This window comes from Mesocricetus auratus, unplaced genomic scaffold (genome assembly GCF_017639785.1).
Source record: "Mesocricetus auratus isolate SY011 unplaced genomic scaffold, BCM_Maur_2.0 Super-Scaffold_15014, whole genome shotgun sequence".
Classification (NCBI taxonomy): Eukaryota; Metazoa; Chordata; class Mammalia; order Rodentia; family Cricetidae; genus Mesocricetus; species Mesocricetus auratus.
Genome location: NW_024429186.1, coordinates 9,546,058 through 9,797,095, shown reverse-complemented (window position 1 = coordinate 9,797,095; position 251,038 = coordinate 9,546,058). Strand labels below are relative to the sequence as shown.

The window sequence follows — 251,038 nt, the reverse complement described above, 5'->3', positions numbered from 1 at the left end:
GCCCTGAATCACAGTCTCCAGCATATAATGAAGTTTCAACACCCAGTTTACTGAAGTTCCCCAGCCAGGACCCCAACTCCAGCCTCTGACAGATTTTGGACATCCAATGAGTTCTTTTTGTATCTCAGACATCAGAGCCCAGATTTCACCTCCAATGAACTTCATAGACCCAGAAGAAGGGACTTCCTTGGTGTTTTAGAGATGGGACTCTCAATCTTGTCTTCAGTAGAACTCAGAAGTCCACAAAGAGGAACTTCTTGGACATTACAGTGCCAGGCTCCAGCTATAGCTGCTAATGAAACTCAGATACCTAAAGAACTTCCTTCATATCCTAGAGCTGAAGCCCTACTCTAGTTTCCAGTGCAGCATAAACATCTGGAAAGTGGGACTGATTTGATGTTGTAGAACAGGGAATCCATCTCCAGTCTCTCATAAAACCCAAATGTCCCAGAGAATGGAACAAAATTGACAATATAGAGCCAGAACTCATTCTATACTTTTTGAAGAAGCTTACATATTGATATTCTAGATCTAGGACTCTGGTTCAAGGCCCAGTGAAGCTTACATGTATAGAAAGAGGGGTCTCTTCAATCTTATAGAATCAAGATGTCATCTCTCCCCCAATGGAGTCCAGGTGCCCAGAAAGACTGACTGTCTTGACACTCCAAAGCTCAGACCCTGGCTCTAGTCTTCAGTGATGCACAGACCTCCAGAAAATGGGTCCTTTTAAAGAACTGCACCTTTAATCTTCGATGAAACTCAGATGTCCAGAAAGAGGGCTCCATCTCCAGCCTTTGATGAAGCTCAGATGTCCAGAAAGGGGGCACTTCCATAATGTTCTAGAACTAGGACTACACTCCCATCCGTTGATGATGTCTAGATGTTCAGAAAGAGAGTCTTCCATGATGTTCTACAATCAAGTCCAGAACTATGGGTCTTTTTTATGTTTTAAAGCCAAGAATCCAGTCTGTTTTCAGTGAAGCTCGGATATCTAGAAAGAGACTTGATTTCCTAGATCTAGAATTTTATTTTCAATATCTAATGGAGCTCAGGTGTCTAGAAAGAGAGATCTCCAGACTTTTAAGGCTCCAGGCTCCAGTAAAGCTTCATTGTCCAGAGAGTCTTCCATGATGTTCTAGAACCAAGACCTCACCTCAAGCTTTTTATGGCATCAGTCTCCAGTGAACCTTTGATGTCCAGAAAGAGTGAACCTCCATGATTTTCTAAAACCAGGACTCTATTTCCAGCCTTTGAGATCCAAATATCCAAAAAGAGTGACCTCGATGATATGCTAGAACCAGTACTCCCCCTTTAGTCTTTGATGTCCAGAAGAAGCTACTCTAGCAGACAACAGAGCAGAACTTCATCTTCATCTTCAGCCTTTGATGATGCGCATATGTCCAGAAAAGAGACTTGCACTATGTTCCAGAATCCTGGCTCCAACTCTAGCCTTTAAGATGTCCAATTATCCAGAAAGGTGGGCCTTCATTGATGTTCTATAACAAAGACTCTACTTCCATTCTTTGAAGCACAGAAATCCAGAAAGAGGATCCTCCTTACCATTGGAATCCCAGATCAAGGTCTTAAAACATAGACACCCAGAAGGAGACTTCCTCAGCTTTAGACAATAAGGTCTACATTTATAGACTCCAGTGATTATCTGAGGTCCAGAAGTATGCATCTTTTTCGTGTTCTATAGCCAAGAATCCAGTCAATTTTCAGTGAATCTCATATATCTACAAATAGAGACCTGATTTCCTAGATCTAGAATTTCATTTTCAAAATCTAATAGAGCTCAGGTGTCTAGAAAGAGAGACCTCCATATTGTTTTAAAGATAGAACTCTGATGAAGAGCCTCAGATATGTCCAGCAAGAGACCTCTTTGTTCTTTTAGAGTGGAGTTTCCATGTTTAGCCTCTAGTGAAGTTCAAATTCCCAGAAAGAGACTTTGTGAGATCTTTGTGTTCTAGAATGGAGGATCTATCTCCAGCCTCCATTGAAACCTCGATGTCCAGAAGGAGGGACCTCTTTGTTGTTTTAGAGCTGAAAGTCAAGCTCCAATTTTGGAGAAAAGCCTGAAATACCCAGAATTGGAGAGAAAACTTGAAGACTATGGGCTTTCCTGGGACAGGGCTGAGTGTGTCCAAAGTTTGACTTGAGACTGGAGAGGGCAGATGACAATGATTTCCCTGTGGCCCACAATATTCACAGTCAGTGACACTTGCACAAAAGATGGTTCCAAGTTTGCAGAAGAAGAGATGTAGAAATGGGACTCCTGGTAGCAGAAGCAAGTGTCTTAAGAACACAAGAGCTGATGTCATAAGGAACTTTCAAGGATGCCTACTCAATAGTATGCAATGACACAGCGTTTTGTACTGGACTCATGGCTGGACATACACCGCCTTGACCCCACAGGAACGCCAAGTTGGCTGGACCCTGAAATGTAACTCAAGCTAATTTCTGTGGCTTAACTCCTTTCCCAGTGCAAGGTGCTAAACGTCCACTCACCAGCCTGGTATCCAGCTGTGACCTCAGGGCTGGTTAGCATAGGGCTGACTCCTTCCAACAATGGGAGTTCACTGAGTTTGAGGCTGGGGACAGGTCAAAACAACTGTTATGACTGTAAAGACTGCATCATCCACAAGGGAGACCCCCGAAAAGCTGGACACTGGACCCCCAAATACTTGGAGGAATGGACACTGGCTTTCAGATGAGGCAATGTTTGGAGCTGAAGCCTTGCTTGGGTGCATCTCCTGTCATGTAGGAACATGGTTGACGCTGTACTCTCTGCTGAGTTTGAGACATGACAACTAAATAAATGGACAAATTGTGACACTCATAAACTGCAAGAACATCATGGAAGGTTCCAGTCTGTGATGAAGAATATAGCAACTTGGGGGAGAGCGCCTTAAATATCGTTCTGGATAGGCCAACTGTACAGCCTATACGTTGGGGACTTCTGGCGACACTGTCTCATCAGTTAGGCTATTTCCACGTGGTTCCATTAGGGTATCTCCCAACATGGAGTGTGGAGGAAAGGAGGCAGCTAGCAAGAATTCCTGAGAAACACCTTTATGATGCCACCGTCATTTTGGTGGTAGTTCCTGGACATTCAATTGAATTTGGACTATGCACAAAAGAACTTCTTTGAGCAACTAGAACTCTAGACCTGGGATGGGATGAAGGAGCAATACCATCTTCGAGGACTGTCTTGTCCCATCCCTGCTCTCATCTGCCAAGTTATTTTAGAAGATTTCCAAGAACTGGTGGTTTTTAGGACCGTGGCTGAGCTCCTAGACATCTCTACGACAGATTTTCAGGCCAGAGGAAAGACTGGTTAGCCCAACTCAGGAGATGAAGAACGTGTACATCCACAGAGACGCCGTTCCTCAGCTACGCGGGCAAGACTGAGGTGCAGCTGTGGTGGTGCCAAGAACAGCATGGACTTCAAGATCATCAGGCACAGCTTCTGACTTGAGGTAGAAGCCGGGGCTGGGGTATAGTCTCAGCGATGGTGCATCTGCATGTGAGGTTCATCTCCATCACCAGCTCTGGTCCCTAAAATGAGAGAGAGAGAAAGAGAGAGAGGGTGAGTGACAAAGAGAAAGATTATCAGAGAATAGTGCCCTTTCTCCCTGTCTAGGTACTACTGGCTATTTACTGAGGTCCCGTTCATCCGTCACTCCCTCTAGCCTCAGTTTACCCATTGCTCATTTTTTTTTCCAGGCTGCAGCAGGGTCGCTTGTCTGTCATCTTCATCCACCTGGTTCTATAACCCAGAGTATTCTCATTCTTCTAGTGTGGTCCAGATGACTAGCCCCAAGGCATGATGGGCTCCATGAACGAGAGCACCGGACAAAAGAGACAGGCAGGGAGTGGATGATGACTCCCGGAGAGGAGAATCAAAATCTTTGTCCTTCTTAGGAGGAGCTGAGCTGGGCCCCAGCTTCTCTGATATTCCCAGCTCAGCCGTGGAGGGCTTGTGGTTCAGAGATGCTTGGGCCTCAATTTTCTCCAGATGACTATAATTTTCCTCTTGTCCTTACTGGCAGCTTCCATTACGGAGGCTGACCTGGAGTGCGGCAGGGTGGGCAGGCGGTGAGGAGCTACCCCCGGTACACTTAAGTTTTTACATGCCTGCTTTCCCAGTAGGCACTTAGTTGTCCCTCCTCTCATCCTTTCAAGGTCCTTTGGACCCAGACCCTGACTCCACACCCACCTCTCCCACACAGTGCCCTAGTTGGTGATGTGGAAGTCCGATGTATTCTTCTAGAAATCCCTTTGAAGAGGTTGGCCAGGTGGATGCAGAGGACAGTCAGTAAAAGGCGGGCTGGGTTCACCAAAGGTGGGAGGCCCCTGACTGCCCTGTGGTGACATTGGTTAGGATCATGTCCTGGTGGTGGTGTCCTCCTAGATGCCCCAAGGTCTCACAGCTCAATCTCAACTCCCCTCAGACCATGAATCATTCTGGACATGGGGCTAGGAATTTGATGTTAGCTTAGGGCAGGTGTTAATTCCCAGTGTGTACAGAGTCTGCGTACAGGTGACATTATGGAGGGTGCCTAGGTAGTTACATGGGTTCACTGGATGAGAAGCAGTTATTAAGCCTGGTCAGGGGTCCTGGGCATGGTGGGGTGGGGGAGCTGGTGGGAGGGGGGAGGGAGTTGGTGGTATTCGAGATCACTGTTTATATACCTGCACTTTACAAAGCACTTTATTGTTTGCATGGAGTTGGCTGGTGTTAGAAAGTGTGTGTGTGTGTGTGTGTGTGTGTGTGTGTGTGTATGCATATTGTTGACAGAGACCCTAGGCTCTGAGAGGGTGTCAGGACCAAACTGTACATTCCTGGATAGCTCTAGCATAAGCACGATCCCTTCCCCAAGAGCTAGGGACAGACTTCCTGCTGATCTGAGACTTCAGAATAATGCCCCCAAGTACTCTCCCTCTACTTAGAATCCATTGCGATCCCTCCAAAAGGCTGGGCCTTATAGCTCACAAAGTCCCATGCTCACACAGCCTACGAAACTTCCTCTACTGGAGGGTGTTGCCACTTAGCAGCCTTGGCTTGGGGGCTGTTCCCACCACCCCTTTACCCAGTTCTTGGGCAGCCACAGCAATGAATAGTGCCTGACTGGCAAGGCATAAATAAGCTCCCATACCTACTGGTCTGTGTGTTAGGTTTGGGTGGGCACTAGACTCCCATCAGGGACCTTAGTGTGTAGGAGCCCTAATCTTCTGTTTGGGTGTGAGCGTGTGTGTGAGTGTGTGTGTGTGTGTGTGTGAGTGTGTGTGTGTGAGTGTGTGTGTGTGTGTGAGTGTGTGTGTGTACCTGCGTATGTGAGTGGCTGCAAGTGAGGAGAGACTGAGTGACCTCTCCCAAACCCCAGATTCCCCAGGTGCAGCTCCACCTACTCCCACCCCACCTCCTAGCTTTGTCCACCTGGCAATCTGAGTGGTGGGTGCCACTACAAGGTTAGGACTGGTGGCCTGTCCCTACTACCTCCCTGCCCTCACTCCCCCTTCTTCCTGGCCATGTGACTGCGACAGCCCTTTACTGCACGCATGAGTGGGATATTTCTCCCAAGAACCGCCTACAGCCCCTTCCATCGGCTTCTTTTCCCTATGTGCAGTGGGCTATGCTGTCCACCCTCCATCTCCTGCCCCCTTGCCTGGGGTTCAGCTCCCCAACCCCTGGCCCCCACTCCCCAGTTTCTGGGGTAGCTGGCTGGACAAGAATGGGTCCACCTCCTTACACTCCCGGGGTACTCCTCCCTAGCCACTTCCCGGGGTACTCGTCACCCTGTGGTGCTGGCCTGGGAACCTCGGGACCAGATGGGATTTCCTGATTGGAGCATGGCATCACATCTTCAACAGAGTCTCAGACACCTGCAGCCTTAGCCCAAAGGTCCGCCAAGACGCGACATCATCCATCGGCTCCAGGTAAGTTCCCTGCACCCTTCTCTAGTGCAGGTAATGAGATTCAGAAACCACAGAACAGCATATTGTTTTTCTGATGAATGTGAATGCAATAATTTGAACTGAAGGTCACTGATGACATCGGAGTTTTTCTGAGAAAGCTTTTTGCTGGGTGATATGCCAGGAAGGTTTGGCATGGACAAACAAATTGGGTGTAGCTGGAAAGTTCTGGCAAGCCAGTCAGAAATCTATTGAATGATATGCTGGAGTCCACATTACTGCTAACCTTTCAACTTGCTGTGCAAGTCTGATGACCCGAGTTCAATCCCCAGAACCTGGTGGGAAAGGAGCAAGAAGGCTCTCAAAAAACTGTCCTCTGACCTCCACACTGAAACCAAATTCTCTCATACACAGTCATAGTAACTTTTAAAATGGACTTGGGGAGGAGAAGAGATGTGGCTCTTTAGAATTCCACAATGGGTATCTGTAAACAGAACCTGTTTACCAGGCCCTGCTCAGGGCATTTGCTGTTCCTGCCTGGTGTGACTCCCAGACTCAGAAATTCTCCAAACGTGATGCAGGATTAATGATCTGCCATCCTGAATGGGCAGGATCGGGGACCGAGCTGGGCAGGTGGCCCACACTGACCTTCAGAGAAGGGTTTCCATTCTCAGCCTTGGGCTCTGGCTTTTTCTTCCTACCTGTTTTGTTTGGGGAGGGGGTCCATTTCATGCCTGTCTGTCACCATGGACTTCATCATCATGGCTTCCATCACCTCTGCCTGACCTCTGTCATCATCTTGGGTACAGCATCTCCTCTCTGGCCAGCCCGGCCTCCATCACCTACCTCACCTCCATCATCCTCGCTTCTGGGCTCATTCTGGCCGCCAGGGCCTTGTACATGGTAGGCTTTCATTCATTCGTTTGCACATTCGGTGAAGGTCTACTGTGTGCCAGGCCCTGTACCAGGCATCGTGTAGATGGACGTTGCCCTTGGGAGTCCACACCTCGGGGAGACACATGCAAGCCGCTGGATGGCAAGAGAGTCTGTGTCAAGGCTGCTTGGGGACGTGGGTGCTTGGGAGAGGGGTTGTGGGTGCAGGCTTTATCCGGGTGTTGCCAAAAGGATTTGCAAGGAGAGGCCATATGCCCCTTCTTTGTTTGCCGCGGGTGACCTGTCCCTTAAGTGGTACCGGGTGCTCAGGCTGTCGGTGCTGAGACCTTCCCAGATGGCTCACTCCCAGGTTCCTGTCCCCTAGCAGCCTTGTTTCCTTGTAGTTGCATTCTGGTCTTTGGGTTGCACCCCTGGGTGTCTGCTTGGTTTGGGGTTGAGCCCTGGGCTATTATCTATGTGCCCTGGGACTTCAAAATGGTGGTTGTGGGGAGGATAAGAATTGCTCTGTTGTTACTAATTTTTCTTTTGACTTGGTTATGTGCTGTTTAACATCTATTTTGGAAGTTCCTAGGTTTTAAGAGGGCGTCTTGCATGTCTTAAAAGTTCCTTTAAGGTTGGCATGTGCTTAACATTGGGTGACTGTGGTGGTCTTCAGGGACTGTTCCAGTGTCTCAGGAATGTACTGTTGGGGGTGAATCTATGTATACCTCACAGGCTGTCTCCTTGAATGTTTTCTTAGAATCAGAACTGGAATTGGTTTGGATATATGTTGATATCTTGGTCTAGGGGACTGAGGTGGCTTCTGGGCCTCCCTTCAGCCCAGGATACTACAGTTGCACTTGGGAGGGCGCGATCTCTAGATGCTCATGAAAGGGAACCCACTCTTCGGCTCATACGTCATTCTGAACCCCACCAGTGTATGTCACCCTGAGCTCCCACCTCTGTTCATATGTCACAGGTGCCCATTTCCCACCCATGCGTCCCACTGACTTTCTCACCTGCTTACGTGTCCCACAGGGAAGATGTGTTCAGTCTGACAAGTTTGCCCATGCTTGGGTCACATCCAACCCCTCCTTCTACCCAAGTTCGATACTCCATCCCTCCGCATCAAACTTAACCTGTGTCACCTCCGTGGTACACCAGGGCCAGTGTCTCCTCCTGCAAAGAACCCTTCCACACACCCTCATCACTCTAGATCCTTCTGTGTCTGCTGCCAAGCCCACCCCGTGTGCTGACTGTGTCTCACGAGCATCTCATCCCTGCCACGCTGCCTCTCCTGACTCCTGTGTCCTCCTCCTCCTCCTCCTCCTCGTGAGATGCACGGCCAGGCACCACACCAAAGCCCCCTCTCAGTTGTGTGTGCTGCTCTGAGCCCCTCCTCCACTGGTGTGTCTCATCCCTGTCCAGTTACCATATGGCCACTCCGAGCCTATACATACACATCAAACTAAGTCCTTCCACCGTGTCCCGAGTGCCTCTTCTAGTCACGTCATACTAAATCCCCCCTAAATCCTGTTAGGCCCCTCCTCCATTGAATAATCATTTGGGTTCTCTCGCCTCATCCTAGTGTCACTCTGACCTATGTTCTTATCTGAGAATTACACAGAGCCATCCTCCATCACCCAGGAGTCTCTCCTTAGTCACATGGTGCAAAGGCTTTGCCCCTGGGTGTGTGGCACAGACTGGCCTCCCTCCTGATAGCACATCGAAGCCCTCCGCGGCTCCTGTCAGGTGTTACACTGAGTCCCTCTTCCACCCTCATGTCTCCCTAAGCTGCTCCCCCTCGAGTATCGCATAGACAGCCTCCTGCATCCAGAGGTCACACAAAGCCCTCCCCGCTCCTATCACACAGAAGGCCCAGTAAAGGCTGTTTCTTCTCCAGCTTCTGTTTTTATTGGTGATTTACATTGAGCCGGCTGATGTCGCATGGAGCCCGGGCTCATGAGGCCCTCCTCCATCTGAGCTCCTCCCCTTCTCATGTCAATCAGACCTTCCCCCCTCCTTCCTTGTGGTCACAGGCTTTCCAGTAGTGACATGTCACGCACACTCCTCCCCCTTGACCCTTGTCACACCCTCCTCCAAGTAACAGGTAGCCCGCCCTTCCCCCTGTGCTTCCAATGCAAACTCCTGACAGGACATGTGCACGCTTCCCCCTACCTCCTTGTCAGCAAGCAGGGAGCGTGCGTCACATCCAATTCCCCCATCCGTGTGTGTCGCACAAGCCCCTTGTGTGTCAAATCAGACTCCTACTCCCGTGACATATCATTCCGCAGCCCCCACTCCTAAGTGACAACGAATCCTGCCTCCGTTTGTGTCACCTGGAGTCCCTCAACTCAGCCCTGCACCCACTGAATCCCGGGCTCGGAGCCGTGTGGAAACTCCTTCTCAACCTGGGTACCACACCAGGTTCTTCACCCTCTCCCCCGCTACGCTGAGCCCCCAGCATTCAGGCTGCTGAGCCCCTCCCCTGACGGGCCCCCTCCCCTGCTCGTGGGTCACGCGTGCTGGCCTCATGTTTGCGAGCTGCGTGCGTCCCCCCAGTAGTGTTTCACGCCAGTCCCTCCTCTGCATTTACACCCAGACATCACACCCACCAAGTGTCAGATGTCACACGGAGCCCTTTCCCCACTGGTGCGTCACAGGAAGCCCCCTCCTCCCCACGGGTCACAGGGCACACAGCATCGCACCCCTTATACACGCATTTGTCATACGGAGCCCGACCCCAGGCGTCCCAGGAGAGTGTCTTACCCACGCCTCCCTGCCCAGGTCTCCCCCTTTCTCCTGACAGACACACGGGGTCTTTTCTCCGCACCCCACTCCCGCATCGCACGGCACCACCTCCCTCCCCCGTGACACGCTGGGCCCCTCTCCTCTCCCTGTGTCACACGGACCTCCTCCCCTTAGTCACCTGTCATGGAGGTCCTCCCCACTCCTCCATGTAGCGTGGGGCTCCCTTTCGCTAATGTGCCACACAGAGTGTTCTGTCCACACGTGTCGCACAGCTCCGTACTTACCCGCATGCCACGTGTGTGTCATACTTGAATGCTGGGCTCTTCTGCCTGTGGCAGCAGGCCCCTCCCCCTTCTGTGTGTCCCCTTGAGTCTTTCCTCAGTCATGGGTCCTCATTCCTCTGTTGTATCATTCCAAGTCCCTGTCTCACCCAGGACACTCAGGGCTCTGAGCTGTTTCCCCTCTCACAGGCATCCGTGTCTCTTTTCCTGCAGTGTTTCTCATCTAAACCCCATTCTGTGTCAAACAGAGTTTTCTACACACATGTCACACACAGTCCCTCCTCCCACCCACGAATCACAACAAGAGTCGTGAGTCACACAGGCCGAGTTTCTCCCCGGTGTCACATTCATTCCACCTCCTATTCTGGGCCACAGTAAGTTCCTTTTTCATATTTTTACAAGAAGCATCTCTTAGTCCCCCCACGACTTTCCACTGCTTGGGTCGACTTCTCCCACCATGCTTCACTCCCAAGATCCTCTGCGATCACGCGTTCATGTGATACATCACACTGAGTTCTCCCTTCTCCCCATCGTGTGTTTAGGTTGAACCATCCTCATCAATGTGTCTTGCGGGGAAATTTCCTCCCTGATGGGTCAGGGTTAGCCCATATGTGCTGTAGGGCACCTCTCCCTGCCTGGTCCCACCCATGCGCCCTATAGTCTGCCTTTCTCCCTCAAGCGTGTAACACTCAGCCTGGTCACATCCATGTATCCTATAGTGTGCCTCTCCTCCCCATATGGGTAATGCTTTGCCCTGCCCCATCCATGTGTCCTGTAGAGCCTCAACATGTGTCATGCTTAGGCTGACCCCTCCCATGTATCCCATAGTTCCCCTCATCTCATATGTGCATGGTTAGCCTAGCCTCACCCATGTGACCTATAGAGAGAGCACCTCTCCTCAACATCTCACGCTTAGCCTAGCCCCACTCATGCACGCCTCCTCAACATATGCTATGTTTAACATGTGCCCACCTGTGTGCCAGGGTTAGTCTAGCCCTCCCATGTGTCCTGTAGAATACCCCTCTCCATCACATGTCATGGCGAGCAACGCCCCCCTCATACGCCCTGTACAGCACTCGTCCCTACCCTGTCATTCTTAGCCTCATCCATGTGCCCTGCAGAGTACTTCTCCTGTTCACGTGTCATGCCTAGCCTAGCCCCACCCCTGTGTCACGTAGAACACCTCTTCCCATCGTGTTTATGCTTAGTCTTGCTTCACCTGTACATCATATGGAAGTCCCGCACTTGCGTTCTCGCCGTACCCAGGCTTTCCATGACCTGTCATTCAGGCGCCACAGTGTCCTTCACTATTGTGTGGCGTAGAGGTCTCCTCGTCCATGTATCGTGCTCACCTCCTCCCCCATGCTGCAGTCTTGCAGGGAGCATGGCCGTCACCATGCAATACTGATGTCTGTCTCAGTATGTCACCCTGTGTTCCTCCCCAACGCATGCCGCATTAGTACGCCTCTCAGTCACGGGTTAAATAGAGCTTGCCACCTACCTGTCACACGGAATTCTTCTAGTACTGTGTCAGAAGAGGTCCCTTTCCTGTGTCACGCGGGACCCCTTGCACCCTTGCCTCACCTACTTACTCCCATTCCCATTAGGCCCCTCCCTTGACGCATGTGACACGGAGCTCCTCATTCACCTGAGTGCCACAGCGTCCCGTTGTCACTCTGTCAAACCACCTCACCCCTTCCTGTCTCCAGACTCTTCTTGTGCTCCAGATGTGTTACACAGAACTTCTCTGCATGTCAGGAGTCTTACCTCTGCATGTGACACACAGAGACATCCATCTCCTATTCACAGGGCCCGCCTCTGCATGTGACACACGGAGACATTCTCTCCCCATTCACAGGGCCCCGCATTCATCTCATTCACAGGGCCCCGCCTCTGCATGTGACACACAGAAACATTCATCTCATTCACAGGGCCCCGCCTCTGCATGTGACACACGGAGACATTCATCTCATTCACAGGCCCCGCCTCTGCATGTGACACACAGAGACATCATCTCATTCACAGGCCCTGCCTCTGCATGTGACACACATGGAAACATTCTCTCCCCATTCACAGGGCCCCGCCTCTGCATGTGACACACAGAAACATTCATCTCATTCACAGGGCCCCGCCTCTGCATGTGACACACGGAGACATTCATCTCATTCACAGGGCCCCGCCTCTGCATGTGACACACATGGAGACATCCATCTCATTCACAGGCCCCGCCTCTGCATGTGACACACAGAGACATTCTCTCCCCATTCACAGGGCCCCGCCTCTGCATGTGACACACATGGAGACATCCATCTCATTCACAGGCCCCGCCTCTGCATGTGACACACAGAGACATTCTCTCCCCATTCACAGGGCCCCGCCTCTACATGTGACACACATGGAGACATCCATCTCATTCACAGGGCCCTGCCTCTGCATGTGACACACAGAGACATCCATTTCATTCACAGGCCCCGCCTCTGCATGTGACACACATGGAAACATTCTCTCCCCATTCACAGGGCCCCGCCTCTGCATGTGACACACATGGAGACATTCTCTCCCCATTCATAGGGCCCTGCCTCTGCATGTGACACACATGGAGACATCCATCTCATTCACAGGGCCCCGCCTCTACATGTGACACACATGGAGACATCCATCTCATTCACAGGGCCCTGCCTCTGCATGTGACACACATGGAGACATTCTCTTCCCATTCACAGGCCCCGCCTCTGCATGTGACACACATGGAGACATCCATCTCATTCACAGGGCTCCGCCTCTGCATGTGACACACATGGAGACATCCATCTCATTCACAGGGCCCCGCCTCTGCATGTGACACACGGAGACATTCTCTCCCCATTCATAGGGCCCCGCCTCTTCATGTGACACACATGGAGACATTCTCTCCCCATTCACAGGGCCCCGCCTCTGCATGTGACACACGGAGACATTCTCTCCCCATTCATAGGGCCCCGCCTCTTCATGTGACACACAGAGACATCCATCTCATTCACAGGGCCCCGCCTCTGCATGTGACACGCGGAGACATCCATCTCATTCACAGGGCCCCGCCTCTGCATGTGACACACATGGAGACATCCATCTCATTCACAGGGCCCCGCCTCTGCATGTGACACACAGAGACATCCATTTCATTCACAGGCCCCGCCTCTGCATGTGACACACATGGAAACATTCTCTCCCCATTCACAGGGCCCCGCCTCTGCATGTGACACACATGGAGACATTCTCTCCCCATTCATAGGGCCCTGCCTCTGCATGTGACACACATGGAGACATCCATCTCATTCACAGGGCCCCGCCTCTACATGTGACACACATGGAGACATCCATCTCATTCACAGGGCCCCGCCTCTGCATGTGACACACGGAGACATTCTCTCCCCATTCATAGGGCCCCGCCTCTTCATGTGACACACATGGAGACATTCTCTCCCCATTCACAGGGCCCCGCCTCTGCATGTGACACACGGAGACATTCTCTCCCCATTCATAGGGCCCCGCCTCTTCATGTGACACACAGAGACATCCATCTCATTCACAGGGCCCCGCCTCTGCATGTGACACGCGGAGACATCACCTCTGTCACAAGGTAACATAACTCACATGTTCTCCCATGTGTCAATGGACACCTCCCTCTGCAAGTATATTGAAGCTCCTGTTTTCCTGTATCAGAGAGTCCCTCTTTTATATGTGCCACACCGAGCTCTTCCTCTTCCGTAGGGGTCATCAAGCCCCTTCTCCACGTGTGTCAAGGAACCCCTCCTAGACAATAGTCATGCCGAGCCCCCTTCCTCAGGTGTCATCTAACCCCTCCCACACATCAAGTTGTACGTTTTCTCTCTCATGTGTCATGCATTTCCTCCCCCAGGTGTGTCATTGAGCTACATGCCTCTCCCACACACCATGCAACCTTGGGGAATGTTTAATCCCTCAGCCTCTCCAATATGGTGTGGGCCCCTCCTCTACATGCATCATGTGGCGTCTGTGTTCTCGCTCATGCGCCATGAAGCCCCGCCCCTTCACCATGAAGCCCCGCCCCTTCACGTGGCACATCAAATCCTCCCACACCTGTCACCTCGAGACCCTCCTGCCCTGGGAGCCGCGTAGCCTGTCCCCCTCATGTGTCGCTCTGAGACCCTCTTCCCTCCCACACGTCACAGAACTGTGCCCCCATGTACCACTGGACGCCTCTTCCGTCCCCTGATGCACGGGGCCGCTCCCTTGTCACACTGAGCTGCTCCCCTGCCACCCGCAGCCTCTCAGCACGGTGTCAGGCCGCACGCACCCCGTTTCCGTTTGGATGTGGCATGCAGCTCTCTCTGTCTGTCTGTCTCTGTCTCTGTCTCTGTCTGTCTGTCTCTGTCTCTCTGTCTCTGTCTCTCTCTCTGTCTCTCTCTGTCTCTGTCTCTCTGTCTCTGTCTCTCTCTCTCTCTGTCTCTCTCTGTCTCTGTCTCTCTCTCTCTCTTCATTTAACCTTAGTTACACTGAGTCCCTCCACACTGGTGCTGCTCCCTCTCACCCCTTCCTGACCTCCCATCCTAACCTTTTCCCCCTCCACATACTTGCTCAAGGAATTTGGTAGCATTGTGCCATTATTCAGAAATGTTTGTTGTTTGCCCCTGCTGTCCTAGATTGTGACGGAACAAGCGTTCCCCGGGGACCTGGGAGGCAAGGCTGTCAGTGGGGAAGCTGGATATGGTAGTTGAGAAACAACACAGAAACAGGAAAGTTATTAATTTTGTTTTGCACTTTATTCATATATGCATGCGCCGTTCAAGGTGGACATGGTGACACAGGCCTGTCATCTCAACACTTGGAAGCCCGAGTCAGGAACATGGTGGGATTCAAGGTCACTCTGGGCTACACAGCCAGACCCTGTTTCAAAAACAAACAGACACAAACAGGCAGGCAAAAAGAAGTTTGTCTTTTTAGTTATTCATAGAAGTGCGAGACCAGAGCCAATCGGAAGCACTTCCCTCACCCTCAAATCCAGGGGGGGACTTTTGCTGCGCCTGCCGCCTGTCCCCTCACCTCTCTGAGCAGCTGTTAACCCACACATTGTCTTTGGGGTTCCACCTGGGGCCGTATAAGCTCCTGCTGGTTCCCGTGATTTCCTTCCAGGTTTCCAGAGGAGCCCATTGGATATGCACCTGGGAAGAGCTGTGGCTGGACAGAATGGACCTTAGCAGTGTGGTTGGCACTCCTCTGGCAGCAGACATGTGTCCCCTCCCTCTCCCCTTCCTCTTCCCTCCCTCCATTACCTACATGGCCTTCAGTCTCCGGATGAATTTGTAAGCGGTTGGGTTGGAGAAGGAGGGTAGAGAGTTCCACAGTGCCACCAAGTGCCTTAGGGCTGGCTGCCCCTCGCTTTCCCCTCTCTAACTACTAGCAGCCTTACCTGCCGTCGCTCGGGCTGACAGCATTGCTTCTCTTCAGGAGGAGGGTCTCTCCAGCGTCGTAGTCAGAAGTTGGGGGGTGGGAACGGCGTCATGCAGGAGTTGATTGCACAGCCATTCAGCTCCTATATGATGCCTTTCTTCATCCCCTTCAACCGCGTGTAGCCTCCAGACCCTCCTCTGCACCTTGGGCTCCACGGGGATGTGTCTTCCAGCTTGCTATTCCCTGGCATGTCCCCCCCCCCCCAGCTTTCCATGTTCCTAGAGAGGAATGCCTGGGGCTGGGCCATCTCCGAGGTCCTTCCTCGGAGGGGAGCTATATCCTTGGTGGGATATTCCCTGGGGCTGGGCCAAGGGTCACCCCCTGACTCTGTGGCCAAGGGTAGACAGGTCAGAGGTCGATCCTGGGCCTACCCCGGGGCTTCTCCCACTGGGATTCCAGGATCTGTTCTCTCCTGGGCACCCTCTGAGGGGACCCGGTTCCCAGGACAAAGGGGTGGATCCCGGAGAGATGGTATCTTTGTTTGCAGGACAGGGGGCAGGGCTGGAACAGAGCAGGGCTGAGCCTTACCAGTGCTCACAGAACAGGGTCTCCTTGAGGGGCCTCTGCCTCTATCCAGGATTAATATACTATGACCAGGAGGCTGAGGTCCTTACAGGCGGCCTCTTACTCTCTCCTTGAGCCCTTCTGGAGACGTCTCATCTCATTCAGCCCGTGGATCCCCCGAGAGCTGTCAGGGTTACCTTGTCCTTCCCCTGTGACACCCCTAGTCAGGCTGGGCGCCCATAGGCACTTCAAGAGCACGACGAACAGCTGGCATAGAGTCCTGTCTTCTGTACCCCAATAGCTCAGGTCATCGCATGCATAGGGTGGGGGGGGGCATCTCCATCTCCACACCATTGTTAACTGCACTAACCAGGTATGGCAGCCAGCCCAGGCACACAGGAGTTCCCTGAACAGAGCAGGACAGGGAGGACCCACACCCTCGCTCTTCTCTCTCACTTCCCGGTCCCCTTCCTCACCCCTGCCCCTCCTTCCTCCTACCTGTGTACCTTGAATCTTTCATGGTGTCAGGATTGTCGTGCTGGCCCCTGAGCTCACACAGGCGGATGGAAGTCCAGATGAGGCTCTCTGTTCAGTTCTCAGGTCATGCCTGATGGGCATAGATCGCGACAAGTGGCCCCCTGTGTCCAGCTGCAGGGCTCAAGGTGGGTAGGGGCGGTTAGGGATAGGTGATAGTTTGTCTGTCACCTTTCCCTTGCTTACTGTGGGGCCACTCCAGGTTACCCAGGCACGCAGGGATCCTTCTCCTCCGCTCCAGCCTGGTCAGGAGCTGGGGAAACTCTTGGCTCAGGGTCCTGCCTGGGGACTCCTAATGCGACCCATGGTCATCTGTAACAGAGAGTGTGGCAAATCCAGTTCCGCTAGTGAGTAGCTGGAGTATGTGCTGTCACCAGCTCTGGAACTGATATGTCTGGCCTGGAGCCTGCAGGGGCATCTTATAAGGGGAGGACGGAGGCAAGGGAGGGGACAAGCAGGGGTGGCCAAGGGAGGGCCTTGTGCTCTTCTTTGTTTCCGGATGCTCTCAGAGCTCTCTGGATGGGGACTGAAGCTGGGAAGTGGGGGCACTTCCTCAGGGGGTGGAGTCTGCAGCCAGGGGCTGGCCTCTGGTTTTCACCTTTACTGTGGCAGGAGTGATGTCAGCATCACCTAGCAGGAACTTTCACACCAATTTCTGTCTTTGTTTTTCTCTTCCCCAGGAGAAAAAAAAAGGTTTGTGCTGTGCTTTTCAGTGTCTTCCTAAGTGGCTCCGCCGATAACCTGATAACTGCTTTAGCAGGTCACTAACTTTCTTTACAGCCTGGGCTGCCTTCCTCTCCCGTAATGGGGACAAAGCCCCTGCTGGGTAGGTTGGCAGAGCAGTGGGCCTTTATTGGTTCTTCATAGTCTGTGGACGCGTGGGCCCTGGGTAAATGCGCCCACCCCTGTGATCAGCATCATTGCCAGCCTCTTGGCAGGCTCCTGGCTCACTGTTAAGTTTCCTTTTTAACTTCTACTCCCACTTGGTCTGAAAGGCCTCGTGTCCCCTGGCAGCAGCGGGGACATAAGGGGCATCTGGATATTTATGCACTGCACCCAGAGAGGCCCTCACCAAGCAGGGACAGGATTTTTGTTTCTGAGGTCCACTTTTGTGTGTGAGGTACCCAGGGAAATTAAGCTAGGGTATAGGCATGGTGTGTTTGTCCTCCCCATTAGGACCCCAGCCCCACCTCAATGTCATGGACCCTTCTTAGGAATTCCAAGCAGAGTGTCATGCAGGCAGGGAGCACTTTAGGAACCAAAGGCCCTGACTTGAAACTGACTTCCCCTTGCAGGTTCCCCGCTTAGAGCATAGGAAGGCAGGTCAGTGGGAAGATAGTCACCCTGTCACTTGGATCCAGGGACTTCTGTGAGCAGTTTACTAAGGGAATGCTGGGATCATTGCAGCTGAGCCTCTGACCCTGACCTGTACTGTGACATTTGGGGCTGTCTTAGACAAACAGATAGGCAGCAACAGCCTCTGTCTCTGGGGGCTCTTGTGATTTCAGCTGCATGTGGAGTCACGTGATGAGTTCTGAGACCGTAGGTTATGTGGGTAGGAGGGCCCAGGGTGAGAGGCTAGGGGCCGTGAAGGAGGTTCCCCAATCCTGTCTGTGCCTACAGCTCTCTGCAGTCCTTCCTGCCCCATAATCTTCTGAACACATGTCACCAGAAAGTCCCTGTATAAGACAGAGGGTAGGAACTCAGTGTTGGCTGCCCTCAAGACTTTAGTTGTGATCCCATTTGAAATCTTACAGAAGCCCCCCATAGCCCTGTGTGATAGACAGGGAAATTGAAGGTGGGATCATTTGTCCTGTTTGCAAGATCCCGGGGTGTGGGCATTGGCTGCTTCCTGAAGAGCACGCGGAAGTGCTAAGGTGAGGCTGAGCCCCTGACCTTGAACCTGGGATCCTACCCATGATCTCCTGGTGATGCTGTCAGGGGTACATTCCTTTTTGTAAGGGGGCTAGTCAGTTGTTCCTTAGGACCCCCAAGGGCACAGTGATACCACTGTGGGATGGAGAGGGTGGTTATGAAGGAATGGGTCTTGGGCTTTTGGGGGTATTTCTCAGGGCCTCAAGCTCAGTCATCGTGCTACAGGTGGGAACACACTGGGTTGTCACACTGGGTTGTCACACTGGGTATTCAGGGCCTTGACCCATTCTCAGTACAAGGGAGCGTCTGTTGTTCAGGTCCGATTTCCAGGCAGGATGTAAAAGGCAGAGCTATCCCTGGGGTGTGGGGGCCCTGTTCATTGTATCCCCACACTATCCTTAATGTCACATTTGGAGGGCCCTTGGTTTTGTGCCCCTAGTCTTTCTGCAGACTTCCTGTGGAGGTGGTGCTTCTGAGAAGGGGTGCAGACTTTGTGAGCGAGGGAGGGCTACTTTCTCTACATCCCCACCCATCCCAGGAGCTCCTTTCTATCCCCTAACCAATGTACCCTCAGGATAGCCGTTTTTAGGGCAGGGGCCCAGGCCTTCTTTATTGGGGGCGACTTTGGGAGTGGTTCCAAGGCAGCTCAGCGCCTGTGGAGTCCCTTTAGCTGTGGTCATAGGACACAGCCCGGCCGCTCCTCACTTCTCACGTGGCCGGATGAAGTCTGGGATTTCTGGGCACCCTCCCTCTTCCCCCATGGTCTCCCCCGTCTCTTTCCCATTTGTAGCTCCCCTCGCAATGAGCCCGAGGAGGTGAGAGTGGCGTGGCTTCCCTTTCTCTAGGAGGAGAAGGGAGTCCTGATGCTAAATGTCCCCCTGAGCTGTTTCAGGAGAGAGTCAAGCAAAAGCAAGCCTGCCCACGCCCCTCCCAGCTCCGTGCTCGCCCACCGCCAACCCTGTCTGCACACTCTATCCTTTCTCCCATATCCTCACTGTCCCCCTAGCCTGCCTCCTGCTATCAGCCCTCCCCTTTCAGAACAAACCACACATCCAGATAAATCTTTTCGTCTCTTTATTTGTGAGGCAAAAGCAGAAGTGCGATGGGAAAGTATAGGAAGGTGTCCCTTCCCGTGGAAAGAACAGTGGTCTGGTCAGAGCACTCTTGGCCCCTTGGCACAGTAGGTCGGGTCTCCCGGGCTTCACCAGTGTCCTTGGGGGCTCCCTCCTTTGTGTGGGGTCTCTGGCCCCTGCACTGTCCATCTGTCAGTTTTGGGAAAGGAAGCCCCCACTTAGTGCTACCACCGTTTCTGGTGTCCCCTGAGTCTCAGGGACCTTCAAGGTGGGCAAGTCTATCAGGTAAGTCACACTGGTACGTCAGATGCCCCGTGGAGCAGCTCTGCCCAGGTAAGCAGAGTTCAGAGAGTTCAGAGTTCAGAGTTCAGGGTCAGATGAAGTGTCAAGGGAACCAGACCAGATGGGAAGTTTGGGTTGGGCTTGCTTGTGGGGGTGTGCCAGGGTTGGGGGAAGCATGGCACCACAGCACCTTGGGAGGCTGGGAGGGGGTGGAGTGGGGCCAGGGGAGTTGGAGCACCGGTGTGGAGGTAGAAGTCAGTGGAGCACCCGAGGTCAGTGTCCCAGGATGCACAGGTGGCCACACGCCACTCGGGTGGTGGGAGGGTCCCTGGCATCTGCTTGCTTGGCTGCGCCTGCTGTGTCTGCTCTGCATCTGGCCTGGGGTGACAGGGTCATTGTTGCTCATCACTGCTCTCTCCTCATTGATCTCACTCCCGGCTGTGGGCCTGGGGCCCGGTCATTTAGGACAGGGTTGCACAGTCTTGGACATTTAGGACAGGGTTGCACAGTCTTGGACATTTAGGACAGGGTTGCACAGTCTTGGCTGGCCCTGGGACGCTGATAGTTGGCTAGTCCTTTAGCACAGATGATGTTTGCTGGTTGATGAGGTGAAGTTGTGTGGCCCCTTCACAAGTGGATTCCCCTTGGGTCAGGAGTGGCAAGAGGGGGTGCTGGATTTGAGCGAAGCTGGCTGAGGCACGAGGAAGGATGGCAGCGACTTGGTCGTGTTTTCAGTCAAGCTCATCATCTGATGAGTCTGATAGTTGTTCTAGCCTTGCCCGTTCCCTGGCTGGGGACGGCGGGACCATTCTGGAGGCCATGGCCAGGAATCGTGCAAGGGTCCGGGCCACCTCATTCCTACTAAACAGAGTAAGCCGGCCATCGGCACCAAGAATGTAGAGAAGGCGGTTGTTGAGGAAATCTAGGACCTCTGGGTCCAACAGATTCCGTGGGCGGTAGGTGACCGCTTCCTGGTCGCCAAGCAGGTCTTCTTGCACGTCGTTGTCCTGCGCGTCCTGCGAGGTGTCTTGCAGGCCGTCATGCAGGCCACACTGACGGTAACGTTGCAGGTCGTCTTGCAGGGCTTCTCGCAAGACGACATCTTCATCACCAACGACGTGCAGCTCCAAGTATCGGTGCTGGTGTGGGGCAGGGAAGATGTCCTCCTCGGGGTTGACTCTGACCCCGAAGAACTCACACAGGGTCAACCAGAACCCGGGTGTGAATTGCAGGCCCCTTCGGGGCCGGGAATGCACTGCATTCCAATGCCAGCACCTGGGGCCCAGGAAGAGTTCGGCCAGCTCTCGAGCCGGGAGGGTGTTGGCACCCACAAGAGGGGGCATCTGACTGAACAACTGAGCGATGGCTGTGGCCATGCCACTCCCGGCAATGAGGCTAGAGTCCAGGATGAGTCGGAGTGTGTGTCGGTGCTGAGGCCTGTCCACCTCCCAAGAGGGGGCCGGCACCGGGGAGAGGCGCTGCCTCACCCTCATCATCGCCAGGAGGGCTGCCACACCCAGGACGTTCTTCCAGTAGATCAGGCTACGGAAGAAGTGCAGGACAAAGGTCCGGATCTGAGCCATGCTGAAGTGGGCCAGGAAGCTATTGAGGATCCGCTCTATCGGGATGGCAGCCAGTATCCCCTGCACCAAGGTCTGCTGACTGAAGTCTTCAGATTCCTGGTATGACAGGACGTCACTGTCCTCGGACTCAGACTCAGACTCAGACTCAGACTCAGACTCGGACTGCAACTCATACTCAGACTCAGACTCGGGGGAGGAGTCCCTTTGGCCCGCCCTCAAGGCAAGCAGCAGCAGTGGCCTCATGTACCTTCCTCGGGCAGCTCTCTGGTTCAGACATCTCCTTTGGGACAGGGCTCGGGTGTCATCATCATCGGGCAGCTCCATGACATCAAAATGGAAGTGAGAGAAGAAGAAGACCCAATGCCCGGGGAGAAGTACGGTGAGCCTGTCATTATTCAGGGAGGCTAGATCCTCTGTGTTGAGAAGGATCATGATGGGCTCCTCGGTGTTCTCCAGGTAGCGGCACCACACCATGAAGGAAGCCCGGATTGGAAGGATCCTCAACTCCACTTGAGGGTACTCCACCTCCATTGGGGAGAGGCGTCGTGAGTAGAAAGCGCAGGTAGCTTTTTTGCCAGTTTCCTCATCGGTCTGGACCAGGGAGGCATACAGGAATGGCCCAGTGACGCCCGTTTCCAGGTAGAATGGATTCTGAGGCTTGGGATGGTAGAGAATGGGCGCCTTACGGAAAGCCCTCTTCAGGCATTCGAAGGCCTCTTGCTCCTCCTCTCCCCAGTAGTAGGGCTCTGAGCTCAGCAGCTGTCTCACCAGGGGGTCTGCGATGACGGCAAATTGCTCCACGAAGTGGCGGTAGGGGTAGACGAGTTCGATGACGGTTTGCAGGCATCTTCTGCTGCCAGGCACAGGGCACCCCATAATGAGGTTCATGAGAGTCTTGTTGAGTTTCACCCCCTTGGGAGATAGGACGAAGCCCATGATCTCTGCGGTGTGGCGATGGAACTGACTTCTGTCCAGTGAGCAGTAGATGTTGTTACTGCGGAAGCGGAGCAGGACTTGGCGGACGTGCTCAAAGTGTTCCTCCTGGCTCATTGAGTAGATGAGGACTTCTTGGCCACGGGCAATCACATAGAAACCTAGGATGTCTTTTAGGATGAAGTGAATCTCATTGTCAGATTCATCAGCGAATGAGCACATTGTGAAGGGCCGGTAGCATCTCATCTGGTGAAGGGTCAAGCCAAACGTTGCTCTCCATGTGTCCTCTGTGCGTGTGACGCTGTAGTTGATATCGGCTTCCTTAATGTCCCTGCGCAGCTCCAGCTTTGTGAACCATGCAGCTCCATGTAACTGGTCAAACAGTTCTGGTATCATCTGTATGTAGTCCTGTCTGTCAGTCAGCATGTCATACAGTATCCAGTATTCCTCTTGCTGCCTGGCTTTTTCTTGCATCCTGGCAGTCACAGATACCCAAGGAGCCCTGGAACGGCACTCGTAATAGACGTCGTTGCGATCACTGTCTCCAGCCTGCTGAAGCTCAGAGGGCTCTGATTCAGAAAGATCATCGGATCCGTCTGAGCTTGGCTGGTCGGAAGTCTCATCATCTGCTTCCTTCGGGTTAAACACGTCGGCCAGGTCTGAGTATGGGTGTGGCAATCCGGGTAGCAGGCTCACGCTGTATTTCTCCAGTGCGATGCATGGTGGGGGTGGGTTGAAGCAGTTCTTCAGGCAGTAGGGAGAGTGGAAGGTGCAGCGGCCTCTGATCCAGTCAACGTCAGGTGCGTGGGTTCGGAGCCACTTGATGCCCAAGACCACAGAGAAGTGAGGCGAAGGTACGATGTCAAATTCGATGTATTCATAATGGTTCTGCTGGACACACATCAGAGGTTCCGTGTACAGCCACGTGGGTTCATTGCCGATTAGGGAGCCATCCGCCGTTTGGATCGCCTGTGGATAGGGTTTCTCATAGAGCTCCACGTAGTGTTCTTGGGCAAACTTCTCATCCATGTAGTTCCCTTCTGCTCCTGAGTCCAGCAGGGCCTGCACTGCGACACTGTGGTAGGGGCTAACCCTCACCATGAGCAACAGGAAGATGTGGGCACGGTCGATGTCCGGGTGGAAGGTGTAGGGCAGCCAGCTGCTCACCCTCCACTTCTCTGGGGCAGGTGAGTCGATCCAGGTCATGTTCCTTGGGCGGGACTCAGGGGGCAGCCTGAGTATTGCTCTTCTCTCTGCCAGCTTATCTTCAATTTGCAGGACAAGCACCATCAGGTTCTCCAGGCAATCCGGCTGAGGGATCCGGAACAGATAATGCCTGATGTCTTCATTGAGCCCCTGGCACAGGTGGGCCTGCAGGACTTCATCTGGCCAGCCCAAGGTGGGTACCAGACTCTGGAACTCATTGATATAATCAGCAACAGTGCGGTTCCCCTGCCTGATATTGAACATGGCGTCTTCTGCCACACGCAGCGTCTGCCGGTACTCGAACTTTTCTGACATGGCTTCGATGAAGGCTGAGAAGTCGTTCAACAGGGGGCTGTCCTGCTCCATCAGGGCGTTGGCCCACTCTAAGGCCAGGCCAGTCATATGGCGGATGAAAAACTTCACTCGCACGTGATCGTTCTGGAACATTGCTGGGTAGTTCTGCATGGTCATCTGGCAGAGCACAACGAACTCATGGTAGTCTCTGCGATCTCCAGTGAAGGGCCTGATGGAAGGAAGCCGGCCTTCGTCGATGGCATCCGTCAAGATCTCCTCTGCCACTATCTGTTGCTGTCTGACGTCTTGCATCCGGAGGAACAGCGAGATGATGGACCCCATCGTGGCCATGACTTCTTCTGGAGAGCTCCCGGGCTGACTCTCTCCGAACTCCCCACTCGCATCTTCCAGGTTAGTCTCGTCATCCTCGTCTGTCGGGGTCTCAGAGGAATTGGCCGACACTGAATACAGGCCGTCAGATGCCTCACTGAGTGGATCTTCATCGTCGTCGTCTTCTTCCTCGTGTGATATGTCGCAGGACTCCTCCAGGTCTTGGATCGGAACGTTGGGTGCATCCTCTCTTTCATCATCCCGGCCACTGGATGACTCCTCCAAGTCTTGGAGTAGGTCGTTCGGTGGATCCTCTGTTTTCACACATGGACCACTGGATGACTTCTCCATGTCTTGGAGTAGATCAGTGGGCAGCTCTTCTGTTTCCTCGACCGAGCCACTGGGTGGCTCCTGGGCTGGGCCAGTGGTGGAGCCCGCCTCTGCCTGAGCCTGTGCCCCGCTGCTGCCTGGTGTCTCCTCAACGGTGTTGGATGAGCCCTCGGAGGACTCCATTTGTTTTGATGATGGATTCTTAAGCTCCATCATCGTCTCAAATGAGTCTTCAGAGGGTTCTATCATGTCGTCGGTTGGAAAGGACTGCGCTCTGAAGACGGGTAAGGTTGTGAGTTGTGTGGTCAGAGACCGCGGCTGGGGAGATCAGAACCTATGGGCAGAAGGGATAAAAGCAGAAGGAAAAGCAGCAATTTAGGGTCTCAAGATGTCAGGGTCAGATTCTCAAGGACAAACCAGATGCCCAAGTAATTAGAAACAGAGTAAAACCAGAGAAATTCTCCCTGTATACAACACAACCTCCTCCTCCTTTGGTCACTTGGGGCACCCCGAGGAGAGAGGCTCAACCCCTGACCTGCCTCCCAGGCGGAGTCGGAGACTGACTGCCCCGCCCGCCTATTTCCTCCAGTGGAACGAGAAATTCACAGTCCATAAATTTTGTGGAGCAACTGGCCCAGAGCATCCTCTGTGGCAAGCATCTGGCAGGGCACACTTCTGGCCCATTTTGCCCTGGCACCCACGCCTGGTCAGTTTCCCTTCCGGCCTCTAGGCACCCGAAAGTCATAAGGTCACATCTCAATGCCACTCGAAGCCACTGCTGGCAGGCTTAGTGGTCTGGAGCCAGCCCAGCATGCTCGGTTGGAGGCGGGATGCTGCAGGGAGATGCTTGCCGTCTCACAAACTTTGGGGAAAGAAGAGAAATTGGGCTCTTGTCCACTACCCTGCCAGTTGGGTCAGCAGCCAAAAGTAGCTCTTATTTCCTCCTTCAGGCCGCAACCAGAAATAAGTGGGAGAGAGCATGACTTATGGTTTTAATTTTCTCCCCATAAATGTTTATAAAATGCCTACTGTGTGTTGAAAACTTGCACTTTTGTAGCTTCATCCTGGGTGGGGTGAGGAGGGGTGAGATGGGGATTTCTCCCTCTCAGTTTGATCTTCAGCCAAAGCCATGTTCTCTCCAATGCTGAGCTGGAGGTTTCCAAACACCCTTCCCAACTTCTCTAAAATCTACCCTCCCAGGATTGCCCTGGTCTGCAGGGCTCCTGGAGCTTGAAACATCTGGCCTCAATTCTGTTCATGCAAACATTTCTGCATGCTTTCTGGATCCTATCTTTCCAAGTTTCCCTTCTGCTCAAGCAGGGAGAGCTTCTCATTCCTGAAAGTAGCCCCTTTTCTCTGTCAATGTTCATTTCCTCCAGTTCAGTGGGGTATCTAGCAGAAGTACTAAGCTGGCTGAGAGGAGGGCACGGGACCTTTGAAATCTGATTGTCTTGGAATTTTTAAAAATCTGGCAATGGGAGGATTTAATGCACGGAAATTGAATTTAAAGGGATGTATTGGTTTGCAAAACAAATTAAGCTATTCAATAGCCCAGCCATCCAGCTATTGTCTTTATAAATTCAACACCTTCTGTTACATCTCAATTTTTTCTCTTAGGGCCACTAGGCTGATCTAGCAAAACAGGCAAACAAACAACAATAAAAACAAAAACAAAAAACACCCCCCCAAAAAAACCTCCGTTCTGTTCTTTATGTAATACTCCAATTGGCTCAAATCCATACCTTCCAGCAGGATAGAAAATTCGGATCTGCACTTTCTCAGCATTAGACATACCCTTGTTAGCATGACACTTAAATTTGATCATGCAATCCCTCTGATTAAAGCCTCTCACTGTTTATTTACTGTCTGCAACATTAAATCCAAATCTTTTGTATAAACACATCTGACATGTAAACTTAACCAAAAACCATTCTCTGGCTAAAATTAAAAGACCTTAGCACAATGCACAAGTTGGACTTGTCATTCCTGGAGGTAGAGATCACAGTTTCTAAACCTGGTGAACAAATTAGGTAAAAAAAAAGATCTCAGAAACATGCACAGCATATTGCATAAATCAACTCATTTCCTCCTCATGAACGTCCTTTATGGCATGCACTATTATTGAAATGTAAAATTTGACTAACTCATCTACAGGTTCATCTGTTGGACATAAAAATCCCAGCAGGTCTCCCACTTAAGATGGCGGTTTAAATTTAAATTTGTAGCAATCTAATTAAAAAACTTCCTAAGAAAAAGTCTACACAAATTTGATCATGTAAATAATTGTCTCTTTCTACTTTCCAGGCTCCAACCCAAGAATCTAGTGTTCTAAATATCTTAATAAGCTTGGCTATCAGAATTTAAACTTTTAGCATGATAAACAATGTTTATCTCATGATTTCCTATTTAACACACACAGATTTCCACTCTTTACTATGAAGTTCTAATTGCTTAGCATAAATTAATTTTTTAACCATGTGATTTAATTGGCAGCTAATCAATACAAAATTCTCAGTTTCATAGGCCACCCCAGAAACCCTTGACTGCTGTCACATCATGCTCTTACAAGATAACTCCTTGTAACATGCACGCACTGGCTCCTGTATCTTCTGCTTACAGCCAAACCAAGTCTCTGTCTTACCTATAAGACCAAGTCTGGGAGTTCTCATAGAGTCATACATTTCTCAGCAGACTGAGCTTCTCCAACACACAAACTTCATGATGTCATTCTCCTAAAATCTCATCATGGCAGGAGTCCAAATTCCTCAGCATGGCATGACAGTGTGCTCCTCGCATTCCTCAAAACCGTGTCTAAACCTGACATGCTATGTGAATGTCATCTAACTTCCCAGCCCATGCTGTAGGCTACCCAGCTTCTTAGCACAGAAAACCCCACTGCATGCCCTCATGCCGAGGGGCAGTGGACATTCACCCATGCATTGAACAGTTCATCAAACCCACACACCTTAGCATAAATCATGTTTTAAATCATCAAATTCCTGTGGAGACAAAACACTTGACCACTTCACTCCTTAAAATCCTTCCTTGGCCAAACTCCAAGCAGCCCCCTCCCCACACAAAAGGATTAAAAATGGTACCTCACCCCTCACTCAGGATACATCAGTGCCTTCAATGTGTACATGGCCCACATGCCTAACCATGTTCTAATATCCACTCTCCTCTCCGCCGTAATCATAAACCATCAGGAGTCACTCCCAGATTTATAACGTTGCAGTTTCTTTGTAGCATAAAGTCCCAAATTCTTAACAGACAGTGCAGTATCGTATCATGTCACTTACCTCTGGGCTGGTCTATTTAAAAACAAAAACAACAATGACAACAACAAAATAAAATAAAACAACCAACCAACAAATCTTTCCACATCACTCTTTAAGACCCTCATTGGCTGAAATCCAAACTTTTTGGAGTGATATTATAATCTGATATGTAATCCCTTAGAATGAAATTCACACGCCTTAACACAGTTCATTGAATTTGAGCTCGTAACTCCACCTTAAAAAAAAACCCACAATGTCTGTTAATAGTGCACGGCATAAAAAGTCCAGATTCTTGGCATACAGTGAGAATTTTATTTCATAACCATGCTATGCTGTATCTATCAGGCACAAAAAAACTCACCATGTCACTCCGTTAGAACTGGATAAATCAAATTTTTAAGCATGTGCAAAAACCTCATCACGTCAGAGCCTCTAAATAAATTCCAAATTTCTCTGCACAGTCCCCACCTCGGCCATCTAAGTCTCTAATTAAAACCTTTCCTCAGTGTCAACATTAATCATATCTCCTTGGCATGCCCTGAGACTCAAACTTTGGCACTCCCTCAACATATAAAGTCAGAATGTTTGGGCACGATCCTTAAATGTGTGCCTGTTAACTTTCCTATTTATGATTTCTCAGTGTTTCTTGTTGCTTGTAATAATAAAGTCCAAAGCTGTTAGCCATAAAATATGTTTTATCATGCTTTCTACAGGGTTATCTCCCACAAGCAAACAATCTCACCATTTAGTTTTTTAAAAGCCTTTTGGCAGAAGCCCAAAGCCCTTAGTGTGATAGAAATTTTGATCCTGCCACCCCTCAAAAATAAAGTCCAGATTTCTGCTGCAGAGACCCAAATCGATTCACAGAACTCCCGCTTAAGATCTTCCCACACATTTCCAACAATGTTTAAAAGTCCCACTATCTTTGAGTGACACTGTCATTTAATCATGGGACTCTCAGCTTCCAACCTTTTAAATTTCATGTTCACAACATAAAATCCAAGTGCCCCAGTGCTGAATGGAGCCTGGAGCAAGCATATCTCGTGTTGAAAATGTATAGATGGACCCATATGCTTGGGAATCTAGAGCTTAAATTGTTTTGCATTGAATAAAATATTTTAGCTGTCCATAGCTTCCTCCCTTGTTTGTCCTTAGGCGTTTCTCTTGAGAGAACCTAAACCCATCTTAACATTTGTGTTTCCCAGAGCTTTGTATTTTTTACAATATTCAGTCCATTATTCAGTTCACTCAGCCGTCTGTTCTCATTCTTTTCTGCCTTAGGCAGCCGGCTTGGACCCCGAAGAACTGGAGATGGGTGCCACTGAGCCGTCCCACAGCAGCCAGGAGGTGAGCCCTGCGCCCTGGACCCAAAGGTGCTTCTGGACGTGAGTGAGAGCTGCTTGTGGAGGGGACGGACCCTCCACACCAGGTGGCCCAGCTCAGGGATCTGCCTCTCCAGGTGCACTTGGCCATGCCGATTGCTGCCTCTGTTCTCTCTGAGGTCTTTTGACAATCACCTAGGCTTCCCTCTGCCTCTTGCTCTCCACCAGCCCACCCTGCATGCCTCTAGGCTGTGTGCAAGGAGCATCTTCTGTCCCTCAGATTCATTCCAATGTCTGTTCTCAAACCTCACCTATTTCCTTTTCATTTGAAATTTCTAACAAAATCTGGGTCGAGCTCTTAGGGGTAGGACTACCCTTTGGGTCTTGGTTGGGACCCTCTATCCCACAACACTCAAGACAGACACCCCAGTCTCACCACTCTTAGTGTCCCGAGACTCGGTCAGGTCAGCTCCTTGCTTGCCTCTGAGCAAGTGGCCCATGGGGTCAGGGCTGCCACGGAGCATCTATGAAGGGTTCAGTGGAGGGGGGGCCGGGGGGGGCAAATCCCTCAGTGAATACCTTTCCCTGTACAGTAAATGAAATCTGATTTTAAAAATAGAGCTTGGAAGAGGAGATGAGACGATATTTGGGAGCCAAGTTGAGTGTTGGGCATGGGCCGGGGGGCGGGGGTGGAGGAATTAGGGGAAAGGTGAGGACAGAGGAGGAGTGCAGGAGCCCCCACACCCCCCCCCCCGGAGCCTAGGAGGAGGGTGAAGTCGAGCAGGGGAATGAGAAGACCTGCCCTGTCATAGCCGGGGTCTGGGCTGCAGGAAGAGCATGAAGTGAAGACCCCTGTGACTGTGGGCTTGCATGAGGCACCCAGAGGCACTGAAGTGTGAGAGACACAACCAACCTGGTCTTCAAGGCTAAGTGGCCTCAGAACAAATATGTTTCCGTCATTCCTCTACTGCCCTGGCCTTCTGGTGCCGTGGATGGGAATGCAGCCCCAGGACGGGGTGGACATGCAAGGACAATGCGGGATACAAATGATGTTATTCATCTACTTTGTTAGACAAATGTCACGGTCAAGATGTGTCCTTGGCAGGCGGAGCCTTAGGAACCTTGTTATTTTCCCTGGTGGAAGAGAGTACACGGGCCCCTCTTCTTATTCAGCTTGCTGGCGAGGGACTAGGACTTCCTAAAGCCCCATAAGGAGCTTGGGTCAGATGCTACGGTCTCAGTGCCCCTAGAATCCACAGCGAGCAGGCTGGGCCCAGCTCCTATCTAGGCCTCTGCTACCGAACCCACCCAGACTTGAACATCTGAGCTGGGAGACCCTTCACCTCTCTGCTCAGGAAAACAAGCAGCCCCCCCCCCTCCGTGGTCAGCATAGTAATCCTTGTTCATCAGGCCTTTATCTCCATGGTGGGGCAACTAAGCCTTTTTTCGAAGAGGGAATCCCATGACTCGGGTAGAAAGTGAATTAGAGAAAATCTCGGGTTTCCTACCAGGGTGGCTAGCCTCTAGCAGACGACCCTCAGCCTGTTACTTGCCTAACCATCCACAGGCAGAACGGGCGCCCTTGACCCAGCAGCATTGTGTCCTGGCCCATGCCGGTTTAACTGGCAGCTTGGGGGGCAGCTGGATCACTCTCCCGGAATAACCGTGGTTGGTGAGAGTGTGCCACTCCGGGAGGGGCTGTGGAGTTGTGCAGGAGCAAACCCTTCCTCTTTGGGCTGCCCCAGCAGCAGCCAATCAGCTGCTCCTCTGCCTAAACTTTCCTTTCAAGGCGCTTGGGCAGAGATGAAGCCTGGATAGGGATGGAGCCTGCGCATCGGCTACCCTGCTGGGCCCTGACTTTCCATATGACCTTCTTTCAAACCTGGCCCTCAGTTTCCCCTTGGCGTTCTTACTGGGGTTTCCACGTGGTGCTTGTGGGGCTGCGCAGGCTGTGGAGGCAAAGGTTGTGCCTGAGTGAGAAGGTGGAGATCAGAGACCCCTGCCCTCCCCCAGCTGTAATAGCTACGCCTAGCAGTTAGGGTCCTGGTTTTGGTTAAATCGAGCTCTCCCAATCTACGCAAGGGTTTAAAGCACAGAGTGGCTTCTTCCGGCACATGCCTTGACTTTACAGGTCCTGCCCGGCTCTGGCAAGCTCCGTTGCCACAGACAACGGCTACATGGATGCGTGCTAACTGCTGCAGGTGCAGGAGTGGGGGTATGGTGACTTCAAGCAAGTAGACCTCATCCTAAGGATCATGAGAGGTAGGGCTAGGGCCAGGGAGAGAGGATAGCCAGCCCTGCCGCCCTCTTTGCCCGCTTAGAAACGGAAGGAAGTGTTCCCTTTGTAAACTGAAAAACTGCGCATGAGTCTAGGCCTGTTCTTGTTACTAGGGCTTATCTGATTATTGCTTTTAGAACACCCACTCTAATTGCAGGGGTCGAGATTTAGACAGCATTGCACACACAGTGTCAACTTTAATTTTCTCATTAGTCCCATGACAGGAACAAGCCTCGCATTGAAAAGAATACACTAGAGTCAAAAGGTAGATCCGCTGGCAAGAATGCAAACCCAGTCCAGTGACAACCACTCTTACCCACTGCAAAGAGAGGTTGATAACTATTCTGTTAGGGACAGGGTATGGCCATGCTGAAGACTTAGGGTGGTCTAGTCACACCTGTAGCCCCTATGCCTCGGACAGCGCTAACTACAGCTTTTCAGTCACAGAGAAATCTGCCCTTTGCTATGCTCGATCTTAGCTTTAACGCCATTGTTGGAGAGGTTTCGTACCCCTTTGCAGAGTTAAACAGACCTTTAGAAGGCTTGGTGCTGACATCCAGCACTCAGCAAGGCCAAGTCAGAGACAGGGTCAGGGCTCTAAGCCAGGTTGCTCCCCCTCCCCTGGTAGATGGCACAGACAGAAACAGGTGCCCAAAGAGGGATCAGGCAGTTGCCATTTGGGGACCTGGGCCTCGTGGCCAAAGGCTGCCTTCATTCCATGGTGTTGATGCGGGCAGTCTCGTGGCCTGACAGGCAGCCAGACACAGAAGTGGGGGCCTCAGTGTCTGCCTCCATCTCCCCAAAAGGCTTGTGCTGTCATTCTCAACTCATGTTGTCTTATTTGGTGTCAGCAGAGGGACAGGATGGGATAAGACAGCTGGCCGAGACTCCACTAATTATAGCAGCTCAAGTATTTGAATAGAGGTATTGAGTACCCCAGAATATGTTCAAATTAACCCTTTAACCTTTAGTCCTGAGCAGGGCCACACCCTATCCATTGACTAGATGCGCCCCCTCCCCACTGGGCAGGGGCCAGCATGGGACCTCTACCCCTGCTTACCTTGGCTGCAAGCGTCCAAGTGGCTCTCCTGTGGTCCTGCTGGACTCGAACTTTGCTTCTTTCAGGAAGCTGTTGAATGAATGCATTTTCTTAGCTATGGAGGCACCACCCAATGGTAACTCCCCAGTCCCCTCACCTCATCCCCAGAACAGGATTCCTGCTTTGAGACACCTCTTCTGCCCTTCTCTGTATTTCCCATGCGCAAGGCATGTCTGGTGGGTGTTCACACACTTGGATTCTTTCAGTCCTTAGGATAGTCTATTTAGGCATCACTTTTTAAATTTCTCACTTTGGAAAAGAAAAGTGTGACGAGGCCTGGCTAGTTTGTGCGGGCCTGCTGGTCCTGTTTAGAGCCAAGCCCAGTCCATGCCTCTGCTTTCCTGTGCCTGGGCTGGTGCTGTTGTGTTCAGCTTTTGTCCTGAGCTGTGCTCCTGAGCACTTGGCTAGCTAGCCAGCACCTCACGGGGGACTCCTAGTTAGTTAGTTCTCCAGCAAACAGAGATTCGATGTGAGTTTGGCACCCAGTTTCCTTTTCCAGTAACCTTTCCTGCTGAGGTCCACTGCCAGAATATTCCCAGGATGGTCCCCCCCATATGCTGAATCCTGTCCATGGTGACCTCTTTGGTCAGACTGGTAGTCAGAAATTGTGGCCTTAGTCTCATCTGCTTCAGGCACACAGTAGGTCTACTGGTGGCAATGAGGCTTGGGCCCAAGGCCCAGGGAAGCAGGGGATTCCTGACTTGACTCTCATCTTTAGTGATTTCTCTTCTCCTCCTTCTCCTAGGTAGCCTAAAGACAAGATGGCTCCTTTCTCCCAGAAAGGGGGGAGATGCCCAGCCAGGATCAGGAAAAAAGGTCTGTGAAATGATCTTTCTTCCTTCTAACATGTTAATTTAGAGAATTTGCAAATTTGTGGAATTTTCCAGAATGGAACTAACGGAAGCCCTTCATTTTGCAGGTGGGGCTCACTGCCCCTTAGGGGGCAGGGAGCCAGTGATTCCAGAGGGAGCCCTGGTCCGTGCCAGGGTGGTCTGTCCTATATGACCTTGGCGACCCAGCAGCCCAGACTCCTTGCCCAGCCAGGCATGTATGCACTTCTCTCTATTACTGTCTGTTCCTTTGGGGCGAAGGGGCTTCCTGGAGGAGTGGAGAGGATACAGCCCTAACCAGTTGGTATCCCTGCCTCTGTATGTGTGACCAAGGGAGATTTTAACACCTATCACTTGATGTGACGATGGCCCCTATGGCACCCCTGATAGGGGCTAGAGGCTTGCATAGGGCCAGGGAGGACATCTCCCCTTTGAGGAGGTGGGTGACCTTGGAACCCCGACTGTAGCTGCTTCCCACTTCTGTAAGATCGGGGCAGCAATGGCCAAGTCTTGATAGATGAAACAGACAAGTGGGGAGTCCTTGCCACATGCAAAGGTGATTCCTAGGAGGACCTCCTCCTCTGGACCAATCTCCAAGCCCCTCTCCTCATTTTGGAATTAGAATGTAAACCGAGGAAAGGGTTGGGCTCCCCTGGGGTGTTTTCTGGAGGCAACGTTGGCTCTTACTGGTGTTTTCCTGGTTTACACAGGTTTCTTCAGGCTATCTGTTTCCACGTGGAAGCAATCCCCGGCTGCAGGCCAAGTGTAGGGACTTTCATCTGAATAATGCTTTTTTGTTGCTGCTTCTTATTCGTCATAAAAATATTTTGCATTTGTCAGATGCAAAATGAAACAGACAGACCCTTGCCTATTACCCTAAGGTACTCATGGGTACCGCGCCCACCTCACAAATCCTATGCACAAAATAGCAAGACCTCAAATGTGACAGAGTTGATTAAGGCCTGGCCTCGGATTTTTTTTTCTTTGTGCCTAAAATCACAGTGGGAAACTGGTCTTCATTTCCTCAGACGAAAAAGTGGCTTTGCAAGGACAAAGGTAGATAAAGTTTCAGTCTGCTGAGTTTAGAGAGGGTTAATCTTTTTTGTTTTGGGGGTCAATGAGCCGCAAGCATTTCTCTGAAGATGTGGGTGTAATCATATTATCTTTGTCACACACTCAGCCCTGTGGTGTTCGGAGAATCTGACAGCCTGTGACAGCTGCAGGGGCCTCACTAGCTGGCTGGGTCTGAAGCTTAATTCTGCAAGCAAGATTCCAGGTGCCTTGGAAAGAAGGGGTCTCCAGAGGAGTTCAGGGTACCATGCGCTACCTGAACAGGTTAGCTAAGCTGGTGCAGGGCCACCCAGGTCAGACTCTGAAGGTACACGGTAACCGTGTATGCTGCTTAAGAGTTAAACTGTCAGAGCACGCAGCAAGTCCCGGCTCTTTGCCAGCAAGCAGGCTCCACTGTTGACACACTCGGGCTGCTGTGTCTGCATTTCTCCAGAGGCCCATGTCCCCTTTGCCAACATCTATCTCAAGTCACATTCCCTTGGCGTTCTCATTCCATACAGCTAATCCCCTACAACACGGGCCAGCGCATTAGCTTTCTTGGCCTCTTAAGACCAAAAGGGAAAATGCTCCCCCCGTGGGTACATTGCAGACATTGTGGGAGGGAGACCATGGTGGTGAAATCATAGCTTCAGGCTCACACCTGCTGGCCACTGACAGGCTGCATGCGGCTAGTGTTTCAGTGTTGGAACGTATAAAATAAAAATAAAAAAAATAAATAAAGGAAGAGAAAAAGATAAACCTCGAGTCCCTGTGTGTGCAGAACTTGCTCTGGGCACCTATAACTGACTTGTAATTTGTCAGCTAAAATGCCCGTTGCATTTGTTTGCTGTTTGTAAAAGCCAATTTAAAAAAACCTACAGAAAAGCTACTCCACGAAATATTTATTGTAATTATACAGGAAATGCACTGCTAATTGATCAGTAGCGGCAAAAATCAATGTGCGCCTAACACTTAGCCCCTCCCTCAGCCCCCTCCTTCAATTAGGGGCCGTAATTGTCCTAGGAGCCTGCATTTTTCTGTACATTTGCATATGTCTGTAAAGACACCTCTTAACGTGTCCCTTCTGTAAGGGGCTATTTTAGAGCTCGAGTTTTTCCTTTTGCATTTTGTATCAGCTTGTTTTCTTCCCTGCAGAATGTGCTTGGCAATAACAGAGATCCATAGCCTTCCTTATGACACCCGGCACCGTAGATTCCCGAACGGCACACACACCGGAGCTCATTTAACCATCTCACTGCCAGCCTGAAATCTGGGCTCCTTTATCTTGACAGGTGTAAGTAATCACTGAGTGCTATAGATTTGGGTAGTGAGCTCACGAGTATTTATGACATGAACACAAATGACTATATAAGTGCATACATTAGCAGAATAAAAGGCAATATGCCTTGGACCAATAATAGGAAAATGTCTATGAGGAAAGGGTCATGATTAATCTGGTTCTTTGTAAAATGCAGAGGTCCATTAAAGGACAATTGGTCTGGCTGTTTCCCTCTTTTTAAGAGCTGGTTAATATTCTGGCGTATGTATGCAATGCTGTGGCTTACCCCGTGTTCTGTTATTGAAATTCGCAGCTGCAGTGTTCTCCAGAGAGCGTGTGCCAATGGAAGCAGGTCAAAACCCTACTCATCAGGGGGAGGCCAAGGGTTCCCGGTGCTCATTATATTATTTCAAAAATAAAACCCTGAATACATAAATAAAGGTGGTATCTGAACGGATCAGCGAGAAGGGCATGCCACACACCCACATTTTAATTAATGTGATCCAGCTCAGCCGATTAAAAAGACCTAAGCTGTTTTCATTTTATGCCATTGCTGATAGCACCACAGAGAACATTCTGGTAGCTAAGCTTGTGAACACATCCTTGACTGTGTTTACCCCAATCCTTACCGGGGACAGGGGGATAGCTGAGTAATGGTTTACACAGATTTATTTTCGCTGAGCGATTTTTCTAAAATACCATTTTGACCTTGCTACAATCTTGCCTTCCAATCCAGTCCTCTAGCTGACTTCCCACAGCTTCAGGGATGCTGTCCAAGAGGAAAGGGAAAGGGAAAAGGGGAAGAGGAGAAAGCTCACCCAGAAGTCCTCATCTCTCCCAGCCTGTGTCCCCGCTGGACATATTGTGCCTAGGGTGATGAACAGCCTTGACATGCCCCACCCCCATAGGAGACCCCTAGTTAGGTGTGTACGCCACCCATGCCCAAGACTTCTCAAACCCCGGTCACTGCAACAGTGACGCCTTGCCCACAGGATTTTCTAGTCGACATTTTTTCCCTGTAATTAAGTGAAGGGACCATTGCTAATCACCGTCCTTTTGTTCCCTCCAGAAACCCCTTCTGTGTCTCCTGAGTGCCACCTCTGAGACCTCTCCAGGCAGAGGGCTGCGCTGCATGCTGTGTGGTGAGTCTGCTCATCGCCGCAATGCTGCACACGCACTGCTGCACACGTGTGCACACACATGCCACCCACACCAGTGGGCTGAGAATCCCATGATTCTGCAGCCTGGCAATGAATCTGTCTTTGAGCTGCGCCGTGCCCTCTTGTCCCAACATGGAGGAGAGGGGAGCGCAGGTGCCCGCTGGAGCAGTTCTAGGGGCAGGACACACAAGGCTGAGAGTGTCTTTGAGTTAACTTTGCCTCTAGGGACAAAGGACTTGGTCTCTGAGTGTAGGGTGAAGTGGGGTTGGCGCCCTTTCTGTCCTGGCGTCACAGGATTAGGCTCAGGAATTGCAAGTAGCCTCTTCCTTAGCTCTCTAATGCAGCTACAGAACAGATTCAAGCTGTGTGTCCTTAGCTAGTCCACAAGCATCTCTGTGCTTTGGTTCCTTCCTTTCTTTCTTAAATCCGGAATCTCTCTCACACAGGCCCATTGAGATGTCAGTGAGAAAATAATTCAAATAAATCACCAGTGGCAGCAACACATGCATGATACCCAGTAAAATCCCAAACTTTCCCAGCCCAGACCAGCCAGGCGCCCTCTCCGCGGTGCTCCCTCCCTCTTCCCACGCCTTCCCTCTTCCAGGCAGCCGAGGCTTTTCAGCCAACAAGATTGACAGAAACAAACAAAAAAGCCCCCAGAATGTCTGAAGCCCGAGCTCCTGGGCCCTTGCAGACCCTCCCCCAAGGGACCCGTGCTTTTCTCAAACACCCGGGGCCGGTCCCAGCTGCCTTGCTGCATTAATTGGGGTTTCCTGTAGCGTGGTGGACAGTGTATCTGTATCTTATTTTCATATAAATAAATATAAGAAGTCAGATTGCCCACAGGCAGCATTTGGAGACTTCCGTGTTGCTGCCTTTGGCAGGGACGACTTTGGAGGAATAGTGGCTGTGATCTCCCGATGACCCTCACAAAGCTCAGCTTCCCAGCTTCACAAAGAAGCCCAGCCGCTCGCTGTCTCTCTGAGCCCTCTGCGTGCTCAGGCACAGCTGCGCGGCGGCCGCGATGGCTGCAGCAGCGGCTTTTGGTCGCCGCGGGCCGCTCGGGGAAGTGCGACTTGCCTGCCGCCCCTTACACAGAAGGGACCCTCCTGGGTTGCCTGCATAAGGGTGCTTGCTCTCTCCAGTGTTTGGTCTCCTCACTGGTCAGGCAGACATGTCCGAGTGCGCCCTTGCTTTCCACAGAAACCCATTTCTCCACCCCCTCAAGCCTGCATTTCACCCCTGTGCCTTGAGCAACCAGGGCTATTTGCGGATGCCTGGGCGGGGTCTCCTCCCCACCCAGCAGGGGCTAACCAGCTTGCTGCCCTCTGACCCCAGCTTCTGGGTTGGACTTTGGTGGACTTAATTCACCATGAATCACTTCTGAGCCCGTCACGGTCTTCAGTGACCGCTAACCAGGAATGTTTATCCACAAGCCTGTGTGTGTGTGTGTGTGTGTGTGTGTGTGAGTGATATGACTTCCTGTATGCGTGTCTCTGTTGTGTATCTGTGTGTGTGATTGTATGTGTCTCTGTGTGTGATATGTGTGTGCATGTGTCTGTGTGTGATATGTGTGTTGTTTGTGTGTATATGTTTGTATGTCTGAGTGTGTGTATCTGTGTTGTGTGTCTGTGTGTGATTGATGTATGTGATATGCATGTGTGTGTATATGATATGTGTGTGATATGTATGTGGTATGTGTGTGTGATATGTATGTGGTGTGTGTGATATGTATGTGGTGTGTGTGATATGTATGTGGTGTGTGTGATATGTATGTGGTGTGTGTGATATGTATGTGGTGTGTGTGATATGTATGTGGTGTGTGTGTGATATGTATGTGGTGTGTGTGTGATATGTATGTCTTTGGGTATGTGTGTGATGTGGTTTGCGTGTGTGTGTGATGTGTATGTGTCTTTGGTATGTATGTGATATGTATGTGGTGTGTGTGTGATATGTATGTGGTGTGTGTATGTGATATGTATGTGGTGTGTGTATGTGATATGTATGTGGTGTGTGTGATATGTATGTTGTGTATGTGATATGTGTGTGGTGTGTATGTGGTATGTGGTGTGTGTGTGATATGTATGTGGTGTGTGTGTGTGATATGTGATGTGTGTGTGATATGTATGTGGTGTGTGTATGTGATATGTATATGGTGTGTGTGTGATATGCATGTGGTGTGTGTGTGATATGTATGTGGTGTGTGTGTGTGATATGTGATGTGTGTGTGATATGTATGTGGTGTGTGTGTGATATGTATGTGGTGTGTGTGTGTGATTTGCATGTTGTGTGTCTGTGTGATATGTGTGTGTGATATGTATGTGGTGTGTGTTGATATGTATGTGGTGTGTGTATGTGATATGTATGTGGTGTGTGTGTGATATGTATGTGGTGTGTGTGTGTGATATGTGATGTGTGTGTGATATGTATGTGGTGTGTGTGTGATATGTATGTGGTGTGTGTGTGTGATTTGCATGTTGTGTGTCTGTGTGATATGTGTGTGTGATATGTATGTGGTGTGTGTTGATATGTATGTGGTGTGTGTATGTGATATGTATGTGGTGTGTGTGATATGTATGTGGTGTGTGTGTGATATGTGATGTGTGTGTGATATGTATGTGGTGTGTGTGATATGTGATGTGTGCGTGTGATATGTATGTGGTGTGTGTGTGTGATATGTGATGTGTATGTGATATGCATGTGGTGTGTGTGTGATATGTATGTTGTGTATGTGATATGTGTGTGGTGTGTATGTAGTGTGTGTATGTGATATGTATGTGGTGTGTGTGTGATACGTATGTGGTGTGTGTGTGATATGTGATGTGTGTGTGATATGTATGTGGTGTGTGTGTGATATGTGATGTGTGTGTGTGATATGTATGTGGTGTGTGTATGTGATATGTATGTGGTATGTGTATGTGATATGCATGTGGTGTGTGTGTGATATGTATGTTGTGTATGTGATATGTGTGTGGTGTGTATGTGGTGTGTGTATGTGATATGTATGTGGTGTGTATGTGATATGTATGTGGCGTGTGTGTGATATGTATGTGGCGTGTGTGTGATATGTATGTGGTGTGTATGTGATATGTATGTGATGTGTGTGTGACATGTATGTGGCGTGTGTGTGATATGTATGTGGTGTGTATGTGATATGTGTGTGGTGTGTGTGATATGTATATGGTGTGTGTATGTGATATGTATGTGGCATGTGTGTGATATGTATGTGGTGTGTATGTGATATGTATGTGATGTGTGTGTGACATGTATGTGGCGTGTGTGTGATATGTATGTGGTGTGTGTATGTGATATGTATGTGGTGTGTGTATGTGATATGTATGTGGCGTGTGTATGTGATATGTATGTGGCGTGTGTATGTGATATGTATGTGGTGTGTGTGATATGTATGTGGTGTGTGTATGTGATATGTATGTGGCGTGTGTGTGATATGTATGTGGTGTGTATGTGATATGTATGTGATGTGTGTGTGACATGTATGTGGCGTGTGTGTGATATGTATGTGGTGTGTGTATGTGATATGTATGTGGTGTGTGTATGTGATATGTATGTGGTGTGTGTATGTGATATGTATATGGCGTGTGTGTGATATGTGTGTGGTGTGTATGTGGTGTGTGTGTGATATGTATGTGATGTGTGTGTGATATGTATGTGGTGTGTGTGTGATATGTATGTGGTGTGTATGTGATATGTATGTGATGTGTGTGTGACATGTATGTGGTGTGTGTGATATGTATATGGTGTGTGTGTATGGTTGTGTGCTCACCTTCCTCATCCACGCCCCACGGGAACTCTCCCCACACAATACTGCAAAGGCAAAGGAGACACATGTGAACGTCACATCACCAACTGTAAATGTCCACATTTGGAGCTCCAAAGAAGCCCTTTAATAGACAACAGCAGCAGTGATGAACCCCGCACCGAGGCTCTCTGAGTGCAGCCTTAGCCCAGGAGACACTAGACAGCCTGTCTGTCCTCTGCTTCACCTGCAACACGGTGCTGCCCCCGCTTGGGGGTCATAAGCAACCACGTGACCTTGAGGTTCTCAGATCTGATTTGTGGGAGCTGGACACCCAGGCGACAGAAACGAGGGGGGCTTTGCTCAAACAGTTCTGCTATTTTCAAATTCTTTTTCCCTGCTCCCTTTGAAGTATTTCTCTTTACGGAGATGTGGGCTGCTAAACTTTAGCCAGGAAACAGCAGCCAGCATGTCAGCTATCCCATGAATGGACACACGCACACATCACACACTTACACCGAGCGCACACACTGGGAACATTTTCAGGAGATTCCTGTAGAAGCTGCCGGGCACTGGTGTGTCTGGTTGAGAGACCCCCACCACCCGGTGCACTACATGAGTGGGCCAGAAAGAGGTACATCCAGACCATAGCGTCATGGACCACATCTATCAGTGCAGGCTCCTCTTCCCACCGCTGGAGGGATGCTTGGCCAAGCCCCGCCCCTCAAACTCTGCGAGGGCACAGACTCCAGAAAAGCGGCCTGCTGTTCCTATAAACAGCTGGTACCTCACACAAGGGCCCCCACAGCCCTGTTTTCATGCCCCCCTCCCCCGCCTTTACCAGACTGTCGTCTTGCAGGTGACTCAGGCTAGCACCCCTGAAACCAGGCACTGGAGACCCCTGACCACTCCCAAGGCCCTCCCTTCACGGGGCGTGGGCTGCGGGACATCCCCCAGCATCCTCGACTGTCCCTAGCACTCATCCCCGGTCTTTTTGCCTCTCCCTCAGTGCCTCAGTTGCACAGAGGCAACCCCCCAACCATCAGCGTGCCTTTGTGGCGTGACCCCTGGCAAGGTCGTGGCGAAGGTTGCAGCGGAGGCCATGAATCCTTACCCTGACCCCGGCCAGCCCCTCTCTAGCCACTCCCACTTGTTTGCTCGGGATGGCCATGTGGGAACTTTCCCCAAGCCCATCTCTTTGAACTCCTAGGCAGCGAGACAACACCGCTGCAGCCTCCCGTCATGCACTGGCCCGCCTCTCTGCTCGGGACCTCCAGTAGCAGGGAACCCCCTCTCCCCAGCAGGCTGAGATGCTCTGCCCGTCCCTCCCCTGTCATGTGCATCAGCCCCCGGCTGCACAGAAGTCTGCCGTGCCTCAACCCCCGGTCTTTACAGGAGGCAAGCTCCCTCTCTCCAGGGTCCTCCTGGGCAGTGCTGAATAGCAACACTCCCACCCACCGTGAGAACAAGGGACCTCTACACCCGGCTGGGACTGCTTCTTCCGTGGTCTTCTGTACCTGGGACAGAACCCTTTGCCCTGTTGTCCTTCCAGCAGCCCAGAGTGGGTGTTCTGCGTGTGTGTGTGTGTGTGTGTGTGTGTGTGTGTGTGTGTGTATGTGTGCACGTGCGTGTGTGCGTGAGCTTTGTCTCTAGCTGTTAAGCGGCTCTGAGCCCTCTTGGTTTTTTCCTCTCTCTACCTCTCACTCCCCCCTGCCCCACCCCCACCCCCCGCATTTTATGGCTCCTTCACCAGGTGCTAGGAAGAAGCCTCTTAATGCAAAGCCCCTACTTTTTAATCTTCCTGCTGGTATGGTGCTTGCCTGGCTGGTCTGGTTGCCCTGCAAAAGTGGCAGCTGCAGAAACAGCTGCAACAGGTCTGGGGTTTTGGTGGGGGCAGCTGCACAGCTAGGCTTGACTCTCACTCTGTACTTGGGAGACCACACAATTCCCTGTAGTTTTCAGAGTCGTGGGGCTTTCCCTGTGAAATTGAGATGAGAGTATTTCTCTCACCACCTTGAAGTGAGAACTTAAGGAAATGAGAGTAGCTTAACCTTCACCAGGTACTTTATAAATGCTTGTGGAGTTGTCAGTGTCAGTGGGACCCAGGAGAAAGCGACGTGTAACAAGAGTCACGAGAGAGAAAACAGTCTGGCTTTTCAAGACACCGTGCTGCATACATGCTGCAATATCTCCTGGCAGAGGCCCCTCTGCTGGCTTAATTGAACAAATCAAGCCAGTCAGAGGCAGCCCTTAGCCTGGGGAACTCACGGTAGATGCAGCAATCCTGAGGAATGCCATGGAGAGCCCACACCACATTTACATGGGATATTTAAACATTTGGGGAAAACCGAAAGGCAGAAAGGGATGTTTCCTTCCTGACACTCCCATGAAGGGTTAATTAAGACAGGGAGGTTTAGGGAGGCAATCCAGAAGGCTCAGGGCATCCCCTAGACTGGGAAATGGCTAACTCTCCACGCATTCACACTCCCAGACACTGCAGCACACTTACCTCCTAGGTCCCAAGAGTGAGGGTAGGGACAAAGTGATGATGTCAGTTGGCCGGACGGCCGATCGCTCGGTCTGTCAGTCAGTCGGTCGGTCGATCGGTCGGTCGGTCAGTCGGCTTCCTGTCTTCGTACTGCAACCATCCTGGAGGAGAAAAAAAAACAGAAATTTTTTTTTTAAAAATTTTTGAAATAAAAGAAAAAAATCGAAAAAAAAGTAGTGTACCATACATAAAAACACTAAAGGGAGGGTGCTAGCTATATTTGGGGCTTTATTTAAGCTCCTGGAAGAACCTCTGACTGAACTGGGCTATCTGTCCAGACTTCACCCGGGGAACCTCACAAATAGGACTCTCATGATCTATGTTGCATTCAGGAAGAAGCTAAGGCACAGAAAAGCCAAATCCCATACTCATGCCCCTCACTTGGTGTGAGGTTGGGCCAGGATGAACACTAGGGCTCTCCAAGGCTCCCCATCACACCCTGCTGCTGAAGACTGCCTAGAAAGGCTGTGCTGAGTGTTAGGGCATGATGTGGGTGGACAGAGAATAGTTTGATTAGTTGCAAGCACCTCCCACTGTATTTGAGATTCCTGCTCTTTTCTTGCACCAATACATTTGAGGGGCGGGTTCAAAGCCTGTGCAAACACCTATAGACAGGCTCATGAAACTGATATTAAAGTGGGCCCCTATTTATCTGTAATCAAATTGTAGGTAAATATAGTGGGGGCTGGGGTTCGCTCCTGTGAGTGGCGGGTTGCCAAGGGTACTATTGAGCTTCCTGGTGGAAAGTATCAGCGTTAAGTGACCTTAGAGCTGGTAGCAAAGACCTCCTAAGGCAGCCCTCTCATCTCAGGGAAGTGCCCTACACTGACCACTTCTGGTATGGGGACCCCATGCCTCTTTCTCAGACATAAACTGGGTCCCTGAGCCACCACTCATCTCAATTTGCCATCTGTGAGAGAGAAATAGAACCAACTCCTAAGTGATCGAAAAGGGAACCAAGCATTATTCTAGAGATGCTACCACATCCACAGTTCTTTCTGTGATACCTACAGTTGCCAGACACCTGATTGCTTTTCAGAGCTGTACTCAACAAGAAAACTCAGGCTGCTCCCCTTCCTTCACTGGGGACAGGGGAGTAGTAGTTAGATACCCTCTACGAAGTAGCATACAAAAGAGTTCTGCACCAGGTATGTTAGGGGATGGGCCACTTAAGATTTGTGCCAAATCACAGTGCTGTGGAAAGGGTCTGAAATCTGGCACTGGGTAAATGTCCAGGGATTCACAAGGATGTCCCCAACTAAGAATCTAAGTAATAGTTGAGAGACTACTTTAATGGTGTGCCCCGAAAATGAGACTGGTAACTACCTTATATGGCACCTTAAAGACTTCTTCATCCAGAAGCTGCTAGAAGCAGAAGCTAATGCTGCTCCCCTACAATGAGATTGATGAGTACCTTATATGCCATTCTATAGTATTCATCCAGTAGTTGAAGGGTTAAAAGCAAATGCCACTCCCCTACAATGAGATTGATGAGTACCTTATATGCCATTCTATAGTATTCATCCAGTAGTTGAAGGGTTGAAAGCAAATGCCACTCCCCTACAATGAGATTGATGAGTACCTTATATGCCATTCTATAGTATTCATCCAGTAGTTGAAGGGTTAAAAGCAAATGCCACTCCCCTACAATGAGATTGATGAGTACCTTATATGCCATTCTATAGTATTCATCCAGTAGTTGAAGGGTTAAAAGCAAATGCCGCTCCCCTACAATGAGATTGATGAGTACCTTATATGCCATTCTATAGTATTCATCCAGTAGTTGAAGGGTTAAAAGCAAATGCCCCTCCCCTACAATGAGATTGATGAGTACCTTATATGCCATTCTATAGTATTCATCCAGTAGTTGAAGGGTTAAAAGCAAATGCCACTCCCCTACAGTGAGATTGATGAGTACCTTATATGCCATTCTATAGTATTCATCCAGTAGTTGAAGGGTTAAAAGCAAATGCCCCTCCCCTATAGTGAGATTGATGAGTACCTTATATGCCATTCTATAGTATTCATCCAGTAGTTGAAGGGTTAAAAGCTAATGCCACTCCCTTACAATGAGATTGATGAGTACCTTATATGCCATTCTATAGTATTCATCCAGTAGTTGAAGGGTTAAAAGCTAATGCCGCTCCCCTACAATGAGATTGATGAGTACCTTATATGCCATTCTATAGTATTCATCCAGTAGTTGAAGGGTTAAAAGCAAATGCCGCTCCCCTACAATGAGATTGATGAGTACCTTATATGCCATTCTATAGTATTCATCCAGTAGTTGAAGGGTTAAAAGCAAATGCGGCTCCCCTACAATGAGATTGATGAGTACCTTATATGCCATTCTATAGTATTCATCCAGTAGTTGAAGGGTTAAAAGCAAATGCCCCTCCCCATAGTGAGATTGATGAGTACCTTATATGCCATTCTATAGTATTCATCCAGTAGTTGAAGGGTTAAAAGCTAATGCCGCTCCCCTACAATGAGATTGATGAGTACCTTATATGCCATTCTATAGTATTCATCCAGTAGTTGAAGGGTTAAAAGCTAATGCCACTCCCCTATAATGAGATTGATGACTGCCTTATATGCCATTCTATAGTATTCATCCAGTAGTTGAAGGGTTAAAAGCAAATGCGGCTCCCCTACAATGAGATTGATGAGTACCTTATATGCCATTCTATAGTATTCATCCAGTAGTTGAAGGGTTAAAAGCAAATGCCCCTCCCCTATAGTGAGATTGATGAGTACCTTATATGCCATTCTATAGTATTCATCCAGTAGTTGAAGGGTTAAAAGCTAATGCCGCTCCCCTACAATGAGATTGATGAGTACCTTATATGCCATTCTATAGTATTCATCCAGTAGTTGAAGGGTTAAAAGCTAATGCCACTCCCCTATAATGAGATTGATGACTGCCTTATATGCCACGCTAGAGTCTTCATTCAGTAGCTGATGGAAGCAGAAGCGAGTGCCCCTCCCCTATAGTGACGTTGTGGACTACCTTATCTGCCACCCTAGAGACTTCATCCAGTAGTATTGATGACTACCTTATGTGCCACCCTAGAGCCTTCATCCAGTAGGTGATGGAGCCTTCATCCAGTATCTGATGGAAGCAGAAGCGAATGCACCTGCCCTATAATGAGATTGATGGGTACCTTTCAAACCATCCTAGAGTCTTCATCCAGTAGCACTGATGACCTACCTTATATCCCATCATAGAGCCTTCATCCAGTAGGTTATGGAGCCTTCATCCAGTATCTGATGGAAGCAGAAGCAAACGCCCCTCCCCCTCCCCTATAATGAGATTGATGCCTACCTTATCTGCCACCCTAGACCCTTCATCCAGTAGTTGCTGTCAACAGACAAAAATGGCCCTCCCCTATGATGAGATTTATGACTGCTTTATACCAACCTCCAGCCTTCATCCAGTAGCTAATGGAAACATAAGCAAATGCCCCTCCCCTATAATGAGATCAATTAGTACCTTATCTGTCATCCTAGAGCCTTCATCTAGTAGTTGCTGTCAACAAAAGTAAATGCCCCTCCCATAATGACATTGATGACTACCCTATATGCCATCCTAGAGCCTTCATCCAGTAGTTGCTGTCAGCAGAAGTGAATGCCCCCCCCAATGAGATAGATGTGTACCTTTTATGTCAGCTTAGAGTCTTCATCCAGTAGCTGATGGAAGCAGAAGCGAGTGTCTCTCCCCTATAATGAGATTAATGACTGCCTCATTTGCCATCTTAGATCCTTAATCCCATAGTTGCTGTCAAGAGAAGCAAATCCCCTCCTCTATAAAGAGATTGATGACTACCTTATATGCCACCCTAGACCCTTCATCCAGTATTTAGTGTCAGCAGAAGCAAATGCCAATCCCCTATAATGAGATTGATGACTACCTTATCTGCCATCCTAGAGCCTTCATCCAGTAGTTGCTGTCAACAGAAGTAAATGCCCCTCCCTTATGATGAGATTGATGACTACCTTATATGCAACCCTAGAGCCTTCATACAACAGCTTATGGAAGCAGAAGGGTATACTTCTCCCTTATAATGATATTTATGTGTACTTTATCTGCCATCCTAGAGCCTTCATCCAGTAGTTGCTGTTACCAAAAGTGAATTCCCCTCCCCAATAATGTAATTGATGAGTATCTTTTATGCCATCTTAGAGTCTTCATCCAGTAGTTGATGGAAACAGAAGTGAATGTCCTTTCCCTTTAATAACGTTAAAGACTACCTCATATGCCATCCTATAGCATTCATGCAATAGTTGCTCTCAGCAGAAGCAAATGCCTCTCCCCTATAATGAGATTTATGGCTTACCTATATTCCATCCCTGAGCCTTCATCCAGTAGTTGCTGTCAACAGAAGTAAAAGCCCCTCCCATATAATTAGATAGATGAGTACTGTATATGGCATCCTAGACCATCATGAAACAGTAGCTGTCAGTAGACATGAATGTCCCCCATGTAATGAGATTGATGTATACATTTTATGTCAGTTTAGAGTCTTCATCCAGTAGCTGTTGGAAGCAGAAGTGAATGCCCCTCCCTTATAATGAGACTGATGACTACCTTATATACCATTGTAGAGCGTTCCTCTAGTAGCTGCTGGAAGGTGAAGCAAATGTCCCTCCCCTATAATGACATTGGTGACTACCTTATCTGTCATCCTGGAGCCTTCATCCAGTAGCTGCTGTCAGGAAAAGCAAATGCCCCTCGCCTATAATGAGATTGATGACTAACTTATATGCCATCCTAGAGCCTTTTTCTAGTAGTTGCTTTAGCAGAAACAAAATCCACTCCCCTATAATGAGATTGGTGAGTACTTTATGTGCCATCCTAGATCATCTAATAGTTGCTGTCAAAAGAAGCAAATGCCCCTCACCTGAAATGAGATTGATGAGTACTTCATATGCCATCCTAGAGCATTCATCCAGTTGCATTCATGACTACATTATATGCCATCCTAGAGTATTTATCAAGTAGCTGATGGAAGCAAAAGCAAAAGCCCCTCCCCTATAATGAGATTAATGACTTACCTTATATGCTACCCTAGAACCTTTGTCCAGTAGCTGATGGAAGCAGAGGCAAGTGCCCCTCCCCTATAATGAGACTGATGACTACCATACATGCCATCCTAGAGCCTTCCTCCAATAATTGCTGTCAACAGAACTAAATGTCCCTCCCATATAATGATATTGATGTGTACCTTATATGACATCCTAGACCTTCATAAATTAGTTGCTGTAAGCAGAAGCGAATGCCACCCCTCCATAATGAGATTGATGTGTACCTTATATGTCAGCTTAGAGTCTTCATCCACTAGCTGATGGAAGCAGAAGCGAATGTCCCTCCCCTATAATGAGATTGATGAGTACTGTTCATAACATCTTAGAGTCTTCATCCATTAGCTGATGGAAGCAGAGGCAAATGCCCCACCCCTATAATGAGATTGATGATTACCTTATATACCATCATAGAGCATTCCTCTAGTAGCTGCTGGAAAGAAAAGTGAATGTCCTTTCCCTATAATGACATTGATGACGACCTTATATGCCATCCTAGAGCCTTCATCCAGTAGTTGCTGTCAACAAATGCAAATTCCCCTCCCCTATAATGAGATTGATAACTACTTTTTATGCCACCCTCCAGTCTTCATCCAGTAGCTAATGGAAGCAGAAGCAAATGCCCCTCCCATATAACGAGATCAATACGTACCTTATATGCCATCCTAGAAACTTCATCCAGTAGTTGCTGTCAGGAAAAGAGAATGCCCCTCCCCTATAATGAGATTGATGACTAACTTATCTGTCATCCCGGAGCCTTCATCCAGTAGTTGCTGTTAGCAGAAACGAAATCCACTCCCCCATAATGAGATTTATGAGTACTTTATATGTTATCCTAGAGTATTCTTGCAGTAACCTATAGAAGAAGAAGCAAAAGCCCCTCCCCTACAATGAGACTGATGATTACCATATCTGCCATCCTAGAGCCTTCATCCATGGTTGCAGTCAACAGAAGCAAATGCCCCTCCTCTATAATGAGATTGATGACTACCCTATCTACCATCCTAGAGCCTTCATACAATAGCTTATAGAAGCAGAAGGGAAAACCCGCCTATATAATGACATTTATGAGTACCTTATCTGCAATCCGAGAGGCTTCATTCAGTAGTTGCTGTCCACAGAAGTAAATGCCCCTCCCCATTAATGAGATTGATGATTACCCTATATGCCATCCTAGAGCCTTCATCCAGTAGTTGCTGTCAACAGAAGCAAATGCCCTTCCTCTATTCTGATATTGATATTGATGACTACCGTGTATGCAACCATCAGGCCTTCATCCAGTGACTGATGGAAGCAGTATCGAATGCCCTTCCCTTATATTGAGATTGATGACTACCTTATCTGCCATCTAGGAGTCTTCATTCATAGTTGCTGTCAACATAAGCAAATGCTCCTCCCCTATAATGAGATTGATGACTACCTTATCTGCCATCCTAGAGCCTTCATCCGGTAGTTGCTGTCAGGAAAACTGAATGCCCCCCCATAATGAGATTGATGTGTATCTTTTATGTCAGCTTAGAGTCCTCATCCACTAGCTGATGGAAGCAGAAGCGAATGCCCCTCCCCAATAATGAGATTGATGACTACCCTATATACCATCCTAGAGCCTTCATCTAGTAGTTGCTGTCAAAGAAGTAAATGCCCCTCCCCTATAATGAGATTGATGACTACCCTATATACCATCCTAGAGCCTTCATCCAGTAGTTGCTGTCAACAGAAGCAAATGCCCCTCCCCTATAATGAGATTGATGACTACCCCACAAGCTATCCTTGAGCCTTCCTCCAGTAGTTGCTGTCAATAGGAATAAATGCCCCTCCCATATAATGAGATTCATGAGTGTCTTATCTGCAATCCTAGAGCTTCCAGTAGTTGCTGTTGGCAGAAGCAAATGCCCCCCATAATGAGATTGATGTGTACCTTTTATGTCAGCTTAGAATCTTCATCTAGTAGCTGATGGAAGCAGAAGCGAATGCCCCTCCCCTATAATGAGATTAATGACTGCCTCATTTGCAATCTTAGATCCTTAATCCAGTAGTTGCTGTCAAGAGAAGCAAATCCCCTCCTCTATAAAGAGATTGATGACTACCTTATATGCCACCCTAGAGCCTTCATCCGGTAGTTGCTGTCAGGAAAAGTGAATGCCCCCCCCCCATAATGAGATTGATGTGTACCTTTTATGTCAGCATAGAGTCTTCATCCACTAGCTGATGGAAGCAGAAGCGAATGCCCCTCCCCTATAATGAGATTGATGACTACCCTATATACCATCCTAGAGCCTTTATCCAGTAGTTGCTGTCAGGAAAACTGAATGCCCCCCCCCATAATGAGATTGATGTGTACTTTTTATGTCAGCATAGAGTCTTCATCCACTAGCTGATGGAAGCAGAAGCGAATGCCCCTCCCCTATAATGAGATTGATAACTACCTATATACCATCCTAGAGCCTTCATCTAGTAGTTGCTGTCAACAGAAGCAAATGCCCCTCCCCTATAATGACATTTATGACTATCCTATAAGCTATCTTTGAGCCTTCTTCCAGTAGTTGCTGTCAAAAAAGTAAATGCCCCTCCCATATAATGAAATTCATGACTGTCTTATCTGCAATCCTAGAGCCTTCATCCAGTAGTTGCTGTCAACAGAAGCAAATGCCCCTCCCCTATAATGAGATTGATGACTACCCCACAAGCTATCCTTGAGCCTTCCTCCAGTAGTTGCTGTCAATAGGAATAAATGCCCCTCCCATATAATGAGATTCATGAGTGTCTTATATGAAATCCTAGAGCTTCCAGTAGTTGCTGTTGGCAGAAGCAAATGCCCCCCCAATGAGATTGATGTGTACCTTTTATGTCAGCTTAGAATCTTCATCTAGTAGCTGATGGAAGCAGAAGCGAATGCCCCTCCCCTATAATGAGATTGATAACTACCCTATATACCATCCTAGAGCCTTCATCCAGTAGTTGCTGTCAACAGAAGCAAATGCCCCTCCCCTATAATGAGATTGATGACTACCCCACAAGCTATCCTTGAGCCTTCCTCCAGTAGTTGCTGTCAATAGGAATAAATGCCCCTCCCATATAATGAGATTCATGAGTGTCTTATATGAAATCCTAGAGCTTCCAGTAGTTGCTGTTGGCAGAAGCAAATGCCCCCCCAATGAGATAGATGTGTACCTTTTATGTCAGCTTAGAATCTTCATCCAGTAGCTGATGGAAGCAGAAGCGAGTGTCTCTCCCCTATAATGAGATTAATGACTGCCTCATTTGCCATTTTAGATCCTTAATCCCGTAGTTGCTGTCAAGAGAAGCAAATCCCCTCCTCTATAAAGAGATTGATGACTACCTTATATGCCACCCTAGACCCTTCATCCAGTATTTAGTGTCAGCAGAAGCAAATGCCAATCCCCTCTAATGAGACTGATGACTACCTTATCTGCCATCCTAGAGCCTTTATCCAGTAGTTGCTGGCAGGAAAACTGAATGCCCCCCCCATAATGAGATTGATGTGTACCTTTTATGTCACCTTAGAGTCCTCATCCACTAGCTGATGGAAGCAGAAGCAAATGTCCCTCCCCTATAAAGAGATTGATGACTACCCTACACGCTAACCTTGAGCCTTCCTCCAGAAGTTGCTGTCAACAGAACTAAATGCCCCTCCCATATAATGAGATTCATGAGTGTCTTATCTGCAATCCTAGAGCCTTTTTAGTTGCTGTCAGCAGAAGCAAATGCCCCCCCATAATGAGATTAATACGTACCTTTTTTCTTTTAGCTTAGAATCTTCATCCAATAGCTGATGGAAGCAGATTCACAAGTCCCTCCCCTATAATGAGATTAATGACTGCCTCATTTGCCATCTTAGATCCTTAATCCCGTAGTTGCTGTCAAGAGAAGCAAATCCCCTCCTCTATAAAGAGATTGATGACTACTCTATATGCCACCCTAGAGCCTTCATCCAGTATTTACTTTCAGCAGAAGCAAATGCCATTCCCCTCTAATGAGACTGATGACTACCTTGTATGGTGTCCTAGAGCCTTCATCCAGTAGTTGCTGTCAGGAAAAGTGAATGCCCCACCCCATAATGAGATAGATGTGTACCTTTTATATCTGCTTAGAGTCTTCATCCACTAGCTGGTGGAAGCAGAAGCAAATGCCCCTCCCCTATAATGAGATTGATGAGTACCTTATATGCCATCATGCAACATTTAACCAGTAGCTGATGGAAGCAGAAGCAAATGTCCTTTCCCTATAATGAACTTGACGACTACCTTATATGCCACCCTAGAGCCTGCATCCAGTAACCGATGACAGCAAAAGCAAATACCCCTCCTCTATAGTGAGACTGATGACTACCGTATATACCATCCTAGAGCCTTTATCCATAGTTGCTGTCAACAGAAGCAAATACCCCTCCCCTATAATGAGATTAATGACTGCCTTATATGCCACCCTAGGGCCTTCATACAGTAGCTTATGGAAGCAGAACAGAATACCCCTCCCCTATAATGATATTTATGACTACCTTATCTGCCATCCTAGAGCCTTCATCCTGTAGCTTTCATGTTTACCCTGTATGCTACCCTAGAGTCTTCAAATAGCAGCTGATGGAAGCAGAAGGGAATGTCCTTCCCCTATGCTGAGATTGATGAGTACCTTATATGGCCCCCAGAGCTTTCATCCAGTAGTTGATGGAACCAGAAGCGAATGCCCCTCCCATATATTGAGGTTGATGACTACCTCATATGGCATCCTAGAGCCTTCATCCAATAGTTGCTGCCAACAGGGGCAAATACCCTCCCCTATAATGAGATCAATTAGTACCTTATGTGCCATCCTAGAGCCTTCATCCAATAGTTGCTGTCAGCAGAAGTGACTACCCCTCCCCTTTAATGAGATTGATGGCTACCTTATATGCCATCCTAGTGACTTCATCCAGCAGTTGCTGTCAGGAGAAGCGAATGCCCCTCCCCTTTAATGAGATTGATGACTACCTTATATGCCGTCCTATAGCCTTCATCCCATAGCTGATGGAATCAGAAGCTAATGCCCCTCCCCTATAATGAGAGTGATGACTACCTTATATGCCACCCTATAGTCTTCCTCCAGTAGCTGAGGGAAGGAGAAGGGTATGCCCCTCCCTTAAAATGAGATTGATGGCTACCTTATATGTCTACCTAGAGCCTTCCTCCAGTAGTTGCTGTCAGCAGAAGTGACTACCCCTCCCCTATAATGAGATTGATGACTACCTTATATGTCATCCTAGAGCCTTCATACTCCAGCTGATGGAAGCAGAATCAGAGACCCACAGCTAAGCACTGAGCCACACTGTTTGAATCCAGTTGTAAAGGGGGAGTACTAAGCCAGGGGGTCAAGACCAGTCAAGAGTCTGTGGCGACCCCAAGTGTCACAAGGGAGTTGCCTGGGCTACAGTTTTTGCCTTCTTAAACGAGGAGAGGGGGGCAAGAAGAGGGAGTTGTGCTTTGGCTTTCCGTGGCTGCTCTTTATTTGCTGCAGCTGTAGAGGATGCAGGCAGTTGTGGGTGGGAGGGGTGGGGGCTTGCAGTGTCCTAGGGTGGCTTCAGGCTGCACAGACATCTCCCTTAAAGAGTCTGTGCTGCAATGCAGATGGAGCAGTGGCAGACAAGTGGCTGAGGGTCGGAGCTGTCCAATGTCTGCTTCTCAGAGTGAGGAATGAACGATGAGGGAGAAAGCCTGCAGGCAGGGCATCGTGGCCAGGCACCCAGGAAACCCAGGGGAACCAGAGCCTGTGTCTGTTACAGGAGGGCCAGAAAAGCGGGGCCTCTGGGAACAGTGGAAAGCCATAAGGGGGTAGTGGAACAGGCTGTCTGGGGGTCTCGAGGTGAATCAGCTTACTGTCCTGTGAGTGAGAGCAAAATCAGTGGGGCTGACAGCAGCTGTGGGAGCTTGGCAAACAGGTTTTTTTTTGGGGGGGGGGAAGCATCAATTCTTATCTTTCCAAAGAGGCTTAATTATACATAAAACAAAATAGAAAATTAAACGGTGTGGCTGAGCAGGTTACTCACTATGTGTGACAGGTGACAGCGCTGTTTTCTTAACTAGTCTGGTGCAGCACCCCAGCAGGAGGGTACACTGGCTGCTGCTTCTGTCTTAAGGAGAGACACTGTGGGATTTTTAGAGCCAGGGGAGGGTTAGGGGGTTCCAGAAGGCCAGTAGGGAGGTGGATGGCGTGCATCTGGGTCTCTGGTCCTGCAGTGCCCCTCAACACTGGCACTTTCCCTTCAGTCCACCCAATTTGCATAGCAAGTGTTCCTGCAGTCCCCACGTCACTCAAATATTTGTCAGCCAGCCCCCACAACACTCTGCTAGACATGACTTAGACCCAAAGCCCCCTCTGGGCTTTTAAATGTCTCCCTGGAACCCCTGCTCACCTCCTAGACTCCGTTTTTACTTGTTGATTAAAAAGAAAGCCAGCATTTATTATGGAGGTTTTTTTCCCCAAACAACACAAGCAGAGAAACCAATATGCTCTTAAACAGCACAGTTTTAACTTTCATTTCACCATCTAGACGCAGTGCCCACCGAATTCATCAATCCGTCTGCTTCCCCTGAGCTCTGAGCCCTCCCTCAATTCTCATTGCCCCCCGTCCCCACTTTGAACTGCTTTGCAGCTAATTCTAGAGATCATATCGTGTCTTCCGTGCATCGTAGGTTATTTATCTCTGAAAAAGGGCTGTCTCCCTTCATAAAAACATAAAGATGACTTCCATGGTCACAATTTGTTTTAATAAACATGCGTGTGTCACCATTATCACAGTTTAAAAATTAACAGCTTTTCCTTCCTGTCATCTAACCTCTGTGCAGTTTCCAAATCTTCCTGACGGACTCATACATTTCTTTTATGATTGGCTCATGCAGATCTCTGTCCAAAGGCCCCCTGCACTTTCAAGGGGCCTGTGGGGTCTCCAAAGGTAAGTACCTCTTAAAATCCACGCATTTAAACAAACACCACCGTAGTAGCCTCCGTTTTCTCCCTGAGAACGGGGCCAGTGCTGCGTGCCTCCCAGAGCCAGCAGGCAAGTTGCAAACAGGTACATACATATCCCCCAGCCCCTATCAAACGAAAAATAGACACGGCAGCCAACAGCTGTTACTTGAATTATCCGTTTTTCCCGGAAACCTCTAAAAGAGTTGGAGTGGATAGACAAGACAGAGCTGGCCTCCGTCCACAAAACAAAAGGCGCCTGGCAGGCCAGGGCCCCTGAGTGATTTAGACAGCATTTTTCCACATCTCAACAATGCAGCCTGCAGCCCAGGGGGCTCAGTTCAGGGACCCCCACAGGGTCCTGGTCCACTAGATGGCACTCTCAGCTGCGCGTCCCCGACAGACCCCCTTCCCCAAGGTGCTCAGGCCACAGCCACAGCCGCAACATCCCAGGCAATTCTAAAACATCATCTCCACATGTCGTACAAAACGCAGTGGCTTTTCTCCCTGCATCCATCCCAGCCCAGCAGCAGCAACGCAGAGAGCGAACATTTCATAACAATTTGCTGAGACCAAACACTAGACAGCCCACTCCCCCTTTTAAATCTCCGTCCCAGCCACATCTGATTGCTCATTATTTTACAGATGAGAGGATGCTGAGGGGTCAAGTATTTGCCCAAGATCGGCTAGTAAACAGGACCCGGGGCTCCAACCCAGGTTTGTCTGATTCTTTTGCAAAACAGAGAGGTGGAAGGATGGAGGGTCTGTCTGATGGATGTGTAGGTGCCTGCATGAAGATGCATGAGTGCCCAGCAAAGCGGCTGTTAGGTGAAAAATGCTGATGAAATGGGGGGCATGAATACCCCAAGCCAGCAAGGCTCCCCTAGAGATGCAAGACCCTTAGATGGAGGAGATAGAACAGGCAGTTTCTCACCAAGATCAAAGGCTTCCTGGCTCCTCCAGGAGAAGTTCCCTCTTTGCAGTCTGCTGGTGAAGCTCCTGCCTTCTCTGCTGCCTCCGAGTGGATCGATTGACTCAGGTGGTTCTGAGATAACAGGTGGCCGACTAGGTCACGAGGACCCAGTCCCAGCTCTGCTGCTAGGGTTGCTCACTGGCTATTCCCTGTCCCTGCTTCTCACGTGTGCTGGGGGAACAGCAGGCTGTTGCCTCTCCCCCGGCTCTCCTGGATGACTAAGCCCAGAGCCCTGGCCTCACGCTCAGCCCTCCTCTTGAACTTGGTGTTCTTTTATCTATGCTAGATCATCGCAGCCACCCTCCATGATGGCATTTTCCACTGTCAATCAAAGGCAGAGGGAGCTGAGGGCGAGAGGTGGCAAAACACTGTCCCAAACGTCTCAGAGTGGGCAGATGCAGCCCCAGCCTCCTGTTAGCTTGCAGACACACACTTCTGACAGACTGCCTCTCCTCTCCGGCCACGCCTGAAAAGAAATCTGTGTTCCTCAGCCCTCCCTCATGTCAGGAGCACCTTTGGGGCTAAACTTCTTATCCAATTGAATCTTAGTTTATTTTCTAAGCAGCATCTTCTCAAGTGGGCTCTATCTGTAATTATCACACAAGCAGGGGCCACACGTACTCTGGCATCCCGAGGGAGAATAGAGCAAGTGAGTTTTCCTGCGTTTTCTATTCTGACTGAATGCTAATGGAGCAGGTGTAAAAAAAAAAGGCTCTTCAGCCTGAGGGGGCATGAGGCAAGGAGCACAGAGACTGAGGATGACCCCCCTTCAGAACCTGCTTCCATCTAGCAACCAGGCTTTGAAAAGCTGCATGTGGGGCAGGCTCTGTGAGGCTGTCAGCAAGCATTCTGTGTGTGCATTTCCCCTAGAGCCTCAGTTTGTCCAGTTGTAAAATGGGATACCTAAAGCACCATTATTGTTACTATTATTATTTCTTTTGAGACAGGGTCTTACTATGTAGCCCTGGCTGTTCCCAAGCTTGCTATGCAGACTTGGCTGGCCTCTAATTCACAGAGATCCACCTGCCTCTCCTTTCCGAGGGCACCACAGCACCTGGGCACACCCACGGTCATTTAAAGTGACTCGAGGCTGGCAGGTGGTACAGTTACAAGTGCTTACTGCTTTCCCAGAGGGTTCAAGTTCAGTGTCCAGAACCCACATCAGGCCACGTACAATTTATTACTCCAGCCCCAAATACATATAACACCCCCTTCTGGGTTCTGCAGGCAACTGCAGATACACACATCTGCAGTAAAAAAAATAAATAAATGCAGTAAATTGAATACTTAAAATGCATAAAAGGGGCCTGGGATGTAGTGGGGTTGGACAGATATTTCCCTGGCATTCTGGAAGCCCCGAGTTTCATCCCCAGCAACAGGCAACACTGTGTGACTTAGGATAGGCCTGTTGTCTCAGTACTAAGGAGGTAGAAATTAACCCTTAGCCACATAGCAAGTTGTGAGCCAGCTTAAGGTGCCTGAAACCCTTCTGCTCCCCAAAAGGTGTTTTAAAAGTATTATTTTAGTTTCCTTTAATCATTACAACTCCTGAGATAGGGTTTAATGTTTTTGGTAAGAATCATCACCCACATGGGGTACTCACTGTCTCGTTTGCCTCCTCCGTGCTGTGTGACCACTTGATAGTCACTTAACTTCTCTGAGGTTCAGTTTGCCAGTGGAAAAATTAGGACTTCTGGTGTCTTGGTCCAAATTTCACCGTCTCAGTGGGGCTTTCTCCCATGATAGCTGCTTTCTTTCCCCCCATGGCTCTAGTTACCTGTGAGACTCACCCCTCGTGCTCCTTTAGTCTGAGTGTTTTCTTTTTCTGTCTTTCCCCACAGGGCTGCTCGTTCTCAGAAGATTTTGCCCTGTTCTCAGCATCCAGACCTATTGCCTGGGACAGAATGGGAGGGAGGATGTCTGGTACCTAGTCGTATCCACACCCGAGGAATGTCCCCCGTTTGCACAGCAGGCTGCACGGTGCTTGCCCGGTACAGTGTCTGCATTCAGTAACTATTGGCTAATTATCACTATTATGTCTAATTGACAGGACTGTTGTAGGAATGAAAGGAAGGAATGTATGCTAACATGTGCCGTGCGTATTCCGTGCTGGGTGCAGAATGAACAGTGCTGACGCCCCCTGGGGCTCACAGGGGGCTCTCACACCACCTGAGGTCCTGCGCTGGGAGCTGCGTATGGAAATGTATTGGTTACTAGGCGCCCCCTTTGGTCCAGAGGGGAACAATTTGAACTCCAAGAATTTCTTGTCTGTTCAGAGTCGGCTTTGTAGCTCCGTTTGTAGTTTTTTTTTTCTTAGCATTCAGGAAGCCCTCAGCTTGAAACCCCCGGCACTGTGGTGGTGCAGTCCTCTAACCCAAGCACTCAAGAGGTGGAGACAGGGAGATGAGGGGTTCAAAGCCTCCCTCAGGCCAGCCTGGGTTTCAGGAGACCTCGTCTAAAGGAAAACAAACACAAACAAATCAAAACAGTGAATCTGATAGCACAGACTGCTCCCAGAGATCAATTCATTTCCTACGACGTGTTTAGTCTTCCAGAAGTGCATCCCTTCGGGCGGATTTCTTCTTTTATCTATGATATTTTGGCCCCCAAAGGAACAGATCCCAATTACATCTGGCCCAAGGGCAATTCTTCCTGAAACCTATGGCTGGACCTGAGCATGAAATGAGTTTGATTGTTTAACCTTTAGCAGATTGTTTGAGCAGATAGAGATGTTCAGGGTGCGGCTGGCTGGCAGAGTATGCACAGGGTGGGCGTTGCCTTGAGGATCTGTTTGCTAGTTCATCTGTCAGTCCACCGGGTCCATCGGTCGGTACCCCTTCACCCTGTTGGACCCAGGAAGGTGTTGCTGTCCTCACGCTACAAATCCTACGACAGAGAGACCAGGTCACGTCTCTGCAGTCACACAGCTCATGAGTGCCTGCTGGGGTGGAACCTGGTTTGTCTGTCTGTCTATCACCATCGCTCGGGTGCTGCTGCAGCTGCGGGAGCAAAGATTTGGACAAGGGGCTGAGTGATGTCATGGGAGGGCTTCTACCTGGCTTTGAAGAGACTGATTTTCTTTACTCACGGGCCAGTGTTGTGGATGTCTTGTGGATGGGGAGCATAGCACAGAGAGGTTCGTTAATTATCTTGATGTCACTCAGCTAGTTACAAGTTGAGGCTGATTTTGGGGGTGGGCATCATAGTGTGGATATTATTGTAGGTCACTCTTTCCTCTTAATTACTGTGACTACAAGTGGAAACAAACAGCACATGTGTGTAAGGGTCTGGGTTCAAGTCCTGGCACCAGATCTGGGTGGGCGTGTCCTAAAGACAAGCTGTGTATCTCCAGCAGGCCACAGGCTCTTGAAAAACATATTTTAAGGACACACATGTATTTAAATGTTATGTGTGTAAAAGGAGGAGGGAAGAACCATTGGTTAAAATGGGCAAGCAGCTGGACAATGAGAGCAAGAGGGAGGGGCTATGTGTTATTAGTCGTAAGTGGGTCTAATAATAAAATAAGACATGTATAAGGCCTGAGGACGACTGTGGGCTGGGAACTGAAGGGCTGGGGTTAACTCATCCCAAGCGGCTAACATATAAAAAGAGCTCAGAATGCTTTGGGGCTGTTAACTTTATTATTACAAATTAGAAAAGCACAAGAAATAAAGTCCTCATGCCTTGGAGCCAGCAGCTATGAGAGTCTTTCAAATAAAACACCAAGACTGACCCAGGTCTGCTAACCTGACACGGATAAGCAAAAGGGCCCAATAGCCATTTCCTTCCATTCTGTGCCCCTTACATAGCCCCTCTGGACAGGTGGCAGGCCTGGTAGGTCTCCCTTCAGTAAATAATAATAAGGAATGGTGTTAATGTTATGTAACAAAACTAACTATTCATGAATTCTGTTAATTAAATGTAGACCAATGATGAGGTGTTTTTTTCTGTCCTGTTTTAAGATGATTTAATTGACAAATAAAAATTGTATGTGTTCAAGCTTTGATGTCTTGTGTCCAATACCCCCCCCCCCGCACTGTACTGCTTATGTGTGGGTGGAGAATATCTAAGGTGGACATTGTGTGTTAATTCTGAATCTACATTTCTGTTAATTCCAGTCGCTGCTGTGTACATTGACCATTGAGAGCTTAATGTTCTTACATATACAAGTGTAGTCTCTGACTCGCCTCTGTCCTGCATACCACTGACCTCTGCTAACCGCCGTTCTTGTGTTAAGAATCATTTGGATGTACTGAGGTGTCTGTTCTGCGTTAGTGCTCAGTTCATCTGTGTTTATTGTATTTAAAAATGTATGAAAACCACAGGGAAAGTGAATAGGCAATAATGATGAGATTGTATCTGGGAGCAAAGAGGGTTGTGTTTCCAACTCTGTACCTGGGTCTGTTTGGAAGACAGTCTGTTGTTTCCTTTGTGGGCAGAAGTGTAGGGATCAACATTTACAAAAGATTTGGTGTTTTGCGGGGTGGTGGTGAATTTATGCATATTAATTAGAACGATAACTGTGAGTGAGTGAGTGAGTGAATGAATGAATGAATGAATACCTGCTTGGGCCAGTATTGTGATGAGTGTAAGATTAGCTACCCTGTTGACTAATGGTCATGAAGAAAGTCTTCCTACCTTGTCGTTTTTAATATCTGCCTGTGTTCCACAGATTGGAGGCCCTAATGTGGATGGAGATCAGCCTGCTGGTGGAGACCTTGGCAGTGACCACTGTGGGCAATGAGCCATGGGCCAACAATGTGAGTAATGGCTACTTTTGTTATTTTGAACTTGGGTGTTTGGCTGATGGGTGTTTATTGCATTATTAAACATGATTGAGTTTGTAAATAAAATCAAAGATGGCCAAAGCACTTGTCAGCGATGAGATGGTCACGAACCAAGGGTAATTAATCCAATTAGGCATAATAATTACCGAATTAGAAATTATATAGTAGGCTGATCCCCATGAAGAAAATAGCAAAGAGAATGAAATATCTCAGGATAGGATGACAGCCTAATTGGTAATGTTCTTGCCCTACAAGCATGAGGGCCTGCCTCTGATCTTCTGATGCCCACATACAAAAACTGGGCATGGTAGCATGCTTATAATACCAGTCCTGGGGAGGCAAAGACAGGAAGAGCTCCGAGGTTCTCTTGTTAGCCAACCTAGCTTAGCTGGGGAGTCCCAGGCCAGTGAGAGACCCAATGTAGCAAAACAACATGGGTAGTGCCTGAGGAATAATACTTGTTTGTTCTCTGACTTCAACATACATACATTGACAGCACAAAATGTATGGCATGTTAATTTTAGTACTAGTAGTAAATAATTGCATAAATACATGAGAGAATTACATGGACTGGTGATGAGAATGGGGCAAACACAGAAGGATTTTAATTAAATCATGTGCCCCTGACCACCATAGCAACAGCTTGCATGGTCCATTCTCTTAGCCAGCTGTTTGGGGTTTTATTGTGTACATTATATGATTTGTTTAGACATTTGACCCTACATACAGTTCTAGGCTGTTCACTCTAGGAGTGGGAAGAAGGAGATGAAAGGCATTGCTGCATAAGTTGTTGTGGATGGTGCTTAAGCCGATGGGGCTTGCTTGCTAACATTTCCTTAGAATGGATCAACTCTCAGGGATGGAGAGATTGATTACTCAGTGGTTAGGAGAGTTTCCTGTTCAGATCCCAGCACCCATGTCAGGCTATTCACAATTACTTGTAAAGTCCAGTTCCAGGGGACCAAAATCCCTTTCCTGGCCTCCTGCACACACACACACACACACACACACACACACACACACACACACAGGCACACACACACACGCGCACACACATGTGCGTGCGCGCACACACACACACACAATAAGTAAGACAGAATATATCTTTTAAAAGAGAGAAATGCTCTAATCAAATTCAAGAGACTCAACATGAACTGAAGATGATGGTGTTATGGCTCAAACTCTTGAGTCCATCAGGGAAAGTTCCAGACTGTTATAAGGATCTTTGTAATGTCTTGTGGTTACTTCCATCCCATTTGGTGGTTTTCAGCCTCACAGCAATGTTGAACACTTTCAATGTGGCTTAACTTTTTATTAATTTAGATTTAAATAACCCTGCATGTCTAATGGCTTTTCTACTAGTTGTATTAGGTGATTGACTTACAGGAGTTTTAAGAGTGCTAAAGATGAGTAAATAAATATATAATTTAACCAAATGAATACTAATTGTAGGTTAATGATTAATGTGCTACAAAGAAGTATTATAGTTTATATAGTTCTGTACAGCTGCATTTTATTGGTAAACATGTCTGATTCATGTATCTATTTCTTTTGTTAACTTTTCAACATTTCTTTGATTTCATACCCTATAGTCTATGTGAGCCTGTCTCTAATATTGAAGATTTATATATCTTAATAGACAAGAACCAAAAAGGTATTGTCAAATTTGCTAGTGGTCTAGTAAGTGGTTGTTTTGAATATATTCTTTATGTTATTAAATTGCATCAATGAATTACCATTGAATATTAAAGGCCTGGGAATGTAGCTATGTGAGAGAATACTTGTCTATGGTAGGTGAGGTCATAGGTCCCCACAAGATAACACTAGAGTTTGCCTGTGGCACAAAGACTATATGATGATTTCTGATTAATTCAAATCAGCAGAAGTATAATTCAGAAATGAAAAAGATACCAATCCACTTCAATACAACTTAATTCCATTAACATATAGTAAGACCACGTTATTTTTAGCTTTTTAATAGTTCACATTACTTATATACTGCTGTTCATTGAATCCACTGATCAAGTTCATAATAGCTTTCCATATCAACTTTTAATTCTAGACAAATTAAGGGAAAGACAGTCTCTCAAAAAAAAAAAAAAAGAAAGGAAGGAAAACGAATGCTCGTGTAGTGATAGCAGTGTTGTGATAAGAGTAATATCAGAGAGAAGCTGAGGCGGCTGGAATATATGTTCAAGGCTAGCCTGGACTATATAGTGACACCCTGGAGAGAGGGGGAGAGGGGGAGGAAGGAGAGACAGGAGAGAGGAGTGGAAGAGAGATGTTGACTGATTATGTTATTCTGTAGGTATGCTCTGTCCATTAGAGTGACCACTAACCACACTGGACAGCTGGATGGTTAGGGTTTTAGCTGAGATATAATCTACACCTAAAATTGCTACTATAGCTATGAATCATTAAATTAGTGTGTAGATTGATCAGCTTTATTTAGTTATTTATTACAATATGCACTCACCCACAAATACATTTCAGAATTGTGACATAGAGCGAAAAAAGTAATTTTCTCTTTCTTCAAATTCCTGATGTGTTAGTCTGTGAGATTCAGGGGCAATTTCAAAATTAACATTATTTTAAACATGCATCTAGAATGCATGTTTAAAGCATAAAACACAGTAAATTTACTTGTTGTTACAATTAGTGGCAGCCCACAGTAATATGCAAGCAATGTAATGTAATTTCCCATTCAGATCTCCTAGGAAAGTAACGGCCCCTCATGGAATCATATGTGGACACTGCCCCTTTCAGGACTTAGTTTGAATTGAACCTACATTAGCTATTGAGAAAGCATTCAAAGCACTTCCATGAATTCATTGGTATGCACTTTGTCTTTTCTATTATTCAATATTGTTGTCGTTTATATTATACTATACCCATACATACACACACATATATAATATAGATTATATATAATACATACAAACATAATACACACAACATACTATAGGCAAGGATCTGCATATAAGGGAGTTATAAATTGTATCACATAAAATACTAATTGAAGAGACCAATAAATAAGATAAGAGCCATTTTTGGCTAATTGTGCATATGTGTAAAAGCTGTGGTTTTTCTGGATTTGATATAGAGAGACTTAGGCATCAGGGAGAGGTCACAAGGCTGTATTGCTCCCTGAACTTCCTAAAACTTGTATTTTTTAAAAATGCAAGTTACCTAAACATTATACCAAACACGTTAATTTTTTTCTAAAATGTTTGTCACCCTTTAGATAAAGATGATGGCAACTTACTAAAGGTTTCGCCTCTGCAGATTCAGTGACATGCACCTGCTGTTGCCTGTCTGAGGCTCTGTGGGCCAGGAGAAAAGGCACTCATGTAAGTGGTGTCTGGGTTCCTGGAATTAAGAGTGACTGTGCTATCCATGGGCTGACATCAAAATGACAACTGTCAACAGACGCGGAATAAACGGTTAGCCAGGCATGATGGCTCACACTTATCATTCTAGCCCCTGGGCCACTGAGCCAGGAGGATTGCTTTGAGTTTGATGCCATCCTGGACCACGTAATGAGATCTTACATTAAAACAAGTCCCCAACCCAAAAATCAAATAGCTACAGGAAGCAAAACAAAAGGAAAAGCAGCCAAGAAAGGACGATGCGGGGTGTGTGTGTGTGTGTGTGTGTGTGTGTGTGTGTGTGTGTGTGTGTGAAGTGTTTTTAGCCCAGATGTGACAATCAGGTAATTCAGGCACTAGTTAGCTAGAATTAGTCATTCCGCGGTGTTTGAAAGTCCTTGAAAACATTATGTGAACACTTAATGTGCACAATTTAATCTTTCAATTATAAAAGCAAAACAAAATAAAAATGAGCAAACCTGTCAGGCGTCAGCTGTTGGTGGGGACTGAGATTTGGGGATTTTTAGCACAGTTCAGGTCCTTAAAAGAAAAGACTGGGGGCTATTACGTTAATCCACATAGTCCTCTAAAATTCTCTTCTGGTTTTGTGTTATGTTTGCAGAAAGTTTACCTATCAGCAGAGGGTCTGACCTAGGTTTTAAAATATTGGGCAGGAAGACCCTAGCAAGACCCTGAGTGTTGCTTGGGGGGGGTCTAGCTGTGGAGTCTGAGGTGCACTCATTGGCCCCACTGTCTTTAGGGAGCAGTTGGATGAATCATGAGCAGCCGAGTGTCAGGAGGAAAGTGATTGTATCATCCATATGCTCAGGGTTAGGTCCAATGGAAAAGAGATCTTATGTACCTGATCTGTGGGCATAAGCCTGGAAATCACTTGTTGTGCTAGTGAAAGATTTTTGTTTTTGGATTTCCATGATTCATGGGCACTAAGATTTTTTTATTAAGAGAAACTCTAAATGAAAAAAGTCAATAATTTATGCAGAAGCAGTCAGTAATGTACAGATAAATAAATGAGGGGAATACATTGCATGTGGATCAGTAATGAGTAGTTCTGGGGTGTATACATAAATACTTTTGATTAAATAGTATACTGAAGTCTATTAGAAACACACCTAGTTAGCAAGTCTGAGCTGGGGGTAGGATTTCTGATAGAAATACATGCCTGTGTGACATCTGGCTCTTGGACCCCAGTGGCTCTAAGACTTTCTGAGGAAAATATAGATTGTCACCTATGGGTCAGTTCGGAACTCACAATGCGAAGCAACAGCTGTTAGAATTTTTAATGCTGGGTTCCCTTATGCTATACCAATAAAAACTGCTGCCCCTCTGAGACATGTAAAACCAGTAGACACACAGAGACACATGCACAGGTGTGCCAAGGTGTCTCCGTGGACGTTTCTAGGAGCACTAGGAGGTAGCTAGATGTTGGTTGTACAGGGAAGAAAGGATAAATACATACACAATCTTATAAGTATGTAATGGAATAGGAGCCACTGTGGGTCAACAGAGAGAAAGGTGTGTGCGATGCTGGCCGTCCTTTTCCTCCCTTATGTGGAATCTAAAGGAAGAGAAGTAGAGGGGTCTAGGAAGGGACCAGCAGCAGCGGGTGGGGTAGGGATGAGTGTAGGTAATACACACATAGGAAACTGTCCTATGAACCCCACTGCTGTTGAGGTAAGCACACACTGGTACATCTAACTGGAAGTCTTTCTCTTTCTTTTGAAAGTTTGCGCTCGACTTCACCAAGTGGATGTGCCCCCTCCAAGTGAATCATCCTGGGATGCCAAAGGTTAGGTTTTTCCTCTGTGGGTAAGAAAAGAAGAGACTGAAGAGATTTATGTGAGTAATAGCTTGAATTTTATGTTCTTGGGTTCAGAGGTTGGCTTATGGGTGTTGCTTGCATTTTTCCAAAGTAATAATGGATATAATTCATAAGTAAAACCAACAAAGGCTAGTGGTAAGCCTTGACAGGAATGTGCTCAGACTGGGGGTTGATAATTAATATGATTTAAAATTCAATAAAAGAAGACGAGTGACATTTCATTCCCTTTAAGGGTTGCTCAATATTGTTTCTTTTTTGCTGCAATTCATTTATATACTTTTTCACTGGTAATACTTAGGCTATTAATTTCTTGAGGAGAAAAGGTACAGAACAAGGAACAAAATTGTCTGTTCATTCTAGTTGTGTAGTAAGATCATGGTTATTCATTTGTTCACGGCACCATCTTTAAGGTCCAAAGTGGGCAAACATAGACCTATGGTGAATACGGAGATGGAAGGCCTAAGACCACTGAAAAAGTATACGCATACTGGGGGAAAGCGTCCAGACCTTTTAATTATGTCTGGAATGGACGCTTGACAGAACAATGTCTTATTCAGTGATGTTGCTCTTGGGCTTTTGATTTATTAATTTATCGTATGTATCAGCACATCAGTGAATAAAGCAGTGAGCAAAGGGAGAAAATAGATCCATAGACATATAGAGCAGTGAGTTTTCTGAGATGTATGAATCAAGGAGTTTTGACTAAACTGCAACTCAGAAAAATGTCAGAACAGGAAAGGCCCAGCTTGTTTCTACTGTGATGTGTGCTTCTTGCACAAGCTGGCCCCAGGCAATGACCTTGGCCTTCTGTGAATTGTATTCGAAGGGGGCAGATGTAAGAATGAATAAAGTTGGCCAATTTTTCAAAGAAAGAAAAAGAAAAAGGGAAAAGAAACAAGTATGGTTATCATTCATTGTTGGTACTATCTGACACAGAGCTTCATAATACTCACAGATGAAGTCTTTTTGACCATTTCCCTGAAGGACATGTCCTATGCCATCAACTATGGTGTTGTTGGCTGTTAGGACTGTGTCGGGTATCTGGCCACTGGTTTTATTTAGATAAGGATACATTATTTGTATTAAAATAATTGTTTGAATAATTGTCTAATTGGAAGCAGGCTAAGCATGGAAGATGTTTGCGCTCGTGGTAGGGAGCTTTATTGAATTAATTGTTTGCCAAAGTCTATTCCCTCAAAAAGGACCTTGTCTGTTGTATTGCTGCATCCTTCCATATTGTGATGAGCATGTCTATAGATACAGTTAAAGTTCTGGTCCATTGTCTCCACTTCTGTTGGTTTTAATGTGCCCTTAAATTTGTACTAAGAAATGACTTCGTATTTCATTTGATTACTTTAAGGGTGTAAACCCCATGGCAGTTAGGAGGAAGTTTTGTGAACAAAAATATGCATTAAAATTTCATTTTATTATTTTGGGTGTGTGTATATGCTTTTGTATGTGTGTGGTGGTCTGAGGACAGCTATTTGGAAGCTGGTTCTCTCCTTTTTGTGGTGGTATGTGGTAATAAAACTCAGGCCTTGTGGTTTTCTCAGCAAGTGCTTTTATCCACTGAGTAGCCCAAAGATCTCATTAATTTAGTCTCATTAATGATTAATAGAAGCCCTCCATCTTTAACCGACCTAAGTTTTAGTTGTATTGAATTTTATGAACTGCAAATTTTAGTTCATTTTTGTCACTGGTCCCAAAGTAATCCTCTTATTTTATTTATATGTTGGTCATTTATGCCTTTGACATATGTTAACAATAAACCACCTACACTAAGGATGCGGAATTTGGAAGTACCAAAGTCCCTAAGCTCCTTCACCACGCAGGTGGAAATCAACGTCTCCATCTTTACTCAACAATTGCATCCGCTGTGGTATTCTAACTCTGTGAAGTACAACACACTCCATAAAGAACGAAAGTTGTTTTTGCTCTGTGAAGTACAACACGCACTTTACAAAGAATGGAAGCCACAGGCTTAAATCTTAATAGGTTGACTCATGAGGGATTGGGTGACTAATCCAAACATGGTTGCTATTACATTCCCATTATTGACTCCAAAATAACTCTACTTCTTACGTACTGACTTATGTACTCTTTAAATTTTAATACAACAGAAACTAAAATTCACCACCCAGCAGAAGAGAAATAAATGGAACCATTAAGACTGTCTGTGTATTGCTACCCACACACACCTTAACCTCATTTATCTTTTTCAAGGGACCTCATTGTGCATTGCCAAGGGCTTACCCTGGAATAGTGATCCAAGAGGCCCCTACTTCACACATTAGCTGACTGACTTGCCATCTTTATTCTGTAGGTTGCTTGTTTATTTCTAAATTATATCCAGGGACTAAATACCTATCTATAAATAAAATAAAAGAAAGCTTATAGGCCCAGCAGAGGGAATCGGCCAGAGTTTATGCTTAATATGATCCAGCACAACCTAAATCTCTTAATCATGGAGGGCTTCTATTTGTTCTCAGATATTTTCAGTATTGAGATTTGTTTTGTGTCATTGGCAATTTATACCTCTCATCAATGACAACTGTCTGGCCCAAGAACTTACTGAACTGGCAGCTTGGAGACTAGTGAAGAAGGCAGTGCTGATGTCCTCACCATGACTGGAGCATGGTTTGTGGTTGGACAGGGTTAGCTCCCCTAATCTGAAACACCAAACACCCGAAACTTTATGAGCATTGACTTGGTTGGTACATTTGGAAGGTTCCACACAGGTTCTTGTGATGGTTATAGTCAAAATGCAGGGGCACTGAAATATAGTAAAAAATTCCTTCTGGTCACATGTAGAAGGTGACTGGGGGACAATGGACTTTATTTCTTTTTGGGTAATAATTTTAAAATATTTCATTGTGTTTGTGAAAATATATCAAAAGTTGAAAAAAAAAAAACACCCCAGATTTGAAACACTTGTGATGTCAAGCACGTAGGAAACAGTACGCTCAATTGCGGCTGTTGAGATCTCTAACTGTGCAGTAACTTACCCAGTGAGTTCATGCCTCAAAGCATGGAACATGTCAGTTCTCACAGTTTTCATGAGGCCAGCATTCAGGGGTTTCTGTGTGGAGTCCTGTCAATTGTCAGAGAGATGTCAGGCACAGTAGTCACTTGACTGTGTGCAGGTGTGCATGTGTGCATGTGTGCATGTGTGTGTGCAGGTGCGTGCGTGCGTGTGTGTGCGTGTGCATGTGTGTGTGTGTGTGTATGATCGTTTTTGCAAGGCTCATGTCCATGGCTGGCTGCTGATGGGGACCAAGCTTTCTTCTCCACGTGAAACTTTCCTCAGTGAGAGTCCTTAGAACATGACAGCTAATTTCCTTAGAGCAATCATTACAGGACAGAGTCTGGTAGATCTTAATGTATCATAGAACCTATTTCCTTAAGGCACAAACCACCACTTCCATAGTGTTCTACTTGCCACATAGACAACCACAATACAAGATGTGAACAGATAATACAAGGCTGTGTGCCATAGGTATGGACCCCAGTAACTGTCATCTTGGAGGTTGTCTACCACATTGACTGTCCTTAAAATTCACACAAATTTAATTAAAGAAGAGCAAGGAAAGTTCACAAGTGGGATTGACATGAAGGGAGGGAGCTGAGTGACCACATGTCCTCACATCAGGGTGTCTCAGTCCCCCAGAACATAAGCTATCAGGTGTGTCTCGGTCCAATGTCAGAAGCTGGTTGTCAGGTTCACGTTTCATGTTTATTGACTTTATTAGCAGTCATGACTCAATGAGTGAGCTGACAAACAAAGGTAGGACTAACTGAACAAAGGCAACCATGCCCCGACCAATGATGGGAATTCTGGGGTGTCTGAATCAATGATTTTGATTAACCCTATAACTCTGAGGTTCATCATAAGAGACTTCATCAGGGGCCAGTGATATGACTCAGTGGGTTAAGGCAATTGCTGCCAAGCCTGAGCACCTGAGTTCAATCCCCCAGACCCGTATGGTGGAAGCAGAGAATTGTTCCCAGTGTATGCTATGGCATGTGCATACATACAGACAAAGACACACACACACTCACAAGACACACACGCACACACCCGGAAACAGACAAAGACACACATACTGAGACACACAAAGACAAGCACAATCAAAGACAAACACAGATACACACACAGATAAACAAAGACAAGCACACACAAAGACACATATATTGAGACATACAAAGACACACAGACAGAGAATGACAAAGACACACAGAGAGACAGAGAAGGACATACACATACAGACAGACAAAAACACACAACACATAAACAGACAAAGAGACAAAGACACACAGCACCCACATGGACACACAATATGCACACAGACAAAGACACACACAGAGACACACAGACAGACAATGACAAATACACAGAAACAGAGACACACATAGACAGACACACACACAGAGACACAAAGAAAAAGGACACATATACAGACAGACACACACACAGACAGACAAAGATGCACAAAGACAAAGATAAACAGACACACACACACATACAACCAAGTCACATACAGAGAAAGACATGCAGACAAAGACACACACACAGAGACAGAGACACACACACTGACATACAAAGTCACACTCAGACACAGACACACACAAGGCAGACAAAGGCACACACATAGAGACAGACACTGACATACAAAGACACACATACACAGACAGGGACACACACACACAGGCAGACAAAGACACATACACAGAGACAGAAACACAGACACAGACAAAGACACATACACAGAGACACATGCACAGACACATACACAGAGACACACACACAGACAAAGACACACACACATTCAGACACAGACACACACACAGGCAGACAAAGACACACACACAGACAAAGACACATACACAGAGAAGACACATATACAGACACAGAGACATACACACAGATAGACAAAGACAAAGATAAACAGAGAAAGACACACACAGCCATTTCACATACAGAGAAATACACAAAGACAAAGACACACACACATACAGGGAGACAGACAAAGACAAAGACACACACATACACAGAGACAGACAAAGACATACAATACATACAAACAGACAAAGACACACACAGAGACAAAGTCAATGACACACAATAAAGAGACAGGACAAAGACACACAGACAAAGACACATACGTACATATGTTAAAGTGCACAGACAAAGACACACATGACAAAGACACACAAAATACATACAAGGATGCACATGCAGACAAACACACACATATACACAGAGACAGGCAAAGACATACACAAAAAAAGACAACCAACCATGGACAAAGACACAGGATGATCACACACACACACACACAGAGACAAAGACAAACACACACACAAAGACACACACACAAAGACAAACACACAAAGATGCAGACACACAGACAGCCAAAGACAAACACACACAGACAAAGAAAGACAGACACAAAGATACACACACATGCACACACACAAAGACATATGCACACATACACAGAGACAGCAAAAGACACACACACAAACACACATACACACATACACAGAGACTGACAAAGAGACACACACGTACACAAGAGACAGATAAAGACACACATACTGAGACAGACAAAGACCAACACACACAAAGACACATACACAAAGAGACAACCACCATACAGACAAAGACAAACACACACAAAGACACACAACACACACACATACACAGAGACAGACAAAAACACACACAGAGAGACTGACAAAGACACACAGAGAGACAGGCAAAGACATAACATACAGACAGGCAAAAACACAGAAAACATACACACACCCAGAGACAAAGTCACACAGCACACACACAAAGACACACACACAGGGACAGATAAAGACACATACACAGAGACAGACATACACACAGACAGACAACAACACACAAAGACAAAGACACACGACACACACACACACAAAGACACACACAAAGACACAGATACACATACCAATGAATACACTCATAGAAGAAGACACACACATCAAAGCCACACACAAAGACACATACAAACACACACAACACATACACACAGACAAAGACATAAACACACAATGATACACTCACACACAAAGATACACACATAAAGATATACACAAAGCCACTTATGACAACGCCACATAGATACACACACCCCAAACAAATATATAAAAAAATAGACACCTGCTTAGTAAATGTTATTAGAAATTAGGAACAATTTAAATTTTGTTCCTTAACTATTTGGTTTCATAAGTCTGTGTTATTTCACTGTAAGTAAATTGATACAACTAGGCAAATATTTAAATACATAAATATTTAAATGACCAAGGAGAAAAGACAGCTCTTTGTGGCCTCCTTATGAAATTGCAGAATTTATACACTGTTATGAATACATTTGAAGCTATCAATTCCAACATAAATTTATTAAATCTGATTGCTAGCCCTTCACCCAGCCCTGAGAAATGGATGGCACTGTTCTTTATCATTAAGGACATAGTGGCTGTGAATTCATGCTTGTTTATTGGACTGTAGTTAAAATACTGAAAAGTTCAGTAAATAGGAACCAGCATTGCTCTAATGAGCACAGGATTGTTAAGGTTCATGAAGGTTAACCATCCCTGTGACATTGATGTTCACTGGAGAAAGAGGAAGCCATGGGTTTTATGTTAACAATGTCCTACTTGTTAATGTTGGGACTTATTGTCTGTTGATGTCGTTTGTTGTTGTTTGTGAGTGAGCAAATGATGATTTAAATGGATGAAGAAAGTGTTCAAACCTAGACCAGTGATCTTGGAGCATGCTAGCAAAAATTTGATTAAACTCCAAAATGTCAAGGACCACTGGGAGGATAAAATGATTACTGTGAGTGGAGAATCAGATTTTTTTTTTTTTTTAGTTTTGATTCTTTAGTTCAACCTGGGTGGTAGTGGCTCACGCCTTTCAGGGACACACAGTCATTTATATGCACATGTTTTTGTCCTATGTTGGTAACTGGTCTTGGATAATTCCTTTAGAGAAGTGACACCCATTCATTGGTGTAAAAAATAATTAAATGTCCACATAATTATCAGATGAACACAGACCAGTGATAAGAATGTTAATCCAGCTGGGCGTTGGTGGCGCTCGCCTGTAATCCCAGCACTTGGGAGGCAGAGGCAGGTGGATCTCTGAAAGTTTGAGGCTGGCCTGGTCTACAGAGCGAGTACCAGGACAGCTAAGGCACAGAGAAACCCTGTCTCGAACCCCCTTCCCCCCCAAAGGAATGTTAATCCAAAACCTTCATTTTTATTGATTTTTCTTAATAAAAATAGAAAAAGAACACAGCCTGCCATTATTGAGGGCAGTGGCTACAGCCAGCGCTGTTATATTGTAGATTTCCATGTACTCAAAATGAAGGAATTATTTTAATCCTCAATTTATATTTTTAATAGTCAGCACCGGGCTAATCAGGAATACATATTATCACGTGACAATTCTGACACAAGCTTTCTTTCCCCCACACCGTGTCAGAGATTTTATCATGTTCTAATCGTGATGACCACCCCTGTGTGTCAAAAAAAAGGAGCATGAAGCCCCCAGTAAGCAGACATCCATGTTGATGCACTGGCATTCTGTGGGCTTCCTTTACAAGAGCCAGCTGCACAATCTCTGTAAAGTAAATTTTTAAATAAGACCTGAAATTAAAGCATGCCAATCACGGGCCCGCAACTGGAATATCTGATTAATAAAAAAAATTATGCCTGATTCAATTCAACTCACTAAGGACCATTCCTCCAGAGATGGTGGACACCCCACACATTTCACTACCTGTAAGGCGTTGGCTGTGGTGGTTTCGTGGAGCCCTTCACAGCATACAGCTTACTGTGAATTCCTCACAGCAGAAGTAGAGTGGAGGATAGCAGATGCCAATTGTGTCATGTCACCAAGCCCATTATGTAGGTTTCTGCCAGCTTTAAGGGACAGACAGACACCCATCATGAGACAGGGCTTGACAAGAAGCCAGTCCGCTAATTAATAGACATGTTTCAACTACATGCTCTTGATCTACAGAAAGGCTACTGATCAGAGTCCCACGAGTGACCATACCAACTCAAGCAAGTGGCATTGAAGACTAGGCAGCCACACCTGTGTCTATGATACCTGTTGGTAGAGGTGTGTCCATCAACACCTCTGGTAAAGCCTTGGTGTAATTCTGAGGTCCATTACTCAGTGAGAGATATACAGTGTTTTGTTTAGATACTATCTTTGAGTAGAAGTTTGAAAAGTTCAATTTGGCCCTGGGATTTTGTGATTCAATAATATGAGGCGTGCTATTTCAAGAGAAGTATGTACATAAAAAAGACATGATACATAAGAAAGAAGAAAGACACACCTATTTGTAAAGAGGTAGTATAATAAGCCAAGGACAGCTAATGCTTTTGCTAGCTGAAAAGCAAGACTACTTGTGAACTGGAAGCAAAACAGGATGTAGGCTGTAACCCTCTTTCATACTGAGTATATTAGTAGCTGTATTTAAGAGAGTTGCTCATTAATAAAAGGAAAAATGCATCAGCTAACAAGTTGTGAGATACACCTTGATTAATAGATGTTTCTAATCCCTTTAGAACTTACTTTCAGGTAAAATCCCAAGTTCAATATTAAATCTAAAGTTTATTATTATGTAGTTTTGCTTGACCCATTAAATTCTACATGTATTCTAATTCTTCTTTTCCATTCTGTGGTAAATGTAGGATCCTGATTTAATTATTTAATATGGAATGATTGTCCTGAATAAGGAGCATAGATGAGAATAAAGGGAAGTTTGCAGTCTTTTGTTTGTAGACACTAGCTGATAGAACTCAAAATGAATAATAGTCACACACCTAAATCAGGTAGCACCCCCCATGTATGGACCAACCAAGGGAAGGTAGTGTGATTCGCAGGACCTTCAGTGGTGCTCTTGGTGTTATGGTTGAGCTCAGCATACCCAGGAGTAGTTCTTTGGGGTGGCCCAATACATGAGCCTATGAGTGTTTCAGAGGTGGGAGATAGTAGCTTCATTATGTTTCTTGGAGCCACCTTTGGCATGAATGAATTAAATAAAAGTGGGCCATACAAAAACTAGATATGAATTCGATCCATCCAAAACAGAGATGTTGAACTATCCACAGGGTACCTTGGAGTACCTTGTGGAAGTAGTATGATCTAAATATCTCAATGGACAAAGAGCCCCAGCCCAAAGATCTTGTTCTGGGGACTCTGTTTTGTTAATTGTCAGTCAGTCAGTTAGTAAGTGAAGCAAACACCCGGCATGGGCCAATGATGAGGAGCATGGGGTTTCTGAACGAGGACAGTGATTAAACCCTTATGAAATCTGAGGACTATTGCAAAGTGGTGTCTGCAGCCTGTAGAGACGAGTCCCCAAAGCCCGATCTTTGTGGATTCGTGGCACAACCCACATTGCTGTATTAAAATTAACCGTGAATAAAGAAAAAAAGTCGATGAATGAAAAATAAGCAAGATAAGACTGGGCAAGATCACACACGCCTGCAACCCTAACTTCCAGGGCATTGAAGCCATGGCATTGGGAGATTGAGGCCAGCCAAGATCGCATTCCTCCCAAAAAACAAAACCAACCCAAAACAAAATAAAGCGACAAAACAATTAAAAAATTAGGGCAGATGGGATGGCTCTACATATCAAGGCATTTGTGACCATGCCTGATGGTCTAAATTCCATCCCTGAAACACTCATGGAGAAGAACAGACTCCTTCAAGTTGTCCTCTGACCTCTACACATATGCCCCCTTACACACACTTTAAATGAGCAAACTAATTCATATAAAGCAAAAAAAGAAGAGAAGCTAAATGTGTATATGTACTTTTTAAAGCATTTAATGCATTGCAGCTTGTTATTTATTTTGAGTTCATCAGTTTAGGTGACTAGCTGTCTTAGAGGTCATGCGATTTGATGATTGCAAAAGGAGGCAAGTTGAGGTGAGGCTGCCCCGTGTCAAGGAAAAGAACACATACCCCTGTAACTAGTGACTAGAGGGACAACACTTACACACAGAGCAAAGATGAGACGTCACACACACCACCAGTGATAAAGTCTAGGCATTTTTCTTGAAATAAACACACACCAAGTCAAATATGATTGTGTTTTTTGAGCATTGACATAGGAAAAACATAAATACCACTCAGAGCACTGATCCAGTATGGATGGACACACATCTAGTTCAGTATAATTAAGAAGGAAGGGACATATTCCTAAATTTGTATCTCAACCAGTAGTTTTTTTTAATTCAGCAAATTGTGTACCAGTGGAAAATATTCTGCCACTGGGATCTTTACACTATCTACTTCTGAAACCCATAAGAAGACATCTTGTTAGTGTTCCAGTGTTGGTTTGATGGTTGTAAAATTCTTCTAGAAAAATTATCCCATGAGAAATTAAACACCTCAGTTAGTGAGTGAAGTAAACAGGGCCAGGTTGGGCGGGGATAGTTAAGTCAATCAGGTGCTTGCCTTGGAATTAAGGGGAACTTATTTCTATCCCCAGAGCTCATGTAAATTAAAAAAGCTTGCATGTGATGGTGTGTATGGGTAATCCCATTGCTGGGAAGGCTGTAGCGTGTGTGTGATGGTGTATATGGGTAGTCCCAGTGTTTCAGAGGCAGTTGTGGGTGTGTGATGGTGTGTATGGGTGACCCCCTGTTGCAGAGACCGTGGTGTGTGTGTGATGGTGTGTGTGTGATGGTGTGTGTGTGTGACCTTCTTACTGGGGAGGCAGTGTGTGTGGGTGATCCCCGTGCTGCAGAGGCAGTGGTGAGTGTGTGATCATGTGTACTGGTGACCCCATTGCTGGGGAGGCAGAGGTGGGTGAATCTTTAGAGCTTGCTGGCTCGTCAGCTCAAGACCAGTGAGAGATCTGACCTCATCAAGCATGATGGTTAGCTTCTGAGGACCAGCATCCAAGGTGCCTCTCACACACACACACACACACACACACACACACACACACACACACACACGAGCCTGCATGTGTGTGCATCTGCACAAATAACACATATAAACACACACTTATCCAGGAAAATTAAGTTTGGACCATCACAGAGATTATACCATATGGTAAATCTCTCATCTCCAGTTTTGCACAACATCCAACTGAAAGGACAACTTTGCTCTTATGTATGTTGGTAACAAACACACCAGATGGTCCTAATAATTAGAGTTATTTTTCTTTTTTTTAACTGCTGGGTTCAGTGGTCTTCATGACATTCTTTTAAATAAAAACTTATGCAGGTTCATAAATATACAGTGCTGTTCTCACTTCTAAACCCCATAAGATAATAAATATAAAGGACTTCTGCTTTCCCAAGTGTTCCGACCGGAACGCAAACCAACATTTATGGCTAATTGATCACCCCCAACTGTGGTTCCTCCTCAGAAGCTAAATGACACTAATTCATTTCAATATCTGCCTTCTACTCCTCAGAATGAGCACGGCTGATATGACTTCATGATTACCTCCTGGGGAAGATCTTGCCTGTGTACCTCTGCCTAAGAAAAAGAAGACACAGAAGTAAGTGAGAGTCAAAGTACATGTCCTTTCCGGGAGAGGGGTGCCATCATGTCCACAGAAAAGTTCCTGAGGGACAGGTTGGATGTAGCCATGATGGAGACAGTGATGGAAATGTTTTGTGAGTTTATAATCATGATGAATCCACTTCAGCCCAACCAAATTCCTCAGGATAAAAAGATGAGTGCATTTCAACCATTTCCAGAATATTTTAGTGTGCTCTGGATCACAACCAACCCAGACACGTCTCCATTGCATTGCGTTCATGGTCCACTCACTGAGGGGAAAATATAATGAAACAGTGAATTTTCTCATCAGATGGCAGTTCATTGAGCCAGCAGACGTAGCTCCATGAAGGACAGCAACTAATACTGTGTGCAGAATTGGATTCATTCAGATTTACCATGATGAGGCTCACAGCACAAAGGGCAGGCTGTAGCTCTGTGGAATGTGTGCTGTCAAGATGAGTTTCTATCCTTGAGGATCTTTCCTCTCTTAATTCATGGATATTGATTATATTATTAGTGAATCAATGAATAAGTCAAGAATAATATGACTGAGTAAAAGTACAGAGTACCAGGTCTGGATTGATGATGAGTATGTGTGGGGTATCTGAATCCAATGTTTTGATTAAACCTAGGCTTTGTCTGCGAGGTCCTCTGTGACTATGGAAAATGTGCTTTTGGGTTTTCATTGCTCTTGTCTGTCGAGCTACGATTACGTCAATCAATACATTAGTAAAAGACAAAAATGGTTCTGCCCCATCCATTTATGAAAGTGGCTAAGGCGGCAAAGATTGCTGTTTATTTCTGTGAGAGGACTTAGCTGTCCTCTCTGCTGTTGTCTGGTGTTAGTGCAGCAAGCTCTGAGGCCCAGACAGGGCTACTATGCAAAATTGCAGGTAGCAGTAAATACGTAAAAGGAGGAGTGACCATTTTGTGTTCTCTTTAGAATAAGATAATATATAATTGCATGATTTTTAGAGTTATTGAATAACTGAATCAGTAAATGCAGAGATTGGATGGCAGTTCACGCCATTGATTGGTTGCTAATGGAATATGAATTAATTCATCCCATTTTTTTGAAAACTTATTTCCTAATAGTTCTTAGGCCTATGTATTGCTTGATAGGCACATCTGTCCATGTCAAGAGACAGATGGACAGACAGTTATTAATTTAGACAGTCATCAACAATTGAACTTTTTGTTTTGAATGACAGAGTCAAAGATCTTCCATTTTAAAATTTTTTTAATTCAAAATGGAGTTAGTTTGTGCATAGAAATACCAGTTTTGGGATCCTGAAATTGACCAAACCTGCTCTGAAGTTAAGCAAAGCAGTGATCACATCTACTAGTTTTCCCGAAAGGTATACATTCTATTCATTTGGCAGTCCCCCTTTTTCTCAGAATAAGTGTCTAGCCTTGGATTTGGTCATTGTCCATGACAAAGATCTTATCTTTACTTCTGAGGGTAAGGAGTAGTGATGGAAACCTAAGGTGGGCTTCTGCTCTAACTTTCTTCATTGGTAGTCACGGAAGTACAAAGCAGATGATTATTTACCCCCGGTTAACCCAAGAAAACTGAGTGTAGACCTGTGGGAAGAAGTGAATTGGGCAAAAGAATGGGATGATCCCACCTTTGCAAGAAAACTAAGATGAGCTTGAACAAGCTGAAGGAATTGAGTTGTCTCCCAGAGCTATTGATAGTCCAAGTCTTATCTCCTGCACAGCTGGCTGCTGATTGTTTAGAGGAAGGTCCTGATTGGTGGCACATTGTGTGTGCTGCATTTGTGGGATACCTCTTTCCAATTAGAAGAATCTAGTAGCCATGGCTCAGGGACCAGTCATTGTTCGTGACTGTGCTTGTGTATACTTTGTGTGGATTGAGTCTAAGGGAATGTTGCAGCTGTGTCACAGGTATTATTCTGTGGAAAGACATAGCAGCTCATGAGAAATAAATGTCTAAGTACTTGCAGAGAAGGAGTGCCCCTGAGTAGACACTAGGGATGGGATCAGATGTCTGAATCAAAACTTTGATTAAAACATCTGTATGTATGATGTCGGCGTTTTAAAAGTGGCCTCCAGTGTCCATGAAGGAAATGGGCCTGGAGCAGATGTCCAGAATATGTGGCTGTTTGGTCCAGAGATGCATACAGACTGCCACTTTTGACTGAAAAGCTGCCACAGTGTAAGATGTAACTGGATCAGTGTGAGCAGAGCTGGGTTTGGACATCATGAAGCACAGTATAGACATCACTGTCCATCCTCATAGTACCGACTGCAGTAAAGTGTGTGTGTGTGTGTGTGTGTGTGTGTGTGTGTGTGTGTGGTGTTTGTGTGTGTAACAGCACGGGAATCCTAAGTTTAGGGCCAACCTGAGCTACACAGTGACACTTGGTCTCTGTCTCTCCTTGCACTAAAAACCAAAGCAAACAAAACTCCTAGAATATTTTATCCTTAAAAAATCCAGACAGCATTTTATTTTCTGTTTTTATAATTCATTTAATTTTTAGATGAATCATACTACTTGTACATTCTAGGGAAGTATACTGTGAATTCTTCTTTTTTTTCAATTGGAAAAAGGATTATTCTGTTGCCTGTGGTGGAAATTGTAGACAGGTATGCACAATTCTTGATTATCCTTGTTTCTAAGTGATGAATTGAACATGGTTCATTTTGTCACTTAAAATGAATAGTTAGATAATTCTAAAGGTGGCCTATTCTTTGGTCAATGAGAAAAATGGTAATTGACTTCATGAATATTTTAGTGCCAAACTCATGTCTAAATCTACATGGCTCATTGTTTGAAAACTTGGTGTTTGACACCACAGAATGAAGACTGTAGCTGACTGAATGACTCTCTGAGATGCAGGGCTTTGCTGTTGCCACTATGATGAAGAAACTTTGTGAACACAGAATAATCAAGGAGTCCTGTCAAGCAGGGCTGGTTTCTTTGCAGTATTCATAGAATTATTTAAGATTAACCATATACAGACCTACGATACAAATGTATTATGAAAAAACTGCTATGGATCCAGTTGGCACATATTACTTACAAACCACTTTATTTCTGTACTGCAGGCCACTTATAAGTTATATATTCACAGAATCTAAGGCTGCATGTCCAAGATGGCTGCCACCATACCAACAAGGCTGCCTATATATATAAAGTAACTAAAGCAAAGTGTAACATTCAATTTCTCCATGACATCGGCCACATTTCAAGTACTTGGCAGTTCCCTGCCATGGGGGGCAGTGTTGGAGATGCAGTTAGTATCATGTTTGCATTGCTCTGCAAAGCTCCATTAGACACCTCCTCATACTGAAGGGAAGCACTCAGGAAGAGGAGAGAGAGACAGATGCACCGACTGTGAGGCAGGCATGCGAATCAATCCATCCATGGTTCACTGAAGACCAACCCCCTCCCCGAAAAGGTCGGGAAAGAGCTAAGCTATGAGAAAAGAGCCTAGGAGGAGAACTTGCATCCAAACAGGCTTATTGTCCGTGGCCATTTCTTTTAAATTCATGAATATTTATTTTATTGCTGCCAGCGAGGCACCGAGTGGGTCAATAAACAAAACAGTCTCAGAAAGAAAAAGCAAGAGGTCAAAGATTGCCTATGGATCAATGAGGAGTACCCTGGGATGTCTGAACGGAGGACTGTGATTAAGCCCTGTAACTCTGAGGGTCCATTGTGAAAAATCCCATTTATTTTCACGTAGGGATATGTGCTTAATCCAGCTATCAAAAATAACAGGGGTTTTACTCTTGGGTTTATGTGCACTAAAGTAGTATATAAATCAACTGAAAACCCTATAAATGGACATAAACAACATGTTTCATTTCTCTACCAAACATGTAAGCATTTAGCTCAATAAGAATCATTACTAATGTATGTATGAAACCCTGCATCCTAGTAGTCTATCGATTAAGGCTGATGCTTTAAGGCAAGGAATATCTGGATAAATGTGTGTTGTTTTCAGATGTTGGTTTTTTTTATTAAGGAAGGAACAAAATATTTATTTAATTTGATTACTTATGAGATAAAATCCTAGTTGAACAGGGTTTGTGCATGAGTCTTGGCTGACAACACTCCCCAGGTTAGGAAATGTGATTTCTGTACTCCTTTCCAATGTATTTCAATTCCAAACTGCAGTTTAATTAAAAAATTAGAAAAATAGCAAAGCATTTCCTATTTCCGTGGATTCCCAGGAAGAATGGCATGATCATAATTATAGACCAAGGACAATATTATCTAAATTAATGAAACAAAGTGGAGACTTCTGTAGAGAAACAGGTGAACGTTTTTTCAAGTCCTATATGACTCTCTAGAAAAAAACAAATAAACTGAACCATTTCTGTTTTTTACAGTGGTCATAGTAGGTCATTATATGAAAAACACTACAGTATTATAGAGTTTCTGTGCTGTTCCTTGAAGTTGTAGGAATTAAGAATCACATATACATGCAGATGGCTCTGTGCATACTTATGTTTGAAAGACAACAGCTGAGACAGAGGCGCACTCTCCTTCCTTCTACCTAGGTTCACTGAGAAGATTTCCCTCATCCCTGAAAAGCAGGGTGTGTGTAGCAGAACAGACACACTGACCAGAATTGGTTTTTATCATTTTGCTGGTTGTAATATTGTAGGGAAGTTAGGAAGTGATCCCATGGCTTTGTCTGTGAGCTTACTTCCTAGATAGCAAGCTCAAGGTTAGTCCCTATCAACTTTGTTGAGCTGAGCTGGCTGTTAAAATCTGAGTCTAGACTGAGCCTCCCTTTCTATCCATTCTTTCAATATTTCTGTCCTTGTACTTGTTTATGCTTCTCAGAATAGACACACAAACACTTGTGATGCTCAGGCAAACTAGGAACATGTTCATATCTCTCTTGAGTCCTAGATCCTCAAATCTGTACTTATAGCTGATAGCCTCATGCTTTATCCTGGGGCTTCTCTTTAGTACTTAAAGGGAAGAAAGGTTGACATTTTTAAATTTTTAAAATGTCATCATAAAGAAGTTACAAAAATCTCTGTATGCTAAAATGAACCAGACACAACGACTTAAATTTTGTGAAGTGAAAACAGATAGCTATTACCACAGATTCACAAACATCTACAGAAAAAGTTTTACAAAACATACAAAAGTAAGTCATTACATTTTCATCATCCACAGTGATTGTCCATCAGATGACTTCGGTCTGCTATAAACACTGGACCACGCTCAAACTCTACACTTAAACTCCGTGTATACAGAAGGTCCAAATCTGTGTGAGTAATATTCAAAATTGTTGTCTTCTTTTCCTCAAAGAGATGCTCTATGTTATTATAGAGTATAGAATGTGTCTGAACAAGGGATTCAGCACTTTTACAGTTAAACAACAGACATGCACATATTACTAGAGAAGAGAAAGGCTAGGATGGACCGATGATGACTAAAGCTCGGCGGCGTTATAAGTCATGGATTGACGATGACTACATACTTGGTGTCTGAGGTTCTCAGCATAACACAGCTCAAGCGACAAAGGTTATACATGAATCAGGCACTTTCATGCATTCCTTAGTGGATTAATGAAACATGATATAACACAAATAGATTAATTGAGGCATTGATTTATTAGAAAATGAATATTTGATCACAAACACTACTACTACATGGAAAACAATCTTCAAGTCAGTTAAGAAATAATTGACATAAAGATGTATATGAACTTCATTCAAGTTCGCATATGATTTATAGTTAACGAATTAAGCTCTAGTGAGGCTCACACCTCAATTTTAAATCTTACTTCAATTATTAAGACACCATCATAACAAATTGAAACCTCACTAGCAAGTAGTGAAAGGAAAATGTAGAAATGATTGAATAATACCAATCTTTTTATTACCTTCCCTGCTATGTTCTCCCTGGATGAATGCTGAGTGACACGTTGTTTCCTGGCTGGGAGGTCCATGGTTGCCCTGTCCTCATGTGTGAGGATCAAGAGAATTGATGTAAGTGGAGTCAAAGTTCTTCTTTTGCTTTGAGAGGCCTTGATAAGACACTCCTGTCTTGGTAAAGGCATGCACTGGCTCCTGTTAGGACAACTGTGAGGTCAATTTGACAGGAACATGTCCACAGTGCTGAGGGAGTCCAAAATTAAGAGAAGAGACAGAGAGTTAGGGTGGCACAAAATCTGTATAATTATGTCAGTACCTCAGGATTTTGTGCTAGGAACTTGTGATGAAGAGTTATGTAATTATTGCAAGTGACACAAACAGTTAGGTAATAATAACATAGAAAGCAAAAGAGAAAGGAAGAGGTGGTGTTGGATCAATGAAGACCACTCATGATGTATGATTCAGGGATCATGACTACAGTCTAGGAGTCTGAGGGTCACACCAGAACACATGTAGTGTGAGATTGTGTTACAGATGTCAGGTGAATTATTTATAGTGTGTTCTCATAATATTTATGCTCATGAGTTTTCATTCCATTTATACAGTTAGAATAAAATATAATAATGAGAGGGAAAGGCATTCTGTAAAATAATACCAAGTAGTAATACTAATAGGATACATATATAAAGTTAAGAAACCCACTAATAATAAATGGCAGAGTTATAGTCTCTTAGCTGATGAAGCTGTGTGTTGTTTAACAATTGTGTCTCATAATCTTGTTAGGGTCAGAACCAGGGTTGCTGTGTATTATTCTCAAGAAGAAAGCATCATAGTTTAATGCACATAGATAAGTAAAATGAAAATGAGACCACACAAGGTCCATTGTGTAGAACATGATTGTGTTTATAATCCTTTCTTTTCATTTCTGTGGATGTCCCCAAGCAGAAGCTACCCTTCCATCTGCATCATGAGGTCCATGGAGAGTCTAGGGTCTTGGGATCACGGGGGCCATGTAAGTATAGTTCATGTTCTTGTGTGACTTTGACTGCTTCTCCTTATTGATAAATGAATTACAAAGTACTCAAGAATGACACAACCAGTTAAGGACTAATGCAAATATCTTTGAAACACTGTATTAATATCTATAAGATGAAATTAAGTTGACACACTGAGTCACAAAGGAGTTCTTCCAAAACATACACAAGAATATAATTGTTAGCTTATTTTTATCTGACCATCTCTCTCTCTATCATCTTTCTTTCTATTGATCCTTCTCTCTCTATCATCTGTCATCTATGAAATATAACCTGAAATTAATTTTTCCTTTTCTGTGGAATCACAGGAATAGTGGCCCTATCATAAACTTGAAAAAGCTTATTGTTATCACAACTCATGAAGCCAAAGTGGAGGCCAGTGCAGGCTTTAATCCAGTCCCTTATGACTCTATAAAATGCACATGAACTGAACCATTCATGGTATTGCCCTAGTGATTGCATTATTTATTTAGAAAAACTGTATGTAGTATTATATAGTTTCCATGCTGACTCCTTGAAGTTGTAGGGACAAATAACCCCATATGCATGCAAATAACTCTGTGTATATTTATGTTTGACAGATATCTGGGGAGACTGAATCACCATCTCCTTTCTTCTACAGAGGTTTACTCAGGATACTTAGTTGTCTGCTGGTGAACAGGGGATGTGTAGTTAGACAGACACATGGACCAGTCCTGGTCTTATGGTTTTATCTGATGTTCAGTTTTAGGAAAGTTAGTAAGTGACTCAGTGACTTTGTCAGTGGACTTACTTACAATACAACAAGTACAAGGTTAATCCCAGTAAGTTTGCGTTGAGATGGACTTGGACATAAAACATCTGAGTCTAGACCGAGCCTCTCTATCTGTCCATTCGTTTAATATTTCTGTCTTTGTACTGCTTTGTATTTCTCAGAGTAGGCACCCAAAATCCTGTTGACAGAAGTTTCTATCCCACCCCAAATCGGAGCCCTTTAGTTCCAAAGAAATACACTGAGTCTTATATTAATTATAAACTGCTTGACTGATAGCTCAGGTTTCTTATTGGCTAGCTCTGTCATACTTATTACCCCATTTCTATTAATACATGTATCTCTACATGGTCTTTACTTACTGGTGAAGCCAGGTCTCTTTTTTACTTGGTGGCTACATGACTTCTACCCTGAGACTTCCTCTCTCTGCATTCCTCTTCCCTGAATTCGTGTTGTCTGGTAGTCCCACCTATACTTCTTACCTCTCTACATCCTGCCTGTCCATTGGCCAACACAGCTTTATTTATCAACCAATGTGGGCAACATACATGAACAGCATACACAAAGACATCTCCAATCAAAGAACTGCCATGCTTCGGCAAACAGGGAATGTGTTCTTTAGTTGTAGATCCTAAAGTCTCTTCTCATAGCAGCTGGCCTCAAGCTTCATCCTGGGGCTTCTCTTTAGTACTTAAAGGGATGAAAGATTGGTTTCTTAATTTCCCAAAACATCATCATAAAGAAGATACAAAAATAACCACACACTTTAAATGAACAAGACGTGAAGGCTTAAATTTTATTAAATGGAAACACATAGCTATTAACACAGATGCACAAATATCTACAGGAAAAGCTGTACAGAGCTTAAATAAGTAAGTCATTAAATTTTCATCATCCACAGTGCTCATCCCTCCGACAGCTTCAGTCTGCTTTAAACACTGGGCCATGCTCAAACTCTACACTTAATCTCCGTGTTTACAGAAGACCCAAATCTGTGTGAGTAATATTCAAAATTGTTGTCTCTATTCCTCAATGGGATGCTCTATGCTCTTACAGAGTATATAATGCATCTGCATAAAGGATTCACTTATCCTGAAAACAAAAGAAAATAACAGGCACTTTTACAGTTAAACAACAAACATGCACATAGTACTCGAGAAGAGAAAGGCTAGGATGGACCGATGATGACCAAGGTGAGCGGCGTTATAAGTCATGGATTGACGATGACTACATACTTGCTGTCTGAGGTTCTCAGCATAACACAGCTCATGTGCCCCTCTTAGTCAGGTGACAAAAGTGAGGCTTGTGGGGCACATACTGGACATTAGAATCAGGCACTTTCATGAATTTCCTTAGTGGATCAATGAGCATGATATCATACAAATACATTTATTGAGGCATTGACCTATTCCAAAATAAATATTTAATTACAAACTATACTATTACATCCAAAAGAATCTGGAAGTAGGTTAAGAAATAATTGAACTTCATTCCAGTTCATGTGATTTATAATAAATGAATTAATCCCTACCAAGGATCAACACTCAATTTAAATCTTACTTGGTTTATTAAGTCACCATCATAACAATTTGAAATGGAAGTAACAGTCAGGAAAGGGAAAATGTAGAAAGGATTTGAACATAACAATCTTTTTATTACTTTATGTGCTTCCTTCTCCCTGGATGGATGCTGAGTAATACATTGTTTCCTGACTGGGATGTGCATGGTTGCACTGTCCCCATGTGTGAGGATCAAGAGAACTGATGTAAGTGAACTCAAAGTTCTCATTTGTTCTGAGAGGCCTGACTTGGTAAAGGCATGCATAGGTTCCTGTGAAGACAACTATGCCTGGGCTGGAGGGATAGCTCAGCCATTAAAGGCTAGGCTCACAACCAAAAATATAAGACAACTATGCCTGTGAGGTCAATTTGACAGGAACATGTCCACAGTGCTGAGGGAGTCCAAAATTAAGAGAAGAGACAGAGAGTTAGGGTGGCACAAAATCTGTATAATTATGTCAATACCTTAGGATTTTGTGCTAGGAACTTGTGATGAAGAGTTATGTAATTATTGCATGTGACACAAATAGTTAGGTAATAATAACATAGAAAGCGAAAGAGAAAGGAAGAGGTGGTGTTGGATCAATGAAGACCACTCATGATGTATGATCCGGGGATCATGACTACGGGTCTGGGAGTCTGAGGTTCACACCAGAATACTTGCAGTGTGAGATTGTGATACAGATGTCATGTGTAGCATAAATAGTGTGTCATCATAATATTTATGTCCCTGGTTTTTCATTCCATTTATACAGTTAGAATATAATATAATAATGAGAGGGAAAGGCATTCTCTAAAATAATACTAAGTAGTAATACTAACAGGATACATATATAAAGTTAAGAAACCCACTAATAATAAATGGCAGAGTTATAGTCTCTTAGCTGATGAAGCTGTGTGTTGTTTAAAATTGTGTCTCAAAAATCTTGTTAGGGTCAGAACCAGGTTTGCTGTGTATTTTTCTCAAGAAGAATGCATCATAGTTTAATGCACATAGATAAGTAAAATGAAAATGAGACCACACAAGGTCCATTGTGTAGAACATGATTGTGTTAATAATCCTTTCTTTTCATTTCTGTGGATGTCCCCAAGCAGAAGCTACCCTTCCATCTGCATCATGAGGTCCATGGAGAGTCTAGGGTCTTGGGATCACGGGGGCCATGTAAGTATAGTTCATGTTCTTGTGTGACTTTGACTGCTTCTCCTTATTGACAAATGAATTACAAAGTACTCAAGAATGACACAACCAGTTAAGGACTAATGCAAATATCTTTGAAACACTGTATTAATATCTATAAGATGAAATTAAGTTGACACACTGAGTCACAAAGGAGTTCTTCCAAAACATACACAAGAATATAATTGTTAGCTTATTTTTATCTGACCATCTCTCTCTCTCTATCATCTTTCTTTCTATTGATCCTTCTCTCTCTATCATCTGTCATCTATGAAATATAACCTGAAATTAATTTTTCCTTTTCTGTGGAATCACAGGAATAGTGGCCCTATCATAAACTTGAAAAAGCTTATTGTTATCACAACTCATGAAGCCAAAGTGGAGGCCAGTGCAGGCTTTAATCCAGCCCCTTATGACTCTATAAAATGCACATGAACTGAACCATTCATGGTATTGCCCTAGTGATTGCATTATTTATTTAGAAAAACTGTATGTAGTATTATATAGTTTCCATGCTGACTCCTTGAAGTTGTAGGGACAAATAACCCCATATGCATGCAAATAACTCTGTGTATATTTATGTTTGACAGATATCTGGGGAGACTGAGTCACCATCTCCTTTCTTCTACAGAGGTTTACTCAGGATACTTAGTTGTCTGCTGGTGAACAGGGGATGTGTAGTTAGACAGACACATGGACCAGTCCTGGTCTTATGGTTTTATCTGATGTTCAGTTTTAGGAAAGTTAGTAAGTGACTCAGTGACTTTGTCAGTGGACTTACTTACAATACAACAAGTACAAGGTTAATCCCAGTAAGTTTGCGTTGAGATGGACTTGGACATAAAACATCTGAGTCTAGACCGAGCCTCTCTATCTGTCCATTCGTTTAATATTTCTGTCTTTGTACTGCTTTGTATTTCTCAGAGTAGGCACCCAAAATCCTGTTGACAGAAGTTTCTATCCCACCCCAAATCGGAGCCCTTTAGTTCCAAAGAAATACACTGAGTCTTATATTAATTATAAACTGCTTGACTGATAGCTCAGGTTTCTTATTGGCTAGCTCTGTCATACTTATTACCCCATTTCTATTAATACATGTATCTCTACATGGTCTTTACTTACTGGTGAAGCCAGGTCTCTTTTTTACTTGGTGGCTACATGACTTCTACCTTGTGACTCCCTCTCTCTGTGTTCTTCTTCCATGAATTGGTGTTTTCTGGTGGTCCCACCTATACTTCTTACCTCTCTACATCCTGCCTGTCCAATGGCCAACACAGCTTTATTTATCAACCAATGTGGGCAACATACATGAACAGCATACACAAAGACATCTCCAATCAAAGAACTGCCATGCTTCGGCAAACAGGGAATGTGTTCTTTAGTTGTAGATCCTAAAGTCTCTTCTCATAGCAGCTGGCCTCAAGCTTCATCCTGGGGCTTCTCTTTAGTACTTAAAGGGATGAAAGATTGGTTTCTTAATTTCCCAAAACATCATCATAAAGAAGATACAAAAATAACCACACACTGAAATGAACAAGACGTGAAGGCTTAAATTTTATTAAATGGAAACACATAGCTATTAACACTGATTCACAAATATCTACAGGAAAAGCTGTACAGAGCTTAAATAAGTAAGTCATTAAATTTTCATCATCCACAGTGCTCATCCCTCCGACAGCTTCAGTCTGCTTTAAACACTGGGCCATGCTCAAACTCTACACTTAATCTCCGTGTTTACAGAAGACCCAAATCTGTGTGAGTAATGTCCAAAATTGTTGTCTCTGTTCCTCAATGGGATGCTCTATGCTCTTACAGAGTATATAATGCATCTGCATAAAGGATTCACTTATCCTGAAAACAAAAGAAAATCATAGGCACTTTTACAGTTAAACAACAAACATGCACATAATACTCGAGAAGAGAAAGGCTAGGATGGACCGATGATGACTAATGCTCGGCGGCGTTATAAGTCATGGATTGACGATGACTACATACTTGGTGTCTGAGGTTCTCAGCATAACACAGCTCATGTGCCCCTCTTAGTCAGGTGACAAAAGTGAGGCATGTGGGGCACATACTGGACATTAGAATCAGGCACTTTCATGCAATTTCTTAGTGATCAATTAAACATCATATAAACATACATATAAATGTAGATCCATTTATTGAGACATAGATTACTTAGAAATTAAATACTGGACCACAAATGGAATAACTACATTCAGGAAATCTGGAATTCAGTTAAGAAATAATAGACATAAACATGCATATAATCTTCATCCAAGTTCACATATGAAGCATAATTAATGGATTAAATCCCAGTGAGTGTCAAAACCTCAATTTTCAATCTTTTCTACTTGATCCTTTAAGAAACCACCATAACAACTTGAATCCTTACTAACAAGTAGTGAAAGGAAAATGTAGAAATGATTTGAATAAAACCAGTCTTTTTATTACTGTCCCTTCTTTGTTCTCCCTGGATGGATGCTGAGTGACACATCTTTTTGCTGGCTGGGAGGTCCATGGTTGCCCTGTGCCCATGTGTGAGCATTAAGAGAACTGATGTAAGTGGAATCGAAATTCTTCTTTGCTTTGAGAGGCCTTGATAAGACACTCCTGTCTTGGTAAAGGCATGCACAGGCTCCTGTTAGGCCAACTATGACTGTGAGGTCAATTTAACTTGACCAGGAACACAGTGCTGAGGGATTCCAAAATTAAGAGAAGAGACAGAGAGTCAGTGTGGCACAAAATCTGTAGAATCATGTCAATCCTTCCGGATTTTGTGGTGAAGAGTTATGTAACTGTTACAAGTGACACAAATTGTTAGGTAATAATAACATAGAAAGCGAAAGGGAAAGGAAGAGGTGGTGTTGGATCAATGATGACCACTGATGATGTATGATCCGGGGATCATGACTACAGGTCTGGGAGTCTGAGGTTCACACCAGAACACATGTAGTGTGAGATTGTGTTACAGTTTTCAGGTGCATCATTTATAGTGTGTTATCATAATATTTACATTCATGAGATTTCATTCCATTCATATAATTAGATTACAATATATGTAATAAATGAAAGAGGGCAAAGCATTCCCCAAAAAAATAAAAACTAGCAATATGAACAGGATATATATATATATATATATATATATATATATATATATATATATATTGGTTTGGGAAACCCACAGTAACACAGTAATTAATATGTGGAGTTGCAGTACCTTCGTTGAGGATGCTATATGCTGTGTACAATAGTGGCAAACATTCTTGTTCTTGTTAGGGTTAGAACAAGATTTCCTTTGTATGTTCTCAATAAGAATTTATTGTAGTTCTAAATACTTTGATGAGTAAAATAAAACTAAGTATATAAGGGCCACAGTATAGAGCAAAACCATGCTTATAATGCTTTTTTCCCTCTTCATCTGTGTGGGTGTTCCCAAGAGGAAGGCTCGCTAACATCTGCATCATGAGGTCCAGGACTAGCCTAGGGTCTTGGGAGCTCAGGAGGCCATGTGAGTAAATTAGTGTTCTTGTCTTCTGTCTGCTTCTTCCTGTTGTAGAAGGAATCAAAAAATTTTCAAGAATGCCACAGCTGGTTAGTGACAGGTGAAACATATAATCTTAATAACGTTAAGATTAAAAAGATAGGATGACACACTGCGTTATTAAAGAATTGCAGCCAAACGTACACAACAATATAATTAGATGCCTTAAATTTATCTGTTTGTATCAAACTACATCTATCTATCCATCCATCAGCTAACATCTATCTATTCACTTTTATATATCATATATCTTTACTTTATCTCTCATCGCTCTACAGGTGTCTAATTACTTATTGCCTATATGATATAATCTGACATTAATGCTGACTTTTTCCTGTGGAATTACAGGTGTAATGACCCTGTCATAAATATATAAGAAAAGTATATTGTTATCTCAGTTAAGGAATTCAAAGTGGAGGCTAGTACAGTCTTATTACGAGGTAGATGGATGGTTGGTCCACTACCATATGATTCTCTAGGGAATGCAAATAAATTTAGCCATTCATCAATTTCCTTGGTGTTTGTATTTGTGTATTTAGACACACCATAGTTTCTAATGTTTATGCTTTCTTTGAAGTTTTGGGATCATGTATCCTGTTTGCATTCAGCAGGCTTCACATGTATTTGTGATTGACAGACAGTTGGGGAGACTGGTTCAGGATCTATTTTTTCTGCTTAGGTCCACTCAGAAGATTTAGTTGTTCCTTAATGAACAGGGAGTGTGTAGCTAGACAAACACATTGTGCAATCTTGTTTCTCATGGTTTTGTCTGATGTTCAGTTGTAGGAAAGTTTGTTAAGTGCCTCAATGGCTTTGTCAGTGAGCTTCCTTAACAAGCTTATTCCCAATCAAATTTTGTTGAGTTTACCTGGCTATAAAAATCTGAGTCTAGACTGAGCCTCACTATCTATCCCCTCATTTAATACTTCTGTTTTTCCTTTTTGTTTTTACTGGTTTTACTACTCAGAACAGACACACAAACACCTGTGATGCTCAGGCAATCCAGGAATGTGTGGTTATCTCTCAGTCTTAGATGCTGAAATCTGTACTCATAACTGCTGCCTTCACAGTTCAGCATGGGTTTCTACTTAGTACTTAAAGGAAATAAAGGTTGTTATCCTTACGTTTTTCAAACATAATCATAAAAGTAAAACCAGGCCATGGTGGTGCATATCTTTACCCTAGCACTCAGGTCAGAGATAGGAGCATCTTTGTGAATTCCAGGTCAGCCTGATCTTCAAACCAAGGCCCAGAAAAGTTTTGTAAGGTACACAGAGTAACTTCGTCATGAAAACAAAACTAAAACAAAAAATGTAATTAAAATTTTCAAAAATCATTGCACCTTAAAATGAACCAGATACAAAGCTTAAATTACATTAAGTGAAAACACATATAGATGTTACCACAGATTCACAAACATCTACAGAAAAAGTTTTTCACAGCTTACATGAGTTAAGTCATTAAATTTTCATCATCCACAGTGCTCATCCCTGGGAAGCAATGGCTTTGGTCTGCTTAAAACACTGGACCACGCTCAAACTCTGCACTTAATCACCGTGTTTACAAAAGACCAAATCTGTGTGAGTAATATTCAAAATTGTTGTCTCTATTCCTCAATTGGATGCTCTATGCTCTTACAGAGTATATAATGCATCTGCATAAAGGATTCACTTATCCTGAAAAACTAAAGAAAATCTTAGGCACTTTTACAGTTAAACAACAATCATGCACATAGTACTCGAGAAGAGACAGGCTAGGATGGACCGATGATGACTAATGCTCGGCGGCGTTATAAGTCATGGATTGACGATGACTACATACTTGGTGTCTGAGGTTCTCAGCATAACACAGCTCATGTGCCCCTCTTAGTCAGGTGACAAAAGTTAGGCATGTGGGGCACATACTAGACATTAGAATCAGGAACTTTCATGCATTTCCTTAGTGGATCAATGAAACATCTTATAAACATACATATAGATATATATATCCATTTATTGAGGCATAGATTACTTAGGAATTAAATATTGGATCACAAATGGCATTACTACATCCAGGAAATCTGGAAGTCCGTTAAGAAATGATTGACTTAATCATGCATATGTATTTCCTCCAAGTCCACATGTGACGTATAATTAATGCATTAAGCCACAGTGGTGGCCAACACCTCAATTTTAAATCTTACTTGTCTCTTTAAGACACTATCAACAGTTTGAATCCTAACTAGCAAGTAGTGAGATGGAAAATGTACAAAGGATTTGAAAAATTCCAATTTTTTTATTGCTTTTTGTGCTTCTTTTTCCATGTATGGATACTGAGTGACACATTGTTTTCCTGGCTGAGAGATCCATGGTTGCCCTGTCCCTATGTGTGAGGATTAAGAGAACTGATGTAAGTGGAGTCAAAGTTCTTGTTTTGCTTTGAGAGGCCTTGATAAGACACTCCTGTCTTGGTAAAGGCATGCACTGGCTTCTGTTAGGCCAACTGTGACTGTGAGGTCAATTTAACATGACCCGGAACACAGTGCTGAGGGAGTCCAAAATTGAGATTAGAAACATAGAGTTAGGGTGGCACAAAATCTATAGAATCATGTCAATTCCTCCGGATTTTGTGCTAGGAACTTGTGATGAAGAGTCATGTAACTGTTACAAGTGACACTAATAGCTAGGTAATAATAACATAGAAAGCGAAAGAGAAGGAAGAGGTGGTGTTAGATCATTGATGACCACTGATGATGTATGATCCGGGGATCATGACTACAGGTCTGGGTGTCTGAGGTTCACACCAGAACACATGTAGTGTGAGATTGTGCAACAGATGTCTTGTGTAGTATATTCAGCTTGTTATCATAATATTTATGTTCATCAGTTTACAATCCATTCATATAATTAGATTAAAATATATGTAATAAATGAAAGAGGACAAAGCATTCTCCAAAATAAAAAAAACTACTTATATGAAAATTATATATATATATTTTTATGTATGTAAGTATATATATTCTGAACCATACATATATGGTTCAGTAATTAATGTGTTATGTGGCAATCCCTTAGCTGAGGATGCTGTGTGCTCTTTATAATAGTGGCAAACATTCTTGTTATTGTTAGGGTTGGAACCAAGTTTCCTTGGTATGTTCTCAACAAGAATTTATTATAATTTTAGCTACTTGGAGGTGCAAAATTAAAAAATTATACAAGGGCCATTGTATGGAGCAAGACTGTGTTCATAATCCTTTTTTCCTCTTCATCTCTGTGGGTGTTCCCAACAAGAACGCATGCTTCCAACTGCATCATGAGGTCCATGACTGGCTTAGTGTCATGGAGCTCGGGAGGCCATGTGAGTAAAATGTGTTCTTGTCTTCCTCTGTCTGCTTCTTCCTATTGTGAAATGAATCACAAATTTGTCAAGAATGACCCAGCTGGTTAGTGACAGGTGAAAAATTTCATCTTAATAACTTTAGGATTAAAAAGGTAGGATGACACACTGCATGATTAAAGAATTGCAGTGAAATGTACACAACAATATAACTTGATGTCTTATATTAATCTGTTCTTATGAAACTATATCTGTCTATCTATCTATCTATCTATCTATCATCTATCTATTCACTTATCCATCATATATCTTTACTTTATCTCTCATCGCTCTACATGTCTAACTACCTATTGTCTATATGATATAATCTGACAATAATGATGGCATTTTCTATGGAATTAAGGTGTAATGACCCTATCATATACACAGAATAAGTGTATTGTTATCTCAGTTAAGAATTCAAAGTAGAGGCTAGTACAGGTTGGTCCATTCCTATATGACACTCTGGGAAATGCAATTAAATTTAGCCAATCATCATTTTCTTCCTTTTTATATTTATGTATTATGTATTTAGACACACCATAGTTTACAGTGTTTAGGGATAAATTATCCTGTAGGCATTCAGCCGGCTTCACATGTATTTATGATCGACAGACAGTTGGGGAGTCTGTTTCAGGATCTAATTTCTTTTGCCTAGGTCCACTCAGAAGATTTAGTTTTCCTTAATGAACAGGGAGTGTGTAGCTAGACAAACACATTGTGCAATCTTGTTTCTCATGGTTTTGTCTGATGTTCAGTTGCAGGAAAGTTTGTTAAGTGCCTCAATGGCTTTGTCAGTGAGCTTCCTTAACAAGCTTATTCCCAATCAAATTTTGTTGAGTTTACCTGGCTATAACAATCTGAGTCTAGACTGAGCCTCGCTATCTATCCCCTCATTTAATACTTCTGTTTTTCCTTTTTGTTTTTACTGGTTTTATTACTCAGAACAGACACACAAACACCTGTGATGCTCAGGCAATCCAGGAATGTGTGGTTATCTCTCAGTCTTAGATCCTGAAATCTGTGCTCAAAACTGCTGCCTTCACAGTTCTGCATGGGTATCTACTTTAGTACTTAAAGGAAATAAATGCTGATATCCTAAAGTTTTTCAAACATAATCATGAAAATTAATTGGGTCAGTTTTGGTACACATCTTTACCACAGCTCTCAGGGCAGAGACAGGAACATCTTTGTGAGTTCCAAGTCAGCCAGATCTCCAAACCAAGTGCCACAACAGGCTCCTAAGGTACACAGAACTTTGTCACAAAAACAAAACAAGAAAACACAAAATATTAAGTTAAAATTTTCAAATATCATTGCTCCCTAGAATGAACCAGACACAAAGGCTTGAATTACATTAAGTGAAAACACATATAGCAGATTCACAAGCATGCACAGAAAAAGATTTATACAGCTTACATGAGTGAAGTCTATAAATTTTCATCATCCACAGTGCTCATCCCTCAGAAGCAATGGCTTTGGTCTGCTTAAAACACTGGACCACGCTCAAATTCTGCACTTAATCTTCGTGTTTACAGAAGACCCAAATCTGTGTGAGTAATATTCAAAATTGTTGTCTCTATTCCTCAATGGGATGCTCTATGCTCTTACAGAGTATATAATGCATCTGCATAAAGGATTCACTTATCCTGAAAACAAAAGAAAATAACAGGCACTTTTACAGTTAAACAACAAACATGCACATAGTACTCGAGAAGAGACAGGCTAGGATGGACCGATGATGACTAATGCTCGGCGGCGTTATAAGTCATGGATTGACGATGACTACATACTTGGTGTCTGAGGTTCTCAGCATAACACAGCTCATGTGCCCCTCTTAGTCAGGTGACAAAAGTGAGGCATGTGGGGCACATACTGGACATTAGAATCAGGCACTTCCATGCATTTCCATAGTGGATCAATGAAGCATCATATAAACATACATATAGATATATATCCATTTATTGAGGCATAGATTACTTAGGAATTAAATATTGGATCACAAATGGCATTACTACATTCAGGAAATCTGGAAGTCATTTAAGATATAATTGACATAAAGATGAATATAAACTTCAACCAAGTCCACAAATGACATATAATTAATGCATTAAGCCACAGTGGTGGTCAACACATCAATTTTAAATCTTACTTTCTTCTTTAAGACACTACCAACAATTTGAATCCTACGTAGCAAGTAGTGAGAGGGAAAAAATAGAAAGGACGTGAAAAATTCCAATCTTTTTATTACTTTCTGTGCTTTGCTCTCCCTGGATGGATGCTGAGTGACACGTTGTTTCCTGGCTGGGAGGTCCATGGTTGCCCTGTCCCCATGTGTGAGGATTAAGAGAATTGATGTAAGTGGAGTCAAAGTTCTTGTTTTGCTTTGAGAGGCCTTGATAAGACACTCCTGTCTTGGTGAAGTTATGCATAGATTCCTTTTAGGTCAACTATGGCTGTGAGGTCAATTTAACATGATCAAGAACACAGTGCTGAGGGAATCCAAAATTAAGAGAAGAGGCAGATAGTCAGAGTGACACAAAATCTCTAGAATTACATCAATACAGCAGGATTTTGTTCTGGGATCTTGTGGTTAAAAACTATGTAGCTATCACAAGTGACACAAATAGTTAGGTAATAATAACATAGAAAGCGAAAGAGAAAGGAAGAGGTGGTGTTGAATAAATGATGACCACTCATGATGTGTGATCCGGGAATCATGACTACAGTCTGGGAGTGTGAGGTTCACACTAGAAAATATGTAGTGTGAGATTGTGTCACAGATGTCATGTGTAGTATATGTAGTTTGTTATCAAAATATTTATTTTCATCAATTTTCATTTTATTCATATAATTATATAATTATATTTATATAATGAAAGAGGACAAAGCATTCTTTATAATAAAAAAGCTAGTTATATCAATAGTATATACATATATATATATATATATGTTTGTATTCTGAACCATATATATATATGGTTCAGAAACTAATGTCTGGATTAGGAATCCCTTACCTGAGAATGCTGTGTAATGTGTATAATAGTGGCCAACATTCTTGTTAGGGTTAGAACCAGGTTTCCTTTGTATGTTCTCAGTAAGAATTTATTATAGTTTTAAATACTTAGATGAGTAAAATAAAAAAAATGTACAGGGGCCATTGTATAGAGCAAGACTGTGTTTATAATACTTTTTTTCCCTCTTTATCTCTGTGGGTGTTCCCAAGAGGAAGGCATGTTTCCATCTGCATCATGATGTTCACGACTAGCCTAGGGTCTTGAGAGCTCAGGAGGCCATGTGAGTAAATTAGTGTTCTTGTCTTCCTCTGTCTGCTTCTTCCTGTTGTATAAGTAATCACAAATTTTTCAAGAATTACCCAGCTGGTTAGTGACAGATGAAAAATTTAATCTTAATAACTTTAAGATTAAAAAGATAGGATGACACACTGCATGATTAAAGAATTGCAATGAAATGTGCACAACAATATAATTTAATTCCTTAAATTCATTGGGTCTTATCAAACTACATCTATCTGTCTATCTATGAATCCATCCATAATACATCATCTTTCTATTCACTTATCCATCATGTATCTTTAATTTATGTCTCATAGCTCTATATGTGTCTAACTACCTATATCTATATGATATAATCTGACATGAATGCTGACAATTCCTGTGGAATTACAGGAGTATTGACCCTGTCATGTATATAGAAAAAGTATATTGTTATCTCAGTTAAGGAATTCAAAGTGGAGGCTAGTGCAGGCTTATTGCGAGGCAGGGGGATGGTTGGTCCAGTCCCATATGACACTCTGGGAAATGCAATTAAATTTAGGCATTCATCATTTTCTGCCTGTTTGTATTTATGTATTTAGACATAATTTACAGTGTTTATGTGTTCTTTCAAGTATCAGGGATAAAGTATCCTGTATGCATTCAGCTGGCTTCACATGTATTTATGATCGACAGACAGTTGGGGAGACTGTTTCAGGATTATTTACTTTTGCCTTGGTCCACTCAGAAGATTTAGTTGTTCCTTGTTGATCAGGGAGTGTGTAGCTAGACACACCCATGTCCACTCTTGGTTCTCATGGTTTGTCTGATGTTCTGTTGTAGGAAAGTTTGTTAAGTGCCTCAATGGCTTTGTCAGTGAGCTTCCTTAACAAGCTTATTCCCAATCAAATTTTGTTGAGTTTACCTGGCTATAAAAATCTGAGTCTAGACTGAGCCTCGCTATCTATCCCCTCATTTAATACTTCTGTTTTTCCTTTTTGTTTTTACTGGTTTTACTACTCAGAACAGACACACAAACACCTGTGACGCTCAGGCAATCCAGGAATGTGTGGTTATCTCTCAGACTTAGATCCTGAAATCTGTGCTCATAACTGCTGCCTTCACATTTCAGCATGGGCCTCTACTTTAGTACTTAAAGGAAATAAATGTTGATATCCTTAAGTTTTTCAAACATAATCATAAAAATTAACCATGGCATTGGTAGTGTACATAATTACCCTAGCACTCAGGTCAGTGACAGGCACATCTGTGTTTTTTCCAGGTCACCCTGATCCCCAATCCTAGTGCCAGAACAGGCGCGTTAGGTATACAGAGATAGCTTGTCACGAACCAAACAAAAAAACCGCAAAAAAAGAAATTAAAATTTTCAAAAATCATTGCACACCAAAGTGAACCAGACACAAATGCCTAAATTACATTAAGTGAAAACACACATAGCTATTGCCACAGATACACAATACACACAGAAAAGTTTGAAATGCTTACATGAGTTAAGCGATTAAATTTTCATCATCCACAGTGCTTATCCCTTGGAAGCAATGGCTTTGGTCTCCTTAAAACACTGGCCCACGATCAAACACTGCACTTAATCTCCGTGTTTACAGAAGACTCAAATCTGTGTGAGTAATATTCAAAATTGTTGTCTCTATTCCTCAATGGGATGCTCTATGCTCTTACAGAGTATATATGCATCTGCATAAAGGATTCACTTATCCTGAAAACAAAAGAAAAACATAGGCACTTTTACAGTTAAACAACAAACATGCACATAGTACTCGAGAAGAGAAAGGCTAGGATGGACCGATGATGACTAATGCTCGGCGGCGTTATAAGTCATGGATTGACGATGACTACATACTTGGTGTCTGAGGTTCTCAGCATAACACAGCTCATGTGCCCCTCTTAGTCAGGTGACAAAAGTGAGGCATGTGGGGCACATACTGGACATTAGAATCAGGCACTTCCATGCATTTCCTTAGTGGATCACTGAAGTATCATATAAACATACATATAGATATATATCCATTTATTGAGGCATAGATTACTTAGGAATTAAATATTGGACCACAAATGGCATTACCACATTCAGGAAATCTGGAAGTCTGTTAAACAATAATTGACATAATCATGCATATGTATTTCCTCCAAGTCCACATGTGACGTATAATTAATGCATTAAGCCACAGTGGTGGCCAACACCTCAATTTTAAATATTACTTCCTTCTTTAAGACACTATCAACAGTTTGAATCCTAACTAGCAAGTAGTGAGATGGAAAATGTGGAAAGCATTTAAAAATTCCAATCTTTTTATTACTTTCTGTGCTTTGCTCTCCCTGGATGGATGCTGAGTGACACGTTGTTTTCCTGGCTGGGAGGTCCATGGTTGCCCTGTGCCCATGTGTGAAGATTAAGAGAGCTGATGTAAGTGGAATCGAAGTTCTTGTTTTGCTTTGAGAGGCCTTGATAAGACACTCCTGTCTTGGTAAAGGCATGCACAGGCTCCTGTTAGGCCAACTATGACTGTGAGGTCAATTTAACATGGCCAGGAAGACAGGGCTGAGGAATTCCAAAATTAAGAGAAGAGACAGAGAGTCAGTGTGGCACAAAATCTGTAGAATCATGTCAATCCTCCCGGATTTTGTGATGAAGAGTTATGTAACTATTACAAGTGACACAAATAGTTAGGTAATAATAACATAGAAAGCGAAAGAGAAAGGAAGAGGTGGTGTTGGATCAATGAAGACCACTCATGATGTATGTTTCAGGGATCATGACTACAGTCTGGGAGTCTGAGGTTCACACCAGAACACATGTAGTGTGAGATTGTGCAACAGATGTCTTGTGTAGTATATTCAGCATGTTATCATAATATTTATGTTCATCAGTTTACATCCCATTCATATAGTTAGATTAAAATATATGCAATAAATGAAAGAGGACAGAGCATTCTGTATGATAAAAAACTAGTTATATGAAAAGTATATATATACATATATTTGTATTCTGAACCATGTATATATATGGTTCAGTAATTAATGTGTGGAGTTGCAATCCCTTAGTTGAGAATGCTGTGTGCTGTTTATAATAGTGGCCAAAATTCTTGTTAGGTTTAGAATCAGGTTTCCTTTTTATGGCCTCAATAAGAATTTATTATAGTTTTAGATACTTAGATGAGCAAAATAAAAACAAATTATGAAACGGCTATTGTATAGTGCCAGACTGTGTTCATAATCCTTTTATTCTTCTTCATCTCTGTGGGTGTTCCCAAGAGGAAGTCACGCTTCTATCTGCATCACGATGTCCACAACTAGCCTAGGGTCTTGGAAGCACAGGAGGCCATGTGAGTAAATTAGTGTTCTTGTCTTCCTCTGTCTGCTTTTTCCTATTGTGAAATGAATAACAAATTTGTCAAGAATGACCCAGCTGGTTAGTGACAGGTGAAAAATTTAAACTTAATAACTTTAAGATTAAAAAGATAGGATGACACACTGCATGATTAAAGAATTGCAGTGAAATGTACACAACAATATAACTTGATGCCTTATATTAATATGTTCTTATGAAACTACATCTGTCTGTCTGTCAGTCTATCTATCTATCTATCTATCTATCTATCTATCCATCCTCAGTCTATTCACTTATCCATCTTATATTTTTACTGTATCTCTCATCGGTCTACATGTGTCTAACTACCTATTGTCTATATGATATATTCTGACATTAATGCTGATATTTTCCTACGGATTTACACGTGTAATTACCCTGTCATGTATGTAGAAAAAGTATATTGTTATCTCTGTTAAGGAATTCAAATTGGAGTCTAGTGCAGTTTTATTGTGAGGCAGGGGGATGGTTGGTCCAGTCCCATATGGCACTCTGGGAAATGCAAATAAATTTAGCCATTTATCATTTTCCTTGGTGTTTGTAATTTATGCATTCAGGCACACCATAGTTTACAGTGTTTATGCGTTCTTTCAAGTTTCAGGGATAAAGTATCCTGTATGCATTCAGCTGGCTTCACATGTATTTATGATTGACAGACAGTTGGGGAGACTGTTTCAGGATCTATTTTTTCTGCTTAGGTCCACTCAGAAGATTTAGTTGTTCCTTGTTGATCAGGGAGTGTGTACCTAGACACACCCATGGTCCACTCTTGGTTCTCATGGTTTTGTCTGATGTTCAGTTGCAGGAAAGTTTGTTAAGTTTCTCAATGGCTTTGTCAGTGAGCTTTCTTAACAAGCTTATTCCCAATCAAATTTTGTTGAGTTTACCTGGCTATAACAATCTGAGTCTAGACTGAGCCTCGCTATCTATCCCCTCATTTAATACTTCTGTTTTTCCTTTTTGTTTTTACTGGTTTTTACTACTCAGAACAGACACACAAACACCTGTGATGCTCAGGCAATCCAGGAATGTGTGGTTATCTCTCAGACTTAGATCCTGAAATCTGTGCTCATAACTGCTGCCTTCACAGTTCAGCCGAGGTTTCTACTTTAGTATTTAAAGGAAATAAACATTAGTATCCTTAAGTTCCTCAAACATAATCATGAAATTTAATCGGGACAGTGGTGGAGCATATCTTTACCCTAGCACTCCGGTCAGAGACAGGCACATCTCTGTGAGTTCCAGGTTAGCTTGATCTCCAAACTAAGTGCCAGAACAGGCTCCTACGGTACACCGAGAAACCTTGTCACAAAAACAAAACAAAAAAACATAAAATGAAATTAAAATGTTCAAAAATCATTGCACACTAAAATGAAGCAGACAAAAATGCTTATATTACATTAAGTGAAAACACATATAGATGTTACCACAGATTCACAAACATACACAGAAAAGTTTTACACAGCTTACATGAGTTAAGCTGTTAAATTTTCATCATCCACAGTGCTCATCCCTGGGAAGCAATGGCTTTGGTCTGCTTAAAACACTGGACCACGCTCAAACTCTGCACTTATCTCTGTGTTTACAGAAGACCCAAATCTGTGTGAGTAATATTCAAAATTGTTGTCTCTGTTCCTCAATGGGATGCTCTATGCTCTTACAGAGTATATAATGCATCTGCATAAAGGATTCACTTATCCTGAAAACAAAAGAAAATCATAGGTACTTTTACAGTTAAACAACAAACATGCACATAGTACTCGAGAAGAGAAAGGCTAGGATGGACCGATGATGACTAATGCTCGGCGGCGTTATAAGTCATGGATTGACGATGACTACATACTTGGTGTCTGAGGTTCTCAGCATAACACAGCTCATGGGCCCTCTTAGTCAGGTGACAAAAGTGAGGCATGTGGGGCACATACTGGACATTAGAATCAGGCACTTCCATGCATTTCCATAGTGGATCAATGAAGCATCTTATAAACATACATATAGATATATATCCATTTCTTGAGGCATAGATTACTTAGAAATTAAATATTGGACCACAAATGGCATTACTACATTCAGGAAATCTGGAAGTCTGTTAAGCAATGATTGATATAATCATGCATATAAATTTCCTCCAAGTCCACATGTGACGTATAATTAATGCATTAAGCCACAGTGGTGGCCAGCACCTCAATTTTAAATCTTATTTGCTCCTTTAAGACACTATCAACAGTTTGAATCCTAACTAGCAAGTAGTGAGAGGGAACATGTGGAAAGCATTTGAAAAATTCCAATCTTTTCTTTACCTTCCGTGCTCTGTTCTCCCTGGATGGATGCTGACTGACACGTTGTTTCCTGGCTGGGAGGTCCATGGTTATCCGGTCCCCATGTGTGAAGATTAAGAGAACTGATGTAAGTGGAGTCAAAGTTCTTGTTTTGCTTTGAGAGGCCTTGATAAGACACTCCTGTCTTGGTAAAGGCATGCACAGGCTCCTGTTAGGCCAACTATGACTGTGAGGTCAATTTAACATGGCCAGGAATTCAGTGCTGAGGAATTCCAAAATTAAGAGAAGAGACAGAGAGTCAGTGTGGCACAAAATCTGTAGAATCATGTCAATCCTTCCAGATTTTGTGGTGAAGAATTATGTAACTGTTACAAATGACATAAATAGTTAGGTAATAATGACATAGAAAGTGAAAGAGAAAGGAAGAGGTGGTGTTGAATAAATGAAGACCACTCATGATGTATGTTTCAGGGATCATGACTACAGTCTGGGAGTCTGAGGTTCACACCAGAACACATGTAGTGTGAGATTGTGCAACAGATATCTTGGGTAGTATATTTAGCTTGTTACCATAATATTTATGTTCATCAGTTTACATTCCATTCATATAATTATATTAAAATATATGTAAAAAATGAAAGAGCACAAAGCATTCTGTATGATAAAAAACTAGTTATATGAATAGTATATATATATATTTATATACATATGTATATATGTCTTCTGGACCATATATATATATATATATATATATATATATATATATATACACGGTTCAGTAATTAATGTGTGGAATTGCAATCCGTTAGTTGAGAATGCTGTGTGATGTTCACAATAATGGCCAAAATTCTTGTTAGGGTTAGAACCAGGTTCGTTTGTATGTTCTCAATAAGAATTTATTATAGTTTTAGATACTTAGATGAGCAAAATAAAAACTAATTATGAAACGTGTATAGTCCACGACTGTGTTTATAATCCTTTTTTTCCTCTTCATCTCCTGGGTGTTCCCAAGAGTAAGGCTCGCTTCTATCTACATCACGATGTCCATGACTAGCCTTGGGTCTTGGGAGCTCAGGAGGCCATGTGAGTAAAATCGTTCTTGTCTTCCTCTGTCTGCTTCTTCTATTGTAAAATGAATAACAAATTTGTCAAGAATGACCCAGCTGGTTAGTGACAGGTGAAAAATTTAATCTTAATAACTTTAAGATTAAAAAGATAGGATGACACACAGCATGATTAAAGAATTGCAGTGAAATGTACACAATATAATTTGATGCCTTAAATTTATCTGTTTTTATGAAACTACATCCGTCTATCTATCTATCTATCCATCATCTATCATCTATCTATTCACTTATCCAACATATATCTTTACTTTATCTCTCATTGCTCTACATGTGTCTAAGTACCTATTGTCTATATGATATATTCTGACATTAATGCTGACATTTTCCTGTTGAATTACAGGTATAATGACCCTGTCTTATAAATAGAAAACGTATATTGTTATCTCAGTTAAGAAATTCAAAGTGGAGCCTAGTGCAGGCTGGACAGGATGGTTCGTCAAGTCCTATATGACACTCTGGGAAATGCAAATAAATTTAGCCATTTTCCTTGGTATTTGTATTTATGTATTCAGACACACCATAGTTTACAATGTTTACGTGTTCTTTCAAGTTTCAGGCATAAAATATCCTGTATACATTCAGACGGCTTCACATGTATTTATGATCGACAGACAGTTGGGGAGACTGTTTCAGGATCTAATTTCTTTTGCCTAGGTCCACTCAGAAGATTTAGTTGTTCCTTGTTGATCAGGGAGTGTGTACCTAGATACACCCATGGTCCACTCTTGGTTCTCATGGTTTTGTCTGATGTTCAGTTGCAGGAAAGTTTGTTAAGTGTCTCAATGGCTTTGTCAGTGAGCTTCCTTAACAAGCTTATTCCCAATCAAATTTTGTTGAGTTTACCTGGCTATAAAAATCTGAGCCTAGACTGAGCCTCACTATCTATCCCCTCATTTAATACTTCTGTTTTTCCTTTTTGTTTTTACTGGTTTTTACTACTCAGAACAGACACACAAACACCTGTGACGCTCAGGCAATCCAGGAATGTGTGGTTATCTCTCAGTCTTAGATCCTGAAATCTGTGCTCATAACTGCTGCCTTCATAGTTCAGCATGGGTATCTACTTTAGTACTTAAAGGAAATAAATGTTGATATCCTTAAGCTTTTCAAACATAATCATGAAGATTAATTGGGACAGTGGTGGTGCACATCTTTACCTTGGCACTCAGGTCAGAGACAGGCACATCTCTGTGAGTTCCAGGTTAGCCTGATCTCCAAACCAAGTGCCAGAACAGGCTCCTAAGAAACCTTGTCACGAAAACAAAACAAATAAAATCACAAGAAATGAAATTAAAATTTTCAAAAATCATTGCACACTGAAATGAACCAGACAAAAATACTTAAATTACATTAAGTGAGAACACATATAGCTATTACCACAGATTCACGAACATACACAGAAAAAGTTTTACACAGCTTACATGAGTTAAGTCATTAAATTTTCATCATCCACAGTGCTCATCCCTGGGAAGCAATGGCTTTGGTCTGCTTAAAACACTGGACCACGCTCAAACTCTGCACTTAATCACCGTGTTTACAAAAGACCAAATCTGTGTGAGTAATATTCAAAATTGTTGTCTCTATTCCTCAATTGGATGCTCTATGCTCTTACAGAGTATATAATGCATCTGCATAAAGGATTCACTTATCCTGAAAACAAAAGAAAATCATAGGTACTTTTACAGTTAAACAACAAACATGCACATAGTACTCGAGAAGAGAAAGGCTAGGATGGACCGATGATGACTAAAGCTCGGCGGCGTTATAAGTCATGGATTGACGATGACTACATACTTGGTGTCTGAGGTTCTCAGCATAACACAGCTCATGGGCCCTCTTAGTCAGGTGACAAAAGTGAGGCATGTGGGGCACATACTGGACATTAGAATCAGGCACTTCCATGCATTTCCATAGTGGATCAATGAAGCATCTTATAAACATACATATAGATATATATCCATTTCTTGAGGCATAGATTACTTAGAAATTAAATATTGGACCACAAATGGCAGTACTACATTCAGGAAATCTGGAAGTCCCTCAAGCAATAATTGACATAATCATGCATATAAATTTCCTCCAAGTCCACATGTGACGTATAATTAATGCATTAAGCCACAGTGGTGGCCAGCACCTCAATTTTAAATCTTATTTGCTCCTTTAAGACACTATCAACAGTTTGAATCCTAACTGGCAAGTAGCGATAGGTAAATGTGGAATTGACTTGAAAAATTATTATCTTTTTATTACCTTCCATGTTTCCTTCTCCCTGGATGGATGCTGAGTGACACATTGTTTCCCTGGCTGGGAGGTCCATGGTTATCCGGTCCCCATGTGTGAGGATAAAGAGAACTGATGTAAGTGGAGTCAAAGTTCATGTATTGCTTTGAGAGGCCTTGATAAGACACTCTTGTCTTGGTAGAGTCATGCATAGACTCCTGTTAAGTCAACTATGACTGTGAGGTCAATTTAACCTGACCATGAACACAGTGCTGAGGGAATCCAAAATTAAGAGACAGAGATTCAGGTTTGCACAAAATCTGTAGAATTACTTCAATATCTCACGATTTTATGATAGGATTTTTTGATGAAGAGTTATGTAACTATTACAAGTGACACAAATAGTCATTTACTAATAAAATAGAAAGCGAAAGAGAAAGAAGAAGTGGTGTTGCATCAATGATGACCAGTGATGATGTATGATCCGGGGATCATGACTATAGGTCTGGGAGTCTGAGGTACATACCATTACACATGTAGCGTGAGATTGTCTTACAGATGTTATGCGTAGTATATATAGTTTGTTATAAGAATATTTATTTTCGAGAGTTTTCATTCCATTCATATAATTAGATTAAAATAAAATTAATGAATGAAAGAAGACAAAGCAGTCTCCAAAATAATGGAAACTGTTAATATGAACACGATACATGTATATCATAGGTATGTGTATCTGTATATGTATTTGTGTATATACACATATAATTCAGAAACCCACAATAATTGATGTGCGGAGTTGCCATCCCTTACTTCTGATGCTGTGTGCTGTTTAAAATAGTGGCCAGCATTCTTGTTAGCGTTTGTACTATGTTTCCTTAGTATTTTCTGAAGAAGAATGCATCATAGTTTTAAATACTTAGATGAGTTACACAAAAAATAATACAAGTGCCATTGTATATAACTTTATTGTGTTCATAATCCTCTCTTCTTATCATCTCTGGATGTTCCCAAGCTGAAGTTAGCCTTCCAACTTCATCATGATGTCCATGGCTATCCTGGGGTGTTAGGAGCATAGGGGGGCCATACATGTATGTTTCATGTTCTTGTGTTACTTTCACTTTTTTCTTTATTAATACGTGATGTCAAATTATTCACGACTGAAACCCCTGTTAATGACAGATTTGAAATATCTGGAATCAACTTTATTAATATCTTATTATTAATTCAGATGATATATGAATCACCAAACAATTGCTCTAAAACATACAGAAGATTATATGATAGCTTTTATCTATCTTTGTATCTATCTATGTACCTATCTATCTATCTATCCATCCATCTGTGAATCAATCTATCCATCATCTGTGAATTTTTCTATCTATCTATCTATCTACCTACCTATGTATCATTTCTCTTTCAATCCTTCTATCTTTCTATCATCTCTATCATCTGATACTAATTATTTTTCGTTTGTGGAACCTCAAGTGTAATGGCCCTATCATAAATATAGAAAAATATTCTTGTGTCAAGAATTTAAACTAAAGTGGATGACTCTCAAGAAAATGCAAATACTCTGAACCATTCATGGGTTTCAATGCCTTTCACATCTATTTATTTAGACACACTGTAATATTGCACAATTTGGGCTGCTCCTTGAAGTTTCGCGGATGAAGAACCCATGTGCTTACAGATGGTTCCATGTATATTTGACAGACAGCTGGAGAGACTGAGTCAGGATGTACTCCCTTCTACGTAGTTTCCTCAGAATATTTAGCTGTCCCTGGTGACCTGAGGATGTAGTGATACACACACATGGGCCAGTGTTGCTTCTCATGCTTTTGTTTGATGTTCAGTTGTAGGAAAGTTAATAATTTAGTCAGTGACTTTGCCAGTGAGCTTACACAGTGCTCCAACACAAGGTTAGTCCCAATCAGTATTTGTTGAACTGACTTGGATATAAAAATCTGAGTCTGGAATGAGCCTCTATCGATCCATTCATTCAATATTTCTGTCCTTGTACTTGTTTTTACTTCTCAGAATGGACACATAAACACCTGTAATGTTCAGGCAATCCAGGAATGGATGCTTATCTCTCTGAGTTCTGTATCCTGAAATTTGCCTCATAGCTACTGATTTCTAAATTCATCCTTGGTCTTCACTTTAGTACTTAAAGGGAAGAAAAATTGGCATTCTGAATCTCTTGAAATTTCATTATAAAAATGTTGCACAACTCATTGCAAGCTCAAATGAACCAGACACAAAGACTTAAATTTTATTAAATGAAAATATGAAGCTATTATCATAGATTCACAAACATCTACAGAATTCTACAAAACCAGTATGAGTTAAGTCACTAAATTTTCATCATCCACAGTGCTCATCCCTCAGATGCAATGGCTTTGGTCTGCTTTAAACACTGGGCCTCGCTCAAACTCTGCACTTAATCTCCATGTTTACAGAAGACCCAAATCAGTGTGAGTAATATTCAAAATTGTTGTCTCCATTCCTCAATGGGATGCTCTATGCTCTTATAGAGAGTATAGAATGTATCTGCATAAAGGATTCAGTCATTAGCCGGGCGTTGGTGGCGCACGCCTTTAATCCCAGCACTTGGGAGGCATAGGCAGGCGGATCTCTGTGAGTTCGAGGCCTGCCTGGTTTACAGAGTGAGTTCCAGGACAGCCTCCAAAACAATACAGAGAAACCCTGTCTCCAAGAACCAAAAAGAAAAAAAAGGATTCAGTTATCCTGAAAAACAAAATCATAGGCACCTTATTGTTAAACAACAAACATGTACATATTACTAGATAGGAAAAGGCTTGTATGGACCGATGATGACCAGGATCGGCGGCATTATAAGTCATGGAGTGACGATGACTACTTACTTGCTGTCTGAGGTTCTCAGCATAACACAGCTCATGTGCCCCTCTTAGTCAGGCGACAAAAGTTAGGCATGTGGGGCACAAACTGGACATTAGAGTCAGGCACTTTTCATGCATTTCCTTAGTGGATCAGTGAAACATGATATAAATATACACACAAATGCAAATAAGTTTATTGAGGCGTTGCTCAATTAGACATTAAATATTTTACCACAAATACTACTACTACATGCTGAAAATTTACAAATCTTTTAAGAAATATTTGGCATAAGCATGTGTATAAATTTCATCCAAGTTCGCATATGAATTATAATTAATGGATTAAGCCCCAGTGAGGGTCAACACCTCACTTCTAAATCTTTTTACTTGACTCTCTAAGAAACCACCATAACAACTTGAATCCTAACTAGAAAGTAGTGAGAGGGAAAATGTGGAAAACATTTGAAAAATACCAATCTTGTCATTACCTTCCGTGCTTCGTTCTCCCTGGATGGATGCTGACTGACACGTTGTTTCCTGGCTGGGAGGTCCATGGTTATCCGGTCCCCATGTGTGAGGATTAAGAGAACTGATGTAAGTGGAGTCAAAGTTCTTGTTTTGCTTTGAGAGGCCTTGATAAGACACTCTTGTCTTGGTAAAGTCATGCATAGACTACTGTTAGGCCAACTATGACTGTGAGGTCAATTTAACCTGACCATGAACACAGTGCTGAGGGAATCCAAAATTAAGATACAGAGATTCAGGATTGCACAAAATCTGTAGAATTACTTCAATACCTCAGGATTTTGTGCTAGGATCTTCTCATGAAGAGTTATGTAACTATTACAAGTGACACAAATAGGTAATAATAATATAGAAAGCGAAAGAGAAAGGAAGAGGTGGTGTTGGATCAATGATGACCACTGATGATGTATGATCCGGGGATCATGATTACAGGTCTGGGAGTCTGAGGTTCACACCAGAACACTGTAGCGTGAGATTTTGATACAGATGTCATGTGTAGTATATATAGTGTGTCATCCTAATATTTATGTTCAGTTTGCATTCCATTTATACAATTAGAATAAAATATAATAATAAGAGGGCAATGCATTCTCCAAAATAATACCAAGTAGTATGGGATTGTGATTCAAATGTCATGTGTAGCATATATAATGAGTTATCATAATATTTATGTTCATGAGTTTCCATTCCATTCATATACTTACTTTAAAATATATGTAATAAAGGTAAGAGGACAAAGCATTCTCCTATGATAGAAACTAGTAATATGAACAGGATATGTATATTTTAGAAACCCACAATAATTAATTTGCTGAGTCACAATCCTTTAGATGAGGATGCTATGTGCTGTTTAAAACAGTGTCTAAAATTCTTGTTTGTGTTAGGTCTGGGTCTCTTGTTTTTTTTTTTTTTTCTCAAGAAGGATGTGTCAGTTTAGAATAATTAGATGAGTAAAATAAAAAAGATACAATACAATGGCCATGGTATAGAACAAGGTTGTGTTTATAATACTTTCTTCTTTCCATCTCTGTGGATGACCCAAAGCCGAAGTTAATCTTTCATCTGCGTCATGACGTCTGTGGCTAGCCTAGGGTCTTGGGAGCACGGGTTGCCATGTAAGTATGGTATGTTCTTGTGTTACTTTGACTGTTTCTTCTTGTTGTTAAATGAATTATAATTTACTCAAGAATGAGACATCCAATTAATGACAGATGTGAAATATCCTGGACATAGCTTGTTAATATTTTCAAGACTAAAATAAATCTGATGATACACTGAGTCACCAAAAGAATTGCTTAAAAAATACAGAAGAAAGTAATTTGATAGCTTATATTTATCTGTCCACATCTGTTTATCCATCTATCCTCTATATGATATATCTGACATTAGTTTTGTCCTTTTTCTGTGGAATCCCTCCTACAATGGCCCTATCATAAATACAGAAAAAGCGTATTGTTATGTCAAGTAGTGAAGACAGCATGGAGGCCAGTGAGGACATTCTGTTGTGAAAGTTAGATGGTTGAGCCAGTCCCATACGACTCTAGAAAACACAAATTAACGGAACCATTCATTGTTTTGCAATGGTTATTGTGTTTATTTACTTATTTGTACACAGTATAGTATTAAAAGTTTTGTGCTCTTCCTTGAAGTTTCAGGTATAAAGAACCTATATGTTTGCCGATGGCTCCATGTATATTTATGAGTGACAGACAGTGTCAGCATCCTACTTCCTCCTACCTATGTAGAATATTTAGTTTTCCCCTGTTGAACAGGGAGTGTGTAGCTAGACAGTCGCATTGACTAGCTTTGGTTCTCCTGGTTTTGTCTGCTATGAAGTTGTAGGAAAGTGAATACATGACTCTGTGACTTTGCCAGTGAGCTTACTTACTATACAGTCCAAGTTTTTATTTTATTTTATTTTTGTTGTTGTTGTTGAGATGGACTTGAAATCTGTGCTCATGGCTGCTGGCTTCATGGTTCATTGTAGGCATTTGCTCTATTATTGGAAGAGAAGAAAGGAACAGTATGTAAAACTACAATGAGCAGATGGCAGAAGAATCCTCCAGTGCTGTTTGACTTTGAAGAATTAAAGTGGGTTGGGGAGAAGTCCTTGATTTAATATATAATCCAGGTGTATTGCTATACTCAGTCTTGGGGAGGAAGAGACAGCAGCCAGCTACAGGCCAATAAAAAACGTTGGGTCAAAAACACAAGGTGGGGGCTCCTGAAGAATGACATGTGAGGTTGACACTCGTCCTTTTCATGTGCACTTATGCAGATGATCGTGAACACACACACACATGCACACATGGGTCATGTATGCACACATGAACAGAGGCCCCCACACATGGCTTCCTCCACTCGCCCCCCACCACACACCTTGGTCCTTCGGAGGGTTTTGTCTAGATTTTCACTGTAAAGACAGAGCAAAATCGTGTGCATTAAATTTCTTTTAATCTGTTTTGCTTTGTACTCTCAGAACGAATGTTCCATGGGCATTATTTGCATTCTTATTTGGATTTGGTCTCAAGGTTTGTGACCAGAGCATATAGACTAGTTTTTATTCCATTAATTGGTGCTTTCAAAAATATAACTATGTACATAATCGCAGATTGTTAAATTCAGCATTGCTGATATAATCTTTATTAATTTGTATATATATATAAGTAGCGACCAGTCTAGAAAGACATAAACTTAATGCATCAATACGTTGCCCAATTGACTATGAAGCATCATTAAGGATCTCATTCGTATGCCTTTGCAACTCACTGGGCTCTACATCTAAAATGATGGATTAGTCAAGAAACAATTATAGAAATTAATACAGTTGATGGTATTTAGTGAATGATAACCATGGGTGCCATTTGTGTTGTGTGAGTGACCATAATCTAGTACTGTCCTACAAGATATAATCTATACCCATAATCTTAGTGACCGATGCAAAGAATTACCTTTTATAAATAGACAAAAAAAAACAAAATTAATTTGGTAAGTTACTCACCAACTAGGCAGGGCTAGAGAGATGGCTCAGGAGATAAAAAGTACTTGCTGCCCTGGCATACAACCAAATTTGGGATCAGTTACTCAAATAGCAGCTCACAACTGCCTACTTCATGCAATACACATGCATGCATGCAGAAAAAAATACTCACACAGGAAAATAAAAGCAAAACAAATGCTTGGTATAATTCCACAGCAATGTACTAATAATATATTAGTAAAAATACTAATAAATGTGGTGCTAATATATTCATGAGCACAATAGCCCATGAAGACAGGGATGACTGAGGAATATTATGTGCAACCTTCTTTATATTGTCAGAGGCGTGTACAGTGTTTTTATTCTTAACAGAGCATGTGACACTGTCGTACACACTTAGGTGAGTGACAAAAAAGAGGCATTAATGCCTGTAAGCAGAGTACATGAGTGAGAGAACAAAATGTCACTTTTTTTTAATGATCTCTTCTGTTTTGTACTCTCAGAATGGATTCCGCCCCCACGCTGATTTTCACACTCTCCCTTGGTCATGAGCCTCCTAATGAGCTGTTTCAGACTGTAATATAGACACAGTGTGAGTATAGTCTGCATTCTGATGCCGCTTGATGATGCTTCTAAAGGGCATTTACTGTATTAATAAGACTAGCCAAGGCAAATGTTGACTGTGTTATGTAGTTAAAATACAAAGATGATAAAATGTTGTCAGATTAAGGATATGTAATGAAAAAGGTTCTCATCCTTACAAACTATACAAAAGAACTTGGAATATTACTCTGGGTGAGTTAAAAGTATTTTAGTAGTCCCAGTGATCAATTGTTCAATAAGTATGCCTAAATTAATAGAGAAGAAGAGGCTGATGTTGGATCAATGATGACTGTGGGTGCTGTATGAGTCATAGATTGTGACTACAGGTCTGGAAGTCTGAGGTTCACATCATAACACATCTGGTGTGTACTATTATGTGAGTGATGAATGCTAGGCATAATTAGGTAAAATATAAGTAAAATACATATGGAAGTAATTTTCTAATTAAGGCATAATTCCACTGAAATAATTCTAAATGTAAGTGCCAAACAGTAATTCATTCAGATATGATGACTAAGGAACCTCCCTGAGCTAATATCATTGACAATATTTGTGGTAGGTTTAGAGCTTTGGCCATTTGTTTTCTTAAGTAGAGTACACCATAGAGTAGTGAGCACTTGGGTAAGGGAAAAGAGGGAATGAGCAAAAGAAGCAGAGAATGCATGGATAAGTGAGCAGAATGTCAATCTTTTTATAATTTCTTCTGCTTTATACTCTCAGAACGAAAACCTCCAAGATGATTCACACGTTCTTCCTTAGTCCTGTGTTTTGATGTTCGCTGTTTTTATATGAAAGATAGAGACCATGTGAGTATAGCCTGTGTTCTTTGTTGCTTTGTGTTGCTTTTAAGAACTGACTCTGTAGTGTTAAAGAACTGCTTATCATCTAGGAAGAGCAGCTGTAAAGGGTTAATATGGCTTGTGCATGAAACACAGTGTGAAGTTGAGAACATGCAGTGAGAGAGTTACTTACCACTGCAAAAGAACCTGGAGACATTTAAGATGTAATCAAGGATCTTGTATTTACTTTTTGTGAGACAGAATTGTTTTAATAGTACTAATGATGATTGATTGTTCAATAAATTCAAGCTGGTAGAAAAGGGGAGGCTGATGTTGGATCAGTGATGACTGTGGGTACTATATGAGTCGTGAATTATGACTACATGTCTGCGATTCTGAGGTTCACATCATAATTATCTAGTGTATTTTCCGTGATTTGGCGACAGATGTAAGGAATAGTTTACTTTTATAATTAGATGAATATAGATATTATTGTAATATAGTATTATAATATAGTATTCTGTAAGCAACCATTAGTAAGTCATTTACCAATTAGGACATAATTCCATAAAAAGACAACCTATATATACCAAAATGCAGTAGTATATTCACCAATGATGACTAAGATGTCACACTAAGTAATATTGTAGACAGGGTTATTTGTAGGGGCACAGCTTTGACCATTTGTTTCCATAAGAAGAAAATCTCATAGAATAATGGACACTTATATGAGGGATGAGAAGAACCCGGCAAGAGAGGCAGCTCACATGCATGGATAAGAGAACAGAGTGTCAATCTTCCTATATCCCCTGCTGTTCTATACTTTCAGAGTGGATGCCCTGCAAGCTGACGTTACACAGTCTTACTTGCACCTCAACCTCTTGATCCAGCCTATGTGTTCGTAGGATAGACAACGTGTGGGTATTGTCAGTGTTCATGTCTTGCTTTGGCTTGTTTTCACATTCCTCATGCTAGTGATGGAGCACTACCTATAATATGGAGGGCTAATCTTGACAAAATGCTTAACATGGCAAGTGTGGGAAGCACAAGGTTTATCAAAATGTTGCTAGCAGTCTGAGTGATACTCAAGGACCTTGCTATTAGGAGTTTGTGATTCTCTTAATATTATGAATGATTAGTCAGAAACACCCAGACAGTAATAGAAAAGAGGAGGGCTGGTGTTGGACCAATGATGAGCAGTGGTGGTGTATGATTCATGGATCATGACTAAAAGTCTTGAGTCTGAGGTCCACATCAGAATATCTAGCTCATACCACAGTCACTGAAAGCAATTAAGTGTGTTAGTCTATTCTTACAATTAGTTTAAAACAGAAATACAAATCTGTAGCGTATATCCCAATTAAAATGTAACTTAACAGGAATAGTCCTAATAATGTACACCAATATATGCCTAAAGATGCCATATGAATCATAATTAAAGCCATTTCATAGCCATGGCTATTCGTTTTCTCAAGAAACATACGTATTAGTGTAACACATACTTGGATGAAGTGTAAGAGGACAAGACAAGCAGAAGGCATGGATGAGTGGACACAGTATAAATCTTTATTATCTCTTCTGCTTTATACTCTCAGAATGGATTCCCCCAAGTTTGCTTACAAACTCCCCCTTGGTCGTGAGCTTCACGATGAACTCGTTGGGTTCAGAATGTAGATACCATGTGAGTATAGTCCATGCTCTTTTATTGCTTCATGTTGTTCACGATGAACTCGTTGGGTTCAGAATGTAGATACCATGTGAGTATAGTCCATGCTCTTTTATTGCTTCATGTTGTTCACGATGAACTCGTTGGGTTCAGAATGTAGATACCATGTGAGTATAGTCCATGCTCTTTTATTGCTTCATGTTGTTTTTATTTGCTCTGCACATACAGACAAAAACCCCACTTATCTGAGGACAGGCATTCCCCAAGGGTTAATATGGCACACGTGTGGTTTATGTTCAACTAAATTTCCAGGAATAACAATGTATAACAAGATATTCTAATCACAGTAAAAGATTCTGAGGACCTTTGGAGTATACTTAGGAATCTTGTCCTGAGAACTTATCATTCATAATCAAAACGATACTAGCGATCAGTGGCTTAATAAATATTCATGAATCCACAGAGAAGAATAGGGCCGATGTGGATAAATATTGACCACTTGTTGCATGTGAGTCATGGATCGTGACTGCAGGTCTGGGAGTCTGAGGGTCACGTCATGAAATATGTAGCTTAGACTCATCTTCTTAGTTGTAGATGCTAAGGGAGGTGGGACGTGATGTTATCCTAGTTCAGTCAATTGTCAAGTCATTTTCCAAGGATGATATAATTCCACAGAAAGAGTACCAAATCCAATTCACACTTGATGATTGAGGCTGCCGTATAGATTGAAATAAGGGGCCACTTGGTAGGGTCAGAGCCATAGCCGTTTGTTTTCTCACAAAGAACACATTGTAGTGCAACACTCACTCAGATGAGTGACAAGAAGAAACGGGCAGAGAATGCAGAGAGAATGCAAGGGTCTGTAAGCAGAGTACCTGAGTCGTTTTATAGGTCTTCTGCTATGTACACTCAGAACAGATACCCCCTACCTGACCTATGCATTCTTCCTTGTGCAAAAGCTTCACAGTCTGCCCATTGTGTCTGTAGAGTAGATTTTGTGTAAGCATATTCAGTCCGCCTGCTTGGTTTATATTACTTTTAAAGACAACTGAGTGTATTGATAAAACTCTAATTACTATCTGGAAGAGTAGTCACCATCAAGTGGGTAATATGGCATGTGGATAAACATGATGTTTAACAAAATTTTGCTAAATCAATAATGTATAACTTAAGAGATGCTCAATGTGAGAAAAAAAATCCTATAGCAGCCAGTTGTATACTGAAAAAATCTTGCCCTTAGATTATTATGTGGTTCATAATTATCTAATTAACCATTTGGAGATTAATAGTAAAGAGATGACCACTGGTGGCAGGAGTTGTGAATCACAACTGTAGACCTAGTGGTCTGAGGTCCATAACATGGAATACTTAGTGTAACCTCATTATCTCAGTGACCAATATTAGGAGTAATCTATATTTACAGTTAGATAAAATATAAATAAAATACATTTCTATGCCATTTTATAATCAACACTTAATTTAGTAAGTGTATTAAACATACTTCAAAATAATAACTCATTCTGATGAGGTAGCTGAGTCTATCACATGAGTTAAGATTATAGGCATTGTTCCAGTAGAGTCAGCATAATAGCTATTCGTTTTGTCAGTAAGAACATATAGTAGTGCAATGTGTGTGTAATGAGTGATAAGAAGAGAGGAGTAAGGCAAGCAAGCAGAGAGCATGGATGAGTGAACAGATGCCAATGTTCTGCCTTATACTCTCAGAATGAATTTCCCTAATGATTCTCAAATTCTCACTCCGATGTGAGCTTCATGTTCAGCTCTTTGCATTCATAATATAGACACGGTGTGAGCACAGCCAGCACTCCTGTATTGGTTCATGTTGTTTTTAGTGACAGTGCATATAATGATTTAGAAAACCCCTCTTAACATCTTAGAAGAGTAGCCACCACCAAAGGGTTAATACAGCATGTGGGTGAACCACAATGTTTAAATTTTTTTCCAGATTAAGAATTGGTAAAGCCTTTACTAATTAATGTGTAACTCTACAGCAGGAGTAATACTAATATATACTAAAGTAGTTTGTTCTGATAGCATTATTTTGGCTGCCATATAGTTATAATTAAAACCCATGATCCTTGTGTATCAGAACCATGACCATTTGTTTTCTCAAGAACACAAACTAGTTTAATATACACCTAGATTAGGGCTAAGAAGAAAGAAGCAAGATAAACAGAATCCACTGTTGAGTAAACAAAATATCAATTTTTCAATCTCATCTACTTTGTACTATCAGGATGGATACCCCCAATGTGATGTGTACCTTGTCCACTGGTCGTGTGCTCTGTGATTAACACTGTGGGTTCATAACATATACACAGTGTGTGTACAGTCAGTGTCCTTGTTTTGATTTGGGGTTTTGTGACATGCTATTCCTGTATTGATAAAGACTACTTATCATTTAAGATGAGAAGCCATTGCCAAATGATTAATGTGCAAAGTGCATGAACACAGTGTTTAATAATATTTTGTCAAATTAAAAATTTATGACAAAATAGATATTCAACATTGCAATATCCCGAGGAGCTCTTAAGTATGCTCAAGAATCTTATCATTAGGTTTTTGTGATTCATAATTATTTCGATAGTACTAGTGATCAATTGCTCAATGAAAGTGCACAAATTAATAGAGAAGAGGAAGACTGATGTTGGGTCGATGATGAGTGCTGGAGCTATATGATTCATCTACTGTGACTACAGGTCTGGGAGTCTGAGGTTCACATCATGAAATAGCAGATTCAGGATATTAGTAACAGAAGATAGGAACAGTATACTTTTGCAGTTAGATACAATATAAATAAATTGATTAAGTCAATATCCAATTCAGGCCCAGTTTCACAGCAAAATACTAAATATACATGGCAAACACAGAAGTTCGTTCAGATTCTTAATTTAGGATAACATCGTTGGCCATGTTCTTGGTAGAGCCAGAACTGTGGCCACTTGATTGCTTAAGAAGAACACATCATACAATAATGAGCATTTATATAGGTAATAAGAAAAGAGCGACAACACAGTGCATGAATAAGTAAACAGAATGTCAATCTCTTTATATTCTCTTCTGCTCTGTACTCTCAGGATGGAATCCCCAAAGCTGATTTGCTACATTCTCCTTTTCTTGTGAGCTTCATGATGTGAAACTTATGATCAAAGTATAGACACCGAGTGAGTATTGTCTGCAGTCAGGTGTTGGTTTAGATTACTTTTACAGACTGTCCACTGTATTCATTCCATAGCCAAATGGAAGGATGATGTTGGATCTGTGATGACCAGTGGTGGCTTATGAGTCATGGATCATGATTACAGGTCTGGGAGTCTGAGATCCACATCATAAAATATCTACCTTACCCTCACAACTCTGGTAAAGATAAGAGTGACAGTCTACTTTATTAAGTGGATAAAAATGTTATCAAAAATAAATTTTAAGGCACATTCCAGTTCAAACATAACTGCACCACATGTGTATAATAATACATGTAAAGTAAAATACTTCAGTAAAATACTTCAGTCAACATGAAGTAGAATCATAGGCAATATTGTCAGTAGGGTCAAAATCTTGTGTCATTCATGTTTTTCCATCAAGAATGGATAATTATGTGAGTGATAAGAGATGGGTAAAGCAAGTAAACAGAGTGCATGGATGAGTGAATGAATGTCAGTCTTCATATTCTCTTCTGCTTTGTACTCCTAGGAAGAATTTCCCTCCAAAAATGATCTACACATTCTTCTTTGGTTTGGGACACAGTGTGAGTACATTCGGTGTTCTTTCTGGTGTTGCTTTTAATGCCTGTCCCTGTATCATCCTGGAAGAGTTTGTTGTGTCCAAAGGGTTAATATAGCTTGTTCATGAAACCCAATGTTTAACAAATTTAATCAAATTAAGAAAGTGTAATGAAAGAGACTCTCATCATGCCAAAAAAGCCCAAGGACCTTTGAGTATGCTCAAGGATCTTGTCTTTAGATTTTTGTGATTCATAATCATCTTAGTAATTTGAGTGATTGATTGCTCAATAAACATACATGAATTAACACAAAACAGGAAGGCTAATGCAGGATAAATGATGAGCATTGATGGCATATGAGATGAATATCATGACTGCAAGTATGAGAGTTTGAGATCCACCTCATAAAACACTAAATATATACCCATGATCATAGTGATGCTAATAATAACCTACCTTTTCAATTAGACAAAGTGTCAATAAAAGTAAATATGACTCAGGGATGGTGTTATTTGTCTTTAATAACAGCATTCAGGAGGCAGATGCTGGTGGATCTCTGATTTTGAAGTAAACCTGGTTTATAGAGTAAGTTCTAGGACAGTCAGGGCTATACAGTGGAACCTTGTCCTGAAACACCCCTGCAAAGTAATTTTCTTTTTCCTGCCCTTTGATACAATGTTTCTATGTGTATCCCTTTCTGATTTGTAATTATCTCAATAGTAATAAAAGTACATAAATTAATCAAGAAGCGGAGGGCTGATGTTGGATCTGTCATGACCGCTGGTGCCGTATGACCGTGGATCATGATTACAGGTCTGGGAGTCTGAGGTCTACATCATATGATAGTTAGCATCTACCCATGATCTTGAAACAGATGTTAGGAATTGCCTATTTTTAAAATTAGATAAAATATGAGCAAAAATATATAACTAGTGTAATTTTCAATCAAGATTTAACTCCACAGTGAGACTATTAAAATATACACCATTTTTTTAAATTGAGACTTGGTTACTGTCATGTCACATAACCTAAAATCCACAGGCACCATTCTTGGTAGGGTAGCTATGACAGTTTTCTAACAAGGAACACATAGTAATATATTGCAAACTTCTATGAGTGATAAGAATAGAAGGATGACAGGCAGAGTGCATGGATGAGTTACAAGAATGTCAATCTTTTGTTTTAACTACCTTTTGCTTTGTACTCTCAGAATTGATACTTCAAACCAGATATCCCCATTCTTGCTCATGATCTTCATGATTTGTTCTTTGTGTTGAGAATATACTGTGTGAGTAGTCAGTTTTCATGTGTTGGTCTTGGTGTCTTTTAAAAACTGTTCACACAATTGAGGAAACCCAATTGTCATCTGGGAGAATAATCATGAACAAATGATAATATAGCATATGAATGCTAAATTACTAAGTTCTTATGAATGAGATTATAGATATATAATGTATACTCTCAGATATTTTGTTGTCTCATGATTATATCAACAGTAGTATTCTATTGTCCAATAACCATGTAGATATTAATAGAAACATGGAAGGCTGATATTGGATCAGTGATGACTGCTGGTGCTGTAGGAGCTGTGGATCATGACTATAGGTCTGGAAGTCTAAGATTCACATCATAAATTATCTAAATTCTAGCCATTATCTGGTAGTAAATATGAGGGATTATGTACTTTTATAATTAGACAAATATATAAAAATTTTAAAATGTTAACACACACTCCAGCTAATATATGGTTAAACAGGAAGACTGCTAATACAAAACAGTAGTTCATTGTGATGGTGTAGCTGAGGATGACAAATGAAATGAAATCATAGGTAATATTATTGATAGGGTCACAGCGATATCTAGTGCTTATTTTCTCAAGGACACATTCTAATGTCATACATTTTGACAAGTGACAAGAGAGGAGCAGGAGCAAGCAGGTAGCAAGTGTAGATGAGTAACAAAATGTCAACCTTTTTTAATCTCCTCTGCTTTATATTCTCACAATGGATACCCCCAAGCTGATAGACACATTCTCCCTTTCCATAAGTTTTGTGATCAGTTCACTGGACTCATAAATACACACATTGTGAGTATAGACAATGTCTTATGTTAGTTCATGCTGCTTTAATGGGTAAAGAACTACTTACTATCTGAGAAGTCCAGCCATACCCCAAGGCTAATATGGCATGTATGCAAAATACATCATTTAACAATTTTTGTCAAATTAAGAATGTGCAACAAACGGCCATCTCATGATAGCAAAACATGCTGAAGCATATTGATGTATATTTAATAATTTTGTCCTCAAGTTTTGTGATTCATAATAATATCAATAATATGATGATGAATTTCCTTATTAAATGTGTATAAATTAATAGAGAAGAAGAGGACTGGTGTTGGATTGATGATGACCATTGATTGTGTATAGTCATGAATCATGACTATAAGTCTGTGAATCAACTCCACATCATTAAAGATAACAAGTTACTTTCTAATCAAAATATAATTGCACAGCAGAAGTCCTATAATATATGTTTATCATAGTAGTTCATTCAGACATGGTTTTTGAGGATACCAGGTGAACACATGTTGTAGGCTATGTCCTTTGTTACTTCAGAGCCCTGGTCATTTGTTTTCTCAAGAAGAATGCATCATGGTGTATTGCATACTTACATAGGGATAAAAAGAGAAGGGCAATGCTAGTGGATAGACTGCATTGGATTGTAGTCAGATTATCAATCTTTCTGTATTCTTTTTTGTCTTGTGCTCCTAGGCAGATACCCCCAAGCTGATTTACACATTCTCCGTTGGTCACAAGCTTCTTGACCTGCTGTTTGTGTTCTTAGGATAGACATAGTGTGAGTATAGTCAATATTCAATGTTCATGTCTTGGTTTGGACACTTTAGTAGACTATTGTATAGATGAAGTGCTTCTTGACATCTGGAAGTGCAATTACGGCCAAATTGTTAGTATGGCATATGGGTAAAAACAATGTTTAAAAATATTTTTTGCCCAGCTAATATTGTATGACCAAAGAGATACTTAATGTGTCAAAAGATCCTGAATAATCCTGAAGCATATTCAGGAATCTTGCTTTAGATATTTGTAATAAATGATTATTTCAGAAGGAGTAATGAATCATTATTAAATAAACATGTAGATATTAATAGAGAAGAGCAGGGATGATGTTGGATCGATGATGACCGTGGGTAGCTTATGAGTCGGACCGTGACTACAAATCTGAGTCTGAGGTCCACATCATAATTATCTAACTTATACCCACGACTCTAGTGCCAGAAGTATACGATAGTCTACTCTTACACTTAATGAAAATAGGAATAAAAATTGTTAAGGTATTTAAAAATTTTTGAAATTATCATATAATTATATCATTTATTCCATTTTCCTTCCCTCTCAGTCTTCCCATATATTCCTCCTTTGCCTTACTCATTCATGCTGATGCATACATATACATATTCATATACATATACATACACATACACATATAAACATATATATATATATATATGCATTCCTAAATTCAATATGCTCCATTTATATGACATTACTCTTACACATGTTTTCAGTGTTGACTGTTTAGTATTGGATGCCCAATTGGTGTGCTTTTCCTGAAGAAAACTATATCTTCCAATCTCAAAATTGTTAAGTTCCCTGTAGTTCTTTTGTGTAGGGTGAGGCCTCATAGGCTTTACCCAACAACTTTGGCATGTCTGTTGACATCTTTTAATTAGCCCAAATTCCATAAGAGTACTAATAAGGTATACCAGATATAATAAGTTATTCATACAGTATGTCTGAGGATACCAAATGAATTCAAACTATAGTTTATGTTCGTGGTAGGGTGACAGCCAAGTCTAATTTTTCCCTCATGAAGAACTCATCTCAATGTCACACATAATTATATGAGTGATAAGAGATGGGTAAAGAAAGTAACAAGAGTGCATGGATGAGTGAACAGAATGTCAATCTTTTTATATTCTCTTCTGCTTTGTACTCTCAGGATGGATTTCCCCACAAGGTGACTTACACATTCTCCTTTCATTGTGATCTTCATGATCATCTCTTTGGGGTTGCCATATAGACACAGTGTAAGTACATTCAGTGTTCTTGTGTTGCTTTTAATGGTTTCTCCTTTATTGACAAAAATCTCCTTAATGTCCTGGAAGAGGATCCATGGCAAAAGGAAAAATGTGGCATATGCATGAAGCACTATGTACAAAATAAAAATTTCAGATTAAGAATGTGCAATGAAATTATATCCCCATCATATCTAAAGAATCGAAGGAGCTTTCTAGTAAAGCCTTTGATGTTATCCTGAGATGTTTATGATTCATAATATCTCAGTAATTCTAGTGGGCAGTTGCTCAATAAACATGCAGAAATTAATTGAGAAAAGGAGGGCTGATGCTGGACCTGTGATGACCACTGGTACTGTAGGAGTTGTGGATCATGACGACAAGTCTGGTATTCTGAGGTCCACATCATAAATGAGCTAGTATTTACCCACCATCCTAGTGACAGATGATAAGAATACTCTACTTATCAATAAAAGTAAATTTGAAAGTCATTCTCTAATTGAGACATAATTACACAACAATACTGAAAAACATACCAAACAGACTTGAAAGCTGAGGATACCATGCCATATCAACTACCATTATAGACAATGTTTATAGGTAGGATCAGAGCCATGGCTTCTTGGTCCATAAAAAAGAACATAGCATAGTGTTATTGTATACTTAGCAGAATGATAAGAAGGATAATTTCAAGCATGCACATCTATGGATAAATAAACAGAATGCCAATCCTCTCATACGCTTTTCTTATTTTAACTCTCAGAATGGACCTCCAAGTTGATTTTCCTAATTCTTCTTGGTCATGAGCTCTGTGACCCACTGTTGGTATTCATAGGGTGGACAAAGTGTGAGTACAATCTTGTCTTGGTTTGAGTTGCCTTTGTGACTTACAATAGTAGTGCTGAAATTTTTCTTGCCATCTGGATGAGCTACCTTGTCCAAATCATGAATAATGGCATCTGGGTATCGTATAATGCTTACGAAAATTTACCAAATTAATAATTCATGAGGAAAGAAATATGCCACAGGGCTAATGACCTATAAAACTTGTATTATACTAAAACTTTTGTACTTTTGTTACTCATAATTACTTCAGTATCAAAAGTGAGCAGTTGCTCACTATGCATCAAGAAATTAATAGAGAAAAGGAGGGTTGATGTTGGATCTGTGATGACCACTGGTGGCTTATGAGTCGTGGATCGTGATTACAGGTCTGGGAGTCTGAGGTCCACATCATAAAATAGCTAACTTATACCCATGATCATAGTTGCAGATATGAATGATTTTCTACTTTTATAATCAGACAAAAGTTTTACATCTTTGGGTAAAATGGTAAATAATAACCATAACTTCTGTTAGGATCAAGGTTATGTTCAATATTATTAATTTTTTTCCAAAAGAAATATAACTGCATTTTGTTTGTTCTAAAATGACTAATAAGATGAAATAAAGAAATCAAGAATAGCAGGAGGAGTGATTTAGAGAAATCCCTAAGACCAGAGGACTATGATTTCAAGGCCAGTTTTGGGCTTGCTACAGCAATATATAATAATGATATTTAAGATAATGAAAGGTCATTAAGAGATAAGTGGCACCAAGTTAGTTCCAACCATCTTTTAGAATGTTAACACATTTTTAACATTTTGAATGATAACACAGGGAAACTCTTCCCCTCCATAGCACTGATATATTTCTCAAGAGAAAGTACCATCACCAAACACTTACCTTTTTTTTAACTTTGAGCCTTTGATACTTGAATTTTAATTACATCCTTTCCATACAATATATTATTCTGATCATGTTTTCCCCTCCCTTATCTCCTCATAGATCCTCCCTCCTCCACACCCACCCAATTCTACCTCATCTTTCTCTCTCTCTTTGGAAAACAAACAAGTAAATAACAACAACAACAAAAATGTGGAAAAAATAGAATAAAACAAATTCAACAAACATAAAAAGAAAGAAAAGCCATGCAGGGACAAACATGCCCTCAGACAACCCATAATACATACAATTGGAAATGATAATATATCAATTATAGACCAGTAACACTCAAAATAAACATACTTAGAAAGGTATTGAGAGATTAAAAATCTCAAAATACACCATCTAGTTCTTTTTGTGTTAGCCTTCCTTTAATGACTAGTGAAATGGAAGATAACATGCAAATGAATATATATGTAAGAAGAATCCTTTAACCCTTGTTTTATTTTGTACTCTCAGAATAGATGCCTTCCTCACTGGTCACCCGGTTGATGGAACATAGGAACACAGGGATCGATGTGAGTCAAGTTCTTGTCTTGGTTTTAATTCTTTACTGTTTTCTTCAAGGCATTACATAGAATGCAGTGAGAAATGTGATGTGGCCATGGAGCTTTTGGTTGACTAACATTTTTGATATCAATATTGATGTAAAGGCACAAAGCAGCCTATGTATAGTTGGTTATCATGATTCATAATTTTCACTAGTGAATGAATAACCAGCTAATAAACAATGCTATAAGTTCATCAGAGAAACTAGAGGCCAAGGTTGGATCAGTGATGACATCTTGTTGGGTATGAGCCGTGGATCATGACAACAGGTCTGGAAGTCTGAGTTCTACACCTTATGGCATCTAGTGTGTATGTTCTGATTCTAGAATTACTTGTTAGGTATGGTCATGCAGGTTATTATTCATCTTTTGAATTTTTCTTTGTTTTGAAAATTGAATCAATTAAAGAATGCTTATGCAAATATATATAAACATAAATTAAGCAACTCAACACTGTTCAGCATGATAATGCCAGTCAAGAAATAGTAATAAGTGATAGTTGTTTAGAAAGTGTTGCTTAATGGCATTACTAGCTAAGAACAAAAAATATTGAGTCATTGTTTCATTCAGAGCATGAGGATTTATTATTGTTTTATCAAGTAAATGAAACTATGACAATTTAGCTCCTACCCATGTGACTTAAAATGAAAGGATAAGTGGATAATATATATTTTTTGCAATTTTTTTCTTCTGTATACTGTCAGCATAGAAGCTTTCAGAGTGATGTTCATATTCTGGTTCCCGAGTCTACAGTTACCTTAATGTGTCAAGAACACAGAGATCAGTGTAAGTATGTTTACATCCCTTGATTTTTCATTTGGGGTGGGGGGAGGGTAAAAGCATCCAGAATTCACTAAAGCCAACTATGGCTGACTGAGAAATAATCATGGCCATCAAACATTATGCTCTTTAATCAATACTTGCAAAATGGAGCACAATAAAGAAAAAAACAGGTTCCCTCAAAGTAGTGATAGATGCTCTAGATGGCTTAAGGATGTTGTTCTTAGGTCTTATGATTCATAGTCGCAGATTAATTAACAAACAAATGTGGAAATTAAAAGAAAAGTGAAAGGACCTGTCTTGGGTCAATGATGACCACTATGAGTCATACATCATGATTACAGTTCTGGTAGTCTGAGGTCAACATTGACTCTTAGTGGTGGTCATCTACACAGATGTGGAAATAGAGGACACATTACATCCTTGCTAGTAGTGTTAATCAATTTTGGTTATATTACAAATAAATTCAGAAAGAATCAATAGATTCATAAGATAAAAATATGAGTAAGGGAATCATACTATTTTTTAAATTATAGAAAGCAGATGAAGGTGATTACTACTATGTATTGGAAATGTTAGATTTTTATTAGTAGTTCCAATATATTTCTTCTGTCAAATGACATGAATTTCAGAAATAATGGCCAATGGTCTTATTTTGAATTAGTAGAAATTCAGTGCTAATATGTTTCTGAAGAGAAAGTAAACACGACTGGATGTTGGAAGGCAAATTGAGTGGGCAGAACAGCATCTCAGTACTTCCTTGTCTATCTTCTCAGAAAGCCCAACTCCAGAACAATGGATGACTGCTGCCTGGTCCTGAGTTCTAAAGTTGCCAATGCCATCAGGGTCACAGCTACAATCGTGAGTAATTACAGCTTCATCTTTTAAATGTTTTCCTGGAAGATTTTCCATGTAGAGGTGTGATGTGCTTACAATGGTCAGGAAAAACAACTATAAATATGAGATCATATACAATATTGTATGAGGTTTGACCTGAACCAATAAAAAATGCCTGGATGCCACCACCTATAATTTATGCATGTTGAATACCAGATGTCTTGTACTTAAAAGTTACTTGAGTTACCACCACTGTTGGCAATAGTCATATAGTGGGTGGTGTTCATTTGCTTTCATTCTATTGTTATAATGTTATATGCTAACATTAGAAAAAGGGTCAAATGTAAGTAAATCATCATTCAATTATGAAAATGTCATGAAGGGAAAACAATCTATCATGATTGTTAAGAACCCTGAAACCAGTTAATGATGCCATGGGGACAAAGGCAGTTGCTAGTTCAGTGGTAGCACACTTGTCTTGCATGTGTGAGACCCTTGGTTATATCCTGGTGTCAAAAACCAAAGAAATAATAAAAGACAGTCTTCATGAATGTTATTTATTGGCCAATGTTTAAAAAATAGCACAGGCAGGAACCCCTATGAATATGAACAGAGGAATGAATAAAAGTTATGTGCACATATGTGCAGTAGTGCTTGGTTTGGAAATGATGGAGAGAATTGAGCAAGGCCAGTTGAGTGCACTGCACCCCATTTTCAAGTCACTTTGTTGCTTTGTACCCCTACTCATCAGTGTGGTGAGGTTAGTGTCAGATGCCCCTGTTTGGCACAGTGAAGCTAACTAGAGTAGTAATGTTTCATTTTCCTGACCATGCTATTTTTGAAAGTATTCCTTCTAATGTTGGAACACTCAGTTCTAACTGAGATGTCTCCATCAAATCCCTCCCTTCAGGGATCAGGGAAGCCTATGGAAGAGGAGGTGGAAAGATTATAAGAACCAGTGAGACTGGAAGACACCAAGGAAACAAGCCCTTCTAGACACAGCAGGACTGATGCAGATATGAATGAACTCATACAGACTGTGGCAGCATGCCCCGGGCCTGCACAAGTCTAAGCCAGATGGGGTCCCAGCACTGAGAGGGGAAGTGGACATAACCCCATATCCATAACCCGGATGCTATCTCCAACTGATAAACTCTCTCAATGGAAACTCTATTTTTCTCCCACGGACTCTCTCTGGATATATAAACGACCTGTGGGATGAGGCTCATGCTCACATCACCAACACAAAATGAACTCCCATGAACTCAATGGCATCCTTGGAAGCTTTTGTGACACACAATGCTTTGTCTGGATATTGTTTTTTCCCTATGGATATTTTGCTTATATATTGTGGTTTCTGATTTTATTTTTTGTGAGTTTTCTGTATGTGGGAATGCATGTATCTTAGAGTCTGTATTTGTTTCTTGTGATTTTTCATTCTAATGAGAGAATGAAAGAATGGGTCGGGTTAGGGTGGGTATGTAAATGGGGAGGGTCTGGGGGGTGTTGGGAGGGGACACTAATGCAAATATGTTGTATGAAGAAGTGTGTTTTCAATAAAAGATATTTCCTCTATCACTAAAACAGTGTGAAGTATATTTATTGCAAGTGAATGTCAGAAACATGGACAAATAATATGAGTGAGTGGCCCTTAGCTAGTCGTGTAAACTATATTATGAGATAAAAGATGTTGAGAATACGGAAGTCTGTATGCAATGGGGGTGGATTTCGCCTAAACACATTAGAGAGTGGTGTTTTGAGCTAAGGAAAGTTGAGAGTGTGCACATGTCTCTTTCCACATGATGATATTGTGCAGTCAGTGGTACAACACTGCCAAGTAGCCGCAGGCCCTGGTTCCATCATCAGTACCCAAAATGGTCATTGGTCAAATACCCTTCTTCTTAATGAACCTATCAATATTGATAAATAGTAACATATTCCAGAAAATATAAATATGGACAAATAAATATTTAAATCACCAAATGAATTAAACATGGCAGTGAAAACTTAAGAGAGCTTGAGATTTGCCTACAACTATATATGAGTAGCTCTATAGAGTTGGAACATAGAGACTGATGTGAGTTTTAAAGAGTATGTAATGTATACCTTTTACTGTATATGTACTCTTCATTTGAAATGTATTAAATATAGTTGAACCAAAGTAGCCATAGTCAATATAGAATTGATATGCAATATTGCAGTGGTCAGTCCTTGTGAAATATTAATGGATCACAAGTTAGTTATATTATCATTGCAGCAAATAATTGCCTAGATAGATGAAGAACTAGCCAAGGTTCATTCATGTTTAAAGTCTGTTAGTCTGCAGACTTTTGATCATTTACAGGCAGCTAGTGAGTTAATTGGTAAACAAGGCTGGATAATAAGAAATGAAGTAGCCAGAACCCTGGATCAATATAACTGCTGGTGTGAGCCGTAGGTGGGGAAGAGCGCCTGGAACACTGAAGCCCCAGAGAGAAATAATTATAACTTTTGCTCACTCCAAAACAAATGCTATAGATAGACAAACGATTTCATAAGAGTCTTGTCTGAATTTGTTTTTCACAGGTTTTGATTATTTTGCAGTCAGGAAATCAATAAGAGAATGTACAATCAAAACACTTGGTTGGACATGTTGAGAAGGTATGTTTTTTGTTGTAATTATTTAAAAGTATAAATAATCAATGTATAATTATAAATAAGTAAAGATGAAGGGGGCATAGTATCATATAATTATAAAAATGAGAAAGAACACTATTAAAAGTATTAATGCTAATAAATAGTGATGATTGGCCAAGGGAAAAGTGTCCAGAGATCTTTCTGTGGCTAATAGTAATGACAGAGAAGCTAAGTGATGGCTGATATTCTCACATTGGGTTAATGGAAGTTCAATATTGCCTTGTTCTTCTTAATAGACTATGAAATATACATTAAGTAAAATCAGATACATCTAAGTGATTGAACAGGGACTCAAAGATACCAGTGTCAATGGAAGAAATGTCTCAATTTTATCAGGGTATGCTTCTCTCTAGTGAGTTTGAGTCTACACTGGGCTATATAAGTCCCTCCTTTAAGAAAATCCAATTACTCAATGCACACAGTAAGGAAAAATGGAAAAAAGGGTGTGTCTGTATCCATTCTTAGCGTATGAAGTACAACAGCAAAAATAGTTAATGTGAACGTGCACTCAAACTCCCCCCGCACAAAGCTTATGAAAAGAATCAATGCTTTTTTTAAAAACTGAGTTTTTATAATTAATAGATATTGGTTGTATTGCTATTAGATATTTATGAACTAATTAATTAACACACTAAATGGGAATAAGTAGAAATGAATCCCACCGTGGGTACATTCTCTGGAGCTCTCAGTTCCAATAAAGACAGGAACAAATATATCATTTGTGGTTGAAGGGCTCTTTCTTATGGATGCTATAATGGAAAGGGAGCTTTTCCTTAGATGGTTTTTATGTAGCTATATTCTTGTAGTGTATACAGAAAAATGTATACTACAAAGTAAATTAAATATATTATTTCAAATTCATATATACATATTTGTAACTTGATGAATGAACCTGGACTGTGTCTCAATCTCCTTTTTCTCTGTTTTGCTTTTGACGTCCTAGGCTGACCTGTGAACTGGATTCTGTGTTCTGCAGGTTTCTCGTCCCTACCATTGCCTCTTTGGGTAGGAGCATTCTGTCTGCTATACCAGAGTTATTGGTTAGTTTGTTTTCTCTGTGACTCAATGGTATAGGGCCTTGCCATCCTCTTTGCCTCTTGGAAACAGAGGCCCAAGACAGATATGAACTTGTTCTATTTCTGTCTTGTTAATGACCCTGTGGAGGATGGCTAGGGATATACAATGATCTTATTTGTTTCATTTATTTGTTTTGGGAGGGTTGTGGCAGTTTCTCCCACAGCTTATACCTGTGGGGGTCAGAGGACAGCTTATGGGAATCAGTTCTCTCCTTCCCCCATGTGGGTCTTGGATATTGTTCATTTGACTTGGTGGCAGGCACCTCTGTCCACTGTACCATCTCACTGGTCCAGGACCTTGTTTTCTTTTTGTATTTACACACTTCATTTTATCAATGTAAAGTTGCTCATAGACCAGTAAACATGTATATAAGAAAATAAATCAAAGCCTTGCCTTACTGTTAATATTTACAAGGAGGATTGAAACATTAATGTAAACTCTGTATATTGATGTGTGTTAAGAAAAAGCACGGATCAAAGGCCTGAGTTCTTTATTAAGGATCAGATAGGCAGTGTGCTGAAAAACAATGGTTCGTGTTAGTAGCACGAGACATACTCGCAAATGCAGTCTCACACAAAGATGGTCATTTTGTTATCAGTGTTTATGACACAAAAATTTTAATTAATATCCAGTGAATTAATTAGTGAATAGGATGAAAGAGGACCATTTGGGTTAGTCTTTCTAACCTTCTTTGTTTTTTCTCTGAGGAAGGATCCTTTCCAGCTAACAGAGGACTGCCATGCTGCCTGCTTCGTGGGTGGAGACCACAGAGACCAATGTGAGTGAGAATTGATGTTCATGACCTTGTGAGTTTGTCTTGAAGCTTAATTACATTATTAAAAGTATAAAGAAGTGTTCACAAGGCCAACTGTGTAAAGTGATAAATATGGAACTAGCATGAAATATTACACTTATAAATTCATTGATGATAATTAGAGAACATGATATGAGTATGGCTGGCAATCCTAAAGGCATGAAGAATAATTATTGCTCTTAGGTTTCATGAATCACAGTTTTTAAAATTAGGACTATTGAATTAAATTACTTATTTAATAGACACATGTAAATTAGTGTGAATAAAGAGATCCCAACCAGGACCAATGGTGGTTTTGTCTAAATTGCTGAGGTCTGGTTACACAATGGATAAAGGTTATTGTCTCTGTTAGTGATTTTAGGGATAGGTTATTACAAAAATGAAAGGGTCACAGTATGGCTATATATACATGTATTTTATTACTACATTAAACAGTGGATTTTACTAAGAAATATACACAATCCATGTGTCTTATTTCTTTAAGACACAAGAAATAATGATAGTTCAGTTGTGCCAATTTTCTTTAAAGAAAATTAGCAAATGTTTCCCCGTCTCACTAGAAATGGTTTGACGGGGCGGGTGGAGAGTAAGTGTAGTGGAGTCTCACTCTGATTTTTGTTTGCTTTCCTTTGCATATCCCAGAACAAAAAATGCTTAAGTGTTCTCTGGTGTTCTGGAATTCTAGAGTTGCCCCTGTGTGTAGCAGCGTTTGGTCCACTCTGAGTAGTAGTAAAAGTTCTGCTCTTGGTTTGGATGGTTTGCTTTAGGACACACACTGTATCATGAAAAAAGGATTAGATGTATTCAAATCATGGGAATCATGGCCTACTGTAAATGTGGCATTGGGATCAAGCACTATATTGGTTAATTAATATAAGCAGTATGATGATTAGTTAAAGAAGAATCTAAGTGAACAAGTGATTGCATAGATGATTAACACATTTACGGGTATGCTTTTGAGTGTTTATCCATATCTCTGATTTAATGCATTATATATATATATATATATGTATAAAATTACCAATGGATCAATTTGAAATGTTATTCTCTTTTAAAGGATGAGAATAAAGTCCTTGTATTGCTTTGCCCAATACCATGCCTTTCCTTAAAAGAAAAGCTTTTATAAAGAACAATACACAGAGTCTAATTAGTGTTGCCACTTTGTGCCTTAGAATTGAGCATTCGCTGGGGCATGGACTGTCTATTGGTGACTACTCCCCTAGACTTCTTTTAAAGTAGCAGTTGTTAAATAAACAGACACATGAATTAATGAGGAGATGAGAGGCATGGTGCTGTTTGTTATTTAAATGCATAGTAAGATAATGATTGGAATGGATGGCCAACAGTTACTATGTTATGTCTTTAGCTGGGGGACATTATGGATAGTTACCAGTGACAGTCATTGGTTTGTGCCAGGTACGGGCTTATTTATCATGTTGCTAGAAAATGATTAAATATTGCATATTAATAGACAACTACATGACTGTGTCAGCAGATGAATGAAAAGAAGGATTGATGGAGAACTGTTCTTTTCTTTGTTTTCTCCTCTTTGCCCTCTCCACAATGGATGCACTGATGGCTTAACACTGTTGCAATGGAGATCATACGGCAGTCTCCCGTGAGTAATTGCGGTCTTGTTTTGATTTGGGGCACTTGTTCTAAGACATTGTTTGTACTTTATTATGTATTAAATATGATAAGTTCTATTATCACAGAACAATACAATTTGAAATGTTGTGATGACTGATAATGAGCAGCACAGAGTTCACCAACTAAAGATAGAATTAGTGAGGGATTTACATATATTGGTCTTTGGTTTCTTGAATCATGTATTTCAGTAGAATTTGTTCAGTAGAACAAATTATTTGTCCAATGAAAAGGCAGAAGGGAATCAGGAAAGGGAACTTCATGAATGGATTGATGATGACTACTGGTTCAGTCCAAATTGCAGCAATGCAGTCTATGTACAAGAGAGTCTAGGCTGTTGTCTGTGCTTCAGATGGAGAGGTTATCTCAGTGCTGACTTTGCCTTTCCTGCTTTGCACTTCTTAGCCCTTGCACCGTTCTGAGAAGCGACAAGCTGCACAGTGACCCCTGTGTGTAAGCGTGGGACCAATATGAGGAAGAGGGGCGATGAAGTGCTGGGTGGTCTCTTTAAGGCATCTGATGCCTGCTGTTTGGTAAGTTTCAACTGTAATCAAAGAAAGCCAATGCAGTTATCAACTGCTCTGAAACATTGTTGATGGATTAATTAGTTGATTAATTAGTTCTATAATGAGAGTCACTCAATGATACAAGTGAATCTGTAGGCTAACTTTAGGGATTTCTATGGATCCAACCTTCCCATGAGAGTTACAGGTCATAGACAGTTAATGATGTTATGGAAGTGAAAAACCAATTAGTAAACAAGTATAGATTTTTTATGAAAAGAAATAACATCTCAATGTCTTAGCCCAATAATGACAATTTTGAGAGTTCTCTTAAGAGGTATTACCATGTATGTCTGGAGACGGTGGCATTTTCAGAAAGAGGAAGTGTGGTCCACTTCCTGGGGCCATTTGCAAATGATCCAGTGGACTGATGTTAATGATGTATGAAAATCTAATCCTTTTAGTTTGAGTGGCGTAGGCAGTTTCCTGATTTATCGGTACATCTTATTAGAATGTACAATATAGCCGGGCGTTGGTGGCGCACGCCTGTAATCCCAGCACTTGGGAGGCAGAGGCAGGTGGATCTTTGTGAGTTCAACGCCAGCCTGGTCTACAGAGTGAGTTCCAGGATAGCCAGAACTGTTATACAGAGAAACCCTGTCTCGAAATCCCCTTACCCCACCAAGAAAAGAAAAAGTACAATCTAAACCTAAATGGCCCAAAGTCATGAATGGAGTCAAATCTTAACTCAGCTATTAAATCATTGCATTTCCACTCCACTTTATAGCATACTAGAAACCAAAACAAAAACCAAAGCAACAAAACCCAAAACAAACCTTTTCTATTACCTTTATTGGAAACCAGTCTATTGTCAGACAAGAGGAGCACTCAGTACACTTGTTTGGGCCTTTGCTAGCTCGTCCCCGAGTGCTAATGTGTCATAAGTAAATCAATAAACACAAGAGCTGTGAATGAGGATAGATGAGCCTGCTAAAGTACAGCCTCGTTCTGAGCTTGTTTACTGGAACAGGGTTTGTTATTTCGTGTCTCTAGCGCTGCTGTCTGTAGATAAAAATAGACTAAGCCTGTGACCCACGTCAGCAGTCAGTTTACACACAGATGTTTGAGGACTTGGTGTCTCTGTCGCAGGTACTTGTGGTTTTATATGTTTTTGACCTTTAGAAAATTAGAAAAAGTTACGTAAAAATCCAAATTAAAAAACATGTAAAGAAAAGAAAGTGAGCTAGCTATGTACCAAGTGTTAGTACAGTTAAATCCATGGATTATAAACTAATCACTGTGCTACAGCAGCTTCCTGTTTAAAAAAGATCAAGGTTTTCTCATTCATTTTCATAGCTGTGCATTGTTCCATTTTAAACAGCTGACCTGACAAGGGTTAACTCTTGAATCCCAGGCTGATGCCTGGGAATCCAGCATGGGACTGATTAAGACCCCCTGAATGTGGGTGTCAGTGAGGAGGCCTAGGTAATCTATTGAGCCTTGGGCAGTAGATCAGTATTTATCCTGAGTATATAAATTGACTTTGGACTCCCATTCAACAATGAGAGATGCACTCTCACCCTGAACTCTTGGGGGAGGGTCTAGGCCCTGCCCTGGATGAAATGACAGACTATAGACACCCCTATGGAAGGCCCCACCCTCCCTGGGGAAATATATTTGGGGGGTTTAGGGGAGGGCACGGGAGGAGGGGAGGGAAAGGGAGAGGGCCCTGGAACTGACTTGTGAAGCAACCTTGTTTCTAATTTAAATTTAAATTTAAAAATAAATTATAAAATATTTCTTAAAAAAATAAATTTCCCCATTTATTCCACAGTTATGCCCTAAGAGATCTATGGCTCATATGTTTGAAGTTTATGATAGATTCATACTAAGCACAATATGACTCACAGAATAAAGGTCCAAAGTAAAATAAACAGTGATGATATAGTCAATAGGCTGGTTATGCTGTGCCTTTTACCATGTACCCAAATAGTTCCTGGGGGCAAAATGATAGGATGGATGATGTCACGAAGACAGCCACGCTTTTCCTTCTTTGGATTTCCAGATGCGTTCACTCAATAGTTAAAAAATGGAAGTGTCTGCGCTTATAACCAATGTTGAGAAAACCAAGCCTGTTTGAACAACATAGGGTCAACTCTTATGATACATTTAAATGTTAGCACAATTCTAAAAATTTCATATATGTATACAATGCATCTTTGTCCTATCTGCTCCCGGATTCCTAAACACATCTCTCTACTTATTTTATCCCTTTAGATATTTTTAAATTTTTAGTTTCTTAAGTCATATAGTCAAAATGGTATTTCCCAGATACACCTATCTAGGTATAGGGTCGTCCACTGGAGCGTGGACAATCTGCTGGTGGCCAACCCACCCCTCCAAAAAGTAATTTTCTATCCCCCAACTTCCTGTTAATATACATTAATTGTACATGGTAGAGCAGTGCACTCCATTTTGGCAGTTTGACGTATGTATATAAAGTACTTTGACCACATTCATGCCCCAATTAGCATTTGTTATTCCTCTGATCCCTTCCTTTTCCTATTTGGCCCCCCTTTTACTTTCATGTCTTGAGTGAGTGTATATGTGTGTGTTTGTGCATGTGTGTAAAAAATTGGATGTACTCTCTAAATACTCCTTTAGGAATAGATGTGTGCAGTACTTTTATTGTGACTCAGGAGTACAGATATGTAAATGATGCTCAGTATCAGAGAGTTGCTGGTGGTTTGTGCTGTACATTGGAAGAACACACACACATTAAGCAGGGAAGAGCAAGGGAGGAGGACCCAGGATGTGGAGCGCATTGCCTCCCAATTTTTTTTATGACCAAAGCGCCCATGACCTTCTGAGGTCTGTTGCGAGCGGGGATTTGCATGTTTGTCTTTGTAGGGATGAGCACACAGATTTTAGTAATATTCAAGGATCATCCTCTCAGTCTTTGTGGCATCAGAGGTTTGATTTTGTTATTAAAAATCAGCAAATGAAAGAGCAAACAAGGCTGTGTTTAAAGTCAAGAGAAGGTCTGTGTTAGCCTGAGAGCATTTGGTGAGGCAAGATCACTATCAATGTGTCTTAGGCTCCTTGAAGCTCACCAAGCATGAAGTGGATTGGGATATAGGAAAGTGGGTTGGATAATGACATGGAACAGTCAGGGTTCTTACTTTGGGTCAATGATGTGGTCAAGTATTCATATGCTTAAGAAAAACAACAACAACAAACAAAACCGAGAGCGAGAGAGAGAGAGAAACCATACTAAAAAGTAAAAAATACAAAAGTGACTAAGAAAACGGAATTTAAAAGGCATGCACTAATGGAATGCTCTGTAAATAGGTAGCTTTTAAAAAATTGTTGTTGTTGTTTTGAGAGAGGGTCTCACTGTGTAATCCTGGAACTTGGTATGTAGACCAGACTTCCTTGACCTCACAGAGGTCCACTTACATTTGCTTCCTGACTGCTGGGGTTAAGTGCCACTACACCTGGCACATTTCAATATTTTATTGGCCTCATTGCATAAATGCAATGAGCTAACGAAAGCATGGTTTCAAAATCTAGGTGCTAAGAACTCAGAGATGAAAATCAGTGATAGGGCATTTTTTTTAGCATTAGTTTTTGTTAAAAACATCCACCCAGTTGTTTTGGAAATGCATTTATGTGGTCAAGAAATTCAGCCAGAAGTTGCTAAGGGATCAATACAATATCTGTTCTTCAGTGGACATTTAAATACTGAGATTGATTCTTGAAACACATACTTGTGTGTGAAATGACTCCATATAGATAGTTCTTATGCAACAGTAAATTGACTATAGTGGAACGCAGGTATTTATTATTGTTAACTAATTGGAAAAGTAGCAAATAAATGTAGTAAAGGGAGAGGATGAGTTGAAGTCCTGACCCAAGAAGATGACCTCATGAACTCATCATGTGTGATGAATAATTCATCCCCGAAACTCTGGCTTAGTTCAGAGACAGATCTGTTGTCTTAGCTTTGCTGGGACTGTTCCTGTGGAGACACCAGCTATCACAAAAGGTCATGTTCTTTAGAGGTCTGTGCTTCATGAATTTTGATTGTTATTACAAAAAAGTCAATAGCCAAATTTGCACTTTAATTACATAATGAAACATGAAGAAGTTTTTCCATTAGTTGATTAATATGAAAAGTAGAAATGAATATAGAAAAGCAGACTCTGTCCTGGATCACTGATGATCATGGACAATGGGCCCAGCTTTGTGCCCAATTTTCTATGTTTGAAATAAATGTGCCAGTAAAATGGGATGTATTTGCTTTCAGTTTGCATGTTCGTTTATTTCCATCCTGTCAGTTTGAAAGCATTGTTGCCTGGATAGAAATAACTTTTGTGCTTTCATATCGTCTTCGGCTAGAGATGAGGTAGACAGCATAATTAATGGATAATAGTCAACGTCTGGGTCAAGGCAAGTAGCATAAAGAGCCTCCAAATAATGACTTCCTAAATAACCAGCTGAGGGAAGAATGATAAGCAAAACGAAAATAGATTAGCCCATCTTTTTAATGAGCTGTTTTTCTTTGATGTCCTGGGCCTGGATGCTCTGAGCCAGGGGACACATCTTTCCATGGTCTAGAGCTCCATGGTTACACGCATGTGTCAGAAGCATGAAAATGGTGCATAATAATATGCTGTGACTGTTTTGACTTCTAAAGAGAATTAAAGTATCCAGAGAAGCGAAAATGTGCCTATGGTAAACATTAGACTGATATTCTATTTGGGGAGCCTTTTGTGTATGAACCACCAAGCCTAGGTTATGCATTACATCTGAACTCTCTGGAAGCAATTATGTAGGAACATTTTAGTTCAGGGATCTATATTTTATTACATTTATTTTTTACTCTATGAATTAATCAACAAACAGATGTGAAATAGAGAAAGAGGAGTAATCTGGTTGTCACTTAAAGTCACCTTCCTATGTATACCACACCAAAGCCATCTAACAGTGACTCAGCATCAACTGACTCTACTTTACCACCTCTGCCTTCCTATAACCTCTCGTGTCTCTGGTAACTACCATTCAACTCCCAACTTCCCTGAGGTCAGTTTTCAACATGAATGAGTTCATGTACTACTTGTCCTTCTGTGTATGAATTATTTCTCTTTACGGCAATGTCTTTTGCTCCATCCACAATGTCAATTACTTTTTTAAAAAAATTAATTTGTGTCTAAATAGAATCTGACAACGGCTTAATAGCTAGTTGCTTGACCATGCTCCAGTGGCTGGATTCAGACTCACACACATTCGGGTAATTTTAGACTCCATATGTTATATGAGGCTATAAAGTTGAGAGAGACACAGGGGTCATCCCAGAGGGAGCAGGGTGTTGGATATGTGTATATATATATATATATATATATATATATATATATATATTTGAAAATCCATAGTAATGTAGAAAACTGAAGAGAAAAAAATCCCCATCAGAGAGACAATAAATAATTTGATTTAAAATGAACAGTGGAAGTTAGTCCCCTTGGAAAGACAGAGAGGTCAGACGAGCCAGGCGTCATATTCTGAGCTTATGAATCATGTTTATTGATTTACTTTAATTAATAGCTTAGAATAAAAATAGAAATGTTATAATTAAAAAGGCAAACATGAGCCAGTGATAATTCTCCTGTCAAATGAGTCTTGTTTGGTGAATAAATATGCCTGCACTCTAGAGTCTAATACAAAAGAAATAGAGTTCATTGTCTCATCATTAGGCGTCTTTAGGACAGACTTGGCAATATCCAAGGCTCTTGGTCCTGGCCTTTGTGTCAGAATTAGATGAATGAGAACATCAATCACTCAGTTAATGAAATACCGTCTATCTACAAAATACATGACTTGGAACATTATAATGTGTCAAGAAAACAGTAAGATCCTGATTCAAATGTCCGACTCCCTTACTAGTCCTTCTTAGGCTAATGGTATTTCAGAGTTTATATGGTAAAGTCAGTGTTATCAGTATGTGGGAAATTTAAAACTCTCTTAAGAGGGAAAAAACAAAACCTTATACTGTTAAGTTAATGGGTGTATAAATGACTGTGAACCACTGATACAGCCTTTTTACAAGGGTCACACATCAGGTATCCTGCATAGCAAGTATTTACATTCCAATTCCTAACAGTAGCAAAGTTGCAGCTATGAATTAGCAAGGAAAATAATTTTATGGTTAGGTTCACCACACATGAGGAACTGTATTAAAGGGGCACACTATCAGAAGGTTGAGGATTAGCCCTCTAAACCAAAGTTAAGGGCCAATGGGAGAATATCTCAGTTTTTGTTTTCTTATATTTTTGTTTAATCATGTGTTCTTTGCCTTCTCTTCCCTGTAGGCCTGTGTGAGCCAATGGGATTCTCCATGTAAAGTTCTTCATGGTCCATCTCTGCCAGGAACCCTGAGGATGATGTAAGTATTATTTATAATTCCTATCTTTTTATTGGGTGGTTTATTTAGGGGGAATCCACTGTATTTTAAAATTTTTGTGGTATAGTCATGTATGACCAATTTAAGCCATTTTGCATTTTATATTAAAAGGAATAATGAGCCTGATTAGTATATGATGAGTTAAGGATAATTAACTGAAGATATAAATATATATATATGGACCCAGGCATCATTCTGGGTTACAACAGCTATGTTCTTATTGGATTTTTCTAATCATAGTCTTTTAGAATATTATTAATGACTTAATAGATTAGTCAATGCACAATATAGAAATATAAATGAAGGGATGTTGGGCCTTCCCTGGACCAATGATGAGAACTGTCAGCGAATAAGTTGCAGATGATGAATGGCATGTGTCTAGGACTCCGAGGTCTATGACAATGGATAAACAGATAAGCAGGGATTGGAGAAGCGAATGTAATTTTTCATCCTCTGCTCTGCTCTGCTCTTTGTTGCTTGTGTCCATACTGTTCATAATGAACAGTAGTTTTAATGTGTGTTTTTTTTGCTGTATTTTAGGAAAGGATATTTTATTTAAATAAATCAAAGGAATCAAATCATAGTATCCATAATATCAGGTTAATAGAAGCATTTAGATTATTCCATACATTAAAAAATGAGGACAGTAACAAAAAAAATGTGGTTGACAGGTTCATTGTGTAGACAAATGTTAGGGACCTTAATGCATGCTGTCCTTGTATTGTGTAGTTTATATATTTTCCTTGGTTAATTAAACTGCACAAGGGTAGAAGGAATTAGAGAATGGATACCCATCCAGCATCTGATACCACCTCATTTGTCCCCAGGCCATCATTACTGGTTCATGTTTGCATTTTATTATTATAAATCTGCAAGGAAGATCGAATAGCAAATATTAAGGTGGTCAGAGATGAAGAAATGAAAAATTTGTATATTATTAACATGTACAATTAGGATATAGGTATTACATGTTTTTTTCTGTTGAAATCTCCCTATATGGGTCAGGCTGGCCTCAAACCCCAAGGCCTGTTGTGTATGCCAGTCAAGGGCTGTTATTTCACTCATCTGTCACCATGACTGATAGAGCAGACACTGATCAAGTGTATTACAGTTTTGGAATAAAAATGCTGTAGACAAGAAATTGTCAATCAATGCAGTGTGTTAGTTATAAATTTGAAGTTCTTGAAGAAGAAAATGAGTAGATATATTTGCAGTAAAAATGTTGAAGGCTATGCTAAAGCATGGTAGAAATATGAGTCAGTGAAGAGCACATGTCCAAGTTCCCTCTGTCTCTGCTTTGTACTCCTCAGATGGAGGCGCTGAGCTGGGAAGCACATCCCTTCATCGACATCCCTGTGGTGTCGTGTGCTTGCACTGTGAGTAACAGCCAACCTTCTTATTCTCCTTGGTTAATGGGCTAAAGGTGTTATGTTAAGTATTGCTTTTTTTTAAAGGAGCAGACAATGAAATAACCATGATTACTGGTTTTAACAGTAAATGGGGGCAGGGCAGAAGAGAAATGCAGTAACTTGATGATGCCATCTTTGTTTTCCCTCACTTTATCTAATACCAACCAGAAATGGTTTTGATCAAAGTGATTCCTTAAGGTCTCTTTATACATGCTTACCTAGTGTAATTCTCCATTCGGGTTAACCATATCCACCCACTCATAATAATTTGCTCATTATCCAAAAATTCCACTATCTTTTTTTCCTATCCCTTTAATTTATTAAGAAACTATTATCTTGACTTTCTCCACAATACATAACACCCCAGAATTTCTGAAGGTCATGGAACTGTAACAGCAACTTTTCTGCATTTTCTTCCCCCACTAAATTGTCCTATAACCATCACTTCAGTCTCATGTCCCAGTAGATGAACTCTTCATGTCCCACACTCTTCGTTTGTTTGTCTTTCTGTGCCTGACCTATTTCCTTCAACCTGATATCTCCAGTTCCATCTGTATCCCTAAAAATCATAGCATGCCATTCTCCTTCATGGCCAAAAGTACCTATGACATTTCTTATATCTAGGATAAATAAGGAGTCCAAAACCCAATAGCTAAAACCACAAACAGTAAATCATGATCAATAGACATAAGAGGCACACAAATTTCCCAGAAGTCTATGAAAGTATGTTCCTTGTGATCAATCACCAGAGAAATGCATATCAAAACCACAGCAAGATGCCCCATGACTCCAGTAAGGAAAACTATTATCAAGAAAGTCTAGTGATAACAATAACAATAACTAGCCAACAGGTCAATAGAGTGCTTCCTTTGTGCACTCTCAATGGGAATATGAATTTATAGAACATCATAGAAAACAGCTTGGCAATTCCTCAAAAACAAAACAAAACAAAAACAAACAAACAAAAAACCCATAGAATTGCCAGATAATCTAACCAACTAGTAGGTCTGGATGGAAAGAAAATGATGCATTTGTGTCAAAGAGATGCCTGCCCTTCCTTTTTCCCTGCAGCTAGCTATAGGTGCCAAGATGGGATAGATTTGAGTAACCATTAGCTGATGAGTGGATAAAGAAATATGATAGATACAGGGATGGGGGATGGGTTATCTGAATAAAAATTAACTAGTCACTTGTTGTGTTTCCTAATTGATCACTGCTACACTGAGGCCAGTTGATGAAAGATAAGTCTCAAGTGAATAGGACTCTACAGACAGATGTTAGCCTGTCAAGCACTATGTTCATTTGTGTGAATCAGGATACTTTATTGATTTGTTTTAATTAATAACCTCAAATAAAGTAAATTCAAATAAAAAATAACAGGCCAAAACATGAACCAATGATGATAACAAGTGCTGAGAGTGGGCCTTACATATTGCATGAAATGTATCTGGACTCTAATAGAAAACTAAAATGCGGAATAATCCATTTTCTCTGTAGAAGACATCCCCTAGACCATCCTGTGGGTCATGAATCCTTTGGGGATTGAATGACTCTATCACATTGCTCACATATCTGACATGCCTGGAAATGCCTTAGCACAATGGTTTTCAACCTGTGGGTCACAACCCCCTTTGGAGGCACATATCAAATATCCTGCATATCAGATATTTGCAATAGGATTCATAACAGTAACTAAGTTACAGTTCTGAAGTATGAAAATTGTTGTACAATTAGGGTCAGCACAACATCAGGAACTGAACTAAAGGGTTGCAGCATTATGAAGGTTGACAACCACTGCTCTAAACATGCAGGAATATCTAAGGACCATGAGGCTGGCACCTATGTGGATATATGTCGATTCTGACATTGAATTAAGCAGTAGAACTATAATTACTGATGTACTAATTAAATACAAACATGAAGTGCATCAGGAGTACTTTGATATGTTGTTGTCAAAGCAGTAAATTACAGTGGGCAATAAGTATAACTATTAGGCATCCATCCTTAGCTACCATAGACATTAGATGTTCAAGCATTATTTATCATCTTTATGTGGGGTTAGTTTAAATTTGTTTCTAAATTAAATTATTTATATATATTTTGTTAAGGTAAAAGCATGCATCATTAAATTAATGAGTGAATAAATCAATTCAGAAAGCAATGCTAACAATCAAACCTCTGTGAAAAGAATGTCACAGCTTTCCATTTTCTTTCTGTTTATATGCTCTGCTCTATGCTCTTCCCAATGGAATCGTCTGAGCTGCGGTTGGAATTCTCCATGGTTGGTGCTCAGTAGTTTTATTTCTCACTGGATTCTGGAAATCAGAGTGAGTAATCTTGTATTGTTTTCCTTGGACTGTTTACTCTGTTTTTAAAAACATTCAGAAATAGTTCTAGTGCACTCATTTTGGGACTATGATTAATATTTCAACTGAATAACTGACATAATGAAAATCCAACCTTAGTAGATATTATATTCCAAATAGCAATTCTTCATATGTTTGTGTGTCTGTGTGTGTCTTCAAGAGGCATCACTAGTGAATTAATGGATTACTAACCACATACTGTAGATAAGAATGAAGAGAGATTGGCCTGTCCCCGGATCAGTGATCATAACTGCTAGTATATGAGTCTCAGATGACGAATGACATGCGAATGAAACTCTGAGGTCCAACATAAATGATAAATGCATAAGCAAGGATCTGTGGCAGAGAGGGTCATTTGTTCTGTACTGTTCTCCCCAGAATTACTACCCCTGGGGGGATATCTCTAGGTTAGATCTTGGGACATGTATAAGTTGTAGCTAAATTTTTCATTGTATGGATGGCATTGAATGTTATTCTTTGCATGACCAAATAGTGTGAAATCTCACCACATGTGTAATACCTACAATTCATATGAAGTAGCAAATCGAGTCACACACGTGCAGAAAACAGATTTATTATGGAAGCAAACACGCTGATGTGAGGATATTCTTTGTAAGATAAGTTTAGTGATTAAGTGAATAGACAAAGTAGAAATGACAGAGAAAAATCAGTCCAGTCCTTGATTGATGGTGAGAATGGGTGGCATATGAGTCATAATCAATGAATATGTTTCCGTAACAAATAGGTGTCCATCTGTGAAGGGACACATATTCTCCATGTGCATATACTCATGATATTATTATAATTGGACCAATGAACAATTCATGTCACTACTATGCACCATATGGATCTGTTTAATTTGAATTCCACAACCTATAAATTGACAGATAAATACAAAACACAAACATTCTATGATTATCTAGGATAAAGCAGTCAAATGAATAGAAATAAGCAAAATGGGATTTAAGCGAACTGACCGATGATTCTCTGAACATCTGAGTGTCAGATGATAGAACCAGTTGTCTGGAACTTGGAGGCCCAACACAAATAAAAGCAGATAATCAAACTTAGGGAAGAGCGTGCAGTTTCAGTCTCTGCACATTTGTTGCATTCTTAAGGGGATCACACCATCTTCCATGGTCACCAGCAGACCGGTTGCTTATCTGTGTTTAGAGCTTAGAGCCAAAGTGAGTGCCAGATGATAGTATTGACATGATTTGGGTGGTTTGTGGAAAGTTATTCACTGTATTATTTAACAGTGAGAAGTATGGAGTAATGAGATGGGTCAGCCCAGAATCCTCAGCTGGACACATAGAACCCTAAAGTTCTACTATTTCCACAGTGCTCTTCCCTAACGCAGATAAATAAGCACATAAAAATTAATGTGAAATATGATTTCATTAGGTCAAATGTGATCAATGAAACAAATTAAATTATCATGAATTAGAACATTAATTGGGCATGTTTGTTAAACCAAGGCTCATCACTGAAGGAGAATTGGTGTGAGTTTTTCTTCGTACAAGAGAAGCTTCCAGCTTCTTTCAGTATTTGGAAGGATGATAGAGCTTTCCACTCTTATTAGTGAATAAATGATCAAATAAATAGTCAAAATTAAAGGGAATGTATTGATGATGAACAGAATTGATATTCCAGGGTGATACTCATGCATTAGTCACGAAGGTCCAACGAGTGGCAGATGTGCATTACATGTTCTCCTATTTCAGCAAAAAATAAAAACAGAAAAAAGGAAAGAAGGAAGATTCATCCAATTATAAACAGGAGGAATGAGCAAAATTGCCCCATTATTATTTTCAAAAAGAAGCAAGGGTCATGTAGTCATAATTTTGTGTAAACATGGGATAGGGTAAATTACAGATAATGCCTATCTTCTTGGTTAGCTTGCAGTAGTGAATTTATAAAAGATAATATGAATAATTTCTAAATTATGCTATAACAACTAAATAGCTCAATGTGAGATAGCAGGAGAAGAAAATGGAGGGGTACATTAATGTTGTCTATACAAGTTAAGAAATGTTTTCATATGGATGGCCACGTTTGTTCATTCAGAGCAGCCTGCAGTGACAGTACTATGAAGAGCTGGAGACAGGCAAAAATAGCAAGGCTCTCCTGCAGGAGCTACACAAGTATCATGAAATTAGATTTCCAATCAACCCACTGTTAATATGATTCTGGCAGTAGAAATGGATGCTGACTATAAAAGGCAAACTGTCTTTAATATCGAAGAAACAGCATCTCTGATTCATTAAAGCTTTACAGTTTGGAGGCTAATTAACATACATTGTAATACATTGGTGATAAATCACTTCATCATACAAGTAATGAATGGTTCAATGTAGGTAGGAGAGAAAACGGCTCACTCTGAGAGCTATGACTTGTGATGGTGGCAATTGATTGATGATTGATGGATAAAGGAAGGTGGAGGATGAAGGCTAGGGACTGTGGCAGCCTGCAGTGTTACAGACGCTGGCCCACGGAGGAAAGGACCACCACTTGTGAATCTTTGGTTCATGAAACTGACATTACCTAAAGTTAAGAGACTGCATGCGTAGAATTGGCTGAGGTAGCTGAAATGATGTGACCAAAGTACAAAAGGATGGCTAGAGAAACAAAACGCTACAACGATTTCAAGTACAGAAATAAGAGACCATCTTTCTACGGGGTAGCCAGAGAAAAGGATTAAGCAGGTTTCTGCCTCAGATTCAAATCCAATGATCTCTTGATTAGAAGACATGCAGCATTGACATGAAACAAAACAAAACAACAAAAAGCCACACAACACAAAATAAAAGAGAATCATGAGGGCCATTAAAGAGGAAACTATAATTATTTACAATGGATGTTGTAATTTCTATAATACAGATGGCCTAAAAGCACAGGTAGAAGAAAAGTTAATATGTCAAGAGAACACAGAAGTAAACCCAGTCTTCATGACAGATGACACCTGAGGACACCAACTGAAACAGGAAGAGAAGAATTATTAAAACCCCAAAGAGTTAAGCAAAGGAGAAAACATAGTTAAATTTCCATTGGTAGAAAAACTGGAGGGGGAGAGTGCCAGATCTCAGTAATCTACTCTAGTGTGAACTCTAAAATGATCCAACCGGACCACTGACTGAACAAATAAGCAGAGCTCCAGAGAGAGCAGCTCAACACAGGACTTATGATGAGATCTCAGGGCATCTGAGTGTTTCTCCCTTACAGCCAAGTGAACATATATCTGAACATAGATGCAAATAAATCATTTTGGGAATACTTAGGTGCTCTGAGAGTCAGTATACAGCCCCCAATAGCAAGGTGCATATTGTGTGTCACCAGGAGGAGAAGGTCTCAATATTTCTTCCCTTCTCTGTCTTCTACTCAACACAGCATGACTGAAGTTTCTGTGGAAGTTTGCTGAGGTGGAGAATACCCGGGATGCCATGATGTCCGTTCACAGCCCATGTTTGCTGACAGCTCCAGCGTTGACCTCCAATCAGCACCTGAAGACAGGTACACAGGGTGTCCTTGCAAACCTCCCGGTTAGGCATTGTAGAGATCATAGGGATTTCCACTGGTTGGAAGAGCAGGTGGTCAGGTGTCCCCAGCAGAGTGGCCTGGGGTTGTGTAGCCTCCCGAGTGCTCCACACTGACCAGTGAGTGAGCCAATCCCTAAGGCTCCACAGAGAGCGGCCCAACACGGGACCGATGATGAGATCTGGTGGCGTCTGAGTGTTTCTCCATGACAGCCATGTTAACAGATATCTGAGGTCAGGCCCAGAGAAATCTCTTTATGGCAACTTGGTGCTCTGAGAGTCCAGGTCGAGCAACCAGGACCAATTGGGGATGCAGACTCATGTCAATTTGCCAGGGAAACATGGCTGACAGCAGAGATAGTTGGGCAACGTGAGTGGGAATAGGAGAAAAACCTCATGGCAGTAAATCATGGCCCTGAATTTCCACCGGCCTTATGGATTGATGAGAGAGGCGATATGCTGAGCAGAAGCAGGACAGCACAGATCACTTAGAAGGGGTCCAGCCATGTTTCCTTGACAATGACATCAAGTTATTGCTCCCCGAGAATGGAAGAATCAGCTGTAGCCTAGGTGGAGCATAGGGCGTGGAGTGATGGCCAACAGACTCTCAACCTTGTCTCTCCCTTCTCTGCTCTGTACCCTTCAGGGAGCCCTCCCAACTAATGGTGCCTGCCAGCATGCTGAGATCAAGACCACACCAACACATTTGTGTGCTGTGAGAGCCAGAGTCCTGAAGACTGAGAGGCCGCCTGCCTTCCCCCCTTTTGGAGCACATTCCAGGTAAGGGCCTGATGGTTGATGTGTTCTCTGCTATAGTGAAGACCAATAGTTACATCTTGGGACTATGTTGAAAGGGAACCTGGTGGGGACCAAACACAGAAGAGTCTTCCATTCTGTGATGAGAGCATTGCCCAAACCTTCTAGGAAAAGTGCACCCACCAGTCAGGGTAGTGCAGGGAGTGAGGGGGCCCCCAATCCACGACCGATGATGAGATCTGGTGGCTTTTGAGTGATACTCGATGAAAGCCTGGTATCCAGAAATCTGAGGTCATTCCCGATGACTGCCTTAAAGTGCTAAGCTGTGGATGGAGGCCCATAGGCCTTTGCTCGTCCCTTGTGGACCCGAGTATGGTGGGCTGCACATCTATTTGATAATTTTTCTCAGAATCATGCGTAGTGCAGACTGTGGTCTGCCTTGTATTATATTGCCCTTCATGCTCCCTTCAGCCCTATCAAGACACAAAAGAAGCCCACTCATTAGAGAGAAAGCAAGTTCACAGCCCCTCCCATTGCAATTTATACATATTGTGTCACCAGGAGTTGAAGGTCTCAATATTTCTTCCCTTCTCTGTCTTCTACCCAACACAGTGTGACTGAAGTTTCTGTGGAAGTTTGCTGAGGTGGAGAATACCCGGGATGCCATGATGTCCGTTCACGGCCCATGTTTGCTGACAGCTCCAGCGCTGACCTCCAATCAGCACCTGAAGACAGGTACACAGGGTGTCCTTGCAACCTTCCCGGTTAGGCATTGTAGAGATCAGAGTGAACTTTCCACTGGTTGGAAGAGCAGGTGGTCAGGTGTCAGCAGTAGAGTGGCTGGGGTCGTGTGGCCTCCCGAGTGCTCCACACTGACCAGTGAGTGAGCCAATCCCGAAGGCTCCACAGAGAGCAGCCCAACACGGGACCGATGATGAGATCTGGTGGCGTCTGAGTGTTTCTCCATGACAGCCATGTTAACAGATATCTGAGGTCAGGCCCAGAGAAATCTCTTTGTGGCAATTTTGGTGCTCTGAGAGTCCAGGCCGAGCAACCAGGACCAATCATGGAGAGCAGACTCATGTCAGTTTGCCAGGGAAACATGGCTGACAGCAGGGATAGTTGGGCAACGTGAGTGGGAATAGGAGAAAAACCTCATGGTAGTAAATCATGGCCCTGAATTTCCACCGGCCTTATGGATTGATGAGAGAGGCGATATGCTGAGCAGAAGCAGGACAGCACAGATCACTTAGAAGGGGTCCAGCCATGTTTCCTTACAATGACATCAAGTTATTGCTCCCCGTGAATGGAAGAATCAGCTGTAGCCTAGGTGGAGCATAGGGCGTGGAGTGATGGCCAACAGACTCTCAACCTTGTCTCTCCCTTCTCTGCTCTGTACCCTCCAGGGAGCCCTCCCAACTAATGGTGCCTGCCAGCATGCTGAGATCAAGACCACACCAACACATTTGTGTGCTGTGAGAGCCAGAGTCCTGAAGACTGAGAGGCCGCCTGCCTTCCCCCCTTTTGGAGCACATTCCAGGTAAGGGCCTGATGGTTGATGTGTTCTCTGCTATAGTGAAGACCAATAGTTACATCTTGGGACTATGTTGAAAGGGAACCTGGTGGGGACCAAACACAGAAGAGTCTTCCATTCTGTGATGAGAGCATTGCCCAAACCTTCTAGGAAAAGTGCACCCACCAGTCAGGGTAGTGCAGGGAGTGAGGGGGCCCCAATCCACGACCGATGATGAGATCTGGTGGCTTTTGAGTGATACTCGATGAAAGCCTGGTATCCAGAAATCTGAGGTCATTCCCGATGACTGCCTTAAAGTGCTAAGCTGTGGATGGAGGCCCATAGGCCTTTGCTCGTCCCTTGTGGACCCGAGTATGGTGGGCTGCACATCTATTTGATAATTTTTCTCAGAATCATGCGTAGTGCAGACTGTGGTCTGCCTTGTATTATGTTGCCCTTCATGCTCCCTTCAGCCCTATCAAGACACAAAAGAAGCCCACTCATTAGAGAGAAAGCAAGTTCACAGCCCCTCCCATTGCAATTTATACATATTGTGTCACCAGGAGTTGAAGGTCTCAATATTTCTTCCCTTCTCTGTCTTCTACCCAACACAGTGTGACTGAAGTTTCTGTGGAAGTTTGCTGAGGTGGAGAATACCCGGGATGCCATGATGTCCGTTCACGGCCCATGTTTGCTGACAGCTCCAGCGCTGACCTCCAATCAGCACCTGAAGACAGGTACACAGGGTGTCCTTGCAACCTTCCCGGTTAGGCATTGTAGAGATCAGAGTGAACTTTCCACTGGTTGGAAGAGCAGGTGGTCAGGTGTCAGCAGTAGAGTGGCTGGGGTCGTGTGGCCTCCCGAGTGCTCCACACTGACCAGTGAGTGAGCCAATCCCTAAGGCTCCACAGAGAGCAGCCCAACACGGGACCGATGATGAGATCTGGTGGCGTCTGAGTGTTTCTCCATGACAGCCATGTTAACAGATATCTGAGGTCAGGCCCAGAGAAATCTCTTTGTGGCAATTTTGGTGCTCTGAGGGTCCAGGCCGAGTAACCAGGACCAATCGTGGGGAGCAGACTCATGTCAGTTTGCCAGGGAAACATGGCTGACAGCAGAGATAGTTGGGCAATGTGAGTGGGAATAGGAGAAAAACCTCATGGCAGTAAATCATGGCCCTGAATTTCCACCGGCCTTATGGATTGATGAGAGAGGCGATATGCTGAGCAGAAGCAGGACAGCACAGATCACTTAGAAGGGGTCCAGCCATGTTTCCTTACAATGACATCAAGTTATTGCTCCCCGAGAATGGAAGAATCAGCTGTAGCCTAGGTGGAGCATAGGGCGTGGAGTGATGGCCAACAGACTCTCAACCTTGTCTCTCCCTTCTCTGCTCTGTACCCTCCAGGGAGCCCTCCCAACTAATGGTGCCAGCCAGCATGCTGAGATCAAGACCACACCAACACATTTGTGTGCTGTGAGAGCCAGAGTCCTGAAGACTGAGAGGCCGCCTGCCTTCCCCCCTTTTGGAGCACATTCCAGGTAAGGGCCTGATGGTTGATGTGTTCTCTGCTATAGTGAAGACCAATAGTTACATCTTGGGACTATGTTGAAAGGGAACCTGGTGGGGACCAAACACAGAAGAGTCTTCCATTCTGTGATGAGAGCATTGCCCAAACCTTCTAGGAAAAGTGCACCCACCAGTCAGGGTAGTGCAGGGAGTGAGGGGGCCCCCAATCCACGACCGATGATGAGATCTGGTGGCTTTTGAGTGATACTCGATGAAAGCCTGGTATCCAGAAATCTGAGGTCATTCCCGATGACTGCCTTAAAGTGCTAAGCTGTGGATGGAGGCCCATATGCATATGCCCGTCCCTTGTGGACCCGAGTATGGTGGGCTGCGCATCTATTTGATAATTTTTCTCAGAATCATGCGTAGTGCAGACTGTGGTCTGCCTTGTATTATATTGCCCTTCATGCTACCCTTCGGCCCTATCAAGACACAAAAGAAGCCCACTCATTAGAGAGAAAGCAAGTTCACAGCCCCTCCCATTACAATTTACACATATTGTGTCACCAGGAGTTGAAGGTCTCAATATTTCTTCCCTTCTCTGTCTTCTACCCAACACAGTGTGACTGAAGTTTCTGTGGAAGTTTGCTGAGGTGGAGAATACCCGGGATGCCATGATGTCCGTTCACAGCCCATGGATGCTGACAGCTCCAGCTTTGACCTCCTATCAGCACCTGAAGACAGGTACACAGGGTGTCCTTGCAATCCTCCCGGTTAGGCATTGTATAGATCATAGGGAACTTTCCACTGGTTGGAAGAGCAGGTGGTCAGGTGTCCGCAGTAGAGTGGCTGGGGTCGTGTGGCCTCCCGAGTGCTCCACACTGACCAGTGAGTGAGCCAATCCCGAAGGCTCCTGAGAGAGAGGCCCAACATGGGACCAATGATGAGATCTGGTGGCGTCTGAGTGTTTCTCCATGACAGCCATGTTAACAGATATCTGAGGTCAGGGCCAGAGAAATCTCTTTGTGGCAATTTTGGTGCTCTGAGGGTCCAGGCCGAGCAACCAGGACCAATCGTGGGGAGCAGACTCATGTCAGTTTGCCAGGGAAACATGGCTGACAGCAGGGATAGTTGGGCAATGTGAGTGGGAATAGGAGAAAAACCTCATGGCAGTAAATCATGGCCCTGAATTTCCACCGGCCTTATGGATTGATGAGAGAGGCGATATGCTGAGCAGAAGGAGGACAGCACAGATCACTTAGAAGGGGTCCAGCCATGTTTCCTTGACAATGACATCAAGTTATTGCTCCCCGTGAATGGAAGAATCAGCTGTAGCCTAGGTGGAGCATAGGGCGTGGAGTGATGGCCAACAGACTCTCAACCTTGTCTCTCCCTTCTCTGCTCTGTACCCTCCAGGGAGCCCTCCCAACTTATGGTGCCTGCCAGCATGCTGAGATCAAGACCACACCAACACATTTGTGTGCTGTGAGAGCCAGAGTCCTGAAGACTGAGAGGCCGCCTGCCTTCCCCCCTTTTGGAGCACATTCCAGGTAAGGGCCTGATGGTTGATGTGTTCTCTGCTATAGTGAAGACCAATAGTTACATCTTGGGACTATGTTGAAAGGGAACCTGGTGGGGACCAAACACAGAAGAGTCTTCCATTCTGTGATGAGAGCATTGCCCAAACCTTCTAGGAAAAGTGCACCCACCAGTCAGGGTAGTGCAGGGAGTGAGGGGGCCCCCAATCCACGACCGATGATGAGATCTGGTGGCTTTTGAGTGATACTCGATGAAAGCCTGGTATCCAGAAATCTGAGGTCATTCCCGATGACCGTCTTAAAGTGCTAAGCTGTGGATGGAGGCCCATATGCATATGCCCGTCCCTTGTGGACCCGAGTATGGTGGGCTGCACATTTTTTTGATAATTTTTCTCAGAATCATGCGTAGTGCAGACTGTGGTCTGCCTTGTATTATATTGCCCTTCATGCTACCCTTCGGCCCTATCAAGACACAAAAGAAGCCCACTCATTAGAGAGAAAGCAAGTTCACAGCCCCTCCCATTGCAATTTACACATATTGTGTCACCAGGAGTTGAAGGTCTCAATATTTCTTCCCTTCTCTGTCTTCTACCCAACACAGTGTGACTGAAGTTTCTGTGGAAGTTTGCTGAGGTGGAGAATACCCGGGATGCCATGATGTCCGTTCACAGCCCATGGATGCTGACAGCTCCAGCTTTGACCTCCTATCAGCACCTGAAGACAGGTACACAGGGTGTCCTTGCAATCCTCCCGGTTAGGCATTGTATAGATCATAGGGAACTTTCCACTGGTTGGAAGAGCAGGTGGTCAGGTGTCCGCAGTAGAGTGGCTGGGGTCGTGTGGCCTCCCGAGTGCTCCACACTGACCAGTGAGTGAGCCAATTCCGAAGGCTCCAGAGAGAGAGGCCCAACATGGGACCGATGATGAGATCTGGTGGCGTCTGAGTGTTTCTCCATGACAGCCATGTTAACAGATATCTGAGGTCAGGCCCAGAGAAATCTCTTTGTGGCAATTTTGGTGCTCTGAGAGTCCAGGCCGAGCAACCAGGACCAATCATGGAGAGCAGACTCATGTCAGTTTGCCAGGGAAACATGGCTGACAGCAGGGATAGTTGGGCAACATGAGTGGGAATAGGAGAAATACCTCATGGTAGTAAATCATGGCCCTGAATTTCCACCGGCCTTATGGATTGATGAGAGAGGCGATATGCTGAGCAGAAGCAGGACAGCACAGATCACTTAGAAGGGGTCCAGCCATGTTTCCTTGACAATGACATCAAGTTATTGCTCCCCGTGAATGGAAGAATCAGCTGTAGCCTAGGTGGAGCATAGGGCGTGGAGTGATGGCCAACAGACTCTCAACCTTGTCTCTCCCTTCTCTGCTCTGTACCCTCCAGGGAGCCCTCCCAACTGATGGTGCCTGCCAGCATGCTGAGATCAAGACCGCACCAACACATTTGTGTGCTGTGAGAGCCAGAGTCCTGAAGACTGAGAGGCCGCCTGCCTTCCCCCCTTTTGGAGCACATTCCAGGTAAGGGCCTGATGGTTGATGTGTTCTCTGCTATAGTGAAGACCAATAGTTACATCTTGGGACTATGTTGAAAGGGAACCTGGTGGGGACCAAACACAGAAGAGTCTTCCATTCTGTGATGAGAGCATTGCCCAAACCTTCTAGGAAAAGTGCACCCACCAGTCAGGGTAGTGCAGGGAGTGAGGGGGCCCCCAATCCACGACCGATGATGAGATCTGGTGGCTTTTGAGTGATACTCGATGAAAGCCTGGTATCCAGATATCTGAGGTCATTCCCGATGACTGCCTTAAAGTGCTAAGCTGTGGATGGAGGCCCATATGCATATGCCCGTCCCTCCTGGACCCATTATTGGTGGGATGCACATCTATTTGATAATTTTTCTTAAAATCAAGGCTACTGCCTCGATGAAAGCCTGGCATCCAGAAATCTAAATAATTCCCGATGACTGCCTTAAGCTGCTAAGCTGTGGATGTCAGCCCATAGGCCTATACCCATCCCTCGAGGACTCGTATTTCGTTTGCTGCACATCTATTTGATAATCTTTCTTAGAATGAAGAGTAGTGCAGACTGTGGTCTGCCTTGTATTATATTGCCCTTCATGCTACCCTTCGGCCCTATCAAGACACAAAAGAAGCCCACTCATTAGAGAGAAAGCAAGTTCACAGCCCTTCCCATTGCAATTTGTACATATTGTGTCACCAGGAGTTGAAGGTCTCAATATTTCTTCCCTTCTCTGTCTTCTACCCAACACAGCATGACTGAAGTTTCTGTGGAAGTTAGCTGAGGTGGAGAATACCCGGGATGCCATGATGTCCGTTCACAGCCCATGGTTGCTGACAGCTCCAGCGTTGACCTCCAATCAGCACCTGAAGACAGGTACACAGGGTGTCCTTGCAACCCTCCCGGTTAGGCATTGTAGAGATCAGAGTGAACTTTCCACTGGTTGGAAGAGCAGGTGGTCAGGTGTCCCCAGTAGAGTGGCCTGGGGTCGTGTGGCCTCCCGAGTGCTCCACACTGACCAGTGAGTGAGCCAATCCCGAAGGCTCCACAGAGAGCGGCCCAACACGGGACCGATGATGAGATCTGGTGGCGTCTGAGTGTTTCTCCATGACAGCCATGTTAACAGATATCTGAGGTCAGGCCCAGAGAAATCTCTTTGTGGCAATTTTGGTGCTCTGAGGGTCCAGGCCGAGCAACCAGGACCAATCATGGAGAGCAGACTCATGTTAGTTTGCCAGGGAAACATGGCTGACAGCAGAGATAGTTGGGCAATGTGAGTGGAAATAGGAGAAAAACCTCATGGCAGTAAATCATGGCCCTGAATTTCCACCGGCCTTATGGATTGATGAGAGAGGCGATATGCTGAGCAGAAGCAGGACAGCACAGATCACTTAGAAGGGGTCCAGCCATGTTTCCTTGACAATGACATCAAGTTATTGCTCCCCGTGAATGGAAGAATCAGCTGTAGCCTAGGTGGAGCATAGGGCGTGGAGTGATGGCCAACAGACTCTCAACCTTGTCTCTCCCTTCTCTGCTCTGTACCCTCCAGGGAGCCCTCCCAACTGATGGTGCCAGCCAGCATGCTGAGATCAAGACCACACCAACACATTTGTGTGCTGTGAGAGCCAGAGTTCTGAAGACTGAGAGGCCGCCTGCCTTCCCCCCTTTTGGAGCACATTCCAGGTAAGGGCCTGATGGTTGATGTGCTCTCTGCTATAGTGAAGACCAATAGTTACATCTTGGGACTATGTTGAAAGGGAACCTGGTGGGGACCAAACACTGAAGAGTCTCCTATTCTGTGATCAGAGCGTTGCCCAAACCTTCTAGGAAAAGTGCACCCACCAGTCAGGGTAGTGCAGGGAGTGAGGGGGCCCCCAATCCACGACCGATGATGAGATCTGGTGGCTTTTGAGTGATACTCGATGAAAGCCTGGTATCCAGAAATCTGAGGTCATTCCCGATGACGGTCTTAAAGTGCTAAGCTGTGGATGGAGGCCCATAGGCCTATGCCCGTCCCTCGTGGACCCATGATTGGTGGGATGCACATCTATTTGATAATTTTTCTCAGAATCATGGGTAGTGCAGACTGAGGTCTGCCTTCTATTGTGTTGTCCTGCATGCTGACCCTCGGCCCTATAAGGCACAACAGAAGCCCACCTTCTTAGAGAGAAAGCAATTTTACTTACCCCCCATTGCAAGGTACCCATTGTGTGTCACCAGGAGGAGAAGGTCTCAATTTTTCTTCCCTTCTCTGTCTTCTACCCTACAGAGGATTGTCTGAAGTTTCTTGGAAAGTTTGCTGTGATGGAGGTTTCCAGAGATGACGTGGTGTCCGGCTGTATTTTGTTGTGGCTGACTGCTAAGGACCTGATGTCCCATGGTACGTGTTTAATTCTCCTGGTGTGTTGTGTATAATGCTCACCTCAAAATTGATGTTCTTAGACATTTTCTTAGAGGTTTTGACCTGTGTGTTTTTGTTTTTTTAATCTCTTTTTTCTGAGTCTTTTTGTTTTGTTTTTTTCTTTTCTTTTTTTTTGGGGGGGGGGAGTCATACATGTATTTGTTTTAGTCCCTAGATTCTCATACCTATGTATTTTGGATGTAATTCTGTTAGATGCTCTGTAGAACCTTGACTTACACTTGTAAATCAGTGCAACGTTATGATAACTTCAGTATTCCCAGTCCAAACACCCAATTTCTTAGAATGATATCTTGCTAGCTTCTCCCATGATTTTCAAAGTTTTGGTTTTCCTGGGGATGCCTTTTTATTGTTTCTCTTCCTTTTTCTCCTTACTGCTCTTCAGAAATCTGAGTGACTTAGTGATATTCTCTGAGACTGCACTGGTTTTTGCAACTTTTCTCTGATGTTACTATGCCACCCTGAGGATACCCATTTCATACCCACTTTGGTCAGATGTTGGTAAGATCTCATATTATCATTATCTCTTCACTTGTAAGTAGCAAGTATAACATTAATAATATAATGGTAGTTTTAATTTTGGATTTCAGGCTCTAATAAACTTTAACTTAGCTTTTTAGTCTTTTGTATTGCTTATTAATGTTATCCTCTCTGTTAGATTACTATCTTTTTCTAGTAAATTACAAGTCATATAACATTAAAATCTAGTTTTCATGTCTTTGACTGTGCCATTTTTTTCCATATTCTCTTTTTTTTTCTCTTTTTTGTTTTAGAAAATCGCTACATCTCTTGTAGCCACATTGGTTCCAATTGCAGCAATATACCACATTTTTTTCTACCTTTCTCATTGCAGTTTTACAAATACTCACCTCAACTTTCTTATCCACCCTTTTCTAGAAATTGCCAAACTATTGTCACCATTTTACTCTTTCAGTTATAAGTTTTAATAATTCCCATGTCAGTGGTCATATCCTCTTCTTATTTTTCTGTCTGTCATTTATTCACAGGCTTATATTTATATCTGTGTTTTTTTGTTTAAAGTAAGTCTTCTTAGTGCATAAATAGGATTTGTCATTGTGTTTTTACCCACTACTTGTAAAGTATCCCATCATAATAGTAGTGTATAGCTAGTCATTTGCATAAAAGGACAATAGTATTATATTGGCATTTCCCAACATAAGACATCCAAAGTCCCAAACAGTAAATGAATTATTTCTATCCTTAGTATATTTTTATATTTATGTTTTGCATTAGTATTGTAATTCATTATTGATCATTGGGCTCTTCTAAATTTCAAGTCGCATATTGCCTTAACCTGTTGAGTGTCAATCATACAAGTTGACAAAGCAAAACAAAAACTACCAAGAGACACTTTTTACAGCACACATTCCACAAACAGCTCATGCTGCTCAAAATCAAAACAAAGCTCTTATGAACCAACACATCCGCTACTGTGTGAAACTACAGGGAAAAGTGCCCTCTGTCCAAGAGACACCTACACATCCACATGGACTGTAACATTAATCGTGACTCCCTACGACCCTATACCCATGCATGTTGAGAATGCCTGAGTCTACTTTTATATGGAGCCATCCCTTACTCCTTCTTCTCTCATTAAGAACAGTATATGCAGAATACCTTACAGCCACAGTTTTTATTCTTAGCCTTTGGACATAATTAAATTTGCTTGTTTTATTAATACATAAATTATATTACTTAGTTACAGATTAGATAGATCACTCTCTAAATCAACGTTGAAAACCACAGTTGTTATCTGCTTGTAAAAATCATTTATCCTCTTTTTGTTTGCTCCCTCTCAATGGGCTTGTGTAAGCTGGCAGCAGAATCCTCTGTGTTTATTAAGTGAATCAAGGTAAGTTTGTGTGACACCCATAGGTCTTGTCTGTGTTTTGGTAGGCATCAGTTTATTTTCACAAAGCATGAAATATGATCCTACAGGTCGATTTTCACATTGCCACTTGGCATGAAGTTGGCTTGTATACTAAGCATATATGATGTCTGAGCATGGTTAACAGCATATGTGTATATGTTTATATGAGCATAAATATGTCAGAGAGCTGTGCTGTTGTGGGATGTCTGTGTATCATAGAGATTGCTAGAGAAGAGTTGAGAACAAACCTTTTCTTGGACCAATGATGACAGTTACCAAGGTATGACAAAGATGACAAATGATACCTGTCTGAAACTCTAAGGTCCAACATGAAAGATAAGTAGATAAGCAAGGATCCTTGAAGGAGAGTGCCATTTTTTATCTTGTGCTCTCTTCTTTACTCCTCAGAATGGGTACTCCTGACATGGCTTCTGCATTATTTGTGGTCACCAGTACAACATTTGTATCCCTGCATTGCACTTGGGCCAATGTGAGTAGTAGTTAATGTCCTTGTGTTTTATGTGGTCTGTTGACCGTTACTTGCTTCATTGTTGAGAAGTATCTAATATGGGGTTAGTGAGATGGTTCAGTGGATGAAGGCACTTTCTACAAAATCTGTTGACCTAAGTTTGTGCCCCAGTACCCATATGGTGGAAAGAGAACAGATTCCCAAATGTTCAACTCTGACCTCCATGCACGTGTCCTTAGCCTGTACACTCATAAACACAAATCAATATATTCAATGAAAATCAAGTTTTAACTATGGTTGCGTTAAACCAAGGATTGCCAATGAGGACATTGAATTGGCCTTTCTTCATAAACCAAGGCTCCTCATTGAAGGAGACAGGCTGAAGTGAACTCATTCTTTATAGAGGAGTGACTTGGAGGAATAGTAAAGCTTCCATTTTTACTAGTGAGTTAATGATTCAATCTAGAGTCAAAAAGGGAGTGAGTAGAGGTAACTAGAGTCAGGCTGGATTGATGATGAACACAGGTAGTACGAGTCTAGGATAATGTATATATACCTGTCTCTGGGTCCATCCTGCAGCCCATGTGCTCTCTGTATTCATCTCTTTGCGACAATTCTTTTAAGTCCTTGAATATCCAATAAATAGAGAAAACAGTGAAGATAAGTGGGTGAAACATTATTTAGTTACAAACACGAGAGTCGAGGCCCCCAAAAAATACAAAACAAAAACACCATAGTACATTGAAAATATGTAATCCAAAGAGTATCATACAACTGATTTGTGTACAGTGGACATATTGTCAATAACAGATAATATCTACTGTAAGTTGAAAGATATTCATTTTATAAGACAATAGTTTAAATATTTTAAAATTATGGTGGCTTGCATGAATGGCTCAGATGATAGATAATCATAGAATACAAAGTGTAAGATGTGGCTTTGTAACAAAAAGCCCCACTTCTCAGAGTGGATACTCTTGAATGACTGGCACGTTTTTCCATGACCAGTAGTACTGGCTCGCTCCTTAGTACAGAGCCTAGGACAGGTGTGAATTCCAGTGTTTTCACCTCTGCTGCCTTCTCTGTAAGTTCTCATTATCCTATTTTGCCCTCCCTTTCCCTCAGGATGGACCATGTAATTAGAGGATCCACTAAGGGTCAAGGGCTCCATTTGCACCCTGCTGAGGAGGAGAACAAGACCAGTGTGAGTTACAGCAATCTCAGTGTGTTGGTTTGCATGATTTAATATAGTGCTTAAACAGGGTATAATGTAATTAGTGATAGTTTAATGTAGTGTTAGTAATGACCATCTAAATACCAAAGGCAGATATGGGGACTGCATAAAATTGTTCATTCTTAATGCAAATATGATAACTAGTGTGTATTTTTGATATATGTATATATTAGAGAGAATCTATGTACAGATTAGGAATAATCAGACTCCTAGATTTATTTTTTTGTGTGAGTGGGGGTTACTGATCATAGGGTTTATAATTAAGTAATTAGTAGGCAAAGTAGAAATAATTAGAGAAAAGGAGAACTAATCTTGGCTTGATGATGACCACCGGTGGCATTTGAATCATACATGATGACTATGTGTCTGAAACACCAAGATTCAACACAGAAGGTACATGGCTACATAAAGATTGATGGCAGCATTGTCATTGTTTTGTCCTCTGCTTTGCTTTGTGTTCCGTAGAATGAACTCTTCCAAGGGCATCTGTTCATCTTCAATGGCTTCCTGATCATCATTTGCTTGGGATGGTTTGATATCTGGTCAACGTTATTGTCATGGCTTTGATGGTTTGTGGAAGGTTAGTCACTGTGTTACTAAGATGTGAAATACATTCACACTAGCTCAAATGTAATAAAGAACATACATGGAATTAGTATAAAATAGTATATCAGATTATGCTTCTGTGTTAAAATGAGGGTACTTTTTGAAGGAGACACATTTATGTTTACCATGATAAAATGAATGAAGAAAAACAGAACCAGTCTTGAATTGATGATGACAATGATGGCATATATGAGTTATATACATAATGACTGTGCCTCTGAGGTTCATCATAAAGTTTAGTTGTCAACAGTAGAGGTGGGGTTGACTTCTAGCCTTATGAATATGCATTTCCTGATGTTCTTACAACTGGATCAGTGTAAGAATCAATAAATATACAAATAAAAATAAGTAAGTATGGTCCAATTATAAAATACATGATAAATAAGAAATACTTTTTAGATCAAATAGGAATCCTACACATCTTCTTGAGAAAGTGGTGAAAGTTACAATATAAAGCATAACTTTATGTATGCCCAAATGATTGTTAGGCTTGCCATTATTTAATTAAGTGCTAATTAAATAGATATCCTTCTCTTATAACTGATTACCTAAGACTGAGTAGGTTAAGGTCAACAGTGAAAAACAGCATCTTAATTTTGTCTTTCCCTCTTCTGCTTTGCATTCCTCACAACTTTGCTGACTTGAGGATACCTCTATGGCTGAGAGCTCTGATGACGTCATAGGTGTAGCTGGGCAGACTGCTGTGAGTAACGGCCAGGATTCTTTCTTCAGGTTTGGTGATTTGCTTAGTAGAACTCAATGTGTGCCTGAAAAAGCACCAAGGATAGCCAGTTCATACCAGCCAGAGCATCAGAAGTGAATGGAAGTTGTCACCTACTTATGAAACACTGAAGATAAGTAATTAAGCTTAGAACAATTCCACACAGATTAGGAAGGAGAAAGATTTTATAGGGTTGTTTGAATAATAGATACTCAATTATTATTATTATTAATTTATTATTGAACTAATTCACAAACAATAAAGGAGTAGTGATTGCAAAAAGAAAGAAGCAATCATGATTGATAATGATCACTGGTGGCACATGAGTCACACAGATGACTATATTTCTGGAACCCTGAGATCTACTAAAGGAGAAAAATAATCTATTCCCTTCAATTCAAGTGCTTCCTTTAGGACTGTAGAATATATTCATTTTCTCTGACGTTATAAATTTCATTCTGTTTTTATAATTGTATCAGTGTGAGAGTAAACCAGTCCTATAAATAAGTAGAAATAAAAATCATTGACTGATTCTCAAATATTAGTTCCAAGAAATAGATCAGAATACATGATGCCACCTTTAAAAATATTTTTAACTAATGATAACATTAACAATAAAAAATTACAGACAATGCCCACATTCAGAGCAAGTTTGAAAATTTCATCTTTTTCAGAGAAAGAGATTAAATGTGTTGCTAAAATGGTTGCCCAAATGGCCAATGGAAGGTGAAAACTACAGGTCATTACTAGGAAAGTTAAAAAAAACAGTTAATTTTGTTATTTTCTCTGTTCAGTAGTCCCCAGAACAGACATACTGTGTGATTGGAGCATCTTCCATAACAGGAGGCACTGTCTGCACTGCACTGAGGAATGTGAGCCATCATGAGTGAGACTCCAGTGTGAGCTTGTTTTGAATGACTTGCTTAAGAAAATACAATTGTAGTGGCACATGCCTTTAACACCAGCATTCCAGAGGCAGAGACTAGTGGGTTTTTGAGTTCAAGGCCAGCCTGGTCTATAAAGTCAATTCTAAGACAGACAGACCTACACAGAAAAACTCTATCTTGATACTACCCTCCCCACAAGAGAGCATTCAATACATTATTTAAAAGTACATGATTAGTGATGACCAACTGTATCCCACTGATTGATCAGGGATGGATATTAAGTATTCTATTTATTATACATTCATGAATACCTGAATAAATTACTATTAATATATGAATTTTCTCAATACCGATTAGGAATGTCACATATGTTCTTGTCATTTATGAATCACAGAACTTAACATTTATCAATGGGCAAGGTATAAATCAATGAAATAGATGGTCAACCTTGGATCAATGTTGACTTCTGGTAAAATATGAGTTAGTGTGTTGAATGCATTTATGCATTCTGAGGTCCATTACAAAGGTTCCATAGCCCATTGTCTGTGTTTGAAATGGTTATATATCTAGATAGTAGGAATATGCAATGTAGGTCTTTGTGGTCTTTATATGTATATATTTTCATGATTGGTCAATGTGGGTATGAATATGTACATATATAAACAAAAACAATGAATATAGTTAGGTATTGTCTAATCCTAAAACTACATGTTAAGTTTGGGGAATTGTTAATATACTATGAAATTAGCAAAATTCAAAGAGAGAGTCACTACCCTTACCTCTGTGGCTAATAATATATAGATAGTATGATTAAGAGAGTATTCAAATTATTGCAGTAGCTAGTTTGAAATTATTTATCTTCTTAAAAAATAAATGACTCCAAGTATTGATTGAGTCAATAAGTTGCAAACAAGGATGAATAGTGAGGATATCTTAATTTTGTCATATTCTGTGTGCTGTATGTCTCAGAGGGAAGGAACTATGTGACATGATGGGAGCATCCCCCATGGTCAAGAGCTCTGTACTTCCCTGAGAAGATGTTCATGCTGCATGTGAGCTGAAGCCAATATTATTTTCCTGGTTTTGGTAGTTTGCTTAAGATAATCACTGTATTATTACAAAGTGTGTGATATACTCAACAGTGGCCAACATTATGCCAGTGGCCAGTAGGGATTAATGCAAAGTAGTCTAATGATAAAGCAGACAGGAAGCATGGAAGGTAATTGACAAAATAGTCACGCAAGTGTTGCAGTACCTCCTTATGGAAGTTATGGGTAGAAGGGTTCTTCTCCATCTTGTGCAATTCATAGAGATGGCATTGGTAATGAGATGATGGCTTACCTAACAGATAGGAGATGAACAGAGAAACACAGGCCATTGTGGTGTGGGACTCATGGATGAACACACATGTGGAATTCTCAGATCCATCCCCAGAGGTTAGCAGTGAATTCTTTGCTCTAAATTATCCTCTTGATAAGTGTCAGGAATTAGAACACATTACATTTTATAGTTTGCATTTATGCATTTTTATTCCAGTCTTTATGATTGAGCCAGTGTGAGAAGTAATAAACCAATTATGCAATGTCAAAATTTAAAATATATCCTGAAGCGAAAGTGCCATTAGTGGATTCTGAAGTATGTGCTGGCACATCTTCCACCTCTGTGGCTATGTTGACATCAACAATATAAATTATAGAAGTTTTCTACTTCTGGGCCAAAGGGCAGTTCAAAATAATTCATTTTTCTTTCTATAGAAAATGAAATAACTGCACTCTCAATTAATGATTGTTAAACAATGATTGATTTAAAAAAGCTGAAACACAGTGCTCAGTGGAGACCAAAAAAAACAGCATTTTCTTTGTCATGGCTTCTGTTTTTTGTCTCTTAACACAGGCGAATGGAAGGAGAGATACTTATTCACCCCCGGAGGCCAAGGTAAGTATTAAACAACAATTCTTATTTTGTGCATTTTTAAAGATGTATTCAAATATAATATTTATACCATAATGTTATTCTATGTCATCATTATCGGCTGAAAGCCGTGTGCAGGCCAGTTGTTAATGTGGAATGGGCAGGAGGCATTCCACTGTCAGACACGTGTATGAAAAGCTGAGCAGTGTTTTGAGAATGAGCTGATAACGGATTATAGCAAGGGCAATTATTCAATCACAAATCTCTTGCGTTTCTGTGAGCCATACTACTTAAAAGTTGCCAATGGTGAATTAGTGAGTTAATAACCAAACAGGGAAGCAATGAAAAGAGACCAGTGTTCTTTCTGACTTTATCGGGATTCTTTATGTCATCTGAAATACAAATGGGTACATGTCTGGAGTTGTGGTCCACCATATAAGAAATACACCCCCCCTGAAGTTACATAGAGATCAGGAAATCATAAGGGTTTCATTTTTTCCTTTTGTTAAAATGCATTTTCAAGCTAATACTACAAGTAGTTGAAGGAAAGAGTCACTAATCAAATAGATAACAAGGAGTAGATATAAGCCTTTTTCAACTATAAGAATATCTTGTAAGCCAAGCAGACATTTCTATGTACTGAAAACACTGCTTTGCCCTAGGTAGAAGAGCAACAACAGTGTCTGTGTCTGTGGCACGGCTGACACTGTTTGTTTGTACAAGACATCCCACATTGTCTAAATGACTGACTAATGAAAGATTGAATACAAAACCAATGCAAATGAGGTCTCATTCTTGCCAATGATCTTCTCTTCTCTGTATCCCTGAAAGAAGACATTTGTGCTGAGCCAGGTCTGTGGGTGTGTCTATGTGTTATGTGTGTGGAGGGCCCAGTGAATAATGACAGCTGAGATCATTTTCTTGATTTTTTAAAAAAGCCATTCACACATAAAAAAGTTTTCAAGTGTGACTTAGAATCATTTAGAAGACACTTTGACTCAATTGTAAAAATGGGCTTAATATAAAACATTATTACACTGATCTGTGCATGCATGCAACATTGAGGTTAAGAATAGAGGTATTGTTCTGGGTAGTAATTACACAGAGGGCTGTTGGAGCTGCTCAGGGTCACAAGTTTTGACGATTCTTACATGATTATTTGTGGTGAGCTTTTTGATATTCCTACATGGTTAATAAAACCATGTAAACATGAATGAAGAATGCAAAGACCAGCTTGAGCCCATGATGATGGTGCTGGTAGTGTAGGAGTTGTGGGCCATGAAGAATATCTGGACTTCCAACACAATAGAAACTTAGTCTCTCTGTGGGGGAAAAATCTGTAGAAAGATTTTGAACTATGTGGATTTCATGTTTAGATTGACTTGAAATGAGACCATCAGAGTCAACAAATAGAATGAAACTCCAACTCCTAGCTGTTGTGTCAAAGGAAGAATCCTGATAGGATGTGTGAGGGATGATAAATGGACCAACAGCCTTTGCTGTGTTTCCAACAGTCAGTAGCAACTGATGGATAGGTGAGAATATTACCCTGGGTTTATTGTAAGTTCAGAACACATTTTACCATAAGATAAAAGCCCATCATTATAGTGAAGGACCACTAAGGGCTCATTAAATGTTATCACAAGGCTACAGAGTCTGTGTCATCTTGGAAATGAGCAATGTGCCTGTGGCTACATTATTTTTGCTACTGTCTTTAAAAATATTGAGTTTATCATCTTCAAGAATAAATGACTAAGGATAGAAATCAATACGCTAAAACGGAAAAATGGCACACAGTAACAGCATTTCTTGAATAATAGTGATTTATCCAGTTTTCTGTAAATTTCAAAATTTTCAATATTGTATTAATGCTCTGAGAATTTAACACTTTTTAATTTTTTTATATATGTGAACTGTATTTACATAACTCCCTCTCACACACACACACAGCTAGAGGCAATTTCTTTTCTGTTCTACAGGACACTGTACCACAGCTGATCTGTTCCTAATCACGAAGATATCTGCCTTCACCCTTTGGGGAGAGAGAATATTATGAATTGTAAGCAATGAACTTTTTAGTGTGGGCCATTATCTAAACCCCCACTAATTCAATTTAGTACAAATGAAGGGCAAGAACAAAGCGGATCTTTCCTTAATTTTCAAAAGGTGAACTGAGCACCTCTTCACGGATGGAGGTTGCCCCTTAGGGAGTTAGGTGTGTAGTCATGCTGTCCTACAGTGTGCTTGCTCACATTAAAGGCATGACCCTACATGCGCATGGGCTGATGATGTGATGGGAAGGCATCTGAGAACAAACCATGATTTCAATGAGCCTCTGAAGTCCATCGCATGAAAGAATTAGTGGGGGATGTGGTGAGAATGACTCGAGTAAAGCTTAAGGCTCCACCATTGGAGTTTGTGAGGGCTCACAGACATTGATTTTTGTACAGAGACTGAATAAATGTCTCGGTGGATAAATATATTTGTGATGAAGGAAAATGAGCTCTTATAAAGTAAGAATTATTAATTCAGTTCTGAAATGTCTTTGTCCATTCAGTTTGAAATGCTAAAGGTTCCTTGGCATTTAATTCATTATGAAAAAAATGTTAAGCAAATAGACGTAGGTTAATTAAATGAATGACTGCCAAGTGAAGACTGACACTGAGGCCAACTCATGCTTCTCTATATCACTTTGTACTCAGTAGAATGGATGCACATGGGCTCCTTTCATCACTACCTCAGGACAAAGGGTCCAACATTGACTGTATGATCAAGAGCAGAATAGATCTGGGTAAGTAACAGGCTTTCTGCTCCTGCATGTTCATTTTGCTACAGGTGGTCACTGTCTATTTAAAACTGACATTAGGTGCCATACTGTCAAAGAAGACCACACGTATACTTGTAGTCAGTTGGTCCTGTTTGCACAAATGAGACATACACACAGTCAGCTTGGAGTACATTCTGGAACAGAGAGATCACAGGTACACTCCAGTTGCAGGCAAAGACTGTGGCCTTGTTAAGAAAGTAAATTAGAACTAAGTACAAAGTCCACATGGTACCCACCCTGGAAGTCTATAATAAAAGGAAGATTTGTTTAAGTAGGGTCATGTAGTGTGTTGTGCTAAACAAGTCTATAGAGAACTGTAGAAAATCAATCCCACTCCCCAATCTGCTTGGCTGTAAATTCTTTTCTTTTGACATTCTTTTTGAAAATGAATGACTAAATTAATAAGGAAAAATTCACACCCAGATTGAGATTATTCCCATGAGAACTTTTGCCATTAATTAAGAACTATGGTCAACTCTTTTTTTCTTTTAAATCCATTTAAACAAAAAAATTTAATATGCTGATTTTGTGTGTAAGGGAGCCCAAAACACGTTAAATACTTGTTCTTTTTAAGGTTTTTTTTTTGTAATTTGATGATGAGTTTGTAGACATGTTGTTATCTTTATTTAGTAATCCAATCTTTTAAACAGTAGATTGGAGCTGGACCAATCACGGGCTAGTGATTAAAATGTTTTGTGATGAGTACTATTGCTACAGTTCTTAGCTGCTGACATCTACAAAAGGAACTTTATTCTCTCCTGTTTTTTTATAGAACATAGTGCATACTTTATATGTACCAGTAAGGTTTTTTAAAAATATTCTTTCATGGCACTCATGGGAATTACTTTTCATGTCTAAGACACAAATTCTAGTGAGCGTATGTGTTTGCAGGTTTGTTAGGAGGTTCTAATGCTCCATGATCTTTATTTTTCTGATGCTTAGTATCTGCTAAAATAATTAATATAAAAGTATCATTTTCTGCCCAACACTATTGACTTCCATCCTTGTCAGACCTTGTGTCAAACATGGAGCTTATACAAGAGCCCAATCCTATGGGGTTAGTGACTCTGTGATATTAATTAACACTAGCACACCCACAGTGGAACAGGACAAAAGTACATGTGTGGTCCAGAAATGCAGAGTTCTCTGCTCAGTTCTAAGGTTTGTGCACTTTATGAGAGGTGGCATTACTGTACTATGGGGTCTTCCACAATTTTAGCTCACTGCCAGGAGCACATGAAATGTTTGCTGACCCAGTAGGTGAATAAATGATAACAAAAAGAATGAACTAATATAATGACAAGTGAATGAAAGATTCCTTGAGGGGAAAGAAAAATGAAAGAATGAAAATATCAAGGGTTGTTCCGAGAGGAGATTATCTACACTCATTAGTGACTAAGTTTAAGAGTGAATGGGTGCATGGGAAGTCTGTGAGTGGATACATTCGTGAGCAGGCTAGCATGGAATGAGTGAGTGATGAGGGATGGTGCCAGTGAGTGAATGAATGGAAGACAAACACAGCAGTAAGAACTGAGTGTGCTGTCTTGGGTGGACCAGCCAGTCCATGAATTCCTCAATGGATTTATGAATGAATGGACAAGTAGACCTTCATTTCTCCTGAAGGGATAAATGAAGCAGTGAGTCCATTAATGAAAGCAAAAGTCACTGTTTACCCAAAAGAATGAATGAATGAATGACTTACTCAAGGATATGTAATTGAGTGACTCAATAAAAGGAAAAGAGTGACTATAACAACTACATAATAAACATGTAACTGAAAGAAATGATAAATGAGTAAGTGAATGAAAAGGCCAGTGGCTAGATGAATGAACATACCATAGTTAATGAATAAAAGAATTGATTTGGGAGCCAATTAGTCAGCAAATATGTAATTAAATAATAAGTGAAGTTGAAGTGAATGAGTGACTGAACAAGTGAGTTAGCTGATGTATGACTGAGTCAGCTGTCTGGGCATGAGGCAATGAATGAACTCACAGCTACTCTTTCTCTGTTCCAAGGAGAGTGACCACGCCCAGCTCCACACCAGTTGTAAATACTTGAGCCAGAGCTCCCTGATTTCTCTATCATGGGCGTTTGTTTACATGTCAGTACTAAACTAAAGAGCCTTGAGGGCTGGGAACTGGGTCAAATTCTTCCCTCTATCCATAGTTCCGGCCCAGCCTTGAGCCTGGTAGGCGCCCAGTAAATTATTGCTGAATGAATAAGAGAATGACTAAAAATACATGTGCTTTTGTGGAACCAGTATGGCCTGGTAGCTCCTCTTTGGAAGAGTGTGCTATGTGTCAGATGGTCTGTGGCATCCTCCCTGCAAGACCAGATTCTCGCCAGGGCCTGGCTTCCTATGTTAGATAATGAGACAGGATACTGGCAGTTCTGACTGCTCGGGACACTGGCCCATCCTTGGGTAACTCTGGCTTGGCATGGTGGAATGGAAGCCCTGGGTCTTCCCGAAAGCTCCCCTTGACTCTGCCAAAACAGCAGATCAAAAATAACTGAGGCTTGTTTTTATGCCTCTGCTGAGTGGGCGCATGCCCTTGCCTTTCCAAGCAAACCAAATTCCTCTTGTTTCTGATCATGGGACTTGGAGCTTAATGCGAATCGCCTTCCCACAGTCAAACCTCAGCTACAGGAGGGCAGTGATACCTTCCTGAGGGAGTCGTGCCTTCCACAGGAGCTTATGGTAGCGTAGTTAGTGATACCTCATGCTTTTCCTGTAGCTTTACCCCTGGGAGGGACAAGACACCATTATAAAATTAGAAAAGTGCTGTTTCAGTTGTGTTTGTCTAAAGCTATGCTTATGTTACCCATATTCTCAGAGCCTGCACAACTGGAGAGATCCAAGTTCTAATAGCCTGCCAAGAAAAGGCATAACACGGCCTTCTACCAGAGAACAGACGATTCAAAAAGTACGTTGGCAACGCTTTTATTCTATATGGGGTACTTTTACTCTATGTGACCCACCATCCACGGTTCCATCCTCCCTCCCCTCCCTTTCCCTTCCCTCCTTTTCCCTCCCCTCCCCTCCCTTTCCCTTCTGTCCTTTTCCCTCCCCTCCCTTTCCCTTCCCTCCTTTCCCCTCCCCTCCCTTTCCCTTCCCTCCTTTTCCTTTCCCTTCTATTCCCTTCCCTCCGTCCCACCTCCCTCCCTCCTCATTTTGAACTAGCATGTGTCTAGCAACACCATATGCCTGACTCTAGCTCTTCTTCATTTCTTGCCATGGTGGTTCCTGGCCCTGGACCATTCTGCATCCTTCCTTCGGCCTCAGTGATGATATATTGGATATGGTTCACCCATGAGGATTTGATCACAGTTCACACCATCCGTCCTGCTTCAGACCAACCCAGGTAGTCCCTACCTTCCTAATTTTTCACACCTGAGCCTCAGATTTTGACTAACTTGATTGTTTACCATCTGAGCTCACTCTAGACCCCCCTGCAAAGAGCTCAGACTGTGGCAGTGTGTAACTCCTGAATGTGTCAGCTTGCTGAGCACTGAGGACTGTAGGCTAGACTCTAAAGCTTCGCTTTAAGGGGTGGTACATACATCGAGGACACCTCAGTTACGCTCTCCCTTGTTGCCCAGAATTTTCTGGATAAGCAAAGCAGTCAATCTTAGAGCATTCAGTAACTTCAAAATAACCTTAGTGTCTTTTGGCATTATATTCATCACCACCCACCACCATCATCACCACCCACCACCACCACCACCACCATCGTCACTGGCACCATTGCCCATCGCCACCATTGTCACCATAGCATCACTACCACCATATCAGCATGGCTACTTCCGACGTCATCACCATCATCACAGCCACCGCCGTCATTATTATCATCACAACCATCCCATCATCACTAACATCATCACCATCGTTACAGCTCCCATCACTACCTACCACCAGGGCAACCTCCAGTAACACTTGTATTACCACTGACACTACCATCAGGACCATCACCGTTACCAGCAACAGTAGCATATCACCACCTTGACCAGGACCATCACCACCACCACGATAACCATCCTAAGCATCACTACTGCCCACAATGTCATCAACTCCAGAAGCACCATCACTACCATTGTTAACACAACCACCTGCTACCACCATGACCACCACTATCAACAATAACAGTGGTAGTACTAATATAACCGTCACAATCATCATCACTAGTATAATCACCACCACCACCAACACCACCATTACCACCAACACAGTAACAACACTACACCAACAACACCATTACCACCAACACAATAACAATACTATGTCACCAATACCAGCACCATCACCGCCACCATCCTTACCATGGCCACTGCCACTGACAGTGAGATTTCTTGCTCATCCTGCCCTGGTGACACATCATTTATGTTCTGCCCTCTTCCTTGCCCTTGACTTGGACACATATTCAGAGACACCACCTTGGTCATACATGACCTGCTTGGGTGTGCACCACTCTTAAGAGGGCCCTGCATTCCCTGGCTGAGGTACTTGAACTTGATGGCCCTTGGCCTCTTCTGCTCAGGACAGAACCTGCTACAGAACTCAAGCATGGAGATTTCTGGGAAAGGTAAAGATTAACAAGGGCAAAATACACAGCTGTGTGCCCATTGAGTTCAGAGTATGTGCCAGACTCAGATCCTATATCCCCTGGGCACGGATATTCCCTGCTCACTGCTGGGGCTCTGCCTTCCTCCTCTAACTCCACTCTGCCTTTGCCTGTGCCTTGTTAGATGTGTAACCCCAATCCTTGAAATTGCCTGGCATGAACTCTTGTCCCTGCTTAAATAAACCTCACTCCCCCACAAAGTATAGACAGGATGAGAGCATTCCGACTAGTGCTTGGAACCGAACATTTTACAAAAGGTCTCTTTCAAAATTTAAAACCCCATGGTCACAGGCCAGAGCTGAGTCTGACTGGGGAGAATGTATGTGCTGTGTCTGCCTCCCAAAGAAGGGGGGGAGTGAAGGCTGAAACAAGTCCCCCTGTCACTGAGCCCAGAGATGCTTTGCAAGGCTGAAAACCCTGGGGTTTGGTTTTGCTTCTCTGATGGAACTGGAAAGAGATTGGTCCCCTCTCTAGATCTTTCAAGCTTTTTGGCAAAACCCTCAATCCTCCCCTAGTCAGCAAGGAGCTTCGGCGTGGATGGGTGTGGAATTCTGGCCCGGGAGGGGTGGTGTGTAGGGTGGGACCAGTGTGAACTGTGTCTCTCAAGGCCTTACTCTTCCAAAGGTGGGAATGATTAGGAGACCTGGTGTTTGATTTCCTCACCCAGGGAGTACCCTTGTGTGTCCTTGGAGACATCCCAGAACTCAACTTAAGACACAAGTTGGCTTCCTTTCATTTTTCTGCACACACATGCGTGTGCGTATGCATGTGTGTGTGTGTGTGTGTGTGTGTGTGTGTGTGTGTGTGTGTGTGCGCACGCACGCGTGCTGCAATGAGCCAGTGGGCATGTGTATTTTCTACTCCATGCTGTGTGGGCATGCTCTACCTAGCAGACTTCAGGGAACGGGCAGGTGCTGCCCCAACTATGGGGTGTGCTTTCCCAGCTTTGCAGGTTTTCAAGGCCCACCTGTGTCTGTACCTGGAAGTCTCCACCTCTAGGTGCGGTGAAGCAGGCTGACTTCCTTGGCCCAGCTCCTTCAGCCTGCGTCCCAAGCTCCCAGAAGGACTCCGCATTTTTCTTTGGGCTTTAAAAAGGAAAACATTGCTCCCCTTAATCGGAGGCTTGAGCTGAGACTGGTGATTGCCTAGCTCCACCTCAGTTTTTCCACATGTAACAGGGACACCATGGTGACATCAATTCTCCCTCATAATTCTCCCTCATTGCTTTAGCTTTTGAGGGAGATTAAAATGGTGTCACCTAGCCTAGACTCCGGTGCACGCTTCCTTTTTCCCATCCTTCCAGGCCCTCCTGCATACTTCTCTTAGCTTTGGATCCAGTTGATGATATTTTATTTTCCCTTAAACTCACACATTCTCCCACCACCATCCTTTACAATTATGTAGAAGCCACCCCCGCCCGTTACCAGAGCCCATTCTCAGCATAGTCAGGTATGGGCAGTGGCCAGAGACCCTGACTAGCTCCCTGCCGACCCCAGTGCTCCCCCCCCCCATCAGCTGTCCCTTCATCTCCGCTGCGTGGGTGTTTTTGAGCTCCTGGCTTCATTTAGTGATGAACCTGCCTGTGATGATCTCTGAGGAGCCTGAAACCACATGTCAGACCTCAGACTTTAAAAAAAAAAGAATTAAACAATTTTTCTTTGATTTCTCAGAGAACTCCATGCTATTTCCTCACAGTCTTGGTTCTGTTCTTTCACAACTAACCTCACCCTACGTGTCTCTCTGGATAGTACACACTCCCTCCCTCCAAAAATCCTACCATTCTAGACACTGTGTATCCACGTATTTAATATGCCAGCACACCATGCTACTGTTTATTCGGCTGTGGGTGCTCATCAGACCTGGATGTAGCACATTAGAAAGTGTATGTGAAGGAGTCATGTCCCACAGATCACAGCAAAGCCACATGGTCGTGCCGAGAGGCCACGTGGGAACATTGCTTAGATGCCTTCCCATTGCAGGCCTTCCGGCTTCTCCTAGGGCCCTTCTTCTTTCAACCTCTTCTTGAGAACTTGGCTGTGTCGAGCCAGACTAAATGGCCAGCCAGGTGCCAGGTTGACAGGGAAATGGGGCTACTCCAGCTGGGCCATTTCTCAGGGGTACAACGGGGTGTTATAGCAACTTAGGAGGCAGAAATGAGAGAGGAGGCGTCTGGTGAGACTGCACCCTTTCGCTGTATCTGGGGAGGGGGTGAGTGCAGCCGACTCTGACAGACCAGTGACCCCTTCTAAGAAGAAAGCAAAGGTCCACATGAGCAGAGGGAAACAACTCTGTCTTCACATCTGGGGTGTATCCCCTTTCTCCATAGTCACCTTCAGAGGAAGTCATCTTGTTTGCAGTCTGGACACTAATGTCTCAACTCAGGGCCTCACTCTTGTTAGAAGCTGCCATCCTGTTTGTATTGTAACATATTTTATGATTTGCTCATTGGAATAGCAGAGCTGGTTTAGTGGCCATTCTGAAAACTATCCAGAGAAGCATCTGGAACAGACCTTCCTTGCCAGTAGCTGACCCAGAGAGCATTTTTCCAAAGATATGGCACACACAGGTCACAACTCAGGAGCAGGGTTCCCTTCTCTTTATGTTGTGTAGAATCAGAGCCACCCTGTACCCCACTCTGACCCTTAGAGCTCACCTTACCCCAAAGCTTGGTCACTGGCTCTCACTAGTCCCCACACCATCCTTTCTGTGACTCTTGGAGAAGACTGACTGGGCACCCACCTGTCATTAACAGTAGCCCTCTCTTTCCCTAGCAACGAGAGCCATGGAGCTCAGCTCTTCCATAGTACTCCCAGGATCCAAGCAAGCTGCTGGGCCCTCGAATCTCAGCTGGAAGAGCCTACTGGAAGCACCCATGTGGTCACCAAGTGGGCGGGGCAGTGTCACATAAGAAGCCGTAGACTCTGCAGACATAAGTCACGGTTAGTAATTCTCACTGTGGGCTTTCAGATGATCATTCGAATCCTTAAAGCCTTAAAAGAAGGCAATGTAGACCAAGGTTGTATAAAAAGTAGCCTCCTGGCACAATTCTGTGTAAGACCCTGCTCAAAGATGGTAAATGGTAACAGTAGCAGTAAGTGAGCTAGCTGACAAACCCTGAGTACAGGGTGTAGTTGACGGGTCTTGGGCTATTCATCTCCATTCATACTTCCTTCTTCTGCACCAAGTCCTGCCCAGGCCTTGTTCTAAGCATCCCTCCATCCCCTGAGCTTCCCTTCGTTTGGAGCCACATATACAAGGTCACAATTCCTGGATGAGGTCTACCTACTTGCTAATCTTTCTGCCAACTGCCCCATGCCCTACAGCAATGAGTATTCCATGGAAATCCTCCTCCCCGCCACATTTCTCCTTCTACTCTTACTCCAATCTCCAGGTACACAAAAGCTCGCCATTCCCACTTATACTGCCTATCTCCACTCCCTGAGCTATCTTGGAGTCATCTTGCATACCAGTAAGAACAGGCTGGAGGATAGGACCTGGGTCTGACCCAACTCTGTTCCCGAAGTCCCCTCTCTCAGGATGTGTATAGTGCCTTTGGGTCTACTGAGCAGTCAGGTTTGAGAATATCGTCTGCTGGACTTTGTTTTGTGACTTGCCCACTTTTTCTTGGAAGGTCCCCCAACACAGAACCTTTGGAGGCGTGGTTGCGTGATCCAGCTTCCTGTGTGGACAAACGCCAGGGACCCAGAGCCAGTCTTCCTGGGTAAGCTCTGCTTTTTCTGGTTACTCTCAATGCTGTGTGTCAGGGACGAGGCCAGAGTTGGTCTAGTGCCTGCTTAGATTGTAAGCACTGAAAGAAGGGCTTTCCAACTGTGACTCCACAGCCTGCAGGGAGGCCAGACACCATGGCTTCTCCTGGACAGCATGAGCTCCCTTTGGCAGTGGCTTCTCTGAGTGGAGGGCATCCCCAATTTCCATAGCTCTGGTCATCACAGATGACTAGATAGCAGGCTCCTCTCTGGTAGCTTGAGCTGGGACTTGAGATAACCTCTGCTCCCCATCCTGCAGTACTTTTTAAAATGATGCAAAGAAGACAGGTGTCATGGTATGCACCTGTGATCCCAGCTCTGGAGAAGGATTGCTAGTTTCCAGCTTTAGACAGTTGTATTTTATGAACTAAAGACTGCCATGTGGGGCTCTCCTCTAAAAGATACTAAGCTAAGAAATCACATATTTGAAAAATAATATTTTTTCATTAATGAAACAAGTTGTTGTTCATTGGAAAGACATGGAAAGTGTTTGGAGGGGAAGGGCAGAACAAAAAAGTTTTATAGCCACACCACTCAAAGATAACCACTGCCAACATATGGTTAACAGTGTATGGTTTTTGCTTTATTCCTGGAAAGAGAGAGAGTGTGTGTGTGTGTTTAATTGGGTCATCATTCCTATTTTTTCCTCATCTGCTTATATATCCTAAACTCTGCCCCATGCCATTCAGCAATTTCCCATCTCTGGTTTTTTTATTGGTCACATAGGAGTCTAGCCGTGACTATAAGTGACTTAATTGGTCTGTGTGTGTCCATCTGCAGACAGATGCAAAGCTGGATGGTGTATGTTTGCAGGCTTCTCCACATGCTATCTCTTCACAGGTTCTGACCAGTGTCTTGCTGTTCTTTGCACAAGTGAGTGAGTCTGTCAGGAGGCGTGAGCACGTGGCCAAATTACCATCTGCAAACTTTTTTTTTTGCCCATTACATGTTCAGAATTAGTTTGAGAAAGTGCCTGCTGCTCTGGGAATTATCAGGGTTTTTAACCTTTGCCGCTTTGTCAAAACATGACATTTCCCCATTTCCATCCCCACAGCTTTTATCACAGCAGCACAGAACACTTTTCCGCCCTCTTTGTGGGGTATTTGTATCTGAATTGCCAGCTCAAGCTCCTTGCACTTTTCATGATTCCTTTAGTTTTTGTGTTTTTTTTTTTTTTTGTCAAGCTCATGCATACACATCAATTTTAAGAGCCAGATCCTGCTACAAGACTGTCAGGGAGACGTCAGTCCTCCCACCCTCATGGCTCCACCCGAATATTCTGCAATACCTGTAACCATTTAACTGATTCTCTTGACATTTACATCCATAACGCTAAGTAACACTCTTGGTTTTCTGCTTCTTGATTTTCCTCCTTTCTGTGCGTCATTTTTTTTTGAGCTTAGGCATCGTTTTTGATTGTTCTATTGTTGAAGACAAGCCTTTAACTGTCTTTTACATATGCCCCTGTCTTCACCCTGCACACACATCCCTGTGCTACCGTCCTTATAGATTATTTTGAAATGTTGGTTTGATTAATACTCCAAGAGTGTGAGCATGCTCACAAAACTGGACAATGCGGCCCTGAGTGTTCATCCCCTCCCTTCTTCCGGAGAGAAAAAGGGAGGGAGAGAGAGTGTGTGTGTGTGTCTTTCTCAGTGGTCCTTTGGTTTTGTTTTGGCTTGTTTTAAGTGTAGCTCAGGATAATACATACCAGCACAGTTTGTTTAAGACATGCATATCATGCTGAAATTTCATTTTGGAGTCAGGTTTCCTAGTTTCTCATGAGCTAACTTTAGACTGCTACTACCTTGGTTTTCCCATCTCCTCCTGGGGACAGGTTCCTTTGGTTTTTTTCTTTCCCTAGTTTTGTCCCTGGTTTTTATAGATACTGTGATATCTGGTTTTGGGATTACTCTTATGTTTTTCTAGAGTTTGAAGAGAAATGGTTCATGGGAAATAACTTTTGGAGACCTTTCAGATTTGAATAGGAAAGTGTTCACACTGACACTGGTAATTCAGCAGCTGAGTATAAAATTCTATGTTATGGACTTTCCCCTCAGATTATCAGAGACATATAGACTCAGAAATGGGAACAATGGCAAAGAAGACAGCTTAGAAACTCCAGGGATAATAAAATGAGAGAGAGAGACCCTACCAATAATATCACAGATACAAAAGCCTTGTCTTCTGGCCTATTGTGAGACACATTAAGCCCTTGTCATTCTTCAATCTTGCATTTATTTGTCTGAGAATGTCATTGTTCCTATGTTGATCTGGATCTCTGATTATCCATTTTTACTCTTTTGATCCAAAAAAACCCATTTGGATTTATAAACCAATTTCCCTCTCCATTTCCCCTCCCCCAAGTACCTCAATTGTATATTGGACCTCTTTGACTGATTCTACAATATTGCTAAGTGTTCCCTCTATTCTTAAATTACTGCCATATGCTACCAACCTTTCCTCCCATTCCTCCCCCTGCCTTTTTTCTCATCTTCCATTCAATTTTGCTCATGGAGCCTTTTATTAAAAATTGTGGGGCTGGAGAGATGGATCAGCAGTTAGGAGCTTGCACTTCTTTTATAGAGGACCAGGGTTTGGTTCCCAGCATCCATCCTGGGCAGCTTACAACCATCCAACCATGGCTACCTCCAGCTGCAAGGGGATCTGATACCCTTCTGGCTTTTATTTCACCTGCACATGGAAGCTTGTACATGCGCATGAGTGTGTACCCACCCCCCCACTCACACACACTCACACTCACACACATATTCACACACACACACACACTCACACTCACACACTACACACACAAAGCTCTCACTCTCCCCCTGGCATAAATACTAAAATAACTCTTAAAATAGAAATTGTTAGGTTATGTAGGAATATATTACTTAGGTTTTTTTTCCTTATAGTTTCTTCATTTGTATTTTATTTTTGGATAGAAAGTTATTTCCCAAATAAAGCTCATATAAATAGTCAACCTGTTTTTTTTCTAGAATTTCTGTAATTTCATGTTTTATATTTTAATATTTAACCCATTAAATCATCGCAAAAATATCCAATTTCTACATTTATTGCATTGCATATCATTTTTAAACATATGCGTGAGTGTCTCAGCTGCATGTGTCTGTGCACTATGTGTGTGCAATACTGATGGTAACCAGAAAGGAAATTGGTTTGCCTGGAACTACAGTTAGAGATGCTTGTGACCTACCATTCTGCAAGACAAGCAAGAGCTCTTACTTACTGAGCCATGTCTCTAGCCCCCCATATGTACCTCTATAGTTTTTACTTCTTGTGTTGACTTTCCCTAGTTCCCTTGACTTATTAAAATTTTAGGCCAGCTGGACTTGGTTTTCATGTATTAATGTTACAGTGTATCATTGTTCACTGGCAATAATCTTCTTTCATTTTCTCTCTTATTTTTTCTTGTTAGGCTCATTTGTTTATTCTTTCAGGTGGGTTTTAGGAATACCTAGAAGCTTAAAACACAGTACATTTTCTGTGTAATTTTGTAATGTTCATTAAAGCCGGGCATGGTGGTGCATGCCTGTAATCCCAGCACTTGGGAGACAAAGGCAGAATGATTATGAGTTCAAGGCCAGACTGGCTGCAGAGGGAAAACCTATCTCAAAAAACAAAAACAAGCAAACAAAAATGAACAGACAAAAAATAAACACTAAAAATAACTCTTTGCATGCTATCTTGCAGTTTTAAATTTATATTTATAAATTTGTCATATTCACAATTTGTCAGCAAGATTATTTCAAAGAATGAATTGTTACCTCTGTTGCAAATCTGGCCCCTTCTCTTCACATTTTTGAACTCCTTGTCAGTGGAATGTTGAAAACTTTTATATATACCTAGTTTCTATCTGTCTTATTGAATTGATTTGTTTGTTCTACAAACTTTTCATTGAATGATTTAAAATCTCTAGGTAAAGCCTCTTGTTTCTCCATAGGCTCTGTAGTTTATCTCTTCCATGTTGTCTTGCTGATGACTTTTTCTTATCTTATTGCATTGGCTACAAATTCTAAAACAATTGTTAGTAACGGAAATCTGTCTTCTGTTTCACTGTCGGGTACAATTACAAAGAATTTTTCAGACTAGACTTTTCTTTCTTTTTTATATCGCAGTATTCTTAGTTCATGTATGATTCAGAAGTAGATTTAGAATTTTCTGAAATGCTTTTTTTTTATGTTTGAGAGATGTTTGTGTTGCTTCCCTCTGTCAGTATAATGAATGACAATAATGTTTGGGGTCAAATTCTATTCGACTGTGGTATGTTGTCTTTTTAATAAGATTTGCTTTGCAAGTGTTTAATTTGGGATTTTTTCCAATGTGTTTGTTGTCAGCTTCCAGTGTCAAAGTCACGTCGTCGGCTTTGTAAAATGAATCAGGTGTCACTGCATCTTTTTCTATATTCTGTACCATGTATATAATACATTTAAATGGAAAGTTCCAGGAAAACTTGAATTTGCTGAGATTAACCTCCTGTCAAGTCTTTCACGATGCTTTCTGTTTCTTTTGTATTGACTGGAATCTTTTAACTTTCTGTATCTTTAAAAGTTCTGCCTCTTTTCTGATATATCACCGTAGTCAAGCTTTGAGATATATTGAGCTTAAATTCTTTCTCATGGAGCTCTTGGGAACACTGTCTCCTTCCTTTGCTTAGTTTCCTGCTTTGTCAATGGTTAAAATGAGAGCCTAAAAGGGACCATTGAGAAGATAAAGAGATAAAGTATGTCATCATGTGTCTGTCACAGTGAGCACTCAATTCTGCTTAGGTGTTACTTTTCCCTGGAGATAATCCATTCTGAGATTTAAAATTTTTTATTGGAATAGAGTTGCAAATAATGTTATGCTATAGTGAATTTTATATTTCTATGATTATAGCTCCTCTTCATTTCATATATGCATACTTTATCTCTTTAATACATAATCTAAACAAATGTCTGTACTGTTTTCTTCAAAAAGTCCATTCTTGGAATAACTTTCTCAATTCAACATTTTGTGTGAGCATGTTCACTGATACCTGCCTTTATCTTTACAAGTCCCGGCCTTCTGCTTCCCTCGAACTCGTTCAGTCTGTCTATGTATCCCCAACTGTTGCTCTTCCTTGATGATTGAACTATTTCATGATATGAATTTGTCTCTCGTTGCAACTTTGACTTCATGTCATATGCTTCAATATGTAGTCTTCTCAGCAACTTTGAATACTTATAATTATGATTTCTTTTTGTTCTTAAATGGTTATCTAAATGAAATGTGAAAAATAGATTTCCCTTTAAAACTCACGTCTGCTTTATTTGGGTTGTGTGTTGTCCGTGATGCTTTCTGTTCAAATGTGATTATATTTTATTGTAGCTAGAGAATGTGCACGTAAACTCTATTTTGGGCAAAATTTTGATGCCTTTTTAAGCATGATATAATCAACTTTGTAAATGTTTCATTGGCATTTAAAGCAAGATGTAATACTGGTTTATAGGACATAGGTTTTGATGTAAAGAAATTTAATCTTGTTAGTTTTCATTTTTTCCTTTGAATTTCCTTAGAAAAGGTTTGAATTTTATAAATAACCAGACATTTAATCTTATTCTGGGAGTTTGCAATATTTTTCTATTATGTTGCTTAGTACTTGGGGTAGGAAAACCCAATACTGTTTCTGTTAAATATGATGTTGGTTCTGGGTTTGAGGTTTGTCTATCATTTGGTCTTTTTGTGTTTCATTGTGTTTGCCTAGCTGATGTCCTTCCAACTGAGAGGCTTGGAAAACTGTTTCTATAATATTGATCTCCGTATTTTGATGTCTTATGTTTTCTGGCGCGATGTTCATAGGTGCCATGCCCCCCCCCCCCCCGTCATGGATTGTCCCTCCATCTTAAACAGGTTTCGTCAACCTGACATGGAGTCATAGAATTACAGTTTTCTTTTGTTTCACTTCCAAAAGTTACATGACCCTTTTCATATAATTGCTTCTGGAAGCATCTATTGAAGGCTACGTGTTATTTGGAGACTTGCTCTCAGGAACCCACCAAAGCAGTCTCTCATGCCCCATGATGCTTTTCCATTTTGCTCTTAAATACACAATTGATTGTTTCAAATTAAAGTCAGAGATGGGCTGTTTCAAACCTGCCCCGTGACCTCCATAGTCATCTACTTTGTGTATTTACAACATTAGGGTTCTCAGCAGTTTTTAGCCATTTTATTTTTCCATTTTCATTTGTTTATAACAAAAAACAAAAGCAAAATGTGATTAAATAACTTTTTACAAGGGCTGTTAAAACCTTTATTTGAACCCAGCAGCCCAATAACTCAAAGATAAAGCTACCCTGTTTTGATTGGAGGTGGACATGTCCCTGAGGGCTGGGTGCTGGGCACATTTCTCTCACAGTGTACGGGGTGGGAGGGGTCAATCCCCCTCAACACTCTTGGAAAACCTCTGCAATTAACTGTTTCATCAGCGGCACAAGCAAATTGAACCCACTGCTGTATGGCAAGCCAGGGTGCCTTTGGAAGAGACTGGCTTCTGGCTGTCAGCTGCTGACTAAATTGCCTGATGTTTGAGATGCATGCTGTGTGGGCTGCCTCGGAGTTGAATGCAGGAAAATTGAGGCCTTCCTATTTTTCTGGGCCATCTCTTGGCTTTGCAGTTTTTCAAGTTTATTTATAATCTGTCTTAAATTGACAACATATAGTTTGGATTTGAGGCTTTTGACCCAAATTGAAAATCCTTTCTCTTTGAGGGTGTATAAACCCATTTACATTTTTCCCTTGATTGTCATGTTTGAGCTTTAAAAATGACGCTTTGTTTCTTTTGTCCTCTTTCCTTCTGCTATCTTTTGTTATACAACCAAAACCACATTTTTTATTTTCTTTTGCTCTGCTGATTTGGAAAGTGCTCAGCCAGCTTCCAGAATCTATGTGGGCTTAAAGTTCAGCATCGTCAAAACCATGGGTGCCCCTAGTTACGTGTAGTCCATCTGTCTGGTTTCTGTGTGGGATGACTGGGAGCCAGGTGCTACTCAGTTCACGTTTCCCCAGTGACTGGGTCCTATGGGGGTCTCTCGCTGTTTCTCCACTTGCCTTTCTTAAGCCCTGTGCCCTGCTTTTTGAGGACATGTGAATGTCCCTCCTTGCCTTCTGAAGCTTGGCCCTACGGCAGGTTTGGGGCCTCCTTTCTGCTTCTAGACTCTAGACCCTGTGGCCCTCCAGTGATACCCCTGCGCGCTTTCTGATCTTGCCTATGTGGAGTGGTACCGTTTCTCCCTCCTCTGCTGAAAGCTGGGAGTGTTGAGCACAGGTTAGACAAGTGCAATCTCTAGTTGGGACTCTGAAGGAACACGTGGTCAGCATGTAAACATAGCTCAAGCCAATGACCGTGTGCAAGTGTGGATTATCAAGGGAAGGCGGGGGTACCTGGGGGCACAGAAGAGGAGGGGCAGGGGAGAGACTGAGCCTGCCCAGGCAAGAAAAGCCAGACTGGGTGGAGCAGTTCAGGACCAAGCTGGATGCTGGGTACAGGATATGGTGCTGTGGAAAGGAAGGTGGGGGTGCTCTGCTCTCCAGTCACCCTGGGAGCAAATGACACTCTCTCAGAGTCTGGCTCTGTCATTTAGAGTTGGCTCTTTCTTTGGTCTCACACAGTGGCATGTGTGCCATGCACCTACCTGTCACAAGGGATGCTGATGAGGACCATACATGTCCTTCTTGTAACAGAGGACTCCCCAAAGCAAGGAGAAGATATTCCAGTGACTTGTCCTCCAATGCTCCCTGGTCAACGACTTCCCACTCAGCCTCATCCCATATTTCCCTTTCCTTGGTCCCTTGTGCTGAGCATCCAATGGCATTGGTTCTGAACTTGCAGCCTAGCCCACCCATACCCTCTAGAGCACTACACACCATCCTCTACTTCTCTGTTCTGGAGTCAACCATCCCTCACAATGTTCTAGTGAGTGCCTTCACACTTAGATATCTCAACATCCTGTTGTAGCCCCCTTACCTCTTGGCAGCTCTGCAGAGCTTGTGTGTACTTGGCTACCTGCCCACCACTGCCACTAAGCGGACCCCTCTGCATAGGGTCAGCCTGGGAACTCCTTTGTGAATCCTCACCTGTGCTTCAGGCCCCACCCGCTGTGACATCAGTCCCAACCTGACACTCCTGACCACCTACCCGTTCCCCACCAACATGATGCTCCTCAGTGGGGGCTCATGGACACTTATTATTGCCTATTCCACACCTACATTGGGGTACCACCAACTTCTCTCTGGCTTTTCCTCAAAGGATCCAAAGCCTGTCCTCTCTGTCCCATCTTTGTGACCTCTCTGCTGTCTGGGTTTCATTTTTTATTCCTTGAGCTCTTGCTCTCTCCACCTGCCCTCGCTAGCCGTAATGACTGCTTTGTACAAAACATGAAACTCACTGTGGCCTTTAGCAACTGGTAATATCTCCCCTTTGGCCCTAGGGTAAAGTTCAAGTTCTTTCATCTTTGTTACAAAGCCTTGAATGATCTGTGCTCCATCGGGGTGGCTCCTGGTGCCACCTACCCGACCCCCATCGCAGAGATGCTCGCGATTACTATGCTCTGCCCACCAGCCCCATGCTCTGCTGTCTTCTCTTCACTCTATCCAGGGCCCTGCTTCCTCCCATCTTCTCTACCTCCCCAATTCCTTTAACCTTTCCTCTGCTGCTCAAAACTTGGGAGAAGTTTCCCAGGTCTTGCTAAATACTCCTTGCTTTTTTTTTTTTTTGGTAGCTCTTCCTTCGCTTCTTGAAATCCATGCTCTGCAGAATTCATTTTCACGTGGGTTTTCCCTGCTACACTGGAAGGCAGAGCGCGGTGACTTTTTGCTCTGACTACATACTCTATAGGTGTTCCGTATTCGAGATGGAACACGTGGAAAGGCATTGGGTAGAGGAGAGGCATAGGTAGAGTGAGGGATGTTAGGCAGGCATTTGATGGGACAATGCAGGGCTGTGGGAGAGGCAGCCTGGTGTTGGATTTGAGGATGATGTAAGCAGTGATGCTCTGGCCAGTGTGGAGTAGACTGAGCACAGGACCACATGGCATAGAGAACTATCTCACCCACTTGGGAGCAGGGACGAAACTGGAGCCCTGAGTACCATTCTAAAGACTTGAGCATTTAGATTAGGCATGCGGGGCTGTGACCCAGTGGACACTGGCCTCCAAGACCTGATGGGTGATCTTGCTCTTCTGCAGGCAAGCACAGGAAGCTGCCTTGGCCTTCTCTGGAGACCGTCAAGCCTCAGAGTTTTATTTACATTATGTGGCAGTATTGTGTAGACAGAGGGGAAGGGTCTTACTAGAAGCTGGTGAAGTACTGATTCTCTGAGCCCTGAGTTTGTGCGGTGCGTGCGCATTGATGGTGCGCGGCAAGGATGACCACGGTGTGGGTGCGCCCAGTGGGTACCACCTAGAGGTCTTTCACGCGATAATCTGTGCCGTTGTGGTGTCCCTTCTGGTCAAGATGAGCTGACCGTTGACCCTTGTTTGAGCACAGGCTAAGCCCATAAAGTTCAGAACATGGTTAGCACAGCAGTTCACCTTTCCAAGTTGGCATGGCCTTCATGGGATGCGCTACCTCAGAGGGGAGATGACGCCTCTCCTTCAGCACTACTCGGCCATGCAAGGACAGTGTGCTGTTCACCACACCTGCTTCCCACTGCTAAATCAGAAAAGTTCTCTGGAAGTGACGCCAGCTTCAGGGACGAGGCCCAGGTTTCTAGGGGTCAACACCATTCCATGGTTCCTGAAGAGATGGTAGACTATGGAACGTAGGCGTTATGTTTTTGACCTATGTAACATGGTCCACTAACTCTCAGTATCCAATCCATCCTCGGAGGGCACCCCGGAGGTGTTACCAACCGCGAGGAAGAGAGTCGATTCATCCTCACACCGCTCCGTGTGATTTCTGTGGTTATGGCTGATTATCTGACCTGCAGCAAGACCAACATCTTCTGGGTGCTCAGTGAGCCCTCTGGGGGACTTTTGGTACCTTTAGTCATAGTACCCAAAGACATAGTTTCCCATGTGACAGATGCAAGAGATGTCTGTGTGACATCTCCCAGCAAGCTAGTTCTGGAGGCTTCGTGGAGTCAGTTTTCCCCCAAGGGGGAACCTACCTGTTTAGCAGAACCCACCTGCTCTGAGCATTGCAAAGACGCTCCCTACTCCTGGTGAAGCTGCCATTTTGCACTAATGTGCAAAACTCTTCTCAAGTTTCAGTCCAGTCGCACTGGAGCTTGCGGTGGCAGTACAAAGTATGGGGATGAAACAGTGATTTTGAGTTTAGGAAGGTAATACTTTTTTTTTTCACTAAACCTCAGAGGAACTCCTGGAATTGCCTTTGATGGGGATAGGTGCGCCATTTTCATTTTGTGGTGGCATCTTTCTCTTATGGTTACAAATGGGTTTCACAAGGAGATAGGACAGGGCCTCAAAAGCCCTGATACATTTGCTTGGCCTGCTCTAACTAGCCAAGTCATCTTTTTGGTTGCATATAGGCCATTTGGCTTTCCTAATTTTGCACCCCTCCTCCACACCCACATTAGCTCCCTGCCATGCATGCCCTTACTCCCACTGTGTCCAAATCCCCATCCTTATGGCACTCAGTGGGCATTTAAGTAGCAATAAGGCCCACGGCATCATTTGTTTGCAGACTCTATGGGCTTTTGGAAGAGTTGTTCATTTCGGGGATGAGTTGCTGGTGTGAATCCTGACATGAAGATGAGACTCCTGCTTGTGTGTGCCTGCCGCATGATGCATGCCTTGTGCCCAACCAGACTCGACTTTCCACCAGCTCAGTGGCCCTGAGGGCCCTCTGGACGTGCCCTCAGCCTTTGTCCTCGGCGTCTCTGTGTGGTACTTGGAGAGATAGTAGACCGTATAGCGTACGCTTTATCTGTGACGTATGTAACACGGTCCACTAACCCTCAGTATCAAATCCATCCCCGAGGCTCCTGGAGAAGACGCTGTCTTCGGGGAGACGCCACTAGACTCATCATCGGGGCTTCTCCATGACACTGGAAGAGATGGTTTTCATATGACATGTTTTCTTTGCTGCATGATGGGAAATGACATAATCTCCATCTTCCTCTGTCAAGCTCTGCCTTGGGAACTCTTGCCACCTCTGGGGAGGAGACCATAATGCTTTCTGGGATCAGTGCTATTCATGACCTCAGTGACATGGGTGTCTAGGCAACTCTTGGTTAGTAGACTCCATGATCGGCTTCTCAACACCAGCCCTGAAGAGGTGTCCTGAGGCAGCCTGGCAGACGTGAGCCTTCTTACAGCTGTCCTGCCATCATGCGGTACTCGAAGGAATGGTTTACCGTCCCACATACATTTTTGAGTATGTACGTGGGATGGTAAACCGTTTCTTGGTATCCAGCCCAACCATCCAGTCCATACCATCCTGGAGTGAGCCCAAGTGAGAGAAGAAACCCTGTTGTGACTCGCTCCCTACATCGGGCTGTGTGGCCAAACATCTCTGCTTTTTGGGGGCTTTTTCTGTTAGTTTTTGCAACACAGTGTTGCTCTCAGCTTCAGTGCAGCTTTTAAGGCTTCTTCAGGGTGACAACAACCTCCAGAAAGGCGTCCCACAACCCATGTGGGCATGCTCCCTCCCTCCACAGGACTTGAAGAAGTAATTGATTCCACAAATGCTCATGAACAAGGGATACTGCCCAGTTTCATTGTCTTCAAAGCTATCCTCAGACACCTTCAAGACATTATGTCTATGGGAGAGCAGATAGGTGTGCATAACACAGTGCCAAACCAGGTACATGAAGACACACTCATTTTTTCCCCCACTGATGCTTCGTGTACAGTATTTTTTTTTTCCACATTACATCTAGCCGTCTGGAGGAAGATGATTCAGCCACGCTCCTCCATGAATACCCTAGTGACCCCACCATGTGGGTTTACAGATCAAACTTACTTCTTGGCCTACTTCTCCTTACCTCCAACTCAGCCTTGCTGAAGATGCTGCCAGCCTCAGAGACAGGGCACTGGTTCTTGCATCAGCAATGACCTCACGGTACCTGAAGAGGGCTCAGACAAACTGCATGTGTGTTACTAACAGCGTGTAACGTGGCCTACTTTTTTTCAATATCAACTTCAGCCTTGAAAGTTCTCCAGTGAGGTCACACTAACCTCAGTGGACAAGGCAGGACACCTGCCTTGGGGTAGATGTTGACCATGCTTCTTGCTTTCCTTACAATGCATGCTATTTGGTCCACCTTCCCATAACAGCAAATGCACCTTGGGGGCTTCTTGGGAGGGCAGTATTTCCTAGAAGGCACAGCACTTGTTACAGGGTCTTAACTTCAGGTCCTTGCAGCCTCTTCTCTGCTATGCTCACTGCCTCTGCAGCAGACAATGCATGGTGGTCTCTTCTCAGCACAGCGTCTCGCCTCAGAGGGCTTCCCGGAAGTGATACCCATGAGAGGAAAAGACACCAGTTCCTACACCACCCTCTCTCTATGGTACCTGAAAAGATGGTTGACCATAAAACATGCGCTCCCTCTGTGTCGTATGTAGTATGGTCCACATCTTCTCAATATCAAAGTCAGTCGTGGAGGGCTTCCTAAAGGCCAAGAAACTTCACGGGAGATGTCCTGGTCTGGCTCCAGCACAGAACTTGAAGAGATGGTAGGCTGTCAAGTGTGTGCGTTGCTTATGGCGTGTGCAGCATGGTCCACCGCATCTCAGCATCAGCCAATCTTCAGGGGCTTTCTAGACACCATACCAACTTGAGAGCAGAGCTTTGGCAGTAGGAGCTATCCAGAGCAAATAACCCAGTGCTTGGCTGCAGGCCATGTTCATTATCTCTGACCCTGGCTATTTGATCCACAACCAACACTTGGCATTCAACCCCAGCCTTGCAGGGCATCCTGGAAGTCATAGTGGCATTAAATATGAGTTTGTGGTCATTGCCCCACTTGTCAATTGCTGGTAATTTGTGACACACATTGTGAGGGCTTCTTGGAGGTAACACCAAATTAAGAAAAGAGCTGGGTCAGCGTTACCTCATGGTATTTGAAGATGTGGTTGACCATGGTGCGTACGCTTTATTTATGACGTAGGACACATGGTCTACTCCTTCTCAATATCACATCTCGCCTTGGAAGACTTCCAGGAGGTGACATCTGCTTTGAGGAAGAGCCAGTGTCCCGGTGTCCCTACTGCTGCTGCTTGGTACTTGGAGAGAGGTGGTCCGTGGCGCGTTCGCTTCATTTATGGCGCACATTACACGGTCGACCTCTTTGCGGTATCTAATCCCGCCTTGCGAGCTTTCCTGGAGCTAACACCAGCTGCGGGTGGGGACACTAAGTCTGTGCTAGTGCAACCCAGCGGGTTTGTCTTTTCTTGTGTCTGGTTATAACTCTTGCGTGGCAGCCTCTTTCTCAGCAAACTTCTCTGGCTTGGCAGCTTCATGGGCAGGGGTGATTTGCAGATGAGGAAAGTGGTGTCAACATGTGACACATGTGTGGGTACGTGAGGTGGTTGACCAGAGAGCACACGCTATATTTGTGCCGTTTGTGACCTGGTCCACTAACCCTCAGTATCTAGCCTTCCCTTGGAGAACTTCCTGGAAGAGATGTCAACTTTTGGGGACAGTAGACCAGCTGCACTCCGCTAGACTTGGAGACAGCATCCTCAGCATTGCAACATGTGTCCTGATATGGTGTTGTGGGACAAGATGTCAATGCTGTCTTTTTACTTGGAGTCCTTCCTTGGCATAGGGCTGTCCAAGTTCAAGACAAAGATCATGTTGACATCTGGCCAGAGTGTGTGCAATTTATATAAGACACAAGTCACAGGTCACCTGTCCTAGCATACTTCTATGCTAAATCCATGGGGGGAGTCTTCTTTGGTTTGGGGCATCTCTGCCTTTCTGTGGTTACCCAAGATGGTGGCAAGGCCCATGGCCACTTTCTGCAGCGTTACTGCTCTCTGTTTGTGTTGCAACTTCTGAACCATGCCCTGGAAGTCTGCTGTACTGGGGCATGTGAGGGGATGGCTGTCAGTTATACATTCAACTAATGGCTTGCTTGAGCACTTTGACTAACATCCAGTGTGAAACCCTGTATTCCACAGGCCTGCCAGGTCTGAAGGTCAAGTTGGGGAAGTATCCGAGGTAGTCTTGTCAGTGTTCATTGGTGGTACTGGAAGAGAGGTTTTCTGGGTCTCTGTTTCTTTGATGAGAATGAAACACACCCAGCTAACCTTTTTTTCAGTATCAGATCCCATCTTGGAGGCTTCGTGGTCCAGACCCCAGTTTCGGGGAAGGATGGTCCTGTCAGCATCCAGCCAGGGGACCGGAATAACTGGTTCGCCACAAGGCCAACGGATTATCGTGACTTCGTGTCCTTTGTTCTTCTAACCCTTCCAGGCCTACTTAATAGGCCTACCAGGTCTGAAGGTCAAGTCTGGCAAAGGTGTGAAAGGTAGTCTTGTCATTGTTAATTGGGGAAGCCAAAGAGAGGTTCCTCTGTTTGAAACATGCCTGGTCAACCTCCCTCCCCATCAGATCCCACTTTGGAGGACTTACAGTCCATGCCTCAGCTTCAGCTGAGGACAGACTAAAGAGTCTCCAACAAGTGAGTGACAGTGCCTGTCCCACTCATCAGATGTCTGCCGCCCGTGCCGCTAACCTTCAGTATCTTGTCCATTCCCAGGAGGACTTCTCAACCAATGTGGTGTTCTAAACGTGGGGAAGATGATGGCCACTGAGACAGTTCTACCCCACATCACACAGGTGGGTTGCATTCATCTCTGTGTCTAACAGGTTAGACACAGCCATCCCCACGCATGTCTAGACTGCTTTGGAGGCACGGTGATGGGCTGTCAATCAGCCAACCCACAGCGCAGAATTGCCTATTGTACAAAACACCCACTGTGACAGATGGTGCCTAGGCCCATGCCTTTCAGCCTCCAGATTATCCTGAAAGGATGCTCTGGAGACAGTGACACCTTTCTTTGGGATGACAGCTGCTTCTGAGACCAGGAAGCTCCTTGAAGTCCCTGGGACTGGCAGAAGCCTGCCCCTATCCTAACAGAATGCAGGGGTAGCCTTATTGTGGCTGTAAAGAAATGCTCATTGTTAAGCCAACTAGAGAGACACTTTGTCCCCAGCCCTGATCTGGGGAGAGTTGGGTGATAGACTGAGCACTGGGTGTGACCCACTGACCGTGGTGTCCAGTGGACTCTTAGGAGAGAGACGCTGCCAACACTGAAGATTTCTGCTTCTGTAGGCGATGTGGCTTTCAGTGCATGAGGAGAAACTTTCCTTTGTGGTATTTCTCTGGGGACCAGATATCTGGCTTCCCCCGGTCAGTAGCAAATACCTGGTTGTAAGGCTTCCTGGATCAGACAGTAGTCACCAGCCCTAGACTAGGGTGAATAAGCTGAGGAGAAGGCTTTTCATGTTCTGCATGGTATCTGGAACACATGCCAGATCTTTTGTGTGAAGAGCTTGCTAGAGGAGGTGCCTACATGCAAGGAAGACAGTGGTTCTCAGCTAGCTATGGATCTAGGGTGCAGAAGTAGCCCATGCCTGGTTTGGTTGTTTCAAGGAAAGTGGTTCGTGACTCTGATTGTCAATGAAAGGCCAGTTTTCTCTATCAGAAGCAATGTGGTGGCAGTGTGGTGGGCGGTGACATAACCAGCTGCCTGTTTAGCAGATGCTCAACTCTGCTGCTTGCATCTGGCAAAAACCCAGGGTGCATGAGACTGAAGAGTGTGCCTTTCCCCCGGTGTCGCTAGGGCACACATTGGCTCAAGCAGGGTCTCTGTCCTTTGCTCCTTTTGGCCAGGAGAGAGGACATACGGCACATGTGGGTAAGAAGAAACCAGGAACCTTCGTCCCTTGTTTTCTGACTCCGCTCTCCTCAGTTCTGACATGATTGACCAGACTGTTGGAATGGCAATGACCTTAGAGACACTGTATCTCACCTCCACCCTCCATTCCCACCCCTGCCCCCAACCCCTTGCTATGAGAAAATTGTGATCAGCCATTTTCTAGAGATAGAAAAACCAACTTGGGATTGGCACACATATTTGGTGAGTGAGTTTTAGGAAATGAAATTTGTTTTTATTCCTAAATCCCACTCAGTTCCATGATCATCAGTGCAGCCTTCTGTGGGGCTCTATCTAGGGGGGGTAGGACCTGGCCAGCTCCTGCCTTCTCTCCCTGTTTTGCTCTGCAGGGGGGGTGACAGGAACTCACTTCCCGTCCCCTCACTCCATAATGTGTCTTCTTCTTTTTAGAATCTTACCTTTCCTGGAAACCACCCAGACTCAGAGCCAGCTTCTACATGGGACCTGGGGACTGGCTTCTTGGACCCAATGTCTGAGGCTCATTCCTGAACACCCCGTGTCCTGCTTTTGTTCAAGACGAAGGCTGCTGTTCCCTGGCTATCTCCTGATGCCCTCGTTCCCTTCCAAAACCCCCTAAACCTGGAGAGAACAGAGTATAAATGGTCTGTGTTGGTGGGATATGTTCTCGGGCGATTCTGCTGACTGTCAAAGGGTTTTTGGTTGATCTCCAGGGCCCACTGAACCGGACATTTAAGGCAGACCCTCCTACCAAGACTCATGACATCTGGTGCCTTGCATCTACGAAGACTCGACCGTTCCATTTTTGTTTGCCTTTGTTTGCTTTCTGACCAGTGCTTATTGATACTTGAAGGAGAGGTAGTCCGTGTTGTCTTCTCTTTATTTATGATGAAACATACACGGGAAACCTCTTTTTTAGTATCAAATCCCACCCTGGAGGCACTTCCTGTCCCTGATGAAGCCTTCAGGGAAGGGACCTTGACTGCTGTACCCTGGACTGTGGGACATGGGGGCATGGCTTCAGGACTTGGCCCTGGAAGGCAGGTCAAGTCTGAAGAAGGGCCAGGGTCCCTGTGGTGGTGGGAGGCTGTTCCCTGTGGCTTTGGACTGTGTGATGACTCTTGGTGTGCAGTAGCCTCCTTCCCAGCCAGGTCCTCCTGAAAGTAGCTCTGGGACACGCCATCAACGTGACGGAAGGGACGATAATGCCCACTTCTTTCAGGGTAGCTGTGAGGATGGTAGACCGGTGACATACACTTCATTTATGCTGTAGGTCACGTGTTTTACTATCCACCAGCACCCAGACCATCTGTGGGATGACATCATGGTGCACTTGGCAGCTGTGAAGAAGATATGGGTGGGATCGAGGCCAGTGTGAATCTAAAGTAGTTCAAGTGGGGTTACCTTCTAAGGGGATCTATTTCTTCACTTGTGTGTGTACGTGTGAGTATGTGTGCACATGGGGTGTGAGAGTGCATGCACAGGTGTATATGTGTAGGTGTGTGACCAATGTTAGGTGTGTGCTATAATCACTATCCCCTTTATTTTTTGAGACAGGATCTCTTGCTGAACCTGGAACTCCCCAGTTGACTGGCTGGACAGTGTACTTGTGCTCATGCTCGTCTCTAACTCTCTGATTCTGGGATTGCAGGTGTGTACAAGACACCTGGCCTTTTTACATTTGGCCCAGGTCCTCATGCTTTTCCCTAACAACTCTTCCTCCCACTTTTTAATCAACAACATCAGATCCTACCATACAGGGCTGAAAGAAAGGCTGACCACAGTTGGATTACTAGAAGGGCTATTTGGTATCAGTACCCGCGAGGAGACCAACTGTTGTCTATGCTAATGTAGGATGTGTGTGGTACCTGGTATGGGTTCCCTGAATCCTTAAGTGGGCCGGGGTAGTATGTGTGGGCCAGGACCTATGAACCCAATGCCAGCCCCTCTGTGTGGTACTTGTAGAAAAGTCATGTTTAGTTAAGCTTACCGTGGGTGTGACTGGTATTTTATGGTCTATACCCTTACAGTGAAGAACTCCATCCTGGAGACCTCCTGATCGTGTAGCTATAACCCAAGCAGGCCAGCAGAGCTCCTGGTGAGTGATGAGTATTTTTAGCCAGACATCAAGCCTATATCTATCAGTGGGCTTTGTCGTCTCTGCTCATTGCCATGTCTGTTGTTCAATTTTGCTTGTCATCTGAGGATTAAACCTGTTGGCTGCTTCACAACACAAGTTCCTGACTAGGACATGTATTCAAGATGTGACACCTACCTGGGGGAAGGACACTGGAGTCACCACCGATAGAAAAGGTATGACAGAGTTTTTTGTTTTTTGTTTTTTTGCCTACAAGCACATATTTTATTTACTTGTGTGTCTTTCTCTACTAATGCTGGTTTATGCCTTCCATACTTAGGAGGAATTCCTGATGCATAATCTGCCCTGGGGGTGAAGGTGGCTTCCTTGCCCCCTCCCCAGGCTCCTGGCAAGCAGTTATACAGCCATGGCAGAGACACAAAAAGTAAGAACGCTCAGACTGAGACTGGGACTCTTGGGTTTCAACTCATGTTGCATGGGTCAAGCCAATAAAGGGTGGGGAGGTGCCCTGCACTCATGAGGCCATAGTGGGTTCATGTGGACAGTCATGGGCAACCAACCCTCTACCTGGGACATCTAAGAAGTTTAGCTTCATTCGTATTCTTTCATAGGTCAGTCTTCCATTTCCATTCCTCCCTGGGAAGCCAAGGCTCAATATAATCTGTTCTATGAAACCCCATGTCCTTTACAGATAGTTTTGTTCAGGTATCATTGCCTGGTTCTCAGAAAAGCATGGATATCTTTTTAATCCTCATCTCAGGAAGACCTCCTTGGCTTGGGGCTCCACCATGGTACACAGGTTGCTAGTGGGCCCCTTCTCTAGTGGGCTGGTGGTGACCTTAGCTATGGGGGGAGGGTCATGGGATGTTCCTCTAGTCGTATCATGGATCCACAGCTGACTTTGGGCAGCAAAGGCAATATTGTATCATCCTTCTCCAATATTTGAGGAGACTCCAAAGACCTCCCAAGTGATGAATAAGCCAAAGCCTGTCTACGGAGATTCCCATTCTGCCTGCGTGGAGCGGGCACAGCTGTGAGAGCCCCCTAGGTACAGCGGGGCTGCAGCGTGATCGCCTGCTCACGCACAGGAAATAACGTCAAACAGCAGTAACGTCAAGCTGCAGGGTTCCGTGCTGCTGACACCGGTGCTTAATGAGAAGTTGCCCGTGTTTTTTTCGCTTTATATGTGACGAAACATTCGCGGTGCACTTCTTTTTCAGCATCCTATTCTACATTGAAGACTTCGGGGTTCAACTGCTAACTTCGGGAAGCCGTGGTAGCCTACGTAGCGGGGCCTGGGTTGAGAGTTTATCTCCACTTTTGAATGGTTTCCTAAGATTTCTTACCTGGAATGGGTTTGGGTTGGTTGGACCCTCCCACCCCCTGCACAGGACAACTCTAAAGGAATCAGTTGATTCCTTCCCTTTTAGCTGGTTGTTGGAACAGGGATGAGACCTTAGCCCACAGGGCTGGCGAGACACTAGGAGATGTTTGTTGAGGCCTCTGGAAGAGGGAATAGTTCATTTCCGTGATAGTTGCCCGAGAATCCTCCACGTTCCCTTCAGCCACTTGATGTGGTAACCAGTGTGGGTTTGAAGGCCAGCCAGACTCCTAGAGGACAGTGCCCATGGCTCTGTAGAGATAGAGGGGGAAACCTATGTCACAGGGGACAGACTGGCAAGGCAGAAAGGAACCAAGGAACACATGTGGGTAACTGAGTTCAACCCGGGACCTGCACCAAAACTTCCCCTGAAGCTCAACATGTCTGTATACCTTTAAGTTATATGAGCCTGGACACCTCCTTTTTGTGTAAGTCAGCTTGAATTTTACCTTACTGTGAGAGAAATGGGTGGCTCTTCATTGATTTACCAATGATGTCACTGGCATTCTTTGGGTGACATGTTCTCTTGCTTGGCAACCCTTTGTTGTCCTGTCTAAGGTAGGTTGTTGGTACAAGGTCACTTTCTTTTGTGGAATCACTGGCTGTACTTAAGATATGTCGTCTTTGTGCTTTCAATTTGCAGTGATACTAACACACACTGTCTTTTTTTTTTTCAGGAACCCTGCAGGATGATGCTCAGGCATTGCCTTCCCAGACCTCTCACCCTCAGAATCCCGGAATCTGCCGTTTCCACCCCATCCCTGGGCTTCCCCGTTCTCCATAAGGTGTTTGCCGTGTTTGTCACTGCTGTGTAGGGGCAGCTTGCCTGCAGGAGGACCAGGAAGGGGGACATCTTAGTGGGGAGGCCCAGGAATCAGAACAGCAACAGGTTACCACACTGGATTATGCTGCCCTGGATTTTGTCACCCAGTTCTGTGTCCTTTTCCCTCAGCTCTAGAAGGGGTCCCGGAACTCAGGAAAAAGAATCTGGCTTGAAGTGTAGCACCATCCCGTTTTCCCTGAGTGATAAGCTTCAGGAACACTGACAAGGATGGAATCCTCAACCTTGATGACCAAGATCTACCCACCAGATTTCCTGGGACCCTGAGGTAGAGGGAGTCTGGACTGGATTTCTCTGACCATGATGAGTACTGTGCCATCCACCTCTGCTCAGGACCCCCCTCACCCTGCCCTCCTCCAGCCTCACCCACACCCCTCCCACCTGCCCCTCAGCATCCCTTCACACCCAAGCACACTGCTGGAGCAAGCAAGAGCTCATCTGTGGTACCTGAAAAGAAGTTGCCCGTGTTATTTTCGCTTTTATTTGTGACGAAACAAACATGGTGCACTTCTTTTTCGATATCAAATGTCACCTTGAAGAGCTCCCCATGGAACAGTGGGAAGGGGTCAAGGGGTCCTAGGGTCACTTAACACTTTTCTCTATGTGCGTGGGAGCATTTGTTCCAAAGAAGCACACCCCACTGCCACCCCTACCCTCACCCCAATGGCTCTGTGTGTTGCTGGGTTCAGGGACACTTGGTGTCTGTCTGCCCACCTCCTGGGACAGGCATAGTTGGTAAGGCAAGCCAGGAAGAGCACTTCTAGCCTCTCTTGTGGGGTGGGGCCCAGATAAGGGAAACCCAGAAAATGACAAAAATCAAACGACAGATAGCAACTTAATCAAACAACCAATACAAGTCAACCAACCACCAACTCCCTCAGGAGACGAGTGCCGAGGTGCCAGGTTCAGGTGTCTCCACCAAGACATGTCACTTGATGAGTGTTGTACATACTGTGATTCTAGAAGAGACTGGGCCCCCCAGTGCACCTCTATTCCAGCATCCTGCCTTGTCCCCCCACTCCCCGTGAGCTATCCTCTGGACCAGGTGTGAGGCACTCTCGAAGACAGTTTTTCTCAGTGGACTCATCTTTATACCTTTGAGCATGGCTGTTTGAGTATGAACCCTTGGTTTGTCACGTATGTGAGTGGGTCCAGAGACTATGTGTGTGAACACCTTATTCATTCCCCTTCCAAGGTGGGGGGATCCCTGAAGCTGTGTCAGTAGAAGTAAGGGCTGTGGGATCACTCTTGGGCCACACTTAGCTAGGGGTGCAAGCTATTTTCTTCTAAATTGCTTAATTTATAGTGAAAGCTTGGGGTGTTCTTATATGTAGCTGCTGCCATAAGTCATCCTCAAAACCCAGCGCTGACAGCATCAGAAATATCAGTGTAAGCCACACACTTAGCTCTCGGTTCATACCAGAAATATCAGTGACGCCTTTGCAGCCTGCCATAGCTTTACCTGTCCTTTGGGCTCCATCCTCATTTTAAAGGACAGAGCCACCTTTAAAAACAACAGCTCTTCCTCTACATCCATGAAGAAAGGCTACAGGACACAGGACAGGAATGGTCAGTCCATTTTCCTAGATTGAAAGTCTCTTTCCACCTAGTGGGTACTGGCCTCGGTGCTGGTGGAGCAGTGAGCACGCCATACATTATATGTGTGACACCTGCCACCCAGCCCAAGGCCCCTAGGCCCACATGCTTCTGGAGAGGAGTCTGACTCGGATTCACCCAAAGAATGCAAAGGAGACTTGCTCAGCGGTGGCTCTGTTGGACATCTAAGGTAACCTGACTTGTCCAGTTCCCATTCACAGCTAATCTTGTGCTCCACTGGCAGACTTGTGGATGCTGTCACTCACCACCTCTGCCCAGGTACGTGTAGGCCTGAAGGGTGTCTCCCAGCTCTGAGGGTAAAAGATTCTCTGGACACAAAACCTCACCCTGCTGTCTCTTCCACAGGAGATTCCCGGGCAGGACTGTGGCAGCTGATCTGAGAGGCCCCAAGGGACAGTGTCCACCTCAAGGTGTTTGCTTATGGAAGACATTAAGCATTGACCTCTTCTGAGCACAGATTCTTTCCTTGAAGGGCTTTCTGTACCCAGTGTCAAGTTCAGGAACATGACGTGGGCGTCAGCCCCTTGCTGATGGTATGTGAGCAGGTGGCTAGCCAGATGGCAAGTGTTTTTTGTTTATTTATTTTCTTATTTTGAGACTTGAGAGTTCATTGAATGAATCATCCCATAATCTAATTTCCCAAGGCAAATCTTTCTATCAAATTACTTCCTTCTTAATTGATTGACAAATGTGAACAAAAACCATGCCTAGCATGCTTTTCAGATTTTGGGGAATTTTAATGTATTCACTTTGCACTTCCTAGGTTCCCAAAGATCTGAACAAATGGACAAGCATGAATACACACTGAAAAATGACGACAACAAACACAAGATGAAGGTGGGAATTTCTAGGAGTATGTGACATCATTCCGATATTTATTGTGCAACTCACTTAACATAACATTTTCAGTAACTAGGTTTTGAGTTTTTGTTTGTTTGTATGTTTGTTTGTTTGTTCTTTTCAGTAAGTTCTTAGTGTAGTCTGTGTAAGCTATTTACTGTGTGGCTGAGGCTGACTTAGCACTTCTGATGCTCCTGCCTCTGTCTTCCAAATTCCTGCATCAAAGGTGTGTGCTACCATAGCCAACTCAAAAATGTTTGTTGCTCTTGCAGAGGACCAGAGTTCAGTTCCCAGCATCTATGATAGATGGTTCACAGTTGCCTACCAGCTCCAAGGAATCTGGCGCATTCTTCAAACCTTCTTGGGCACCCATGTACACATGCACAGACAGACAGACAGACTCTCTCTCTCTCTCTCTCTCTCTCTGTTTCTCTGTCTCTCTCTCTCTCTCTCTCACAAACACACACACATACTTTTTTAAAAAAAGTGGAAAGTAACTACAGAAGATATCAGACATTGACCTCTGACCTCTACATGCACACACCACAAGCACATCCACAAAACCACATGTACACCTATATATACACACACATGAACCTAAACCTAGTTGGAAATTCTTCCTCGAGAGCACACTCAGTTCACACATAGCTACATTGGCAGCAGCTGCTCCTGGGGTTGGGAGAGGTAAACACATTTGCTCCAGGAACCACCACCAGCCATCAGACCCCCTAACCAGCTCTCTTGCTTCTTCCCAGGGCCTCATGGCTTCATGAAGGGAGTGCCATACAGCTTTAATCGGACGGTAAGCAGCTTTGATCGGATGGTAAGTGAAGGACATATGTCCATGTGTGTGGCTTGACGGGGGTTGTGAAGAACCGTGTTTTCTTCTATAACAAGCTGCAGATCCAAGGGAAAGGCCTTGACTCTTAGTAACCATCAGGCTTTGTCTGTCCCTCTTGCCTTTGGTGACCCTTCTTTGGGGGGACCTATGATCTCCTTTTTTTTTTTTTTTTTTTTGAGCAGCAACTGTTTTCAATTGGCCAGACACTGAGGTCAATTCTTTGACAGATATTGGTGGGCTGGTCACAGAACATGTGTTCTATGTGTGGGGAATGTCATCTGGCCTATTTGTTCTTAGCACTGAGGCTATGTTGAGGAAGGTCCCGGAGGCGTTTAGCTGAGTTGGGGTTCTCAGTGCTTCCTGTTTGCCTTGGGGAGGCATACTTTTTTATCAAAGATTTGCAGTGTCTATATTGGTGTGCCTCTATGTCTGATCTATTCAAAAGAGATTTTCCAGGAAGCTGAGCTAATGTTGAGAGGATTTGATAATGCAGTGAGAGTGAGTCATGAACATCAAGATATCCTTCATGTCTGCCCCTAACAGTCTGTCACACTGATGCATTGGACCTGTATTTTGGAGCCCCTGGACCTGTTCCACTTCCCAGACAACTTCCTTGATGATGTCATCAGTGATCCAAGGAATGTTTATGGATGATCCAGCAGATGTTTTGATGGGACCTCTACCAAGGGTACCTAAGATGGGCTGTATGGAAGTAGAACTGTCTTTGGGAACCATGAGGGACAAACTCCTTGACATAAACTCTCTGTAGGGGGTGGGTGGGGGCTTATGGTGACTTACCACCAGGTCATGTGACAACCAGTTGGTATGTCTAGCTGTGTGGTGGGCACTGGGACTCCAGATTCTCTTGTGATGTTGATGTACTACGTCTAGGCCAGGGTTCTCCAGCCAGAGCTGTTCAGCTTCTGATATCCAAAAAGTGAGTGTTCTTTCTGTGCCTCAGGTTAAATCATAGAGGTAACACCCACATTTTCAGTATCTCAAGTTGTCCTGGGATGTTTCTGAATGCAAAGCTGCCCAGAGTAAAAGCAAGTTATCTCTTCTTCCCCCACCCAGGGAGCAAAGGGGAGATGGATCCTACAACCTGTACTTCCCACAGCAAGGCTGGCTCTGGAATCTGTGTCCTCTGTGGGCTGTTCCGAGGGCGCCTGTCCGCTGTCTTCATCATTTCTGACGGATTGGGCCTCAGCTCTGGCTCCTCAGGTCTAAATCCTTTTGGTATTTAAAAGGTGGATATTCCTTCTATGTTTATGGTATTTATGATTAAACATAGAGGAAATTTCACGTTTTCAGTGTCAAATGCTGCTGGGAAATGGGCCTGAACTGAAGCCACCATCAGGGCAGTGACAGTACAATTGCCCCCTTGAGGGTAAGTGGGAAGTTGGTGGTCCACAGAGCATGTGCCAGACTTTTGGCGTCTGAGGGCCACTGACCAATCATGAAGAGAATCTCTGATGAGCTGCAGGCTCAGCCAGAGGTTGGTGTCTCTTTCTGGACTCTGTGACAGCAAATCGGTCTTTCCCATAGTGTCCCTTTTGCTTCCGATAGGTTGTCCTTAGGTCGCGCTTTCCAGGAGTAAGCCCTGTTTGGTATTTAAAGGGTAGATTTTTCCTTTTATGGTTGTGTGCTTGCTGAGTAATCAGAGAGGGACATCCATGTTTTCAGTCTCACATGCCTCTCGGGAGCCATGATCCACCGGGTAAGTGGAAAGATGGTGGGCTGCAGAACACGTGTGTTTCTGATATCATATGTCTGCTGGCCATCATCTTTAAGAGTCTCCTTGCCTGTGGAGCCAGCCTAGGAAACAGGTGATGTTGCCTTACACAGTGACGTCTGGGCCTGAGAATGAGAGCCTTTCTGTCTTGCAGTCTGTTTCAGAGAAGCTATGCGCCACGGCTGGGCCTTCCCGGAACTCAGTCCTTCTTTGGTATTTAAAAGGTGGATATTCCTTCTATGGTTACGTGCTTCCTGGATAATCATAGAGGAACATCCACTTTTTCAGTATCAAATGTCGCTCTGGAACTATTTCTGGAAGATTCTGTAGGGTCTGGGGAGGGGGAAAGATCATCGAGTCTCTAATGACTGGGGTGTGGCCGCGAATGGCCTCAAGAAGCCAACTGATACTATGATGTGGGACTGCATCTTTGGGGCAGCCTGCCTGCCCAATGGGACTTCCGTGTCTATGGACGCACACACAAGTTTGAAGCCTTCTGGATCGAATCGTTCTTTGATATTTAAAAGGTAGATTCTCCTTCTATGAGTACAATATTAATGACTAATCGTAGAGGAAAATCCACGTTTTCAGTATCAAATGCTGCTTGGGAAATCATCGAGGACATGACGCCGTCACGGAAGAAAGCATGCTAACCGTCTCCCTCCTGGGTTCGACAGGGATAGTTAGATGTGTGCTTTGTGTGATGTATGCCTGTGTGCTAGCTGCTCAATGATATGTTTAGAGACCTCTGTGCTCTTAGTACCTCTTCCCTGACCTCAAAGTTGTTTCTCTATGTGACCACCATGTTAATAATGTGTTTTCTGGAACTGACTTCTTTTTCTGTGACCAATCTATCTAGGAGGACATCTTGGGTAAGGGGTACCTTGGGAATGACCCTCGGGGGTGGGGGTGGGGGGGAGGGTTGTGTGCCGTCTGCAGGTGCTAAACTCCACATCTGTCCGTCTCAGGCACACTGCTGGACTACCGCCACACCCGCCATCGCACCCAGAACAGCGTTCCCCCCCAGCGCTCCTTATCGTTTGCTACTTGAAGAGAGGTTATCCTTTGTGTGTTTGCTATACGCGAAATGAATATGCAAGGGCAAGCTCTCTTCGAGGAGCAAATGCTGCCTGGAAGCAAGGCTGGTGGCCTGGGCCTAGCAGAAGGGCACCGTCACTCCAGGGTAAGTAAATGCATGCGGGCCACTGCGTATGGGCGGTTTCTGCCTCTGACTTTCTGGATCTCGTGCATGCTTCTGAGGACGTTCTTGAGACAATAGGGAGCTTTCTCCAGAACACTCTGACAGCTCTTCCCCGTGTGGTGTGCATGTCAGCTCATTGTTCAAGGGCGTCAGCAGCAAGCTGGTGCCCATTTAGATGCGGGTCATATGCCCTACCCATCCCCCATAGCCAATCCATCCTTACAGTCACCTTTAGGGCTTCCCGTCCAATTAAGGGGAAGGGGGTTGATGGGTGTCCAAAGTAAGGATGGCCCCAGAGGCTACCAAGACCATGAAGCCTCCATCCCCAGGTGTCCACTCTGCCTATAGTGTCACAGCATGAATTACTCATAAGGTTGTTTAGAGAGAGCTGGTGTGGGGGTTGGGGTGGGGTCACATTTTCCCTTTGGTGAGCCTTACACTGGGTGGGTGTTAGAGTGATAACTCTCTCTGCTGTGGTTATCTGAACTCACCAGTGCCGACAGAAGAGCCAATGGTCTCAGCACTGTTCTGGTTTGGGGAGGGAGGCGGAGGCTCTCAGAGAGTTGGTTTCCTGGGTTTTCTTCTTTCTTGAATGATGCATGTTGCTGTGGGTTCTAATCCTGTTCCTTCTACGACCATCTGGAAGACTGCGGAGGCTGCGGCTGTGGGCACAGATGGAGGTTCTCTTCCCGGGGTGGTTTTGCAGGCTCTAGAAGGATTGCCAATCATTCTCCATTGCTTGCTGTCAAGTTGAGCAGGATTCCCCGGCCTTTTGGAAGATCATCCTGTCTTGGAATGATGCTGAGAAGTAAACCAACTTCAGGGCTGGGTCCCAGTGTGCACAATTCAGTTGAGGCTTGCCTCCCAGCCCCTGTGCTCGGCTCAAGTCATCTGCTCTGCGGTTTCCCTGGCCCCATCCTCACCCTTCCCGTTCTGATCTCTGGTACCTGATGAGCAGATGTACTCTGTATTTTCACTTTATTGATGGTGAATATATAGGGAGAGGCACTTATTTTCATACCAAACTCTGTCTGGGAAGCACTCCAGCCCTGCTCCATCTTTGGGAAGGGTCTCCGGCTCCAGTGTGATTTTAGATCCTCAGGTATATTCCATCTCTTGGTTCTGGGATGGGGACTGTGGCTGAGATGCTAGTCTTAGGTCCTCCTTGTCCCTTGGTGCTTGATTCTTCTCCTCTAGAGGGCACCCTCAGGTTTGTGCCATGGTGTTGGGGGTTGGGGGCGGGAGTCATGCCTATTGCACCTGCATTGAGTGTAATAGTCCAACAGTGGCTTGTTCTTTAAAGGACAGTGGCACACAGACCTGACATCTGTCTGTAGCAAGCCATCTCCAGAGTCTTCCTGCTTACAGCATAAACCTTAGAAGGGAAACTGTGATGTTGGGCTATCACAATTGTGATACCAGTGATGGAGTGTCACAGGGACTCACTTTTATTTTGAATGGTTTCAGGCCTGATCCACCAATCTCCCAGTGGGGATGTCCTGGGCGTGGTACCTGCCTTTGGGAAGAGGCTGAAGTTTGTAGCCCCTGCTTCCTATCGAGTGGTCTTCTGTGACTGTATCTATAACAGAGGGAGGCATCTATAACAACCCCCCACCTAATGAAGCAGACCAGCTTGCCAAAGAAAAGTGAGTGTTTCTCCTGGTCATAATCCACTTCTCACCCTTAGCAGCTACTGCCTGTTCTCTGGGGAAGCGGTCCCAAAGGAGGAAAATGGTTCCCTCCATCATTCAGTGGCATGTCGAGTTTGACTCCTGTATAGTATTGACTTTCTCCTAGTTTTGTCCTATACTAGTGTCTGGCAGAGTTAGGGGGACAGGGTCTGGTCCTAGGAATGACACTCATGTCCATGACTCTTAGGGAGGCAGGAAGGACCTTGGTTTTATCTCTTGTATGAATTCATTGGGTCCTCTTGCCCTCTGTGTGCATTGTACCACCAAATGGTCCATCACTAAGGGAAAGACTGTGGTCCTAGCCAGATAGTCCCTCAGAAAGCAGGAAACTGAGTTCTGTGTTTCCTGAGAGATCTAGGAAAGGTCCCCCCTATGTCCCAGCCCAAGCTCCTTGGATGGAGAGCTGACCAGTGGGCACACATCTGGCAGGTGGTGTTTGCCACCTGGTCGGCTGATTATGAATCTCCCATCCCTCCCCCAGGCTAAGTCCCGGGCGACGAGGCTGACCCTGTGAATGCTAGAGCGGAACCTGCCCCATGCTATTGTTTGGTACTTAAAGCGAGGTTGCCCTTTGTATATTCGGTTTATTGACATGGAATATACAAGGGCAAGCTCTCTGTGAGTATCAAACGTGATCTTGGATGCAGTCCACACTCAGCGAGGGATGTGGTATGTGTGTGCATGACCGTGTGTATCTGTCTTGCGTGTGACCAACTGCTTCCTGGGTCTCCATTTTGCACTGATGGCTTTATGGTTGCAAGATGACTCCAGGAAAGGCCTTGGGAACATCTCCTCTCCTTGTTCTGTGTGGGTGGGTTCCAAAGCATGCACTGTGTGTATAGCCTGGGTCCCTGCTTCCCAGGTGGGCAGTCCCCAGCCCAGGCTGATGGCCAAGTTTGTGCTGGTGTGGGCCGTGGTTTTTGTTTTGTTGTGTTTCTTGGTTTTCTTTGATGTTCTGTCGTGACGTAGTACCTGAGTGTGCATGTTCTTGCTTGGTGTGTGTGGCGTGGTCCGCTAACCCTCAGCATCTAATTCATTCCCAGGACCCCACCTGGAAGACATAGCAAGTCCACCCAAGGCAGTGGTCTTCCTTTCCAGGCCAACCTTTGGTACTTGGAGAGTGGTTATCCCTGTCCTCTTCGTTTCACTCATGTCGAATCGTACAGGGTCATCCACTTTTTCAGTATCAAGTGCGCAGACTCTGCAGCCTGGCTTCCTGCGCCTGGATCCTGCCTCTGACACTTCCCATCGCACATCCTTGGACAAGGATGTCGTCGTGCTATGCTCGTAGTCTCATGCGTCACATGGGAGTCACGTTGGGGTCTCCTGCATATGGCTACGGGGACTGGGAGAGATCAGGCTTTCATAGGGCTAAGCACAGAGCCTAGGCTCATCACTTCTTATGTGGCAGCCAAAACTCTTGTGTGCTGCGAGCTGACTAGTGGCAGCTGTGGTGGTGTTATCCAAACCTCTCCTTGGATTTGGGAGTCAATATCGAGACAGAATTTCTCTGTCAGGTACACGAGTGGGTGTTGGAGCTTAGAGTTTCTGCTGGATTTACAATGAGACCAAGGAAGCTTGCACTGTTCTGTAGTGAAGCCATTCCAGCAGTGGCTTCTGGAACAGGATACCCCATGAAGTGGGGTTAGCAGGGCCACCAGAATGCTTGCTTCACTTAGGATGACAGTACCTGGATTCTTGACCCCAGCCACCATCACCCTTGCGAGGTTGCCATGCTGAGTGGGGAATGGGTTCTATGGGTGCCTCACCTACCTGGTGCTTAGAGGAGCCGTCAGTAACACATGCATGGTGCATGTGTGTGTTGTGTGCAGCCAGGTGCTAGGAGCGGTGGCCACTCCCAGGAGGCCAATGGATGCTGGTGTTCCTGCCCTGCTACTGTTTCATACTTGAAGAGAAATTATCCTTGGTGTGTTCGCTTTTTTGGATGAATCATACAAGGACAATTTCTTTTCGAGTATCAAATACTACCCCGGTGGACTTCCTGGATGCCAAGATAGTTCTGTAAGAAGTGCATGGGTTAATCTTCCTTGGGCAGAGGGCAAGAGAATGAACAGCTGGTGTGGAGTGGGTGCACTGGGCTCCCACCTCAGGACCTCACCCAAAGGATCCAGGGGCTCCTAGGTGGTGCCACCTACATGGCTTTGGTCATGGTAGGATAGCACAGCTTTCATGACTTGGAAAACCCTGATTTTTTAAAATATGACATCGATCTCAGACCCCTGCCTCTTGCCTGAGAGTGTGACTGTCTCTCCAAGTGTGTCACATTGAGTGACACTGACCTACTAACCATGGAAGACCATGCTAGAGGAGCCCCTGGCTTTGGAGGAGATGCTGAGGTTTTCTCAATGCTGTTGCTCTCCGGCACACTTAGAGAACGGCTGTCCATAGTGTGGTCTCTGTATTTATGACGATTGATGTTGGACAACCATTGTTTCCGTTATCTGAATTTGCTTCAGAAGGGTGCAAGAGCACAGTGCTGACTTCAGCCGGCAGACACTGGTGCCCGCACCAGTAGAGGGTGACTTTGTTGAGGCTCCTTCTTAACCAATGCAGTGACCTCAGAATGCAACCCCCTCCCTGTGTGCTCTCACACTGACAGCTTTGAGGTGTCAATAGCTTTGGTGGCTTGGTTCGTCATGCTTGGTCTAGAGGATACTGGGGGATAACTCACCTGTCTGTTCTTGCTCTTACGTCTTAGCTGGGAAGAACTCCTTGGGGCGGTACTGGGGTCAAGCATCTCTCTAGCTAGCAAGAGCTTGACCAGGGGCTTCTAGGTCCAGCACCCACTCTCCTTAGCATGCATTCTGAGCACAGACTTCCTGTGGGAGATATAGGTGTTAATGCGGACACTTCCTGCCACTGCTGCTTTAAGTCACTCTCTGTTCTATGGCTTATTTGTGGTGGACACCACATGGCTTCTTTTGGGCTGACCTTATCTTAGGCATATCTGATATCTGGACTAAGACACTGTGGTCAACAGCACACCTTTTCACCTCATCCCAGCGTGTGTGTGTGTGTGTGTGTGTGTGTGTGTGTGTGTGTGTGTGTGTGTGTGTGCGTGTGTACATTCATTCAGCGTGTGCATGGCTGTATAAATTGTTGGCTAGAGTAGGGTTTCTCAAACTTCTCAGTGCTGCTAAGATATTCATCACCTAGGGATCTTGTTAAAAAGCAGATTCTGATTGAGGGACAAGATTCTGCATTTTTAGCAAGCTCTCAAGTGATGCTCATGCTGCCGATCTGTGGACAACACACATAGCTGCTGGGGGCTGGAGATGATGCTGTGTGTTACTTGTGGCGTGTGTGTCCATCTCCCCCATCATGAGTGCACATCCTAGAGCCAATATGCTACATTTGGCGATCAACCTGTAGTCAATTGTGAAAGGCCACCTTCTGCACAAATGTATGTGATTATTCTTTCAAGTCAAATCATGCCTCCATGGGCTTCTCAGATGTAAGAGCTCCTTCAGGGAGCGGCTGCCCATGTCAGCCTCCTGAAAGAATTGTCAGCACCAGGTCCGCAGACTAGAGTGTTATTGATGACTGAGACCATCTGACTCTGTAACCCTCCATTTCCAGTTAATCCTAAGGAGCAGTTCCTGGAGTCACAGCTGCTGGGGCCAGAGGAATCTTACCTGCAGACAGCAGCAACACTACACGTTATCAAAAGAGGTATTATCCAAGATGGCATTGCCCCTCTATGATATTCCTCCAACTTCTGGCTTCCTGTCGTCCACCTTGTCTCTCAGGGAGAACCAGAGGAGGTGTCCTTATTTTCTAAACTGACTTACCTTATGGAACCTCCTGACCCTGGCTCTAGTTGGTACGGGTTTTACTATCAGGCCGGCCAGATGTGGCCCTGGAACCAATGTGTAACAGTGAGTGGCTGGTGTCATCTCATATGCTTTCTTTCAGGCTGTGGGTATGCACCTCTCTGACGAGGGATTCAATTCATCATGGGAAGAATCCCCTGAAAGCAAAGATGGCAGTGGGCAAGAGGCTCTGGTTTTCCTATCACAACTACCTGGAGATGTTTGAGGTCATCAATGTTATGTTTATTTATTCGCCACAGCTAAAATACACAGTTTAAAAACTTCTTTGGAATATCAATCTCCAAATATCAAACCTTTTTGAAGGTCCTCCCCCGTGAGAGATGTGAGATTGGGCACCTTGTGTGAGCCTCCAGTGGGCCCTGCATCTCCTTCAGGACATCGCTTGGATATTTTGCTGATGAGGAAGAGCCCTGGGAAACCTGGTCCTGCTTACAGGGAACTCCATGTGTTTTTCTGATGACCTTCGTTCAATCTGCTCCACCAGGTTTCAGTGCCAGGATGCACTCAGTGGGTGAGTTGACCCCAGGACTGCAGCCCTCCCCAGTCCAGAGCATGTGGGCAAAATCCTGTCACAGTGGGTAGGCAGTGGGGAGACAAGTAGTCACAACCTCTGTAAATACTCCCCTGGGAACAGTCTGGTTTTCAGGGTCACGTCCGACTTAAGAACACCCCAGGAATTCAGACTTGATTTCTCCCCAGGTATGGGAAAGGCAACCCAACTTGGCCCTGTTCTTTTTCTTTTTTTTTCTCACTGAGGTCACTGTCCTTGGTGTCCACTTCCTGCTCTGGTAGACACCAGTGAGGTGGAGTCAGTGCCAAGATGGAGCTTCCTGCACTGCTGCTTGGCTCTGGAAGAGACTGGATTTCTTTCTTTCCTTGCTGGTGGAGATCGCACCCAGCCGGTGAGTAGATCCTAGCTTCCAGGGTGTCTTTTGATTCTGGGAAAGGAAGGCTGGCCCCATAACCCTGTTATAAGGCAAGACACTGTTCTCTGGGTCTCTCACCTTCAGAGATGATACCTATGCCTGATGGGAAGCCCAGATCCCGCCTTCTGGATGATAGTCCCTTTGCGATGACCAGTCCTGTTGAATCCTTGAATGGAATTGGTTCAAGATGGATGCCAGCTTCATACAAGGGCACCATCAGACTTGGCCCAAGGTACGTGAGAGTAGGGTGGGCCCAGGTAAACCCAGGTGCTAGGGATGTCTTTGACCCGTGGCCCATACACCTCATCTTCAGGACACCTCTGAACTCAGGTGGTTTCGTCTCCCTTCCTACCAAGTGACTTCTTGGGTTGCTCCCAGCCCTAAAGAAGTAGTGGGGTCCAGGCACATGAAGACAGTTTTCCACCCAGTTCGCTGTCTTTATTTTTTTTCTCCCATTTATTGTTTGAGTTGTATTTTTTATAGACAGAGTCTAGCCTGGAATTCACTGTAAAACCAAAGCCAATCCTCCTGCCTCAGGCTCCCAAATGCTGTGACTTCAGGGTTGGGCTATGGCATGCTAAGAGTTTACTTGTTTTAATGTACTTTATTTTTTTATTTTTGTTTTTGTGTGTGCCTGAGTATATGTACGTGCATTCAGGACCCTGCGGCGGTCAGAAGAGGGCATTGGATTCTCTTGTACTGGACTTATAGAGGGCTATGAGTCAGCCATATGGTTCTAGGAGCGGAACCCAGTTCTTCTGAAAGAACGTTAAGTCCTAAGCCATCTCTCCAGCCCTCCAGGTTTGCTTTCTTGACCTTGAATCCTCTATGAGAGTATTGGTTTTGTCGGGGAAAGGACTGTTGTCCTCAGCTGGACTCAGAGGGAGTTGTTCATTTGGCAAAAGCAAGGAGTGTTGTCAATGTTCCTGACCCTTGATCCTCAATCCATTTTTAGGAATACTCCCTGGACCTTAGGATTAGAGCACTAAGATGAAGTCCTTTCCCACATGGACTGCGCATTTTGGTGGGACACCATGGATCATGGAACATAGTTTTGTTTTTTCACCAGTAAGTCTTTGTGGGAAGAGGACTAGATGGAGATCTATGGTAGAAGCATTTCAAAAGGAGGCACCAGAGAGTCAGTGTGTAGTGTATTGTGAAGAGCCGTCTGATGCAAGGACAGTGATAAGAGAATCCATATGGTCTGTTGTGCAGATGACAGAGAACTGATAAAAATATCACCAGGATGAGAAGTCGTCCTGATGTGGTGAAATGGAGACTGCGGGTGCCCTCCAGGTGGGGACTGGATGAGCCAACATCAGGAGTGACAGGTAGGAAGAGGAGGGCCCAGAGGCTGTAGAGGTGTGATGTCTCTGAGCTATGGTCCTCAAGTGACTCAGTGGGCTCCAGGGGCATCCCTGCTGGTATTGTAGCTCTCCCCACTAAGGCAATGAATGCCCTTAGGGGTCTGAAAGGGTAGTGAGAGGGGAAGCAAAGGTAACCTAAAGTGAGGAAGTCATAGGACTAATGCTGGGGAGTTAGATGATGTGTCAACAAATGCTTGTTATACAGGAAGAAGAAAAAAGACTTGAGGTGTAGGAAATGAGATAAAAAATTTCCATGTCCTTAGGGGAAAGCCAGGTTTCCATCAGGATGGGGGGGGGGCTGTGGAAAAGAAGTGAAGCCATGAAGGACTGTGCCAGTGGAATATCTTATGGAACAATGGGGGCAGGTGGGACAAAGAAAGGTAGGAGACAGGCTCTTGTGGAGCGTTGGGAAGTTCCTCTAAGGAATAGATAGCATCCCAGTGGTTAGCCACTGGAATCTGGAAATGGTACATGGTCCTGCTAGTCCAAGGTGTCTTGTAGGAGGTAAGTAAGCCATTTGTGATAGTGTCCTTCTTGAAAGTGATCTCTTAGAGATGAGGCAGTAGTGAAATAGGAGTGGTGGATCTCCTGGGATCATGAAGAGCCCAATAAGCTTCTCCTTGATCCTCCTAAGGATGCTAGTAGCTTGGGCTGTATTCCCCTCAGCAGCTTGATGTGTCTGGTGGCTAACTGAATGTGTACCACGGAGAAGTCCAAGGCCCCATTCACATACCCTGGGGTCTATATACCTGCAGAGGACTGATGACCTGAAGCAAGTGACCTCCCCTTCTCATCTTGAAACCTTCTCAGTGTGGATTCTGGAACCAAGAAAGTTTCAACTTCAGAGAAAGGGGACAGTGTCAGCATCATTGCAAGGAAGGTAAGTGAACATCACTGCCCCACTCCAGCATGTTTCAAGAACACTTGTCCCCCACCTCACTAACACTCAGCATCCAATCTGCCTGCAGGTTGGTGGTTGGAAACCATAACCCTTGGAGAAATGGAAGGGGCCCTTTGTCTGTCTTGTCTCTGCTTTTCTGTGGTACTTGAAGAGAAGTTGTTCGTGGTGGATTCGCTTTACTTGTGACGAATCATTCACGGACAACACTTTTTTCAGTACCAAATGCTACCTCTAAGGATTTCCTGGACATGATGGCAGCTTGCAGAAAGATGGCGTTTCCGTCAAGCTTGTAGAGAAGCCAAGTATGGATGGTTGGCCACGGACAGTATGCTTGAGCTAGCTGTAAGTCACCTGGTCGGTTACCTGAGCATCTGACCCATCTGTAGGCCATGCCAGCCTTGGGGAGGCAGCTGTGGTTTTGCTACCAGCGTCACCTTACAAGACTTTGAAAAGAGGCCATCTTCCAGAAGAGATGTTGGTGCCAGCACCATTCAGGGTGTGTGACTGGTTGACCAGAGGGGCATGCACTCTGTTTACCCTGTGGGCCACCTAGTCACCAACCCTCAGCATCAATTCCTTTCTAAGAAGACTCTCCAGAGCCCCTGTCAAGTTTGGGGAAGTGTCAATGGACTTGATGGCTGTGCCTGCTCGGTGGACCAGGATGAACTGTGGTCTTAGGGGTGTATGTTTACATAAGATGCCATGAGGCATCCGTGGTAGCTGCTGCATCACTATCACAGCCTACTTGAAGTGTTGACTTCAGATGTGGACATGATGTTGACTTCCCATGAGGGACCTGAAGTCCCTTCTCTTCTGGGTGTGTGACTGAATTGTTCTTTGCTAAGCATGTACCTTACTTAGCTGGTGTAGCAATCAACTGATTTTCTAACCTAAATACCCTGTCTCTCTACAGAAGAGTCTGTGAGATGCCAACTTTGAGAAGCAGTCATAATAGTCCTGCCATCACCACACCACCATGGGAGCTTGGAGAATGGCGCCCCCTCTGATCCAGGAGGACTAACCGGATCCAAAGTAATCAGCATCCTCTTCAGGTAAGTGTGCCTCGGGTGAGCATGCACTTAATGTAGGTGTATGTCACTCGGCTCGGCCCACTACCCAATGTTGTCCCTCCCCTTCTTCACAGGACAGTGGATGCAGTCACCTTTTTGAGAGAGTCAATACGTTCTTCGCCGGTGTCCGTGTGTGGTACTTGAAGAGAGGCTGACTGTAATGAATTCAATCCATCTAAGCAAGTCATACACGGCTCTCCTCTCTTTTAGTGTCAAACTCTGCCTCAGAGGCTTCTTGAGCCAGTGCTGTTTCTAAGGTGGGTTTCTGGATGGCTGAACACGTGATGAGTGCCTCCCTCCAGCTGCATGCTTCACAGACAGTAGCCCCCAGGGTTCAAGCTAACCCTAAGATAACCCTAGGACACCTCGATTTCTTTTTAGAAAAGTCAGAGGGGCTGTTGGGGGATTCTATCTGTTTAAATATTGACTACACAGGCTAGCTTTTGTTTTTATTAGTACCTAACTCTACCATGGAGAGTCATCTAGAAGCAGTTTTTGTTAGTTAACTCTCAGGATATAGAATAGACTGGGAGCCGGGATTTTGTGTGACCCTATGCTGAATTATCAGCAGCCATTCTGTACCCTGAAGTGAAGTCTTTAAAATGGGGAGCACAGGTTCGTCTAACGACCCCAGGGCAACCTGTTTTGCAAATTTGTGGTTTGCTATGGGTACGGCTCCACCATCTTACTAAACATTGCATGACAAGCCAAGGGCAGAAAGTCACCTTCCTGTTGGCACTAATTTTGGGGTGATGAACCGGGGTTGGACAGACAGCATGGGTCTGATTGGGAATTGAGTCAACTGGCCCACTCATCCTCAGTGTCCTGTTTACTCTCAAAGGCTTCTCCCAAGCTGTGAAGATGATGCAGTGATACTGTGGTCCTCAGAGGGAGGTTGTCCCTCCTGGTCCTCAGAGGGAGGTTGTCCCTCCTGGTCCTCAGAGGGAGGTTGTCCAGGTGAGTTTGCACTTTTTTAATGATGCCCAATGCGTGCTCAATCTTTGCCACATCTCATCAGCTGTCTCCTTGAACCTGATGCCAATCTTGGGAAAGCCAAGTTCATGTTGGCTTTGTACCAGTGTCCTTGAATATGTGGTTGCCTCTGCAACTAGCAGACGGGTCCGCCAGTGTTCCTTACCTCCATCCAGGCCCTTCATGGAGGGTGTTGCCAGCACTGAGGGAGACACCTATGTTGTGGATTTAAAGGCATGGACATGGTGATGCCCATGATATCTCTGGGTTTTCATCTACTTGTAAAGAAAAGTGACAGATCCCACCCCTTCTTCCGCTAGCAAATACAGCGAGAACTTCTAGACATGTTGGGAAATTCAGGAATGGAGTCCAGGTGCCAACAATTTTGGGGGGTGGGGAGATAAGTTAGTGGATGATTTTTCCATGCCTATCAGCTGGGGTATCAGAAGATATCATTAAATGAGAACAATGGGAAGAAACACTTTCTGTTTCTTAATTTTCTTTGTGAAAAGAGTATTTACCCTACCTATTCCTAGTTATGAAAAAGATGCATGCTTGTGATAAAAATTCAAGCAATATAAAAAAATTAAATTAAAGAAATTACAAAAGTTTATACCCACGCATAAATAACTTTAAGAAATTTCAAGCTATATACACAAACGGAAAGGGAGGTGGAGAGAAAACTATTTCACATGGGTAATTCTGCCCTTTGTCTAAATCATTTCATTTAAAATATTTATTACAATTTCACTTGTGCTTAGCATAAAGAAACAACTGGAGGAGCTTGGAAGATTTGATAAATCTCTCCCTTTTGCTTTACAGCAATAGCTGCCATCTCCTGAAAGAGTCCAGCACCACTAAGAAGGGTGATATGAAAGCATTAAGTAGTGGGGACTCCGCTTCTCTGCCGCCCCTGACAGCTGCAGACATGGCCATGCTTCTACTCCGGCCACATGCTTCTCTAGGGTTATGCATTTTAATTTTTCTGTTGGAAAAAATCTGAACGTAAGTCTCACAAGTGTTTAAGAGCTCCGTTACTGACAGGTTAGTTAGGTATGGAATTCTCAGCCCACTTTAGAAGTTTCCTCTGAGATTGCGCAGTCTTCTCCACTATCTTCTATATTATTTTACTGCCTCTGTTGATGTGGCTTAAAAAAAACTTCTATTTGTCTAGATATCATGTAGTCGGTCCTCCTTTTCTTTGTAGTTCCAGAGATTGAACCCACGGCCCTCTGCATGCTAGACAAGCGTTTCCACCTGGCTACAGTAGAGTCCATTGCACTCTCAGTTCTGAGTATACTTTTGGGGAGAGATTTGGGACTTACTGTATTCTGTGAAGTCTTTTATCTCTAGGAATGTCCTCCTCATGTCTGTATAGTGTTTCCCATTTCTCCAAAACTTCATATTCTATTTGGTCTTGTGCCTGTGAGTTCCTTTCACCCTCTTTAGAAACCTGACAGGCATTTGGACACAGTTTCTTTCAGCTGTGTGTTTCGTACTGTTCTTTCGTTTGTTTTCATTTTAATCTCAAACTCTCTATGAGTTTGCTAACTTTTCATTGTCTGTCTATAATCAGCCCAGAACTGGAGAGTTTGGTTTTATTCTTTTCTTTTTTGGTGTAGTGGTCATAATACAGGGAGGGCAGATGGCTCAGTTGAGAAATTTCTTACCAAACGAACATGGGGATCAGAATTTGACTCCAGTACTGATTTAAAACAACAACACAACCAGGGTATGGCGATGTGCACCTGTTGCCCCAGCGCTGGTGGGGGCAGAGACAGAGTATGTGTTCTGGGGTGCTTAAGGCCAGCCAGTGTGACAGACTCCTGGAGCGAATTCCAGGTTCACTGAGAGACCCTATCTCAAGATTGAAAGTAAATAAATAAAGCAGAGAGCAATCGAGGCAGCTAATGGGCATGGATATCTGGCTTCTACACACATGTACATATCTCCCATGCATGCAGTACTGCCCCGCCTCCTACACACAGCTAGAACAGCCGTAGGTCCTGCCTGGTCCTTCAAGGGTTTCATTTACCCACACTATGTTCTCTGCTCCATTTTTTGGCTCAAGGGTTGTCATACTCCATGACTGGTATACATTCTCCCATCTTTGTCTTGGAACTTTGACATCCCACAGAAGAAATCACTGTACCTGTTGATGGACAGGGTGGAGCTCTCTCATTTCCCCGGAAGAGTTCTGGTCCAGGTGCACTTTGCTTGGGCCTATGCACACATTTCTTGCCTCTCCCTCTCCCTTCCTTCTTGCCCAGCTCCCTCCCTTTACTCCGTCCCTCTTCCCTTCCACCTTTTGCCTTTGAGGGCAGGCGAAAGCTTGTTGTTTTCAAGTTCTCTTCGGTAACACCCAAGGGACTTCCTTTCTTTAGCTGTACATTGCATACCCTTTCACTTGTAGCTTGTACTGTATACACTTACACTGTAGCCATGCATTACACACATTTTCACCTGTAGCTTGCATTATACACACTTATACTGTAGCCCTGCATTACATACATTTCACTTGTAGCTGTGCATTACACACTTACACTGTAGCCAGCATTACATACATTTCACTTGTACCCGTGCATTATACACACTTACACTGTAGCCATGCATTACACACATTTTCACTTGTAGCTTGCTTAATACACATTTACACTGTATTATGCATTACATACATTTCACTTGTAGCTGTGCATTATATACCAACCAACTTAAGCTGTGGCGGAATGTCTACTTAATGTTTTTACAGATTTTTGGAGGTTTCCCCCAAGCGGTCTTGTTTCCGGGTTAGCCCGTTGCCATTGTTTTTCCTCTATCAGTTTTATCTCAATTGTAATTTTTAATCCCTTCTTTATTAGAGTTAGTTGTATCATTTAAAAGGTACTGCTTTCTTCTGTTGTTGCTGTGAGTTTTTTCCTTGGCTTAAAGGATCCATGCTGCCCGTCCCATTGTTTAGTCAGTCCTATTATTTAGATGCTACCTGCTGCCATCATATTGCCATCCTCCCTGTTACCATCTGCATCACAAATTTGTATAGTTAGATGGATCAGAACCCTTACTCAGTGTCACCTTCTATCTTGGCAGGATGCCTAATTGCAATGCCAGCTTCTGGGATAGACACCGACGTAGGACCCACCATCATTGGGCAGGTACGCGAGCTTCTTGTCAATTTGTTTGTTTGTCTCACAACCTGGGGGGGGCATTCACTCAAAGTTACATCTATCTTTAGGAAGACACCCTCAAAGTTTGCTCAACATAGGGGATGAGGCCATGACACTCGGGTCAGAGTTGCACCGCGGTATAACGTAGCTGGCCTTCAGTGATGACACTGTTTTGAATAGCGGTGTTGTAGAGCTGGCCTCTCTGGGAGCTCTGCAGGGAATTCCTAGGCACAAGGCCTGTGTAAAGGAAGTGAGCATCACTCCCGTGTGCCTCAGTGCCAGTGTGAAGCTAGGGACCCTCCACTCCTGTGATGGGCACGATGACATCTGTGCACCCAGGACCTCCATCAGCAGGGCCCCCTTAGACACTGCATCCACAGCATTGGTGCCACGGCTAGATGGCTGTGGGCTCCGGGAGGAAAGGGTTGGATGTGGGGTGTGTGATATTATATCCTCAAGCCCTCGTGCAGTCAACGCACTAACCTGCTGTGTTCACTGTGCTCGGGGGGACTTCCTGGAGGAAGCCAGCTTCAGAGAAGAGATGCTGGTATTCACCTGCGGTGCTTGAAGATAGGTTATCCGTGTTGCCTTCGCTTTATTCGTGACGAATCATACACGGTTGACCTATTTTTCAGTACCAAATCCCGCCTTGGAGGAATTTCTGGGGTTGAACCTCACTTCAGGGTGGGACTTTGGTGTTAGCTCTTCTCCAGGGTAAGTGAAGGGGCCATTCACCACAGGCAGATACAGGAGCACACATGCTGTCCTCACCCAGTGTGTCCCTTGTTCCCTGGTGGACTCGTGGAGGTGGTACCTGCTTGGAATGAGGGGAAGTGTTCTATAGTCATTCAGTGTTTTCCCTTTGCAGATCACGTGTAGTTAGCCTTCTGTGGTATAACATGTGACTCTCAAGCACCCTAGGGAAGGTGAAGTTCAGAGCTAGGGATTCTGTTCACACATCTACACGGGCGTTCCCATCAGCCCTCTTGGCATGCCGTCACCTCTGGGCTCACTGGAAGAAGTGGCATTTCTGTCCCTCTGGATGTTGTTGTGATAAGAGGCCTTCTCCCTGCTCTCTAGGACACACCCTGTGTGGCCTTGGCAAACCCCTATGCAATAGAGCAATGGCTTCTGGATAGGGATACTAACCACATGCAGGAGACGAGAAATAGCTCCAGGCCATAGGGCATGTGTCCTATGACTAGAATGTGTAGCCATCTGCCTAACCCTTCGGCCTTAGGGATTCCCTCTTCAGGCCTGCTGCCTGGGACATGCCAACACAAGCTCCCGAAATCAAGTGTTCGAACGGAGGTTGTCCATGGTGTGTTCATTTTATTTATGATGAGTATTACATGGCCAATCTCCTTTCGGCACTAAAATCTTCCTGGGAGAGCTTCTCTTTGGGGGGGGAGGGTAGTTCTGTCAGTGTCTGGGCAGGGGAAGGAAGTGGAGTGTCCCCTGTACTGAGAACTTTTTTTTGCCCCTGGGATTTATGTCACCTGGTTGTCAAAGTAGGAGTGCCTAAAAATGACACCAACTATTTTAGGTGACTCTGGTTTTCTGGCCATTGTTATATAAAGAAGAGCACATTGGGTAGAACACTGTACTTAGGTGAGAAAGTCTGGGGTGGGTGGAGATAGCTGAATGCAAGGCATCCACCCATCCATCCATCCATCCATCCATTCATCCATTCATCCATCCACCCATCCATTCATTCATTCATCACTATTTCTTCATGTTCTAGTTCCCGGGGTGATCTCTAGGAAGTAGAACCAGCTATCAGACTGGAGTGTGGGAGGGCATCTCATGGTGACATTTAGTGGTGTTGGAATTCTGATGTCCTTCCTCTGACTCCAGTGTCCTTGTGAAGGAGAGGAATCGGCAGCATCCATTACTACCTGTTGCTTGCTAATGGTGTGACCTTGAATGAGTCAGCCTGTCATCTGTCTGTGCCTCAATTTGTCTGTGTGAGAGCGTTAATGGCTGCTTATAAGGTATGTAAACACACTGAATGTGTGCTCAGTACTTTGCCTGGCCTTCCTAGGGAAAGTTGGAAAACCACTGGATCTTTATAATGATGCTCGCTCGCTGCATAAATGTAGTTACCATGTGACTCTCTTCCCAACCTCTGCAGCGCAGGGTCACTGAGTTCAGAAGCCTCGTCTCTAGTGCCCTTAGGTGTGCTCGGTACGGATGATGTTGAATGAGTGGCAGTTTGATGTCTTTTCTTTGTCTAACCCCCTTTGTGGTCGCTCAGAAGCTGGAGAGAATGGAGGATGGTCCCAGAGCCTTGTACTCCCTGATGCTGTTGGTTTGTCTGTGGGGTCTTGCTGTCCTCTCAGGATGCTGCCTTGGAGAGGGAGTCACCCACTTTTAGGTCAGCCTCCATTGGTGGGTCGCATGGACCCTACCACACAGAGAAGTCATGGTTCCTTCTCTGGGAGACACATTTTGGGATTCAGATTTGGTATCCATGCACTTCTGGGTGAGTGACCAATTGCTGGCCAAAGCCTGAACCCATGATGCATTTATATAAGGCTCTTTCCACCTGTAGGCAGGACAGAGCTCTGCAAGCCAGTCTGTGAGAGGCTGTTTTGCAGTTGGACCTGGGGGCTCACTGGAGGTAACACCAGCCTCCGGAGCGGGTGGGAGTCAGGGAGCCAGAGCCGAGGGAGGCAGTGCTGCCTGGGGAAGAGGCGCCCTGCGCTGCTCTCGGCCTGTGCTGACGCTTGATTCTGGAGCAGAGGTTGCCCTTGGTGAATTCGCTTTATTGATGTTGAATCACACAAAGGCAACTTTTGTTTGAGTATCAAAGCCTTCTTGGGGTGGTTTTGGGGATGAGGTGCAATGCTCTGGGTCTCCGTGTGTGGCATGTGTTAGAATGGATGATGGAGATGTGGTGTGGACAGGCAAGGTGTGGATCAGAGAACATGGTGTGACCAGATGTGGGGTCTCTGGGACCCATGAAGACATGCAGTGTCTGCTCGGCAGCGATTTGTCACACTGGCACTTAGCCCTGAGGTCGCAGACATGGCGACTACTCTACTCTGAAGACACCTTGACCAAAAGGGCTTTCACTTGACTGTGTCAGGGACAATGGCAGCCTTACCTTCTCTCTGTTCTTCTTCCCAACTCTCTAGGTCAGGAGCTCTTACATTCCATCCATTTCCTCCCCAACACCTCATCCTACTCTGTGTGCTTCTCCCTCTCCCCTATTTCTTGCCAAACCTTGTTCTCCATTTTTGGATGGGTTAGGAAGTGAATAGAGACAACCAGCATTTCATCCCTTTTACATTAAATAATAGTGATAAAATAATCACAAAACAACCCCACAAGCTACCAGAACGGCTCAGTGGAAAATGTGTTCAATTGACTACAAATTGGCAGAAGAATCCAATTTTCTTGATAACATTTCAGCTACGACATTTGACCTGGGGAAACAGTACCCTGTAGACACAGCAGCCATAAGAGGCAGGCTGCGATAGTGGCGGCGGCTGTGAGCAGTAATATTTGTGAGGCGAGCGCACATCGAGGAATTAGATCTTCCTGCAGATTTTTAAATGGGAAAGAATTGATCCTAATGAAAATGATTTGAGAAAATAACAAGGGAAATAAAAGAAATGAGAATGGCTCAAAAGCACAGTCAAGGAAGCTAAACAGAGAATTGGATTAGTTTAATGGAATTTACCCCCCCCAAAAAAAACAAAAGCATTTTTAATGAAAATCAATGCGGGTGCAGTTTTTTGGTCAGATGGGTAAATCCATGTGCTTAGACTGGAGCCAGCGGGGCCAGTAGGAAGATCTGGTCCCAATGCAGGTCCCTTGTGTGGCTAAACTTTATTTTCTGTCCCCAAGCTTGACAGAGTGCTTCCTCGACCAATGTGCTGACTCCAGTGGTAACAAGCTGGCGAGGGTCCTCTGGAGGGTGTGAATGGGGACCAGTGCCGGAGCGTGTACCCTACGAGCAGTCCTCTTCAGTTTCCTTTCGCCTCAAAGGACATTCCAGGTAAGACTCTGGCTCCGTGGTTGGTGGGGTCTGCTTCTCCTGAGCAGTTGGTACCTGGAACATTCTAGGGGCTACCTTCCTTTGGGTTCCCATGTTGCCAGCTCCCGGTGTTAGCTTTTAAGCTATTTCTATTGGTGATTCCTATGTTCTGGAGGCTAGCCCCATATGGGAGGTCATCATAAGAGTTGATGGATCCAGGATCTAATGTACCACCTGGAGTGCAAGAAGGCTCGTTGTTTTCTGGCCCACTCTAGAGGTGACCAGGTTTCTTGGTGGCTCTTTCCAGAAGGATCTTTACGTCGAAGGACCACAGAGGCTACACCATTGTCTTGGAGCTAGTCGGTGGCTGGAGCCCTCTCCAGGACAGGTGCTTGGAGGAAGAACCTGGACAGTTCTAAGCATGCTTGCTGACTGGACCTTGGATCTCCACGAGCTATCATTATTGCCACTGTGTGGTTCTTAGGAACATTTCCAAGAGATGATGCCAGCTCAGAGAAGAGCCTCTGCTCCACAGGTCAGTTTCTAGAACACCTAGATGAAGCTGCCCGTGATGTCTTATGATGGACTGCATGCGGCTGGCCAATTGCTATGCTTCTAGGAATTTCCAAGGGCTGGAAGTCCACCCCCATGCCACCCAAGCCTAGAATTCCACAGATCAGGGCACCTACGACCAAGTGCCGTAAAGGGAATGCTCATTCCCCATGGCCTCCACTGCATTCCACTCCCAGGATGCCCACCTTCTAAAGGTTCCCTGTGGTCACTCATCGGGTCCTGGCCCTCATGGGCTAGCCCTCTCCTGTGGCATGCTTGCATGGGTCCTTCAGATGAGCTGTTCTATAGTGTGTGAAGAGATACCATTCAGTGTGTGCTAGAACTGTTCCTCCTCTCCTCCCTCCGTGTTTGTCACTGACATTTTAATTGCTTTGTTATGCTCTGAATGCTCCAGCAGCTCTTACTGAAACTTCTTAAACCACCTGTGAGGGATGCCAGGGTGGGGGTGCTTGTTTGTGTGTGGGGGGATGGGCACAGGGTAGTTGGGCCCAAAGAGGAGCTTCTCTGGGTGTGGATATCATTGCCTCCTTGCTCCTTCTGGAAGACATCCTCACTGAGAGGGTGGAAGCTGTGCAAGCAGGGCCTCAGGACTTCCCCATCTCCAGGGCTGGCAAGGGAGAGTTGGGAGTGAGCAGAGTTCTGTGTTCACTTCATGCACTGTGCTCGCTTCCCCTGCTCAGTGTCAGCCTCTGTCTGCTTGGGCCCGAAGTCGACTTCGTGGAGCTGTGGGGGGGCACTCCAGGTATTCATTCTGAGGAGATGAGAGGATGGTAGGCACACTGGGGAGGGATGGGATAGTCGCTCTCAGGTAGTGGAGCAGTTCTGGCTGAATGGGGAGGTACCAACTCTGAGGGGCTCCGAGGATGAGTCTCCTGGGAACACAGCCACCTTGAAGCATCGGCCTTGGTCTGAGCGTCCAGCCTCTCCTTGGTACTCGGAGAGAGGTTACCCGAGCAACTTTGCATCTGGAGGACGAATGTTGCTCGGTGAACCCCTTTTCGGTATCAAATCCCTCCAGGGAGGCCGAATGGAGGCCCCGGCACCTCGGGGAAGAACATGGAATCGTCTTGCTCTGGGGTATGGGACGGATGGTCGACCAGCTGGAAAGTAATTGTTTCTAATGTACTTCACCTGGTCCACTAGCCGTCGGTGCCCGCTGCAGCCGCGTCCAGGATGCCACTACCTCAGCACCTCTGCTGGTACTTGAAGGGAGATCGACCGTGTTATATTCGCTTGGCTGACTTCGAATAATACATGGTTGATCTTTTCTCGGTATCAACGCTCAGCTTGGAGAAGCTCTTGGAGTTGCAGCCCCCCTTGGGGGTGGGGATGGGGTGGTGCTTCTAGGTTGCTGCCTCGGCGGGGACCTGGGCCGGGTGGGTCAGGCTGTGTGCTCTCTGTGTCGAACTCTTCTCACCATTCATGTCTACCCCACCCCCTTCCTCAGGACAGGTTCAGGAGGTGATGCGAACCCCATGGATGCAGCAGTCAACACTGGGTACTTGAGGAGAGGTTGTCTGTGATGAGTTCGCTTTATTAATGACGAATATAACACAGATGGCCTGTTTTCAATACCACCTGTCACTCCTGTTACTCGGCAGTGTATATATACCAGGTGCCACAACACTGATCGGTAGGTGAATGCATGGACTCTGTATGACACTTGTCACCCTCTTCACCGAGCCTCAGCTTCACATCCATCCTGAGGAGCTTCCTGGGATCACACCAACAAAGCACTGGCCTGGTGTGCGATGGATGACCGGAATCTCACCATGCCTCTTGCCACAGGAGTGGGTGTTTGTCCCTATCTACGGCATTATACTGAGGGCTGCATGCCTGCATGCCCTGCACCTGGAGTGCCTCCTAATACCACGAGCGCTTAGAGAAATGGCATAATACTTGGGAAAGAACCAGGCCAGCTGGCTGCACAAATAGCCCATGATGGGTTTCCATTCCTCGTGATGGTGCGATCCATGCTCACCTCTCTTTAGTGTAGGATCTCACCTTTGTGAGTCTGGGTGTCAGAGGAGGGACACTCTTTCCTGGCCCTCTAGACACAGCTTGATGGTCAGGCATGTATCTGCTACTCCTGAGTCAGAGCATCACATCGCCCCAGTGGAGGCTGGGAAGCCCATCTTAGAGGAAGAGGCATCCTATGGAGCATTCACGCTGCTTGGTGATACCTGAAACAGGTGTCTCTGAGATGTCTGCTCTTCCTTGAGTTACATCCTACCCTGGACCACTTCTGCTGTGAGGTGCTGACGCCAGGTGCAGAAGCCTTTGTGTTGATTGACCATAGTCTGTGTGTGAGGCTGTGGCCTGGACCTTCCCAGTTCCACTCTGTTGGAAACAGCACAGAATGTCTGTCCCCTTGAGTGTAGGAGGCAGTGATACCCCAGGTGTCTCCCTAGCTGAAGCAGACATAGACAGGGTTTGGCCTGTCCTTAGCTCATGCTTTCTCCGTCTTCGCACTCTGGCTCTGTCAGGCTCCTGAGAGCTTGCCATAGAGGCTTGACCTGGAGACTGGGGCACCTCAGAAAGAGGCTGGGCGTGCCTTTGAGATACAGGATATAGGCGTTTGGCGTTTAGTGAAGACATCCGGGGAGGCAAAGTTCTCTCTGAGTAGGCTTTCTTCGCCTCACCAGTACAAGCCTCACCCTCACTTGGTGGCTCCGCCCTGTGGGCTTCTCTCCTCTTCTGGGCCTCCTCGGCAACAAAATCCTCTGTGCCCACCGAGGGCAGTATCTCCCTCCCCTCTACATCGCCGCTTCCCCACAGTCCTGCCCAAAGGCTGGCTGTCCACTCTCACTTGGACCTGACATGGGGTCTCTCTTCATTCTCTTCCTCTTGCTCAGAAGGCCCGCCCATGCCCCTCCCTCTGGGAGCCGGTCGTGGTTGCCCTTCCCTACGTAGTCTTCCTCAGCCTGCGCGCTTGCACGCCCCTTTCACGGGAATCCAGGGTTCCAAGGGGGTTGGCATGCCCCTTGCTCAGCAGTCCCATGGAAAGCAGGCTGGCAACAGCTATCCAGCTCCTTCCTTCCCCATGCACTGTCTGTCAATCTGCTTGTTAGCTGCTCCTCCCAAGCTACCTGCTGTCCCAAACTGCCCAGCACTGTCTTCAGGTCTCCAGGCTCTCCAGTGCCCCCTCCCCAAGCTGTAAGGCACGGTCAGACCTTTGCATTTTTCTTTTTCCTTCCCTCCCTTCCTCCCTCCTCTCCCTCCCTCCCCTCTCACTTCCTTGACTTATCCTCTGTTGTATTCTAAGCCTTAGGATTCAGGCCAGGTCTATAGTGACAGAATAATGAAGCGTGCTGATTGACTAATAGAGTCCCCATAGGCAGAAACCATATTAGGTTAATCCCCAGGAAAGTGGTGAGCATGAAGCCGGAATTCCATAAGATGTGGTGGCTGATTCCATAAATATGGAAGCTGGGTTTTGCATAGCCTTTGCATTTGTTAGAAGCTGTTTGGTTTTCCAGTCCCCCAACCTCCCACCCTACCCCCCAGAATATCACTCTTCTGAGACTTGCTGCAATAGGGGGCAGACAGGCCAGCGAAGTCTATAGGCTTTTCTTGTAGCTGGGCCCCCCATGCTAGGCTGCAGATCCAGCTAGGCACAACCCCCACACCCCACCCCATGAATGCCTCTGTGGCGGTGAGCCAGAGGCCCTGTGGAGTCCCTTGTGCAGCAGGCCTGATCTGCTGTCAGGGCTAATATTTTATGCATGGACCTGAGTAAATGGGAACATTTGGAAATGGAAATTGCTGTTAATGACACATCTTTGGAATATATTAAATGTGTGCGAGGCCGCTGCTGGTCTCCCAGTTTAATTGCTCCAATGTAAGCGCAGCCATGCCACAGCATCAGCAGGAAGGCCACCCCACGCCCCTTCCCCACTGATGGGGAAAGCCCCAGGTACCTCACCCACCATGCAAGTACCATGCAGGAAACGGAATGTCAGCTGGGATGCCAAGCAATCCGCAGCATGCCCCTTGCAGATTCGCTGCAGACCCAAAGATGATGGCCCCTCCCACTTGATGCAGACTTTCTTTTATTAAAAGTAAAATTACTAGGTTTATCTATTGTTTGAGGAGAAGAAAAGACAAATAAAGGGCTTTTCTCATCCAGTGAGTAGAGTGACAATGTCTGTCCCCCAAGCAGGCAGGCAGGCAGGAAGTCCCTGGGGGCACTTCAGGGTTCAGAGAATTCACTATCTCCAGGATAGTGAGTAAACTTGGTGTACCAAGGTCACAGGGCACAGGCTGTTTCTCCACGCCTGGCAGATCTTAGAGTCAGTTTGCACATCCCATAGTTTCTTCTGGATGTGATGGGGCGGAGCCGGTGGTGCAGCCCTTTACTGTCTTTAAGGAGAGAGTGAGTGTGTGTGTGTGGGGGGGTGGTTAGTACTCTGTCCTCAGTATCTGTGACCCATGAGGAAAGCAGGTTATATTTTACAAAGAGGAATTTGCTGGGACCCAGAGAGGCTGAGTGACTTTCCAAGGTCACCCATCTGGAGACAGGGCTCCGGGCTATGTGTTTTTAACATTTCTGCTTATGCTGGCCCATATCCTTCTAAAAATGACCCCTTGTGCCATAGATGACAGACAACTCGTTGAGTTGGTCTCCACAACTTTCTGTACAATGAGGCAAGCTCACTTTTCCCAAGACATTGCTTGCCAGGACTGTCAGGCTTTTCTGTGTCCCCTTTTGATTCACCTGGTTCCTTTCTTATTCATGTCTGGCTTGAGATGGGGCTGCCTATTCCATCAGAAAACCCAGGGCACTGCCGATGCTAAATATCAGGACTGAATTGGCTGTTGTTTGCTTCTGCTTACTGGAGGCTTGCGTTAGCTGTCTCTGTCATTGTGTGTGTGTGCGTGTGTGTACATGCATGCGTTGAGCCTGCTGTATCTTGTCAGAGGCTGGAGAGCTGCATGGACCAGCTACATACCTCTTGGCTTGTGTTCTGGGTAGACTAGAACAGTTCCAAAGGTGTCATTCCTTATATAAGGTCCTCAGGGACTGACTGAGTCCCCTGAGTCTGGCCCTTTCCTGGCTAATATCTCTTATCACATCTTTGAGCAGCTAAGGACTCAGGACTGTAGGGTCCTGTCCCTACGGGGTGGGGACTTGGAGTTAGATCCACATCTAGTGAGTCAGTAGTGTTTCTTTGCCAAGATTTGAAGGGCTTTGGGAACCTCTGTCCCCTTAGGGCTGGCTCATAGTAGATGCTCAGAAAATACCTGTCTTCCTGGGATCACATGGGCTTAGATGCTGACACCAGGAGGTGATGGATCGACAGCTGTGAGGAAGCTCACAGGGGGCACTCAGACAGTGTTTGTGAAATGAATAAATAAAAATACACCTTTTTGAAGAAATTAAGAAACGAGGAATGGCAAAAACAGTCAAGGAAGACAACATAAATCTCCAGCAGTGTTACCAATGCTACAGCCGGGGTTGCTGAAAAGACCCTGCGGAGGTGGTGGGACCATTTGTCATGGGCGAGGACAGGCTGGTGGGCTGGGACATGGGGCCTGATGGAAGCTCGTCCATCATTTTCTCATTATCCCAGCGACGCGGAGGGCAGCTAGCGGATCACAGAACAACAGCCTCCGAATGAAGGTGGCAGGGTTGGGAGTGCGAGGGACCCCGAGGGAGGGCAGGCTGCCCCAGGCCCTGCCCCCTCCAGGAAGCCTTCTTGCTCCAGCCCAACTCACGATCTCACTTGCCCTCGGATGTTCATCATGTGATCCTTTATCGACGCTGCTATGGAGGGGCCTTTGGGAACTTGTTTGCATGTGCGCCTGTACTTGCCCAGCTGGCATACAGAGAAGGCTCTGTGAATGCTCGTTGGCCTTGTCTTTCCATTGTAGGCAGGTGACGCTGCATTGGTCCCCAGGAGTAGATGATGTTCAGGAGCTCCACCTACGTTCCATCCGCACTACTAGTCCTAGGTTGGGACAGTCCCATTGGGTATGCCCATGGGACAGCTATGGCGATGAACAAGCCCTGAGGCCTGACCTGAAGCCAGCTGTGGGCCCGGTAAGTGGCTGCCCCTCAGGACTTATACTTGGTTCCTGTAGGGCTTGGAACAAGGATGGGGTTTTCCCAGGGCACAAGGGGCCCAGAAGTTGTGTAGAAGATGCACAGAATGGGATTGGAGGCACACATCCCAGCCCTGCATCCCCCTACCCCACCCCACCCCGATCCTGCCATCTGCGACAGCTTCGTTTTCTCTAACACTCAAAAATACATGGTTCTGCTACGCTCTCCTTGGCAGGCAGGGTAGCCAGAGCTGCAGGGCTGCCAAGGCCTGGGGGAGCCGCCAGCCTGCAAAGTTTACTGTACAAACAGTTGGGGGGGGGCGTCTCTGTTAACTCGAAATCCCCATCAGTAAACATGCCAGTTTAAAGTGTAATTAACTCAGGCCGGAAAAGAATTCTGATTTGGACTGCTTTTCACAGTTGAGATTGTTTTTCTTTTATTTATTTATCTCTTTCCGGGTGTGGTGGTGTCTGTGGTGGGTTTTAGCCAGGAAAAATAGAAAGGGGGAGGGCATGGTGGGATGAGCCAACAGGGAGAGAGAATGTGGGAAGACAAGGACAAGGGGGATGGGCTTGGCCACCTGTACAAGCCCAGGATAACCATCTGCTCTCTGCCCTGGCTGGTGGCTCCTTGCAGATAGAGACTAAGCTAGAATGCATACCAAGGCCACTTAGTGAGGGAGGGACACAGGTCTCTGTGCTGGCTGGCCAGGTGGCTCAGGGCTTATGGGGTGCTGGCATGACCCAGAGAACCCTGAAGTCCCTTCTGATGCCTTCTTTGCTTCCGTCTTACAGGAGCTGCTCAGGCCTTCTCCTCCCTGCATCTCCTGCTTAAGACAATGAAGATGTCTGACTGGAGAAGATGCCCCTCTGAGAAGACCAGGACCATCCAGGACCCAGGGGGACCCAGTACCCCCGCCAAACCCTGTGCCATCCTCCTCTGAGCCCCCCCATGTCCCCTGCTTCTTACTCTTGAGCCCCGCCCCCAGCCTTGCATTTCAGATCTCAGCAGGACCTGAGCAGCCCTTGCTTAGGAAGCCCAGGTGGGGGGAGTGAGTAGGCAGACACAGGGGGCTGGGCAGAAGAAAAGATCTCTGCTCTTGGCTTTTGAAGCCTCAATGTGTGGAGCCCTTTGAATAATAAACATGTATCATAAAATGTAAACATGCCTACGTGTCTGTGTTCAGAGGGGCTTTCGTTAATTGGGGATGGGGGTTAGCAGCATGGTCTGGACTGCTTCAGGAGGGACCTCCTGGGATGTCTCTGGCCTCTGTCCTGGAAGCACTTTGCTGAAAGCAACATCCCAAGCAGGGGTCCACAAATGGACTTCTGACCCCCGTGTGCCAGCCCCAAAGTCTGACTAAGGAAAAGGTATCCTTTCCTATCATTCTGGGGTCTCACATGAACCCCCATTCCAGCTCCTTCTGCGTAAGCTGAGCCCCCAGGGGCAGAGGCCAGATTCCAGATCCAGCCTGTGCCCACGCGCCTCTTATTGCTGTGCCTCAGCTTGGTCACGACTCAGCCGGGCTGACTCAGACCGAGCCCGAGCCCGGAGACTCATAAATTACATAATTACCCATGAAACCTGCCGCCACCGCTCTCTCCAGCCGGAGGGACACGCTCCGCTCAGGCTCTGGCCGGCGGTGACTCACTGTTTTCCCCAGAGCCTCTGCCCGCCCACCCACACAGCCACCTCATCTGGGCTGCTGGGCAGGAGAAGGGGGGAGCCTGGCCTCACACCCCCCCTCCCGTTCCCCCTCTTCCTGCTGTCAAGACAAAGGCAGACAGACCCCCTCCTGCTGAGGCTTTGGTGGGGGCACCTGCCCCTGCAGCGTCTCTCGACAGCCCCCTGGTGGCACTTCTCATAGATGGCTCTATGTGACACAGGAGGAAACTGAGGCTTAGGGAGGCAGGCTTGTCTCTTGTCCCCCCTGTAGGGTGGCTTTGATTACAGCTGGTCAGGGCAGCAGAGAAAACTGTGAAGTCTCCAGCTACCCATACCTGCCTTAAGACTTTCAGCCCCTTCCCCACAGTCCCTAAGAGCCCCTTTGGGAAACACTCTTCAAAAGTGACCATGCCAGGTGGCAGAAGAAAAAGCGTCATCAGTGTTTTTCATGCAAGCATGAAGATCTGAGCTCAGGGCCCCAGCACCCATGCAAAACGCCAGTCGCAGCAGTGTTAACCTGGGCAGTGACTGTCCATAACTCAACATGCTGGGAAGGCAAGGACAGAGGGGTCTCTGAGCTCACTGACCAGCCAGCTTAGCCAAATTAGGTTGCGTGAAAGAAATGCCACAAAAATAAACAAAAAGAGTGGAGAGCCATTCGATAACATGGCTAAGGGTAAAAGTACCTGGCAGCTAAGCCACAATTTGATTCTCTGGACTCAGAGAACAGATTCTAGCACATTGTCCTCTGGTCTCCTCCACATACATGCTTTGACATACATGTATACATACATGCACACAAAATAAATAAACAAATGCAAAAATGCTTTTACAACATGGAGGGTCACAGAAGACACCCCATGTCAACCTCTGGCTTCCATGTGCATGCACATGCATGCACAAACACACAATTAGACAATAAAATGGTGTCTGCAGCTGGAGAGATGGCTCAATGTTCACAAGCACTACTTACCTCAGAAGACCCAGGTTCAATTCCCAGCACCCACATGAAATAAAAGTAAATAAATCGTTTGGAAAATGACTGAATTCATGAATAAATAAATGAAAGGGTGTGTGATGGTATAGTCTATGTTGCAAAACCTGCCCGTGTCACTGACTAATAGTAACTGTGGCTTTCTCATTTCTCAGCCTCAGTTTCCTTAGCTACAAAATAGGTTCAAGCTCACAGGCTGCAAAAGTAGGAAAAGGGGCGGGGCTAGCAATGCGTTGGGCTCTTTTGAACTGGGAGTTACCTCCAAGGCTCTCCCTTTAAAGCTCTCATTGAGTTGAGGATTTCCCCCAAGGCTCTGATTGAGTTAGGAGCTCCCTCTAAGGCTCTCATGGAGTTGGGAGCTTCCTCCATGGCTCTCATTGAGTGAGGGGATACCTCTGAGGCTCTCATTGAGTCAGGGACTTTCCCCAAGGATCTCATTGGGTAGAGGGCTCCCTATAAAGCTCTCAGTAAGTTTGGGGAACCCTCTAAGGCTCTCATTGAGTAGGGGGCTCCCAATAAGGCTATCATTGAATTGGGTACTACATCCAAGGCTTTCATTGACTTGGGGGCTCTCTCCAAGGCTATCATTGAGATAGGGTCCCCTCCAAGTCTCTCATTGACCTTAGGGAACCCTCTAAGACTCTCATTGAGTAGGGGGTTCCCAAATAGGCTATCATTGAGTTGGAGACTCTCTACAAGGCTTTTACAGAGTTGGGGGCTCCCTCTAAGTCTTTTGCTGAGTTTGGGGCTCCCTCTAAGGCTATCATTGAGTTGAAGGCTCCCTCCAAGGATATCACTAAGTTAGAGGCCCCTCCAAGTCTCTCATTAAGCTGGTGGCTCCCTCCAAGGCTCTAATTGAGTTGGGTGCTCCCTCAAGGCTGTCATTAAGTTGGAGGCTACCTCCATGATTCTCATTGAGTTGTGGACTCTCTCCATGACTCTGTTGAGTTGGGGAATCCCTCCAAGGATCTCACTGAGTTGAGAGCTCTCTGATAGACTCTAATTCAGTTGTGGACTCCTAAGGCTCTTATTGAGTAGGGGACTCCCTACATGCCTCTCATTGAGTTAGGGGCTGTTTCTAAGGCTCTTGTTGATTTGGGAACTGCCTCCAAGGTTCTCATGGAGTTAGGAATTCCCTCCAAGGCTCTCATTGAATTGGAGGCTCCCTCAAAGGCTGTCATTGACTTGGGAGCTACCTCCATAGCTCTCATTGAATAAGAGGTCCTACCTGATGCTCTCATTGAGTTGAAAGCTCCCTGTAAGTCTTTCATTGAGTTAGGAGGCTCCCTCTAAGGTTCCCATTGAGTTCTAAGGCTCTCATTGAGTAGGGGACTCCCAATAAGGCTATCATTGAGTTGGGAACTCCATCCAAGGTAATAATGAGTTGGGGGCTCACTATAAGGTTCTTTCTGAGTTAGGAGCTCTCTCAAAGACTCTCATTAAGTTGGGGACACTCTCCAAGGCTTTTACAGAGATGATACTCCCTCTGAGGCTCTCACTGAGTTGGTGACTACCTACAAGGCTTTCATTGAGTTGGGGGATCAATCCACAGCTCTGATGGAGTTAGGGGATCCCTTTATGACTCTCATTGAGTCACCTGGCTCCCTCCAAGTCTCTCATTGAGTTGGGGGCTCCCTCTAAGACTCTCATTGAGTTGAGGTCCCCCTACAGTCTCTTACTGAGTTGGGGACTCCATCCAAGGCTTTCATTGAGTTGGGGCTCTCTCCAAGGCTCTCGCTGAGTTGGAGGCCCCCTATAGACTCTCATTGATTTGGGCACTCCTGCCAATGCTCTCATTGAGTTGAGGGATCAATCCACAGCTCTGATGGAGTTAGGGGATCCCTTTATGACTCTCATTGAGTCACCTGGCTCCCTCCAAGTCTCTCATTGAGTTGAGGTCCCCCTACAGTCTCTCACTGAGTTGGGGGACTCCATCCAAGGCTTTCATTGAGTTGGGGCTCTCTCCAAGGCTCTCGCTGAGTTGGAGACCCCCTATAGACTCTCATTGATTTGGGCACTCCTGCCAATGCTCTCATTGAGTTGGGGGTTCCAACCAAGGTTGTTCATCTAGGGGCCCCGTACACACTCTCACTGAATTAGGCACTCCCTTCAAGGCTGTATTTGAGTTGAGGACTCCCTCCAAGGTTCTAACTGAGTTGGGAGTTCCCTCAAAGGCTGTCATTGAGTTGGGGGCTATCTCTATGGCTCTCATTGTGTTGTGGGCTCCCTCCACAACTCCCACTGAGTTGGGGAATTCCTCTAAGGGTCTCACTGAGTTGGGGGCTTGCTGAAAAGTTCTCATTCAGTTGAGGGCTCCCTCTAAGGCTCTTTTGGGGTAAGGAACTCCTTCCATGCCTCTCATTGAGTTTGGGGCTCTTGCTAAGCCTCTTGTTTAGTTGGGGGCTTCCTCGAAGACTCTCATTGAGTTAGGACTTCCTTCAAGGATCTTATTGAGTAGGGGATTCCCTCCAGGCCTATCATTGAGTTGAGGGATCCTGCTAAGCATCTCATTGAGTCAGGGCTCCCAATAAGTTTATCATGTTTTGGTGGCTCCCTCTATGGCTCTCATTTAGTTGGCAGCTCCCTGCATGGCTTTTGTTGAGTTGGTATTTCCTTCAAGGCTCTCATTCAATTTGGGTTCTTTCTCCATGGTTTTTACTGAGTTGGGAACTTTTTCTAAACTCTCATTGAGTTGGGGCTCCCAATAAGGCTCTCATTGAGCTAGGGATTCCCTCTCAGGCTCTTACTCAGTTTAGGGTTCCCTTTAAGGCTCTCATTTAGTTTGGGGCTCCCTCTATGAATCTCATTGAGTTTGGGGCTCCCTCGGAGGCTCCCATTGAGTAGAGTTGTGGACTCCTTCCAAGGCTCTCATTGAGTTGCAGGTCCCCTCTGTGGATCTCACTGAGTCAGGCTCTCCTAAGGCACACATTGAGTAGGGACTCCCTCTGAGGCTCTTCATTGAGTTTGGGGCTCCCTCCAGGGCTCTCAGGGAATTTGAAGTTTCCTCTAAGGCTCTTATTAGATTGAAGGCTCCATCTAAGGTTCTCATTTGGATCAGGGTCTCCCTCTAAGGCTATCACTGAGTTATGGGGTTCCCTCCAAGGTTTTCATTAAGTAGGGGCTCCCAGCAAGGCTGTAATGTGTTGGGGGCTCCCTCTAAGGTTCTCATATGGGTTGGAGAATTCCTCTCAGACTCCTGTTGATTTTTGGGACTCCCTCTAAGGTTCTCATTGCCTAGGAGGGCCTTCCAAGGATTTTACTGAGTTTGGGGTTCCCTCTAAAGCTCTTTTGGATTGGGGTTCCCTCTAAGACTATTATTGAGTTGGGGCTCCCTCAAGACTTTTACTGAGTTGGGGCCTCTCCCTGAGGCTCTCATTATGTTGGGAGAATCCCTCTAAAGTTCTCATTGAGTTAGGAGTTCCCTCCAAGGCTCTTCTTAATCTGGAGGCTCCCTCTAATGCTCTCATTGAGTTGGGGGCTCTTTCCAAGGATTTTACTGAGTTGGGGGCTCTTTCCAAGGATTTTACTGAGTTGGAGGCCCCCTCTAAGGCTCTTATTGAATCTGTTCTCCTTCTAAGACTCTTGTTGAGTTGGGGATTCCCTCTAAGACTCTCATTGATTTGGGGGCTCTCTCCAAAACTCTCTTTGAATTGGCAGTTCCCTCTAAAGCTCTTATTGAGCTTGTAAAACACTCTCTCTGGATATGGTAGACGGCTACAACCCCTGCCCTCGGTCCAGAAATAAACACCTGTGGTTCCTGATTCCTTTCTCTTCAACACAGTGACATGTTCATGCTTGCCTATATCCAGTGGCTGTGCACTCCCAAGATGTCCTCCCATGTGTCCTAGAAATGTCAGAAACCTTCAAACAGAAAATCCACTATGCTTCAACCAGCATCTTGGTTCCAAGTAAACCTCCTTGATGGATTCTAGAGGAACAGAAGGTCATCAGGAATGGACCTACTCCATCCAAGAGAGCCTCCCAGGCAGATGGTGATATTTCCGAGTGGTAGAATGTCTGCCCAGCTCTCCTAATGCTCTGAGTTCAACCCCCAAAGCCATGATTTTTCTTTACAAGAAAGCACTAATGTGCATCCGAGGACCAGGCACTCTGTGGGGACCTTACCTGAGGTAGGAAGAGGGGGCCAGGCAGCAGAAGATGTGATGGCAAGGATAGTGAGAAACTGTGAAAATGGAGACAAGTGTGTGCTGTATCCGAAACTGAACTAGAACAAAGAGACAGTGTTAGAGTGAAGGGGGTGGGCATGCAGCTCAGTGCTTAGAGTGCTTGCCCAGCACACAAGGAGCTCTGGGTCCACTCCTTAGCATCACAGAAAACAGAAGTGCGCTGACTCTGAAAGGTAAAGGGAGAAAGACCAGGTCTTTGGATGAAGAGCCAACTGAAGGCCAGTCTGTGTTATGTGAAACCCAGGCTGGAAAAATTAGATAGATGGATAGATAGATAGATAGATAGATAGATAGATAGATAGATAGATAGGTACACACATAGATATATTCATACATACATAGAGGACTGATAAAACTGTTATGGGGTCAGAGCGGGCCTGGCTCTCTATGAAGCATGGCTTCACTAACTCCTTCTGAGACCAAAGCAAATGATATGCTGGGTAACTGTCCCTGAGCCACTTTGCACGATGCCACTGAACTAAAGATCTCTCTCATCTTCCTACACTGGCTAATGAGGCTGACTCCACTTTGACCTTGTGACAAGATCCTTTTTGCACAGATGACTTGTCTCATCTCTTCCTTTGATGTCTAGATCTCCTAATGCTCATGCTCATTTGATTTCAGGACACAGAGGTCACTGTCCCTCCTCTGAGGATGTTCCACTGGACCTGCCTCTGCTGTGATGGGTGTCAGGGTGGCTTACCTAGCCAAACTAACTTTGATTACACACTGACTAAGCATAAAAGTGAGGTTCCCACATGAAAAGGATGTTTGCATTCCAGCAATCAGTGTGCCTCCAGGCTTTGGGGAGGGGCCAAGAGGTAAAAAACTGATGCCACCCAGTCTAGTCAACCTTGGGCTCTAAACCCAAGATGGGACTGTTCAAAGACGGCACTCACTCTGACACATCTGAACACCCAGGCCGGCTCTCCCACACAACTGCCGTGTGACCTTTGGGCAGTCTTTTGAACCCTCTGAATGTTGTCCTTGTTGAATGGCCTGGGTTCTTAGGACCTGAAAGCATGTCAGGTGTGGTGCCCAGGGAGTGGCAGAAGCTGATCAGTCCTAGTTCTCTCTCTCAGCCTTCTCTGCCTCTCCTGACCTGCTGTATGCCTGGTGCCAACACCGTCAACACTGTGTGCCTAGAACAGAGGCTGAGATTGGAGTGTGGCCCCTGGCACTTTCTTTTCCTATGGAAGAAGATCCCTGTGAACAGAGCCCCATGAGGGGAGGGTGGGCAGCCTCGGGTTAAGGCGCATGGGGTTCCCAGGGTTTGGCCACTAAGGTCGCTGTCATTTCTCCCCTGTCTGTTATCATACTGCTGCTGCAGTTTCTGGGCTGACAATTTCCCCGAACAAGTCCATGACGAAAGGGTGGCCCCTAATCCCACAGCGGGGGAAGGGGCACATATCCCAGCTTTCAGGCTGCCTCTTCCCTGGGGTTGGGGTAGAGATGATGTATGTATGTTTCAGGGGGAATGACTAAGTTTCCCCTCATTGGTCCTATTATGTGTGCAGCACAGCTACCTGCCCCCAGCTGTACTCCAGCCTACATGGGTGGCAGCTGTCCCTCTGTTGTGTGACCTTCCCTGGGGAGACGTGAACAAACATCTATTCACCCCCCAAATTATAAAGACCATATATAATTCACTCTGTCATTGCTGCAGGCACAGGTGCATGCTGCCACATCTGGCTGTGATGTAGACACTGGGGCCTGAGCTGGCCCTCATGCTCACACAGCAGACACTTTGCTGGGTCTTCTCTCCAGCTGTCACCTGAAATGTTTCATGTCCCCCGGTACAGGTATATAAAATAGATGTACAAATCAAATGTTCACTCGTGGTGCTTGTTGTTTTTTTATTTTATTTTATATGTTTTCTCTTTTCAAAACGGGGTCTCACTATGTAGTGCTGGCTGTCCTGGAACTTACTATGCAGACCGGGATGGCTTCAAACTCACAGAGATCCTCCTACTTCTGCCTCCTAATTGCTAGAATAAAGAATATACCACCATGCATGATTAAATTATGGTTATTAAAAATTCTTTGGTGTGCATATTTTGCAAATTTATTAAATATTAGGGCAAACTTGCATGTCAATGAGACGGATATACTTCCTTATTATAAAGAACTAAATCTTGGCTGAATATTTAATCCCTCAGGACAAAGAACCTCTCCAACGTTTATCAGAGTTGATCGATTTTTTTTATCTCGTAATCACCAAAGCTGAGAACACCACCTCACACAAATGCGTGGTACAGAAGTGCATTTAGGTCCATTTCAGAAGTTGTTGGGAATTCTGTCCTAATCCTAGGCCAAAATCCATTTAAAGATTTTTTTAAAAAATAAAAATCAAGTCAGCCACTCAAATGGCAGTTTTAAAAATCAAGCGTTCTAACAATAGACTCCAAAGGTCTGCTAATTTGATGCACACTGTGAAATGATGCTAGGGAAATAGTCAAGGCTTTGATTCCTGTAAGTAAACCATTATGTCTCTATAAGAGCACGGCGCTGTGTATGTGCAGCCAAACACTGCTGCTCATTACGTATAGGAGGCTTGCACTGCAGCCTCGGGGAGACTTCTGCTGGCAGTGCACGGTGCAATGGCATGTGCTGTGCACAAGCATGTTGTGTGTTCAGATCAAGGCTGCAGTGAAGTCATGGGATGCAACATGGGTGAGCGTTTGTTATGGACTTGAGTTTCGAATGCATTTTCAGCCCAGGTGCATTTAGAAACCTTTTATGGTGACACTCCTTTTTTCTTTTCATCTACCATCCCATCCAGTTACATGACCATATATGGGGTCCCCCACACAGTTGCAGAAGCTAGGCTGTATGTGCCAATCTCCCCTCCCTTCAGGGGTGCCCTACTCTCCCCTGAGCAGCTCCCTAGTAACATATCAGGCTGTGGAGCAGCAGGAGTGAACCTCAGCTTGCTTCTGGCAGTGAAGGGCCTGTGTCCAGCCTGTGGCAGTGAGAAAGCAACCATGTACTGTGTCAAGGCAGACCCTCCTGCAAGGCATCTTTTCATTTCCTTATCCCCGGCATTTGGCATCAGTCTGCTGTCACCTTTCCTAAAGGAAGCCGAGTCTACATGGCGCTACCTGCCCACTGCCAGCAAGGGTAGCTGCTGGATACTGCCAGCAAGGGTAGCTGCTGGATGCTTCCCAGGACTGGGGAGGATACTGAGGATGCTGCAGAAGTCAGGCCACGAGCTTCAAAGACCAGTCTTACTGGCTAGCTCTGACTTAAGTATTTAATTGTTAATCTAAGTATTTCTCTTACCAGAGAAAAGGGTCTGGACCTCTTACTCTGGCAGCCTACATCATGTCTCTCTCTGCCTCTCTTTCCCAGAATCCTCCTTGACTCCTAGTCCCACCTATCTTGCTTCCCTATTGGCCAACCGTGATTTATTCAACAACCAATAAGAGGCAGATTTACAGAATGACATCTTCCATCAGGAGCCCATGTTAAGGACTCTGGGAAGGTCCCATAAGAGAAAGCATCTTGGGTGAGGTAAGTCACATTTGAGCTTCTGATATCTCCCCTTTGGTTCCCTCTTCAATGTGTCTGATACGGGGCTAGATGTTGTCCTGAGAGATGTGGGACATAATTTTTACATCCACTTCCCAACAATATTATTAACAAGACCATCCTTTCCCTAGTGGGTGCTCTTGGCAACCTTACTGAACACCAATTGGCTATAGACATATGGATTATTTTTTAGGCTTCCTCCTCTTTTCTCTTGGTTTATGTGTCCTGTTTTGCTTCCATGCTATACTGTTTTGGTTATTATTACTTTGCTTATGATTTTTTAAAGTTATTTATTTACTATGTATACAGTGTCTTGCCTGCATGTCTGCCTGCACCGCAGGCCTGAAGAGGTAACCAACTCTCATTACAGATGGTTATGAGCCACCATGTGATTGCTGGGAATTGAACTTGGTAATTCTGGAAAAGTAGCCAGTGCTCTCAACCTCAGAGCCATCTCTCCAGGCCCTGCTGTATGTTTTGAAGTTAGGTAGTATGATTCCTCTAGATTTGCTGTATTTGCTCAAGATTACTTTGAGTATTTAAAGGTTTAAGGTTTTGTTTGTTTTGTTTTTGTTTTGGGGGTGAGTCCACAGGATTTTTTTTCAAATGTTTATATTTTTGTGACTATTATTTCTAAAGACTTATTTTCTATTAATTATTTGTATATACTCATGTCTGTGCATGCACCCATTGGTGGATGCCTCTAAAGTCAGATCCCCTAGAACTGGAGTTACTGGGCCTCTGAGCTGCCTGACATGGGTGCTGGGAACTGAATTCAGGTCCTCTGGAAGAGCAGTACATACTTTCAACCACCAAACCATCTCTCTATCCCTTAATATCCTTATACTTTTACTATTTTTAATTGTGTGTGGGTGCTTGTATCTATGTAGGATACACATGAATGCAATGCCTATAGAAACCAGAGGGACAGCCTGGCGTTGGTGGCACACGCCTTTAATCCCAGCACGTGGGAGGCAGAGGCAGGCAGATCTCTGTGAGTTCGAGGCCAGCCTGGTCTACAGAGCAAGTTCCAGGACAGCCTCCAAAACAATACAGAGAAACTCTGTCTCAGGAAAGAAAGAAAGAAAGAAAGAAAGAAAGAAAGAAAGAAAGAAAGAAAGAAAGAAAGAAAGAAAGAAAGAAAGAAACCAGAGGGATTGGATCTACTGCAGCTGGAGTGACAGGCCATTGTGAGCTATCTGACGTGAGTTTGGGGAACTAAATCCAGGTCATCTGCAAGAGAACTGAGTTCTCTTAACCACAGAGCCACTTTCTGGCCCCACGAATATTGTTATGGATGTTTTAAAATGAATTCTCAGGTTAGCATACAAAGCAACGTGTTCACCACGGCATCTTCAAACACATGGGCCAGTCACTGAACTTTGTTCTCATTTGTTTCCCTTTCTCCCCAACTGAGTCCCAATTTTGCTTTCCCTTTGTTTCCTCCCCCGTAAGCACCTATTCCTCCCTGTCATGATTCACTTTTCAGTTTAATGACCGGGACACACATGCAGAATATATAATAAACGTGTACTATATAATCATGTGTGTGTGCACAGGCACAGCTTCCTATAAGCGCCCACAGAGGCCAGAGAGGGTGGTGAGGGTATTGGATCCCCTGTAGCTAGAGTTACAGGTGGTTGTGAGCCTCCAAACATGGGTGCTGGGAACTTAGCTTGGGCCCTCTTAAAGGATTGCAAGCCCTCTTAAAACCTTCCAGCCCACTTATATCCCGTTGCTGCTGCTGCCGCCGCCTCCACTGATGGTGATGATGATTCCTTCATGAGTATCAAAACCATCATTCCCAAATGTCCATCATTGATTAAGGACCAGGAACCTTCCAGGGTTTTGGCACCGAATTGGGAGTGCTGAGATACCCAGTCTAATGGACTGAGTAACTGAGAGACTGTGGGCTTCTCTTGTTACTGTGTGACCACTCCAGTTCCAGAGACTCTGATGCCTTGCTACAAAAGGCGCACATGTGTGCACGCACACAGACACACACACACATACACATACACACACACACACAGAGACAGAGAGACAGAAAGACAGACAGACAGACAGACTGACTGACTGACAGACTGACTGACCGACTGACCGACTGACAGACAGGGAAACATAGATCTTTACAAAAACCTAGAAATCAACAGCAAGGAAAACTACGGAAATTATGCAAATACAAGGATAAGGAACAGTACACTCCTGAACGACCCCTGGTTCCTTGAAGAGATCAGAGATGGAAACAGAAAGCAGCTGCCAGAGGTCTGGTAAGCTGGCCAAGTGGTTAGAGGCTCTGCATCACTTCTCTTCATTTATTGATGTGGAGTCTGACTTGCTCTTACTTTATCAAAGCCTGAAGGTACATTATTATTGATGTGAGCCCTCTGATTTATTTTTGATGCAGGCACTTGCTGTGGGCTTTCATCATGCCTCGTGGGCTTGGTATGCTGTGTTTTCATTTTCGCTTAACTCTAGAAAGCTTTTAATTTTTCTCTTCTTGATTTCTTAAATGACCCATTCATCATCCAATAGAGCGTTAGTTAATGCCCAAGGGTTTGCGTATACTCTAGTTTTTCTTATTGTTGAGTTCTAACCTTCTTCTAATGTAATCAGATGCTATTTCAGTTTTCCAATATTTGTTATTTGATTTGATTTGTAGCCTATTATGTGATCTGTTTCAGAGACAGCTCCATGAGCCCCTAAGAAGAATGGATATTCATTCTGTAGTGTTTGGATGGAATGTTCTGTGTATGTGTATTTGGTCCATTTGATCAATGATGTCATTTAACTGAGATTTTTCTGTTTATTTTTTTTGTCACGATGACCTGTCTATTTGGATGAAGAGGGTATTGAAGCCACTCACTATTATTGTGTGTGGGTTAACCTGTGACCTTACCTCTAGTAGCATTTGTTTTATGAAATTGGGTGCAGTTTTGTTTGAATTGTGATGTCCTCTTGGTGAATTGCTTCCTTTGTCAGTATGAAATGACCTTTATAACGCCTGACTAATTCTTGTTTGAAGTCTATTTTGTCAGATATTATAACAGTGACACCTGCTTGCTTCCTAGTTCCATTCACTTGGAATACTTTTTGTTTTTTATCCTAAGGTAGCATCTTTTTTTGGTGGTGAGGTCTATTTCTTGGAAACAACAGATAAATGGATCCTACTTTCAAATCCAATCAGCTAGCCCTTATCGTTTGATTGAGGGCTTGATTTAATATTCAGTTACTTAAACATATATTATCATTTTGTTTGTTTTTGTAGTGTTAGGTATTTTTTTCCTAGCATTCATTTTCTTAACTACTGTTCTACAGGGGACTAAGGGGTTCTTTCTAGTGTCTGTCATAGGGCTGTCTCAGTGGTCACAGACTCTTTCAGCCTTTTGAGTCTTCCTCCTTGGAGTGTAGATTTACTGAGTATAGTTTTCTGAGTTGGCAGCTCTGATTTTGCAAATGAAGATGCTTCGTCCCAAGTTCTTCTGTGGAAAAAAATCTGCTATTGTTCTGATGGCTTTGCCTTTACATGCAACTTGGCATTTCTCTCTTGTAGCTTTTATTATAGTTTCCTTGTTTTATATAGTTAGTGTTTTAACTATAATATAATGCAAAACAAATTCTCTGGGTTTGCCTCTTTGATGTTCTGAATGCTACCTGTACCTGGGTAGGCATTTCTCTACTTAAATTTGGAGACATTTCTGTTATGATCTTGTTGAAAATGCCATACCTTTGGAGTGAAGCTCTCCTCCTCTACCACCACCACCTCCTCCTCCTCCTCTTTCCCCTCCCCCTTTATGCCCATGATTTTATATTTGTTCTTTCCATGGTGTCCTATAAATCTTACACGGACTACTCATATGGTTAAATTAATTTGTCTTTGCCTTTGATTGTTTCAATTCTTCTACCTTCTATTTGATCCCTGAGAGTCTCCTCTCTGTGATCCTCTCTCTTGACAAGGCTTTCTATGGAGTCTTTAATTTGACTTTGTGGACTTTTCATTTCCAGAAGCATTTCAATTTGGTTTCTCTTCAACAAATCTATCTCTTTATTGAATTCTATTCTTATAACCCGTTTTGACTTCTGTATTTCATTCAAGTATTATTTGTATTATCTTAGAATTCATTCAGGAGTCTGTGGACTCTTTGATTTCTTTAAATATATTTCTAATCATTCTTTTAATTCTTTGTCTGAGATTTCATCTATAAAAGTTCACTCATATTGAGGGACCAGTCAGGGTAATTTTTGGAGGATCAATGCTATCTTGGTTTTTCATGTTTCTTGTGTTTTTGCATTGAACTTACACATCTGGGGATGCATTTTAAAATCTTATTTAAGTCACCTTGAGTCCTTCAGTGGAAATGTTTCTCGTGTTCAAGAAGGACTCTGTACAGAGTTTAGTGTCATTTCCCCTCTGCTAGACTGGGGTTGAAGGGGCCAGGTTCAGTCCCACTAAGAGTTGAATACTGTGTGTAACAGTCACTACCAAAGGGCATGCCCACTTAAAAACATAGAAATAATTAACTTCAAAAATTACCGCCTAGGCAAAAATCATCTTAGCAAGGTTGAAAGAGTGAATGGAAATAGAAAAGTGGATTAAGATCAGTGGTTTTCACTGGGCTGATAGAGAAACCGTAGAGGTGGAAAACAAATAGGGTAATGGTCGAGACAAAACTAGGGAAGGCGGGGCAGTTTTGACTACAGTTAGGCTGGGAGGAGAGATAAAGAGGCAACAGAAGTGCAGAACAGCCCGGCTCCTCGGAGTCTGAGACACAGAGGCCGTGCAAGCCGAGCAGTCTGACATAGAGGCCGTGCAAGCCAGGCCGAACTTTGTGTTGCTGCTGCTGCTGCTACTTGTTTGGGGACTTTTCAGAGAGGAAAAGGTAAAAGGAAAAACCACAGTGGAAAGAAAGGCAATATCAGAGCAAGATGGATCTGGCTTGCTCCGTTGAACTGGGCATTAAGTAAGGATTGGATGTGAAGGGGGAGACTGGGGATGGTATGTGTGGGGTGGGGCTCCATCTGCCCTGATTGCTGGATTCAGTCTTCAGCTTCAGGAGGCTGTCACATCCCTGGGCACTTCCCAGCAGTGCTGGCCACAGATGCTGACTATGCTCTTGGGCAGTGCTGTTCTTGCCTTCAGGTGTTCTGTTGACAGAGCAGGTTATATACATCCCGCTAGGTACTTAGAGCAGTGCGTCACCCATGCAATCTCAGGCTGGTCTCCTAAACCACTTAGGAGTCCACTGGTGAACACTGGTTTCATCTTATGCTTCCCAATCTGCTATGCTACTCAGAGCCCATGTTCAAATTCCCCTACAGGCTCTGGGTTAGATCAGGGCTTCTGTCTTGCTGATGATGGTATGGTTCTGATTTAAAAATTCTCTCTTTCGATGTAGAAAATCTCTCTTGCCTAGGTTCAGTACACAGCGTTCAGCGACACTGTCTCTGGGGTTCCCTAGGGTGTGGTTCACAGAAGATCTTACATTGTTGAACCACCGGGCTGCAGGGGTCTTTCTGAAACGGCAGCCTGGCACCGCTCTAGCCAGCCGTCAAGTGCTGAGAGGAGACAGTTTTCCTAGCATCTCCTTCCAGCATTGCTTTGCCATACTGGGTCCTGCTCTGTTTCTGCTTATTGAAAGTTTCATTACTGATATTTCAGGGCAAATTTTCTGAGTTTCTGTGTCTTAACCTGTGGTTCTCAGGAGACTGCTTCCTGAATATAACACCAGTAGCACAGACACTGAGATGGACAATTAACAAATGGGACCTCCTGAAACTAAGAAGCTTCTGTAAGGCAAAGGACACAGTCAACAAGGCAGAAAGGCAGGCCACAGAATGGGAAAAGATATTCACTGACCCCACATCTGACAGAGGGCTGACCTCCAAAATTTACAAAGAACTCAAGAAGCAAGTCTCCAAAACACCAAAGGATCCAATTAAAAGGTGGAGTACAGAACTAAATAGAGAATTCTCAATAGAAGAGGCTAAAATGGCCAAGAGACACTCAAGAAAGTGCTCAACATCCTTAGCCATCAGGGAAATGCAAATCAAAACAACTTTGAGATACCATCTTACTCCTGTCAGAATGACTAAAATCAAAAACACCAATGACAATTTATGCTGGAGAGGATGTGGAGAGAGGGGAACACTCTTCCACTGCTGGTGGGAGTGCCAACTCGTACAGCCACTTTGGAAATCAGTATGGAGATTCCTCAGGAAAATGGTAATCAATCTACCCCAAGACCCAGCAATTCCACTCTTAGGCATATATCCAAAAGATGCAAATTCATACAACAAGGGCATCTGCTCACTATGTTCATAGCAGCATTATTAGTAATAGCCAGAACCTGGAAGCAACCTAGATGCCCCTCAACTGAAGAGTGGATAGAGAAAATGTGGTACATTTACACAATGGAGTATTACTCAGCAGAAAAAACAATGGAATCTTGAAACTCGCAGGTAAATGAATGGCACTAGAAGAAACCATCCTGAGTGAGGTAACCCAGTCACAAAAAGACAAACATGGTATGTACTCACTCATATATGGATTTTAGACAGGGATCAGGATAGTGCCAGTCTGCACTTCCACTGACAGGGTCTGGGAAACAGGAAAGAACCTAAGAGAGACATGCATGGTACCCCAGAGAGGAGGAATGAGGCAAGATCTCCTAAACAGATTGGGAACATGGCGAGGGGTGGGGGGGAGTGGGAGCTGGGAAGAAGAGAGGGGGAGAAGAGGAAGAGAGAGTAGGTCATGGGGGAACAGGAAGGTTGAGTGGGGGGTAGAATGGGGGAAGAGGGAATCATAGGTTAGAAGACAGATCAGGCACCAGTGTGACTTCTAGTGATGTAAAGGGAAGACACCAACTGGCAAGCTAAGCAATAGTGGAGAGACCACCTTGAATGCCCATTCCTGATAGTGAACTTGATGTCTATAACCATCCTAGAACCTTCATCCAGTGACTGATGGAATCAGAGGCAAACACCCACAGTTAAACACTGAACTGAACCCATAGAACCCAGTGACACAGAGAGAGGAGCGATGAGCAAACTGGCAAAGAATGGGCTGGCAAAACCAGCAGAGACAGCTGATCTGAGCAAGGGAGAGCTCTTGGACCCCAGACTGACAACTGGGAGGCCAGCATGGGACTAATCCAGACCCCTTTAGTGTGAGAGTCAGTGAGGAGGCTTGGGCAACCTATGGGGCCCTGGGCAGTAGATCAGTGTTAATCCCTGGCATACAAATGGACTTCGTGTGTCCATAACACAAAGAGGGATGCTCTCTCAGCCTGGACTCTTAGGGGAGTGCCTGGACTCTACCCTGAGTGAAATGACAGACTCTAGATTTCCCCTATATGGCAGGAATTGGCAATAGGGTGGGAGGCTGGGGGGGGAGTATGGTGAGGGGGTGCGGGAGGAGGGGAGGGAGAGGGAACTGAGATTGACATGTGAAGTAAGTTATTTAAAATTAAAATAATAAAATAAAAAATAAAAACTGTGGTTCTCATAGTCCATCTGTGTTTCCTCCCACTGGGAGTACAGAACTCCTCAAACCAAGACAGTCTCCCTGGGGAGGACTCTGGACTTTGTTGTTCTACAAAGGTCTTCATTTTACTTGGTTATTAAAGTTTTAAATATCTAGGTATCATCCACTCCTTCTGATATCCATTGTCCAACTTTCCCAGTTGTTTTCTAGAAACACCATCCTGGGGTTATCACCTGTCTTTCCATTCTGAGGTTTCTTTATTCATTTTCCAGAAAGCCTCTCTGGAAAAAAGGGAGGGGTATTGAAATTGCTTGCTGTTATTGTATCTGGACTTATCTGACCTTGTATTGTTTGAAGAAATGGTGCTTGATTTTATGAAATAGGGAAATGTTTGGTATACAGCAGGGCAGTTGCATATATGAACCCACAGTGTCTGTGACATGTACAGTGTCTGTGACATGTGCAGGACCCACATATGTATTTACAATTGATATTTCCTTTCAAATTATTCTTGTTAATATGTAGTAGCCTCTTTATCTCTTCTAATTTTGTTTGAAGTCTACCTTTTTTGATATCAGAATAGTTATGCCAGCTTTGTTCTATTTTCTGTTTGTTTGATATATTCTTCTCTATTCTTTGACTCAGTCTGTGGATATCTTTCTCAGTAAGATATGTTTCTTGGAAACAACAGACACTTAGAGCTAGTCTTTTATTTTAACCTGCGCTTTTTCTCCTTTTTATTGTTTGAGACTTTCACACATGCATACTGAGGTGGTTTGTATAAGAATGACACCTATAGGCTCATAGATTTGAAAGTTTGGTCATCAGGGAGTGGTGCTACTTGACAGTGATTAGGAGGTGTGTCTTGTCGGAGGAAGTGTGTCACTGAGGGTGTGCTTTTGGGTTTGTAAAGCTCATGCCTGGCCCAGTGTCCGTCTCTTCCTGCTCTCCGTGGATCTAGATGTTGAACTCTAAGCTTCCCCTGCACCATGTCTGCCTGCTTGCTGCCATGATTCTCACCTTGACGATACCAGACTAAATCTCTGAACTGTAAGCCAGCCCCAGTTAAATGTCTTCCTTTATAAGAGTTGCCATGGTCATGGTATCTTTTCACACAGCAAAAGAACACTGACTAAAGCAGAAGTTGGTACCAGGAACTAGGGTATTGCTGTGGCTGGCCTGACCATGCTTCTTCTTGGCAGAATGTGGACTTTGGGACTTTAGGAAATCAGTTGAGCACTTTATGTGGGGATCAATGGGCCACACCACTGGAAGCGTGGAAGACAGTGGTGCAGAGAGAAATGTTGACTTTGATGGTCTGACTCAAGAGACTTCGGGGGAGAATTGTTAGTAAGTGGCTTAGAGCTTGTTCTTGTGACATTTTGGCAAAGAATGTGGCTGCATTCTGCCCTTCTCCAAAAAGTTTGCCTGAGGTTAAATTTTTGATTAATGGCATTGACAGAGTAAATATCAAGACAACCTAATATTGACTCTGTTGTGTGGTATTTAGTGGCTACTCTTATGCAAGTCAGTAATAAAAGGAGCACGCTGACCAAGGAAAAAATACAAAATGGACAGTTTGAAGAGAAAAAGGTGCATCAGGGAGTGTTATTATCCTATATCCAGTGTTCAAGGAGTTTAAAAAACAATTTTTAAGGAGAATCCTCAAGCTAAACTTGTGGAAAGGAATTAAAGAAAAGCTTAAGCCGTGAAGGAAACCACTGAAAACAGCAAACTGGTGAATGTGCTGGAATGAGGGGCCAAGTTCCAGCTCCAGCAAGCAGAGGGACTTGATGAAGCTATGAAGGTGAACCCTACATTGTCTTAGAGCCCCCAAGATGTCGAAGATGCCAGAGCCATGGGATACCTGCCGAGAAAGGCTGATAACACAGAGTGGAACTCGCCCAGGAGAAATAAGTGTGTTGCAGTCAACAAGGCTGAAATGAGTTGGAGATCTGGAGAAGCCCTTCAGCATCGGACATGAAGCTGCAGAGTTTGGAGTTTATCCTGCTGGTTTTCAGTTTTACTTTGGTGCAGCATTTCCTCAGCATGCTCCCCTTCCTCCTTTTTTGGAATGGTAATGCATGTTCTGTGCCATTTATGTTGGAAGTATGTGATATGCTTTTCAATTTTGACTCTCCAGGGGATTACAGTTAAGAGACTGCCATGCATCTCAGAAAAAAAGCTTTGGACTTGGAAACAAGGTTGAGACTATGATAGACCATGAGTAGTTTTGAAGTTGTACTGAATGCATTTTGCGTTGTTATAGGACTGCAAGCCTACAGGAACCAGGGAGTAGAATATGGTGGTTTGAACAAGAATGGCCCCATTAGGCTCTTATATTTGAATGCTTGGTCATTAGGGAGCGGTGCTTGACAGGAATTAGATGATGTGACCTTGTTTGAGGAAGTGTGCCACTGTGGCTGGGCTTTGGAGTTTCAGCCATGCCCAGTGTCTCGCTCTTCCAGCTGCGTGTGGATCCCGACATCGAATTCTCAGATCCTTCTCCTGCACTGTGTCTACTGTCTGCCGCCATGTTTCCCACCATGCTGATAATGGACTAGACCTCTGGAACTCTAGGCAGGACCCATTTAAGTTGCTTCCTTTATAAGAGTTGCCATGGTCACAGTGTCTCTTCACAGCACTAAAACACTAAGACACATACAATATGGTTTGATCAAATCCACCCCCTTATTCCTTTCCCTAAAAAGTAACCACTTTCCCCTCCCAACTTTATATACTAGTTTTAAAGGAATGGAGTTCACTCGGTGGTCCCTATGTGTGCACAGGTTTAGGACCATCTACTTGAGTGTTGGTACACACTGACTCTCCATCCCCAGAAGATATAAATTACCAACAGTGCCTCAGGGAAGGGAAGTACTTCATGACTCCCTCCCACGCCATTCTGGGGTTTTGATCTTGTGTAGGTCTTGTGCATGTTGTCACAAACACTGTGGGTTCACATGCACAGCTGCCCTGCTGTGTCTGGAAAACATTGTTTCTTTGTAGACATTTACTACATCTGGCCCTGTCAATATTCCCACACCCTCCTCTGCAATGATCCCTGAGCCTGAGAAGGGTGTATGTGATACAGATGTCCCATTTAGGACTGGCCATTCTGTGGTCTCTTATTCCACTAGTTGTGGGTCTTTGTGTTAATAGCCTTTGGTGCAAAAAGAAACTTTTCTGATGAGGGTTAAAAGATGCACTAATCTATGGACATCATAATAAGCCATTAGGAATTGATTTAATACTATGTTCATTTAGCAGAATCATAGCATTAGGTTCTTCTCTTGGGCATATGGTCTCTCTGATCACAGATTATTGCCTTCAGTAATGGTTCCAGGAGTGGATTATATCTTTTGGAGCAGGCCTTAAATCAATCTAGAAAGTGGGTGGTTATCCCTATAATATTCATGCCAGTATTCCATATATATATACACACACATATTGTCAGTCTGGTCATTGTTGCAGCTTGCTTAGTTCAGAGCTAGGTGCAATCGATGACCATTTTCTCCCCCAGTCTAGATCTAACTTTTAAATCCAGTTGAGTCTGACTCATGTTTGGTGAATCAAGATCAGGTTATTATTGAGAGGTGTTTACTAATCGTTTCTCATTGGTTGGGTTGTTTTTTGTTTGTTTTGTTGTTTTACTTTTGTTTTTCTGTCTCCCTTGTTAGCATTAGGAATCTGATTTTTGGTTGTTGTTGTTTTTTTTTTTTTTAATATGTGGGCCATGTTGGGTTCCCCACTTGATTCCTTTGTACAGACATTTTGTATGTGAGATTTAATCTGTCTTGTGTTCTGGTGACTGATACTTCCTCCTCTCTATATAGCATTTTGAATTTTTTTGTGCAGTTCTGACTTGATGGTTACACCTTAGTTTGTGAACAAAATATCCTATTTCTCCATCAATATTAAAAGATAGCTTTACTGGAAAAGTAGTCACGGTGACCAGTATTTATTTTCCTGTCTCTAATAGATCGTCTTATGCTTCCCCAGCTTTGATACCAGCAGATGCAAGGTATGATGTGATTCTGATGTTTCTGTCTTTGTAAATGAACTATATTTTCTCTTACACTTTTAAATAGTTTCCTTGCTTTGCGTTTTTGATATCTTGGTTATGATAGGCCTTGTAGAGATTCCTATTTGATCAAGTTTACTTAAATGCCATTTTCTCTATTGGGGGGATTTCTGTAATAACTGAATAGATTCTTTATGGGTTTAGTGTTTATCTAAGTTTTATTCTATCTCATAGATTATGACGTTTTGTCTCTTGACCATATCCCATGGGTATTGTGACCATTCCTATTTTTCCTATTAATGTTTGAATGAAGTATTTCACCAACATTGTTCTCCTTTCTTGATATCTTTCTTCTGCTAGGTTGAGTCATTGGTGATTCTCTCCACTGTGTTTATTATTTGCTTCATTGAGTTTTTCATTCCCAATCTGATATATACATATATATATATATATATATATATATATATATATATATATCCTTGCTGATATTTACTTTTCCCTTGATGATTTTATCATACATTATACATTTTGGGGATGTTTTACTCTGTTGCTGATTTTCATCTCCAGATGTTGAATTCACTTGCCAGTTTATACCATCTTACAAGTCATCGATCACATTTTTGCCAGAAAACATTTGAAATCATCTGGCATTTTAGTATCCTTGAGTTTAGTAGTTGAGGAGGCACGGTCTTTGCGAGGGATCATATTGTCCTACTTTTCCATGTTTCATTCCATTTCACTGTTGCAATCTGTGCATCTATTGACTTGGATACCTGGTGTGGGAAGTCCTGTGATTATGTCAATAAAGCACTGTTGGGCCAATAGGAATCTAGATAGGTGGGACTAGGAGTCCAGGAGGACTCTGGGAAGGAGAAACACGGAGAGTCAAGATGTAAGGCCATGGGGTAGGAAGCCCGGAACTATTCTCCAGTAAGAGAAATACTTAGATTAACAATTATGGGGTAATTACTTAAGTCAGAGCTAGCCGGTAAGAAACAAGCAAGGCCAACAGCTTCATAATTAATATAGCCTCCTGTGTGTTTATTTGGGACTGATGTAGCTCTAGAACCAGGCTGGTGGGAAGGCTTTACTCAAGGGAAAGGTTTCCCTTTACAAATGATGATCAGGAGTGGGATGATGAAAACAGAAGAACGGAGAGAAGCACAGATTTTTGGTAGCAGCATTTTCTCAGGTGGGCTCTGTTTTGTTAGCGGCAAGCAGAGACTCACGGCTGGCTTAAGTTAGGCTACCTGACTCAACATAAAAACAAAAACAAAAACAAACAAACACAAAAACCCAAAGCCAA

The 251,038-nt window shown here is 43.9% G+C and overlaps 1 protein-coding gene, 5 long non-coding RNA genes, 43 other non-coding genes and 3 pseudogenes across 76 annotated transcripts; 51 read left to right on the top strand and 1 right to left on the bottom strand.

Moving 5' to 3' along the window:
- Positions 1 to 19,260: 19,260 nt before the first annotated feature.
- On the bottom strand, positions 19,261 to 32,243 carry Rtl1 (retrotransposon Gag like 1). Its single transcript, XM_040742489.1, has 2 exons — positions 32,173 to 32,243; positions 19,261 to 24,568 (listed from the first exon to the last, which is right to left on the bottom strand). Exon 2 carries the CDS (start codon positions 24,481 to 24,483, stop codon positions 20,290 to 20,292), a length of 4,194 nt encoding a protein of 1,397 aa, XP_040598423.1. The 5' UTR covers positions 24,484 to 24,568; positions 32,173 to 32,243; the 3' UTR covers positions 19,261 to 20,289.
- A 3,255-nt stretch (positions 32,244 to 35,498) lies between these two features.
- LOC121139626 lies at positions 35,499 to 35,575 on the top strand. Its single transcript, XR_005876534.1, has one exon. It is a non-coding gene; the product is annotated as a small nucleolar RNA SNORD112 (small nucleolar RNA).
- Positions 35,576 to 53,473: 17,898 nt separating this feature from the next.
- Positions 53,474 to 67,275, top strand: LOC110340604. 2 transcript variants are annotated; one of them, XR_002382399.2, is made up of 5 exons: positions 53,474 to 55,594; positions 57,692 to 57,841; positions 60,523 to 60,610; positions 63,923 to 63,987; positions 65,750 to 67,275. It is a non-coding gene; the product is annotated as an uncharacterized LOC110340604 (long non-coding RNA). The 2 variants fall into 2 exon arrangements; XR_005876136.1 differs by having other exon boundaries at positions 63,882 to 63,987.
- A 2,385-nt stretch (positions 67,276 to 69,660) lies between these two features.
- LOC121139601 lies at positions 69,661 to 69,731 on the top strand. The gene has a single exon (XR_005876512.1). It is a non-coding gene; the product is annotated as a small nucleolar RNA SNORD113/SNORD114 family (small nucleolar RNA).
- A 3,377-nt stretch (positions 69,732 to 73,108) lies between these two features.
- On the top strand, positions 73,109 to 129,780 carry LOC106021001. 21 transcript variants are annotated; one of them, XR_005876130.1, is made up of 33 exons: positions 73,110 to 77,411; positions 82,581 to 83,398; positions 84,230 to 84,296; positions 85,971 to 86,834; positions 87,724 to 87,790; positions 89,466 to 90,369; positions 91,249 to 91,319; positions 92,834 to 93,740; positions 94,622 to 94,688; positions 96,160 to 97,063; positions 97,933 to 98,003; positions 99,522 to 100,424; positions 101,273 to 101,343; positions 102,892 to 103,793; positions 104,679 to 104,749; positions 106,249 to 107,150; positions 109,388 to 109,487; positions 110,423 to 110,468; positions 111,444 to 111,514; positions 113,883 to 113,971; positions 114,703 to 114,788; positions 115,591 to 115,678; positions 116,357 to 116,442; positions 119,526 to 119,612; positions 120,139 to 120,193; positions 121,380 to 121,457; positions 122,943 to 123,027; positions 124,192 to 124,279; positions 125,031 to 125,114; positions 126,491 to 126,549; positions 127,284 to 127,365; positions 128,136 to 128,220; positions 129,107 to 129,780. It is a non-coding gene; the product is annotated as an uncharacterized LOC106021001 (long non-coding RNA). The 21 variants fall into 21 exon arrangements; XR_005876123.1 differs by lacking the exon at positions 121,380 to 121,457 and adding an exon at positions 112,387 to 112,490 and having other exon boundaries at positions 73,112 to 77,411; XR_005876119.1 differs by lacking the exon at positions 121,380 to 121,457 and having other exon boundaries at positions 73,113 to 77,411; positions 102,892 to 102,990; positions 103,748 to 103,793.
- Positions 83,714 to 83,784, top strand: LOC121139599. Its single transcript, XR_005876510.1, has one exon. It is a non-coding gene; the product is annotated as a small nucleolar RNA SNORD113/SNORD114 family (small nucleolar RNA).
- On the top strand, positions 87,207 to 87,278 carry LOC121139586. The gene has a single exon (XR_005876498.1). It is a non-coding gene; the product is annotated as a small nucleolar RNA SNORD113/SNORD114 family (small nucleolar RNA).
- On the top strand, positions 90,677 to 90,748 carry LOC121139563. Its single transcript, XR_005876476.1, has one exon. It is a non-coding gene; the product is annotated as a small nucleolar RNA SNORD113/SNORD114 family (small nucleolar RNA).
- On the top strand, positions 94,061 to 94,132 carry LOC121139582. Its single transcript, XR_005876494.1, has one exon. It is a non-coding gene; the product is annotated as a small nucleolar RNA SNORD113/SNORD114 family (small nucleolar RNA).
- Positions 97,385 to 97,455, top strand: LOC121139598. The gene has a single exon (XR_005876509.1). It is a non-coding gene; the product is annotated as a small nucleolar RNA SNORD113/SNORD114 family (small nucleolar RNA).
- On the top strand, positions 100,733 to 100,803 carry LOC121139587. Its single transcript, XR_005876499.1, has one exon. It is a non-coding gene; the product is annotated as a small nucleolar RNA SNORD113/SNORD114 family (small nucleolar RNA).
- LOC121139596 lies at positions 104,102 to 104,172 on the top strand. The gene has a single exon (XR_005876507.1). It is a non-coding gene; the product is annotated as a small nucleolar RNA SNORD113/SNORD114 family (small nucleolar RNA).
- Positions 107,466 to 107,537, top strand: LOC121139567. The gene has a single exon (XR_005876480.1). It is a non-coding gene; the product is annotated as a small nucleolar RNA SNORD113/SNORD114 family (small nucleolar RNA).
- LOC121139562 lies at positions 110,781 to 110,852 on the top strand. The gene has a single exon (XR_005876475.1). It is a non-coding gene; the product is annotated as a small nucleolar RNA SNORD113/SNORD114 family (small nucleolar RNA).
- On the top strand, positions 114,258 to 114,329 carry LOC121139560. The gene has a single exon (XR_005876473.1). It is a non-coding gene; the product is annotated as a small nucleolar RNA SNORD113/SNORD114 family (small nucleolar RNA).
- Positions 115,096 to 115,167, top strand: LOC121139564. The gene has a single exon (XR_005876477.1). It is a non-coding gene; the product is annotated as a small nucleolar RNA SNORD113/SNORD114 family (small nucleolar RNA).
- Positions 115,944 to 116,014, top strand: LOC121139561. The gene has a single exon (XR_005876474.1). It is a non-coding gene; the product is annotated as a small nucleolar RNA SNORD113/SNORD114 family (small nucleolar RNA).
- Positions 116,909 to 116,980, top strand: LOC121139597. Its single transcript, XR_005876508.1, has one exon. It is a non-coding gene; the product is annotated as a small nucleolar RNA SNORD113/SNORD114 family (small nucleolar RNA).
- Positions 119,097 to 119,168, top strand: LOC121139579. The gene has a single exon (XR_005876492.1). It is a non-coding gene; the product is annotated as a small nucleolar RNA SNORD113/SNORD114 family (small nucleolar RNA).
- On the top strand, positions 119,703 to 119,774 carry LOC121139558. The gene has a single exon (XR_005876471.1). It is a non-coding gene; the product is annotated as a small nucleolar RNA SNORD113/SNORD114 family (small nucleolar RNA).
- LOC121139570 lies at positions 120,499 to 120,570 on the top strand. The gene has a single exon (XR_005876483.1). It is a non-coding gene; the product is annotated as a small nucleolar RNA SNORD113/SNORD114 family (small nucleolar RNA).
- LOC121139580 lies at positions 120,933 to 121,003 on the top strand. Its single transcript, XR_005876493.1, has one exon. It is a non-coding gene; the product is annotated as a small nucleolar RNA SNORD113/SNORD114 family (small nucleolar RNA).
- On the top strand, positions 121,724 to 121,795 carry LOC121139578. Its single transcript, XR_005876491.1, has one exon. It is a non-coding gene; the product is annotated as a small nucleolar RNA SNORD113/SNORD114 family (small nucleolar RNA).
- LOC121139603 lies at positions 122,567 to 122,635 on the top strand. Its single transcript, XR_005876513.1, has one exon. It is a non-coding gene; the product is annotated as a small nucleolar RNA SNORD113/SNORD114 family (small nucleolar RNA).
- LOC121139588 lies at positions 123,360 to 123,427 on the top strand (annotated as a pseudogene).
- LOC121139566 lies at positions 124,600 to 124,671 on the top strand. The gene has a single exon (XR_005876479.1). It is a non-coding gene; the product is annotated as a small nucleolar RNA SNORD113/SNORD114 family (small nucleolar RNA).
- On the top strand, positions 125,428 to 125,499 carry LOC121139559. The gene has a single exon (XR_005876472.1). It is a non-coding gene; the product is annotated as a small nucleolar RNA SNORD113/SNORD114 family (small nucleolar RNA).
- On the top strand, positions 126,799 to 126,870 carry LOC121139568. Its single transcript, XR_005876481.1, has one exon. It is a non-coding gene; the product is annotated as a small nucleolar RNA SNORD113/SNORD114 family (small nucleolar RNA).
- Positions 127,661 to 127,724, top strand: LOC121139581 (annotated as a pseudogene).
- An 11,786-nt stretch (positions 129,781 to 141,566) lies between the features above and the next one.
- Positions 141,567 to 158,501, top strand: LOC121139245. Its single transcript, XR_005876114.1, has 15 exons — positions 141,567 to 145,109; positions 148,536 to 148,658; positions 149,328 to 149,461; positions 150,050 to 150,172; positions 150,844 to 150,977; positions 151,565 to 151,687; positions 152,359 to 152,492; positions 153,082 to 153,204; positions 153,877 to 154,010; positions 154,600 to 154,722; positions 155,395 to 155,528; positions 156,282 to 156,404; positions 157,078 to 157,211; positions 157,798 to 157,908; positions 158,333 to 158,501. It is a non-coding gene; the product is annotated as an uncharacterized LOC121139245 (long non-coding RNA).
- Positions 141,696 to 141,770, top strand: LOC121139565. The gene has a single exon (XR_005876478.1). It is a non-coding gene; the product is annotated as a small nucleolar RNA SNORD113/SNORD114 family (small nucleolar RNA).
- LOC121139569 lies at positions 145,382 to 145,456 on the top strand. The gene has a single exon (XR_005876482.1). It is a non-coding gene; the product is annotated as a small nucleolar RNA SNORD113/SNORD114 family (small nucleolar RNA).
- LOC121139606 lies at positions 145,828 to 145,901 on the top strand. Its single transcript, XR_005876516.1, has one exon. It is a non-coding gene; the product is annotated as a small nucleolar RNA SNORD113/SNORD114 family (small nucleolar RNA).
- On the top strand, positions 148,847 to 148,921 carry LOC121139595. The gene has a single exon (XR_005876506.1). It is a non-coding gene; the product is annotated as a small nucleolar RNA SNORD113/SNORD114 family (small nucleolar RNA).
- On the top strand, positions 149,660 to 149,734 carry LOC121139576. The gene has a single exon (XR_005876489.1). It is a non-coding gene; the product is annotated as a small nucleolar RNA SNORD113/SNORD114 family (small nucleolar RNA).
- Positions 150,362 to 150,436, top strand: LOC121139593. The gene has a single exon (XR_005876504.1). It is a non-coding gene; the product is annotated as a small nucleolar RNA SNORD113/SNORD114 family (small nucleolar RNA).
- Positions 151,175 to 151,249, top strand: LOC121139575. Its single transcript, XR_005876488.1, has one exon. It is a non-coding gene; the product is annotated as a small nucleolar RNA SNORD113/SNORD114 family (small nucleolar RNA).
- On the top strand, positions 151,877 to 151,951 carry LOC121139592. The gene has a single exon (XR_005876503.1). It is a non-coding gene; the product is annotated as a small nucleolar RNA SNORD113/SNORD114 family (small nucleolar RNA).
- Positions 152,691 to 152,765, top strand: LOC121139574. The gene has a single exon (XR_005876487.1). It is a non-coding gene; the product is annotated as a small nucleolar RNA SNORD113/SNORD114 family (small nucleolar RNA).
- Positions 153,394 to 153,468, top strand: LOC121139589. The gene has a single exon (XR_005876500.1). It is a non-coding gene; the product is annotated as a small nucleolar RNA SNORD113/SNORD114 family (small nucleolar RNA).
- Positions 154,209 to 154,283, top strand: LOC121139573. Its single transcript, XR_005876486.1, has one exon. It is a non-coding gene; the product is annotated as a small nucleolar RNA SNORD113/SNORD114 family (small nucleolar RNA).
- Positions 154,912 to 154,986, top strand: LOC121139591. The gene has a single exon (XR_005876502.1). It is a non-coding gene; the product is annotated as a small nucleolar RNA SNORD113/SNORD114 family (small nucleolar RNA).
- Positions 155,727 to 155,801, top strand: LOC121139585. The gene has a single exon (XR_005876497.1). It is a non-coding gene; the product is annotated as a small nucleolar RNA SNORD113/SNORD114 family (small nucleolar RNA).
- On the top strand, positions 156,595 to 156,669 carry LOC121139590. Its single transcript, XR_005876501.1, has one exon. It is a non-coding gene; the product is annotated as a small nucleolar RNA SNORD113/SNORD114 family (small nucleolar RNA).
- Positions 157,410 to 157,484, top strand: LOC121139571. The gene has a single exon (XR_005876484.1). It is a non-coding gene; the product is annotated as a small nucleolar RNA SNORD113/SNORD114 family (small nucleolar RNA).
- A 159-nt stretch (positions 158,502 to 158,660) lies between the features above and the next one.
- LOC121139244 lies at positions 158,661 to 183,270 on the top strand. 2 transcript variants are annotated; one of them, XR_005876113.1, is made up of 10 exons: positions 158,661 to 159,820; positions 160,247 to 160,328; positions 161,433 to 161,511; positions 162,007 to 165,690; positions 167,646 to 167,725; positions 168,372 to 168,457; positions 171,331 to 171,420; positions 171,780 to 171,858; positions 175,887 to 176,054; positions 176,747 to 183,270. It is a non-coding gene; the product is annotated as an uncharacterized LOC121139244 (long non-coding RNA). The 2 variants fall into 2 exon arrangements; XR_005876112.1 differs by having other exon boundaries at positions 158,661 to 160,328.
- LOC121139604 lies at positions 160,094 to 160,166 on the top strand. Its single transcript, XR_005876514.1, has one exon. It is a non-coding gene; the product is annotated as a small nucleolar RNA SNORD113/SNORD114 family (small nucleolar RNA).
- LOC121139577 lies at positions 161,855 to 161,926 on the top strand. Its single transcript, XR_005876490.1, has one exon. It is a non-coding gene; the product is annotated as a small nucleolar RNA SNORD113/SNORD114 family (small nucleolar RNA).
- On the top strand, positions 162,309 to 162,375 carry LOC121139602 (annotated as a pseudogene).
- Positions 163,164 to 163,234, top strand: LOC121139584. Its single transcript, XR_005876496.1, has one exon. It is a non-coding gene; the product is annotated as a small nucleolar RNA SNORD113/SNORD114 family (small nucleolar RNA).
- LOC121139600 lies at positions 164,205 to 164,274 on the top strand. The gene has a single exon (XR_005876511.1). It is a non-coding gene; the product is annotated as a small nucleolar RNA SNORD113/SNORD114 family (small nucleolar RNA).
- Positions 183,271 to 208,099: 24,829 nt separating the features above from the next.
- Positions 208,100 to 229,008, top strand: LOC121139243. Of its 6 annotated transcripts, XR_005876111.1 has the most exons (12): positions 208,112 to 210,571; positions 210,726 to 210,838; positions 210,986 to 211,101; positions 211,893 to 212,855; positions 212,952 to 213,090; positions 213,183 to 213,365; positions 213,950 to 214,065; positions 214,903 to 215,085; positions 217,165 to 217,229; positions 221,097 to 221,247; positions 221,534 to 227,842; positions 228,640 to 229,008. It is a non-coding gene; the product is annotated as an uncharacterized LOC121139243 (long non-coding RNA). The 6 variants fall into 6 exon arrangements; XR_005876108.1 differs by having other exon boundaries at positions 208,100 to 210,571; positions 211,893 to 212,017; positions 212,255 to 212,855; positions 214,903 to 221,247; XR_005876107.1 differs by having other exon boundaries at positions 208,100 to 210,571; positions 211,893 to 212,017; positions 212,106 to 212,855; positions 214,903 to 221,247.
- Positions 229,009 to 251,038: the final 22,030 nt, after the last annotated feature.

Bases quoted from the DNA above. Each gene is read 5' to 3' on its own strand.
- Rtl1 (XM_040742489.1), bottom strand. From the start codon at position 24,483: ATGATAGAACCCTCTGAAGACTCATTTGAGACGATGATGGAGCTTAAG.